This window comes from Staurois parvus, unplaced genomic scaffold, assembly GCF_062004578.1.
Source record: "Staurois parvus isolate SC_StPar_1 unplaced genomic scaffold, SC_StPar_1.0 ptg000502l, whole genome shotgun sequence".
NCBI lineage: Eukaryota > Metazoa > Chordata > Amphibia > Anura > Ranidae > Staurois > Staurois parvus.
In genome coordinates this window covers 227,371-515,728 of record NW_028318298.1, presented here as the reverse complement: position 1 = coordinate 515,728, position 288,358 = coordinate 227,371, and the positions used below count along the sequence as shown (strand labels likewise).

The 288,358-nt window shown below is 45.5% G+C and overlaps 1 protein-coding gene across 1 annotated transcript; it reads left to right on the top strand.

The window, feature by feature from the left end:
- Positions 1–88,357: 88,357 nt before the first annotated feature.
- Positions 88,358–239,415, top strand: TMEM17 (transmembrane protein 17). Its single transcript, XM_089689864.1, has 4 exons — positions 88,358–88,737; positions 111,391–111,494; positions 152,813–152,926; positions 238,957–239,415. Exons 1-4 carry the CDS (start codon positions 88,629–88,631, stop codon positions 239,188–239,190), a joined length of 561 nt encoding a protein of 186 aa, XP_089545990.1. The 5' UTR covers positions 88,358–88,628; the 3' UTR covers positions 239,191–239,415.
- The last annotated feature ends 48,943 nt before the right edge of the window (positions 239,416–288,358 follow it).

The following is a 288,358-nucleotide window of genomic DNA, read 5'->3' as shown; positions in this document are numbered from 1 at the left end:
AGAGTGCTTAAGGACAAATTCTGCTCAAGTCTTCAATTTAGGAAGGGACAGAGTAGTCTTTGGAACTTCGGTGCCTGTGATCACACAGCCATGCCCTTACAGCCAGAGACTGAGAAGCGGGATGGAATAGGGGGTCCTGAGACAGCAGGTTTGGCCTGTCACAAAGAAGCCAGGGATTGTCTCCTTGAAGTCTGAGTATATCTGTGTTTTAGGTCCTTCTGGGTCAGCATGGTGCAATTATATCTACCGTTTTCATCTCTTTACTCTATCTTGCTGAGAAGACAAGGTAGAATTTGTATTGATGGGAAGGCATAGACTAGCCTGATACAAATGGAGAAACAGAAAAAGGGCACACCGACCTAGTGCATTATCGTTTAAAATAATTTATTAAAGAAACAAAAATAGGTATCATACTCACAATGGACATAATAACACTGGCATGTTGGGAGGAAAAGGTTGTGTCCTCAAAACGCGTTAGCCAGTTGGTCATCCAGGATTCCATCGTATGGACTCAGATGTAGTTTGGATCATACATCTTGTTCAGTTTGTCATTTTTTGTTTCTTTAATAAATTATTTTAAACGATAATGCACTAGGTCGGTGCGCCCTTTTTCTGTTTCTCCATTTGTATCCAGTGTATTCGGACCACCCCGGTCTGTTGAGGGCAGCAAGCAGTGCATATTCCAGAAAATTCCAGAACATTCCGATTGGGTCTACTGAGTCCTTTCCTAGCGCAGGAGTAAAGTATTTGTTGTGTTGGATAGACTAGCCTGAACTAAGACCAGGGGATTATCAAGGCTTCAGCAGCCAAAGCTAGAGAATCCTTGGTCCTGGCCACAAACTGCGGTAGTTAGTTGTTGAATCTGGACACACAGATGTCTATATCCCAGGTCTCCCATTTCTGACACAGTTGTTTGAAAATGTCTGGATTAAGGACAATTCTTCCTGATCCAAGCAATGGCAGCTGATATTCGCTTGCCAGTTGACCATTGCTGGAATGTGGACCGCAGAGATTCCTGGTGCTTCCTGGTGTTTGATGTAGGCCACAGCAGGGGCATTGACTCCACCATGTTAGGGTGGCGTTGTAGCAGGGGGGTTCAATGTTACAGAGGCAGCTTCACTGCTCTAAGCTTCAAGATATTGATAGAGTTTGGTTCCCCAGGTGCCCATAGTCCTTGCACTGTGAAAGATTGAAACCCTCCTCCTTGTGTGGCTGTATAAGAGCATAGGCAGGTCGAGAGGAGCATGCTTGTTCCAGTACAACAAACGGTTTTGATGGACAGGTCTCAAATTGAACTGAGTGAATGTTACATCCACAAAAGAGAGAGGCCTAGAACTCTCATGGAGAAGATAGCTGAGAAGGGGGCAGCACAGTGGCTAAATGGTTAGCACTTCAACCTGGCAGTACTAGGGTCGTTGGTTTGAATCCCAACCACGGCACCACCTGCCTGGAGTTTGCATGTTCTCCCTGTGCCTGCGTAGGTTTCCTCCGGTTTCCTCCCAAACTCCAAAGACATGCTGGTAGGTAAATTGGATCCTGTCTAAATTGGCCTAGTATATGTATGAATGAGAGCTAGGGACCTTAGATTGTATGCCCCTTGAGGGTTAGGGACTGATGTGAATGTACAATATATATGTAAAAGCACTGTGTAAATTGACAGTGCTATATAAGTACCTGAAATAAACAAATAAATAAATGAGTCCTTCAGGAGAAGGCTGTCTAGATAACCTGTGACTTGGATGCCTGGAGTTCTGAGGACAAGAAGAGGTGCCAAGACCTTCATTAATACTCTTGGAACAGAGGATAGGCTAACAGGCAGTGTGACAAACTGGAGTGCCTTCCACTGTGAACCACAGAAAGCACTAATGGGGAAATGCAGATAGACATCTTCGATGTCTAGGTGTGCTAGGTATTCCCATGTCTTAGAGAGAAAATAACGGACATTGCAGATCTCATGGAAAATCTTGGAATGTAAAAATGTATTTTTTGAGGGATTTCAAGTACAGAATAGGAAGAATGCCTCCAACTGGGTTTAGGTGCTGTGAAGTAAAAACCCTTGAAACAGTCTTGTGGAGGTACTGGCACAACTACTCCCTAGGACAAGAGATGGTTTAGGGTCTTATGCAAATATGACTGTCTTTTAGCAGATTTTGGTTGATTTTAGAGAAGAAAGTGGTGAGGGGGTAGAGTTTTGAACTCTATTTGCACTCATTTGAAACCACTGATTAAACCCATAAGTCTGGAACACCTGTGAGCCAATGAGAGGCAAACTTTAACAGATTTCTCCCCACACCTAGGAGGAGGAATAGAAGCACCTGAGGACGGTAGGTGTGGAATCTTCGCTACTGTGACATATTATGAATTGGTCGAGTGCCTCACCAAGCAGATGTTTTCCTTGATAAGGTATACATATAAGATGTCTTTTACAAGGTGACTGTAGCTGTCCAGGCTTTTAGCCACAAGACTGCACATGTAAATGGAGATTAGTGCCATTGCAGAAATGTATCATGAAATACTCCAAGGCATCCACACAAGAAAAACAGAGCAGAAGACAATTACTGTAAATGCTCTGTTAAAACACAATCCTGGAATACAGGGCTATGTATATTGTTCATTTTCCTGATCCAGTTTGCTGCATTCTGACATACTGAAATGCAGCGATTGCTGAATGCAGGGCTAGGCATACATGAGTAGAGAGCCTTTAAAGGCATCTTTAATTTTCTATCTGCAGAGTCTTTCAATGGAACATCTTCAATAAGTAGAGTGAGATGTTTAGGACTAAGACAGCAAGATCAACTACAGGAACAGACCACTTTTTAGTGAAGTTTTTGTGCATAGGATAGTTTGGTAAAGATTTTAGGAGGAGTGAAAATCCTATCTGGAGTGATCCAATCGTTAAAGACTGCACAACTGTCCATGAATCAGGAATGTCTTCATAGATTTGGTAGGAATCTCTGTACACAAAGGGGCATGGCAAGATGGAGGAGAAACAATCAGAACAATGCCAAGGCATTTCCAGATGGCAGTATTGAGATTTTCTACATTAGTAAGCATAATGTATAAAGTTCCCTCTTCAATAATACTGCAGTCTGAGTAAGAGAAATCTCCTGCAGCTTTCTCTAATACAGCTTCTATGCCCTATTCAATCCCTTGTGTCTGCCTCATTCAGGGCAACCATATCAAGATCCATCCCAGGTAAAGAGATGGGAGTAGTAGAACAGGATTGGCATTTTGAATCTGGGCAGAGATAATTGTGTTAAAGCTGCTGTTGATTCAAAGAATTTTAACATGGATGCAGAAAATCCTGTTTTTGTAGGTAGACTGCTTGTTGCATGCCTTATATAGATCTAGAATTGGATGCAGAAACCAGTGTTAAAATTGGGTTCTGCTCTAGTGCAAAACATGCATCATCACTCTGAGCACCTTTGGCACAGCAGATATTGGCACAAGGTTTTGCAATGGTTCTCTTTTGCATGGTCTCCGCCTTAGCTACATGAGAGGGTAATCGGCTGTAGTCATGAAGTAAGATGTAGAATATAGGATAAGCATGTTCAGACAGAACACAGCAAGCCGGGTGTAGGCCATCTTGTAACAAACACTTATGGTGAAACAGCGGAAGTAAGCATCTGAGCACCCTATTAAGAGCTCTACGCAGAAGTAGCTTTAAAATGTGTGTCCTGCGATGCTGTCACACATGGTCATCCACCTCAGATTAAGCTCTTAAAATATAACCCCCCTTTTTTACAGTAATGGCCAGGGATACAGGGTGACCCTGGCTTACCTGTTCATGATGCTGGACTGTATATAAAAATCCATGCCTCACTTGTTACTGTGCATACCCCTGAAGTGGTCTTCGAAAACTGGGTCACATAGGGATGGATCACAGCCCTGGACCTGTATAGTACCCAGCTGCTGGCTAGATGCATTGCAAGTGCCAAGGCGAGCATCGGTACAGGATCCAGTGCCCAAAGAAACAGTACAGGCCATTCCCAGTGTGTGGGATGTGACTACGCGCTTTTACAGGCATCTTTTTTTTTTTTTCTGCCAAAACGCCACTCCTGGGCGCACTGGTAGTACAACCCAAGCAATTACCAAGGTTACACTGAACTGGATGCACTGCAGAAGCATCAAGGACAGGTAAAACAGTGTTACTTTGCATCTCTGATCATTACTGGAAAAGACCAGGGTTATATTTCAAGCACTTAGAGCTTATTCTGTGGTGGATGACCAGGTATGACAACACCACAGGTGCACATTTTAATGCTACTTCTTCCTAGAGCTCTTAAAGGGTATTTAGGTGCTTCCTCCCACCTTTTTGCCATGAATATGCATGGTGAAAATAGACAGTAAAGAGTTGAAGAATTCAAAGGTTAAAAAATAAAGGAAAATGAGGGGGTAAGCCTCCACTATCAGTTCCCTCCCTGCTCCCCTCCGGGTACCACGCGGCCGGGCACCTACCTCCGAACAGCCCAAGCCCTGTCCAATCCGGCAGAGTCAAGCCTGCCACGCAGCCCTACCGCTCCCACCAATGCTGGGCCCCTAGCACCCTCAGTCGCTGGCCCGCAACATCCACGTGCGCTGCTCACTTCACCCACGGATGCCGAGCCCTACTGCAACTAGCCCACTCCACCTCCAGACGTCGGTCCACCCCACCTCCTGCCGATGGCCCTTCAACACCCTGACGCCAGGCCCCTCAGCACCTCCCGACGCTGAGCCCTCAGCACTTGGCCCACAACATCCGCCTGCGCTGGCTCACTTCACCCACGAACGCCAAGCCCTACTACAACTACCAACGCCTAGCCCACTCCACCTTCAGATGTCGATCCACACCACCTCCTGAGGCCGGGCCCTCAGCACTGCCTTTCACCGGGCCCTCTGCGCCTCCTGACGCTGGGTCCTCAACTACTCCTGACACCAGGCCCTCAACACCTCCTGACGACAGGCCCTCAACACCTCCCAAAGCTGTGCACTCAACGCCTCCCGACGCCGGGCCTCCAGCACTCCTGACACCGGGCCTACAACACCTCCAATCACCGTGTCCCACGGCTCTTCCAGCCGCCGCATGACTGTGGCCACCGACACCGTGCCACAACACCCACAGACTGCAACCAGCCAGATGCGGCCCCAGCCGCCTACCTCTCCCTCTCCCCGCCTACGATTGGACACTGATGAACTCCGACATGGCATAATAGACTCTCCCCATCCTCATGTCCTGACTGAAACCTCCCTCCTCTCCGACCCGATCAGCATTCTGCCCACCCTAGCATGCCACCTGCACTCCTCCTCCTCTCCTCCATCCCCAAACTTGCCTCCCTCTACCCCCCCCCCCCAAAACACCTCTACATCGCACCCTCACTTCTTCCCTCCCCCTCTATGGCTCTCACCACCTCCTCCTATTACTCCACTCCCCCGCCGACCCACAAGCCACCACCAACCGACCCACGCGCTCCTGCACCTCCCGTTCCCATGCCACCTTCCTCACCCTCCTCTTAACCACCGGTGACATCTCCCAGCACCCCCCTACTCACGCCAACCACCACAACCCCCTCAATCTCATATCTGTCCCCCTCCTCCCCTCTCGGTTGCACTCCTGAACGCCCGTTCTGTTTGCAACAAGCTCACTGCCATCCACGACGTTTGTCTCTCACTCCCTCAACCGCCTAGCGGTCACCGAAACCTGGATCCAAGCCACTGACTCCATCTCCCCTGCTGCCCTCTCCTATGGAGGCCTCGTCTGGACCCATTCACCCAGACCAAGCGGACACAGAGGCGGAGGGGTCGGTATGCTCCTACCACCGCTGAGCACCTTCCAGGTCCTCCCTAACCCCCCCCCTCCCTATCCTTCTCCTCCTTCGAGGCCCACTGCGTCCGGCTCTTCTCTCCCACCCCCCTACGGATTGTGGTAATCTATCGGCCTCCTGGTTCCGCATCCCCCTTCCTAGACGACTTTGCCGCCTGGCTTCCCTTCTTCCTCTCCTCCGAGCAACCGACCATCATCCTAAGTGACTTCAATATCCCGATCAACGCCGAACAGCCCGGCTACTTCCCAATTCCTCCTTCTAACCTCCTCCTTCGTGCTCACACAGCACACTCAGTCCTCCACCCACTTCAACGGAAACACCCTGGACCTCGTTTTCTCCCACCTCTGCACCCCCTACGACCTCACTAACACCCCCTTCCCCCTCTCTGACCACCACCTCCTCACATTCTCCATCTCCCCCTCCCTCAACTTCCCCCCCCCCCCCCCCCCAAAGCGTCTAACCATCACCCGCAACCTGAACCCGACCCATCTCCACCCAGCAGCTGACCATCTGTATGACAGCATCCTCCCTCTGTCATGCCCTGACCTGGCCACTACTGCATACGACTGTCAGCTGCCCTTGACTCCCTGGCACTCCTAACCACACGTAGCATTAGACCCCGACCGCTTCAACCCTGGCAAAACATCCACACGAAATGCCTCAAACGACACAGTCGTGCAAAACCAGATCCCCTCCCGCATTCTCCCTCTATAAAGCCGTCTACCTCGCCTACACCACTTCCCTCCATGCCGCCAAGCAAGCCTATTTCATAACCCTTATCAACATCCTCTTCACCTGTCCTCGTCAGCTCTCCCCCCGCACCCCCACGAGATTGCCAATCACTTCCAAAACAAGATTGACGCAATCCGTAAGGACATTGTCAACTCACAATCCACCTCTCCACCCAGCCTCCTTCAACCCCTCAACCCTCCCGACCTCATAGTTGCACCACCCCGCACTATACCTAATGCCCCGCACATCATCACCTCCCCAACACTCCGCTCCTTCAGCCCAACTACCCCCGAGGAGGTCTCTAAGGTCTTCGCTGAAGCCCGCCTCACCACCTGCCCCCTATCCCCTCACAGCTCCTCCAGTCACCCCCCATCATTCGCTCCCTCACCCACATCTTCAATCTCTCCCTCCCCTCTAAAGCATGCACACATCACCCCCATACTCAAAAAACCCTCCCTTGACCCCATTAACCTTAACAACCTTAGACCCATCTCCTTGTTGCCCTTCACTTCCAAGCTCCTTGAGCGCCCACCTCACTGATAACAACCTCCTTGACCCCCTACAGTCTGGCTTCCGTCCCCTGCACTCCACCAAAACCGCCTTACTCAAAAATCACCAACGACCTGCTAACCACCACAGCCAATGGCCACTATTCTATCCTCCTGCTCCTTGACCTCTCCGCGGCCTTTGACACTGTTGACCACCCTCTCCTCCTTGCCAAACTGCACTCCCTTGGCATCAAGGACGCTGCTCTCTCCTGGTTCTCCTCCTACCTTCCCAACGCTCCTTCAGCGTCACCTACAACACTGCCACCTCCCCCTCTCTGTCGAGGTCCCCCAAGGCTCGGTCCTCGGGCCCCTCCTCTTCTCCATCTATACCTCCTCCCTTGGCAAACTTATTCACTCCCACAGCTTAAATTACCACCTCTATGCCGACGACACCCAAATTTACCTATCCACCCCCCCCACTCTCTGCCCACATCGCCCACCTCCTAAACGAAATATCAGACTAGATGTCGCTCCATTTCCTCAAACTTAACCTATCCAAAACCGAGCTCCTGGTCTTCCCCCCACCCATCACTACTAACAACGCCACCATCTCTCCCACCCCACACGCCAAAGTCCTGGGTGTCGCCCTGGACTCCCACCTCTCCTTCCTACCCCACATCCAACTGCTATCTAGATCTTGCAGGCTCCACCTCCGCAACATCTCCAAGATACGCACATTCCTCACCCCAAACAACTCGTACACTCCCTTCATCTCACGCCTGGACTATTGCAACTCCCTTCTCACTGGCCTACCCAAACGAACGCTATCCCTACTCCAGTCGATCCTAAACTCAGCGGCTAGACTCATCCACCTCACCAACCGCTCCACATCTGCCTCCCCCCTCTGCCAATCCCTTTATTGGCTCCCGATTGCCCAACGCATCAAATTTAAACTGCTAACTCTGACCTACAAAGCCATTCACAATGCCACCCCGAACTACATAACTGACCTGATACCCAAATACTACCCTACCCGTGCCCTCCGCTCCTCACAGGACCTCCTACTCTCTAGCTCCCTGGTCTCCTCCTCCCACGCCCGCTTGCAGGACTTCTCCAGGACCTCCCCCAACCTCTCAAACTCCCTACCCCAATCCATCAGTCGTCACCTACCCTCCTCTCTTCAGGCGCACCCTAAAAACCCTTCTCTTCAGGGAAGCCTACCCCAACCTCACCTAACAACTAACCTCCTGCACTCCATCCACCACAGCCATCTCCTCCTGTACCACCTTCCCCTCCCTCCTAGAGTGTAAGCTCGAAAGAGCAGGGCCCTCAAACCCCTTGTGTAGGGTACTGTTACGGTCTTTTCTCATGTTCTGTCCCCCTTGCTACTGTACAGCGATGAGCATACCCTTTGGCGCTATATAAATACTGTATAATAATAATAAACTAGTTAAACAGGAGCTCCAGTCAGCTATCAAAAAGTAACTGACTGCTACAAAATACTGCAGCTGCTAACTTTTAACACATACCAACACTTACCTGTCTAGGGATTCAGCACTGTCATCACCCAAGCTGGGTCCTTGGCATGGGCATCTTATGGGAAGCTGGCTGCAACTTCCTGGTGTTTCATAACTGGGATCCCACTGTGCATGCATGAGACATACTGCTCTTACTCAATAATCCCGCAGTCTCCTGTGAGATATGTAATGTGTCCCAGGAGGTTGTAGGCAGAGAGGGGGATGGGCCAAACAGGTGCAATACCTTTCAGAAATAGGTACTCTCTCCAAGGAGGAGGAAGAAAAAACCAGGGTTACCCTGTATCTCTAAATATTACTGTAAAAGACCAGGGTTATATTTCAAGCTTAAATGGAGGTGGATACCCAGGCATGACAACACCACAGGTCGCACATTTTAAAAAGGCACTTCTGCCTAGAGTTCTTATAAGGTATTCAGGTGCTTCCTCCCACCTTTATGCCATGAGTATTCATGTTGAAAGAAGACAGTAAAGTGTTCAAATGTTAAAAAGAAAATAATAAACTAGTTAAATAGAAGCTCCAGTCAGAGAGATATATATATATATATATATATATATCTATCTCAGCAGCTACAAATACTGCAGTTGCTAACTTTTAACATATGCCAACATGTACCAGTCTAGGAATTCAACACGGTCATCACTCAGGCTGGGTCCTTGCACCCCTGGCATGGCCATCGTGTGGGAAGCTGGCTACGACTTCTTGGTGTATCACACCTAGGTTCCCAGTGTGCATGCATGAGACATGCTGGTTTTTCAGAAGTAGGTTTTTTTTTTTTTTTCAGAAGTAGGTGCTCTCTCCCAGGAGAAAAAAAAATTTAATAATGTGGGCAGGAGGGAGGATGAATGGAACCTTGTTAGGTGAAGCTCCACTTTAAGCTAAGAGTGTTTTCTCACAGGGAAGAAAAAAAAAAAGTCCATCACCTCAGGACACTAGCAAATCGCAGAGGATTCACAGAGTGGGGTAGGGTTATAAGGGAGGCACCCAGTGGGAGAAAGCTTGCCAGTGTCCAATTACATAAAAGTACAAGCCTACAACCCAGGATATGCTATTACTTTGCCTGTGTCCTGTACTATATGATTAAGATAAACGCTTCTACTAAATTGTAAATATGGAGAATTTATGGTGACTGTCAATAAATCCATCAAGCTGAATAAACAGATTTTCCAAAGCCCATATTTATGCCCAAATTATTCCCTAATTGCTAAAATACTGCAGGTGAGAATAATTATAACTACGCGATCGCATAACAGAGTATCAATGTCCAAATATTACATGGAACAGGCCAAAATGATTGAGTACAACACATCAAGATGGAATATTCTACATGCACAACTGCTCAAGGCCTCATGCACCCTGAACTTTTTTTTTTCTTTTTTTCTCCTATCTTTACTAGACATCGGTACTCCTAGCAATGGCATTTAAGCAGAAAAAAATGTTTGACAGTTTGACAATGTTTGACAATGTTTGAAGTGTGTAACATGTTTAGCCTAGCATTTGGGCATTGATTCATTTAATCAGCCAGAGTAACAATTTATTCTGGCTGCTGAAATGAACACTCACGCGCTAAACGCACCAAACATTAACATGCATTCAATGTGACTACACGCTTTTACAGGCATCAAGCTTTTTTTTTTCTGCCAAAACGCCACTCCTGGACGCACTGGTAGTGGTTTTTTTCCTGCCTCAAAACTCCTCTAAAAGCTTACGTGCACATAGACACATAAGATGGCATGCAGGGGTGATTAGAGGCAGGGAGAAAACAAACCCCCCCCCCCCCCCCGCTAGATGCCCCTAAGGAGCAGTTTGAAAAACATCCAGTGTGTATGAGGCTGAACATGTGAGAAAGAAGAAAAAAAAAAATACTTGAATTTTCTAGCACCTGCCATGGTTATTATGCAAGTAAGGGCTTAGCATTTGGTAATATGATCTCTTCTAAACAGACAGAACAGCCAAAGTGAATTTCTGCCCTTCCCCTTCAACAAATTTTCCATGAACAAAATCTTAGATTACTCTACTTATCGTTCCTAGCATTGTTGACATACAAGTATTGGTTCACTTAATCTGATTTTGAAAACACTTTCCCACTGTCAGACTGAGAAGGATAAAGGGAAACCTCTCGTCAGGACTGCAGCTCCCTTGTAATAATTCCAACAGAATACATGGGGTTGGAGAAAGTGCATTAATCATTTCTGAAAGATCAGAAGTGTGCATAATTAGACTGCAGAGAGACTGATGGACAGTTGAGAATTTCTAGCCTGTAAATATTCAGGTTCAGGATTAGGTTGTACATAATAAAAGGAAGTGCACACTGTTGTGGGTTTGGTGTGTAAATACATGTTCAGGATGAGATGTAAAAAGCCGTGAAAGGTAGGATTTGTCTAATGCATGCAACTCTGTGTTATATTACCAGGTATGTTTCAAATCCACTAGTAATGAATGAAAACACAGACGCACATGTTAAACCTTATTTCTTTTTTTTTTTTTTCTTTTTTTTTTTTTTTTTAAATAAAAAAAATTCCAGGAAAAAAAAAAATAATTTAAAAAAAACCACAGAACTGGCCTATTTACAAGTTTTGAAAGCAAAAGTTCCAAGAGGTGTGGCAGAGTTCAATCAAAAATAGGGAGGTTGTAAAACAGTTTATGGTGGATGTTGGATGTGTAATGTACATCAGGTACAATATTTATGAATTATGGGAGTGCAGGGGTGGTGGTGTCGGAGTGTACGAATCATGTATGTGCATGTCTGTGGTTAATGAAGAGGGAGGAAATGAGGATGAGTTAGAAGAGGGATACGGTGTGGTAAATGGTGATACAGGCATTGTGGCGGGTGCATATATAGCTTGATGGACCACCTGCATTAACTGAAATTTGACATGAGGCAGTCGTTCTGGGCTAATACGCCTCATATCATCTCCTAGAGATACTAGGAAGCTGGAAATGCTTTCTTCCTGGCGGGCTGGCTCACGTTCACGGGCTTCTCGCAGTTGATCCCTCATCTCCCCCAGGACGGACATGACTTCTGCTGACAGGGGGTCAGGAAAACTGACTTTTTTCTTTGGCACTTTTTTACCCCGCTGTTGTGGAGATGGTCGCAGGATTTTCTCCTCTGTTGGGATGACAATGCTAACTGAGGAATCGGCCTGTTGGGAAGGCTCAGCCTCTGCTTCCTCATCTCCAGGAGCCTCAGCTACAGGGATGGGCAGACTCTCCTCACTCTCTTCTTTGATATTTCCAGATGTTCTAAAAATAGAAAAACAAATCATAAATGGGTGTTTCATAAAGTGTAGCTCAGTGAAAAACCACATGACTTACTTTCGTGTTGTCATTGAGGCCTTGAGGAACTGTAGCTTCTCAAAAAAACGATGAATTCTCACTTTTTTAGCAGACCCAGTCCTCTGACTGCCCAAGGCATTAAGATCTCTCTTGAAGCGGTCTCGAAGACTCTTCCAGCGTATCTTTAGCTGGCGCTCTAAATAAGAAAAGAAATTTGCCCACTATACATGTACATACATAATCCCTATGATACCCAAGGATACTGGCAGAAATTACTTATTTTTTTTAGCACACAGACTATATACAAATGTGCTCATCTCCTGCATTGCCTAAGGATAACAACCCATGTAAATACATGTACATAGGGTGGAAATTGGTTAACAAAGCAGTTTAGTAGTTAGCACTAGTTTAAAGTGTTACTAAACCCAGGGCCCTGCATTCACTATATCAGGTCTCCCACAGTACACACAACATGGAAATGCAATTATTTTAGTAAATATAAATTGCTAAATACCTTTTCTCATCAGCAATTAGAGCAGTTTTGGGACTATCAGTGTCCAGCCGAGCACTGGTTAAAGCTTGTATGAGGAGTTTTCTCTAGGAGCATGTAGAACCCCTGACCTCTGTCTGGACAGTGCTGATTGGCCCTGTGCTGATCACAATCACTCTCCAAAGAAAATAAAAAAAAACCCTCTCTAGCAATACACACCAAATTGAGCCTGTGCAGTGTCTCCACATAGTATGTCTTATCAGGAGATAAGAGGTAGACACTGGAAAAAGGGGAGGATCAGAGAAGTCAGGATCAAACAGCATTTTTACACAATGCAGAGGATTAACCCCTTAGGTTCCACAGTGAGTATAACAAGCATGCTTTACTGCATATACAGACTGATTTTACTGTTGTGGGTTTAGTAACACTTTAATTCAACCAAACTACAGAATTGATTTACCAAAAGCAAATGGCCTGTTCACTCTGCCGGGAAATGTTCTCAAAGTTTAGTGAATGAGGCGATGATCAGCCAATTTGCACCATCCAATCATGTGCAAGCAAGATTTTTTTTTTTTCTTCTTTAGAGGCGATTGGGTATTCTATGCCACATTCGTTAAACTAAAAGGGAAAATTCCTTTACAAAGTGTGAACTGAACGACCCATTTACCTTTAGTAGATCAATCAAAAAATAACATGGTAGGGTAAATAAATGTCCGATTTCAACCTTGACACTAGAAGAATATTTATAATCTGAATATTTTTGTATGGCTGGTCAAGACCTTAAGATCGTAAAATCTTCTTGGAAAGGACTGATATGTTCTTTGTACTCTGCTTAACATGCAAGAACTTCATAAATACCATTAGTAAACATTACCCATGAAAAATTACACACTATTGCCACAGTCTATTACCCCATTAAAAAAAAAAAAAATAAATTATACAATGATAAAGATGTTTTTGATTTTGATTACGCACCTTGCAGCTCTCGCTCTTTTCTTGACATTGTGTGCCAGTGTGGAGTTACACGACGAGTCACTTCAACCCAAGCCTCCTTTTTCTTATAGCAGTCACTGTAGGATGCTAAGGAAGTGTCATACAGCTCTGGATGTTCCTCTATAGCCCGAATCAGCTCTTGGACATTAATGTTTCTCATCTTGAAAGCGGTTATTGTCCTAGGCATACCACCATCTGTAAAATGGTTACCACAGTATCTTGATGGTCACCAGGCAGGGACTGTGGAATATTTACCACATAAAGCAGGTCTCCAGAGAGGATCAGATGCAGCCTCTGCCATTTATTTGACTGTGTTAAAGATAAACTCTCTTCAAACTTTAGTATGAAAATGCATACAGGTAACACAGCCTACCTGCCCAGGACATTTGTTTTAAACCTTGCATTGCTTGAGTACACCAAGTTACCCAGCTGTAATACAAATTTGATTATTCGATTCAGAAGTCAAGGATTCTCAACACCACCTATCAATGTCTCTCTGCAGTCTACAGATCATCCTCCAATTTTTATTAATGTCATGCTCCACCTCCATTAGTCTATAGAAATCATTAAAAACAGATTTTGAGGGAGACCGCACAGCATATGACTGGCAAGAGGCTGCATTTCTGCCTTCTCCTAGCCCTGTTTAATCTTGCAACAGAAAAAAATTATATGAAACTGAAACAAAGGCACTTGGCAATGTTTTCTGGGTATCATTAATACTTCATTGGTTGATTTTTAACGTGTTGACTGAAGCTGACTTTGACGTTTAGTATTCAACTTCCATTAGTGACCTGAAGATGCCATGATATACTGCAATGTACAAACTTCAGATTAATATCTAAAGTCAACATGGTTATGTAAAATAACATATGTAACATTTAGGCTTTAGGTTGTGTGATCTCCCCTGTGTGAGCCAGCGCTGGCTGAAAGGGAAAAGGAGAGAGCTCTGTGATAACAGCTAGTAATACCTGGGAGCATGACATCATCCATAGGCTTCAATATCCCATCCATGGTTGGAGCTCCCTCCTCTCCCCTGCGCAATGCTGGTTGACAGATGGGAGAGGAATCACGTGAGTAGACCTGAGCAGCCTGAAAACAGGCAAGCATATACATTTTTATTTCACAGGATAGCGAGCACATGTGTTAGGAGGGGGACATATTTAAATAAGTGCATCTTTACAACAAAATCATTAAATGCACATTTTTTTTGCAAGTAAAAAAATATGCATTATTTTTTTGTTAGGATCCTGTAAAGCATTGCATCCATGATCAGATCGTGGGTGTAATGTCATGGTCATGTAGACTGTCTGTCAACCTGTTTGCCCGTACCTCCAATACGGGCAGACAGTTGCACAATGACAGGAAGCTCAATGAACTACCTAGAGAGCTTAACAGCACTCTGGTAGTTCATGGAGAACACCAAGCCAAAAGCTGCAAAGGTTGTCATTACATGTAGTTTACCCTTTCACAGAACACTTCTTTTTTCAGGTTGAGACAGCTAGTGGGGAAAAAAGATCCCCCACTAGCTTTCAAAACGGGGGGGGGGGGGGGGTGGGGGCAGAGGCCAGTGCATCTGTAACATGTTACACCCTGAATATGTGTGCAACATGTAATATGTTACAAAAGGTGAGCTCATCCTTTAAGGGTAGTTAGGATTATCCTGGAATTCCACTTTAAGGCTCAGAGCTGTGACTACATTTTCTCCAGGGTACAATCTACTGCTGAAATCTGGCAACCATCATACACAAAAGGTATATTTGTGTATACAAAGGGGGGAAAGGGGAAACTTAAGTAGTTGGCTAAGGTAAGCCATATATGATGCAATTTTCCTTACTGGAACCATGGGTTGCAGGAAAGAAAATAGCTCGATCCCCCCATCAACACAGCCCGTGTTGATGGGGGAATTCAATCCATTCTGCAGAGCTATTGTGTTCTGCTGGCAGGAAGCCTTTCCTGCAGAACACGATTACTGCCAATGGCTATACCCACTGGCAATAATAGCGTGCAAAAAATCTGACAGGCTGGTTTTAATGAAATTGATCGATGAACAATTTGCAACCCTGCCCATAGATGGATCAAATCTTGTCCGGTCCCTGCCAAGATTTGATCCATCTATGGCCTGCTTAAAGAGGAGTTCCAGATATTTTTGTGTTTATTAGAAGTCAGCAGATACAAAACTGTAGCTGCTGACTTTTAATAAACAAAGACTCATGCGTCCGAGAGTTCTCACCCATGCCGTCCCTTCTCCCCTTCTCTGCTCCACGGTGACGGTATCTCAACTGTGGGCACCAGGTTGTGACAGCTTACAGCTTCACAGCCTGGTGCCCACTGTGCATGCGCGAGTTGTGCTGCGCCTTCTAATTGGTCCGACAGTCAACTGGGACCTGTGAAGTGAGGGGGCCGAACTCCTGGCTCACTTCGCCGGAAGTGGGTAACCTGTCAAACAGGTATCCGCTCCCCCCCAAAAGTTGCCAAATAATATGGTGGTGGAGGGGGGAGGAAGCATATAAGTGGAGCTTCCGCTTTTAAGTGGCACTCCGCTTTAAAAGGATAAGTTCACCTTTTGAACAAAAATAATAAATGCACATTTTTTTGGAGGTAAAACAATTTGCATTTATTATTTTTGTCTGCAGGAGCTTGTAAAGCATTGCACCAGCAATCACTAGATCGCTGGTTCCATGCAGGTCCTCCGGATGTACGAGCAAGCACATATACTGACAGAAAGATTCAATGAACTACCACGGTGCACCATGTAGTGCATTCATTCACATAACTCTGAACGAATGATACGGCTCTAAGGGCGCAGTTTTCAAATCTGACAGATAGTACTGGGAACTTCTCTCCAAAATCTATTACAGGGAGAGCAGCGGGCGGCGGCTGCAGCATTGGGAACATGTTACATGTTCCACCCTAAAATGTAACATGTTCCAAGAGGGGAACTTATCCTTTAACACAACTTGCAAAGTATAGTAAAGGTAAAGGCATGCTGGTGTTGAAAACCAGTGGTCTTTTGAACACTAACGTTTGAAGCAAACTGTATCTGCATTAAATTTTAACTTAAGACCCAAACGCAATTTCAAATAAACAAGAACTCTTCCCGTTAATTAGACTCCTATGACTTGCACATTTAAATACATAAATACAACACAGCAATGGCTACTTCCATATTTCTGTCCTGACACATTTCTTTAACAGTTTTACTGGGATGGATCAAAAAGGCCAATAAAAAGAGCTGAAATACAGCAGCGATTTGGTCATACATCCTCTGCTAACAAGTAGGAAAAGCCAAAGTTTCTGATCCTACCACAGGAGGGAACATATAGCAGTTATTTCCATCATAAAAAGGTGTATGTCTAACATTTTTTTGCTGCATTTAATTTATACATACTAACAAGACTAAGGCCCCTTTCACACAAAAGGGTCTGATCAGGTCCATCTGTTAGTTTTTCAGGACGACTTAAATCGGAGCCACCATTATCCTCAATGGACTTGTGTACATTTACAACTGCCTACCTCCAATCCGATCTACTAAAGAAAGAAAAATAAATAAATAAATAAAAGGAGGTTCTGTCCTCCATCTAGGCAGCTCAGATTGGAGGGCAGTCGAGTGTGAATGGATAGCGAAGTGTCTGGTTTACACCCCCCCCCCCCATAGAAACAGGGAGGGCGCTCGGTCTGTGTCCACTCTACATAAACTACATGGACACAGACTGGTCATCTGCCTGCTCAGGGGGGGATCAGCGGTAAGATCCCCTGCTGATCTAATCTGAGATTTCCCTTAAAGGAGCCTAAGCATTTGAAAAAAGATCTACCTCAGTTTGTTCCCTATGGCATCCTACTCACCTGATTTGATCCCCACTACCTACCATGACATTACATCAAGTGCCCTACTACTGTATACTAATCTTGACAGTATTTATATTGCTTTACATCATCAGAGCACTGCCAGCTTCCCTTACTTAGTATGCCGATGGAAAGGGACCTGAAGCTGATTGAAGAATCGACTCTGGTGAGGACAGTCCCTGGACAAGTAAGTGTCCTTATATTAAGTCAGCAGCTACAGTATTTGTAGCTGCTGACAATTTTTCTGTGGGAGACCGGAGCTCCTCTTTTACAGTCGTGCTCTGTTGTAAATGTGTTTTACAATTTTTTTTTGTTTTAACCAAGGCTCTGGCAGCTCTGTCTAAAATACTGGGCACCTTAAGGCATTAGCTTTGCATCTTTTCTAAGTCTGCTCTGTGCAGCTGGGAGCCCCTGAATTTCAGGGGACATTTCTAGGAATCCTCCCTGTGTCAATTACATATGGTCATCTCAACATCACCAAATGGAATGAGACATGGTAACAAGGTTTTGAGAAGATGGAATGGCATGAGTAGACACACCTTGTCTTGTGGTGTTTCTGCAATGTATTCACCAAACCGGTACAGGGTTTGACCACACAGGAGAAATAAAAAAAAAAAAAAAATGGAATCTTGCTACTCACCATAAATTCCCTTTCTCGGAGTTCATTGACGGACACAGCTCTTCCATTCTTGACCATACATTATAGAGCCACCTACAAGAGTAGGACACTAGGCAGAAAAAACACAGCACTGCCTATGGGCAGTTCTAGCTGGTATAAACTCCTACTCTGCTATAGGCAAGCCAGTTAGTCAAAAAGCAGTGTAAGAAAACAGAAAAACTTAAGAAGAGGGATGGGTGCTGTATTCATCAATGAACTCAGAGAAAGGGATTTTACAGTGAGTGAATTTTGTTTACTCTTACATTCATTTATAGACACAATTCCTCCATTCTTGACCCTAGGGATGACACAACAGTAGTGCCTCAATGAGGAATGGACGAACCAAAGAACTGGAACAAGCCAACATGCCAACCATCTACACAAACCCCTCAAAGGGGGGGGGGGGGGGGGAGACAAGAAAATAAATAACTGCCTGCAGAACCTTGTACCCCTAGCAAGCATCAGAAGATGCAGACATGTCAACTTTGTAAAATGCGATAAAGGTATTCTCAAATGATCAAGCAGTCACGTCGCAACCGGAGACACAGACACCCAAGTGGCACCAATAGCCTCAGTAGGGCATGCTGTAACGGGAAGGGAGGACTCCAACCCTAAATGGCAGATAACTGAACACACGCTTGTGGAATCCAACGAGCTAAGTGGCAGAGGAGGCCACCAGATCTTACCCCAAGTCACATGTGAACACTAAGCAGAGATTGATCACTGGAAGAAGACAGCAGTGGACAATACACAAGGACCGCCTGAACGTAGTATACAGCAAGCTCCTCGGGGAGCAAGGGCCATGGCTACGGGGAAGGCAGGACAATATCCTCCAAAAGATGGAAATCAACACAAAATAACAGAGGAATGAAGAGCACAGACTGAGAATGACCACATTCCTGCGACAAATCCAAATATAAAAAAAACTTACAGGACAAGGCTGTTTGCCTTGGAACCTGCCGAGCAGAAGTGCTGATGACCCAAAAGGAGAAAGGCGTACGTGGGAAATAACCTTACTGCCCTCAAATGGGGGCTGCTGAAGGACTGAAAGAATCAAGACCGGACCTGGTACACGGGGGCAAGAAAAAAACCACACAGGAGGTGCCACAGGCAAATCCCTAGGCTGAAGGTACACAGGAGCAAAGCAATGTCTGGTGCCCTCTTACGTCGGCAGAGCTGACAAAACATGGCTGGGTGTCAGGACCCCACCCCTAATCCAGCGTGGGACGGGGAACCTGGAACATACATGGCAGAGAGCGCCAGCAGGTACAATTTCACCCATCGAGGGATGCAGAGGGCCCTCCAGTGCCGCTGTTGCATTTTGTGCAGCAATGAGATGGCTGACCTAGGCCACTACTGTGACAATTTTGGATTATGATCCCATCCGAGCGTCCATGGAGAAGGACTGTCTAGCACACTAGACACAGCCAGCATTGTCCGTGGCTCCGGGACTCTGATGGGCAGACAAGTCTCTACAAGGGACCCTGCGCTAATCTCGAACCCAGCACTGCTCTAAAAAAGGATAGGCTGGCACCCATCAGGACTACCGTCCAGTGAAGATGCGACTTCCCGGCCTCTAGGGAGGGCAAATCAACACCTCCAGCAGAGAGCGAGGTCCTGGGCATTCAACCTAGACAAATCTTGTCATCCAAGGCAGAGGAAGGCATATCCCGGTTTGCCAGGCATTCCCTCTGCAGAACCAACATGGGGAACTGCACATATGGGATGGTCTCGAAGGTGGAAACCAAGAGACCCAGAAGTAGCATGCACAAAAAAACAAAACAAAGAAAAAACTGCTGCGGGGCAACAAGAGCTGGACCTTAGTCTGAGTGTCCAGTGCCTGTTCAACAGAAAGAGTGCACCCTGCTTTACGCCAAAGCAAGGATCAGACCCACTGGTAGCCATCTCTGGACAGGCATCATGCGGACTCCTGGATATACAGGCCCCATCCGAAGTCCTGCAGAGTGCACATCAAGATTTCAATTTCGTCAAGCAGAGCAAACCTTAGCTGGTAGAAGGGTGTCCAGGTAACAATTTACAGAAACCCCCCGTTGTCTCAGCAATGGCAGGATCAGGCCAGCACCTTGGCAATAACCCAAGGAGCTGAGGTCCAACCGAAAGGAAACACCACAATTGATAATGCTTTTCCCCAACCACAAAGCATAAGAAAAGCTGGCACCCTGCACTGATGGAATCTTGCAGGAAAGCATCCATGATGACCCTGTAACCCAGGGATATTTCCCAAGTACACAGGAGGATTCCAACATGGACTCCTGCACCTGCACTTTGCAGTTTGGAACCCTGAGTTCCAGGATCGGGTGAACCCTGACCAGCTACAAAAAAACAAAAACAAAAACCACACAACAGATAGAGGAGCAGACCGGAGCAGCTACTCCCCGGAAAACAGATCTAGCACCGCCCTGTACAGAGCCAGCAGATGGGGCAGGGAAGGCGAAGAGTGAACAGAATACAAATTTGTCTTATCTAGCAGAAATGTTTCTTCTGTAGCTGGACACATGATGCAGGTCATGTCCCAAGACATGAGAATGAGGGAGGACCCCAGGCCCTCAAACCAGCAAAGACAACCCCTATTCTGGAAATGGATAGGGGTGAGCTGACCCCCTGAGGGGTACCCATCTGTAGGTTTCAGGGCCTTGTGAGAGCCTGGGAGGGTCAGAGCCCCTGTCTGAGGCGCCAGAGGATCGAAAAGATCTCAGGGTGCAGAAAGGGAAGGACAGGGCTTAAGATACAGCTCTGCTCCCTTCATGGCTTGTGGGAGGAAGTACTTCTGTCACCCGTAAGGTGGGAATGTGGTCTTCACCTTCTACTGACTGTCTGGGTCTGAGGCCCAGCAGCAGGCCTGGAGTGCCTCACTCCAACTTCCACAGAGGCAGCCAATCATCGACAAAATAGCCATGGCCTTAGGCTACACAAATGTGGTTGCCAATCCAAGTTGACCGCTGCCTCCTGGCGTCAATCACAAAAGCAGGGCGGAAGCTCAAGGGGAATTTGCAATGCCCCTGGCCGCCCAGCATCCACCCTAAACCGCCACACTCTGCTGGTAATGAGCACCAGCCTGGAGATGATGGCAGCTGCCCAAAAGCAAGAGGGCAGTGATACAGCCAATGCAGAAGGCCACAAAGCCGCAGCCTAGATTAGTGACCAGGCCAACCACATGGTGCACTTGCTCACAGAAAATCACTCAATGCCAAATGGGAGGCAGCCCATAACATCTCCATCAGGCAATAAAGTCAATAATCAGATCCCCAAAAGTGCAGAGGGTTTCCACACTTCACACCTCCCACAGCTGTCGGTACTGTACCCACTGGAGAAGGAGAGGAGGGTATGCACATAAATACAGATGCACTCAAGCCCAGGGAGTCCCCCAGGCAAACCCAGGGGTCTGCATGTTGCAAGAAGATGGGCCCCGCATCCCAGGAAGGGTGAGGGTAAGTATGAAAACTACACTGTAGGCCAGGAGGGAAAAAAGAAAACCCCACAAGGTTGACTACCCTAGGGAGTACCCGTGCTTCACACTGCATCCGGGGAGGGGGCATCCACTTACCGATCCAGCGGAGCATGCGGGTAAGGCTCAAATCCTCTTCACCGAAGTGTGGGGGTCGACGGCCAGGGTAACACTGTGACATGGACTCCGGCAACCAGTCATAGGTGTCCCCGCAAGATGTTTAACTTGTCGGCCACCCAGGCCCAGGCTGGGGCTTTTCACTGCCATCCAAGCACACAGCCAGAGGTCTGCATACATTTGGTGGCCAGGCTGGTGTGACCACTGTATTTATATTATCCAGCCCAGCTGTTGACAGAATATCTCTGCAGGAAAAAAAGGCTATGGACCCACATGTTCCAGCAGGAAACCAGGCCCTTTCTCCTGAACACTAAGCAGAAACAACTGGCTTGCCTATAGCAGAGAAAGGGTTTATATCAGCTAGGACTGTCCATAGGCATTGCTGTGTTTTTTTCTGCCTAGTGTCCTACTCCTGTAGGTAGCACTATAACTCTATGTTCAAGAATTGAAGAGCTGTATCAGTCAATGAACATGAAGGAAAATGGCTATTCTGCCTAGATGTAATATGGCAAGTGTTTTCTGATCAGTTATACAGTATATGAAAGAATAAAACAAGTATCAGGGTGAAAGCCCCTCCACCAAACACAGGTCAGGAATATCAGCTAGAGAAACTGCAGGTTCAGCTCCTGTCAAAATCCCTACAGGCTGCTACAGAAGCAAATAAGCATAATACAATAAAAGTAGAATCTCTTTTGAAAACCGACTCTTCAGAGTAATAATATTACTATAAAAATTCACAACTGAGAAAACATCATAAGGAAGTAGGACTAAAAACTGGGTTGTAGGGTCTGAACAAAGAACATGTGTGAATGTCCTCTTATATTTAGTCTTTATTACTCACCTGTATTGATATCTGGAGAGAAATCATCTTCATCAATCTTAAGACGGTCATTATGGGCACGAAGTGCTGGGTCTGAATCAACCACCACAATATTTAAGTCTTCCTCCTAAAGGCAAACACAAAGCATCTTTTGAAAAAATTTTCCGTTATAAGAAAATTGATTCATATACGAATTTGATGGGATCATAATGACATGTCGCTCAATGCTTTCAAATTCCATATCAGTTTCTGTCCTCTAAAAAGGGACCAAGTCTTTAGTCTAACCAGAAGGCCAACTTGATCAGTACCAGGTCTTTATTTAAACTGTGTACTAGAGTGCATGTAAAGTGTCAAGCACAGCAGTGTTCGGTTTTAATGAAAAGATTAAATGGATAATTAGCATGTAAGGTATCATCCAAAAATAGCCCAAAGGGAGTGCAAAATTCACACAAAGAATATACATCTGCTACCTACTACAAAATAGCAAAATTAAATCAGATAAAAACCTAAACCAAAAAGATTAAAGAAGTTTGGGATTACAAAAAAAAAAAAAAACAAAAAAAAAAAAAAAAAAAACTTACATATTCACACAACATTGGTCTGATGCTGCAGCTATCCCCTACTCTAACACAGAGCGACCACATGACCACTGATTGCTCAGTTCTTTGTCTTCACTGAGCAGAAAGCAGTGGCTGTCATTCACCGGCTCTCTTGCTTTGCCCCTGCAGCATTTACTAGAGTGCCGGGCTGTAGGGGGGGGGCAGAAGAGGCTGGTTCATACTTTCAGCGTAGTGCTGAGGAGGCGGGGCCAGCTGCCAGTCAGGCATCTGCGTGGACCCACACAGTAAAGTCAGGGGCTCCTACAGAGCCTGGTCCGGCTCTGTGACATCAGCCAACAATGGGTTTTAGCCCACTACCCACTTCCGGTTTCTGGGTATTGCACAATGACATCACATAGCTCTGCGGGACTATGTGACGTCATTGCACTATATCCAGAAATCAGAAATAAAGGGGGTTTTTTTTACTATTGATGTGATGGATTATAAGTAACCACCTCTTCAGCTATGAACAAGTCCCCATGAGCAGATGGCTTATCTGCAGAGTATTACAAAACCTTTAGCAATATACTATTGCCTCGCTTACAGGCCCATTGTAATGAGGCCGCAATCAAAGGTTAATTTCCTAAAGAGATGTTGCAAGCCATCATCATGCTGCCCAAGCCAGGGAAAGACCCTACAGAACCGCAACATTTTAGACCTATATTCCTGTTAAACACTGATCTCAAGATATTTGCTAAAGTGTTAGATAACCATCTGGCTGACATTAACCCCTTATTAATTGCTCCAGATCAGGTGCAGAATGCTTGATCTACTAAGGTGGGCTGAATTAACTAAAGGTACCCTCGGCTTTCATAGCCTTAGGTGCTGAGATACCTCCTGTTGACCCAGTCAAATGCTATCTGCAAGCCATACTATGCAAGTTTGGTTTTCAGGGCTTTATCTTATCAGCCATTATGGCATTGTACTCTCAGCATTCTGCAAGGGTCTTTAAAGAGTTCTATATTATGCCTTCAATATTGAAAATGGCACTAGGCAGGGGTGCTCACTGTCACCCCTAATATTTCCCATTATTATGGAGCCCTTAGCGTAAACAATCAGAAGTGACCCTGTCAACTCAGGTATCCAGGTTGAGAAAAATCACACAAAATTTAGTTGTTTGCTGATGATGCGATTTTGACTTTATCGAATGTGTACAAATCCCTGACTAGCATTCAGGAAGTAAAAAACTCTTATGGAACAGTGTCGCACTACAAAGTAAACATCTCCAAATGTCATGTTTTAATGGTGGGCTGTTCACGAAGGCCGATTGCTGGTCTACATACCCAGTTTCCCTGTTCTTGGGAGTCTAAAAGTATAAATACCTGGACATTCAGTTGGCCCCATCATCTTCTCAACTATATAAAGCCAACTATGGCAGAATACTTAAACCGATCAAAGCGGAGTTAACACAACTTTCTAAATTTGAGTTGTCATGTTTTGGGCCCACAGCAGTATTTAAAATGGTATTGTTGCCTATGATTTTGTACCCGTTTAGGACGGTTCCAACTGTATTGCCTACTACATTTTTTTTCTACACTCAATATGGCTATCAAAGTGCTATAAAATGGGGAAATCGGAAAGCGAGGATACCCTTTTCAATATGGTCTAAAAACAGATACAAGGGAGGGGCAGGGCTGCCAGTATTATACTACTTCAGAGCCTTTTTATTGGACCAACTTAGGTTTTGGTTTACTCTCTCGTATTAAAAATATTGGGTTTCTAAGAACAAGCCTTAGTGCAACATGGGGACCTTAAGTCTTTTTTATTAGCTGCAGCTACTAAACAACCCGTACACGTCTCGGACCACCCATCGTTTACGGCATCCCTGGCAGCGTAGCCAAGCTTGCTTCAAGTAAAGGTCAATACTAACAAAATACACCTCTACTGAATTACCTCTGCAGGCTTACGACTAATTCCATTGTTCTCTACTAAACTTTTGAAGAAGACTAGGCGATATCACACTACAGGATGTTCTCTTAGATAAGACAATAGTAGACCACTATAAAATTAACCCAGCTTAAGCGTTTCCAAACATTATACCCCTTGCAACAAATTTTTATAGATGCAGCTGTCTGGAAATACTATAGCGATACACTATCCCTTAAGTGGGAATTGCATTGTTCTACTCACACTTACAAGTCCCTACACAGAGTGGTAAATCTCCACCTATACTAAAATGGGAACAAAAGGTGGGAGGAGTGGTATCAGAAAAGGAGTGCAGTTTAGCGTTTAAGCATGCATCAACAGTGACCAGGAGATCATTAGGATAAATGCACTGAAAATACTTCATAGTCGGTATCTCACTCCATGTACTCTCGAAAACGTACCCACATCTTTCAGCTGAATGTTGGAGACAATGTGCATATAGAGGTATTTTAATTAATCTACTATGGGAATGAAAATCTATAGCAAACGTCTGGAGATCCGTATTTGCCTTGATATCGGATATTACTGGCATTCTCAACCTGCCTTTACCTCAGCTTGCTTTATCAGGGTTGATGACTGACCATTTTCCCGAACAATTTAGGACAGTAGTCTTGCATATTTTGATAGCAGCATGACTTAACTATAGTGAGTTAGAGACAGACCCTAGCCCCAAACCTCTCGGAAGTAATCCAGAGAGTTGTTTATATGAATATTTCTTTCCAAACTTTGAAGGTAAATGTCTACAATTCTATAAAGCTTGGGGGCCGTGGTTGACCAGATATAATCAATGGGATATCCATTAGGCCTAAAGCAGGTAAGAGTATACATTATTTAGCTATTTAATGAGTGTTCTAGAATAATATTTGGCTGAAAGGGTGATGTGGAACAGGCAAGTTCTATTTTTGGCCTACTTATGACCTTTCTTTTGATGATTCTTTGTTGTTGATAGCACAACTATTACTTGAAGGGAGACATGTATATAGTTTTAATTTAAGTGATATGCTTTATTATGTTGTGCATGTTGATGTCTTTGCTTGATGCAATTTTTGAAAAATGTTAATAAACATTTATTGAAACTAAAATCTTATGTAGTTTCTATTTTCAAAGGGTTTAAAGTATCAAATGTAAAGAATGTGGTACCAGTATATCCATCCATTATTGGAGGTAGTTACCCCCTTGGAGCTCCCTACCTGTTTTTGGTGTGGTGCAATTTTTAAACTAAGGTCAGGGATGACTTTCCCTGCATTTCTGCAGATGTGAACCTGTGAGGTTGGAGGGTGGTAAAACCACGCAATTGAGCTGCTTTTACCACCCCCAACTGCTCCCCCTTTAGCTGCAGAAACAGCAGCTGGAGGTATACACATGCTGTTGCTGCAGCTGGAAATATTACCTTCAGGTGAATGGAGCTGAACTACAACCACCCCGCAACTGTGTGCGCATTGTTGTGGTGTGGTGATTGATGCTGGGGTTAAACCAGGTGGTGAGGAGGCAACATATGGTCTCTTTACCACTTGTCAAATGCCTCTGAAAAGCGATCTGAGCATGGATTGCTTTTCAGAAGAGCAGCAGTCTTTGCTGCTATTGTGAACAACTCCTAAAAAAAGCAGTTCTGATAGGACAGGAATAGGGGCTCGAGATTAAAAGTAAAAACACACACAAACACACATGTATCCAGCATTATGAAAAGTTACAGTACCTTAGCTTCCATCACACAGCTGGGTACTGCACTCTAGGGAGAAGCAGAGAGCACAGAAGACACTCCCCTTCCCTTTTGCTTTCACTTTGCTCAGCGGTCTGACGGCTCCCAGTGCTGACGTGCATTGCAATGGGGATCGGGAGCTCTGGCTCAAGTGACAGCCATTCTCCCCACAGCACCCCTAAAGACCTCTGGCGGCACCCTGGTTGAGAAAGACTGATCTAGAGACTGAGGGCATCTGTCCCACTTGGTCAGCACACTGATATACAGAGGTCTGGAATGAGATGGGTAAACTTCACCCCACACCCCCCCCGCTTCATTGCGAGGAGGACTTCGTGCCAGATCTGGCTTGTTTGGACATCCAGGGCTTGCGACAGAACTTAGTGGAGGACTTGGCTTCAGAAGCAGAATGGTCCAGAAGGTGGGGATGGCACTAAGCGCCAAACAAAAGCATACTTCGTTCACCAGAACCTTAATGGTTTCCTTTAGGATGGAAGAGATTGAGAAAGTTTGCATATCCTCCCAGGAAGAGTTCTCAGACTTAAGGATTCACCCTCTACTTTCTAATCTTCTAGGTAAAAATTCGGGATGCAAAGTTAAAATGATTTTTTCTTGAAGGATCACGCAATATGGCTCTGCAATCAATAGTGCCTGGATCACTTACTTTCCTAGAAGAGACCAACGCCACCAAGAGGACTGTTTTCAAACTTAATACTAATAGTGCAGTCTTTCAAAGGCTCAAAAGGGCTATTTTCAAAAGGCTTGCAGTACAACAAAGATCCTATGACTAAAATCTGGAGCGTGAGGTTTTCCATCTTCTGCTTATAGATGTCAAAAATCTCTTGATTAGAGGGTCTTCCACCAGATGTAGGTCTAGAAAGGGCAGCAACCTAAACTTTTATAGTGTTTGGGGCTAAACGCAGATCTGCTCCATTTTGTAGGAAATCCAAAACTGCCAGGATGATAGGACCGGATATCCTGCCATTATCTTTTCTCCATCCGCAGAATTGCTTCCACACTTTGTTATAACAAACATATCTAAAGATACATTTTAGTGGAAGATTTCCTGCTTCCAAGGATGACTTTACCTCCTGAGATAATCCTTTTCTTTTAAAGTAGTTCCCCTACAGTCCCCAGGCTGTCAGAGAAATATGGTCCACTGAAGGGTCACCACCCCTTAGTGTAAGAGATCTGGTATTTTGGGAAGTTTCCAAGGATCTGTCACACTTAACCTTAGCAACCCCGAGAATCATGGCCAGTAGTGGGCGATAAGAATAACAGTTGCTGCAGAGAATTTGATCTTCCCGATTACTTTTGGATTCAGAGGGAATCGGGGGGGGGGGGAAATGCGTAAACCAGGTCTTCTCCCCATGATTGAGAAAGTGTTCAACCCCATGCTGAGTGGGTTCTTCTGGATAGAGAAAGAAAGTGTTCCACTTTCCTATTCTCTCTTGTGGGAAACAGGTTGATCTGAGGACTCCCCCCACTTCTCCACAATCTATTTGTAGATAGACCGATTCAGAATCCATTCCGTCTGATAGATTTTTATTCTGCTCAGACAATCTGCTAGGCTGTTTAGATTGCTTTTAGATGGACCACCACTAGAGATGCAATATTTTCCTCTGCCCATTATAGGAGTTTGTCTAAGATCTCCATCAGATCCACAGCTCTTGTACCTCCTTGATTGGTGATGTAACAAACTGTAGTAACGTCTGAAAATACTTGCATGTGTCTTCCTCTTAACAATGATGCAAAAGAGGTTTCTAGAACTGCTCCCAGCTCTTGCATTGGACGAGCTGTTGGTCCATTAGGTGGACCAGGCGCCCTGGGCAATTTTCTTCTCCAGCTGCGTTTCCCATCTCCACGTACTTGCGTTTGTAGTGACAAATATCTGGTTTTGCTAAGACCACAGCTGCCCTAGTGACAGGTTTGCTAGGCTGTCTTATTTCCATCGGAATGTCTACTTTCTCGGATAGAGACTCTTTTTGTCCATCTCAAACTGATAACATGAAGTTCTGGAGCATCCTCATGTGAAACTGGGCCCAATGTATTCCTGTGATGGCCGCAGTCATTAGACCATGAATCCTCATAAGATGTCTATTGAGAATTTTCGATTTACGTGGAGTTCGAAAACCTCCGTAATAGGTTTCTGGATTTTTTTCGACCATGAGAAATATCTTGGTCTCTGCAGAGTCTATCTTGTAGCCTAAGATGGTTACTTTTTGGGCAGGTTGGAGGTGCGATTTTTCTAAGTTGATTAACCACCCTAAATTTTGAAGGAGACCAATTGTCAGGTCTATATTCTGTTGTACTTCCTCTGGAGAATCTGCAAACAGCAGCAGGTTGTCCATGTAAAGAATGATCTGAATGCCTGCAGCTCTGGGCTCCTGTAGAGCCTCTGCCAGGACTTCTGTGAATATACAAGGCTAGACTGAAAGGGAGCTAGTTGCATTGAAAAAACATGGGTCTTCTCCAAACCTTTCACTGAAAATCTGAGGATCTTCCTGAATTCCTGAGGGATTGGGATGTGGAGGAATGCATCTCTTAGGTCCAGGGAGACCATATAAGTGCCTGGTGTCAATAGGCCTTTTGTGGTGTATATTGACTACATTTTGAACTTCTTGAACCTTACAAAAGTATTGATTTCTTTCAGATTCAAAATTAGACTAAACCTTGAAGTTTTGGCTAAAGACCTTGGGGAATGAGGCTTATTACTTTCTAGTTGTCATTTCTGATGCTTTTGTGTTGTCTCTTGGGAGGGTTGTCACAATTTGTCTTTCTGGGGGTCTGCCACTGAACGCTATCCTGTACCCCGAGGCAATGAGATCCAGAATAAAAGGTGTTGTTTGTGATGGACTGCCACTGTGAAAAGAAGGACCACAGTCTTCACCCCACCTGTCAGTCTGAGCCACTGAGATTTTTCCTTAGACTGGGTGGGACTGAAAGATACCCTTTCTTCCTGCCTTCCCAGTTGTACTTCCAAGACTTATTTTTGTCTTGCTTCCCACCATCTTTGACGCCTAAAGGGGATAAAAATTATTTTTGGGCTGCTGTTTCTTTGTCATGGGGAATCCGGTCTACCGACCTTTTCACGACAGACTCCACCTCTTTCCGAAACAGCAGCTCCACTGTGAATGGAAGAGGGCATAACTTGTAATTAGAAGCTGTGTCATTGGTTCCATGACTTCAACCAAATCGCCATCCTAGACTCATTGATCAGAGCGGTGGATATTGCCGTAAACTTTACTGAATCAGTGGAGGCATCAAAAATATAAGCCACTGCTTTGCGAAGGGTGAGTAGAGCAACCAGAATTTCTTCCTCAGGCGTATCACTCCCCAAAAGCAAACATAGCTGCTTTAACTTTAGATCTAAGGTTCTAGATCTAAAGTTAAATAGATGGGCATGTAGAGGCTAGAGTTGGCTTAAAATTTAATGAGCAACCTTCCCAGGCCAGTCTTCTATAACCTTCGGCTTTCCTGTCCATTGGATCCTTGAATGAACCAGCATTCTCAAAAAACAGATCCGACTTCTTTGAGACTTTGGTCAATGAGGCATCTAATTTAGGGCTTTTGTCCCATAGACCAGTGTCATCATCCTTAACCACTTGCCTACCGGGCACTTATACCCCCTTCTTGCCAAGGCCAATTTTCAGCTTTCAGCGCTGTCGCACTTTGAATGACAATTGTGCGGTCCTGCAACAATGTACCCATATGAAATCTTTATAATTTTATTCACACAAATAGAGATTTCTTTTGGTGCTATTTAATCGCCACTGCGTGTTTTATTTCTTGCGCTATAAACAAAAAAAAGAGAAAAAAAAAAAAGTTTTTGTTTCTATTATAAAATTTTGCAAACAAGTAATTTTTCTCCTTCACTGATGTGCGTTGATGAGGCTGCATTGATAGGCAGCACTGCTGAGCGGCACTGATGATCAGTGCCGATCACTTCTCTGACAATTGCTGGTTATCGGCAATACTTTCCTCACACTGTCACAGCGGCACATTGGGTACAGTGCGGTCCGGCCCGTTCCAGCCTCCAGGCCAGAGATTACCTCATCTGACATGGCATCCACGCAACTTCCTGTCCAACGTCACTTCCTGCGCCCGTACCGGAAGTGACGTCAGAAGTGGCACCTTCAGTCTCCAGAACACCGAGATAAGCATGGAACAAGAAATGGAGCTTTCAATCTCCAATATAGGGGAGGGATCCCCTGAGCCCATAAGCCCTCAAGCCACTTTGAGAGAGACCCAGAGCTGATAGCTTTCCCCAGGTTCACTGCCCGCTACCGGAAAGCCACCGGGGGGGGGGTTGGAGGGGAGAGAACTCTGTGACCTGTCCTGGCTAGAGAAAACACAGACTTCTGGTTAGGTCTCTGTAAATGGTTTTCATGATGTGGATCATGTGCTTCCTGTGCTAGGTGGGAGGAGCCCATATATTGGGAATATAAGCCAAAAACCTGCTCTTAGAAGAGAGAGGTCATCCATCACCTAAAGATACTAGGAGGGAAAAAAAAAAAAAAAAAGCATGGGAGTGGAAGTATATGGGCTGTCCTAACAGGCTTTATTTCCAGTGTCCTTAAGTTAACAGCATATAACCCATGGTCTTGATTAACAGAAGCCTGTGTCCTGTACGATTAGGAAATTTTGATTTCTCTGAATCTTCCTTAAAACTAAAACATAGGATTTTTTTTGTTTGTACCAGCCATAAAATCCTTTTCTCTGAGCTCACTGATGGAAGCAGCTCTTTCCTACACATTCATAATTATTGCTTTGGATTGCCACCTGCAGGTAAAGGAGGCCAGATACAAAACAAATCTCAGCCTTGAAGGAGCCCTTGGTGGCCAAACCCCCTATCTACAAGAAAAAGTTCAAAAGTGAAATAAGAAGTAAAAGGAGAAATACACTCTAAAACATGAGCAACAGCCAGCAAACCAGAGCTGTGGATACTGTACAGCTGCATGAACGAAAAAAAAAAAAAAAAGGTTACCGTAAAATCCCTTCCTCTGAGTTCATTGACGGACACAGCCTTTTCTTTATCTGTAACCAAAAAGGGTTCTAAAGGCCCACCTACAGGAGTAAGACACAAGGCAGAAACTTGGTACCTCTTATGGGCAGTCCTTTCTGGACATAAAACCCCCTCACTGCTATAGGTTTCCAGTCAGTCACAAGCAGTGTCAATGTGAAGGGCAACCTGAAGCATCGCTCTGTGGAGAACCGTGGTTGTCCAAGAGTGGAGTGTGGTGGAGTAGAGGAAACAATGGACCATTTCTTGCTTCAGTGCCCCTTAAATATAGAAGTCTACAAGTGGGTGGGTAGGTAGGGCTCTGTGTATCCCCTTTCCTTTCCAGCTTGAGTTATGTGGAGTGGTCTTATGGAGCCTTTCAAACTCACTGGGACTTTGATTTCGAGACACTTTTTCTAGTTTGCTTAGTAGTTCATTACTACACGTGGAATGCACGGTGTCAGGGTTTCATTCGTAAAAAAAAGTCCTTCCTGTCGAGGTAGTGGTGCACAACATTCTGGGTGAGTTTGGGAAGATTGGGGACCTTGATAAGGACAGGTGGCGGCCGGGACCCTGAACAAAGGTGTGCAGGAATGTCAGGTCCCGGTAATTGCTGTCTGTCAGTCTCTGGGTGCGTAGCTTCTCCTTCTGTCCTTTCACGTCCCGTAGATTTTTTGTAAGGTCAGATTTTTTTAAAAAGGCTGCATGTATGGGTTCAATGGTAGGGTTTGTTGAGATACAATATAAAGATAATATTAAAATATTAGTTCTGTTTGTTTTTTCCCGAAAAGCAGTTTCCTGATCTCTATGCTGAAGTAAGCTATTTTTGTGTGTGTATAAACACACACACACACACACACACACAGTAATATCTCGGTTTACAAACGCCTCGGTTAACGTAATTTTCGGATTACGAATGAAAATCCATTGAAAATGCCTCGGTTTATGAATTTTTTCCGCAATACAAAGTGTATGTCGGTGCCAATTTTTAAATGCAATTACCGGCTTTTTTTTTTTCTTCACTATAGCTCACAGAATTAGCTGTCACTTTCCACAGAGTTAACAGAAACTTTGTTTCTTTTTAGAAACTAAAAGGAAACATGGTTTCTCTTAACATGGGCGAAATAAACTAAAAGAAAACTTTTGGCACCATAATAAAAAAATGGCGTGGGGTCTCCCCTCTCATCCATACCAAGCCCTTCAGGTCTGGTATGGATTTTGAGGGAAATTCCCATGCCAAAATAAACAAAACAAAAAAAAATACTCCAAAATCCACACTAGACCCTTATCCGTGCATGCAGCCCGGCAGGTCAGGAAAAAAGGGGAATGGGGAGCGAGCACCCCCCCCCCCCTCCTGAACCATACCAGGCCACATGCCCTCAACATGGGGGGGGGGGGGTGCTTTAGGGCAGGGGGGTTGTGGGGGTCTGCGGGCAGGGGGTTTATCGGAATCTGGAAGCCCCCTTTAATAAGGGTTTCCCCAGATCCTGCCGCCCCCCCCCATGTGAATGAGTAAGGGGCAGATGGTAGCCCTGCTTATTCATAAAAAACAAAGTGTAGTGTGAAAAAAGGCAGGACATGGTCTTTGACAAGTCCTTTATTACAAGAAAAAAAACTAACAGAATGCCCCCCGCAGTAGATCCAACAACAATCATGATGCCCACCGTCACCACGATGGCTTCCAACAGTCTGCCTGCTCTGCTGGTTTGACTGTTCTTAAATATGTAAGGGGAGGGGCCACCCGGGGACATCACGCATGTGACCCCACCCCATGTGACATCAATGTCACATGGGCGATGTCCCCGGGTGGCCTCACCTCTTACATATTTAAGAACTGTCAAGCCACCTCAGAAGCAGATGGCTGAAAGCCATCATCGGGAGCAGAGCCTTTTAAAAAAAATTATTTTGTGGGGGGGCGGCAGCTGATTGAAGTTGGATCTAAAAAGGCTTGGTATGGATGGGAGGGGGGACCCCCCGCCGTTTTTAAAATGATTTTTTGAATTTCCAGAAATTCTTTTACATTCAGCTGTCAGTGGGGAACCCCACTGACAACGGAAACATTAACACATACTTGTCACTACTAAAATAACGCATTGCGGTATTTTTAGTAGCATTTACTCTTTTCTGACCTGAGGAATGGATTAATAGGTTTTCAATGCAATCCTATGGGAAATGGCCTTTTGGTTTATGAATTTTTCGCTATACGAAAAGTCCTGCAGAACGAATTAAATTTGTAAACCAAGGTATTACTGTGTGTGTGTGTGTGTGTATATATATATATATATATATATATATATATATATATATATATATATACATATACATACATATATATACACACACATATACACACACACACACACACACACACATATATATATATATATACATACATATACACACACACACACACACACACACACGAAACTCGAAAAATTTGAATATCGTGCAAAAGTTGATTTATTTCAGTATTGCAACTTAAAAGCTGAAATTAATATATGACAGACTCATTACATGCAAAGCAAGATAGTTCAAGCCGTGATTTGTCATAATTGTGATGATTATGGCTTACAGTTCATCAAAACCCCAAATCCACAATCTCAGAAAATTTGAATATTGTGAAAAGGTGAAATATTCTAGGCTCAAAGTGTCCCACTTTAATCAGCTAATTAAGCCATAAAACCTGCAAAGGGTTCCTGAGCCTTTAAATGGTCTCTCAGTCTGGTTCAGTAGGAATCACAATCATAGGAAAGACTGCTGACCTGACAGTTGTGCAGAAAACCATCATTGACACCCTCCATAAGGAGAGAAAGTCTCAAAAGGTAATTGCAAAAGAAGTTGGATGTTCCCAAAGTGCTGTATCAAAGCACATTAATAGAAAGTTATGTGGAAGGAAAAAGGTGCACAAGCAGCAGGGATGACAGCAGCCTGGAGAAGATTGTCAGGAAAAGGCCATTCAAAAGTGTTGGGGACTTTCACAAGGAGTGGACTGAGGCTGGAGTCAGTGCATCAAGAGCCACCACACACAGACTGATTCCTGGACATGGGCTTCAAATGTCGTATTCCTCTTGTCAAGCCTCTCCTGAACAACAAACGTCAGAAGCGCCTTACCTGGGCTAAAGAAAAACAGACCTGGTCTGTTGCTCAGTGGTCCAAAGTCCTCTTTTCTGATGAGAGCAACTTTTGCATCTCATTTAGAAACCAAGGACCCAGAGTATGGAGAAGGAATGGAGAGGCACACACTGCAAGATGCTTGAAGTCCAATGTGAAGTTTCCACAGTCTGTGTTGATTTGGGGAGCCATGTCATCTGCTGGTGTTGGTCCACTGTGCTTCATTAAGTCCAGGGTCAAAGTAGCCGTCTACCAGGATATTTTGGATCACCATGTTTGACAGCTGGGATGGTGTTCTTGGGGTCTTAGCATCATTCCTCCTCCTCCAAACATGACGAGTTGAATTAATGCCAAAGAGCTTGATTTTGGCCTCAATTGACTTAAACACGTTCAAACCAGTCCTCCTCTGCATCATTCAGATGTTCAGTGACAAACTTCAGACAGGCCTGGACATGTTCTTTCTTGAGCAGAGGGACCTAACGGGCACTGCAGGATTTCAATCCTTGTCGGCGTAGTGTGTTACCAATTGTTTTCTTGGTGACTGTGGTCCGAGCTGCCTGGAGATAATTGACAAGATCCTCAGGTGTAGTTCTGGGGTGATTGCTCACTGTTCTCATGATCATTGACACTCCACCAGGTGAGATCTTGCATGGTGCACCAGACCTAGGGAGACTGACAGTTGTTTTGTGTTTCTTCCATTTAAGAATGATTGCACCAACTGTTGTCATCTTCTCACCAAGCTGCTTGGCGATAGTTTGGTAGCCCAGTCCAGCCTTGTGTAGGTCTACAATCTTCTTGTCCCTGACATCCTTGGACAGCTCTTTGGTCTTTGCCATGGTGGAGAGTTTGGAATCTGATTTGATTGCTCCTGTGGACAGGTGTCTTTTATACGGGTAACAAAAATGAGAGTAGCAGCACTCCCTTTAAGAGACTGCTTCTAATCTCAGCTTGTTACCTCTATGAAACATCTGGTAGCCAGAAATCCTGCTGAATGATAGGGGATCAAATACTTATTTCCCTCATGAACATGCAAATCAGTGCATTATTTGTTAGACATGCATTGCTTTTGAATTTTTTGTTGCTATTCTGTCTCTCAGTGTTACAATACACCTACCATTCGATTTTTAGATTGATCATTTCTTTGTGAGTGGGAAAACATTCAAAATCAGCAGGGGATCAAATACTTATTTGATTATATAATTTTTTTATTTATAATATATTCTGTATATATGTTTATAACATTTTTAATAAACAAATTTACACAAGCCTGGAAACCAGCGAAGGTGAACCCCCCCCCCCGGAGAATGGTGGGAGCGAAATTTCATGGCGAGGACGACTCATCCATTGAGCTACTTGGACCATGAGCACTTGTAACTGCTCGCGGGAGTCCTGAATCTTTTGGAGCCCCTGGCCGAGGATCCAGGGGTACCAAATATCCGCATATGTGCTATGAAAGCCGGTACAGCCATTTAACATGGTTCCTTCCCCTCCTCAACTTGCAGAAGGAAAACCGAAGTTAGACTTACCGGTAACTCCATTTCCAGGAGTCTTCCAGGACAGCCCACAAGATGTCGAGCTCCTCCCATGGGACAGGAAACATGTTACCACACAGAGAACAAAAGGCGGTCCCTCCAAGCCCAAGCCTCAGTAAGCCACAACATAACATAATTCATCGAGCAAAAAAGCATCAGACCTTCTAAATTGTTTGGATACTCCCAAGTAATGCAAGAAACATTTCCTTACATCTAGCATTCTCTTCCTTCTCATTAGAGGTAGAGGCACAAAAAGGAGGATAGCACAATGTCTTGTGACCTATGAAAAGCCATGGCTACGTTCTGCAAAAAACCCGGGTTTATTTTCAGAATTATCCTGTCATAAAAAACCGACAGGAATGGCTCTCTGATAGAGCTTGTAGCTCACTAATTCTACGAGCTGTAGTGATAGCCACCAAAAATACTGTCTTCCACTTAACAAGTTTCACGGAAGCTCAAAACAGACTAGATGCCAAAACCTGTAAGACGAAGGAGAGGTCCCAAGAAGGGCAAGACTTTGAAGGCATAAGTCTCATTCTAGCCACCAAATAAAGGAAGCGGGGAAACTGTAGGATCTCCCAGGAAGGAAACTTTCAGAAATGCTCCCAAGGCCGCTGCCTGCACCTTTATGGTGCTGAGTGATAGGCCCTTGTCTACAACTTCCTGAAAAAAATCTAAGATTGTCTGAATGGAAGTTTTCTTCTCCATCATTCAGGAATTAAATTTCTTGCACATCTTAAAATAGATAGCTTGAGTAAGATAGTTGACCAACATTTGCACTAACTTATCTGAAAAACCTTCCTGTCTTAATAACTGCTCCACAGGTACCACGCTGAGAGGTTTAACGTGTCCAAGTCTGGACACTGAACAGGCCCCTGGGACAAAAGATCCTCTCTTTTTAGGAGCAATATTGGAGAGCAAACTGCTAGGGATTTCAGGAGGGCAAACCAAGGGCGTTTCGGCCAATGTGGATCAGAATGAGATCCAAATTCTCCAGCTGAAACATTCGTAATATCGCTGGAACCAATTTGAAGGGGGGAAAAGCATAAGCTAGACTGAAGGGCCACAAATTCACCAGAACATCTATGGCTATTGCTGCATCCCCTGGATTCATGGAAAAAAAATCTTGGAACCTTTGCGTTCGCTTGAGAGGCAAACAGGTCCATCTCCGGCTGGCCCCATATATTCCTGAGCCAAGAGAAAACCTCTTTGGCAAGAGATCATTATTCCTGGCGCACCGCTTGACGGCTGAGAACATCTGCTAATACCTCTCTTGTATGTGTGCCCCCCAAACCCATGAGGAGGCATCGGTCTTTCTCTTCCGGGAAATCAGCCAGATCCACTCTAACCCCCTGGAAAGATGAACCTTCATTCTCCACCACCATAGAGAGATTGCTTGACGCTTTGCGGGAGGAGAACCCTGAGGGTCTAGGGCAGGGGTGGGCAAACTTTTTGACTTGAGGGCCGCAATGGGTTCATATATTGGACCCGGGGGCCGGACCAAGAGTAGATGATGTGTATGTGTCATCCATAGTAAGTATAGTAATATTCCCCCATAGTGAGCATAGTAATTAATCCCCCATATAGCAATTCATCCCCATAGTAATTCATCCCCCATAGTAATTCATCCCCCATATAGTAATTCATCCCCCATATAGTAATTCATCCCCCATATAGTAATTCATCCCCCATATAGTAATTCATCCCCCATATAGTAATTCATCCCCCATATAGTAATTCATCCCCCATATAGTAATTCATCCCCCATAGTAATTCATCCCCCATATAGTAATTCATCCCCCATATAGTAATTCATCCCCCATATAGTAATTCATCCCACATAGTAATTCATCCCACATAGCAATTCATCCCCCATATAGTAATTCATCCCCCATATTAATTCATCCCCCATATTAAGTCCCCAAGTCCCCCCTGTGTCAATTCACTTACCTTTGCTCCGCACGTTCCTCTCGCCGTGTTCCCGCGCCGTTCCGGTGTAGCATGAGGATCTGTCCCCCTCGACGTATCTGCGCATGTGCCAGTTTCAGGCATTAGCAGCCGATCGGCGATCTCCGACACATGCGCAGATACGTCGAGGGGGACAGATCCTCATAGGAGACAGATTTTCATGCTACACCGGTCTTCAGGGCGGACTGTGAGAGGAGCCTAGCTCCCCTCGCGTTAGTCATGCTGCCCCGCCTACACACATCCTGACAGCCATCCTGACAGTATCATGCTCCGCGGGCCGGATTAAAAGGTCCGCCGGGCCGTATACGGCCCGCGGGCCGTAGTTTACCCATTGCTGGTCTAGGGTGTCTCTTGTTCCATCCCAAGCCCTGAGCAAAAAGGGGCCTTTGGTGAAAACGGGCCCAAGAAACCGCTGGAAAACACGCAGTCAAGAGACATAATACTGTAGAAATATCCCTCAGGGAAACTGGCAGATTTGATTGCAATTGTGCTACCTGGTACCTCACTTTGCCTAGTTTGTCTTCAGGGAGAAACACCTTCTGAACCATTTATTCTATCATGTACCCCATGAATCTTATTGACGGAGATGGCTTCTGATTCGATTCTCCCAATTGATTACCCATCCTAGTGATTGAAGGTGGTTCTAAGTAAACTCTAGATCCTTCCACAACTGCTGTTAGGAGGGAGCAGCTAACAGGAGATCATCTAAATAAGGTACTATCAGAATGACCTGGAGCCAGAGCTTCTCCCAGGACCTTGGAAAATATTCTTGGGGCTGAAGACAGTCCGAAAAGGAGTGCCCTGCACTGCCAATGCTGAACATTCTCCCCTAACTTGATGGCCATTCTCAAGTACTTCTGATAAGAAGGATGAATGGGAACATGAAGGTATGCATTCCTCAGATCTAGGGTCACCATAAATCATCCCTGACGAAGGATATACCAGAGAGAATATGGACTCCATACAAAAATGTTTGTACTTTGATTTGTTGAGAGGTCACAAATTCAGGGTCAAATGGAATTTGTTTGAGGTTTTTTCACCACAAAAACATGAGAATAGAAACCCTGACCCCTCTCTTCCGATCGAAACTGGGACCAATACCCTCTGATCTACCATCTTTCCTATTTGCAAGCACAACGCGCTTGCTTATTCCCGATCCCGAGGAAGATTCGTGATCAAGAACCTTTAGTGGGGCAAGGTATTGAACTCCAGCTTGTAACCCTGACTTATCAGAAAGGATGAACGGACTGGAGATGGACTCCCAAGCTGGGAGGAAGGCCTCCAATCTACCTCCCACTGGGAGGAAGGAGTCATTGGGTCATGGAGGAAGGTTGAGGAGGATTAAACAAGATTCCTCCTTTACCCCTACCTTTGTTACCTGACCAACGTTTCCTTGGCCTGGCCTCTTTACCATGGTTGGCATTGCTGTGTTTGGCCACGAAAAAGCTGCCCAAAACCTGGCGTCCTTTTCTTTTCTGGGAAGGCCTTTTTCTTATCAGCTGTGCACTTTAATGCCTCCTGCAATCTGGGACCAAACAGGTTATCTACCAAAAAGGGCAAGGCACACAATTGCGGAATCACCAGACCACGTCTTTAGTCAAAGTGATCTCCTAGAGGAATTCATCAGGGCTGCTGATCTAGCTGCCATTCAACTGCTTCCGCTGAAGAATCTGCCAAAAACCCAACAGCTTTAAAAAGCATAGGACATTATTTTAAAATTTCCTCTGTAGATGTACCACCACTTAAGTGAGACAGCTAGATGTCTAAATTTCTGGCTACACAGGTAGACGCAAGGGCTGGTTTGAAACTATTAACAGTCGAATCCCAAGCTCTTTTAAAGAAGACATCCCCCTTCTTAACCATAGCGTCCCTAAAGGACTCCCATGTCCTCGAACACAAGGTCAGATCTTTTAGAAACCTTTGACAAAAGGTGCATCCAATTTAGGCTCTTTATTCCAAGGCTGCTCAACCCCATCCTCAAAACGGGAAACTTCTTTTGAGACTGTTGGAAAAGAAAGGCTTGCGACCTGGCTCCTTCCAGGGATTTATGGACAGGGAAAACCTTGCGTTTTTCACCCTGAAGACACTCATACATTAAGTCATGTCAAGAGAGCTGGACCCTGTCTTCTATTTCTAAAGTTTCATAAATGGCCTTCAGTAAGTCATCTACGTCATCCAGGGAGAGCTTGTATCCAGATGACCTACCACCAGCGTCCTCTCCCTCCTCATCTTCTGAAGAACAGCCCTTTTCCTTCCTGTCCGAAGAGGATGAGGAGGTCATCCCTGAAGATGGAGGTGGGGTAGGATTTTTAAAGTCCTTCAAAAAAAAAAAAGTCTTGAAGGAACTGAATGTGGTTACCAACTTATTCTTGACGGACGACAGCAATCTGACACAAGTAAAGTCCTCCTTTACAAGACTATTAACACAAGACCGGCACAAGGGCTTGTTCCAAGAAGATCCCAATTTGGCCTCACAAACCACACATTTCCTTCTCTTGGGGCCAGGGTCTGGATCTTTGTTTTGAGACTTAGTCTGTAAACAAATAGAACAAAAAGTAGGGGACCTTTAACCACCAGCAATATCACTAGATAACACACCCCATGCTCTAGCAGAAGGAAGAAATGTGCTCTGCCAGAAAACAGCCTATCACCAAAAGGAGCTGTATGTGGCAGAAATAAGAACCTACACAGGCATACATCTAGGAGCCCTCCCCATTGTTTTACCTGTGAGGTGCTTACTTGCCCGGAATCAACCGTTAGAGTAGCAGCTGCGGGAGGATCCACAGCCACCGGTCTCTACATTTCAGCCTCTGCTGTAGTGAAGACCACCGCACCAGATGCCCGAGCAGTCAGCCCTGCACCCTTTTTCAAATGGGGATCGGAACCAGCGTGCTGTACCTGGAGGCCAGATATCCACATTTGGAGTTCCTAATTTCTGATATAGCAGATTGAAGATGTTGGAATGAAGGGCCCATTCCCATTGGCCCAGGAGGTGCTGGCTGCGGTACCTGGCCTTAAAGTTGTGCACTCCTGGGATACAAAATGTCAGCTAGGACTGGACAGTGATCCCCCACCCATGAAATAATCAGACTTATTGCATTAAGGGCTGCCTGACTCCCCCTTGGTAGTTGATCTAGGCCAGTCTTGGCATTGCCTGATCGTGGGGTAAAAGGATTTAGATTTTCCATCCTGTCACCCATTCAGCAGTTTGCTTGAAGATCATCTCAAGGAAAGAGATGAAGAGAGAGAAGAAAAAAAAAAAAAATAAATCTTCCAATGGCTCAACGTGCCTCTCAGCAAATTCCTTGGGGTGTCTATTTTCCATAAATGGGTCATTTGGGGAGGGTTCTACTGCCCTGGCATTTTAGCACATCAAGAAATATGATATGCAAAATGATAGGCAGTTAGAAAGTACAAGCTGTGCAAATTCTAGTATATATATACACCACGGTTTGTAGATGCTATAACTAACTTTCGCACAAACAAATTAATATAGATTTATTGGGCTATTGTTTTACCAAAAACATGTATTTAGAATACATTTTGTCCTGAATGTATGAAAAACAAAATGTATTTATTTATTGAGTTTATTGGATATTTTCTTTATAACAGAAAGTTGAAAATATTGTTTGTTTCTTTTTTAAAATTTTCTGTTTTTTCCTTTAAAATCGCAAAAAATAAAAAACCCAGTGGTGATCAAATACCACCAAAAGAAATCTATTTATATCACACACACACTTGCCAAAAGTACAGGGATGCCTGCCTTTACATGCACATGAACTTTAGTGGCATACCAGTCTTAGTCCTTAGGGTTCAATAATGAGTTGGCCCACACTTTGAAGCTATAACAGCTTCAACTCTTCTGGGAAGGCTATCCACAAGGTTTAGGAGTGTGTCTATGGGAATGTTTGACCGTTGTTCAAGTGCATTTGCGAGGTCAGGCACTGATGTCGGATGAGAAGGCCTGGCTCGCAGTCTCCGCTCTAATTTATCTCAAAAGGTGTTCTATCGAGTTGGGGTCAGAACTCTGTGCAGGCCAGTCAAGTTCCTCCACCCCAAACTCGCTCATCCATGTCTTTATGGACCTTGCTTTGTGCACTGGTGAACAGTCATGTTGGAACAGAAAGGGGCCGTCCCCAAACTGTTCCAACAAAGTTGGGAGCATGACATTGTCAAAAACAATGTCTTGGTATGCTGACACCCAACCCCTAATAAACAACCCCACACCATATTCCCCCCCCGCCAAACTACATTTGGCACAATGCAGTCAGGCAAGTACCGTTCTTCTGGTAACTGCCAAAGCCAGACACGTCCATCGGAATGCCAGACAGGGAAGCTCGATTCGTGAATCCAGAGAAGACAACTCCACTGCTCTAGAGTCCAGTGGCAACGTGCTTTACACCACTGCATTCAACACTCTTGGATGCAGCTGCTCTGCCATGGAAACCCATTCCATGAAGCGCTCTACGTACTGTTGTGCAAATCTGAAGGCCACATGAAGACTGTAATGTCTAACAAGCAGAGCCTTCTGATTGCTCCTGTATGGAATTATATTGTAACTGTACTGTCTGCCGTCATTTTGTAAAGTGCTGAGCAAACTGTTGGCGCTATATAAATCCTGTATAATAATAAATCTATCTACCTACATGGTGTCTTTATCTGCATACAGATAGAGGCACATTAACACTTTCTTGAACCAGCCCCGTTTTGATGTAAATCTATCTCTTCCTCTAGAAGGAATCTGCAGACTGAGGGACCTAGAAGAAGAAGAAGGAAAAAAAAAAAAAAAAAAAACACACCACATAGGACTTATGACAGGGTAAGGCCGCCAGTATTCACACCCTACGAGTGGAAATGAAGGCAACCTCCAACATAACATAAGTATGGGAATATCCCTAACACTCTCAAAAGGAGGCTTCCGAAGGACTGAAAGAAACAAGGTCAGGTGCTATTGTGTCAACGGCGATTCTACAGAAGGCTAACTCCTTGGTGATAGTACAAATTCAAGGACAGCGAGTCCAAAGGTCACAGAAAGAAGATCACCAGGGCGGAAACCTGACCCTTAATGGTCAAAAGGCAGCCCTTGTGCAACACCCCATTAGAAAAGGCCAAAACTCAAGCCACTGGATGAACACTCAAAGCTGCACACCAGACAATATAGACATTTCAGGTACGCTGATAACTCTTCTGAGAGGATAACCCTCATGCAGGCAACATAGTTGGGATCACCGAATGCGAAAACCCCCGACTCACAATACCAAGCTGTTAAATAGTCATGCTGTCAAAGCCAGAGATAACAAGAAGGGTGGAGGAACGGGTTGTTGTTATCAGAGATCCTCCGAGCCACCAGGGGGCCATCACGACTAGCTAGCCACAAAACTGACTGGAATCCATTTGGCCTCCTTTGTGCATGGCTGAAGAGGAAGGAACTTTAGACAATACTGACCCCACACCATCACCAACACACCTTTCACATGCGTCAGGGGACCCCTCGCTCTTGCCACAAACCTGGGCACCGTCCTGTGAAGGTGAGGCATCAGAAGATCCAAATCCAAGGAGCCCCATCGAAGACAGATTGGATGGGTCATGGCCAGGTGTAGGACCCCTGTGACGGACAGCAGAAATATTTTATTTTTGTGTTGTTTTGTTGAACTCTACACGTGTGGCCAACAGTCAGCCTGTCTGCTCTTTGAAGCTAGGAGGTCATGTGCCCCGCAGGGGGTAGGAAATGAGGTTTATCTTGGCTGAGGACCCAACCTGGACTTAATCCTTGCCCGCCCGAGTTCTGCCGCCCTGTTGTGTGCCACTAGGATTTAAAACATTGTCTGCCAGTCTGCGTTCTGTGTGCCTGGATTTAACCCTTCCCTGCCAGAGTCTGCCTTCTGCTGTGTGCCCCTGGACTCAACCCTTGCTATACCTATCGTGCGCCCTCCAAATCACTCAATAAAAGCCTTGTGTGCCCCACTGCTCTCCACGTGTGTTCTGTCCCACCTACATCTCCTTCACAACCCCTCTCCCCGATCCAGCGTCAGATGACAGAGATTGCCCATTCCCAATACCTGGGATGTACATGTTGGAGAGAGTCGGTACATGAAGGTCAACTCACAGCGGGATACGCGAGACCTCTAGCACCACTGATGCACTCCTCGTACTGTCCCAGAGATTATACTGGTCAGCACAGTGACATTTGTCAGATCAGAATCTGACTGGGCATTTTCTGAGAACCCTTGAGCCAGACTCAGCGCGATCGCAGATAACTCTAGGACACAGATGGGCAGCTGAGCCACCTACAGCATCCAACAAACCCGCCCCAGCCAAACAGGATGGCATCTGTTGTGACTACAATTCAGTGGAGGGAAAGAAGGAACTTCTCTATCTGCATGGAAGGAGACCAAAGCCACCTGAAGAGAGAGACCCTTGCAAACAGACCTAGACAAATGTCATTGACTAGGGAAGCTGGAGAGTTGTCACATTGGCTAGGAAATCACTGAACTGTTGCATGAAGCTGCGTATATGGGACCATCTCGAAGGGGAGGCAACATAAGACCCAGGACCTGTATGCAAGAACGCAGGAAGACTGTCTATCAGACAACAGGGCAGCCGTCTGAGCGGCTAGAGCGCGTCCATTGGGAGAAGCCCTTAGGCCGATGCCAAGTTGAGAACAGACCCAGATATTCCCACCTTGCGGACAGTTTTGAAATCAGGACCCATCCAAATTCCTTCAGAGTGCCTTTTGATCAACACTAGTCCATCAGAGCAGAGCAAGTCAAAGCTAGCAGGGGAGAGTCATCCAGGTAGCCAGTCAGGTGATCCCATCTCAGCAACGCTAGTACCGAGGCCAACACCTAGGCAAAGCCAAAAGAGAAGTGCCACAACTGACAATGTGCATCCCAATCGCAAAAAGAAAGAAGCATTGACACCTAGCCCAGACTGGGATGTGCAGGTATGCATTTTTAATGCCTATGGAGGGCAGAAGCTCAGCCTGTTGAAGAGTGGTCACCACAGAATGGGTGAATTCCATCTTGAACTTCTGCATCCATAAAAAAGGCATGCAGGGCCTGGAGGCCTAGGATCACAATTAAAACAGTAAACAGGTTGGAGTAAAAACCCCTGAAACTGCTACAGCTCTGGGACAATCATTCCCTGGAATATATGGTCCACCATAGGAGGAGAGCCATAAATTCAGAAGGGCCTCCGCAAAAGGGCAACGTAACGAAAAAAAGCTGCAGAACCAAGAAAGAGGGTTGCGGTCATGCCCCTTTTTTAAACAAATATTTCAGATGAGTGGGATAAGAAAAGAAACCTTAGCCTCTTAGTGGACCTACGGGTACCAAAGAAAATGGCCATTTTACCGGTAGCCCCTGAGGAATCCGCACTTATGAACATTCCCCACAGCAAGGTGAAAAGTGCAGTCACCACCAAACATGAAATGTGTGTGTGTGGGGGAGTGAAATTACTATAGCAGCATTAGGAAATCCTAATAGTACCTTGAGACTACTGGATACAAAAAGGCGGACAACCCAGTGCCTAATTTTCCCATGCAAGTTGCCAGCCGGGAAGCCTCAACAGCGCCTGCATATTGAAACACAGCCCTCACAACCAACTACAGTAGTAACAGGCAGCCATAGGCTGGAGACAGGGTCCTATCAGCTCATGCTGCCACTAGGACTTGGAATTCCTCAGGCCAATTTTTTTTTTTTTGCTTCTTTGTTAGCAGCCGACCTCTGGAGAAGCAGCTGCAGTGCGGTCAGTTCCATGCATCACCCCAGGGGAGACCATCTCCACATGCAGCAGCCAACAAACTCCAACTCCCCCCACAAGGAGCAGGACACACGGGGCGGGAGAGGAGTGAATGCCCCCAGGCAAAGAGACAGTTGCTACTAGCACCGCCAGGCTCACCGTGATGAGCCCAGTGCCCACCATCCGGGGGTGGGCACTGGGCTCACCACCAACACAGGAATGCAGAAAGTGTGCCTGTCCAAAGGCAAAATGGCGGTGCTGCAGCCAGTCCTGGAGGCCGCAAAACCACAACCTATAATTACAGAGACCACAACTGCATGGTGAGTGTACCAGCGGGACGGCCCAAAAGCAATGTCCTGCAGCAAGGAGGGAGGCCGAGAGCACCCCCCATCAAGCATTCAAAGTGGTAGGAGACAATATCTGCCTTTGCATAGTACCTGCAAGGCTCTGGATTACCAAATGAACCCGGGAAGAGGGGAGGAATATGCCCATACAGCAGCATACCAGGGGGTCGCCTGTCTGAGAGCAAAGACCCGGCCAACAGCAAGGAAGACAGCACACAGGCACATGCAGGTCAGCATCTAAGCAGGCACACCTCCTGAAACCCAGAGCCAGGGGAAACTAAAGGAGCAGGGTACCCAACCCCATGCTAAATTGCCCCAGAGGGTAAGGGGGGAAGCAGGAGAGACAGACAATGGAGGGGGGACCCAAGGAGTACCCGGGCATTTCTACTTACCGATCCACTGGAGTGTGTGGGTAAGGGTCCCATGACTATAGGCGTCCAGTCATGTGTGTCCCTGCTAAACATTTAACTAGCTGCCTGCCCCCTTTGGTCCAAAACAGGGCTCATCTTGGCCAACGCAGTGCAGAGCTAAAAAGGTCTGTGTGTGCTCGTTGGCCAGACTGGGGTGACCACTGGATCTAGATTATCCAGCCCATCACGCAGCCAGGCTGCTGATTGAAGATGCCCAAAGGAAAAAAAAAAAAGCGCTATGGAACTAAAAAGGTCCAAGCAGGGAACTAGTTCCGACTCCTACACTAGGCAGAAAAAAAACTTGACTGCCTATAGTAAAGAGGGGATTTATACCAGCTACAACTGCCCATAGGTCAGTGCTGTGTTCTTTTTCTGCCTCGTGTCCTACTCCTGTAGGTGGCGACATAACCCTATGGTCAAGCATAGAAAAGCTGTGTCCTTCAATGTACATAGGAGAAATTTGGTTGGTAACTATTCTGAGTGATTAATCAACTCAAGGATCAACAATATTAACTCGTTTATGGCCACTACTGTTGCTGTGCAAGAGTGGTGTAGTGAAGTAATAAAAACAAACCCATGACTACAATGGTAACTGCTGAATTGTTTTACTTTATTGCTAAAACCTAACAGTTTAGGGTAAGGTCACCCAGGCCTTGGACATAGCCACCTAATCACTTCTACGAGTCCAAAATTGATCTTGGTAGGCTACATGTAATGGCCTGAACAGAACATATACAGTGTACATGTACCTCTGTATGGAACCTCACTGGCATGTTGCACTTAAGTTAAAGAAGAAGGCCTGCTCCTGCTTAATGCTTTGTCAGGTGTGTGTAAACCAACAAAGACTGCAATAAAAACAGTCATTCCCCACTTGATCAAGCACATATACTGCAGTTTGAAAATTAGATTAATAGATTTACAAACAAGACCTATTCTCTTTGAAACATTGATACCTTGTAATGTCTGTAAGGGTTAATATCTTCCTGTGTAGAGTCCTGGGAATACAGAGGGCTGGGACATCTTTCTGGGGTATTTCTGTTACTAGTTCCATCTGTAGGGAACAAAATAGAAGGGATTTAGGTTATATACAGTAGACAAGTCCATGGATTTTCAAAAACCAGATAGCTGAGGGCTGTCTGCAGATCACTCCATACACTTGTCAGCTCTGACAAGAAAGGAGGCTGACAGACTATAAAAAAAAAAAAATAAAGAGAAAAAAATAAATTAGGCTAGGTTAAAATTTTCAAGCCCCTACAGCTAAACCTTCTATTTTTGGTGAAGTGTGTTTATAACAGAACCCAAAATAAGTATGTATGTATGTATGTATGTATGTATGTAAGTAATCCCAGACTAGGTAAAGTTGAGATCAGGGCTCTGTGGGGGCCAATCCATCACTTCCAGGACTCCTTGTTCTTTATGCTCAAGATACCTTTTAATGACATTATCTGTATGTTTGGGGTTGTTGTCCTGCTGCAGAATAAATATGGGGTCCATTATACACCTATCTTGATGGTATGGCATGATGGATAAGTATCTGCCTGTATTTCTCAGCACTGAGGACACCATTGATTCTGGTCACATCTCCAAACTCCATTTGCAGACATGCAGCCCCAAACTTGCAAAGGAACCTCCACCATGCTTCACTGTTGCTTGCAGACAGACACTCATTATTGTACCGCTCTCTAACCCTCTCCATGAACAAACTGTCTCCTGCTACAGCCAAATATTTCAAAATTTTGACTCATCAGCCCAGAACACTGGCTGCTATTTTTCTGCACCCCAGTTCCTATGTTTTCATGAATAGCCGATTTTCTAAGCTTTTTTGTATGTAAGAGATATGGATTTTTGGCTGTAATTCTTCCATGAAGACCACTTCTGGCCAGGCATCTCAGAACAGTAAATGGGTGTACCTGGGTCCCACTGGCTTTCACCAGTTCTGTGCTGATGACACTGCTGGACATCTTCAGATGCTGAAGAGATGTAAGCAGGATATGCCTTTCATCTGCTAAATGAAAGGCTAAGTTCATCTTTTGGGAAAAATTAATAAATGCAAATTTTTGCAGGAAAAAAAAAGAAAAAAAAAAAAAGTGTTTTATTATTTTCCCTCAGCAGCCTGCAAAGACTTGCAACCATTGTCAGTGGATCAGTAGGGCTTTCTGCCCCCCACCAAACACACACACAGTAGTGTCCTCTGACATGTTGAACGCAGGTGCAGTACTCTTCAGACCCCTGAAAAAAAAAAAAATGCTTTTTTTTTTTACCTGCAAAAATCTGTGCATTTATATTTTATTTCCTTTGAAAGATGAAGTTAGCCTTTAAAGCAGCAAACAAACCATCGCTGGGGTGCAAACTACACATTGGCATATTCTGACTGCATACCTTAAAGTCAAAGATTTTAGCTTCAAAGTGGAGTGCATCACAAAAGAACAAAATCATAAACCCAAATATTACACCGATATTGTCTTTATAAAAGCCCAGATGAAGGCAATCTATAATGCCCCAAAGCCTGATGGCTAACATTTCACAATTAACAATTAAAGTACTTTAATGCGCTAGACCAGTGGTTCTCAACCTTTCTAATGCCGCGACCCCTTAATACAGTTCCTCATGTTGTGGTGACCCCCAACCATAAAAATTATTTTCGTTGCTACTTCATAACTGTAATTTTGCAGTGGGATGAAATAGTGCCCCATCGTTGGTGTCAGTGGGGGGGGGAGGAATAGTGCCCCATCGTTGGTGTCAGTGGGGGGGGGAGGAATAGTGCCCCATCGTTGGTGTCAGTGGGGGGGGGGGGGGAATAGTGCCCCATCGTTGGTGTCAGTGGGGGGGGGGGGGAATAGTGCCCCATCGTTGGTGTCAGTGGGGGGGGGGGGGAATAGTGCCCCATCGTTGGTGTCAGTGGGGGGGGGGGGGGGAATAGTGCCCCATCGTTGGTGTCAGTGGGGGGGGGGAGGAATAGTGCCCCATCGTTGGTGTCAGTGGGGGGGGGGGAGGAATAGTGCCCCATCGTTGGTGTCAGTGGGGGGGGGGAGGAATAGTGCCCCATCGTTGGTGTCAGTGGGGGGGGGGAGGAATAGTGCCCCATCGTTGGTGTCAGTGGGGGGGGGAGGAATAGTGCCCCATCGTTGGTGTCAGTGGGGGGGGGGGAGGAATAGTGCCCCATCGTTGGTGTCAGTGGGGGGGGGGAGGAATAGTGCCCCATCGTTGGTGTCAGTGGGGGGGGGGAGGAATAGTGCCCCATCGTTGGTGTCAGTGGGGGGGGAGGAATAGTGCCCCATCGTTGGTGTCAGTGGGGGGGGAGGAATAGTGCCCCATCGTTGGTGTCAGTGGGGGGGGAGGAATAGTGCCCCATCGTTGGTGTCAGTGGGGGGGGGAGGAATAGTGCCCCATCGTTGGTGTCAGTGGGGGGGGGAGGAATAGTGCCCCATCGTTGGTGTCAGTGGGGGGGGAGGAATAGTGCCCCATCGTTGGTGTCAGTGGGGGGGGAGGAATAGTGCCCCATCGTTGGTGTCAGTGGGGGGGGAGGAATAGTGCCCCATCGTTGGTGTCAGTGGGGGGGGAGGAATAGTGCCCCATCGTTGGTGTCAGTGGGGGGGGAGGAATAGTGCCCCATCGTTGGTGTCAGTGGGGGGGGAGGAATAGTGCCCCATCGTTGGTGTCAGTGGGGGGGGAGGAATAGTGCCCCATCGTTGGTGTCAGTGGGGGGGGAGGAATAGTGCCCCATCGTTGGTGTCAGTGGGGGGGGAGGAATAGTGCCCCATCGTTGGTGTCAGTGGGGGGGGAGGAATAGTGCCCCATCGTTGGTGTCAGTGGGGGGGGAGGAATAGTGCCCCATCGTTGGTGTCAGTGGGGGGGGAGGAATAGTGCCCCATCGTTGGTGTCAGTGGGGGGGGAGGAATAGTGCCCCATCGTTGGTGTCAGTGGGGGGGGAGGAATAGTGCCCCATCGTTGGTGTCAGTGGGGGGGGAGGAATAGTGCCCCATCGTTGGTGTCAGTGGGGGGGGAGGAATAGTGCCCCATCGTTGGTGTCAGTGGGGGGGGAGGAATAGTGCCCCATCGTTGGTGTCAGTGGGGGGGGAGGAATAGTGCCCCATCGTTGGTGTCAGTGGGGGGGGAGGAATAGTGCCCCATCGTTGGTGTCAGTGGGGGGGGAGGAATAGTGCCCCATCGTTGGTGTCAGTGGGGGGGGGAGGAATAGTGCCCCATCGTTGGTGTCAGTGGGGGGGGAGGAATAGTGCCCCATCGTTGGTGTCAGTGGGGGGGGAGGAATAGTGCCCCATCGTTGGTGTCAGTGGGGGGGGAGGAATAGTGCCCCATCGTTGGTGTCAGTGGGGGGGGAGGAATAGTGCCCCATCGTTGGTGTCAGTGGGGGGGGAGGAATAGTGCCCCATCGTTGGTGTCAGTGGGGGGGGAGGAATAGTGCCCCATCGTTGGTGTCAGTGGGGGGGGAGGAATAGTGCCCCATCGTTGGTGTCAGTGGGGGGGGAGGAATAGTGCCCCATCGTTGGTGTCAGTGGGGGGGGAGGAATAGTGCCCCATCGTTGGTGTCAGTGGGGGGGGAGGAATAGTGCCCCATCGTTGGTGTCAGTGGGGGGGGAGGAATAGTGCCCCATCGTTGGTGTCAGTGGGGGGGGAGGAATAGTGCCCCATCGTTGGTGTCAGTGGGGGGGGAGGAATAGTGCCCCATCGTTGGTGTCAGTGGGGGGGGAGGAATAGTGCCCCATCGTTGGTGTCAGTGGGGGGGGAGGAATAGTGCCCCATCGTTGGTGTCAGTGGGGGGGGAGGAATAGTGCCCCATCGTTGGTGTCAGTGGGGGGGGAGGAATAGTGCCCCATCGTTGGTGTCAGTGGGGGGGGAGGAATAGTGCCCCATCGTTGGTGTCAGTGGGGGGGGAGGAATAGTGCCCCATCGTTGGTGTCAGTGGGGGGGGAGGAATAGTGCCCCATCGTTGGTGTCAGTGGGGGGGGAGGAATAGTGCCCCATCGTTGGTGTCAGTGGGGGGGGAGGAATAGTGCCCCATCGTTGGTGTCAGTGGGGGGGGAGGAATAGTGCCCCATCGTTGGTGTCAGTGGGGGGGGAGGAATAGTGCCCCATCGTTGGTGTCAGTGGGGGGGGAGGAATAGTGCCCCATCGTTGGTGTCAGTGGGGGGGGAGGAATAGTGCCCCATCGTTGGTGTCAGTGGGGGGGGAGGAATAGTGCCCCATCGTTGGTGTCAGTGGGGGGGAGGAATAGTGCCCCATCGTTGGTGTCAGTGGGGGGGAGGAATAGTGCCCCATCGTTGGTGTCAGTGGGGGGGAGGAATAGTGCCCCATCGTTGGTGTCAGTGGGGGGGAGGAATAGTGCCCCATCGTTGGTGTCAGTGGGGGGGAGGAATAGTGCCCCATCGTTGGTGTCAGTGGGGGGGAGGAATAGTGCCCCATCGTTGGTGTCAGTGGGGGGGAGGAATAGTGCCCCATCGTTGGTGTCAGTGGGGGGGAGGAATAGTGCCCCATCGTTGGTGTCAGTGGGGGGGAGGAATAGTGCCCCATCGTTGGTGTCAGTGGGGGGGAGGAATAGTGCCCCATCGTTGGTGTCAGTGGGGGGGAGGAATAGTGCCCCATCGTTGGTGTCAGTGGGGGGGAGGAATAGTGCCCCATCGTTGGTGTCAGTGGGGGGGAGGAATAGTGCCCCATCGTTGGTGTCAGTGGGGGGGAGGAATAGTGCCCCATCGTTGGTGTCAGTGGGGGGGAGGAATAGTGCCCCATCGTTGGTGTCAGTGGGGGGGAGGAATAGTGCCCCATCGTTGGTGTCAGTGGGGGGGAGGAATAGTGCCCCATCGTTGGTGTCAGTGGGGGGGAGGAATAGTGCCCCATCGTTGGTGTCAGTGGGGGGGAGGAATAGTGCCCCATCGTTGGTGTCAGTGGGGGGGAGGAATAGTGCCCCATCGTTGGTGTCAGTGGGGGGGGGAGGAATAGTGCCCCATCGTTGGTGTCAGTGGGGGGGGGAGGAATAGTGCCCCATCGTTGGTGTCAGTGGGGGGGAGGAATAGTGCCCCATCGTTGGTGTCAGTGGGGGGGGGAGGAATAGTGCCCCATCGTTGGTGTCAGTGGGGGGGGGAGGAATAGTGCCCCATCGTTGGTGTCAGTGGGGGGGGGAGGAATAGTGCCCCATCGTTGGTGTCAGTGGGGGGGGGAGGAATAGTGCCCCATCGTTGGTGTCAGTGGGGGGGGAGGAATAGTGCCCCATCGTTGGTGTCAGTGGGGGGGGGAGGAATAGTGCCCCATCGTTGGTGTCAGTGGGGGGGGAGGAATAGTGCCCCATCGTTGGTGTCAGTGGGGGGGAGGAATAGTGCCCCATCGTTGGTGTCAGTGGGGGGGAGGAATAGTGCCCCATCGTTGGTGTCAGTGGGGGGGGAGGAATAGTGCCCCATCGTTGGTGTCAGTGGGGGGGAGGAATAGTGCCCCATCGTTGGTGTCAGTGGGGGGGAGGAATAGTGCCCCATCGTTGGTGTCAGTGGGGGGGAGGAATAGTGCCCCATCGTTGGTGTCAGTGGGGAGGAGGAATAGTGCCCCATCGTTGGTGTCAGTGGGGGGGGGAGGAATAGTGCCCCATCGTTGGTGTCAGTGGGGGGGGGAGGAATAGTGCCCCATCGTTGGTGTCAGTGGGGGGGGGAGGAATAGTGCCCCATCGTTGGTGTCAGTGGGGGGGGGAGGAATAGTGCCCCATCGTTGGTGTCAGTGGGGGGGGGGAGGAATAGTGCCCCATCGTTGGTGTCAGTGGGGGGGAGGAATAGTGCCCCATCGTTGGTGTCAGTGGGGGGGAGGAATAGTGCCCCATCGTTGGTGTCAGTGGGGGGGAGGAATAGTGCCCCATCGTTGGTGTCAGTGGGGGGGAGGAATAGTGCCCCATCGTTGGTGTCAGTGGGGGGGAGGAATAGTTCCCCATCGTTGGTGTCAGTGGGGGGGAGGAATAGTGCCCCATCGTTGGTGTCAGTGGGGGGGGAGGAATAGTGCCCCATCGTTGGTGTCAGTGGGGGGGAGGAATAGTGCCCCATCGTTGGTGTCAGTGGGGGGGAGGAATAGTGCCCCATCGTTGGTGTCAGTGGGGGGGAGGAATAGTGCCCCATCGTTGGTGTCAGTGGGGGGGAGGAATAGTGCCCCATCGTTGGTGTCAGTGGGGGGGAGGAATAGTGCCCCATCGTTGGTGTCAGTGGGGGGGAGGAATAGTGCCCCATCGTTGGTGTCAGTGGGGGGGAGGAATAGTGCCCCATCGTTGGTGTCAGTGGGGGGGAGGAATAGTGCCCCATCGTTGGTGTCAGTGGGGGGGAGGAATAGTGCCCCATCGTTGGTGTCAGTGGGGGGGAGGAATAGTGCCCCATCGTTGGTGTCAGTGGGGGGGAGGAATAGTGCCCCATCGTTGGTGTCAGTGGGGGGGAGGAATAGTGCCCCATCGTTGGTGTCAGTGGGGGGGAGGAATAGTGCCCCATCGTTGGTGTCAGTGGGGGGGAGGAATAGTGCCCCATCGTTGGTGTCAGTGGGGGGGAGGAATAGTGCCCCATCGTTGGTGTCAGTGGGGGGGAGGAATAGTGCCCCATCGTTGGTGTCAGTGGGGGGGAGGAATAGTGCCCCATCGTTGGTGTCAGTGGGGGGGAGGAATAGTGCCCCATCGTTGGTGTCAGTGGGGGGGAGGAATAGTGCCCCATCGTTGGTGTCAGTGGGGGGGAGGAATAGTGCCCCATCGTTGGTGTCAGTGGGGGGGAGGAATAGTGCCCCATCGTTGGTGTCAGTGGGGGGGAGGAATAGTGCCCCATCGTTGGTGTCAGTGGGGGGGAGGAATAGTGCCCCATCGTTGGTGTCAGTGGGGGGGAGGAATAGTGCCCCATCGTGGGTGTCAGTGGGGGGGAGGAATAGTGCCCCATCGTGGGTGTCAGTGGGGGGGAGGAATAGTGCCCCATCGTGGGTGTCAGTGGGGGGGAGGAATAGTGCCCCATCGTGGGTGTCAGTGGGGGGGAGGAATAGTGCCCCATCGTGGGTGTCAGTGGGGGGGAGGAATAGTGCCCCATCGTGGGTGTCAGTGGGGGGAGGAATAGTGCCCCATCGTGGGTGTCAGTGGGGGGGAGGAATAGTGCCCCATCGTGGGTGTCAGTGGGGGGGAGGAATAGTGCCCCATCGTGGGTGTCAGTGGGGGGGAGGAATAGTGCCCCATCGTTGGTGTCAGTGGGGGGGAGGAATAGTGCCCCATCGTTGGTGTCAGTGGGGGGGAGGAATAGTGCCCCATCGTTGGTGTCAGTGGGGGGGAGGAATAGTGCCCCATCGTTGGTGTCAGTGGGGGGGAGGAATAGTGCCCCATCGTTGGTGTCAGTGGGGGGGGAGGAATAGTGCCCCATCGTTGGTGTCAGTGGGGGGGGAGGAATAGTGCCCCATCGTTGGTGTCAGTGGGGGGGAGGAATAGTGCCCCATCGTTGGTGTCAGTGGGGGGGAGGAATAGTGCCCCATCGTTGGTGTCAGTGGGGGGAGGAATAGTGCCCCATCGTTGGTATTAGTGACACAAATGATGGGGCACTATCCCTCCCACTGACACCAATGATACTTACCTTGCTGACTCCTGCTCCAGCCTGGGCTCGCTCTCTCCCTCTCCCATCTACAGCCTGCATACCTGGCTGCAGCAGCAAAATTTGCACTTACCTGTCAGCTGTCTTCCTTCTCTGGCCTCTCTTCACTCGCTCCTGCAGCTCCCTCGATCTTCTTTGATCTACGCGCGCTGCCGCTCGGCTCCTCCTCTCCAAGCTCCACCTCCTCGCCGGTGATTGGCCGCCTGTTTGCCTCTCCTGAGCTACAGTTCCGGTGGCCAATCAGCGGCGAGGAGGCGGAGCTGTTGAGTGATCCCGGAGGTGTGGCCAGGTGACAGGGGCAGCATATCATCCCGCCCACACATCGCCTGAGACAGGAGCGGTGTCTCGGTTCCTAAGACCATCGGAAATATGTGTTTTCCGATGGTCTTAGGCGACCCCTGTGAAACGGTCGTTCGACCCCCAAAGGGGTCGCGACCCCCAGGTTGAGAACCGCTGTGCTAGACATTATCCACAATGGTCCCATAAAAAGGATGAGTTTCAAGCAAAAGCATCAGCCATGAAACCTGTGATGATATGCAAAAAAAAAAAAAAATAAAATAAAATAATAATAATAATAATAAATATATATATATATAAAAAAATATAAATTACATATCACTATCTAGGCCACAGGTAACAAATAGTTTCACGTGTTTCATGGCATTTGTAATTGGAGCACTGGTAAAAAGTACATTAGATGCACTGTTCTATTTTTTTGCACCAGATGTAGAGGCACACTGCAATGGCCAGAGGGAACTTTTAATATTTTACCACTTGTTGATGACCAACTCACAAGATTTTGATATCAGCAAGTAACTACAGTTACCACAATCTGACATGCAGACAATTTTACTTGGTTACTTACATGCGGTAATAACTATAGGATCTTCTTCCTGCTTAATGTGTGTATCTCCCTCCTGCTTAATATTCACAATGCACTGATCTTCAATCTGAACACAAATAAACAAAAAATTTAACATTATACGGTTTTTATATACAGTGCTCAGCATAAATGAGTACACCCCAACAGATTTGTCAGAAAACCTTTCCTTTCAGAATCAACATTTTCCTATGGGACACTAAACTACAAAACACTCCCACAAATGCGGGAGTTGCATTGGTTGCAAACAAGATTTGTTAATTTGCACACACAACAGTATTTTTACTAACAAAATTAATTCATGACCATGTTACAAAAATAAAATACAGCCCAATGAAAGTCTTAGGAGCAAAAGCTAAAATTTTAGACGAGTCTAATTATTCATTAAAACGGGTGTCCAGCAGACAGTTGTTTATAAAAAGGGCATTACTTAAAGAAAACCCCTTACCATTTTATGCTGTCAGCAATGGCACCACATGAAAGAGAAATGTCACAACGCCTCAGAAAGAAAATAATTTATTTACTCAAGAAAGGTGAAGGCTACAAGAAGATCAGCAAAGCTTTACTTATCAGTCAGAATACTGTAGCAAAAGTAATACAAAAAATTAGCAAAGATGGAACTGCAACCATGTCACAAAGATGTCCAGGCCATCCACAGAAGTTAACACCTCGACAGGAGGGTGTAGATGAGAAGGGTTGGAAAAAGAGAAAAAAAAAAAAAAAAAAATCACCATGCAAGTTCACTGCAGTTAGTTACAGAAGTAGAAAGCCACACTGGGGTGATTATTTCCCATGACACAATACGGCGTATACTGCAGAGGAATGGTATGCATGGGTGTCATACACAAAGGAAGCCTCTCCTAAAGCCCATGCACAAAAAAGCCTGCCTAGAATTTGCCAGAGCCCATGCTGAAAAAGAAGATGACTACTGGGACTCTGTACACTGGAGTGATGGGATCAAGATAAATGTTTTAGGAACTGATGGCTTCAAAACTGTATCATGTCGCACAGGTGAGGAGTGCAAAGAAAAATGCATGGTGCCTACAGTAAAACATGGTAGTGGCAGTGTTCTTCTATGGGGTTGCAGGAGTGCTGGTGTTTGGGAGCTGCATTTCATTGATGGTATCATAAATTCACAGATGTACTGCTCTATACTGAAAGAGAAGATGCTATCATCACTCCGTGCCCTTGGTGGTTGTGCACTTTTCCAACATGACAATGATCCAAAACACACATCTAAAAAGGTAACTGCTACATTTCTGAAGAAGAACAGAGTGAAACTGATTTAGTGGCCAAGTAAGTCTCCTGATATGAACCCAAACGAACACCAATGGATAAATTTGAAGAGACAAGTTGAGCATCACTCTCCATCCAGCATACAGGCTCTAAAAGAGTTTGTTCTTGAAGAATGGAAAAAGACAGATGTTGCAGTATGTCGCCAACTTGTTCATTCCATGCCTAAGAAGACTTGGCGCTGTACTTACAAATCATGGTGGTCATACAAAATACTAGATGTAGTAGTTTTTGTTGTGGGGTGTATGCATTTTTGCATTAACCAATTTGATTATAACGGATGATTTTGTAATCTAAGTTATATTATTAACCTTACTTTCATGTAATGAGCTAAACAAATGGTCGATAAAACTCAGTTTTGTCAAAAGTTTGAAAATTGTCTCTTACTCTTCAAGGGAGGTGTACTCATTTATGCTGAGCAATATTTTATTAAAAAAATAAAATTATATACAGTGAAGGAAATAAGTATATGATCCCCTGCCAATTTTGAATGTTTGCCCACTCAAAAATAAATAATCAGTCTAAAAATCGAATGGTAGGTGTATTGTAACACAGAGACAGAATAGCAACAAAAAATTCAAAAGAAACACATGTGTAACAAATTATTCACTGTTTTGTATGTTCATGAAGGAAATACGTATTTGATCCCCTATCATTCAGCAGGATTTCTGGCTACCAGATGTCTTTCATACAGGTAACAAGCTGAGATTAGAAGCAGTTTCTTAAAGGGAGTGCTGCTAGTCTCATTTTGTTACCTGTATAAAAGACACCTGTCCACAGGAGCAATCAAACAATCAAATTTAAAACTCTCCACCATGGCAAAGACCAAAGAGTTGTCCAAGGATGTCAGGGACAAGATTGGGTCGTGGATGGGTGATCCAGCATGACCATGACACAACACATGGCAAAGGCAATAAAAGAGTGGCTCAAGAAGAAGCACATTAAGGTCCTGGAGTGGCCTAGCCAGTCTCCAGACCTTAATCTGACTGAAAATCTGTGGAGGGAGCTGAAAGTTCGAGTTGCCAAACGTCAGCCACCAAACCTTAATGACTTGGAGAGGATCTGCCAAGAGGAGCGGGCCAAAATCCCTCCTGAGATGTGTGCAAACCTGGTGGCCAACTACAGGAAACGTCTGACCTCTGATTGCCAACAAGGGATTTTCTACCAAGTACTAAGTCATGGTTTGTATGTCTGTGTGTGTATATATATATATATATATATATATATATATATATATATATATATATATATATATATATATATATATACACACACACACACACACACACACACACACACACACATATATACACACACACACACACGTGTGAGTACACCCCTCACATTTTTGGAAATATTTAATTCTCTTTTCATGTGACAACACTGAATAAATGACACTTTGCTACAATGTAAAGTAGTGAGAGTGTACAGCTTGTATAACAGTGCAAATTTGCGGTCCCCTCAAAATAACTCAACACAGCCATTAATGTCTAAACTGTTGGCAACAAAAGTGAGTACACCCAAGGGAAAATGTCCAAATTGGGCCCAATTAGTAATTTTCCCTCCCTAGTGTCATGTGACTCGTTAGTGTTACAAGGTCTCAGTTGTGAATGGGGAGCAGGTGTGTTAAATTTGGTGTTATTGCTCTCACTCTCTCATACTGGTCACTGGAAGTTCAACATGGCACCTCATGGCAAAGAATTCTCTGAGGATCTGAAAAAAAGAATTGTTGCTCTACATAATGATGGCCTAGGCTGTAAGAAGATTGCCAAGACCCCAAAACTGAGCTACAGCACGGTGGCCAAGACCATACAATTGGTTCAACAGGACAGGTTCCACTCAGAACAGCCCTCGCCATGGTCGCCAAGTAGTTGATTGCATGTGCTCAGCGTCATATCCAGAGGTTGTCTTTGGGAAATAGACGTATGAGTGCTGCCAGCATTGCTGTAGAGGTTGTAGGGGTGGGGGGGTGGTCAGCCTGTCAGTGCTCAGACCATACGCCGCACACTGCATCAAATTGGTCTGCAGGGCTGTCATCTCAGAAGGAAGCCTCTTCTAAAGATGATGCACAAGAAAGCCCGCAAACAGTTTGCTGAAGACAAGCAGACTAATGACATGGAATACTGGAACCATGTCCTGTGGTCTGATGAGACCAAGATAAACTTATTTGGTTCAGATAGTGTCAAGCATGTGTCGCGGCAACCAAGTGAGGAGTACAAAGACAAGTGTGTGTTGCCTACAGTCAAGCATGGTGGTGGAAGTGTCATGGTCTGGGGCTGCATGAGTGCTGCCGGCACTGGGGAGCTACAGTTGATTGAGGGAACCATGAATGCCAACATGTACTATGACATACTGAAGCAGAGCATGATCCCCTCCCTTCAGAGACTGGGCTGCAGGGCAGTATTCCAATATGATAACGACCCCAAACACACCTCCAAGACGACCACTGCCTTGATAAAGAAGCTGATGGCAAAGGTGATGGACTGGCCAAGCATGTCTCCAGACCTAAACACTATTGAGCATCTGTGGGGCTTCCTCAAAAACGGAAGGTGGAGGAGAGCAAGTTCTCTAACATTCACCAGCTCCGTGATGTCGTCATGGAGGTGTGGAAGAGGACTCCAGTGGCAACCTGTGAAGTCCTGGTGAACTCCATGCCCAAGAGGGTTAAGGCAGTGCTGGAAAATAATGGTGACAACACAAAATATTGATACTTTGAGCCCAAGTTGGACATTTTCAGATAGGGTTGTACTCACGTTTGTTACCAGTGGTTTAGACATTGACATTGGCTGTGTGTTGAGTTATTTGAGGGGCAAATTTACACTGTTATACAAGCTGTACACTCACTACTTTACATTGTAGCAAAGTGTCATTTACTCAGTGCTGTCACAAGAAAAGATATAATAAAAGATTTGCAAACATGTGAGGTGTGTTCACTTCTGTGAGATACTGTGTGTATTATACAAAAACTTATTTTCCATTCAGAAGGAATACAGACAATATGTTCAAACACAGCAGAAAAATTATTCATGGGTATTCAAGGGTAAATACAGTAAGAACTTCAAATAATGTACTTATAGATATTCCAATTCACAACCATATGGGGTTCATCAAGTGCATGATTTTTAAAGAACTAGGTAAGAAAGGGGTTCTCTAGTGAAAATGGACCTAGTTAGTGCGGAGGAGAGATGGGGCATCAGGGAGGAAGAAGGTGGAATGCAAGGCAATGAGGGGGGCATGGCCTAGATGGCAGGGACAGTGGAGAGAGGGATAGGAGTTATATCCAGGGGATATGTGCAACCTACCAAGGAGGAACCCCTTTATACACTCTGAGCTTAAGGGCAGTTGCCCTGCAAGTGAAGGCTTAATGACAGGTATAGGCAGACAGGACAAGCGTCACCTCCAAAAATGTCTGATCAGTCTGGTAAAGTACTGTAGTACTGATAAAACAAAACGAAGCAGAAAAGAAGAATTGAAAAGTGCTAACCGGATGAGGAGGGAGCCTTGTGGGGCTCCGTCCTTTAGGTGCTCAAGCTGTGTGTACATGGGTGAACTGCTTTGCTAAAAAAAACCTTGCATTTTCATTCCCAGCATTTCCATCCCCTTGGATGTGGAAAGAACTCTGTTGACACTTCAGGCTTACTCTGGAGGTGGCAGAGGAGTTCTTTCTGGGGACCGCCCTGAAGAGTTAAAAGGGCACAGAGGAGGCAAACTGTATCTCCTTACCACAAGAGAAGACCAATGCTTTCTAAATGTAATATAATTTCTAAAGTGACAGAATTGTATTGAATTCTATTTAAGTCCCGTTTGTGTGACACCAGATTTAAAGTGGTTCTAAAGGCAGAGGTTTTTTTTTTTTTTACCTTGCTGTGCATCTCAGAAGTGAGCCTGCTTGAGCTCCCCCCTATACACTGCTCAAAAAAAAATAAAGGAACACTTTAACTACTTCCAGTCCGGTCACTTTTACCTCCTTCCTGTCCAGGCCAATTTGCAGCTTTCAGTGCTATCACACTTTGAATGACAATTGTGCGGTCATGCAACACTGTACCCATATGAATTTTTTTTAGCTTTTTTTGAGACAGATAAAGCTTTATTTTGGTGGTATTTATTCACCGCTGGGATTTTTATTTTTTTTGCTATGTAAATTAAAATGTCCAAAAATTAAAAAAAAAAAAAAAAAAAGTGTTTTTCTTATAAAAGTTTGCAAATAAATAGTATTTCATCATAAATAAAATCTTGGCCAAAATTTATTCAGTTATATTTTTAGTAAAAAAAAAAAAACACAAAAAAAAAAAACACAACCACCCAAATTAGTTTATAAGTTTATAACCAAAATTATAATTTTTAACCTTTTTTTTTAATATTTATTTATTTTTTTTACATACTGTCACACTGTACTACTTGTGGGGGGTGATGAAGATTTTTTTTTTTTTTTTTACACGGATTGCTTTTACACCCATAAAGGATGTAAAAGCAATCATCTCTCCTTCTCTCTAGCTGTATTCTTGCAGCCATTGAGAACTACTGAGTGAGCTGTGATTGGTCACAGCTTGCCACATGGTACAAGGCTGTTGTGAATAGCCTTGTACCATGTGACCTCTGTGATCATTCACAGGCTAGTCCATTTTGCTGGAATTTCATTGCAGCAACTCAAATTGGTACTCAATAGTTTGTATGGCCCCCATGTGCTTGTATGCATGCCTGACAAAGTCGGGGCATGCTCCTAATGAGATGACAGATGGTGTCCTGGGGTATTTCCTCCCAAATCTGGACCAGGGCATCACTGTGCTTTTGGACAGTCTGAGGTGAAACCTAGCAGCGTCGGATGGACCGAAACAGGATATCCCAGAGGTGTTCTATTGGATTTAGGTCAGGCAAGCATGGGGGCCATTCAATGGTATCAATTTCTTCATCCTCCAGAAACTGCCTGCATACTCTCGCCACACAAGGCTGAGCATTGTCGTGTACCAGGAGGAACCCAGGACCACTACACCAGTGTAGGGTCCGAAATGGAGTCCAAGGATCCCGATACCTAATGGCAGTCAGAGTGCCATGGTCTAGCCTGTAGAGGTCTGTGCGTGCCCCCCATGGATATGCCTCCCCATCACTGACCCACCACCAAAACAGTCATGCTGAATGATGCTACAAGCAGCATAATGTTCTCCATGGCTTCTCCAGATGCTTTCACGTCGGTCACATGTGCTCAGGGTGAACCTGCTCTCATCTGTGAAAAGCACAGGGTGCCAATGGAGGCCCTGCCGATTCTGGTGTTCAATGGCAAATACCAATTGAGCTCTATGGTTCTGGGCAGTAAGCACAGGGCCCACTAGAGGATGTCGAGCCCTCAGGCCACCCTCATGAAATTTGTTTCGGATTGTTTGGTCAGAGACAAAAAGACATTCACACCAGTGACCTGCTGGACGTCATTTTGTAAGGCTCTGGCAGTGCTCATCCTGTTCCTCCTTGCACAAAAGGAACAGATATGGACCTGCTGATCGGTTAAGGACCTTCTACAGCTCTGTCCAGCTCTCTTAGTGCAGCTGCCTATCTCCTGGAATCTCTACCATGCACTTGAGACTGTGCTGGGAGCTCTGTAAGGTCCAGGTATTGCCTTCATGCTACCAGTAGTGACACTGACCCTAGCCAAATGCAAAACTAGTGAAAAACAGTCAGAAAAGATGGAGTAGGGAAAAAAAATGTCAGTGGCCTCCACCTGTAAAAACCATACTCATTTTAGGGGTCGTCTCATTGTTGCCCTTTTAGTGCACCTGTTAATTACATTAACACCAAAGAAGCTGAAACTGATTAACAACCCCCTCTGTTACTTAACTGACCAGATCAATATCGCAGGAGTTTAATTGACTCGATGCTATATGCTGATTAAAAAAAGTGTTTGTTTAATTTTTTGGAGCAGTGTATATCCTTTGATAATAAAAAAGGCCCAAATTGTACTGGAAAAAGTAGAATTCATCTAAATACACTAAGGGGATGATTTATAAGAAGTTCGCCTTGCGTGAAAGCGAAACATTTAGCTGTGATATTACCATGGCTAAATGGGACTGCTTTCTCCTGGCTTTTAGGGTTCCGGCAGTTGCCAGCATCCTAACAACCATTGACTCATCCCCGCAAAAACTTTCAGCGGTCAGCCAGGGATGCTCAACTGACAGGTGAATGTAAACAAACATGGGTTATAGAGTTAAAAAAAAAAAACAAAAAAAAAAAAACTAACAACCAGGAGGAAGGAGTCACATTTAGCAGTGGTAATAACACTAAATGTTTTGCTTCACTCTGCAGCTGAAGGACGGAAGATTCAGTCGGCTGTTTACACAAGATTTGCCTGAGCCACCTCAAGTCTAGGCACATTCACTTCCTTCCAGTCCAGGCCAATTGTCAGCTTTTAGCACTGTCGCACTTTGAATGACAATTACTCACTCTACCCAAAATACATTTTTATCTTTTTTTTGACAGAATCTTTTTGGTACAATAAACCACTTTTTTAATCACTAGGATTTTTATTTATTGCTATAAAAATAAAAAAAATCCCCCAAAATTTTGAAGACAAATAAACCAAAACACGTTTTCTTAAATTCTTGTTATAGAAATTTGCAAATAATCTAATTTCTTGAGACCGTAAAATTCCGGGACTGTAAAAATACTCCCTAAATTACTCCTTTTTGGAAAGTATATAGTCAAAAGGTATTTAGTAAGTCTTTCCTATGTCCTATTTGTGAATGGGATGCCCACGAGGATATAGTGGAGACCTGAAGGAGGCACATTTTTTTCCATGCACGGGACTGCATGGACACACTAGCACACTTTACTCTTAAAGAGTCCATTTACTTTGTAAGAGTTCTATTGTGCACAAGGTGTTGGAGCACTTGAGGTGTTTTGGTGCTTGGATTATCAAGCTTATTTATGCAGACCAAGATTTACATAGATCGATTCATTACTTGGGATAGTTGAAGTTGGTGTTGTCTCTTCTCTTAAGCCATTTCTCACACATGGCATAGGCATATTTGCAATTACACCCCAAAACACATTCAGTTATGCTGCCTGACTATGGGGATACCAGGCGTGAGACTTTTTTCACAGCTTAGATGCATAAAAGGGTCCAAAGTCCAAGGAGCTCCTTTAAGCGTTCTAGGCGAATAAATTACACCTCTAATTTCCCATCACAATTTTAAGGGACCCAAAGTAACAGGAAAGTGGAAACACCTACAAAATTACCCCATTTTGGAGAGCAAACACTAAACTGTATTTTCTGAAAGGCATAATGAATCTTTTGAAATTTTTTTGCCACAAGTTTTTGGAAAATATAGGACAGAAAATGAACAATGTACAATTTTTCACAAACAGCATGGGCATACTTGGATTACACCCCAAAACATATTCTGCTAGGGATACCACATGTATGAGACTTTCAGAGCCTAGCCACACAGAGGGGTCTGACATCCAAGAAGCACCTTAAGGTGTTCTAGTGGCATAAATGACACATCTAATTTCCTATTACATTTTTGGAGGCCCTGGAAAACCAGGACAGTGGAAACAATTGGGGACACCGGCTCTGTTGACACTCGTAATGGTATGGTGGTGATCGAGATGCTGGCATGGGGTACGGCATTGATTGGGACACTGGCAATCATTATGCCCATATGACAGTGATCAGCATGCTGGTATGGCATATGGTGGCGATCAGGGCGCTGGTATAGCGTACTGTGGTGATCAGGATGCTGGTATAGTGTATGGTGGTGTAACTGTGAGCACTGGTGACAGGTGACAGGGGCTGGCTGCATTATTTATTTGTACTACACTGGGGGCAGTGATGAGGGACACTGGACAGGCTGCCATTGCAGTCAGTTTACATGCAGTGTGACAGGTTGCTGTACACTCACAGGCTGCAGCAACGGTTCTCTCTGTGCTCACAGCTGATCTCTTTGAGAGCAGAGAGATCCAATGTTTATTTTCAGTTTGCCAAGTACACCATGTGATTGGACACAGCAATCACATGGCAAAAGATCATGTGATCACCCACAGTAGTAATGCGATCTGCTGTGTCCGGGGGCACACTAATCACCGGGCTCCCATGTGTGCACTCCGACAAGCCTCTGCTGTGTGATGGCATACGGGTATGTCAACCTGCAAAGGCACAGCTCCCATCCTGCCATTTATGTTCAATGGGCAAATGGGAAGTAGTTAAAACTGTACACTGTCCAGATCTTCCTCACATCTTCTACTGCTGGTTGAACGTTCTTAGCCTATTATCTCTCTTGGTTGAATGTTCTTAAGCTATTTTTCCTTTGGGATCGAATAGTAGGGCTGTTACATTTGCTTGGCAAAAGGCAAGAAGGAAACCATTAAACATATTGCAATGAAAATTATTTGTAACTCTTGCATGAATGTTGAGAAATTAACAAAGCACTTTATTTAAAATTTTACAAAATCAGCCACTAAGTAGTTGCAAGATATATGTGTACTTTACTTTGTTTTATCTACCAATCATGAAAGCTTTAAAGCTCTTTTACTGCATGTTAAAAATATGCAAGTACTTTAATGCTCATAGGTTGGGCAGGTGCACTTTGGGTTAGCCAATAAAAGGAATAATTTCAACTACAAACGTTCTACATTGATTGATGCTAGCATGGTACAGGACTCTGCTAGACCTCCTAAAGCAAAGTAATCTATAAAGACTACATATTCCATTCAAGTATTTAGCCCTAGTTCACACCAGTGCGGCTTTTATGTGCGAATTCATTGTGGTGTGCAACGTCACTTAACAGAACTCAAATGCAAGTCGCAATGAATTCACAAAAAAGTTGTTTACTGTAATCTTACAAGCAGGAAAAAAATAGACATAACAGGAGTAATCTCAAAAGTGAATAGTGTCAGGGGAATTGAATAAAGCACCATCAACACTTTTCTGATGCTATGGAGCTTTAAAAGCGCCAGATTTAAAAAAATCCATACTGCCCATTTTGGTAATTTTCAGAGACATGTGCACCTCTTTTACGAAGTAGCGCTATTACTGTATCAAATTTAAAAAAATTAAAAAAGTTACCTCCCCTATTGGTAGATAACGAAAAAAAAAAGTGCCTGTTCGCAGTGTCGCAGAGTGGCGAAAAATGACAATTTTCAAGACTCCTTGTGCCTTTTATAAAATATGTTGGGGTGTTTTCTTTCCAAAATGTGGTCATTTTGTGGAAATTTCTACTGTCCTGGTGCTTGCTCCAGGGCCTTCAGAAATGTGATAGGTAAATCAGGAAATTAGATGTGTGATATATAGTATGCCTCTGGAAAGTCTAATGGCGCTCCTTGGATTTTCAACCTCTCTGTGGTTCGACTGTGCAAAAGTCTCACATATGGTACCACCATACTCAGGAGTAGTAAAATGTGTTTTGGGTTGTAATTCTAAGTATGCCTATGCTGTGTGTGAGAAATATCTTCTAAATTGCCAACAATTTTCCAAAGACCTGTGGGAAAATAAATTACAACTTCAAAAAATTCACCATGCCTCTTACTAAATCCCTTGGGTGTCTACTTTCCAAAAAAAGGGGTCATTTGTACTTTCCTAGCATTTCAGGGCCTCAAAAAAATGAGATAGGCAATCAGCACATCAGGACTGATTAATTTACACACACACACACACACACACACACACACACACACACACACACACACATATACACACACCATAGTTTGTAGACTATAACTTTCACAAAGACTAAATAATGTTCCTACTCTGTTATGAAACACTGATTATTTTTGTCACAGAAATGTAGCAGAACACATTTTGTACTAAAGTTATGAAAAAAAGATTTGTAAAATTTTATAAAACAAAGAAAAAAAAAATGAATTTTTCAAAATTTTCAGTATTTCTTCATTTATATGGCAAAATATAAAAACCCCAGAGAGATTTAAATACCATCAAAATAAAGCTCTATTTGTCTTTAACCACTGGCCTACAGGGCACTTTCACCCCCTTCCTGCCCAGGCCAATTTCCAGTTTTCAGCACTGTCACACTTTGAATGACAATTGCGCGGTCATGCAACACTGTACCCATATGAAATTTTTATCATTTTTTTTTTGACATATAGAACTTTCTTTTGGTGGTATAACCTCTGGAATTTTTTTTTTTTCTTAAACAAACCAAAAACCACTGAAAAAACCACTAATGAGGCTGCAGTGATGGGCACTGATGGACACTGATAGGTGGCACTGATAGGTTGCACTGATGGACATTGACAGGCATCACTGATGGGCACTGAAAGGCAGCATTGATACATGACACTGATATGGCACTGATAGGCGGCACTGACTGGCACTGATTGGCATTGATAGGTGGCACTGACATGTGGCATTGATGTGCACGGATATGTGGCATTGATGAGCACTGACTGCTGGCACTGATGGACACTGACAGGTGGCATTTTTGGGGCCACACTGATCATCAGGGCACACTGATCATCAGTGCCCTGATGATCAGTGTACATGTCCCCTCCGCGGAAAGCCGATTACCGGCTCTCCTCTCCTCTCGAGCTGTCAGCGTGACAGCTCGAGAGGAGAGAAATGCCGATAACCGGCATTTCCGTGTTTACATGTGATCAGCTGTGATTGGACACAGCTTATCACATAACCGAGCCGACATCTTCGGCTCTTTCCATGATCCACTGTGTCCGAGGGACACAGCGCACAGGCGATCGCCGCGCTGCGAGCTCCCTGAGCCGCGCATGCGTGGTGACAATGGAAGGATGTCATATGACGTCCTATCAGAACGAGAGAACCACCTTGCGCCAGTCATTGTACTATATGGTGGGCGGATGGTGGTTAAAGAAAAATGATTAAAATTTAATTTTAGTACAGTTATGTCAAAAGTGTGAAACGGGTGTTGAAATTTTTGAAAAAAACTACTTGTGCAGGGACTAAATTGGGGTTTCAATCTACTTGTCCCTCAAGATAATCTACTTGTCCTGATAAAAACCAAAACCGTATTTAAATCTGAGGTGCTTTTAGGAATGTCTGGGGCTTTTAAAAACAAAAAAGGGCTTTGTGGCGACTTAAATGTTTAATATTTTTAACATTGCGCTGTTTATCTCCTCCTCACCTTTCTGCCTAGCTCCAGCAACGCACCCAGGGACTAGCAGGGAGGATCGAGACCTTGCAGTGTAATGAGCACTGATTGGGTGCTTCTCAGGAAAGGGGAGTGTCGAGCTTATCCTCTATCCCTTTGGCTGCCAAATTTTTATGTCGCATATTACCGCAACATTTCAGTAAAAATACACTTAAGTTAATTTTAGGGCACAAAAAAAAAAAAAAGAAAATCTATAAAATTACCCTATTTTTTTGTAAAATATAAAGGATGGAGGTTACACCGAGTAAATAGATATCCAACATGTCAATCCTTAAATTTTAAAAACCCTTATAGGTCACCAGTATAGTGTTATGGAGGATATCCCATGCTAGAATTATTTCGCTCATTCTGGCGTGCGCAGGGATATGTAATGTGTATCACAATCAACACTTTCATGCATAGGCACCCCAGCATGTGCTTTTACATTTGTACGTGTGTATATGTGGGGGTGCCTCAATTTTTTTTCTTGAGGGAATGCTATGTGCTTGGCTGTAACCATTTTTTTACAATTGTAAAAGAAAAAAAAGTTGTTTTTTTTCCCCCTTTTATTCATCACATAGGGGACATTTTGTCCCCATTTGATGATTTTTGGTGACAGGTTCTCTTTATTGAGACACCCTGGATGTCTCCCCATGTACTCCACTGAATGTAATGCAGTAGACATCGCACTGCATTACATTCTTTCCTGGCCTCGATGGCTGGGAAATCCTTCAACGGGGACTTGGAAAGTGACATCATAACATCACTTCCAGGTCAGGACAAGGGGAGGGGAGTGGACGTGTCCGCTCTCCTACCTCCCCTCTAGCCGACGGCAGTGAACCGTTCCCAGGCTCACAGATGGGCAAGCGGAGCCTGGGAGACATAGCTGGCGGGGGAAGGTTCACACGGTGGGGGGGAAATGGGGGTGCAGAGGCTGTAACTGTAGGCTGTGTGAAAGCAATTCGGCCTGACGGGGGGTGAACCTAGCCTTTAATTGATGTGGCCACTTTTCATTTTCAGCCTTGGAATCTAGAACAGTGATGCCCAGGACAAGCAGTATAGCCCTTCTAAAAGGCTTATTTATACATTCATAAGCAATTATTTTGTCAAAAGGAATGTTATGCAACATTCAATACTCTTGTTACTAGTTAACTAAATATGATGGGTCAGCTCCGTAGAGGTGGCATGTGATATAAGAGATTTTTAATGAAGCATTCCGTCCTTGGTTTTTAATGTTTAAACAACATTGGAATAAAGACCTAAATATAAGATGGAGTTTCCATATTTGATTTTGCTATTAAATTGTGATGTTTATGAATTTGTCTAAAACAGGTGTTTTTGGATATGTTGCAGGTTAATAAATAACATTATTTCATCAATGATTCAGTTGGATTATTTACCTTTAGTTCTAGTCCTGGCATAAGGATATGCTCTCCTTCGTGTTTACAAACGATGCTATCCATTTCTGTCACAGTAGAATTGACAAGATGGAAGCCTGGAGTATAATGAAATCAATACATCTTATTAGCCCAACAATGCTTTGCTACTAGAAGAGCACAGTTCACAAAATAGTATTTACGGTGTAACTACAACCTGATAATAAGCTAAATGTTGTCAAAATGTGGTAGATTTGTGAAATCTGTCTTGTAGGTTTGAACCCTGTTACACACACACACACACACACACACACACACACACACACACACACATATATATAACAGAAGACTGCATTTATGCTTTACAACTTAAAGTGAACCTGTTTTCAGACTACACACATTAAAGTATTTAAATTATTCCAATCAAGCAGTAAAAAAACAACACTTAAAACAAATCCTTATTTCACATCCCTAGTTACCGGCATTGTTGAGATATCTCTTCAAAGTGCATAAGAGAGCCAAAGAAGTCTTAGTTTTTCCCATCACCATTAGGGCCCATTCACACCAGCCCAATACACAGTGCGTTAACACATGTACAGTGGGGAAATTATTTGATCCCCTACAGATTTTGTAAGTTTGCCCACTTACAAAGAAATGAAGGGTCTATACATTTTATCATAGGTGTATTTTAAATATAGAGACAGAATATCAACCAAAAGTCCAGAAAAAAACACAATACAAAATGTTCTAAATTGAGTTGCAGTTCAGTGAGTAAAATTTGATCCACAAGCAAAACACATGACTTAATACTTGGTGTAGAAACCTTTGTTGGCAAGCACAAGGTAAGACATAGTTAGTTATTAGGTTTGTACACATCTCAGGAGGGATTTTGGTCTTTTACAGACCTTCTCTAAATCCTTAAGGTTTCTTGGCTGTCAGTTGGCAACTCAAAGTTTCAGCTCCCTCCATAAATTTGTATAGAACTATGTCTATAGGAGACTGGCTAGGCCACTCCATGACCTTAATGCGCTTCTTCTTGAGCCACTCCTTTGTTGCCTTCGCAGTATATTTTGGATCATTGTCATGCTGGAAGACAAATCCATGACCCATCTTCAGTGTTCTGGCTGAGGGAAGAAGGTTCTTATCCAAGTTTTTATAGTACATGGCCTCGACCATTGGCCCCACAATGTGGCAAAGTCGGCCTGTACCTTTAGCAGAGAAACATCCCCAAAGCATGTTTCCACCTCCGTTCTTGACTGTAGGGAGGGTGTTCATAAGGTCATAGTCAGCATTTTTCTTCCTCCAAGCACGGCGAGTGAAGTTAATGCCAAAAGAGCTCAATTTTGGTCTCATATGACCACAGAACCTTTTCCCAATCCTTCTCTGAATCATTTAGAAGTTCATTGCAGACTTCACACAAGCCTGTACATGTGCCTTCTCAAAGAAGGGGACCTTGTGGGCACTACAGGATTTCAATCCATGGCAGCATATTCTGTTACCAATGGTTTGTTTGGTAACTGTGGTCCTAACTGCCTTGAGATCATTCACAAGCTCCTCCCGTGTAGTTCTGGGCTGATCCCTCACTTTTCTCATGATCATCCTAACCCCATGAAGCGAAATCTTGCATGGAGCTCCAGACCGAGGGTGATTGAAGGTTATTTTGTATTTCTTCCATTTGCGAATAATCGCTCCAACAGTTGTCTCCTTCTCACCAAGCTTCTTGCTGATGGTCTTGTAGTTCATTCCAACCTTGTGCAGGTCTGCAATTTTGTCTCTAACATCCATTGACAGCTCTAATGCAGGCCATACATGGTTCGAATTCCAAACTATTTTTTGTTCGAAAATGTAATTCGCTCGGAAATCCGATGGTGCCATCAATGATTTTAAAAAATCGGCCGACCAAGTCATAAAGTTCACCCCATATAACAGGCAAAACTTCTGTGCCTTCCAGGTCACGGCTCAAGCGCATATTCTTTAAGGAAAAATTTTTGTACAATTTGGCCATCATTGAGTTGAAAATCGGTTGTTTTTCATGAATTTTCCGAGATGCCCTATCACCGAAAAGGGGGGGGGGGGGGACCACGAAAATTGCCCGGTTCCATTGAACCACTTACAGAGCGAAAATCGGCCAATTATACTTAAGTCCGATTATCGGGCGAAAAAAAATCGGTCAAATTTTGACCCATGTATGACCAGCCTTAGGCTTGCCCATGGTGGTTTGAATGGAAGAAAGCTTCTGTGGACAGGTGTCTTTTTACACATACGTTATCGTTAGGAGCACCTTCTTAAATTGACAGGACTAATTTGCGTACCACATGAGCACATAGCCAGTCTGTGGGAGCCATAAATATTGTTGGTTGGTAGAGGATCAAATACTTATTCTACTCACTGAACTGCAACTCAATTTATAACATTTGCATTATGTGTTTTTTTCTGGAATGTTGATTGATATTCTGTCTCCATCATTTAAAATATACCTACGATAAAATTGATAGACCCTTCATTTCTTTGTAAGTAAGCTAACTTACAAAATATGTAGGGAATCAAATAATTATTTTCCCCACTGTACATTAACACGCATTGGGGCAGGACATTCAGTTGAACGTTTACACAATTTTCTTTAGACTCCCCAACCTGATAGCTTTAAGTGGTGACTAGGAAATATTCATACACTGAACATCAGTCTAAAAAGTTCACAATAGAGCTCATTCATTTGAATGAGCTGCTCAACACACCACAATTGAATGAAAATTATGCATGCAGTATTCTCAGCAGGGAAGCACATCACAATTGCACTGACAAGGTGCATTTGTGTGCTATTCTGAATAAACAGCACAGCACCTACACTTCATTACCTTGTATTGCTTTCTAAAGAAAACGGCAGATGTTTCTAAGCTGTTATAAACTGAACGAAAACCAACTGTGATCTTGGAGAATTAATTACTTTAAATTACAAGCAGGTAGAGAGGCCAGTGAAGGTTTGTTTTAAAGCTCCTTAAAGCTGCTTGCTAAAGTGGTTGTAAAGACTTGGGTTTTTTTTTTTAACCTTAAAGCGGAGCTTTACCCAAATAGGAAAGTTCTGCTTTAAGGACTGGTCCCCCGCCCCCACGGTAAGGATTGGCACCTTTGAGGAGCGGGTAACTAAAATTGACAGGTACCTGCTAAGATCGCCTAGGAGATGGGAAGCGGAAGTTGCCCTCCCTCCCCATAGTCTTCTGCAACAAATGACAGGTCCCAAAAGACTACAGGACCAGTCAGAAAGTGCAGTGCTATTTGCCCATGTGCAGTGGGCACGTAGCTGTGAAGCCACAAGCTGTCACAGACTGGTGCCCACACTGAAGATGCCAGGAACACAGTACAGCCAGTGAAACAGGCTGCAGGGAGGACACCGCGGGATCGAGGGACAGGAGAGTATCTGTTTGTTGTTTTTGTAGCTGCTGACTATATATTTTACAGTTTCACTGGAACTCTGCTTTAATGCATTTCCTGCATTAAAGCAGAATTTCAGTCAAAAATCAAAATCTACCCATTAATTTGCTAAACATTTGTTTTGTGCACTTTCTGGAATGCTAAATGGCTGATTAGAAACAACCATCTAACCAAGCCATTCAGCACCCGCCTCGATGTGACTAAGAATGGTTGATTTGTGCAGCCGATTGCGCTGCTCATTGACACTTCCTAAGGCTGGCAATACATTATACAATTTTCCTTTAGTTTTACCAAAACCATATAATAGGAGGTCAAGCCTAAATACTTTCAATTTGTATGCAATCATCAGGCAGGCTCTTGCACTACATAGTTGAAGGGAAATCTAAAGGAAATTGAATAAGAAAATTGTATAAAGTATGGCCAGCTTAATTGTGTTATCGGATGCTGCCAGACTGCCTCGCCCTGGCCAGCCCCATCCATGATCATCTTTCTCACGAGAGAGCATGCAGAATCATGAGTGAGCTCTGACAGGGAACAGTCTCCCTGAAGTGACACTCGTAGCTCTACACACACACACACACTTTTGTTTCACAAAGTAGGGGGATTGTGGTCACGTGACAGGGAATACTTCAACCCAAAAATGATAGAAAAACAGAAATGTTTGTATTTTTGGGGCATATGAATTACTTTATATTACAATACAGGAGTGTGGAAAGGTTTTAAAAAAAACGACTTGTACAAGGAACTAAATGTTTCTTTTTTTGTTTTTTGTTTTTTTGTACAAGGAACTAAATGACTTGTACAAGGAACTAAAATCGGGGTCCCAACCTACATGTCCCTCATGACAATCTACTTGTCCTAATTAAAAAAAATTATATTTTCCCCAGGTTGGAAAATAGGAAGGTTTGCGGTTTATTAGGCAGAGGTGCTTTTAGGAATGTCTGGGGCTTTATGGCGACTTAAACATTTGTTTTGTAGTTATATATAGTTTAGTTGTATGTATGTTATATATTTTTTTTTAAACATCCCTTGTGACAGCAATAAGCAGTGACAGGTACTCTTTATGGAGAAATCTGGGGTTAACAAGACCCCAGATACCTCCTATGCCCTTAAAGCATTTGAACACACCAAGATAGGTGTGATCAAATGCTTTCCATTTTTAAAAATGGTGCCCGGGAAATAAGTGGTGATGCATGCTCATTGCTTCCCATTTCCTATAGGCAGACAGAGTGGCTCCAGTCTTTGTCCACCTCTATGATCAGCTAGCAGAAGCCCTGGCTGGCTGATTGGGTGTCCAGGTGGTACGGGACAGTCCACCAGGGCTTTTTTTCCCCTAACGGAATAGGTGCAGGAACTCAACCATGTTACCACCGCCCCACTGCCTAACAGAGGGAGGGTTTTAATGGAGCATTGTTAAATACTGCACATGGCAGAGTTCAGGAGTGCACTGCATACAGAGTAAAGTGCTTAGGAGTGCACTATGTGCAGGGTTCAAGAGTGTGTTATGTACAGACTGCAGGGTTCAGGAATGCGCTATGCAGAGAATGCAGAGTTCATGAGGGTGCTACGTACAGAGTTCAGCAGTGAGTGCAGGGCTCAGGAATGCGTATCTCACAGGCCAGTTTACAACCTCCCCTTCTAGTACAGAGTCCTCCTCTCACCCCCAAATCCTCTCTCCCACCTACAGAGTAACTGAGAGAGACAGTAGGAGTGCAATGTTAAGAGGGGAGAGAAGGCATTAGTGCTAAGAGGGGGATAGGGAATGACATAGGTGCTAAGTTGATGGGGCATTGGTGCTAAATGGGAAAAGGGGGGGGGGGTGTTGTGTGTGAAAGTGTAGTGTGCCCTATGTGACTGTACTGCACATTCTGAATGTCACATACCATAGTGCACTTGATCAGGAAGATTCCAGATGTCCATTACAGGTGGGGTACAGCAGCACACCCATTCCTGGAACAGCAGAGGAGCAGTATGCTGCACAGACTGGAGGCGGCTCAGTGTCTTGGGACTGACAACCAGTAGGAAGTCAGGAAAGTATGTATGCACTTCTTGTGGAAAGAGGAAAAACTCACAGTGCTGGCTGTGCATTTCAGAGGATTATCGGCTGCAGTAGAGTGCGGGGCTAGGACAGGCTGCAATACGAAGCATTAGGAGATAAAAAAAGTGATGTTTGCTAGGAGACAGGAGTCCATATTCTCGCTCAGAACGGCAACCGCACTGAAGGAAACACCATTTCCCCGCCCTCTCCTCTGCTCTCATGTGCCAGTGGACTAGAAGCCAGGCTTCTTGGTCTATAGGTGAGCTTCTACCAGCGCCGGAGCAGCCTGCAGCAGGAATAAATATAGAACAAAACTTCTTGCCCGGAACTGCATGTCCCGGGTGTCGGGTGATAGGAATTAAACATCCCTGCAATAAATGTTGTGTACCATTGAGGATAGTAAGGGTTTACAACCACTTTAAGGTTAAAAAAAAACAAAACAAAAAAAAACACCACCACCTAATTCCCTCCCTTACTTGAGCCTGTCAGTGATCTCGCTCTGGCAGCAGCAGGAGCCATTATCTCTTGATGCTGTCAGTCACATCCTGTGATGAAGGAGGGAGCATGGCCTGTCTAAGCTTCACTGTCTGTGTCTAATCACACAGGCGGTGTGGCTCAGGAACAAACCAGAAGGTGGGCCCCCCATAGAAAGTGGCTTCCTAAAAGGGCCCAATGAGAGGAGGAGGACCCAGGAGTGCCGACAGGAGACCCCAAAAGAGTTGGCTCGGGGTCTTTCTGTGCAAACCCACTACACAGAGCAGGTAAGAAAGCAAAAGATATTGGTTATTTCAATTTAAAATACTTTAAAAAGGATATGTTCATCTTTTGGAACAGGTTACATGTTTCACCTGTATTTAGGGTAGTAACAAGTTTCAGGAGCTGCAGCTCCCTTCCCAGTGACAGAGCAGGGATCTCCTCCAAGAGCCTGCCGTCACTATTTGAAAATAATGTGGCATGGCAGGGCTCTACCCACATGGCTGCATCATTCATTCACAGCTTCCTGTGCATTACATGAACTACAAATACAGTCAGCCTTTGCGGCTGATAACTCGTAGTTTTGAATGAACTGTGGGGTCGCCAAAGAGCGGTCTCCTAGTTCATTCACAAGCCCAACAGCTTGTAAACAAATCAGCCCATATGCAGGTACCGGCTGAAAGTTACAGGGCTTGTCTGCAGGAGTCTGGCTTTCTAGGCTCCTGAGGAAAAAATAAAAAAACGCACATTTCTTCTTCCTACAAAAATATGCACATTAATTTTCCCAAGTGTTGAACATATCCTTTAATAACACTTTAAGAATATGTACATAACTTAACATCCATGGTCTAGACACAGGTGCACTTTAAAGGTATTTATGAGTTTTGGTTTCTAATGGAGAGTTTTCCCAAGGACTTTAGCCCACTCAGCAGAATGTATTTGAGGAGTCTTTGTTCACCATTATCATTCAAATGTCAAAGTAACACAGTGTTCTGCCCAGTTAAGGGTTGTGTAGCATAACAAGAACACTAAAAGGAAGAGAGTTGCTTCATTCACAAACCCTCTGCTAAACTGGAGATTTCAATCACCAGACTGGACCCATTGTCTGCTCACAGACAGACACTGGTCTGTTCTCCAACTCAGATGTCTGCATGGTTTGTCTGCCTGTCTGTCTAGACCAGACAGGCCTAGACATGTGTTCTCCATGGGTCAGGCTTAAAGCTGTTCCTATGGCACATAGAAGAAAGGGCTGAAAAGAGAATATTCTTTTGTGAGCGACACCGACCTGACTCAGCTTTACACCTTTTCTGGGACTCCTTTGCTCCAACTAGTTGAGAACCCTTCCAGCATGACCTGCCAGTTTTATATTCCACATTTACCATGTTTCTACCATTACTATTGGGTTAACCACAGGAACCCACTTCTGGGTCAGGGACCCCAATCTTTTTACTCATGCTTGTGCACCTAGACACTTATACCAATGCCTCTTTACTTTGAAACATAGACTTTTACTTCCTTACAGACTGATTTTCCACTAGTTTCTCATAATTTCTCAGCCTTTCCATCTCATGAGTGGTCTGCTGTCACACCATGCATATCCTTGTCTGTAAACAGGTCAGCAGCACATCAAACTGGCATAGCAGAAAATGAGAGTTAGACTTACTGGTAATTCTTTTCCAGTAGTCTTCCAGGACAGCCCTTGAGAGATGGAGCTGCTCCCACCGGAACAGAAAACATATTGCCTCAAAGGAGGTCCCTCAGGAGCCTGGTCAGTCATTGGTTTCCTCTGTCTGGAGGACGCTTGTTGCCTGAGAAACCTTTTTTTTGTTTTTTGAACTTCCTAGGGAGAGCTCCATCTCTCAGGGGCTGTACTGAGGAGGGAGTTATGGCCACAAGGAGACAGGGTCTCAAGCAGCCCTCTAGTGTCTTTTTTAGAGTGGCAATAGGATACCCTCACCTGATTCCTTTTAGGCCATGGGTACCGTCCAGTGCCACAGGAGCAGACCCGCTCCCACCTCCTTCCAGTGCCTGATGAGGGCCAGCGGCAAGATAGCAGTATCTTCCTCGGCAGATGAAGGCTGGAAGGGAGGCTATTCCTGCACCTCCTGCCATTCCATGCCACACGCCACAGGGCCAGACACACCGGGTGTCACCTTCTGACGGAAGTGATGTCATCTGCGTGCGCCGAGACTTCCGGTTCCAGGTCTCATGGGAACGGCGGAGGAAAGGGAGGGTCAGATCTCTCACCAGCGTATGTGGAATTAATGGTGGGATCTGGAGCAGGAGGAGAATCATGGAGGCTGCCTCCCAGGACACTTCGGGGGACCCACCCACATGGAAGAAAAATATAAAAAAAAATGTTTTAAAATATTCTTCCCAAATATATTGACATATATTTGAAATACTACAATTTTGGTCGATATATATATATATATATATATATATATATATATATTTTACACAGGTGAAACTCGAAAAATTTGAATATTGTGCAAAAGTTCATTTATTTCAGTAATGCAACTTAAAAAAGGTGAAACTAATATATGAGATAGACTCATTACATGCAAAGCAAGGTAGTTCAAGCCGTGATTTGTCATAAATTGTGATGATTATGGCTTACAGCTCATGAAAACCACAAATCCACAATCTCAGAAAATTAGAATATTGTGAAAAGGTGCAATATTCTAGGCTCAAAGTGTCCCACTCTAATCAGCTAATTAAGCCATAACACCTGCAAAGGGTTCCTGAGCCTTTAAATGGTCTCTCAGTCTGGTTCAGTAGGAATCACAATCATGGGAAAGACTGCTGACCTGAGAGTTGTGCAGAAAACCATCATTGACACCCTCCATAAGGAGGGAAAGCCTCAAAAGGTCATTGCAAAAGAAGTTGGATGTTCCCAAGTGCTGTATCAAAGCACATTACTAGAACGTTATGTGGAAGGGAAAAGTGTGGAAGAAAAAAGGTGCACAAGCAGCAGGGATGACCACAGCCTGGGGAGGACTGTCAGGAAAAGGCCATTCAAAAGTGTTGGGGACTTTCACAAGGAGTGGACTAAGACTGGAGTCAGTGCATCAAGAGCCACCACACACAGACGGATCCTGGACATGGGCTTCAAATGTTGTATTCCTCTTGTCAAGCCGCTCCTGAACAACAAACAATGTCAGAAGCATCTTACCTGGGCTAAAGAAAAACAGACCTGGTCTGTTGCTCAGTGGTCCAAAGTCCTCTTTTCCTATGAGAGCAACTTTTGCATCTCATTTGGAAACCAAGGACCCAGAGTATGGAGGAAGAATGGAGAGGCACACACTGCAAGATGCTTGAAGTCCAGTGTGAAGTTTCCATAGTCTGTGTTGATTTGGGGAGCCATGTCATTTGCTGTTGGTCCACTGTGCTTCATTAAGTCCAGGGTCAATGCAGCCATCTACCAGGAGATTCTGGAGCACTTCATGCTTCCTTCCACAGATGAGCTTTATGGGGATGCGGACTTCATTTTCCAGCAGGACTTGGCATCTGCCCACACTGCCAAAAGCACCAAAACCTGGTTCAATGACCGTGGGATTACTGTGCTTGATTGGCCAGCAAACTCGCCTGACCTGAACCCCATAGAGAATCTATGGGGCATTGCCAAGAGAAAGATGAGAGACATGAGACCGAACAATGCAGAAGAGCTGAAGGCCATTATTGAAGCATCCTAGTCTTCCATACCACCTCAGCAGTGCCACTGGCTGATAGCTTCCATGCCACGCCGCATTGAAGCAGAAATTGCTGCAAAAGGGTCCCAAACATAGTACATATGAATGCTTATACTTTTCAGAGGTCCGATATTGTTCTATGTACAATCCTTGTTTCATTGATTGCATGTAATATTCTAATTTTCTGAGATTGTGGATTTGGGGTTTTCATGAGCTGTAAGCCATAATCATCACAATTATGACAAATCATGGCTTGAACTATCTTGCTTTGCATGTAATGAGTCTCATATATTAGTTTCACCTTTCAAGTTGCATTACTGAAATAAATGAACTTTTGCACGATATTCAAATTTTTCGAGTTTCACCTGTAAAAAAAATAAATAAATATACACACACACACACACACACACACACACACACACACACAGTGGGGATCGAAAGTTTGGGCACCCCAGCTAAAAATTTGTATTAATGTGCATAAAGAAGCCAAGGAAAGATGGAAAAATCTCCAAAAGGCATCAAATTACAGATTAGACATTTTTATAATATGTCAACAAAAGTTAGATTTTATTTCCATCATTTACACTTTCAAAATAACAGAAATCAAAAAAATGGCATCTGCAAAAGTTTGGGCACCCTGCAGAGTTAATATCTTGTACTGCCCCCTTTGGCAAGTATCACAGCTTGTAAACGCTTTTTGTAGCCAGCCAAGAGTCTTTCAATTCTTGTTTGAGGTATCTTTGCCCATTCTTCCTTACAAAAGTCTTCCAGTTCTTTGAGATTTCTGGGCTGTCTGTCACGCTCTGCTCTTTTAAGGTCTATCCATAGATTTTCAATTATGTTGAGGTCAGGAGATTGTGAAGGCCATGGCAAAACCTTCAGTTTACGCCTCTTGATGTAATCCCCCGTAGATTTCGAGGTGTGTTTAGGATCATTATCCATTTGTAGAAGCCATCCTCTCTTTAACTTCAGCTTTTTCACAGATGGCATCAAGTTACCATCCAAAATTTGCTGAAATTTTATTGAATCCATTTTTCCTTCTACTCGTGAGATGTTCTCTGTGCCACTGGCTGCAACACAACCCCAAAGCATGATTGATCCAACCCCATGCTTAACAGTTGGACAGGGGTTCTTTTCATTAAATTCTGTGCCCCTTCTTCTCCAAACGTACCTTTGCTCATTCCGGCCAAAAAGTTCAATTTTAACCTCATCGGTCCACAGAACTTGTTTCCAAAATGCATCAGGCTTGTCTATATGTTCATTTGCAAAGTTCAAACGATGATTTTTGTGGTGAGGACGTAGAAGAGGTTTTCTTCTGATGACTCTTTCATGAAGACCATATTTGTACAAGTATCTCTTTATAGTGGAATAGTGTACCACAACTCCAGTGTCTGCCAGATCTTTCTGGAGGTATCGTGCAGTCAAACGTGGGTTTTGAATTGTTTTTCTCACAATCCAGCGAGCTGTTCTGTCTGATATTTTTCTTGGTCTTCCAGATCTCTTGCTTTAACTTCCACTGTTCCTGATGACTGCCATTTCTTAATTACATTCCGAACAGAGGATATTGACATCTGAAAACGCTTTGCTATCTTCTTATAGCCTTCTCCAGCTTTGTGAGCGTCAACTATTTTCAGTTTCAGTTTTCTAGACAACTGCTTAGAAGAACCCATGGTGCTGATTGTTGGGGCAAGGTCAGATGAGTCTGGGCATTTAAAACCTTTGAGATTGACATCACTTGGTCTTCCCAGACAATGATTGAGAACAATCCATGACACTGGCAGGTCTCAGCTTTGCAAAGGGGGCAGTGCATGCTATAAATTCTGCAGGGTGCCCAAACTTTTGCAGATGCCATTTTTTTGTTTTCTGTTATTTTGAAAGTGTAAATGATGGAAATAAAATCTAACTTTTGTTGACATATTATAAGAATGTCTAATCTGTAATTTGATGCCTTTTGGAGATTTTTCCATCTTTCCTTGGCTTCTTTATGCACATTAATACAAATTTTTAGCTGGGTTGCCCAAACTTTCGATCCCCACTGTACATATATATACACACATACATATATACATACATACACACCATATTTTTTGCTCCATAAGACGCGCCTAGGTTTTAGAGGAGAAAAAGAAGAAAAAAAATATTCTGAACCAATGGACTGCATACATAGTACAGGAAGTGACCAGGCACTGGACCTTTTATCTGCTCATTGTAATTGGGATGAGGGAATAACACACACATGGCCATGGAACAGCTGAGAAGCCAATTGTCCCATTACTTTTGGTCCTTTAACAAGTGGGAGGCACATATGCAAACTGTTGTAATTCCTACACCGTTCACCTGATTTGGATGTAAATACCCTCAAATTAAAGCTGACAGTCTGCAGTTAAAGCACATCTTGTTCATTTCAAATCCATTGTGGTGGTGTATAGAGCCAAAAATTTTAGAATTGTGTCGATGTCCCAATATTTATGGACCTGACTATATATATATTTTGGAAGAATATTTTAAAATATATATATTTTTCTTCCATGTGGACAGGCACCGGCAGAGCACAGGGGAAATTCAGAGCAGACTGCCGCTGTGCTTTTTGGGGAGGTGGTCGGTATAGCGCTTGGACTCGAGGATCCCTTGGTGATGGATACCCCTTTCAGTCCTTTAGTGGCACTTATCAGGGACGGTGTGCTATTCAGTGTGTGGGGTAGCCTAGTAGAATCCCCTTATTATTTCTGCTTCTTCTACAGAGCAAAGACACCCCAAAGGAGGATAAACCCTCACGGAAGAAATGCTTTAATTGTGGCACCAAGCTTTCTTCTAGTTATAACAAACCTCTTTGCCGTCAGTGTATTTCTAACATGCTTAAAGCAGAATCAGACTCTACCTTGACAAAATTCCTTAATTCCTTTAAAGAGGAAGTGTCTTCCACTTTTAAGGCTTTCATTGAAGCTCATTGAAGATGCTAGCACACCAGCCACTACTGCTACTGAACATGTGCCCTTATCTCCTGGCCCAGCAAATTCAGGTTCTACTGAAGCCTTGGTCGGTCAGCAATCCTCTGTCTCAAATTGAGACTGGGAAGAGGGTCAGGCTGGAACTAGTAAAGCTGCAAGGTTTAAGTTGTCCCTAGAGGAAGCTGAGGATCTGCTAGTCTATGAAACGCTTGCAATCCAGGAAGAAGAGATGCAGCTATCTCGTCATGATATATCAGGGTCTAGGGGAAAAAAAGGCCATTATACCAGTGCCACAAGCAAACAGGCCACAGATTTTTATACCAGGATCTTCCTAGTGAAATCCTTGCAGAAAATAACATCAATAGTACAGAAAAACGACTGGATGATTTCAGTGGATCAGTCTACCTTAATATACTAATAGCTGCCAGTCACCAGAAGTATCTATGATTTATGATCCTTAATTAGCACTACCAGTTTACCTGTCTCCCATTCAGGCTATCCATAGCCCCAAGGATGTTTTTGAATAGGTTTGTTTTGGTGATAGCCTGTCTACACTCCTTAATGTAAGAGTGTATCATTATCTGAACAATGTTGTGATCTTAGCATATTTTGTGCAGATCTTGATGGAACACAACATCTTAGTGTTAAATGCCCCAACAAGATTTGGATGGTTAAATTACCAAAACGTCCAGTTGTCTTTATGGCAGAAAATGGAGTGTTTAGGCATTATTTTCAATACAACCAAAGAAAAGGTTTTTCTCCTCATCAGCAGGTCACACAATTGATATCCTGTGTCAGAAGAGTAATTTAGATACCTTCTTTGAGAGTGGAAGACCGGGTGATTCTACTGGACATGGTGACAGCAGAAATTTTGGTGGTTCTGTGAGCTGGGTGGCATATGGGGCACCTTCAAACGTGTTTTCTTCTCCAATGGGATCGAGCCTCTCTGTATCAGAGGCTCTTCATACCTCATTTTAAAGATCCAAGCTGGTGGACATCATGGGATCGGTTGTGTCATGGGCTCCGCTCAGTCCTGGAGATTAAATTATTAGTATTGCAGATACCAGTGTCCAGAGTTGGAGGGCTCACTACCTGGGGCACCAAGTTTAAAGTCGGTGGTATACTCCTCTCCCTCATCAGTTCAACATTCTGGAGCTCATGGCTGCATCAAAAACATTAAAAGCTTTTCCTATCTCCTGCGAGGTTCTTGTGGCAAGATGCCCATGGACAACAAGACAGCAGTAGCTTATGTAGCCAATTAGGGTGGCACAAAGATTATTCCACTATTGAGGATAGCATGGCATTTCTCCATGGGCAGAGATACATCTCCAGGCCCTAACAGCATAGTACTGCCCAGGCACAGAAAATACTCTTGAGGACAGGATGAGCCGAGTTTCCATACTGGAACAAGTGGACTTTAAATTAACAATATCTTCAACCAATTTTCAAAAAAATGGGGAGTCCAAGCAATGCTCAGGGATGCACGTCATCCAAACTGCACGATAATTTTCAAGCCAAAGATGCAGATTTTATGTTAGTGAACAATGAAAGAAAAAAAAAAAAAAAAACCACGCAGCACAAGGGTTAAAATAACTCGGTCAAAAAAGTGAACTGATCAAAAAGCTATTGCACCACCAGATGCTTATCTGTTAGAGAAAAATTATCCCCTGAAAACTGATGAGAAACCAGCACTTTGTGAGTATCAAACTTCTTTGTCCCCTGCCAGACAGAAGCAGTTCACCAAATTAAACATCGCATTCATTTTGGCCTTTAAATAACTCACACAGTATTTATCCCAAAAGAAGTCAATTCGCTAAAAACAAGCCATATATAATGAGAGTTAAAGCAGAACTTCAGTCAAAACTAAAAAGTACTCCCTACCCCCTACACAAATGAGTTACTTTCTTTTCAGTGGGGAGCTGCTTATTTACCAGCTACTTGGCTTCCGCTTCCTAGGCGAGAAGGACATCGCTTGTCCCCCCCCCTTTTCCACCTACAGCTTCCTGAGACATATCATCATGGTGGCACTGTGGACCCACAGCATTGAGACAAATTGGCTGCAGGAAGACAGTGCCACACTCTAGGAACTGGTAAGTACCTGATTTTTAGTCAGCAGTTACAGTATTTGTGGCTAATAACTTTTTGGATTCTACTTTGTGATATTTAGCATTAGTACTAAATAATATTTCATATATTTGTTTGCCCCAAGCTATAAGGCCTTGTTCACATGGGGCATATAGATCAATACCCGGTGTGAGGGCTGTGTTATCCACACAAGCATACACAGGTGTTTTGTGCAACCCTGTGCAGGCAGTCCCATTTAACATCAATTGGGACGCAGTGGCTACAAGGACACAGCCGCAGCTCCCAATTTGACATTCATGCGAGTGTGGGTGCATGTGTGTCCCCAGACTCACAAAATATGCATTCGGGGCTGTACACCCACACGAATGTTAAATTGGGAGCAGTCCTGCATGGCGATGCCTGGAACACCTGTGCTTCCCTGTAAGGGTAAAACACATTAGGTATGGATTAATATGCCCAGTGTGAACGAGACCCAACACTGCACCAAAGTGAGATCAATGAAGGCACACTAAGAATTGTGAAACTATGAAAATATTGTTAGTGTACCTCAACTTGCAGAACAATCTCCCTCTGGTGCAACAATACAATTAATTTACATTCCTGAATTAACAACATTGCATTCTAACACTGATACATGGTAGATAATGCGTTGCCGCGCGCTAACACTAAATGTATTCCAATGCAATTAGCTAATGCCGTGTAAAGTCCATATTTGATGTAACAACTCTATATTGTGTTAAAATAAAAAATATATATTGGTGACCGCTTAAAAATTAAATAATCCTTAAATAAATTGTGATCACAAATAAAAAGCAAATAAGATCTCCGTAAATTATAAACCAATTGTGTTATAAATCAATAGATATAAGAAAAGTGAAATTATGAAAAAGTCCAATGTAAATGTGCAAATAATTAATGAAAATAGGAATACAAGTTCAGCAGAGAATGAGATGACGATATACTCTCCTTCCAAGCAGCCTATAATTTGATGTCTGGGATTGTGCAGCTTCTGTATGAGCCTGTGTGGATAAGGGGATTTCTCCCTCCTTAGACCGCTCCTCACTCACATCCTCTGTGTGTCCTCGCATGAGCCATAAAAGAAAGCAAGAGATATATGGTGCCTTATCCAAGATATTACACAGCCTTTATTGTGCGTCCATAATGCACTCACATTAAGCAAGATAAAAATGCTTCTGTTTACTACATCCCCCAGATGAAGCTACGTTATCCCGGTGGTGCAACGCGTTGGGGAGGGGCAGTGACGTCACCTACGATACGGCGAGTACTGACAGAGTTTGCTCACACACCCATGAGGCTGATCCTCACCACACCCAGGTGTTTTTTACTTAATAAGCGCATTTTTATCTTGCTTAAAGTGAATGCATTATGGACGCACAATAAAGGCTTTGTAATATCTTGGATAAGGCACCATATATCTCTTCCTTTCTTTTATGGCTCATTTGAGGACACAGAGGATTGGAGTGAGGAGCAGTCTAAGGAGGGAGAAATCCCCTTATCCACACAGGCTCATACAGAAGGTACACAATCCCAGACATCAAATTATAGGCTGCTTGGAAGAAGAGTATATCGTCACCTCATTCTCTGCTGAACTTTTATTCCTATTTTCATTAATTATTTGCACATTTACACATTGGACTTTCATAATTTCACTTTTCTTATATCTATTGATTTATAACACAATTGGTTTATAATTTACGGAGATCTTATTTACTTTTTATTTGTGATCACAATTTAATTAAGGATTATTTAATTTTTAAGCTATCACCAATATATATTTTATTTTTTATTTTAACACAATATAGAGTTGTTACATCGAATATGCACTTTACACGGCATTAGCTAATTGCATTGGAATACATTTAGTGTTAGAGCGCAGCAACGCATTATCTAATACTGTATCTTCTCAAAGTGCACATCATATGAGGGTGCATAAGGGAGCCTGAGACCTAATACAATTACTGATTAAAATATTGACTCCAGTGGCTGACAAGTTAATTTATTTATTAACACTGATACATGGTTTTCTTTTCACTTACTAGCGATTTTCTATATTCCTAAAATAACAAAATGCATGTACCATGAGATAAAAAGCAATTGTTTTGTAATTTGACTTTAATGAATGGGTTTATTTTCTTCAGGTTCTTCCAAGTCATATGCAGCTTTCGAACAAGCATGGTCTTTCGTATCCAAATTTTATTGTACGAAAATCCCTAGTTCTGTTCACGAAAGAGGAAAATTTGGGTGTTTGTCCCTTCAGACGTTTTTGTCTGGAATGTCTGAATCGAAAGTGGAAAGTTGTGCATGCACTATACAAAAATCAATCAATTCTCAGTGTTTAGCTGCCTTTAGTGAAGTTCTTTATCTGACATTTTGAGTTCTCACCACCACTCTGAGCAGAGAGCAGTTACTTGCAGTCACTGCTGTCTGCGCTGCACACTCCCCCCCCCCCCCTCACTGAAGCGCTGGGCTATGTGGAGAGGAGAATAGCGGCTGGCTCATGAGGCCAATCAGACTCTGGGGGGAATTTGACTTTAAAGTCAGGATCTTTCCCCAGCATGGACAGGCTGAGTGGGCTTCAGCCCGCTGTTGGATGAGTCGCATGAGTGCAGAACGAACTGCATTACTGTGAGCCAATGCTTTGGCTGTAATTCTCCTCTAAATTGGGGCAACACAGTGGCTAAATGGTTAGCACTTCCGCCTGGCAGTACTAGGGTCATTGGCTCTAATACCAACCACGGCAACACCTACCTGGAATTTGCGTGTTCTCCCTGTGCGGGTTTCCTCCCACACCCCAAAGACATTCTGGTAAGTTAATTGGATCCTGTCTAAATTGACCCTAGTATGTGTATGTATGAATGTAAGTTAGGGACCTTAGATTGTATGCCCCTTGAGGGTTGGGGACTGAAAGCGCTGCGTAAATTGACGGTGCTATATAATATATAGAATAAATTGTCTCATCCAATACCTTATGCAGCTAGGTCATAAAGGTGGTTACAGATGAATTGAAATTTGACAGGGTCAGCGGGGATCGGCCGATTTTCAACCTGCGTAACCCTCCCTAGTCAACAGAAGTCGATCAGTAGATCAACTTCTGTCAAATCTCCACACTGAAATCCTTGTATTCAATATGCAGTTGAAACTGCTGCTCAGGGTATTCTGACAGTGGAGGTGTTTCTGCTGTCAGAATAGGATGGCACAGCAGGGAGGATTCCTGAAGCCATTACACTTGTGTGGATAGGGGAATCCATTCTTTTATGTTTTTGTTTGTTCAGCAAAGAGACAAACTATCACTATCTGCAGGCACCCAACTTCACGTGTGCGTTAAATATTAGTGAACTGACCCCACAGTTGTCGCTCAGCAGACTTTGTAGAGCAGTTCTTGAATGGAGCAATGCTAGCAGAAGGGGCAGCAAGAGAGTTCAATATTTACAATGTTTATCTGCAGGCACAGCTTTATAGCCACTTCAGTTTTCGCAGCAGGGTGACTTGAATTAGTTACCACTTGTGCTTAGTAGTGTTGGTTCTCCTCCCCCTTCTCCGGGGCACATTGGCTAGAGTTTGTTTATCCGTCCCATAAACTAAAATAAAGATAATCGATCGCCCCATGCAGAACCACATGTACACTAAAAGGAGGCTGCCAGCACCAGGAATACTGGCCCACACGACACGGATAACCTAAGCTTACAATTCACATTTTATTGCTTTCATATATTTACCTCCTGCAACTTCCCTCGCGTCGCCGCTCTCTACTCCCCGAAAAAATAGCGTACCCAGTACTTCCTGCAAACCTGGTTTTCTTCCGGGTTGTGCGTTTCAACAGCTTCCTAAAGGCTGTGCGTTCCAACCACCATCTCCTGCGTACTATTTACGTCGTAGATCACTTCCTTTTTCTACGCGCTAGGAGACTTGCCGCTAATAGCTCTCATCCATGTAACATGTTATGCGTTCCATCTCTTTCCGCGTAGACCCGTTCTCTGACCTCCCTTACCGCGCCAAAACGCATCACACATTCCATGTACTTGAGGAAGACCCGCGCGTTTTCCTTGCAACGTCACTTCCCTGCTAAATGGAAAAGCGTGCATGCGCAATGGTTACCGCGTCTGTTTCCATGGCGATGCGTGTAGGAAAACGGGCCTGTAGTTTAAGTTCCAGATGGCGCTCACCGGTACGGGTAGGCGGCAGTTGAATTCAGCGACACGAAATCTATTTATTGATGTTAGGAGGACCGTGTCACAAAAGGAGGAACTGACAGAGGCTCGTGGTGAGGAATATTGATCATTGATTTGTGCAACATCATTTCTTTCAGAGCTGCAAAGACTGTTGTCAATCATAATTGAAAGCTAATTACTGGGGTAACTCCACTGTGACGAAAGCGTAGGCAGGACAGAACACTCAAAGAAGATGGTAAACACACAAAGCTTTATTGAACTATGGAAGGCACTCAATCAGGGTAGGAAGGTAGCGTCCAGGTACCCAAAAAGGGGAAGAGAGGGGAGGAGCTCAAAATAATTGTAATCCGGTCCTCGATAGGGCAATCTAGGTAGCAATGGCCCGAGCACTCGGGGGCAGTCCAGGTATCTACGATACCACGGACACGTATTAATCCTGGCACACAATAGGGGCAGTTCAGGCAGCACTGATCCAGGCACTCAATGGGGCAGTTGAGGTAGCAGTAATCTTGGCACACAATAGGGGCAGTTCAGGCAAGGGTAATCTGGGCACTCACGGTAGGCGGCTTGCAGACACTCAGCAGCAGGTGACTTCCAGGGACACTCGATCAGAAGACGGGGTAGCTTTCCAGGGACAAAGCGGTCAGCAGACAGAGATCTTCACGGGGCTCAGCTTTCCAGGGACAAAGGGGTCAGCAGACAGGGACAGCTTTCCAGGGACAACACGGTCAGTAGACAGGGACAGCTTTCCAGGGACAAAGCGGTCAGCAGACAGGGATCTTCATGGCACTCAGCAGGGTCTTGGCTGTGGGGTCTGACCTCAGCTCGGACCTCACACAGCTTTCCAGGGACAAAGCAGTCAGGAGACAAGGTTCAGCTTGCCAGGGACAACAGCAGGCTCACAGGGACTCAGCGGGGTCTTGGCTATGGGGTCTTACCTCAGCTCAGGCCTCACACAGCTTTCCAGGGGCAACAGCAGGCTCACGGGGACTCAGTGGGGTCTGGGCTGTGGGGTCTGACCTCAGCTCAGACCTCGCACAGCTTTCCAGGGACAACAGCAGACTCATGGGGACTCAGCGGGGTCTTGGCTGTGGGGTCTGACATCAGCTCAGACCTCACACAGCTTTCCAGGGACAAAGCGGTCAGCAGACATGGTTCAGCTTTCCAGGGACAACAGCAGGCCCATGGGGACTCAGCTTTCCAGGGACAACAGCAGGCCCATGGGGACTCAGCTTTCCGGGGACAACAGTAGGCTCGCAGGGTCTTGGCTGTGGGGTCTTAGCTCAGACCTCACACAGCTTTCCAGGGACAACAGCAAGCTCACGGGGACTCAGCGGGGTTCAGCTCTCCGTGGAAAACAGCAGGCTCATGGGGACTCAGCGGGGTCTTGGCTGTGGGGTCTGACCTCAGCTCAGACCTCCAAACAGCTGTTCTCTCTCTCTCTAGTGCAGGGGACTAACACAGCGGTCAGCTTGTCAGGGACACAGCAGGCTTGCAGGGGCTCGGCAGGGTCTTGGCTGTGGGGTCTGGCCTGGCCTGGCCACAGTCCCGAGTGGGGAATGAGCACACACGCAAAACTGGGTCCCGTGCCGGCCTTCTAAAGCCGGTGCAGGACGCTTCCCAGTTGCCTCAGCAACGGCCGGCCCAGCGTTGCAACGAGGCACGCCCACTGACTCTGGCCGCGCTTTCGGGAGCGCGACCTTTGTCTCCGGCGAGCGCAGAGCGTGGGAAGCCTCTTGCCTGCGCTGTGCCTGCCGGGGGGATGCGCGGAGACACCTTGGCGGCCTGCGCCGGGGATTCCTGGTGGGGGGGCCCGAGAGGTGCTACCCGCACCACAGGGGCATTTCCTCCTGTCCTGCACAGCCTTTGATGTAGGCTGCGCAGGACGCAAGGAATCTGCAAGGGGGGAGGGGTGGATCAAAGGGAGAGGGAGCAAAGGGACAGCAGACAAGGGGGGAGGGGGGTGGACCGTGACATCCACTTTCTTAAAAAATAAAATAGCAAATAAATATAGAATACCATAAGCAATAGCTACACAAGTCAAATTGTAATTGAATGTTATTAAAAATGACCTTTCCTTTTCAATATGCAGCCATTGTAATATTTGGTCAAATTAAAATAGAAGGCTTGATTCACACCCAGGGCTTTTTTCAGAGGGAACTTGGGATACCGCAGTTCCGGCACCTCCAGCATATGTAATGGTAAGGGGTGCTGGGGTGTTCTGCAATGTTTATTGATGCTGGCTGCTGGGGGATCTATTGTTGCTAGTGGATCTATTTTTGCAGGGAGGTCTATTGTTGCTGGTGGGGGATCTATTGTTACTAGGGTGGGTCTTATGTTGCTAAGGGATCAATTGCTGCTGGGAGGGATCTACGTTTGAAGGACGGGTCTGTTGCGGGCTGCAGGGAGATATGTTGTTGCTGCTGTGGGTCTATTGTTTCTGGGAGGTGGGTTATTTTGTTGCAGGTGGTCCATTGTTACGTGGGGGATCTAGTGTTGCTGGCTGCAGGGGATCTATTTTATTGATTTTCTTCTTATCTAATTCCTCTACCTCTTCTTAATTCCTTCTACCGATATAAACAATTAGATACTATCCCTCCAACTAATACCAAGGAAGGGGCACTATTCCTCCCACAAATACCAAGGATGGGGCACTATTCCTTCCTCTGATACCAATGATGGGGCACTATTCCTCCCACTGACACCAATGAAGGGGCAGTATTCCTCCTCCTGACACCAATATTGGGGCACCATTCCTCCCCCTGACATCAATGATGGGGCACCATTCCTCCCCCTAACACCAATGATGGGGCACCATTCCTCCCGCTGTCACCAATGATGGGGCACTATTCCTCCAAATAATATCAATGATGGGGCACTATTCCTCCCACTAATACCAATGATGGGACACTATTCCTCCCACTGATACCAATCTTGGGACACTATTTCTCCCACAGATACCAATGATGGTGCACTATTCCTCCTACTAATACCAATGATGGTGCACTATTCCTCCTACTAATACCAATGATGGACCAGTATTCCTCCCACTAATACCAATGATGGGGCACTATTCCTCCCACTAATACCAATGTTGGGGCACTGTTCCTCCAACTAAAACCATTGCCTGGACACTTATCCTCCTATTCCCCACCTTCCACTGACAACAAGCACTATGTCATTTTTTTTACTCCTACTAATGCTGGGGCATTTTCTACTCCCACTGGCCACTCCAACCCTTCTAAATTCTGAGGGATAGTAAACCGGCCCTTTGTTTAGAAAGTTTGGAGACCCCTGCTGTAAAAGGGCAGTACTGGAAAGTGGGTAGGGAGTGGAACCAAGGAACAGTGCTCGCAGGTGGGTAAGGGGGAGGAGACAAGGGGTGACTCAGAAGTTGAGAGTTTGTGCACCTATTCTCTTAGAAAAAAAGCCCTGTTCACACCTATGTGTTTTTTAGTGCATTTTGAAGAAACACACTGAAATCCATTTAACATGGTTTCCTAAGTTCACATCTATATGTGTTTTGGCTGCTGCGTTTTTGAAAAGGGTCAGGGATGGTTTTTTTTTTTTTTATGTGTTTATTACATTTTCCTGGTACAAAAAAGAACATTTCCTACATAAAAAGAAGACGAAAGTACAAATCACAAGAACATCGCCAATACATGCTGTAAGTTCCCTTTGCAACACATTTTTCCCTATCCCACCCTTCCACCCTCTTCATACCCCTGTCCACAACCTCTTACGTCCATTTTATCCTCCCTCATGAGTCTCTATCCATATCTATAACCCTTCTTCCTACTTCCTTTCTTTCTCTCGGGATCTCCGTTAGACTTCCTCTGATGTATTTCACCTAGACTACAACCAATTTCAGATATTTTTTAGATGTCTTAAATTTAGGAAAACATGGAGTAGTTGGTTAAATTTTATCTAATTTATCCACTTCAATATGATATAACTCCTCCATCCTATAGAAGTTTTCCACTCTGTTTATCCAATCTTTTACTCTTGGTGGCTCTGGAACCTGCCAAAATTTGGGGATCAAACCCTTAGCCGCAATGACTAAATGATACAGTACCCTATTCCTAAACAAGTTTATTAAAGGCTTGGATTTATAAAACAAACACATCCATGGATCTCTCTGGACCGTAATCCCACATATTTCCTGAATGCGTTGTATTATTCCCTTCCAGTAGCCAAGTATTATCGAGCAGTTCCACCATACAGTGGGGCTAAAAAGTATTTAGTCAGCCACCAATTGTGCAAGTTCTCCCACTTAAAAAGATGAGAGAGGCCTGTAATTGGCATCATAGGTAGACCTCAACTATGAGAGACAAAATGAGAAAAAAAATCCAGACAATCACATTGGCTGATTTGGAAAGAATTTATTTGCAAATTATTATTATTATTATACAGTATTTATATAGAGCCAAAGGGTTTGCTCAGCGCTGTACAATAGCAAGGGGGACAGAACATGAGACAAGACAGTAACAATACAATACACCAGGGGTTTGAGGGCCCTGCTTTTTCGAGCTTACAATCTAGGAGGGAGGGGAAAGTGGTACAGGAGGAAATGGCTGTGGGGGATGGAGTGGTGGGAGGAGTGGAGGAGGTTAGTTGTTAGGTGAGGTCAGGTGTTAGGTGAGGTTGGGGTAGGCTTCCCTGAAGAGGAGGGTTTTCAGGGTGTGCCTGAAGGTGAGGAGGGTAGGTGACAGTCTGATGGATTGGGGTAGGGAGTTCCAGAGGATGGGGGAAGTCCTAGAGAAGTCCCGCAATCGGGCGTGGGAGGAGGAGACCAGGGAGCTAGAGAGTAGGAGGCCCTGTGAGGAGCGGAGGGCACAGGTAGGTTAGTATTTGGGTATCAGGTTGGTTATGTAGTTTGGGGCGGCGTTGTGAATGGCTTTGTAGGTCAGAGTTAGCAGTTTGAATTTGATGCGTTGGGCAATCTTGGAGCCAGTGAAGGGGGATGCGGAACCAGGAGGCCGATAGATTACCGCAATCCTTAGGGGGGTGGGAGAGAAGAGCCGGATGCAGTGGGCCTCGAAGGAGGAGAAGGATAGGGATGGGGGGTTAGGGAGGACCTGGAAGGTGCTCAGCAGTGGTAGGAGCATACCGACCCCTCCGCCTCGGACGGGGCCTCCATAGGAGAGGGCTGCAGGGGAGGTGGAGTCAGTGGCTTGGATCCAGGTTTCGGTGACCGCTAGGAGGTTGAGGGAGTGGGAGACAAAGAGGTCGTGGATGGCGGTGAGCTTGTTGCAAACCGAATATGCGTGCAGGAGTGCAACCGAGAGGGGAGGGGTGGATGCAGGGAGGAGGGGGACAGATATGAGGTTGAGGGGGTTGCGGGGGCTGGCGGGAGTAGGGGGGTGCCGAGAGAGGGAGTGGGGAGATGGGGGGGCAGTGTTTGGGGAGATGTCTCTGGCGGTTAGGAGAAGGAGGAGGGTGAGGAAGGTGGCATGGGAACGTGATGAGCAGGAGCGTGTGGGTCTGTTGATGGTGGCATGTGGGTCGGCGGGGGAGTGGAGTATCAGGAGGAGGTGGTGAGAGCCGTAGAGGGGCGAAGGAAGGAGTGAGGGTGCAATGTAGAGTCGTTTTGGGGGAGTAGGGGGAGGCAAGTTTGGGAATGGAGGAGAGGAGAACAAGGAGGAGGAGTGCAGGTGGCATGCTAGGGAGAGCAGAGTGCTGGTCGGGTCAGAGAGGAGGGAAGTTCCAGTCAGGACGTGAGGATGGGGAGAGTCCGTTATGCCATGTCGGAGTTCATCAGTGTCCAATCGTAGGAGGGGAGTGGGAGTGGTGGGCAGCTGGGGCCGCAGCTGGCTGGTTGCAGTCTGTGGGTGCTGTAGGCCGGTGTCCTCGGGTGTTGTGGCACAGCGTGGAAAAGAAGTATTTGGTCAATATCAAAAGTTCATCTCAATACTTTGTTATATATCCTCTGTTGGCAATGACAGAGGTCAAACGTTTCCTGTAAGTCTTCACAAGGTTGGCCCATTCCTCCATGCAGATCTCCTCTAGAGCAGTGATATTTTGGGGCTGTCGTTGGGCAACATGGACTTTCAACTCCCTCCAAAGGTTTTCTATGGGGTTGAGATCTGGAGACTGGCTAGGCCACTCCAGGACCTTGAAATGTTTCTTACGAAGCCACTCCTTTGTTGTCTGGGCGGTATGTTTGGGATCATTGTCATATTGGAAGACTCAGCCACGTTTCATCTTCAATGCCCTTGCTGATGGAAGGAGGTTTGCACTCAAAATCTCACGATACATGGCCCCATTCATTCTGTCCTGTACATGGATCAGTCGTCCTAGTCCCTTTGCGGAGAAACAGCCCCAAAGCATGATGTTGCCACCTCCATGCTTCACAGTAGGTATGGTGTTCTTTGGGTGCAATTCCGCATTCTCTCTGCTCCAAACACGACGAGTTGTGTTTCTACCAAACAGTTCTATTTTGGTTTCATCTGACCATATGACATTCTCCCAATCCTCTTCTGGATCATCCAAATGCTCTCTAGCAAACTTCAGACGGGCCCGGACATGTACTGGCTTAAGCAGGGGGACACGTCTGGCACTGCAGGATCTGAGTCCCTGGCGGCGTAGTGTCTTACTGATGGTAGCCTTTGTTACATTGGTCCCAGCTCTCTGCAGGTCATTCACTAGGTCCCCCCGTGTGGTCCTGGGATTTTTGCTCACCGTTCTTGTGATCATTTTGACCCCATGGGGTGAGATCTTGCGTGGAGCCCCAGATCGAGGGAGATTATCAGTGGTCTTGTATGTCTTCCATTTTCTAATATTGCTCCCACAGTTGATTTGTTCACACCAAGATGCTTGCCCTTTTGCAGATTCAGTCTTCCCAGCCTGGTGCAGGTCTACAATTTTGTTTCTGGTGTCCTTCAACAGCTCTTTGGTCTTCACCATAGTGGAGTTTGGAGTGTGACTGTTTGAGATTGTGGACAGGTGTCTTTTATACTGATAACAAGTTCAAACAGGTGCCATTGATACAGGTAATGAGTGCAGGACAGAGGAGCCTCTTAAAGAAGAAGGTACAGGTCTGTGAGAGCCAGAAATCTTGCTTGTTTGTAGGTGACCAAATACTTATTTTCCACCATAATTTGCAAATAAATTCTTTCCAAATCAGCCAATGTGATTGTCTGGATTTTTTTCTCATTTTGTCTCTCATAGTTGAGGTCTACGTATGATGCCAATTACAGGCCTCTCTCATCTTTTTAAGTGGGAGAACTTGCACAATTGGTGGCAGACTAAATACTTTATTGCCCCACTGTATGTGTCCCATTGTTCCCTTTTCCCCACAACCTCTCCAACACAACGGTGAAACATCTACATGTTGTTTATGCGCCTTACTCGGTGTAATATACCATCTCGCCATACATTTATAATTCATCTCAACTGTGCTCATATTCAACACCCCATGTGTTAATTTGAATATTTTATTCTTTTGCTGTTCATTCAATTTTGTTCCAAGCTCCTATTTCCATTTTCCCAAGAACCGAAGAGGATCGGCACTCTCCATGTCCATAAGAATCCTATAGATCTTAGAGGCAATTCGTCTAGGAACTGTAGCTATGTTTACCAATTTTTCAAATGGATACAGATCCCCCTCAGTCCTCAATGGTTGTGGAAGCACTGAGACAAAGTGACTTAATTGACAATACCGACACTCATCTAATGTGAAAAATAAATCATCTTTCTTCTTTAAATCTAAAAAGGTGTGCAATTTCCCTTTGTTTAATATTTCCTTCAAATGTGCATTTTAATCTTTAAGCCATTTCCCAGAAATGTTATCCTTCCCTGGGGGGAAATACTCCGTTCCCCCCCAAGGGAGTAATAAGTGAGTTATATCTCCATCCTTTTTGCCTATACAACCTATCCCAAACTTTTAAAACTATCTTTTTCAGTGAACTAATATTCACATCTAATGTGCGGAAATTATGTGGTATCCACAACATCTTCCCTAGCTGTGCCCTACCCAAATTCTCTTCCATATTCACCCAATCTTTCTCTTGTGTATTACATATCCAGTCTATTATACGTGATAGTATCACCGCTAAGTAGTATTTCTTCATATTGGGCAAACCCAGGACCCCATTCCCTTTTGCTCTACACAATACCTCATAACTAATTCCCGTTTTTTTATTTGCCCAAATAAACTTGAGTATCATCTTCTTAATTATCCCAAAAAATGATCCCGGAAGGTGTACAGGTAGTATATAAAACTTGTACAAAATTTTTGGTACTATCTCCAAGAGTTATACGACCTGTCCAAGAAGCTCCAGCTTTTGACAGTCTCCTCAGCTTGACTTTTCTTTTGTTTATTAATTGGATATAATTCGCCTGATATAGGCCTTTTATTGAAGGAGTTAATTTTACTCCCAAATAGCCTATATCCTTTCCCCTCCTAGTGAATGGAAACTCTTTTTTTTTTTTTGAAGACTCAGCTCCTCTGAGTTTGATAAATTGAAGTTTAAAATCTCTGATTTTGCAGGGTTTATTTTCAGATTTGACAGCTCACCGTACTGATTTAACAATCTCATTAAGTTAGGCAACATTATTCTTGACTTTGCGATGTAAAACAACATGTCGTCCGCATATGCTGCCACCTTATGTTCCACTTCCCTTCTTTTTATTCCTTTAATAGCTATACACTTTCTTATCCTCGCCAGGACAGGTTCCAGGGACAGTACAAATAACAAAGGAGAGCGTGGACATGCTTGCCTGGTACCATTATACATTTTAAAGAACTGAGAGAGGGATCCATTAACCTTGATTGCTGCTGACGGACTGTTATAAAGCCCTTTTATCCACCTTAATATTTTAGGCCCTATTTCTAAGACCTCTAATGTATCAAACATAAATCCCCAATTAACCCCGTCAAAAGCCTTTTCGGCATCTATCGACAGGAATATTGTCGGTTATTTCTCTCTTTTTACCCTTTGTAGGAGGAGCAGTGATGTCAGACCATTGTCCCTCCCTTCTCTTCCTGGATTGAACCCTACTTGATCTAGGTGTATCCAATCTGACATCCGCTCCTTCATTCTGGTTGCCAGTACCTTAGCGTACAATTTGGTGTCAATATTTAATAAGGATATGGGCCTGTAACTGGCACACTGTGTGCTGTCTTTCCCTTCTTTAAGTATAATCGTTATATGTGCCTGCAAAGACTCCTCCCTCGTTTCTAGTCCCTCCACCATTGCGTTCATATAACCACGCATTTTAGGAATAAGGTGATCTTTTAAACTATCCCACAGTGTAACCATCGGGGCCAGGACTCTTTCCTGCAGCTGTTATTTTAGGGCCAGGGTAATTTCCTCCGGGGTGATTGATCTCTATAGGGCCTCTAATTTTTCATGTGCTAATCTTGACAACTCCACTTCATTTGAATATTTCAGCCTATTTTTCTTCTTTCCGTCCTCAGTTGCTTTTTGATTTCTGGGGCTCACGTCGTACAGCCTTTTATAATACTTATGGAACCTATTAGTGATATCAGTGGTGGTGTACACCATTTCTCCTTTACAATCTTTAATTCTTTCTATAAAATTTTTAGATTTCTTTTCCTTAAGCTTCCTCATTAAATATTTTCCAGGTCTATTCCCCACTGATATCTTTCTTTTGAGAATCTGTTAAATATCCTTCTTGACTCCTGTTCCATAAGCTCTTTTAGTTCTTTTAAGAGTTATCTTCTGATAAACGTCTGTACCTATCTTCTTTTTTGTAACTGTTCTAATTTATAAAGCTCCTCCAACACCCTCTTTATTTTTTCCCCACGTTCTTTCTTTTTTTCTGCACCTATTGAGATCAGTATACCCCTAATATATGCTTTATGTGCCTCCCAAATTGTAGCCAACGAGACCTCCTCGTTCACATTGCACTTAAAAAATTGCACAATTTCCTGCCTTAGCCTTTTCTCATCTCATTTAATCTCCATATTTATTTTGTCCTGTCTCCCTCCTACCCGTAGTGGCATTGTGACAGGAGCATGATCAGAGATAGACGTAACCTCTATGTTGGAACTCACCAATGACTCCAGTTGTCTATGCTCGATCAATATATAATCCAGTCTTGAGTACGAACCATGTACCGGAGAGAAGAAGGTATAATCCCTTTCACCTGGAAGTTTTACTCTCCAAGTATCACTCAGTTGGCACTTATATAATAATCTCTTCAGTGATTTGGATTTCTTACTCCCCTCTCTCTGCGTAGACGAAGAAGCATCCAACTGAGGATCCAGACACATATTTAAGTCTCCTGCCACAACCAGGCTACCTTTTTTAAATTCAGAAAGTTTCCCTAATACACCTTCCAGGAACATCTCCAGATTTTTATTGGACCATAATTATTAGCTAGTGTATATTCAACTCCTTGTAACTTTCCCCTCAGAAATAGGAACTGGCCCTCGGGGTCCTCCATTCTTTCCCTTAGGATGAAATTAGTTTTTCTTGAGAACCCGATTGCTACACCTTTAGCTCTTTTAACTGGGAAATCAGCGTAATACCACATTGCATAGTGCTTAGAATATAACTTAACATTTGTGTCATGAGTTATATGTGTCTCTTGAATAAACACCACATCCATGGAGTATTGGTGGATTTCCCTCAGTATCTTATGTCTTTTTGCTGGAGAATTTAACCCTTTCATGTTATAAGTCATAAACTTCATCACACTCATTTTAAATATTATCCAGTTACCCTACTAGCATTCCCATCATGGGAAGACAGAAACCGACAGCTTGAGATGTGGACTTCTCCCTTCCCTCCCTACTACACTCCCCTTTTTCCATCCCTGTACTTCATCAGAATCCACGTGCTCTTAATTTATATGGATATGGTACAATGGCTGTGGGCCAAACGGAAAGGATCCACATGCTATTATTGTATATGGATATGAAACATAATACATAATAATAGATCATTTATATGAATATGGATCCTTATCTATAATACAAAATATATAACAGTTCATCAACAGTTCTCATTTTACAATACATTCTTACCTAAAATCACATACATGTCATGAGGCCAATTTATTAAGGGTCCACCAAATAGAAAGACCCTAGGAGTAGTCTGTGTAAAAATATACAAATAAATGTACAATGAAACACCTTATAACAATATATACATATACAGATAGGACAACAAACAACTATGCCCCTACCATGTTTGGTGTTCGTAAATAATTTGTCAAGAAGGTGTACTTGCACATGAGAGTCAATAGAAATAATTCCCATGGAATAAGAAGCAGCTAAGGGTATATCCCAGTAACAATAAAATAAAAAACAGCAAATAATCTCTAATCTAAACATATTCGTGTCACTTCCCATCCTCAACTCTGCATAATTAGACCATCATCAAAATGCTTACCCTCCCTTCGCTGCAAATAGCCAACACTATCTAGTACCTCTTCTGGGGCTCACCACAGGTATTCTAGGCTTCATGCTAGGCTATACTCTGTGCCGGTGCTGACCAATCAGTATAGCTCTGATCTGTCCCAGAAGTGCTGCACAGAGATGATGCAAGTTGCAAGAAAACGTATGTGAACCCCTTGGGATTATGTGGAGTTTTGCATGAATTGGGCATAAAATGTGCTCTGAACGTCATCTAAGTCACAACAATAGAAGAACACAGTCTGCTGAACATAATACTACACAAACATTAGATGTTGTCATGGTTTAATTGCACATGACATGTAAACATTCACAGTGCAGGGAGGAAAAAGTATGTGAGGCCCTAGCTTAATGACTTCTCCCAGAGCTAATTGGAGCCAGGAGTGAGCCAACCTTGACTCCAATCAGTGTGATGATATTGGATGTGTTGCTGACAGCTGTCCTGCCCTTAAAAAACACACACCTGTTTTGGGTTTACTGGTTTCAAGAAGCACTGTCTGATGTGAACCATGCCTTGCAGAAAAGAGCTCTCAGAAGACCTACGATCAAGCATTGTTGACTTGCATGAAGCTGGAAAGGGTTACAAAAGTATCTCCAAAAGCCTTGATGTTCATGTGTCCATGACTGACTGTCTACAAATGGAGAAAGTTTAGCACTGTTGCTACTCTCCCTAGGCATGGTCATCCTGTAAAAATGACTGCAAGAGCACAGCGCAGAATGCTGCATGAGGTAAAGAAGAATCCCAGAGTTTCAGCTAAAGACCTACAGAAATCTCTGGCACATGCTAACATTTTTACATCTACAATAAGGAAAACATTAAACAAGAATGGAGTACATGGGAGGACACCACGGAGGAAGCCATTGCTGTCCAAAAAGAATATTGCAGCATGTTTGAAGTTTGCAAAAGAGCACCTGGATGTTCCACAGCACTACTGGCAAAATATACTGTGGACAGATGAAACCAAGATTGAGTTGTTTGGGAAGAACACATAACACTATGTGTGGAGAAAAAAAGGCACAGCACACCAACATCAAAACCTCATCCCCACTGTAAAACATGGCGGAGGGAACATCATGGTTTGGGGCTGCTTTGCTGCCTCAGGGCCTGGACGGATTGTTGTTATTGATGGGAAAATGAATTCCAGAGTTCATCAAGACATTTTGCAGGAAAACTTATGACCATCTGTCCGCCAACTGAAGCTCCGCAGAGGATGGGTGATGCAACAGGACAATGACCCAAAGCATACAAGTAATTCAACAAAACAATGGCTGCAACAGCACAGAATACGCCTTCTAGAGTGGCCCAGTCAGAGTCCTGACCTCAACCTGATTGAAATGCTGTAGCATGACCTTAAGAGAGCGATTCACATCAGACATCCCAAGAATGTTGCTATACTGAAACCGTTTTGTGAAGAGGAGTGGTCCAAAATTACTCCAGATCGTTGTGCAGGTCTGATCTGCAACTACAGGAAATGTTTGGTTGAGGTTATTGCTGCTAAAGGAGGGTCAACCTGTTATTAAGTCCAAAGGTTTACATACTTTTTCCTCCCTGCACTGTGAATGTTTACATGTTATGTGCAATTAAACCATGGCAACATCTAATGTTTGTGTAGTATTATGTTCAGCAGACTGTGTTCTTCTATTGTTGTGACTTAGATGACGTTCAGAGCACATTTTATGCCCAATTCATGCAAAACTCCACATAATCCCAAGGGATTCACATACTTTTTCTTGCAACTGTATGCTTCACAGAATATATATTGAGGTGTTTGTATTCCAAAATGTGGTCATTTTGAGGGTGTTTAAGTTGCGCTAGTGCTCCAGGGCCTTCAAAAATGTAATAGGTAGTCAGGAAATTACATGTGCAATTTATGTCCCTACAACAGCTGAAGGTGCTCCTTGGCTATATGGCCTCTCTATATGGCTAGGCTGTGAAATTGCAAGTATGCCTATGCTGTGTGTGAGAAATAACTTGTTAATATGACAATTTTGTGAAGAAAAAAAAAAACCTTTTTCAAAAGAATTGAGGGAGAAAAAAGTTACAACTTCAAAAAACTCACCATGCCTCTTACTAAATACCTTGGACTGTCTAAGGGGGTCATTTTGGGGGTATTTATACTGTCCTGGCATTTTAAGACCTCAAGAAATGAGATAGCACTTAGTACATCTGGATTGATCAAGCTTTTAGCATAGCTTGTAGACTCTATTACTTTCACACAGACTAAATAATATACACTGGTTTGGGTTATATTTACCAAAGAAATGTAGCCATGTAAATGTCGGCCTAAATTTATGAAGAAAAATTACTTATTTGCAAAATTTTATAATAGAAACTTTTTTACCACACAAAGAAAGCTTTATCTGTCTCAAGAAAATTATAACATTTTGTTTGGGTACAGTGTTGCATGACGGAATGATTGTCATTTAAAATGTGAGAGTATGGAAAGCTGAAAATTGGCCTGGGCAGGAAGGAGGATGTAAAACTGTCCAGTATTGAAGTGGTTAATAACTGACTCAGTACCATTAGATTGACACAAGACCAATGTGGTGCCTATATTTAAAAAGGGATAAGGACTACTGGGCTAACTTTCATAGTCAGAGAAGATACATGATTCTTTGATAACAAAAAAAAACGAGCTTTTGGTAGAAAACAATATTTTAAGCAATAATCAGCATGGATTCACAAAAGACTGAAACTGTTAAACAAATCTACTTTCTTTTTTGGAGGAAATAACTAAAGATTTAGTCTGTTTACACTCGACTGCCATCCGATCCACTAGATGGAAGGGGAATAGATCTCTATCCATCTGTTTTTAGTGGATCGGTTTGGATGTGTTCGTTCTATAGAGGAGAATGGAGGGTCTGATCAGGTCCGCCTAAAAAACTGACAGGCGGATCCAGTCGGTCTGCCTGTGTGAAAGGGGCCTGAGTTAACATTTATAAACTTTAAAAATTCAGTCTGTGAATGGATCGAAAACCTGCAAAAAGACAGTATTTAGAAAGTAATGATTCATATTCTGAATAGTCTAAGGGTATAAGTGGTGTACTCCAAGGTTCAATGTTGGGACTCTTACATTTTAATCTATTTCTAAATGTTATAGAGTTTGGGATTAAAAGTACAATTTCTGTGTTTACAGATGTCACCAAGCTATGCAGTAAAATACTGTTTTTTGTTAAATGTCTCCAATTTACAAGCTGACCTTAATGTACTGTTTGCTTGGGCAACCATGTGGCAAATGATAATTAATATTGATAAATGTAAAGTTAGATACTTGGAGCTAGAAAATATGCATGCAGCATACATTCTATGAGAAGTACAACTGGGGGGGGGGGGGGGAATCTTTAGTTGAGAAGGATTTTGGGTGTTCTGGTAGATGATACACTTAATAATAGCACATAATGTCAAGCTACAGTTTTTAAAACAAGAAAAATACTTTCTTATATTAAACTGGGTATAGACTCCAGAGATAGACAGACATAATTTTGCCCCTGTACTAATCATTGGTAACATCTCATCTAGAATATGCAGTTCAGTTTTAGGCACCCATTCGCAAAAGGACATTGGGGAACTGGAGGGCAACCAAACTGATAAGAGACATAGAGGACATCAGCTATGAGAAAAGATTAGCTCAAGTGAATTTATTCTTTTTTGAGAGGGGGCAGTTAAGGAGTTGATATAACCATTATGTACATAGTTGTCAACATTTAAAATATAATTCCAGAGACACCTATGTTGTTGTGTGTCTAGCAAGCCATTGTAGGTGGAGAATGTACTTTAATTTGGGGTGCAGCATTTATTTAAAATGCGTGTGGTTTTAAAGAAGCATATCATTAACCTAATGCCATTCTTTATGCATATAATAAGAGAGCTGTATTTATTGGGCTAAGATATACAATATAACACAAAAATAATTTGCGCTAGTAAATAAATATTACAATATACCTGTGAACAAAGAAAAATATAAAGATATTATCCATGTGAGTAATACTTATAAATACATATTTAAAAAATTTTTTTATATAAAAAAGTGTCCAAGAACAGTCCGAATTTGAGATGTGTAATACAAATCCAAAGAAAAGTGCACAAAAAAATGTGACAATCCACCACCAAAAGCACTAAATAAACTCACCAGAGCTATAAAAAACTGAAGCATATATTGCTCTGGGAGCGGTGGTATTAGCAGAGTAATGAACCATTCATGGATGTGTCTTCAGGGAGTAATATTCTGCAGAACCCAGCTCCAGGCAGACCAATTTCAATGAAGCAATGCTCTATAATCAAATACCACTAAGGAAATCCACTTCTCCAAAAGATCACTTTAATCGTATCCAAAAGGGGTAATACCAGACACTCGGAAGAAATAAAAAAACTTCATGGTGCAGTATTGTTAAAAAACAGCTTCATTTATTATGCACTCATTGCACTTATCTCAAAGGGTGTCCCAGCCGACACCTCCGTTAACAGCATATAGGAATCACAGTGAAAACGAACCCAGCCACGCGGCACATGCGCAGTAGATCGCTGGGAAACGTAATGACGTCACATCAATCAAGCCCCGCCCTACGCGTTTCGTCATCGACGCGCTCACGGAGCGGATGGATGTGAGACGTAGCAACCTCAATAAATATGCACTGCATTGGGAATGATCAGCTGTCATCAATGGAGAATCAAGCGGCAAGCCGCCCCAATGATGACAGATGTCCGTAGATAACAAAGCCATATAGCAAATACAATCTTTTGAACATCAAAGGGCAAGGAAAAAATTTTAAACCTTATATATATTAAAAATAAATACAGATAAATAAATATGAAAAATAAGAATAAAGTGCCAGTCCAAATAAAAGAAACTCTGGCCTATCAAAAACATATCTCAAAATTTCACCGCAGTGATTTAAAGGGTAAGTACACATTTAAAAGGGGGGAACTCTAACCATACAAAAATCATATAATTAAAATAAATACTTTATTATAAATATAAAATAAAAATAAATCACATAGCCAATTTGATGTCCAAAATGGCAATCAAATATACAAATAACAATCAAAAATTTGTGAGAAAACAATTCAGATCAATATCAATATTCAACCAATAAGGCTGTAAGGAATTTAACTCATAAATCCAAAACGTTTCTTTTCTGGATATTTCATTAACTAAATCAGAGCCCCTACAATGGGGTTTCACCATCTCAATCCCATAAAAGGTGAGTAAACTTGGATCACAATTATGTACTAATTTAAAGTGTTTTGATACACTGTGTTTATCAAAGCCTGTTTTTATACTTCTTATATGTTCACCTATTCTGGTTTTCAAACATCTTCCAGTTCTCCCAATATATTTAAAATGACACGGGCACTCCAAAACATAAATCACATGTGTTGAATTACATGTAATTAAAGAATTAATATTATATTCTTTCTTGGAGAGTGGAGAACAAAATGATTTTCTTTTTTTATTATTTATATCTTTCACCGTCTTACATACTTTACACTTCCTACAAGGAAAAAATCCTCTTAAATTTGGAAACAGATCGATCTTTCTAGGGGGATCGATAACATTATGGACCAATCTCGTCCTTTAAAGACCTATCTTTCCTATAAATAAATTTAGGTGTCTTAGGTATAACCTTATTTAATATATCATCTTTTAGTAGGATAGGCCAATATTTTTTAAAAATTTGTTCAATGTTCTTATATTGCATATTGTAATTAGTAATAAAAGGGACATTTTTTTCTTCAAATCCCAAATGGGTCTTTTTATTTGTAAGAAACATCTCCCTATCTCTGTTATTTATCAAATCTCTTTCCTTGACCAAGAAACTCCTCTCATACCCTTTCTCTATGAACCTCTCAATTAACAAATCGGTTTGATCCAAAAAATCTTTATTATCGCTGCAATTTCTCTTTATTCTGGTAAATTGACTTCTTGGGGTACTGTATAGCCAATTAGGATGGTGTCCACTAGATATAGGTATGTAACTGTTTTTATCCACTTCTTTGAAATACGTTTTAGTAAGAATTTGACCATTATATTTATATAAGATCAAATCCAAGAAATTTATTTGTTGAAAGTCACTAATAACGGTGAATTTCAATCCATATTTGTTCATATTAATATATTCCATAAAAGAATCAAGATTGTCTTTGGACCCATCCCATACCATAACAATATCATCTATATACCTGCCGTATAGCACCATCTCTGGCCATTTATTAAAAATACTTTCCTCCTCCCATTTATCCATTACTAAATTTGCCACACTGGGAGCATACTTAGCCCCCATGGCAACTCCCTTACATTGCTGAAAAAAGGTGTTATTATACCAGAAGAAATTATTATTCATTGCCAACTCTAGCAATTCAACAATAAATTTTCTCTGCGTTCTTTTTAAATGTGATTTCTGTTTAAGGGCCCATTTGACAGCATTAATTCCATCAGTCTGATTGATGTTAGTATATAATGATTCTACATCTATGGTCACTAATATACAGTTATCCACATTGTGTAATTCTTTAAGAATATTAATAAGATGTCCACTATCCCTTAAAAAAGCCTTATTTGTCATAACAATACTTTGTAGAAATGTATCAACATATTCACCAACCCTTGCAAATAGCGAATTAATCCCACTCACAATGGGCCTACCAGGTGGTTTCTCTTTATTTTTATGTATTTTTGGTAGGTAATAGATGGTAGGTATTTTAGGATGTTTTATCAAAAGATATTTCGCTTCTTTCTCAGTCAGTACACCCAAATTTGTAATAATCTCCTCATTTCTTCTTCATAATCATAGCAATAGCAAACAAAAAAAACAATCATGTTGTGCATGGCAGTAAGAAATGGGAGTGCATGGCATGTAGCAGCAGGTTGATTAGTGAGCAGTATGAAGTGGCAGGCCAGTCAGTGAGCAGTATGGCAAGTATGTGTCTACTGTTATCACTGAAAGTGAAAATGAAAGAAGATCAAACATTTTGGGATGTCCCCAGAACACTAATAAAGGGAAAATTTTCCAATGGGTACACTAATTCTGGTGATTACAAGGAATTCCCTCACTTTTGAGAAAAATATCCCAAATGGGACACAGGTGGCAAAAAAACCTGACAGGGGTTAGAACCCTCCCTTGCTCTATACAAAATGAAAAAACACGTTTTGCCTATAGTTCTACTTTAACAGGGTTAATTTGTGTGGTTGTGTTGTAGCCTGAAACATATATGTGGGATCTTCAAACACTGCGAGCTATAGATGTTCTCTACCAGGCCACAACATACCAGTAGTATAACAGCAGGCTCCTCAGATTGCTAACTGAGCAATTAGTAATGCATACAAATAATAACTTGGTATTTGCATTGCTATAGACACACCCCTCATCTCCAATGCTACAACACTCAGACCAAGTTATGGGTTGTATAAATAATAACATACAACACTAATACTGTATATAAAACACCTTGAAGTGTTTGTAAAGTCGTTTTTTAAATAACAAACATGATATACTTACCTTCTCTGTGCAATAGTATTAAAGTGGTTGTAAACATCAGGAATGAAATATGAACAAAGCATATCCCTCTAGAGCAGCAGTTCTCAACCTGTGGGTCGCGACCCCTTTGGAGGTCGAACGACCCTTTCACAGTGGTCGCCTAAGACCATTGGAAATACATATTTCCAATGGTCTTAGGAACCGAGACATTGCTCCTCTATCCGTCTCCAGGCTGGTCCACCCATGCAGATACGCCCACATTTCCCTGGACCGCGATGTGTGGGCAGGATGACATGCCGCCCCAGTCATCTGGCTACACCCCTGGGATCACTCAACAGCTCCGCCTCCTCGCCGGTGATTGGGCGCCGGAACTGTAGCTCAGGAGAGGCACACAGGCGGCCAATCACCAGCAAGGAGGTGAAGCTTGGAGAGGAGGAGCCGAGCGGCATCGCGAAGATCGAGTGAGGGAGCTGCCGCAGCGAGTGAACAGGAGAGCGGCCGGAGAAGGAAGACAGCTGACCGGTAAGTGTTTGTACCGTGCAGATGGTGCTGCTGCAGCCAGGTATGCTGGCTGTAGATGGGAGAGGGAGGGAGTGAGCCCAGGCTGGAGCAGGGGTCAGCAAGGTAAGTGTCATTGGTGTCAGTGGGAGGAATAGTGCCCCATCATTGGTGTCACTAATACCAATGATGGGGCACTATTCCTCCCACGGACACCAATGATGGGGCACTATTTCCCCCCACTGACACCAATGATGGGGCACTATTCCTCCCACGGACACCAATGATGGGGCACTATTCCTCCCACGGACACCAATGATGGGGCACTATTTCCCCCCACTGACACCAACGATGGGGCACTATTCCTCCCCCCACTGACACCAACGATGGGGCACTATTCCTCCCCCCACTGACACCAACGATGGGGCACTATTCCTCCCCCCACTGACACCAACGATGGGGCACTATTCCTCCCCCCACTGACACCAACGATGGGGCACTATTCCTCCCCCCACTGACACCAACGATGGGGCACTATTCCTCCCCCCACTGACACTGATGGGGCACTATTCCTCCCCCCACTGACACCAATGATGAGGCACTATTCCCTCCTCACTGACACCAATGATGGGGCACTATCCCCTCCCCCACTGACACCAATGATGGGGCGCTATTCCCCCCCCACACACTGACATCAATGATGCGGCACTATCCCCCCCCCCCCACTGACACCAATAATGGGGCACTATTCCTCCCACTGATACCAATGATGGGACACTATTCCTCCCACTGATACCAACGATGGGACACTATTCCTCCCACTGACATCAGTGATGTGGCACTACTCCTCCCACTGACACCAATGATGTGGCACTACTCCTCCCACTGCAAAATTACAGTTATGAAGTGGAAACGAAAATAATTTTATGGTTGGGGGTCACCACAACATGAGGAACTGTATTAAAGGGTTGCGGCATTAGGAAGGTTGAGAACCACTGCTCTAGAGTGTATCTCAATTAGGAGCACTAAGTGTAATTACTGTTTCCTGCTTCTTTCCTCTGCTATCAGCATGAATAACTTCTGACAGGTTTTCCTGACACCAAAGAAAAGAGGTAATGGGGGAGGGACCTCCAGCACACAGTCTGTGATTGGCAGCCTTAGCTCTGTTCCTGTGTGCTGTGTGAAAGGGGGAAGGTGTCCCTTTCCTCCAGTCATTTCTTAGAGTTTTCCTCACTGAGCTCTGCAGTATGTAATTTCTGCTTTCTTGCCCCTATTTTCTGAATCAGACAAGCCTTATAAATTCTGGACGTTGAACATATGTAGATAAACAGGTACAACTTATGCAGGAGGATTTATTTAATCTGTGTATCACCTGAGGCCAGGTCACTTCACTGGATATATGCACAGGTTTACAACCACTTTAACCTCCTGCCGCCCGGCCGATGGCGGTTTGGCGTCCGGCAAAATCCCTCAGCATTCCGGGTGGATGCCATATGGCGTCCTCCCGGGCATGCGCAGTTTGCGTGCCTGCAGAGCCGCGCAGCGGCGAGATCTGTCACCGGCCATGTACCTCGGACACGGCCGATGACAGATCTGATTACCGGTCCCGTTGCCGGTACCATGTGACCTGCTGTGACCAATCACAGCAGGTCACATGAGAGTTGTATACAATGGATGGCTTCATTCATGCCATCCATTATATACTAGTGTGCCCAGCTGTGTCATGTGATTAGCCGTGGCCAAATCACAGCTAAGCACCAAAAAAAACCCATGAATGAATCAATGTCATTTAGGTAAATGCTTGCTTATAGCAAAGTAATTCTTTGCTATAAGAAAATTGTGTAAAAAAAAAATACAAAAAAATACTGATCACTTCCCCAAAGTAGTACAGTGTTATATGGTAACATTGTACTACTTTGGTCATAGTGAAATATGAAAAAAAAATCTTAAAAAAAAAAAACAAAATTTAATAAAATTAAAAATAATCAAAAAAAAAATTATATATATTTTTTTTTCATACTGTCACCAGTCAGTGTCCCTGATCACCACCATGCCAGTTATATGATGACGCTGTACTGCACTGGTGACAGTATGTAAAAAAAAATAGTGAAAATTATTTTTTAAATTTTGTCATTTTCCGAAAAATTATGACAAAAAAAATACAAATTCAAAAAACTCGCCATGCCTCTTATGAAGTACGTCGGACTGTCTACTGTGCAAAAAGGGGTCATTTGGGGGACATCTGTACTGTTCTGACCAGGGGCGGACTGACCATTTGGAAACTCGGGCACTACCGAGGGCCCGGGGTCAGTAGGGGGCCCCATGAGATGCCCCTGGTACCTTTTTCATAGGCTTTTTTGAGTTTGCGCAAGGACACAGGGGCCCCATGATCCCCTATTGCCCGGGGGCCCCATGTGTTGTCAGTCCGCTCCTGGTTCTGACATTCTTGGACCTCAAGAAATTAGATTGGCTGTCAGTACTTCAGAATTGATCAATTTTCAGACCTATACCATAGTTTGTGAACTCTATAACTTTCCTACAAGCTAAAAAATACATCCTAATTTGGGTTATTTTCACCAAAGACATGTAGCAGAATACATCTTGGCCTAAATTTATGAAGAACAATTATTTATTTGCAAACTTTTATAACAGAAACAAAGAAAAACGTGTTGTTTTTTTCTCAAAATTTTCGGACTTTTTTTGTTAATTTAGCAAAAAATAAAAACCCCAGTGGTGATTAAATACCCCCAAAAGAAAGCTCTGGTTGTGTGAAGAAAATGATAAAATTTTAGTTTGGGTACAATGTTGTATGACCGCGCAATTGTCATTCAAAGTGTGAGAGCGCTGAAACCTGAAAAATGGCCTGGGCAGGAAGGGGGTAAAAGTGCCCGGTATGGAAGAGGTTAAGGTCTTTACAAAGGACAAGGGGACTCTTAACTTCTGTAGGAAGAAAAGACATCTAACCTCCACTTACAAAAAGGCTTCTTCACAGTTAGAACTGTGAAACAAATAGACTCCCTCAGGAACTAGTTCTGGTCAACTCAGTAGATTGTTTTTAAAAAAAAAAGAGCTGGATACATTCCTAAATGCACACAATGTAACTGGATATTAACATCATAACATTATAAAATATAACAACAGAGATTGTTAATCCAGGGAATATCTGGTTGCCTTTGGGGGAATTGGGAAGGCTCTTTTCCTCACTGGAGCCAATTTGATCATGCTTTATAAGGTTTTTTTGCCTTCCTCTGAAACTTCTCTGGGTAAAGAATTCTGTATATGGAGTTGTTTTTTCACTTAATTATTTTTCTGTTGTTTGAACTCTTTTTTTTTTTTTTTTTTTTTTCAACCAGACTAACTATGTAACTTTTCCTTCTCCTTACAGAGGTCGATATTGTCTCCAGTCTGCTGCTGCAAGTTTCTCTGTACTTTAACTGCTTTTATTTTCCCTTCTGGTGGGTCTGTGATGTTGTAGCATTACAATTAAAGGTAATAACTAAATAGTTAAATTACCTTGTAGATGGTGTTTTCAGCTTTATTATATGATATACATATACAGTGCCTACAAAAAGTATTAATCCCCTTGGAAGTCTTTATATTTTATTGCCATTGATTAAACCACAACAGATTGCATTTTTTACACTGTTCCATAGAAACATACTTATTTAATTAGAAGTGAAAACATACTGTATATTTGCAAGACAGTTTGTTCTGTATCAACTGCTAAAATATGCAATGGCAGATCTCCTTAGACCCAGCCTGTGTGGACAATGTGACGATCCCACAATCGCTGCCACCAATATGTGACGGTCGCGGCGTCAGACCCCAGCCCTTCTCACCAAACTCGTGACCGAAGGACTAGCCAATCTAAAACCGCGCTGTCACGTGCGTAACAATGCTGCACCCTGCACACCGATGTTCCAGTTAATTGGACAACGATTGACGTACCTGCAGCCTGGACGCGATTGTTACTGGTTCAGGTTAATTACGCAATTAACCCTTCACACTGCCACCACCTCCTTTTTATACAGAGAAAGAGGAAACTCAGCAATACACTAGGATGATTGGTTAACCATCAGTATCCCTCTATCTCTACAGACCGGTTATACAGAGGGTTAAATACTCATAGTAGCATTCTCTTTAGAGACAGGAATTCATAAATTGCAATTAAGAGCTATAGAAACAATTCAACACTTTCAGAAAGTAAGATATATTACCAAAAGGTTAAAAGGGTGCAGTACGAATATTTACAGAAAGAAGATATAACCAATATATATATATTGTGACAGTGTGGTGATCTGTCACCCAGGATTCTCAACAAGGCAGGTTGAGGGGCTCCAGGGTAAGTGTTTGATACGGAGGAAAGTGGCTTTTCACTCTCCTTTGTTTGTAAGGTCTGTTTTGGGATCTGGAGCTTGGAGATTTCAAAGAGATCTGGGAGGGATGAAATCTCCAATCCTGGGACCAGGTTTTGGGAATGGCCAGGACACTGATTGCACAGGTGTGTGCAGGCCTTTAGAGAGAGTCAGGACCAGGGTTCTGGGCTCCACCCCGGCAGATAGGAGTCAGGAGGGCTCCACCCCGGCAGATAGGAGTCAGGAGGGCTCCACCCCGGCAGATAGGAGTCAGGAGGGCTCCACCCCGGCAGATAGGAGTCAGGAGGGCTCCACTTGGAAGACAGGAGGTCACTGCCTTGAAGTCAGGTGGGCTTCACCTAGGAGAGGTGGAAGCCAAAAGCAGCAAGGGGCTGCTAGAGACTAGCTGTGTGCTAGAGGCCAGCGGTAGGCAAGAGCCATATTTTGGGAAGAAGTCTGCAGGAGACAGACAGCAAGCTGAGTATAAGCCAGGAGGCTGAACCATTGTTTTGTGGATGATCGATACCCCTGTGTGGGAAACTTCTGTTTGAACTTTCATTTAAATAAAAGTGGGCTAAAAAGGCCCTGAAAAAGAAAGCGAGTAGCTGTGTGCGTTTAAAAGCTCTACCACTTTGAAGCGAGTTCCCACAATATATATATATATATATATATATACACCCACAGTGGGGCAAAAACGTATTTAGTCAGCCACCAATTGTGCAAGTTCTCTCACTTAAAAAGATGAGAGAGACCTGTAATTGGCATCATAGGTAGACCTCAACTATGAGAGACAAAATGAGAAAAAAAATCCAGACAATAACACTGGCTGATTTGGAAATAATTTATTTGCAAATTATGGTGGAAAATAAGTATTTGGTCACCTACAAACAAGCAAGATTTCTGGCTCTCACAGACCTGTACCTTCTTCTTTAAGAGGCTCCTCTGTCCTGCACTCATTACCTGTATCAATGGCACCTGTTTGAACTTGTTATCAGTATAAAAGACACCTGTCCACAACCTCAAACAGTCACACTCCAAACTCCACTATGGTGAAGACCAAAGAGCTGTCGAAGGACACCAGAAACAAAATAGTAGACCTGCACCAGGCTGGGAATACTGAATCTGCAATAGGCAAGCAGCTTGGTGTGAACAAATCAACTGTGGGAGCAATAATTAGAAAATGGAAGACATACAAGACCACTGATAATCTCCCTCGATCTGGGGCTCCATGCAAGATCTCACCCCGTGGGGTCAAAATGATCACAAGAACGGTGAGCAAAAATTCCAGGGCCACACGGGGGGACATAGTGAATGACCTGCAGAGAGCTGGGACCAATGTAACAAAGGCTACCATCAGTAAGACACTACGCCGCCAGGGACTCAGATCCTTCAGTGCCAGACGTGTCCCCTGCTTAAGCCAGTACATGTCCGGGCCCGTCTGAAGTTTGCTAGAGAGCATTTGGATGATCCAGAAGAGGATTGGGAGAATGTCATATGGTGAGATGAAACCAAACTAGAACTGTGCGGTAGAAACACAACTCGTCGTGTTTGGAGGAGAGAGAATGCTGAGTTGCATCCAAAGAACACCATACCTACTGTGAAGCATGGGGGTGGCAACATCATGCTTTGGGGCTGTTTCTCCGCAAAGGGACCAGAACGACTGATCCATGTGCAGATCAGAATGAATGGGGCCATGTATCGTGAGATTTTGAGTGCAAACCTCCTTCCATCAGCAAGGGCATTGAAGATGAATCGTGGCTGGGTCTTCCAAAATGACAATGATCCCAAACATACCGCCCGGGCAACGAAGGGGTGGCTTCGTAAGAAGTATTTCAAGGTCCTGGAGTGGCCTAGCCAGTCTCCAGATCTCAACCCCATAGAAAACCTTTGGAGGGAGTTGAAAGTCTGTGTTGCCCAGCGACAGCACCAAAACATCACTGCTCTAGAGGAGATCTGCATGGAGGAATGGGCCAAAATACCAGCAACAGTGTGTGCCAACCTTGTGAAGACTTACAGGAAACGTTTGACCTCTGTCATTGCCAACAAAGGATATATAACAAAGTATTGAGATGAACTTTTGATATTGACCAAATACTTATTTTCCACCATAATTTGCAAATAAATTCTTTCCAAATCAACCAATGTGATTGTCTGGATTTTTTTTCTCATTTTGTCTCTCATAGTTCAGGTCTACCTATGATGCTAATTACAGGCCTCTCTCATTTTTTTAAGTGGGAGAACTTGCACAATTGGTGACTACTAAATACTTTTTTGCCCCACTGTATATAACATATATATATATATATATATATATATATACAGTGGGGATCGAAAGTTTGGGCACCCCAGCTAAAAAATTGTATTAATGTGCATACAGAAGCCAAGGAAAGATGGAAAAATCTCCAAAAGGCATCAAATTACAGATTAGACATTCTTATAACTTACAAAAGTTAGATTTTATTTCCATCATTTACACTTTCAAAATAACAGAAAACAAAAAAATGGCGTCTGCAAAAGTTTGGGCACCCTGCAGAGTTAATATCTTGTACTGCCCCCTTTGGCAAGTATCACAGCTTGTAAACGCTTTTTGTAGCCAGCCAAGAGTCTTTCAATTCTTGTTTGAGGCATCTTTGCCCATTCTTCCTTACAAAAGTCTTCCAGTTCTTTGAGATTTCTGGACTGTCTGTCACGCACTGCTCTTTTAAGGTCTATCCATAGATTTTCAATTATGTTGAGGTCAGGAGATTGTGAAGGCCATGGCAAAACCTTGAGTTTACGCCTCTTGATGTAATCCCCCCCCGTGGATTTCGAGTTGTGTTTTAGGATCATTATCCATTTGTAGAAGCCATCCTCTCTTTAACTTCAGCTTTTTCACAGATGGCATCAAGTTACCATCCAAAATTTGCTGAAATTTTATTGAATCCATTTTTCCTTCTACTCGTGAGATGTTCCCTGTGCCACTGGCTGCAACACAACCCCAAAGCATGATTGATCCAACCCCATGCTTAACAGTTGGACAGAGGTTCTTTTCATTAAATTCTGTGCCCCTTCTTCTCCAAACGTACCTTTGCTTATTCCGGCCAAAAAGTTCAATTTTAACTTCATCGGTCCACAGAACTTGTTACCAAAATGCATCAGGCTTGTCTATATGTTCATTTGCAAAGTTCAAACGATGATTTTTGTGGTGAGGACGTAGAAGAGGTTTTCTTCTGATGACTCTTCCATGAAGACCATATTTGTACAAGTATCTCTTTATAGTGGAATAGTGTACCACAACTCCAGTGTCTGCCTGGATCTTTCTGGAGGGATCGTGCAGTCAAACGTGGGTTTTGAATTGTTTTTCTCACAATCCTGCAAGCTGTTCTGTCTGATATTTTTCTTGGTCTTCCAAATCTTGCTTTAACTTCCACTGTTCCTGATGACTTCCATTTCTTAATTACATTCCGAACAGAGGATATTGACATCTGAAAACGCTTTGCTATCTTCTTATAGCCTTCTCCAGCTTTGTGAGTGTCAACTATTTTCAGTTTCAGTTTTCTAGACAACTGCTTAGAAGAACCCATGGTGCTGATTGTTAGGGCAAGGTCAGATGAGTCTGGGCATTTAAAACCTTTGAGATTGACATAACCTGGTCTTCCCAGATGATGATTGAGAACAATCCATGACACTGGCAGGTCTCAGGTTTGCAAAGGGGGCTGCATGCTATAAATTCTGCAGAGTGCCCAAACTTTTGCAGATGCCATTTTTTTGTTTTCTGTTATTTTGAAAGTGTAAATGATGGAAATAAAATCTAACTTTTGTTGACATATTATAAGAATGTCTAATCTGTAATTTGATGCCTTGTGGAGATTTTTCCATCTTTCCTTGGCTTCTTTATGCACATTAATACAAATTTTTAGCTGGGGTGCCCAAACTTTCGATCCCCACTGTGTATGTATATATATATATATATATATATATATATATGTGTATATATCTATATACATATACACACACACAGAGCACAACAGCACAGATAACAGAAAGAAGTTTAGGTAAATAAGTACTTGCCAAATAAATGCCTGGAGTTAAGCAGTGTCGAGTCTGATGAGCTAAAAAAGGTATTTCTGGTCTCGCATTGAGTTTCGTTGTTGCCACAAGATTCTCCTTTGCTTTCTGTCTGATACATGTTGTATCGAGACAGTCCTCACTTGTCTGACTCCTCACAAAAACTAACTGCTTCTTTTTCTACACAACATCAACTAGTGTCTTCCTTACCTTATTTGGCAGAGGAATTGTTAGGCAGGGCTCAGCATCATACGCTGGTTGCATTCCTGAGGGAGGGGGAATGAGGAGATACATGAAGCCTCTTACGACAGGGAGATCCTGTGCCTGGCTTCTATATGCACGATCCTACACCTCCCCCTCCCAAGTGACTGCATATTAGTTTAAGAGAAATACCAAAATTCAGAAACCTGGAGTAAAATAGAGAACTGTGCCTCTCCCTGTGGGCATGATTGTGACAGTCAGTATGGTCACATACTAACTTGCAGATTCCACAAGCAGCTTAACACTTCAAGAAGTTGAATCCAATGCAATTGTACTTATGAAAATGGCAGAACAGGGGATGTTTTTCCAGTCTTTTGAAGTGCAGGAATTACTTTTCTAAGGCCTGCCTTTGTGATGAACTAAAACTGAGGAAACATGAGAAAAGCAGGGAGGATCTAGCTAGAACTGTACTAACTAGCATAAACCAAGTGGGGAGACAAAATAAATGCACACAATACCAAGTTGTTGTGGCCCAGCACCACAATGTGGTGTCGGCATACATCAGAGCATCAATGCCATAATAACAAAAAAATACATAATTACTGGGGCACAATAATTTAAAGTATTGCAAATGATAAAACATTAACTGCATACATTTACACCCCACTATACATATGACATATCTTAATCTTCCTTACTGCAGTCAATTCTGTTAAAATGTCACTTAATTTGTTAAATAATATCCATACGTAGTTAAGGGGTTTCATATTGGCCAAAAAAGCATCTGGGAGACTTTAAGAGTATCTGAAAGAAGATTCTGTGGTCTGATAGCACCCAAACTTAAATTTTTGCCTGACAGACTAAATACTGCACTTTATCATAACTGTACTATCCTCACCTTGCAGCATGGCGTTGGCAATATCATTTTGTGGGGATGTTTCTTTATAGTAGGCCCTAGAAGGCTTGTGAAGATAGAATGAATATATCAAAGTAGGAAGGAGAGGATGCAGTCAAGTCAACTTGCCCTAAAAGGGAATCACCCTGTTTTTACCACTCTGCACAAATGTAATGGGGTTATTTATACTGACCACCAATGTAAATGGGTTATTTACACTGACCAATGATATAGCTGACGAATTTACACAGACAGCTAATGTAATGGAGTTATTTACACTGGACACTAATATACCAAGGTTATTTACACTGACCACTAATGTAACCAAGGTATTCACACTGACCACCGATGTCACAGGGACTTTTAAACTGACCACGACTGTAACAGGCATTTACACTGACCACTGATATAACTGGGATATGTAAAAGGCGTATTAACACTGACCACTAATGTAATTGGGGTATTTATACTGAATACTAATGTATCTGTGGTATTTATCATTGATGTAAGGGGGGTGGGGGCATTTACACTGGCCATTAGTATTGTGGGTGAATTTACACTAATCAGTGTATTGGTGATATTTATACTGGCCACCCATTTAATCAAGGGATATACAGTTAAGTGTTAGGAGACCACTCCAGGTTAGTCCACACTTGCCAGCACTCCACTTGGGTGCACATTTAGCTCTTAAGAAGGAGAAAAAGCGCCTCTAAGTGTAATATGTAACACATTTATTGAGCAACATAATAAGAACCACTCACATGGTAAGAGAAAACAACAGGCTTAGGCATGTGTGATGAGCCGAGGGGCAAGGCAGCGTCCTCAATGTATACTTCGTGGTCAGCGCTGGAGGAGACTCGGGATGTGTCACTGAAATCTGACCAGCATGTGTGAAGGCCAAAGATGGTGTCCGGAGTCCACCCTGGAGCACAGCGTCGCTGTCAACGTGATGACGTGGGAGGAGGGAGCGCGCCTTTGCCTTTCACCGGCTTCGCGCATGCTCCGAAACGCTGCACATTGCATGCTGGACATTCCCACGTCATCACGGTGATGCTGACGCTGCACTCCAGGGTGGACTGCGGACACCATCTTTGTCCTTCACACATGCTGGCCGGCTTTCAATGATACATACCGAGTTTCCTAAAGCGCTAACCATGGTGTATACATTGAGGAAGCTTGTCAGGGACCATCGCGACGCATGGGTCTACACAGGCGTAGGTGTCTGCCAAGACGTGTAGGTGGCAGGGCACTAGGACCCAGGCGCACCTGTCATCTTGACAGTACTAGGCAGGCACTAGGACCTAGGCTGCACCTGCCAGGTGCAGGGCTGGCTATTTAAACCAGCTCTGCACAAACACTTGTTGCCGAATGGTCTTGTATGCTGTTACCTGTGTTTGGTGTTTTGGTCTATTGCTGGGAGAGCTGCCGGGGGGTTCCCTTTTTTTAGGGGCACCCTCCGGGTGTTATTCTATCTGGAGGCGAGACACGATTGGGTGTCGAACATGGGGACTCGTGGAATGAGAGAATCACTGCGCTTTACGGTGAAGCCGGAATTTAAGGATGTCGTGGATTTAAGGATGGTCGTGGTGGATTTGTTGCTGGATTCCCTAGGCTTGGCGGTAAGGGATATTATGTGTTTGCAGGATTTTCCGCAGCAGAGAATTTACGACATTACTTTTATATCTACCGAGGTGTGTTGGAATGCGTACGAGAAGGCCAGAGGAGCTGTGGATTCTGCTGTCATGGGAAAGTTTGAGGTAACACCACTGTTCATGCAAGAAGAAAAGGTAATAACTGTGCATATGTACAACCCCTTTGCGGACTTACATCTGGTGTGGGCATTCTTGCACACCTACTGTGATGAGTTGAGAGGGGGAAAAAGAGTCCTGAACAGATATGGGATTTGGTCTGGAAAGTATTGTTTCATGGGAAGGTTTAAAATGGATCCTGACTGTGTAGGAGGGGTGCGGAGGCCCCCTGCAGTCTTTACCATTGGAGGTGAGAGGGGCTTTCTCTTTTACCCAGGGCAGCCTAGTTACTGCAGGAAATGTCTTGTGTATGGCCATACAAGTGGAGACTGTGAACTGAGACCTAAGTGCAGATTTTGCAAGAAAGAGGGTCATCCCTCGGGAGAGTGCAGAGATAGGAAGCTCTGTGACATTTGTAAAAAAACAGGCCATTTGGCTAAACAGTGTGAGGAATACTTTGCAGCGAAGAGATGGGCTGCGGTGGAGAAGAGACTTACTGGACAACAGGAGAAGGTGGGAGCTAAAGGGCAGTCGAGGCCGGGGAGGAAGGCATGGGAGGTGAAGGATGGTGCGGGACCCGTTGGTAGGGATCCGCCTGTCCAGCCCCCTGTCTTTTCGGCTGATGACACTGCGCCCGCCGAGGAGGAGGGGCGGCGTCTACTGTTGTCTCCGCCGGGAGAGGAGGATCTGCAGCGGGAGAAGGACTTCATGTTAACCAGTGCCTCTGGTCCTGGAGTGTTGGAGGCGCTGATGGGTGGTCTGTCCTCGAGTGACGAGGGGGAGGAATTTGAGGACGTTGACAGCGAAGCTAGCCTGGAATGTGGGCAGCGGCTGGTGGTGTATGTGCCGCGGGCGGAGGCTCTGTCGGCCAGTAAAAGAGCGCGGGTGGAGGTGCAGGAGGCGGGCGGTGGTAGCAGCACTCCCACACCATTTGATGGGGATTCCGAGGCGGAGTCTGCCAGCTCTCCTGTGCCAAGGAGACGTCAGAAGAGTCATGGGAGTGGCTTGAGTTTGAGTATGGATGGGTCACAGATGGACCATTAATATTCTGTATGATGGCTGTCTGTGGGCTCATTTATTTCATTATGATGGCGCTGACCATTAGCTCCATCAATGTAAGGAGTGTCGTTTCTAGGGAGAGGAGGGCGGTGATCTTGGAGGAGTTAAGTAATGTGAAGGCAGATGTGATTTGTCTGCAGGAATGTGGAATGGGGAGAGGTCTTGAAGCGGAGTGGAAGCAGGGGGCATCCTTCTGGGCTCCTATGTGTGGGGTACGGAGTGAAGGTGTGGGGGTTCTAATTAAGAATGCTGCTGTGCAGTGTGTGTCCCATGAGGTGGTGGTGCCCGGTAGACTGCAGGTGGTGATGTTGGAATTTCTGGGGAAGAGGTTTTGTGTGTTGAACTGCTACGCCCCGGCTGATAGGAGAGAGCGGTGTGATTTCCTGAATACCGTGAAATTGTGGCTGCCTGGAAGAGTCCCAACAATGCTTGTTGGAGACCTTAACTGTGTGAGGACGAGTGCGGAGAGAGAGGGGGTGAGTGGAGAGGGAGGGAGAATTGATGTGTCCTCTAAGGTGCTAAATGAGATGGTGGGGGACTTTCATTTGAAAGATGTGGGGATGGAGGTGGAAAAGGGGAAGCCTTCCTCTACCTTTTTTTCAGATAAGGGATCAGTTAGGTCCCGGATAGATTTTATTTTTGTCTCACATTTTGTTAAGATTAAGGGGTACCGTGTGGAGCCTACTCTGTTTTCTGATCACTGCCTGATTACTGCTTCTTTTGATTTGGAAGCAGGGGTGCAGTTTGGAAGGGGGCTGTGGAAGTTGAACTGGGCTTGTTTGGAGGAGGAGGGTGTGTTTGAAGCCTTTGTGTCCTTCTTTGAGGGACTCACCTTCAGGAAGCGGTTTTTTGAGGATGCTTTGGAGTGGTGGGATTGGGCAAAGAGACGGATTGGAGGTTTTTTTAAGAAATTGGGGAGTGAGAAGGCACGGAAGAAGCGGGAGGAGAGTCGGAACTTGATAGACAGGCTGCATTTTTTGCTGCAGTGTAAAAAGATGGGAGTGGAGGTGGAAAAGGAGATAAAGGAGGTTCGGGAGGAGAGGAAGGTTTTTCTGGAGAAGCGGGGCAGGGAGATTGTCTTCCGGGCTAAGATCCAGGTGATGGAAGAGGACGAACAATGCTCCAGATTCTTTTTTAAGAAGACCTTTGGCCCAAAGAGGGTTTTTCAGACTGTACTGGAAGGAGGCGAGGAGGTGTATGGGGCAAGGATGGAGGAGGCGGTCAAGGCATTCTATGATAGATTGTATGATGGGAGTGGAGGTGGTAAGGAGGAGGAGATTGAAAATTACTGTGCTGTGGTGGAAGGAAATCTGGGTGATGAGGAAGCTGAAACTCTGTTGGATCCTGTGACGGAGGTAGAAGTGGAGGGTGTTGTGAAGAGTATGAGCAGGAACAAGACCCCAGGGGAGGATGGATTGCCCATAGAGTTCTACGTGAAATTCTGGCCAGTGGTGGGAAAGTATGTGGTGGAAGTGATGAAAATATGTTTTGAGAGGAAGGTGGTGTCCAGATCAATGAGGGAGGGTATAATTACATTGTTATACAAGAAAGGGGATCAAAGGGAGGTTAAGAATTGGAGTCCAATCACGTTGCTCAACTGTGATTATAAGATCTTGGCAAAACTTTTGGCCAATAGACTGAGTGGTATTATTTCTGGAGTAATTGGAAAATGGCAGGTGTGTGCAGTGCCTGGCAGGCGAATCTCTGATAACCTGATCCTCTTGAGGGATCTGATATATTACGCTCAGAGCAATAACACCCCTTTGGCGGTGGCTGGCATAGATTTAGAGAAGGCGTACGATCGGGTGTCTCACAGGTATTTATTTGCTGTATTGAGGCGGATGGGCTTGCCTGGAGGTTTTGTGGCTATGGTGGAGGGTCTGTACCGGGGTGTGCAGAGTAGGATCCTGGTAAATGGCACTTTGATGGGGGCGGTGGAGGTGAGGTCCGGGGTGCGCCAGGGGTGCCCCTTGTCGCCGATCGCCTTCATTTGTGTCATGGAGCCGTTGCTGAGGCACCTGCAGAAGGACAAGGTCTTTCAAGGGATGTTTGTACCGGGCTGTGGGAATGAATGCTCCAAGGCTCTCTGCTATATGGATGATATCACGCTCTTGTGTGGGTCCGCTAGAGATCTGGGAAGAGCTGAATTGCAGCTTAAAATTTTTGGTGGAATGTCTGGTTTGAGGATTAATTGGAGTAAGAGCAAGGTTTGTGTTCTTAGCGGATCCTGTGATGTGTCCCGGAGTAGTTTGGAGAAGGTGGAGGAGTTGAATGTCCTGGGAGTCCATTTTGAGAGGAATTTAATGAATCAGGTGAATGCTGAGAGGAGTATAGGGAAGGTGGTCAAGAAGCTGGGGCTGTGGAAGATGAGGAGGCTGTCCTTATCTGGAAAGACTCTTATTGTTAAAGCGGTAGTTCTCCCTGTGTTGTTATACTTTGGGGTGATCTTTCCATTTAATAAGAGGATGTGTCAAACTGTGACCCGGATGTTATTCCAGTTCTTTTGGGGGTCCAAAATGGAGAGAGTGGCTAGGGAGGTGGTGATGAAGGCTGTGTCTTTGGGAGGTTATGACTTTCCCAATATTGCCCGGTTCCTGGAGATACAGTAGTGGTTGGTGCATTGGAAGGCCTTTGACACGGGTGGTGCTGTAGCTGCCTTAATGAGGTTTTTGATAGGATGGCCTCTGTTGAGATGGGGGTGGTGTGAGAAGGACCTTACGCGGCCCATGTCCCTAGTGTCCCCTGCATATTATCTTGGCATGGGGAAGTTTTTTAGGGACCACTCTCTGGGTGAGTTGGGGCAGGAGGCGGGGAAGAAAGAGAGTCTTTGGAGATGGTTGAGGAGGGCAGAGCTATTAACTAACATCAGGGGCTTGGGCTCGAAACAGATGGAAGATTGCTGGAGGAATATGGGAATGGTAGGGGTGACAAATAAACAGAAGGAAGTTGTATGGATGTCGTTGCATAATGTCTTGCTTACAATGGATTTCCTGAAAGGGAGAGATTTGGTGAGGAGTGAGAGGTGTCCAAGAGAAGGTTGTGGGGGAGTTGAGAATGTCAGGCACGTTTTTTGGGATTGTGGCTTTGCAAAGGAAGTGTGGAGGAGGTTGGGTGGATTTGTGCATAAGGTGGTGGGTGTTCAGAATATTACTTTTGAAGCTGGAGTGTTTGGACTAGTGGAAGGAGGGAAGGTGGTACAAAGGCGGGCGTATGTGTTTTCGGCTATTTTTAGAGAGGTGATGTGGGAGGCCCGGTGTGCTTTGCAAAAGGGGAAGTTGGATCTGTCGGAAAGTGATTGTGTTGACTGGTGTTTTGCTAAATTGTACTTTATGCTAGTGGTGGAAAGAAAGCGGATAGGAGAGGATGGTGCGAATGCGTTATGGAGGTATAGGAGGTAGTGGGAGGGGAGGCGGGAGCCTCCCTGAGAAATTGGGGTCTTTTAGCTTTTGTATTTGCCTTTTACTGTCCTAGATGATGTAAGGAACACAGCTCAGTTAAGTTCTTATTTTTGACAGTTACTGCTGAGTAGTTGTGATTCAGTCTGATGGGAAAAAAAAAAAAAAAAAATCTTGATCTGGATTGTTTGACCTTGCTGCCTTCTCCTGTCCTGACCCTTGGCCTACCTGACTCTGCTCCTGGATGTTCCCCTTTAAATCTGATCTTTTGGTATTGACCCTGCGTGTGACCCGACTATCCTTTGCCTACCGTTTTGTACCTCACCGATCCGCTAGTTGCCCACCCGGCCTGTATGACTCTGATTTAGCTCATCCATCCATCCCGCAGGGATCACTAGGCTCCCTCACATCAGACTCTTAGCCCCCTGGAGCTCCTGTCAGACTCCTCTACCCCTGTTGGAGATACCTAGCAGCTGCGACCTGGTACCGGAGCGCTCCAAGTCCATCCCCACCATCAGGGGCCCTGGTGAACAAGTGCTCCGGTGCTTAGACTCCGCACTCTGGGAAGGCTCTGCCAGGGGATTGATAGAGGTGCTGTCAGGTGGTCCTTTACAGTACCATTCGGCCATGACTGAGTCTGGAGGGAATCCTTCCCCCTTTGAAGTGATGTGTCAACATTTGTCCGCCCTGACGCAGGCAGTAACTGCCCTGCAGGACAAATGCGCCCGATTGGAAGATCGGTTTGTTACTTTAACTGTGTCCAGGGATCCCCCTCAGAGCCAGGCCTTAGCTGTTGATGCTGAGGTAACTTCTGGATCGCTCATAGGGGCTGCGGCTGCAGCTCCACCAGCCGAACCCCGCGTGCCCATGCCTGAACGTTTTCGGGGAGATCGAGCACGTTTTAGGACATTTAAAAATGCCTGTTACTTATATTTTGACTTACAACCTCGTTCGTTTACCACGGAGTCGGTCAAAGTAGGATTTGTAATTTCCTTGCTGCAAGACGAACCCCAGGATTGGGCCCTTAGACTAAGGGAAACGCAGGACCCCCAATTGCAGACTTTGGACGCATTTTTTAAAGCCATGTCGGTCCTCTATGACGACCCCCAACGGGCGGTTTCGGCTGAAACCACCCTTTATGCCCTACGACAGGGTCGTGGAGCTGCGGAGGAATATGCCTCCGAGTTCAGGCGATGGATGGGGGACACGCATTGGAACGACCCAGCCCTGCGTCACCAATTTCGGGTCGGACTCTCAGAGGGGCTTAAAGATGAGTTAGCCCGGGTTGGCCTCCCCGAGTCCCTAAAGGATCTGATCGACCTGGCGATACAAATTGATCGCAGGTTACGGGAACGCCGGTCTGAGAGGACAGGTCAGGGTCAATGAGCTACTTGGACACCCTCCAGGGGCACAGGTCACCCCGTTCCTGCCGATGTTCCACCAGCCGTTCCCACTGACACTTCTGAGCCTATGCAGCTGGGATTGGCTCGGCAGGCCCTCACCCCCCGAGGAACGTCAGAGAAGACGTGCCAGGAACCTGTGCTTTTACTGCGGGGAAGCTGGACATGCTGTGCAGAACTGCCCAGTAAAGACACGTAAGTCACGATCTACGGTTCCTTTGTCTCTGAGTAACATAAGTCAATCCAGTTACTTAGCGGTACCCCTCTTGTTTCAGCTGCCGGAAAGAACTGTGGAGACCACTGCAATCATTGATTCGGGGGCCTGCAGTTGCTTCCTTGATCTTGGTTTTGCCCGCCAGCAGGGGATACCACTACAGGCCAGGAAATGGGGGCTTAATTTGTTCTTGGCTGATGGCTCTCAGATAAAATCAGGTTTAGTTGACCAAGAAACCCCTCCCATACTCACCACCATATCAGGCTCCCACCAGGAGTTGTTACATTTTGACGCTATTGCGTCACCCCTTTTTCCAGTGATTCTGGGGCTTCTGTGGCTGCAGGCCCACAACCCCCAGATCAACTGGAAAACTGGGTCTCTTAGTTTTTCCTCTGACTATTGTCAGGACAACTGCCATGCCCCGGGGCCCCCAAATCCTCTTATGTGCTGAGGAGGATGCTAGCTTAAGACAGGTTGTGCCAGCAGCATACCACGGGTATTTAGATGTGTTTAGTAAACGGGGGGCTGACACATTACCCCCACATCGACCATATGATTGTCCCATTGATTTATTGCCAGGTTCTGAGATCCCTTTTGGTTGTATCTTTCCACTGTCTGAGAGAGAATTGGGGGTATTGAAGGAGTACATTGAGGAGAATCTAGAGAAGAGGTTCATCCGCCCTTCCACTTCACCGGCAGGGGCGGGTATTTTCTTTGTGGAGAAAAAAGACAGAACATTGAGGCCTGTGTGGATTATAGGGAATTAAATCGGGTAACCATTAAAAACCGCTACCCCCTACCGTTGGTTCCCGAGTTGTTTCAAAGCCTAAGGACAGCGGTCTGCTTCACGAAGCTGGATTTGCGTGGGGCATATAACTTGGTACGCATCCGGGAGGGGGATGAGTGGAAGACAGCCTTCCATACTAGGTTTGGTCACTTTGAGTACCTGGTCATGCCTTTTGGACTATGCAATGCCCCGGCTACATTTCAGCATTTTGTGAATGATGTGTTTAGAGATTTCTTGGACATTTTTGTTATTGTCTACCTGGATGATATTCTGATTTTTTTCCCCATCCCTAGACATCCACAGAAGCCATGTAGTTAAGGTCCTGGAGCGACTGCGCTTGCACGGCCTATACGCCAAGGCCGAGAAGTGTAGTTTTGAGCAGCAGAGCATTTCTTTTCTGGGTTTGATCATCTCCACTGCGGGGATCGCAATGGATCCCCAAAAGGTCTCGGCAATCCTTGATTGGCCAGCTCCAACCGATAAAAAGGGCGTCCAAAGGTTTATTGGATTCGCCAACTTTTATCGAAAATTCATCAGGAACTTTTCAGGTCTGGTCTCCCCTATCACGCAGTTGACTAAGTCAGGAAGTCGTTTTAAATGGACATCAGGAGCTCAAGAAGCATTTGAGACCCTGAAGCGACTATTTACCACCGCTCCCATTCTGGGTCACCCGGATACGGCACTGCCCTTTGTACTAGAGGTAGACTCATCCGAGAACGTAGTAGGATCCATCTTGTCACAAAGGAAGGGGCCCAAAGAACTGCTACACCCAGTGGCGTTCTTCTCTAGGAAAGTTACTTCGGCAGAACGCAATTATGACATCGGGGACCGAGAACTGTTGGCCATCAAGACTGCGTTGGAGGAATGGAGATATCTACTGGAAGGAGCGGCGCACCCAATTTTGATTTTCACGGATCATAAAAATCTTGAATATTTGAAAACAGCCAAACGTCTAAGACCACGCCAAGCCAGATGGGCCCTGTTTTTCTCACGATTCTCATTCCACATCACGTACAGGCCAGGTTCAAAGAACACAAAGCCAGATGCCCTGTCTCGTATGTTTGAGGATCCTGAGGAAGAACTCAAACCGGATACCATTCTGTCTGCTGGAAACTTTTTGGCTCTCCAGACGGAACTGAGAGCTAAGTTGCAGGACGCAGCTGAGGCTTGTTCCACAGTGCCAGGAGTACCACTCTCCCGCGAAGAAGGACTGATACGGAAAGAGGGGCTGATTGTGGTTCCAAAGGAGGTGCAGACACAGGTATTAGGGCACTGTCACGATCACCCAATGGCGGGGCACTTCTGAATGGCAAAAACATTGGAACTGCTTAAACGCACCTTCTGGTGGCCTGAAATGAACAAGGACTGTAAACGCTACGTGGAATCTTGTGCGATTTGCCAAAGGAATAAACCAACCAGGAACAAGGCTTGGGGGCTGCTACGCCCACTACCCATTCCCACGCGATGTTGGCAGAAGATTGCTATGGATTTCATAGTGGAACTACCTCCATCCCAAGGACATACGGCAATTTTGTTGTAGTGGACTGACTTTCAAAGATGGGCCATTTTGTACCACTGAAGGGGACCCCATCAGCAGAAGAGACCGCCAGGATCTTTATCAGAGAAGTAGTTAGGCTACATGGGGTTCCTGAGGATGTGGTATCCGACCGAGGGGTGCAGTTCACCTCCAAATTTTGGAGGGCCCTATGCAAGGCCCTGGGCATTAAGCTCTCGCTTTCTTCCGCCTTCCATCCTCAGACCAACGGGCAGACAGAGAGGACCAATCAGACGTTAGAGCAATATCTGAGATGTTACACTTCATTTGTACAGGATGATTGGCTGACCCTCTTGCCCCTGGCGGAATTTGCATTCAACAACGCAAATCACTCTGCTACAGGACAGTCACCGTTTTTTTCGAATTATGGGTTCCACCCCACATTCATGCCTGACCTGATTGCGGAAAGCACGGTCCCAGCTACCCAAAACATGATGGATTTTTTTTCAAACAATAACAAACGATTACAAGAAGCCATGGCTAAAGCCCAGGAAGACAACAAGGAGGCATTTGACAAAAAACGAAGGGGGGAATTATTATTGCAGCCTGGTGACCAGGTCTGGTTAGCAGCGACTAACCTAAAATTGCAGTGCCCATCTAAGAATTTAGGACCAAAATTTTTAGGCCCCTTCCAGGTTAAACGCATGATCAATGAGGTAGCTTACGAGCTGGTCCTTCCTGAGACCTTCAAGATTCATCCTGTGTTCCACGTCTCTTTGCTGAAACCAGTAGCCACAGACCCATTTCCGGATCGGGAATCCAGGCCCCCAGAGGCTATTATAGTAGGGGAACAGGAGGAATTTGAGGTAGAAGCAATCTTGAACTGTCGGAGGAGGGGGGGCCAGACCCAGGTTCTGATTAAGTGGAAAGGCTATGGTCCTGAGGAGAATTCTTGGGAACCTGCTCAAAATGCTCATGCTCCTAGACTTATGCGGGGGTTCGTGCGTGATCACCCGCAGTGGAGAGATCAATTGGGCACCCGGAGGGTACCCATAGGGGGGGGCAATGTCAGGGACCATCGCAACGCATGGGTCTACACAGGCGTAGGTGTCTGCCAAGACGTTTAGGTGGCAGGGCACTAGGACCCAGGCGCACCTGTCATCTTGACAGTACTAGGCAGGCACTAGGACCTAGGCTGCACCTGCCAGGTGCAGGGCTGGCTGTTTAAACCAGCTCTGCACAAACACTTGTTGCCGAATGGTCTTTGTATGCTGTTACCTGTGTTGTGAGTATCTTGATCTGGATTGTTTGACCTTGCTGCCTTCTCCTGTCCTGACCATTGGCCTACCTGACTCAGCTCCTGGATGTTCCCCTTTAAATCTGATCTTTTGGTATTGACCCTGCGTGTGACCCGACTATCCTTTGCCTACCATTTTGTACCTCACCGATCCGCTAGTTGCCCACCCAGCCTGTATGACTCTGATTTAGCTCATCCATCCATCCCGCAGAGATCACTAGGCTCCCTCACATCAGACTCTTAGCCCCCTGGAGCTCCTGTCAGACTCCTCTACCCCTGTTGGAGATACCTAGCAGCTGCGACCTGGTACCGGAGCGCTCCAAGTCTATCCCCACCATCAGGGGCCCTGGTGAACAAGTGCTCCGGTGCTTAGACTCCGCACTCTGGGGAGGCTCTGCCAGGGGATTGATAGAGGTGCTGTCAGGCGGTCCTTTACAAAGCTGCCTTGCCCCTTGGCTCATCACACATGCCTAAGCCTGTTTTCCCTTACCATGTGAGTGGTTCTTATTATGTTGCTCAATAAATGTACTATATATTACACTTCGAGGCGCTTTTTCTCATTCTTTATCCTCATCCAGAGCCTGCTACAGCCACAAGAGCTGGCCTGAGTGTTTTATGAACTCATTTCATTAGTCTTTTTGGACGTTATTTCACGTCTCTTTTGGACTTCCATACCGATTTACATCTATTGTGTTTAGTGTCCATTGTTATCTAGAATTGGGGAATCTGTATGTGCTGATCTTTTCTTATTTTTTAAGTTGCACATTTAGCTCTTTACTGAGATGTAGAGTTAAAGTAGGGGATAATGGCACTTCCAGTGAACATAAAAATACTTCTTTATTTATTTCAGGTACTTATATAGCGCAGCACTTTACATATTTATTACATATTCACATCATTCCCTGCCCTCAAGAAGCATACAATCTAAGCTCCCTAACTCGCATTCATACATACTAGGGCCAATTTACACAGGAGCCAATTAACCTACCAGCATGTCTTTGGAGTGTGAGAGTACCCGGAGGAAACCAATGCAGGCACAGGGAGAACATGCAAACTCTAGGCAAGTAGTGCCGTGGTTATAATTCAAACCAACGTCCCTAGTGCTGCTAGGTGGAAGTGCTAAGTGGTTATCAAATCCATAAAAGCAAGGAAGACAGAGACCTCCCATGTTTTTTTTATGCTAAAAAGCACTTACTCCAAGGGTTAACTTCTGACCACACATATGTTTCCTTTTACTTGAAGCATGTGTGTTTAGAGGTTCACTATATGATTAAAGAATATGCCAACACTACATTTCATTTTCCTTATACAGTATGTGCCTGCTGAACCATGTATTTGTATGAAAAAGTATCCTGTTCTCTTTGAATTACTTCCTTTGTGTAAAATACCTGGTGTTCCTGTCAGTCCCTCTGCTTTCCTGTAAACCACCATCACCAGGGCATTTTTTTGCTATTCAGCACTGTGCTACTTTAACTAGCAATTGCTTGGTCATGCAATACTGTACCCAAATGACATTTTTATCATTTTGTTTCACACAATATAGCTTTCTTTTGGTGGTATTTAATCACCACTGGGTTTTTATATTTTTTGCTATGTAAATGAAAAATATCTAAAATTAAGAAAAAAAAAACCTTACGATTCTGTTACACAATTTTGCAAACAAATAATCTTTCTTCATTAAATGTAGGCCAAAATGTCTTCTGATACATTTCTTTCATAAAAATAACCTAAATCAGTGTATATGATTTAGTCTGTGTAAAAGATATAGAGTCTACAACCTATGGTAAATGTATTTGAAAATTGATCAGTCCTGATGTACTGAGGGCCTATCTCAGTTCTTGAGGCCCTAAACTGTCAGGACAGTACAAATACCTCCCACCCCCCAAATTAGCCCTTTTTGGAAAGTAACGTGGAGTTCCATCTGAAATAAAAACAAATAAAAGTCAGCAGCTACAAAAACTGTAGCTGCTGACTTTTAAAATACAGCCACTTACCTGTCCCTCAGTCCAGTGGTGTCCCCACCATCGCTGGTTTCACCGGCTGCCTTCTCTCCCTGGCGCCGGCATCTTCATTGTGGGTACCTGGCAGTGAAAGCTTGCGGCTACACACCATGCATGTGGAGTGGAGTGCAGGTGGAGCACCGCTTTAAGTAATTTTTTTGTCGCAGTTAGTGTCAAATTGCCTGCCATATTATCGCAGTCTTGCTATAGGCTGCTGATTGCCACCATTACTAGTATAAAAAAAATAAATAAATAGAAATTCCAGCATATATTCCATAGTTTGTAGATGCTACAACTTTCCCACAAACCAATCAAAATACGCTTATTGAGATTTTTTATCAAAAATTTGTAGCAGAATACATATTGGCCTAAATTTATGAAGACATTTTATTTTTATTTTTTTTGGATGTTTTATAGCAGAAAGTAAAAAATATTGTTTTGTTTTTTTAATTTTTGGTCTTTTTTTCCATTTACAGTACAAAAAAATTAAAAACCCAGTGGTGATCAAATACCACCAAAAGAAAGCTCTATTTGTGTGAAAAACGTGATATAAATTTAATTTGTGTACAGTGTTGCATGATAGCGCAATTATCAGTTAAGGTAATGCAGTGCCAAAAAAGCAAAGGTCATGGGGGGAGGGGGGGGGGTAAATCTTCTGGAGGTCAAGCAGTTAAGAGTTAAGATAACAACTTAATATATATATATATATATATATATATATATATATATATACACACACACCGTGTTCCAAATTATTATGCAAATTCTATTTAAGTGTCACAAAGATTAAATATTTTGTTTTTCAGTTTAACTCATGGATGGCATTATGTCTCAGGGCTCTTTTGATCACTGAAAACAATCTCGGACACCTGTGATAATTAAATTGGCCGGTGAGCCCAATTTAAGGAAAAACTACTAAAGGACGGTGTTCCACATTATTAAGCAGAGCACCATTTTCAAGCAATATGGGGAAGAAAAAGGATCTCTCTGCTGCCGAAAAGAGTGAAATAGTTCAATGCCTTGGACGAGGTATGAAAACATTAGATATTTCACGAAAACTTAAGCATGATCATCGCACTATTAAGAGATTTGTGGCTGATTCAGAGCACAGATGGGCTCGTGCAGATAAAGGCACATTGAGGAAGATTTCTGCCAGATCCTTGCATCGGATCAAGAGAGCAGCTCCTAAAATACCATTACATAGCAGTAAACAGATATTTGAAGCTGCTGGTGCCTCTGGAGTCCCACAGACATCAAGGTGTAGAGTCCTCCAGAGTCTTGCAACTGTGCATAAACCTTTCTATTCGGCCACCAATAACCAATGCTCACAAGCAGAAACGGCTGCATTGGGCAGAAAAATACATGAAGACTAATTTTCAAACAGTCCTGTTCACTGATGAGTGCCGTGCAACCCTGGATGGTCCAGATGGTTAGAGTAGTGGTTGGTTGGTGGACGGCCACCCTGTTCCAACAAGGCTGCGACGTCAGCAAGGCGGTGGTGAAGTCATGTTTTGGCCCGGAATCATGAGAACAGAGCTGGCCAGCCCCTTTAGGGGCCCCGAAGGTGTAAAGATGACCTCTGCAAAGTATGTGGAGTTTATGACTGACCACTTTCTTCCCTGGAAGAAGATGAAGGAAGAACTATGCTTTCCATAATAAAATCATCTTCATGCATGACAATGCACCATCTCATGCTGCAAATAATACCTCTGCATCAATGGCTGTTATGGGGATGAAAGGACAGAAAGTCATGGTGTGTCTTCCATCCTCCCCTGACCTCAATCCTATTGAGAACCTTTGGAGCATCCTCAAGCAAAAGATCTATGAGGGTGGGAGGCAGGTTACATCCAAACAGAAGCTCTGGGAGGCTATTCTGACATCTTGCAAACAAATTCAAGCAGAAACTGTCCAAAAACTCACAAGTTCAATCGATGCAAGACTTGTGAAGCGGCTATCATATAAGGGGTCCTATGTTAAAATGTAACGTGACCTGTTAAAATGTTTAAAAAGTTAAAATGTTGTTAAAAGTTTGATTGAAATAGCTTTTGATTTCAGTAAATATGCTGCAAACACAACAAATGACAATTTTCAGTTCTTTACAACCTATAAAGTGTTTTGAAACTTACTGTGCGTAATAATTTGGAACAGTGCATTGTAAGTTTTTTTTCTGTTTAAAAAAAAAATACTGTTATCATTAGGAGGTTTGTTCAATACAATTTGAATTGTACTCTTAATAGTTGATAACATGAGAATTATGCTGACTGTTATTTACATCAATTATTTAGGTAAATGAGACAAATATCATTTGTATAATAATTTGGAACACGGTGTGTATGTATATACAGTCAGGTCCATAAATATTGGGACATGGACACAATTCTAACATTTTTGGCTCTATACACCACCACAATGGATTTTAAATGAAACGAACAAGATGTGCTTTAACTGCAGTCTGTCCGCTTTAATTTGAGGGTATTTACATCCAAATCAGGTGAACGGTGTAGGAATTACAATAGTTTGCATATGTGCCTCCCACTTCTTAAGGGACCAAAAGTAATGGGACAGAATAATAATCATAAATCAAACTTTCACTTTTTAATACTTGGTTGCAAATCCTTTGCAGTCAATTACAGCCTGAAGTCTGGAATGCATAGACATCACCAGACGCTGGGTTTCATCCCTGGTGATGCTCTGCCAGGCCTCTCCTGCAAATGTCTTCAGTTTCTGCTTGTTCTTGGGGCATTTTCCCTTCAGTTTTGTCTTCAGCAAGTGAAATGCATGCTCAATCGGATTCAGGTCAGGTCATTGACTTGGCCATTGCATAACATTCCACTTCTTTCCCTTAAACTCTTTGGTTGCTTTTGCAGTATGCTTTGGGTCATTGTCCATCTGCACTGTGAAGCGGCGTCCAATGAGTTCTGAAGCATTTGGCTGAATATGAGCAGATAATATTCCCGAAACACTTCACAATTCATCCTGCTGCTATTGTGAGCAGTCACATCATCAATAAATACAAGAGAACCAGTTCCATTGGCAGCCATACATGCCCACGCCATGACACTACCACCACCATGCTTCACTGATGAGGTGGTATGCTTAGGATCATGAGCAGTTCCTTTCCTTCTCCATACTCTTCTCTTCCCATCACTCTGGTACAAGTTGATCTCGGTCTCATCTGTCCATAGGATGTTGTTCCAGAACTGTGAAGGCTTTTTTAGATGTCGTTTGGCAAACTCTAATCTGGCCTTCCTGTTTTTGAGGCTCACCAATGGTTTCCATCTTGTGGTGAACCCTCTGTATTCACTCTGGTGAAGTCTTCTCTTGATTGTTGACTTTGACACACATACACCTACCTCCTGGAGAGTGTTCTTGATCTGGCAAACTGTGGTGAAGGGTGTTTTCTTCACCAGGGAAAGAATTCTTCGCTCATCCACCACAGTTGTTTTCCGTGGTCTTCCGGGTCTTTTGGTGTTGCTGAGCTCACCGGTGTGTTCCTTCTTTTTAAGAATATTCCAAACAGTTGTTTTGGCCACGCCTAATGTTTTTGCTATCTCTCTGATGGGTTTGTTTTGTTTTTTCAGCCTAATGATGGCTTGCTTCACTGATAGTGACAGCTCTTTGGATCTCATCTTGAGAGTTGACAGCAACAGATTCCAAATGCAAATCGCACACTTGAAATGAACTCTGGACCTTTTATCTGCTCATTGTAATTGGGATAATGAGGGAATAAACACACAGCTGGCCATGGAACAGCTGAGAAGCCAATTGTCCCATTACTTTTGGTCCCTTAACAAGTGGGAGGCACATATGCAAACTGTTGCAATTCCTACACCGTTCACCGGATTTGGATGTAAATACCCTCAAATTAAAGCTGACAGTCTGCAGTTAAAGCACATCTTGTTCGTTTCATTTCAAATCCATTGTGGTGGTGTATAGAGCCAAAAATGGTAGAATTGTGTCCATGTCCCAATATTTATGGACCTGACTGTATATATATATATATGTGTGTGTGTATATACTGTATACAGTCAGGTCCATAAATATTGGGACATCGACACAATTCTAACATTTTTGGCTCTATACGCCACCACAATGGATTTGAAATGAAACGAACAAGATGTGCTTTAACTGCAGACTGTCAGCTTTAATTTGAGGGTATTTACATCCAAATCAGGTGAACGGTGTAGGAATTAACAGTTTGCATTTGTGCCTCCCACTTGTTAAGGGACCAAAAGTAATGGGACAATTGGCTTCTCAGCTGTTCCATGGCCAGGTGTGTGTTATTTCCTCATTATCCCAATTACAATGAGCAGATAAAAGGTCCAGAGTTCATTTCAAGTGTGCTATTTGCATTTGGAATCTGTTACTGTCAACTCTCAAGATGAGATACAAAGAGCTGTCACTATCAGTGAAGCAAGCCATAATTAGGCTGAAAAAATAAAACAAACCCATCAGAGAGATAGCAAAAACAACTGTTTGGAACATTCTTAAAAAGAAGGAACGCATCGGTGAGCTCATCAACACCAAAAGACCCGGAAGACCACGGAAAACAACTGTGGTGGATGACCGAATAATTCTTTCCCTGGTGAAGACAACACCCTTCACAACAGTTGGCCAGATCAAGAACACTCTCCAGGAGGTAGGTGTATGTGTTTCAAAGTCAACAATCAAGAGAAGACTTCACCAGAGTGAATACAGAGGGTTCACCACAAGATGTAAACCATTGGTGAGCCTCAAAAACAGGAAGGCCAGATTAGAGTTTGCCAAACGACATCTAAAAAAGCCTTCACAGTTCTGGAACAACATCCTATGGACAAATGAGACCAAGATCAACTTGTACCAGAGTGATGGGAAGAGAAGAGTATGGAGAAGGAAAGGAACTGCTCATGATCCAAAGCATACCACCTCATCAGTGAAGCATGGTGGTGGTAGTGTCATGGCGTGGGCATGTATGGCTGCCAATGGAACTGGTTCTCTTGTATTTATTGATGATGTGACTGCTGACAAAAGCAGCAGGATGAATTCTGAAGTGTTTCGGGCAATATTATCTGCTCATATTCAGCCAAATGCTTCAGAACTCATTGGACGCCGCTTCACAGTGCAGATGGACAATGACCCAAAGCATACTGCAAAAGCAACCAAAGAGTTTTTTAAGGGAAAGAAGTGGAATGTTATGCAATGGCCAAGTCAATGACCTGACCTGAATCCGATTGAGCATGCATTTCACTTGCTGAAGACAAAACTGAAGGGAAAATGCCCCAAGAACAAGCATGAACTGAAGACAGTTGCAGTAGAGGCCTGGCAGAGTATCACCAGGGATGAAACCCAGTGCCTGGTGATGTCTATGCATTCCAGACTTCAGGCTGTAGTTGACTGCAAAGGATTTGCAACTGAGTATTAAAAAGTGAAAGTTTGATTTATGATTATTATTCTGTCCGATTACTTTTGGTCCCTTAAGAAGTGGGAGGCACATATGCAAACTGTTGTAATTCCTACACCGTTCACCTGATTTGGATGTAAATACCCTCAAATTAAAGCTGACAGTCTGCAGCTAAATCACATCTTATTAGTTTCATTTCAAATTCAGTGTGGTGGTGTATAGAGCCACAAATGTTAGAATTGTGTCGATGTCCCAATATTTATGGACCTGACTGTATATGTATATGTGTATATATATATAGATAGATAGATAGATAGATAGATTCTTTTGTGAATATTGTCTTGCAACAATTATATTTTTCTCATCCTTTAAAAAATTAAATGTAACAAAACTAAAAAAAATGCACTTTTTCCTTTTTTTGAGCAGTGTTAGCTAAAAAATAAATAGTGCTAGTGCACATAGAGATTACGCGTTCTATTCTGTAGTTTGTGCTGTTTAACATGACACTAAAATTATGATTCTGGTATTGAAAAGTTATTTACAAATTAAATAATTTTTATTTTTGTAAATTTTGCACTCTCTTTAATGTGAAACGTGTAAATATATGTTGAAGGTGTAAAAATATTAACGAACAAAGCAACAGAAAGTTTTAGCAATGAATAGTTTATAAAATAGAAATGAACAAAAAAAAATCAGCAGGAAAATAATAATTAAATGAAGCAGGAGAATAAGGCGTTAATTAGCGCTTATTAGAATAAGTTAGGGGTTAATAAGGGGTTAAACAGAGGAACAATTAATGAATTAAAAAAAAAAAAACTTTTTTTTTCTTTTTTACTTGACAGGTTGCTTTTAACTGACTTCATAAGTTCATCACTTTTGATCCCTGGAAGAAAGATACAAAATTAAACAATGTTTCTGGCTGAGCAGTGTTGTTGGTAAACATTGTCAGGCTGCATTTTTTTCTTTGACAACTCAAACTGCTAGGATGTTTCTTTTGTGTATACTTCAGCTGTCAGCAGGGGAACCCCTGGTTGTTAGGGTGTCAGGGTCCTGTCCACAGCAGGAGTTCTGGAAGATCTGGCACTTCTGCCAATACTCTACATGGCCGCAGAAGTACACATCAGCCTCAGTCTGGTGCCAGACGACCTTTATAAGGAGGCTCATCACTTCCTCTGGTTGCTGGATGATCTCTAGCTCCCTGTGCCCTGTTCCTGTTTCCTGTGTTCTGACTTGTGATCTCCTGTTACCGACTCGGCTTGCTCCTGGACCTGTCTACTCTGATTTACCCCTGACCTAACCTCGGCTTGGCTTACGGATACCCTCTCTCTCTCACTCCTCTGTGAATGACCTCGGCTTTCCCATCTGACTACGTTCGCTCTGATTCCCACCTAGTACCTGACCTTGTTTTGAACCTACATCCCAGTAAACATCCAAATCCCGGAAGGGCTTGCATACCACGCACAGGCGCCTCATGTCTGCAGACCTATCTCCGTGCACCAGTTGTGCTTCTGGGTGGACCAACAACCAGCACTCCTACAGGCGACCTGTGCAACTTTGGGCCTGACTCCCGCTGTCCCACTCTCAAGGGAGTCCGGAACTTAGCCGCAAGGGAAGCCCTCTTTCCATTGGCCTCCATCACCAGTTACGTAATAGTATCATCCAGCCAGTATGTCCAAGGATGAGAGAGGCGCTTCCGCACTAGAGGCCCTGTGCCAACAGATGATGGCACTTACCCAAGCAGTGAAGGATTTACAGCAAGGATACGTCCAGTTAGAAGGGTGTCTTCACTCCCTCTCTAATTCCGCAGACCAGCATCCCTCCGCCAGTTCCATCCCAGTAGCCGCACCTGCCAGTCAGTCTCCTGCCAGCACTCCTGCTATTGTGTTACCACCTCCGGAACCCAGAGTTCCTACTCCAGAACGTTTTCTTGGGGATCAACATAAGTTCAGAGCTTTCAAGAATGCCTGTGAATTATATTTTGCTCTGCAACCCAGGATCTTTTCTCTGGAAGCGGTCAAGGTCGGGTTCATCATCTCTCTTTTGTCTGAAGAACCTCAGTCTTGGGCACATAGTCTTCTGGAACAAAAGAGCCCAGCACTCAAAACAGTGAGTGAATTCTTTGAAGCCATGGCTGCCCTCCATGACAATCCCCAGAAGACCTCCACTGCTGAGTCCACCCTCCATGCTCTACTACAAGGTCGGCGGCCTGTGGAGGACTACATAGTGGAGTTCCGTAAATGGTCTGCAGACACCGGTTGGAACGATGCAGCATTGAAGTACCAGTTCCGCCTAGGCCTGTCAGAGTCCCTCAAGGACGAGTTAGCTAGGGAGGAAGCTCCCTCCTCCTTGGAGAACCTTATCCTGCTCGCTACCCGGTTGGATCGGCGTCTACGGGAAAGAAGCGCTGAGCGTACTCAGACATTTCGGCCCACTTGGGTTCTGCCAAAAGTTCCGGGGCCAACGGCTCCTGCCCTTGCTCCACAACCCATCAACAATTCAGAGGTAGAACCTATGCAAATTTTCCGACCTGCCCTAACTCCAGAAGAAAGGCTACGCAGACAGCAAGGCAGCCTCTGTCTTTACTGTGGAGCCACGGGCCACTTCCTGCGTAACTGCCCAGTACGCCCAAGTAAGTCCAGCCAGCGTCATCCTTCATACCGTCAGCTATCCGGGACTTTAACCACCATGTCATTCTCCACATGTCTTTGCAGGTGGCTGAAAGGGACGTCAAGTTGCGGGCAGTCATTGACTCTGGAGATTGTAGCTGCTTCTTAGGCATCCAATTGGCTAAGGTCTTACACATCCCTCTTCTGCCTAAGAAACAGAGACTTGACGTCTTACTTGCGGATGACACTACTCCGATTTTCGGACCTGTTACCCAGGAAACCACTCCTATTCTTGCAACCACCGACTCCGGCCATCAGGAGTTTATTCGTTTTGACGTAATCAGATCCCCCAATGTCAGGGACCGCCGCGGCTCTGTCCCCGGCGCACGCGCACTAGCGGCAGCTCATGCCGGGACACAAGCACCAGGTCCCGGCAAGCCGCGGCTGACAGGATGCCGCGCATGCGCAGTAGGAGCCGCAGGCGTGCCTCAGCGGCCAATGACAGCCCGGGGGCGCGTCCTGGGCGGCCAACGATTCTCAGTTGCCGAAGGAGGGGAGGCCAGACGCAGTTTTTGATAAAATGGAAGGGTTATGGTCCTGAGGAGAACTCATGGGAACCCATCCAGAATGTTCACGCTCCCAGGCTCATCCGGGAGTTCTTTCATAGCCACCCGCGGTGGAGAGATCAGTGGGGCTCCTGGAGGGTGCCCATAGGGGGGGGCAATGTCAGGGACCGCCGCGGCTCCGTCCCTGGCGCACGCGCACTAGCGGCGGCTCATGCCGGGACACAAGCACCAGGTCCCGGCAAGCCGCGGCTGACAGGATGCCGCGCATGCGCAGTAGGAGCCGCGGGCATGCCTCAGCGGGCAATGACAGCCCGGGGGCGCGTCCTGGGCGGCCAATGACAGTGCAGGGCGCGATATTTAAAGATGCCCTGCACTGTCACAAATCGCCGCAAGGTCTGACCTGTTATCTGAAGTTTCCTGTGCCCTGTGATATTAGACCCGGATTGTTTGACCTCTCTGCCTGCTCCAGCTCTGACCCGGATTACCTGACTACGCTGCCTTCTCCTATCCCGACCCCCGGCTTGTTTGACCATTCTGCGGACTGACTTCGATACTGACCCTGCGTGTGACCTAACCACTCTCTGCCTGCCGTCTCTGTACCTCGCCATTCCCCACGGTGACAACCGCCGGTTTATCCTGCCTGGTCCTGCCGGCCTCCTCACATTTGGCTCTCTTCTGGTTTACTCTCATCCCCGGAGGCTCCCTCTGCCACAGGTGGTATTGCACGGAGGTCGTGACCTGGTCCTTGTTCTGCTCCAAGTCCATCCCCACCATCAGGGGCCCTGGTGAAAACGCAGACCGGGACTTAGACTCCACGCTCCGGGTGCTTCCGCCTAGTGGGCTGCCAGGGGTACCACCTGGCGGATCTGTAACACATCCTACTGGCATCTACTGGCATGCAGGTGTGTAAGTGAAGTGAAGTGCAGAAACAACGAGAGTATAGTCCATAAAGCCTGTGGTCAGTGACAATGGTAGAACACAGGACATCAGCGTAGACATCAGAAAAAGCAAACAGAAGCCAGAATGACAATTGACAATTACAAAACAACATACAAAAGCATCAAACAAGGGACCAGGAGAAACATTTTCAAAGTCTCTGTATAATTGTAATATCAGATTTATAGTTCGTGCCAGGAGACTTTATGAACACTAAATGGGTCAACGATGCACTGCACTGTATATTATCCAGTAAATGTCTTGTGACTACTTTTACGATAAACAATATTTATTTTTTCAAATATACAGGATAATGTTCTTTATTTTAACAATATGTTTGTCATAAATGTTAATTCTGATTTAAGGGAAAATGACAGCTTGCCCTTAGTCCTGTTATTCACTGTTAACTTTCAAATGACATTGATTTTTCTCATTTCCAAGCAGGGGACTTTAAACAGTTTAGTGTATAATTTATAGTAATACACATATGATCCTTTTGAACCTTTGCATTAGTGTATATTATAAATGCCAACATTCTTGAGACTAGTAATTTTCTACATACCTTAAAGGAAACAAAAAATAATTATTAATTAACAGTTAGCAATTTTTGCTAAAGAGGACATGGAAATATCTAAGAAAAAAAGACATGTAGGTACAAAATTACATGTTTGCATTATGAAAAATGGCTGTGAAAGATCAATATTGTGGGATTATGTTCCATTTAATCTAATAACAGCAGGTCTTTGTTCAAGAGCTTAAAGAAAACTTGTATTTTAGCTTATGCAAAACAAAGCAACAGACTTATTTTAGTACTCCTTTCCCTAACTGAATATTTTTTCATTTTCTTTGCTCCCCACTGCTCTTTACAGCCACTAAGGGAGAAGAAAAAGCACTATACTTGCAGGTACTAAGAAACATGCTGCTCACTCCATCTGACAAAATTGATATGGCATGATTGGTCTACAGTAGTTCTGACATACAGTATATAAGCTCTGAATCAAGCAATGTGGGGACTATATTTTTTCTGTCCTGGTGACTGAATCAAGTTGCTGGTGAGCAAAGGAGTGTCTGCTACATGGGAATAAGGTATCTTGCAAAGTGGGGGGAAACTGTGCCAGCCACTTGCAAGGTACCTTCTCAATGTTGAAGCCATGTGGCCAGATCTGGTTCATGAGGGGGGCTGTCTGCTTGCTTCCCTCTTTCATTGCTACTCAGGCTGAAAACTTGGAGTATTTGAGGACGGCCAGGCGAGATGGGCTCTTTTCTTTTCCCGGTTTACCTTCCACATCATGTATCGACCTGGCTCTAAGAACACGAAGTCGGACGCGCTGTCCTGCATGTTTGAGGACCCTGACGATACACGAAGACCTGACACGATCTTACCATCCGGAAACTTCCTCGTCCTACAGACGGAACTACGCTCCAAACTTCTTGACGCTTCTGTGGGACTACCTGGGACGCCTCTCCTGAACCACGAAGGGTTATTGTGGAAGGAGGGTCGGATCGTAGTACCCGAAGGAGTCCAAACCGTGGTCCTGGGCCACTGCCACGACCATCCAATGGCGGGCCATTTCGGAATTACGAAGACCCTGGAACTTCTGCAGCGCTTGTTCTGGTGGCCAAACATGGTCAAGGACTGCGAGCACTACGTTCAGACTTGTGCTACCTGCCAGAGGAATAAACCCTCCAGAAGCAAGGCCTGGGGATTGTTGCGCCCGTTGCCAATTCCAAAGAGGGCCTGGCAAATGATAGCCATGGACTTCATTGTCGAACTCCCACCATCTCAAGGCCACACTGCCATATTTGTGATTGTCGATCGCTTCTCTAAGATGGCCCATTTCGTACCCCTGGAAAGGATACCATCAGCGCCGGAAACTGCACAAATTTTTATCAAAGAAATAGTAAGACTACATGGAGTTCCCGAGGATATAGTATCAGATCGGGGAGCTCAGTTCACTTCAAGGTTTTGGAAGGCCTTGTGTGAAGCATCGGGAATCAAGTTGTCTCTCTCGTCCGCTTACCATCCCCAGACCAATGGGCAAACAGAGGACCAACCAAGTATTGGAGCAATACCTCAGATGCTACACGTCCTACCTACAGGATGACTGGCTGACGCTGTTACCGTCAGCGGAGTTTGCCTACAACAACTCGAACCACTCCGCTACGGGGCAATCCCCGTTCTTCACCAATTATGGTTACCATCCAACATTTCTTACTGATCTCATGCCAGAAAGCTCAGTACCTGCATCTCAAGACATCCTAAATTTCCTTTCGACCAATAACAAAACAGTTCAAGAGGCCATCACGAAAGCCCAGGAGGACAGCAAGAAGGCATTTGACAGGAGGAGAAGGGGGGAACTGATGCTTCAACCTGGAGATTGGGTTTGGTTGGCTACTGCCAACTTGAAGATGCAGTGTCCATCAAGGAAATTGGGACTGAAATTTGTTGGCCCGTTCCAAATCAAGCGAGTCATCAACGAGGTGGCTTACGAACTCGAGCTGCCAGAGACTTTCAGGATTCACCCGGTGTTTCATGTGTCTCTTCTGAAACCAGCCGCACCGGACCCCTTCCCGGATCGAGAATCCAGACCCCCTGAGGCAGTCACCATAGGTGAGCAAGAAGAGTACGAGGTAGAAACGATTCTCAGTTGCCGAAGGAGGGGAGGCCAGACGCAGTTTTTGATAAAATGGAAGGGTTATGGTCCTGAGGAGAACTCATGGGAACCCATCCAGAATGTTCACGCTCCCAGGCTCATCCGGGAGTTCTTTCATAGCCACCCGCGGTGGAGAGATCAGTGGGGCTCCCGGAGGGTGCCCATAGGGGGGGGCAATGTCAGGGACCGCCGCGGCTCCGTCCCTGGCGCACGCGCACTAGCGGCAGCTCATGCCGGGACACAAGCACCAGGTCCCGGCAAGCCGCGGCTGACAGGATGCCGCGCATGCGCAGTAGGAGCCGCGGGCATGCCTCAGCGGGCAATGACAGCCCGGGGGCGCGTCCTGGGCGGCCAATGACAGTGCAGGGCGCGATATTTAAAGATGCCCTGCACTGTCACAAATCGCCGCAAGGTCTGACCTGTTATCTGAAGTTTCCTGTGCCCTGTGATATTAGACCCGGATTGTTTGACCTCTCTGCCTGCTCCAGCTCTGACCCGGATTACCTGACTACGCTGCCTTCTCCTATCCCGACCCCCGGCTTGTTTGACCATTCTGCGGACTGACTTCGATACTGACCCTGCGTGTGACCTGACCACTCTCTGCCTGCCGTCTCTGTACCTCGCCATTCCCCACGGTGACAACCGCCGGTTTATCCTGCCTGGTCCTGCCGGCCTCCTCACATCTGGCTCTCTTCTGGTTTACTCTCATCCCCGGAGGCTCCCTCTGCCACAGGTGGTATTGCTCGGAGGTCGTGACCTGGTTCTGCTCCAAGTCCATCCCCACCATCAGGGGCCCTGGTGAAAACGCAGACCGGGACTTAGACTCCACGCTTCGGGTGATTCCGCCTAGTGGGCTGCCAGAGGTACCACCTGGTGGATCCGTAACACCCATGTTTCCAGCCATCCTAGGAATACCTTGGTTGCAAGCCCACAACCCACAGATATATTGGCCCAAGAAGGAAATCATCTTTTCTTCGGAATATTGTCTACAACACTGTGGTGCCCCTACACCCACCAATTCTTCCGTATGTCTCTAATCCAACCTTCACTAGAGGTCAGTCAACTAGTTCCCTCTACCTACCATGACTTCCTCGATGTGTTTGATAAACAGAAGGCCGACACATTGCCTTCTCATCGGTCTTACAATTGCCCAATTGAGTTACTCCCAGGAGCAGAAATACCATTTGGGCAAATTTTTTGCATTATCCGAGCTTGAACTGGAAGCCCTCCGGCACTATCTAGATGAGAATCTCGCTAAAGGATTCATCGGCCCCTCTTCCTCTACTGCTGGGGCTGGTATTTTCTTTGTAGAAAAAAATGATCGGTCTCTTAGACCGTGCATTGACTACAGGTAACTTAATAAAATTACCATCAAAAACCGGTATCCTCTTCATCTGGTGCCCGAGTTATTTCAGAGATTTCGAACAGCCCGAGTCTTCACTAAATTGGACTTACGGGGGGCCTACAATTTAGTCCGTATAAGAGAGGGCGATGAGTGGAAGACCGCCTTCAGAACACACTTCGGACATTTTGAATATTTAGTGATGCCGTTTGGGCTATGTAATGCCCCTGCTACGTTTCAACATTTCGTGAACGACATCTTTAGAGAATACCTAGACCTTTTTGTGAACGTCTACCTGGACGATATCCTTATTTTCTCTACCTCACTGGAACTCCATCGTGATCACGTTAGGAAAGTGCTAAACACTCTAAGGATGCATGGCTTGTATGCCAAGGTGGAGAAGTGTGAGTTTGAGAAGCAGTCCATTCAGTTCCTGGGGCTCATAATTTCCAACGAGGGGATCTCCATGGACCCTCAGAAAGTATCTGCTATCCTGGATTGGCCTGTACCTTCAGACAGGAAAGGGGTCCAAAGATTCGTGGGGTTCGCCAACTTTTACCGGAAATTTATTAAGGGCTTTTCCACAATCATTGCCCCTATTACTCAACTCACCCGCCAGCATACACGATTTTGCTGGAGCCAGGAAGCTCGAAGGGCGTTTGAGCAATTAAAAGATCAATTCACCTCCGTTCCTGTGTTACAGCATCCAGATCCAATACTCCCCTCTGTCCTGGAGGTAGATACATCTGAAGTTGCTACAGGAGCCGTACTCTCCCAGCACCAGGGTCCAAAGGCTCTGCTTCACCCAATAGCCTTTTGTTCTAGAAAACTGAGCCAAGCCGAGAGGAACAACAATGTGGATGATAGTGAACTGTTAGCGATTAAAATAGCCTTGGAGGTATCTCTTGGAAGGAGCCAGCCACCCAATTATGATTTTCACAGATCATAAAAATCTGGAGTATCTAAGGTCCACCAAGCGCCTAAGACCTCAACAGGCTAGATGGGCTTTATACTTCTCCAGGTTTAACTTCCACATAACCTACCACCCAGGATCCAAGAACGGGAAGGCAGATGCCCTTTCCCGCATGTTCCCGGACCCAGAGGAGCCTTCTCCCCCCAATACTATTTTGTCAGCCCAAAATTTTTTGCTGATCCAACCCAGCCTAAATTCTTTAATCAAGCAAGTCTCCGCACTATGCCCTGAACCTGAACAAAATTCACTTAGAAGGCAGGATGGCCTTCTGTGGCACAAGGAAAAAATCTTTTTACCCCAAGAAGTGAGGTTTCAAGTGTTAAGGGCTTTTCATGACCATCAACTGGCTGGACACTTTGGAGCCCATAAGACAATAGAACTAATACAGCGATCCTTCTGGTGGCCCAACCCGAATCATGACTGCAGAGCTTATGTGAAGTCGTGCACAGTGTGCCTGCGGAACAAGGGAGACAAAGCTAAGGCCTTGGGGTTGCTGAGGCCCCTGCCCATTCCTGATCATTCCTGAGAGATTGTCGCAATGGACTTCATTGTGGATTTGCTGCCCTCAGAGGGGTTTATTACCATTCTGGTAGTAGTGGATTGGTTATCCAAGATGGCCCACTTTTTACCAATGGTGGGTATGCCATCCACACCAGAGACTGCACTAACCTTCATCAAAGAGATTGTCAGGTTACATGGTCTGCCCAGTAATATCGACTCAGACCGAGGGGTGCAGTTTACGTCCAGGTTCTGGAGAGCCCTCTGCAAAGCCCTGAAGGTAGAACTCTGCTTATCGTCCACCTACCATCCCAAGAGTAACGGGCAAACAGAGCGAACAAACCAGACTTTGGAGTAATATTTACGGTGCTTCTCTGGTTTTTCTCAGGATGATTGGGCATCTCTACTCCCATTGCCTACAACAACTCAGTCCATTCTGCCACAAACCAGTCGCCATTTTGGGCCAATTATGAATTCCACCCTTCCTCCATACCTAATACCATTTCTGAAGCTTCGGTACCCGCAGTACAGGACAGACTCTGCATGTTACAGAACAACTGTAAAGTCCTCAGAGCCTATACTGAAATCCCAGGCTGATTATAAGAAACACTACGACAGGAAACGGAGAGGAAAGCCTCCTCTGAAGACTGGAAACAAAGTTTGGCTATCAACTGCCAATCTAAAACTCCCATGCCTGTCACGTAATTTGGGTCCAAGGTACATTGGCCCTTTCCGGATCAAGAGGGTAATAAATCCAGTGGCTTTTGAGCTGATCCTTCCGGAATCATACAAGATCCACCCAGTTTTTCAGGTCTTCCTACTCAAGCCAGCTGTTCCTGAACCCTTTCCAGGGAGAGTAGAACCACCTCCTCTGCCGATAACAGTTGGGGAGGAGACGGAATACGAGGTTGAAGCAATTCTGGACTGCAGAAGGCGGGGAAGACAAATACAGTACCTGGTCAGATGGAAGGGGTACCCACCTGAAGAAAGTTCCTGGGAACCAAACAAAAGGAATGTACATGCCCCCAGGCTTCTCCGAGAATTTAATTCCAAGTATCCCGAAAAGATGGCCCAGGTGGGCATCCAGAGGCTGCCCTTTGGGGGGGGGGCACTGTCAGGGTTCTGTCCATGGCAGGAGTTCTGGAAGATCTGGCACTTCTGCTAATACACTACATGGCCACAGAAGTACACATCAGCCTCAGTTTGGTGCCAGGCGGCCTTTATAAGGAGGCACATCACTTCCTCTGGTTGCTGGATGATCTCTAGCTCCCCGTGCCCTGTTCCTGGTTCCAGTGTTCTGACTTGTGATCTCCTGTTACCGACTCGGCTTGCTCCTGGACCTGTCTACTCTGATTTACCCCTGACCTAACCTCGGCTTGGCTTACGGATACCCTCTCTTTCTCGCTCCTCTGTGAATGACCTCGGCTTTCCCATCTGACTACGTCCGCTCTGATTCCCACCTAGTACCTGACCTTGGCTTGAACCGACATCCCAGTAAACATCCAAATCCCGGAAGGGCTTGCATACCACGCAAAGGAGCCTCCTGTCTGCAGACCTACCGTATTTGCCGGCGTATAAGACGACTTTTTGACCCTTGAAAATCTTCTCAAAAGTCGGGGGTCGTCTTATACGCAGGTACACATGTTAGGGGGGCTGCGGCATTAAGTACAGGGGTTTGCAGGGGCTGATGTCTCTTACCTGGATCCAGTCCCACGACGATCCGGTCCAGGAAGCGCGGCGTCTCCTTCAGTTCGGCCACTGGATGTTCGTGCGGGTGCTCAACTCCGCCTCCTCACCGATGATTGGCCCGCCAGAACTGTAGCTCAGGAAAGGCACACAGGCGGCCAATCACCGGCGAGGGGGCGGAGCCGAGCGGCCCCGCGAAAATTGAGTACCGGAGCAGCAGGTAAGTGTTCTGTGTAGAGGTGCTGCTGCAACCACATATGCTGGCTGCAGCAGCACCATACGAGAACAGGGTCAGCAAATCTCAGTGGGAGGAATAGTGCCCCATCATTGGTGTCACTGATACCAATGATGGGGCACTATTCCTCCCACTGATACCAACGATGGGGCACTATTCCTCCCACTGACACCAACGATGGGGCACTATTCCTCCCCCCCACTGACACCAACGATGGGGCACTATCCCCCCCCCCCACTGACACCAACGATGGGGCACTATTCCACCCCCCACTGACACCAATGATGGGACACCATTCCTCCCACTGACATCAATGAAGGGGCACTATTCCTCCCACTGACACCAATGATGGGGCACTATTCCTGCCACTGATACCAATGATGGGGCACCATTCCTCCCACTGATACCAATGATGGGGCACCTATTCCCCCCACTGATACCAATGATGGGGCACTATTCCTCCCACTGATACCAATGATGGGGCACTATTCCTCCCACTGGTGTGCATTGGAAGAGGGGTAGTCTTATACGGCGAGTATAGCCCAAACACTACATTTTAGCAGGAAAAGTAGGGGGGTCGTCTTATACGCCCAGTCGTCTTATACGCCGGCAAATACGGTATCTCCGTGCACCAGCTGTGCGTCTGAGTGGACCACCAACCAGCACTCCTACAGGCGACCTGTGCAACTTTGGGCCTGACTCCCACTGTCCCACTCTCCGGGGAGTACGGAACTTAACTGCAAGGGAAGCCCTCTCTCCATTGGCCTCCATCACCAGGTACAAGATATAAGGCAAGGTGGCCCGTTCCTTGACAATTGGTAATTGCTGGCTTTTTTTTTTTTTTGGTTTTGTTTGGCTTTTTTTTGTTTTTTACATTTGAGCTGTCAGCAGGGGGGATTCCCACTGACCGCTGAAAGAACCAAGCCTGAAGGTATCAGTTTCAGGTACCAAAGCATTTGCATGAGTACTGATACTTGTGCAAATGCTTCGTATTGGCGCAACCCTATATGACATCATTTGCCTAGGCCTGGAAACCAGGAAGTAACTGAAGAAATTTAAAAAATGTTAGAAGCATAACCTCTTTGCACCCAAGGGTAAAACAAATTTAAATGCCTAAGCACAATTTTGCAACTTTGCCATGTGTTATTAAAACCTTACATATCATGGCAATTACTTTGTGCATCCAGGCAGATTATACCTTGCTTTTTTTAGGATATATTGGGCTTTCATTTGGTGGTGAATAGTAATGGATATCTCTTGATGTTTTTATTTTTTTTATTATTATCAAAGGAAAACTGTCCCAAAATTAGTTTTTTAAATTTAGCTGTATATTTGTTGCTACTACCATAATCTACCACCAAAGAGCAACTCAAAAATTAATTCTGCTCCTGACAATCGCAGCGCTACCACATATGAGTATGTTAGTTGCTGTTTGTTCCCATACTATGGCCCAGAAACAATAGTGCGCATTTTGCTTTTTTTTTTTTATCCTGCCTAAAATACATTGACACTGATCCTAATTTAAAAATAAAAATCCTGACCAAAAAAAAAAATACTGGCTTTGACTTTTGACCCTGACCTTGACCAAAACACTAACCCTGGCAATGAGCTAGATCAAACCTTGATCTAGGTTTTTTTTTATTATTATCATTATTATTATTTATTTATTTTTTACACACATTTTTTTTTCTCTGAAAAAAGAGAGATACATTGTATCTCCTCCATTCAGAGAGAGAAAACATGGGGGCGGGCTTCAGTGACTGATTACTGTGATAGCCAACCAGAGGCTATCACAGCAATCAGGTGACTCAGGATTGGGAGTTTTTGGTCCCGATCATTACCATAGGACCCTGGGCTCTCAGTGAGACCCTGGTCTCTGTGTGGGAGTGTGCTGTGCGGCACACTCCCAGCACAAAGGCAGGTATGCAAAAGCCCGGTGTAGTGGGGCTGCTAATATGTGTATGGTAGTGGAGGGGATAAGGATTAAAGAAGTACAGCCAAAGCTATTTTGGCTGTTCATCTCCTGTGGATCACAGGAGCGCAGTTCGTTCTGCACACATGTTAGATTAGCACATTATCCCTTTGATCACCACTGTCACCCAGCCATTGCCATTAGTACAGTGTCAGTATGTAGAATTTTTCACTGATCACTGTATTATTGCCACTAGTGACATCAGATAGCATCAGGGGCAGTAAGCGCCCCTCTCAGCCAGGGTCAGCTAGCGTTAGATTGCCCCTACTCTATCGCATTCACGCTATAGGTCACTGATCACCGCCTTTACTAGTATAATGTTTGTACAGATTAATATATTGATCAAAAACAGAACTATGCTAGCGCCCCTTAGTATAGTGTCCCCAAAAATGCAGTGTTAGCAGGATCAGCCCTGTTCATAGCCAGCACTAGCGTTTAGCCCCTCTGCTGTTTTTCATGGAAGATTTGTATCGATTGCGGGCCAAAGCAATTTATAGGCACAACAATACATTGCTGCCCACCTAAATTTAGCTCTACTCATGGAAACCTATTACGGTTTCAAAATTTCAAACTGTTGTGGACCTAATCCTCAACATGGGCATTACAAAAAAGAATGAATTGTGGTCATATTGGTCCACAGATCCAATTCATTTTATGCCCATGTACTCTGCTGAGAAAATGGCTCCAGTCACCACTATGGTCTAAGAAACTGGGAGCAACAAGCATTTCATCATTTCAGTTTCTTCGGATGTAAACAGCACCATTTTTAAATTGGGAAAACATCTGATCACACTAAGATCGGTGTGAAAGGGCAGAGGAGAGATCTAGAGTCTAATAGACCCCAGATTTCTCAGAGAAGAGTAAATGTCACTGCTTATTGCTATCACAGGTGATATTTGTATTTCCTGTGATAACATTAGAAGCGATTAAAAGGAAAAAAAAATTAAAGGGACAATATAAAAAAAACAAATCATTTAAAATAATCACCACCAACCCCCTTGTCTTGTGCACAAAGGCAAACACAAGCATCATTGGTCCCATGTTAGTTTTGAAAAATCACAAATACTGTGGCAAAATAAATTGCAGCACCCACCGTTATATTTTCTAAGGCATATGCTTTAAAAAAAAAATATATATATATATATATATATATGTCTGGGGGTTCAGAGTACTTTTCTAGCGAAAAAAAAAGTTTTTTTCATGTAAACAAAAAGTTTTAAAAAAAAAAGCTTGGTCTTCAAGTGGTTAGAAGTGTGGGTGATGTGTGGCATAAGCGTCTAATGTTGGCCCTGAAATGCCAGGATAGTAGAAGCACCCCCGCCAAATGACCCCTTTTTTGGAAAGTAGACACTACAAGGTATTTGCTAAGGGGCATGGTGAGTATTTTGCAGATCTCATTTGTTGCCACGTGTTTTTGAAAAAAGAAAACGAAAATTTATTTATTTATTTTTTTTCAAAACCTTTTGATAAAATGCTCACATGCCTCTTGTCAAATTCATTGGGGTGTCTACTTTGGCAGAATTGGTCATTTTGAGGGGTTGTTTGTACTATCCTAGCATTTTATGGCCTCCGAAACAGTGATAGGTAGTGAGAAAGTGACATGAGGAAAAATGCCCTTTGAAACCCTGAAGGTGGTTATTGGATTTTGTGGGCCTGTTTGGCTAGGCTGCCAAAAAGTCACTTACATGTGGTACCCCATACTTGAAAGAAGTAGCAGAATGTGTTTATGGGTGTTATTCCACATATACCCATGGCATATGTGAGCAATACAAGATATCAATTTAATTGATATCTTTGAGTAAAAAAAACTAAATTTAATTTTCCAGAAATTTGTGGCAAGCAATGAAATCTTCCATGGATTCAACATGCCTCTCTGCAAATTCCTTGGCGTGTCTACTTTCCAAAAAGGAGTCAGTGGGGGGGGGGGGGGGTTTGTACTGCACTGGCATTTTAGCATCTCAAGAAATGTAATAGGAAGTCATAAAGTAAAAGCTGTTTAAATTCCAGTATCTATACCATAGTTTGTAGGTGTTCTAACTTTCACACAAACCAATTAATATACACGTATTGGGATTTTTTTTTTCTTACCAAAGACGTTGCAGAATACATTTTGGCATATTTTATAACAGAAAGTAGAAAATATGTTTTTTTTTAAATTTTCCATATTTTTCCTTTATATCACAAAAAAATAAAAAAAACCCAGTGCTGATCAAATACCAGCAAAAGAAAGCTATATTTGTGTGACAAAAGGACATTAAAAAATGGCCTGGTCAGGAAAGGGAGAAAATGTTTTGGGGCTGAAGTGGTTAAAGAATATGTAAACCCAACATTTCATATTCCTAATATGTGCCTGCTGTACCATATACTTGTATGAAAAAGTATCCTGTTCTTTTTGGATTGCTTCCTTTGTGTGAAATCCCTGGTGTTCTTGTCAGTCCCTCTGCTTTCCTGTTAAAAACTGACCACACTGAGCAGAACATACTGTGGTCAGTTCTCTAGCAGCCTTTCACTGGGAAGATCAGTGTGCTGCTGTTTCAATTCCCCAGCTATTATGCAGCTGAGAACTGAAGGTGATCTCTTATAAAAAGGGAAAAAAAGGTATTTATAATCTTTTTATTTTTATATCTTTACACAAATGTGAGGGTCTCTTCTCTTTCCACTTCAACCCAACGTTTGTGGTCTTTTGTCTCGAACCAGTCAGGTATGTGTGAGGTTAGTAGCTTTATAATATAATTTAATGTTTGGGATACAACACTGCCTTTCTCCTTCTTTCTTTTGCAGATTTCACCTCACTTCCTTGTGGTAAAACCATTGCTGTCAGGACAGAAAGTGAGGCTATATTTCTCAAATAGAACCCCTTTTAACAGTAAAAACCTGACTGGATTTCTTATCCTTCCCCTTTGTATCCAAAACAAATTTTGGTTTGAGTGTCATTTAAATGGTGACTGTGCTTAAAACTGAAAAATAGCCCGGGCAGGAAGGGGTTGAAACAATCTGGCCTTCATGTGGTTAATATATTGATACCCATGTGTTACATTCATAATGGATATATTCCTTTCTTTTCAGTATGCACTTCTACCTGATCATTACAAATTCATTTTGGTAACCCTACTCATCCTGATGTCTGTTATTGAAGTTATCCGACTTTTTCTTGGATACAGCGGCAACCTGCAAGAAAAGGTGATCATTTCATTTCTGGTTCATGGTAGATACAAAACAGACAAATAATTTTGCAAGTGTTGTGTATTATATCATACCTCAAAAAATGTAAAATATTGCAACTTCATTAGATTTTTTCCAATCTTTTTTTTTATTTTCACCTGGTGATTCTGCCAGTCCTAGGGTGACAACTCTGACCCTACTGTACCAGAACTAAAGACACACAAGTCTATAAGGATGCCAGGGAGGAGGGGCATGAGCATGGCGCTCCACAGCGGCATGTGTTAAGAACTCCCATGCCCGCCGAGTGAACGGTAGACATCTGACCCCCCCCCCCCCCCCGCTACCTGAGTTGTTCTCGGGAAGCTTTGGTGCGGGCAAACCTGGTGTGGACGGCAGACCGAGGTACAGAGCGTAAAAGGGAGACTTGTGGCGGCTGCTTGTCACTAGGGGAAGAGGGACCTGGCGGAGAAGTGGAGGAAACAGAGGAATCATTTGATCAGCCAGGTGACTGGGCAAAGAGCCTGGGAGCCGAACGATAGAGAGAGCAGCACGGACCCTCTCTGTTTCATTCTTAAAGGGGCCATTGGCTTGGCCCCTGAGCAGTGCGACAGCTCTTCTGCCGGGAAAGCGGAGCCTGGAGCGGTGACAGCGGCAGTAAGAGGCACGGGGGGGGAGTGCATTACGGAGCCAGTCACAGGACGCGAAGTGGAGACCCGAGGAGGAGACTGTCGGCCCTGGAAGCCCCCTCACACAAAGGATGATCCAGCAACTGACGAACAGCCAGTGTGAATAACATACAGGAATGGGTGAGTGACCGCGGGAGGCTGTAAATCCCCAAAACTGAATAATTGATTACCTGTATGCTACAGCGGAGGTTGGGGGCACCAAGGATACAATACTAGTGTTGGGGGCCCCAGAAGAAGTCGATGGGACAGTGTACTTAGGACTTAAGCTGAAAAGGGAACCTGTATTTAGTACTAAAGCCCCTCATACACTTTGAATATTATGAAGAGTAGATCCGTTAAGGGAGGGGGAGTGAAAACCCCTCAGTCAAATTTAAATACAAGTACAATAAAAAAGTGCATGCCTTTATAGGAGAAAAGCCCAGAGGAACTAACCCAAGAAAGACACAGAGAGGAAAATTATATTGAAGGTCAGGGGAGATTGTCTTTCGAGGTATCGGACAGAAATCAGCTTAACCCCTCCACGCCGGATCGTCCTGGCGTGAAGAGGAGTTTCCTGCGCCAGGAGGTGGGTGGGACGGGGCGTGGCTTAGTCTCATGTGGCCGCTGTCACGTCACAGCCGGTCACATGATCTGGAAAGGTCCCGATCGAAAGAGCAGACTGGGACCTTTCCGTGAGTACCTCACATGTGTGCTGGGAGCGCTCGGGGCGCATGCTCTCAGCACATGTTTTTTGTTACATGAACGCAAATGTGCGGTCGCTCGGCGTCTAGGCCCAGGCCGGCGTGAAGGGGTTAAAGAAATCTCAAAACCTGAAAGTGAAAGAGGGAAAAAAAATTGGAGGAGCAAGAAGTAAGGCTACAGATGCCCACGAAAGCAGAAATCGCAGATATGTTTGTAAAATTAGAAAACTCCATAAAAAAACGGAATGATGGTTTTACACTGCGAAATGGGACAAGTTCTATCGCTAGTAGAGGAAACAGAAGGGAAACTGGAGAAACAAGCACAAGTAATTAATAAATTAGAAGAGCAAGTAGAGGCAATGAATAAAGAACAGAGACTGTTATCCTATAAATTAGAAGACCAGGAAAAAAAGACAAAAGGAATAACTTAAGGATCAGATTTTTACCAGAAATTTCTCAAGGAGAAGATCTAAGGGATACTAGGAGAAGATTGTTTAACCCAATAATGGGAAGGAAAGAGACAGAATATCTGAAAATAGAAAGAGTGCATAGGATAAGAAGATCCCAAAAAATTACATTAACATTCCCAGAGACGTGATAGTAATATTCCACCACTATGAAGATAGAGAAACCATTTGGAAAAAGCTATTCAGGATGCCAGATATACAGTATGGAGAGACGAAAGTGCAAATTTTCGCAGACATAGCACAGGAGACACTTGCTAGAAGAAGATCCTTGAGACCATTGCTAGATCAGATGAAGAGTAAAAATATGCATTATAATTGGGGTTTCCCAGCATGCCTGATCGGGGGGAAGGAAGGGGTGGTCTGTAGGAAGGAAAGAGAAAAATGGATCAGAAGAGGAGAACTGGCAAAGAGTTTCTAGAAAGAGAGTGGGTGGGGAGGGGTGGCGGCGGTGGGAGGGAGGTGAGAGAGAGGATTCTTTTTTGATTTTTCCTTTTTTTCTCTCTCCCCCGATCTCTCCCATGCCCCTACCGCCCTGTCCCTCACACCTGTCGGGTAATATCTCAGGGATAAAATCCCTTTCCATGAGAGATGGGCCAGTGGGGGTCTTCAGGATTCTTTTTTGATTTTACCTTTTTTTTCTCTCCCCCGATCTCTCCAATGCCCCTACCGCCCTGTCCCTCACACCCGTCTGGTAATATCTCAGGGATAAAATCCCTTTCCTTGAAAGATGGGCCAGTGGGGGTCTTCAGGCTAAGGTAAATGTGCTTTAGACAGGATAAAGAATTATAATAAAGAAGATTGGGCAGGTGGGGTTAAAGAATGGGGTAAAGGATGGAGTATCAAGGCGGGTAGTAGGGAGGCCAAACATGCTGCCAACATCAGACCAAAACACGAAAGATCGGGATCTGAAGGGGTGTACATGCTTAGAGTCTTACTCAAAAGAAGGAATCAACTGGAACTGTGGGCCACAGTTGATTCAAGGCCCAAAAAAAGGCCTTTGGGGATCCTGGGGGGAGAGGAAGGGGATGGGGGGGGGGAGAGACAAGAAGGGAAAAAAGGGTAGGCCTTCTTGTTCTAAAAATGAGTCTACTTTTAACCCTATCAAGGATGTATAGAGGAAAGAAGTCAAATAGGATGAAGGAATATGGTTAACTTTCTAATATATAATAAAAAAAGGATTAAATACTCCAACAAAAAAGACATAAGGTACTAATGGAAATACATCAACGATCTATTGAGGTGGTGTTTCTTCAATAGTCTCCAATAAGACTGGCAAGGGGGGGCGATAGGGTTCGGCAAAAATATAAAATTTGCTCTAGACGAAAAGCTCGTAGACCCAGAAGGCCAATATTTATTCTTAAGAGGAAAATTACAAGAGAGTGTACACTAGTAAATATTTATTGCCCTAATAAAAACCCGATGATATACTTGAATAGAATATTAGCAAAATGTATGGATTTCAAAAGGGTAGTATGATTGTGGTGGGGATTTTAATTTTTGCATGGATCCAGAGATGGATGCTTCAACGTGCATACAGAGGGAAGGAGATAGGAGTCTAAAGAGCATAAAAAAAAAAAGTTATATCAATACCAGTTCATGGATGCATGGAGGGTTAAACACCCAAAGGAAAGATACTATACCTTCTTCTCTGTGGCACATAGGATGTATTCAAGAATGGATTATATAATGATTGAACATAGACTCTTGGGGGTTTATTTACTAAAGCTGGAGAGTCCAAAATCAGACTCCCTTCTGCATAGAAACCAATCAGCTTCTAACCTCAGCTTGTTCAATGAAGCTTTGGCAATGAAACCTGGAAGCTGAGTGGTTTCTATGCAGAAGGGAGTCTGATTTTGGACTCTCCAGCTTTAGTAAATAAACCCCTTGGAGTTCTTGATGAAAACTAATATAGAAGAGAACGTTGGAATGTTGGAAGAGAACAGAATAAAATTTTGTGGTTTTTAAATGAGTCTATATTACAAAATCTGGAAGTACAGTTGTGTCCAAAATTATTCAACCCCCACTGAAATTGAGTGTTTTGGCCAGTTTGACATTGCTTTTGATCATTCAGTCATCTTGCTTACATTTACATTAAAGAGGCACTTGTAGGTCAGACAAATATAACATAACAGTTATAATGAAATAACCACAAATGTCTTTTCTGTGCTCACAGCATTATCAGTTTTATTCAACCCCCAAGTGACATTCAATCTTAGTACTTAGTACAGCATCCTTTTACAGTTATAACAGCTTTTAAACGTGAAGCATAGCTTGACACAAGTGTCTTGCAGCGATCTACGGGTATCTTCGCCCATTCTTCATGGGCAAAGGCCTCCAGTTCAGTCACATTCTTAGGCTTGCGCACTGCAACTGCTTTCTTTAAGTCCCACCAGAGGTTCTCAATCGGATTTAAGTCTGGTGACTGCGATGGCCACTCCAAAATGTTCCAGCCTTTCCTCTGCAACCATGCTCTAGTGGACTTGGAGGTATGCTTGGGATCATTGTCCTGTTGAAAGGTCCAACGTCTCCCAAGCCTCAGGTGTGTGACGGACTGCATCACGTTTCCATCCAATATCTCCTGGTACTGAAGAGAATTCATGGTACCTTGCACACGCTGAAGCTTCCCTGTACCTGCAGAAGCAAAACAGCCCCAAAGCATGATTGACCCTCCACCATGCTTCACAGTAGGCAAGGTGTTCTTTTCATCATAGGCCTTGTTCTTCCTCCTCCAAACATAGCGTTGATCCATGGGCCCAAACAGTTCTAATTTTGTTTCATCAGTCCACAGAACACTATCCCACAACTTTTGTGGTTTGTCCACATGGCTTTTGGCATACTGCAGTCGACTCTTCTTATTCTTTGGAGACAGCAAGGGGGTACGCCTGGGAGTTCTGGCACGGAGGCCTTCATTACGCAGTGTGCGTCTTATTGTCTGGGCTGAAACTTCTGTACCCACATCTGACAAATCTTTTCTCAGTTCCTCAGCAGTCACACGGGGACTTCTCTCCACTCTACGCTTCAGGTAGCGCACAGCAGTCGAAGTCAGCATCTTCTTTCTGCCACGACCAGGTAGCGTTTCAACAGTGCCCTTTGCCTTGAATTTGCGAATGATGCTTCCTAAGGTGTCTCTTGGTATGTTTAACATCTTTGCAATCTTCTTATAGCCATTGCCCTTCCTGTGAAGAGAAATCACCTCTTCTCTTGTCTTCCTGGACCATTCTCTTGCCTTCACCATGTTTGTAACCACACCAGTAAATGTCTAGAAGGAGCTGAGTATCACAGTCATTTTAAAGCTGCCTAATTGGTGCTTATTATGCTTGATTGCTGCTCGGTGACATCCACAGGTGTTTTCAATACCTGATGGAAAGCACCTGTATGAACCTCTGTTCTTCAGAGTGGTAGTCTTTAAGGGGTTGAATAATTGTGGCAATGAAGAAACCACATAAGAACCATTTACTACTGTATTACATAAACAATTGATGTCATTTTAGTTGCATTTGGGTAGTTACAACGTCCTTGTAGGATTTGATTCTGAATACAATTCCAAATGTACACTATAGTCCCTAAACCCCTTTACAGCATTGGGGGTTGAATAATTTTGGACACAACTGTAGAAAGAAGAGTAAAGCAGGAAATAGATCAGTACTTTAAGTTAAATGAGTCCGAGGAGGTTTCTATCGCCATGATATGGGAAGCAAATAAAGCCTATATTAGGGGTATATTGATTGCAATAGGGGCGGAGATAAAGAAAGAACAGGGAAAAAGAATTAGGATATTAACGGAAGAACTATATTAGCTAGAACAATTACACAAAAAGAAAATAACCATAGAATTACAACAAGAGATAATATTAAAAAGAGAGGACCTAAAGGAGTTTATGGAACAAGAAACAAGGAAAACTTTTAGTGGGGTTTTGAAGGAAAGATATCAGTGGGGGCATAAACCAGGGAATTATCTGATGAAGAAGTTGAAGGAAAGGAAATCAAGGAATTTCATAGATAAAATAAAAAATACAAAAGGTGAAATGGTTTATTCAACCACCGATATCGCTAACACATTCCAGAAGTACTATAGCGGTTTATATGGAGCAGAGGAGAAGAACCAGAAGGAATCAGAGGAGGAGAGGAGGAAAAAGAGGCAGATTTACCTGAATGAAGCCGGCTTACCTAGATTGGATAAAACTAGACTAGCAGCTTTAGATAACCCAATATTAATAGAAGTCAACTTGGCATTAAAGAGTACCTCTGTAGGAAAGAGTCCCAGACCTGATTGGTTTATCATAGGATATTATAAGAGGTTCAAAGAACATCTAGTCCCTAAACTGTGTTCATATATGAACACACTAGGAGAGGAGACAAAGATGAGGGAGGAATTGTTACAGGCATATATTACAGTAATACCCAAGGAGGGGAAAGATTGGTCTCAGTGTCCCAGCTATAGACCCATATCTTTGTTGAATACTGATACAGAATTGTATGCAAAGGTGCTAGCTACCAGGATGAAAGAGTTGATGTCTGACTGGATACACTTAGACCAAGTGGGATTTATTCCGGGCAGAGAGGGAAAGGACAACTGTTTCAGAACATTAATTATCCTGCAAAAGAATGAAAGAGGAGAGGAAACGGGAATTTTTCTATCAGTTGATGCTGAAAAAGCTTTTGATAGAGTCGATTGGTAATTTATGTTTGATATGCTGAGAACATTAGGAATCTGACCTAGAATGATACAGTGGATAAAAGAGTTATATAGGCGCCCCTCAGCTGCAGTGAAGGTAAATGGTTCATTATCAAAATTGTTTAGGATGTATAATGAAACAAGACAGGGATGTCCCTTGCCCCCATTGCTGTTTGTTATCTCCATGTAACCGCTATTAGCAACTGTTAGAAATAGTGTAGATGTTAAGGGAATGTGGACATGAGACATTGAACATAAAGCAGATGATATGCTGTTTTATATTAAAAACCCCAGATTAACATTGCCGAACCTAATGTGAAAATTGAAAGAATATGGAGAGCTATCTAACTTGAAAATGAATCCCTCGAAAAGTGAGATATTAAACATAAATGTTTCAAAGGCTGAGAAACAAATTCTACAAAAAGAGTTCTCCTTTAAATGGAGAGAAAAGAATTAAAGTATTTGGGAATAAAACTAACATCGTGCATAAAAAATCTGTATCAGGCAAACTATATCTCACTAATAAATGAGATAAAGGATGAACTGTGGAAAGCTTCTACGGTAAAGCTGTCTTGGATAGGTCAGATAAATATAATTAATATGAATATGGTACCAAAAGTGTTTCATAAATTTAATATGCTTCCAATACACCTTCTGGGGTCTTTCTTCAGGTTTCTCAAAAAAATTATACTTTGTTTTTTTGTTAGTCCACACATATCTAAGAGTCAAGTATGAAGTTCTGTGCAGCAATAAAAAAAAGGGGGGGATTAAATATCCCAGATTTTAGGAGATATAATTTGGTGCTATTATCATGAACTGTAGACTGGATACACAATATACAGGGGAGAAGTTGAGTAAGAATGAAAAGTTCATTTAGTAAGGCACCACTAGAAAAGTTTATTTGGATACCACAGGAAGTTTGCACTTGGGACGAGGACACAAGCACTGACACAGAATGTATTTAGGATTTGGGATGAAATACGTACATAAGCAGGATAGGAAATGTAATTCACTGTCAATTCCGTTGGCAGGAACTAGGTTTTTCCTGCTCAAGAATGGCAATATTTCAGGGAAACGGATAATGGATAAAAATGCACATTTAAAAGATATTGTGGATAGAGAAGTTGAAGAAAAGAAGGAAATATTTTCTAAACTGGATGAGTGGCGGTATTGCCAAATAAGACATTTTGTTGCAAAGCTCCCACAACCACTAAGGAATGAGGATGAAATATATCCTTTACAGCAACTGTTGAGTACAAATAGAATACAGAAACATATTACCTCAAGGATATATAGAATACTTATTGAAATAGAATAACTAGCATCCCAAACATTTTTGTAGAAGTGGGAAATGGAGCTTGGAAAAAATTTGAATGAGCAACAAAAAATTAAATGTTTAGTTTAACACATAGGGCGGTGAATATGAATATAGTTGAAATTATTTATAAGTGCCTAGTAAGATGGTATATTACACGCAATGTGATGCATAAATTAAGGACAGAAGTTTAAACCCGTGTTGGAGGGGATGCGGGAGTAAGGGTACAATAGCACATATCTGGTGGGATTGTCCCAAAATGCAGGAGTTTTGGAGGGAGATAACGCAATATATACATGAGATCCAGAAGATTATTATATCGATAGACCCGTGGGCTTGCCTATTTTATAAATCAGAGCTCTCGGTAAAGCAATATAAAAATACAATTTTGTTCCATCTTTTAAATGCAGCCAAAAGCCTTATCCCTAAATATTGGCAAACATAATCCCCAAAAATAAAAGATTGGATAGATAGGGTTGAGCGTGTGTATGTATGTATGTATGTATGTATGTATGTATATATATATATGTGTGTGTGTGTGTGTGTATGTATATGTGTATATATATATATATATATATATATATATATATATGAATTGTATCATATAGACGATGATAAAATGGAAAAAAGAAGATCTGGGAAGGATGGTACAATTTCTAAAAATCAGAAAGATTTCTAGAAGCCATTGGAGGATAAGGGAAAAAAGAAAATAAACAAGAATTTTGAAATGAAAGGAAAAATAGAGGAAAGGGAAATGGAGGAGAAACAGTGAGATAGATTAACAAACAAAGAACAAGAAGTAAATGGTAGGATCAAAAAGACAAAGGGAGGGGCGGGAGGGTAAACATGGGGATGGGGATTTAATTTAAATATGGATTTTTATATTGTATGTTGTTGTTTTAAAATGGATTTGTATAAAAAAAATTAACAAATATATAATTGAAAAAAAAAAAGAACTAAAGACACCTCCCTCTTTCTATAACATGGACTGGTTGGGTTCTGTAATCCTCAGAGAGAGTTGGAAACATTTGTAACTGATAACAGTCAATGGTGGTAGAGAGTAAAGGAAGCTTTTTTGGCAAGATCAACCAGTATTTTTTTACACATATCAAACGGATATAAGGAAAAGCTTACAGTGGTATATTTACCTGACCACAAGGGACCAAGTAAGAGAGGTTTATTGTTAGGGTTTACATTCACTTTAATGGTTGATTTCCATGGGAGATGAATACCTGAAAAAATCTTTGAGATTTGCTCTTGCTTTCACTTCCGTGTGGCCTGATATGATACTGTTTTACGCTGTCTTTTATGTTAAAACTTATAAAAAACAAATTGTGTAACAATAGCTTCAAACATGCATGGGACAAGCATAGGTCTAGTGATGCATCCTAGAATTCTATTTTCTTTCCCCACTGCCTGGCAACACTATTTGCTGATTTTGCAAGCATTTGAAATAAGTACCCCCAAATCCTTTTCCTCTGTACTGCTGGCCAACAATGTACCCCCAATGTTGTACTCTCTCAAGGGATTCTTTTTCCCTAGGTGCATTATTTTACATTTAGAAACATTGAACTGCAATTTCTACTTTTTTGACCAATCTTCCAGCAATGCCAAATCATGTTCCATGTTACAAACACCTCCAGGGATATCAACCCTATTGCACACCTTTGTGTCATCAGCAAAAAGACATGCCTTACTCAACAAACCTTTAGTTATATGACTTACATATAGATTAAATAGAACAGGACCTAGTATAGAGCCTTGTTGTACACCACTAGTGACTGGTCTCTTTTCAGAGTGAACCCCATTTACAACCACACTCTGCTATCCTTTAGCCAGCTGCATATCCAATGAACCACCCAAGGGCTAAGTCCTAGCTTCTACAACTTTTGTATTAGATCATTATGTTTAACTGTATCAAATGCCTTGCTGAGATCAAGATATGTTATGTCCACAGCACCACCCTGGTCCAAAACATTGGTAATCTAGTAAAAACATCCAATCAGATTAGTCTGATATGATCTGCCCTCAGTAAAGCCATGCAGCTTTGGATCCAGCAAATTGAGTGTTTTTTAAGTGACCAATTATCCTTCTTTTCCATTAACTTGACTAAACCCACTGGTCTGTAATTGCCAGCTTCTACCTTGCTGCCCTTCTTGTGGATAGGTACAATATTAGCTGTCCGCCAGTCATGGGGAACTTCTGTTAGAAGAGATTGATTAAAAAGATCAGTTAATGGTCCAACAACTATACCTCAACGTTTTCTTAGAACCACGGGATGAATACCATCAGGGTCCATCGCTTTATTTTTTTTTTTTTTTTTAATTAAATGTTTATTGATTTTCAAAATATTAGGAAATTTAAAATCCACAATATAAATTCTCTGCATTCATATAACAACAATATCTAATTTAAACATTAATTTCTCATATTTTCCTTATTTCTCCCAACCCCCCTACTAGCAAATCCAAAGTCACCCCCCCTCCCCAACCTCCCACCCCACCCTACATCTACCGCTCTTTGGCAAGAGAAAAAGAGGCTCTAAATCGTGCTCTCACCATAAGGGGGCAGGAAAAAGAGAGGCCTTATTCTCGTCCATTCACCCTTGATCTAAACTCTTCCCATTTTTTCCATTTCGCCTGATATATCCCCATACCATCTTCCTGGGTATAAAACAGTTTCTCTAATCTTACAATATAGTCCATTCTAACTATCCAGTCTTGTTTTTTTGGAGCTTCTACTTGACGCCAAAATTTTGGAATCAATCCCTTGGCTGCATTTAGAAAATACCATGTTCCTGATTCTTTATATTTATTTACTGTTATTTCTGTATTATGTAAAAGGCAGGTTCCAGAGTCCAGACTAATATTAATTTCCGTAATCTTTCTAATTTGGTGTACCACTTCTCTCCAGAATATTTGTATCTTTGGACATTCCCACCATATGTGATAAAACGTGCCTATCTCTCCACACCCCCGCCAACAAAAAGGTGACTTCTCCCCACTCATCTTATGTTCTATACTCGGTGTGATATATCCTCTTGTCAAACATTTAAAATTCATTTCCACCTCCCGTGAGCTTATATTCTCGTGAACCAACCTAAATATTCTTTTTTGTTTAACCTCATCTATCTCCACACCCAAATCTCTTTCCCATTTTTCTATATACATTAGTTTTTTTCCACCTATATCTAACTCAGTGAGAATTTTATATATCCTTGCCGTACCGTGTTTCCCATCACCTCGTGATCCCAACAACTTCTCAAACAAGTTCCAATCTATACTCGCTCTCAAAGGCTTAGGCAATTTACCCACAAAACATTTTAATTGATTATATCTCCAACCATCTATCCTAGTGAAAATCTTTCCCTCTTCCTTTTTCAAATCTTTAAGTGTTCTCAGTTCTACTCCTTTCATTATATCTCTCAATTGGGCACTCTCATTTGTGATCCATTTTCCTGAAACCTCCTCCCTACCTGGTGGGAAGAACCCTGAATTTTTCAATGGCATCAGTAATGAATTAGATTCCCACTTTAACTGTCTGTGCATTTTATCCCACACTCTTAACACATTGAAAGTATACACACTCGTGCTTTCTTTTAATCTCTATACTCTGTAGGCACCCATATACTCCTACTTAAATCATTACCACTAAGTGAATTTTCCACTGTGACCCAACTTTTCCCTTTTGCATTCTATGTCCAATCAAATATTCTAGCCAAAATAACTGCATTATAATATCTCTTAAAGTCAGGGACTCCCAATCCGCCATTCTCTTTATTTCTAGTTATCACTTCATAAGATACTCTAGGTTTTTTATTTTTCCAAATGAATCTTGTCATCATCTTTTTCAGTATCTTAAAATATACCTCAGGAAGCTTAATAGGGACCAATTGAAATTTATATAGAATTTTGGGAACTACAACCATTTTTATCAAATTTATACGTCCCAACCAGGACCGATTTCCTCCCCCTAATCTCTTTAATTCCTCTCTAATTTCGTTTAACATTACTATATAATTTGCTTTATACAAGTTTTTATAGGCCGAAGTGAGTTTCACCCCTAAGTACTTCAATTCTCTCTCTCTCCACACAAAAGGAAACTCCCCTTGTATCCCCCTTTTTTCTTTATTTGGAAGGTTTATATTTAATATCTCTGTTTTAGACGGGTTGATTTTTAAGTTTGACATCTCTCCATATTCCTTCAAAGCCCTCATTAAGTTAGGGAGCGTTATCCTAGGATTTCCTACATAAAACAATAAATCATCTGCAAATGCGGCAACCTTGTGTTCTATATTTCCCACCCATATTCCTTTTATGTCTACATTTTTCCTTATTGTTGCTAGTAATGATTCCAAGGATAGAACATCTAACAATGGGGACAGTGGGCAGCCCTGTCTTGTTCCGTTTGTCATCTCAAAAGATTCTGATAGCTCCCCATTTACCATTACCACTGTAGAGGGGTTCTTATATAACTTTCCTATCCAGGTTCTCATTCTATCACCCACTCCTAAGATCTCCAATGTATCCATCATATATCCCCAATTGACTCTATCAAATGCCTTCTCTGCATCCACTGAAAGAGACAGCGCTGGCGATCTTCCCTTTCTACTTTTCTGGATAAGCAACAGTGATCTCAACCCATTATCTCTACCCTCTCGCCCCTGAACAAAACCCACCTGATCCTCATGTATCCATTCGGGCATTAAATCTTTCAATCTATTTGCTAAAAATCTTTGCATAAATCTTCGTATCTATATTTAATAAAGATATTGGTCTATAGCTTGAACATTGGGTGGGATCTTTTCCTTCTTTGTAAATGAGGACCGCCTGAGCCTGCAGTGATTCTCGTCTCATATCCATCTCTTCTCCCAAGGCATTAAAATAGGACTTCAATTTAGGTATTAACAGTTCACTATATTTTTTATAATATCTAACAGTATATCCATCTGGTCCTGGGCTTTTACCTATCATAGATTTTTTTAATGCTATCTTTATTTCTTCATAAGTAATTTCAGATTCTAAGGAATTCAAAAGATCTTCATTTAATTTCGGTAGTCCTGCATTTTTTAAATATATTCTTTTTTCTACGTTTATTATTCCATCTTTACATATTGAATCTTGAGGGGCAATATTATAAAGTTTACTATAATAATCCCTAAACACCTTCACAATATCTTTAGTTGAGTACACCAGTTCTCCCTTGGGGTTCTTTATTTTCTCTATGTAATTCCTATTTTTCTTTTTCCTCAAAGCTCTCATCAAAAACTTTCCTGATTTATCCCCCCATCTATATCTTTCGCATAATACTTTGTTAAAAACTCTCTTCTTCTCTTCCTCCATCATAATCTCTAATTCCTCTTTCTTTTCCTTTACCTTCTGCATTATCTCTTTCGTTATATTCTTTTTATGCAATTGTTCAACATCCGCCAGTTCTTTTAGGAGCCTACTGATCTTTTCTTTCCTTTCCATTTTCTTTCTAGCCCCAATTGCAATAAGAATTCCCCTTATGTAAACCTTATGGGCCTCCCACACTGTAGCCTCAGATATCTCTCCCGTTTCATTTTCCTCAAAATATCTCTTAATTTCCTCTCCAACCTTTCGCTCAGTCTCTGGATCCATTAGGAGAGACTCATTCAACCGCCACATCAAACCACCTGGAGGCTTTCTTCCCCATCGTATTTTCATTACAACCGGGGCATGGTCTGAGAGTGACCTTACCTCTATTGTCACTCTAACCAAAGACTCTATTAATCGGTGATCTATCAGTATGTAATCCAGCCTAGAATACATCTCATGGGCCCTTGAGAAGAAGGAATAGTCTCTATCATTCATGTGCATAATTCTCCAACCGTCCACTAGCTGATACTCCCTTATCTCTTTCTTTAGTACTCTTAGGGACTTACTACCCTCTCTTTGTATAGATGAAGTAGTATCCATTTGTGGGTCCATACATAAATTAAAGTCCCCAGCTACTATCAAATACCCCTTTCTAAAATCCATCAATCTTTTTAAAATTCTTTTCAGGAATATCTCCGGCTTCTTATTAGGGCAATAAATATTAGCAACTGTACATTCAATGTCTTGTATTTTACCTCTTAGAAATAAAAACCTCCCCTCCGGGTCTGTCTCTCTCTCTTCCAACTCAAACCTTATATCTTTTGCAAATCCTATAGCTACCCCCTTTGCTCTCTTAACCGGGGAATCTGCATAGTACCATAACGGGTAATATCTAGAATTCAACTTTACATTTGACTTCAGTTCAAAATGCGTTTCCTGTAGGAAAGCCACTGATGCTGCTCTATGTTGTAGTTCCTTTATATAATTTAAATCTTTTCCCTGGACAACACAACCCGTTTACATTATAGGTTATAAATCTTAGATCTTCCATTTCCTTTATATCTTTTCCCTTCTCCCTATCTTATCCTCTCTCTCTCTCTGCCCCTATTACTCTTCTCTTCCTCCAAACTATACAACCTCTTCTCTTTCCTCCATCCCTCCCTTATCCCTCCACCCCCCTGCCCACCTCTCCCCTCCCTGACACCCCTCCCATCTTTTAGGCTTACGTTTTGCCTATATATCTTTTGCGATCCCCACACCTCCCACCACCTCAGATACCCCAAAACTATTTCCATCGTCAATTCAATGTGTTCCACCTTTCTTAAGGTCCCAAAGGAGAAAAGAGAGAGAGAGGGTGGCGTCAAGCGGGATGAGAGGAAAAGAACAAAAAACAAAAATTATCCTTCTTTCTTCCTTCCCTCCCACCCAGCACCCTCCCTCAATTCTCTATCTCCCCCTTCTAGCAAACTGCCACTCCTCTCTCTCTCCACCTCCCAAACCACTTTCTTCCACCGCCCAACCAGGGACCTCCATCATTTGTAATTCAAGTCTATCACAGAAGTCTCTTAAGTCCTCAGGAAATCTCAACTGGGCTGTAACTCCGTTCTTCCATCCAATTAGGCACTTCGGCTTACCCCATCTATAGTGCACATTTTGCTTTATCATCTGCTCTAACAGGGGTTTTAGAGTTCTTCTCCTCCATAGTGTCTCTGGTGTTAAATCTGCAAAAATCTGTATATTCATTTCTCCATAATTAATACTTGATCTTCCCTTAATCTTTTTCCATACTTCTTCTTTATCCGCCCATTTCTGAAATTGGACTATTATATCTCTTGGTTTCTCTTTTCCACTTCCTTGTTGATTTTTTCCTATCCTGAAAACACCTTCCAGGTTAATCTTTTCTGTTTCTGATCTATCCATAATGGAGTTTAATATTTTACAGATAAGGCCTCGTGTTTCTTCTCCCTTTACCAATTCCAGAACTCCTCTCACCCTAATGTTGTTTCTCCTTTCCCTGTTTTCTTGTACTTCCATTCTGTATAACAGCTTTTTGATCTTTCTTAATTTCCATTGTCCTTTTCTCCAGATCAGAAATATATTGAGCATGGCTTTTAACTCTTTCTTCTGTCTCCTCCACCCTCGATAGCATCCGGCCCAAATCATTTTGTATACTTGTCATTTCATGTTTTAATGTTTTTTCTAGGTTCTTAAACATATCTGCCATCTCTTTCTTGTTTGGAATTTGTAATTCACTTTCAGTATCTCTCATCTCCAATTTTTCTGTAAGATGCTGACTGTTATATTCTTTTCCCAGGGAGAGTCTAGGGTTACCTTCTATACTCCTTTCCAGTTCACATTTTTCACCAACGCTTTGAGATCTATCTGGAGTCACATGTCCTTGAGATGTGTATTTTTTATCGTGCCAGTTTGAGACCCCTTTGGGCCACTATTTTTAACATTTTTATTTTTCATCTCTTCTATGCGTTTTTATTTTCTTCAATAGGGGAAACACAAAGATTGATAAAAATATATATCAGGGACCCCCTTTTTTTATTTTTTTATTTCAGTTCTCTACTTAGTATTCCTTCCAGGCTGCTTTAATTTCCTCCTTTCTCTCCGTCAGACCCCCCAGGGGAACCCCCTCTCACAACTCCTCTTTTCCCTTTAGACAACAGAAACAGTAATTTAAGCATCACAATAGTCCATCCAGGCTGCTCTCACTCACCCTCCACAGCTGCAGCATTAACAAGTTCCTCAGTTGTCACATTCCATAGCTCTCTTCAGGAGGGGGGGGGGTTTCCTCCGGGTCTCTTTGTTTTCACTCCCCTGTAACAAAGTCACCTCCATTCAGGGGGGGGGAGGCATCTTGCTGCACATTTCTCCCGTATGAGTGTCTCATGTACTGGGAGGGGAGCAAACCAGCATCTTCCTCTCTCACCTCTAAACACCGGCCGGCTTTTCCCTACCCAGTACTTCTCTGCGGCTGACACGTGGTCAAGCCGAGCCTCCTCGTTTCCTCGGCAACCCTGCTCTCTGCTCTCTCTCCCTTAGGATGGGTCTCCAGCCTGTCTTCAATCCGACAGTACCGTTCACCTCCTCCTCACAGCGCCCGGAGCAACAGCTTCAACATGGGACCCACCATACTCCGGTAGGTCCCCCTGGTCCCTGCTCTTCAGTATCTGTGTCTGAGGCGGTGGGGAAGGACGGAGAGCTCCCACACCACGCTCTCCTACACCGCCATAGTTAGGCTCCTCCCATCACTTTATTAATCTTTACCTGAGCCAGTTCCTCTGCTAGCTCTGTCTCCAGAAATCCTAAAAATTATCCATCATTACTAGAACCAATATGATTTCCCAACTTATTGTTAGTATAATTTATTTCTGAGAAGACTGAATAAAAGTAATTGTTTAAGTGGTTTGTTACATCCAGGTCTCCCGCAACATACAGTTGTGTTCAAAATAATAGCAGTGTGTTGAAAAAAGTGAACAAAGCTCAAAATCCTTCTAATAGCTTTTATTTCCATACACACAAATGCATTGGGAACACTACACATTCTATTCCAAATCAAAACATGAAGAAAAATATATCAAATTTGTGTTGTTCCTCTAAAAAAAATTGAAGAAAAGTGAATATTAGACTGTTCAAAAAAATAGCAGTGTTTGTATTCTTTACAAACTCAAACATTCACTATATAAACTGAAAAATGTTTGAAGATTTTACTTTCCTTTGAATCACTTAATTAATATTTAGTTGTATAACCACTGTTTCTGAGAACTGCTGTACATCTGTGTTGCATGGAGTCAACCAACTTCTGGCACCTGTGAACAGGTATGATTGGACTACATTCCACAGTTCTCTATTTCTTGGTTTTGCCTCAGAAACTGCATTTTTGATGTCACCCCACAAGTTTTCTATTGGATTAAGATCCGGGGATTGGTCTGGCCACTCCATACCGTCAATCTTGTTGGTCTGGAACCAAGATGTTGCACGTTTACTGGTGTGTTTGGGGTCGTTGTCTTGTTGGAAAACCCATTTCAAGGGCGTTTCCTCTTCAGCATAAGGCAGCCTGACTTCTTCAAGTATTCTGATGTATTCAAACTGATCCATGATCCCTAGTATGCGATAAATAGGCCCAACACCGTAGTATGAGAAACATCCCCATATCATGATGCTTGCACAACCATGCTTCACTGTCTTCACAGTGTACTGTGGCTTGAATTCAGTGTTTAGGGGTCGTCTGACAAACTGTCTCCAGCCACTAGACCCAAAAAGAACAATCTTGCTTTCATCAGTCCACAAAATGTTGTGCCATATCTCTTTAGGCCAGTCAATGTGCTCTTTGGCAAATTGTAACCTCTTCAGCACGTCTTTTTTTCAACAGTGAGACTTTGCGGGGGCTTCTTGCAGATAGCTTGGCTTCACATAGGCGTCTTCTAATTGTAACAGTACTCACAGGTAACTTTAGACCTTCTTTGATCTTCCTGGAGCTGATTGTTGGCTGAGTCCTTGCCATTTTGGCTATTTTTCTATCCATTTGAACTGTAGTTTTTTGCTTTCTTCCACGTCTTTCAGGTTTTGGTTGCCATTTTAAAGCATTTGCAATCATTTTAGCTGAGCAGCCTATCATTTTCTGCACTTCTTTAAACGTTTTCCCCTATCCAATCAACTTTTTAATCAAGGTACGCTGTTCTTCTAAACAATGTCTGGAACGACCCATTTTCCTCAGAATTTCAGAGAGTAATGCACTGTAACCAGCATGTACAACATTTGCTGCCTTCCTTCCTTAAATAAGGGCAACAATTGCCACCTGTTTTTCAAAGAATGAATGACCTCACTAATAGAACTCCACACTGCTATTATTTTGAACATGCCCCTTTCAATTAGTGATTCAATTACACAGAATCAGCAGCATGCATGTCATGGCTGTTGGGTCTGTTGGATTTCTATTACTCTACTACACCTGCTAGTAAATTATTTGCCATGTAGAAATATCATTTCTACCAAAAACAGTGATTGATTAGGTTAGTGATGTCTGACTGCTATTATTTTGAATACAACTGTAAGTGTTGTGCCCAGTTTTCATTTTAGTGATCCTATTGTATTTTTTCTTTCTATCGCTAATGTACCTAAAAAATGTTTTACCCTATTGGATTTAGCAATTTCCTCCTCTTTCTATGATTTGGCAGTGCTAATAATGTGTTTGACCTCCTTTTGTCTATTCTTTTACTCTTCTCTGTCAGCTACGCCTCCTGTTTCCTTGAATCTCCTATATGATTATTTTTTTTCCTTTACTATGTACTATGCTACTTATCTCTTTAGTGAACCACATTGTTTTTTTCTTTCGCTTATTCTTACTAACTTGCCTGACATATAATCTAGTTGCCTCCTGGATGATAGACTTTAACAGTGCCCACTGATTACTTACACCTGTTGTTTTACTCCAACCTTTCAATTCATTATTCAATACAAATGCACGTCACAATTTTCAGATATATGTAAAAAATTGCGAAAACTATTTATCATTTTCCTTCTACTTCACAATTTTGTGCCACTTTGTGTTGGTTTATCACATAAAATCCCAATAAAATACATTTACGTATTTGGTACTGTACATGTCTGCCCCATTTCTCAGTTTAAATGCATGTCCAAAAAACACCTAAATTCCATACTAATAAGCCCTTATGTGAGGGATACAGACAATCTCTTTTGTACAGCCCAATGTCAGACCACTTGATAGCATAATGACTAACATAACCAAAACCTTCAGCTTTGCCACAATCTTTTAACCAAACTCTGAACTCTGCTATACAAAATACTTTCTCTTGTCCATTATGCACAGGTAAGACCTCCGAAAATGTAACCGTACACCCTAACTCTTGAAGAACCTGTCCAAAATACTGAAAATCTTTCTGTACAGAACACACGTCATTGAGGGACAAATCATTTGTGCCGAAGTGCACGACAACATCAACATTGCACTCTTCACTAGCTTTTTGGCAATTTTTAAAATACGCATTTTATCTCTCCTAACAGTAGCACAAGGTAAACATCTAACTTCCTTTGACACTTCCACATGATTCCCTAAAGAAACACCTCTTACAATTGAATCACCAACAAGAAGAGCCTTTTCCACAAAACTTGCCTGGAATGGAAGCTCAGATAAAGCAATTACTTTTGGCAAAGCAATTTTTTTCTCATGGTCCTCCTTCCTTTGCTCACAATTAGCTATGTTTGCAACCTTTGTATCTGCTCCTAGCTCAGAAAGTATGCTATAGGAGTTATGCAGTGTCACACTAAATGCTACATATTTATGGTCCAGAGGCCTCACTCTTCCTGACCCAACAGTGGTCCACACTGCCCTTCTCCTGCACTGCGCACTTTGAGGAAGAGGTGGCTTTTTGCAGGGCAGCTCAACAGAACAAATTGGCTTAGACAGCCTCCTGATCTCAGACCGCAGGGTACCAACCAATGAATTTATACAAGCAATGTCATCAGGTAGGCTAGAAATCTGCATGCAAATGGGACCGCATCTTAGCTTCCAATAAGCACCATGAAAACCAAACGCCAAACAAGTACTGCACTGAACTTAACCTGACATTTTAAAACAGATCTCAAATTTAAACACAAGTGCTAACCAAAGATAGTTGGCTGTTTCCAAACTCCTGCTGTTCAAACTAAGCACTTTTGTCCTGCTAAAATTCCAACAAGCAAAGTCTACAGAATAAACTCTACAGAGTTTCTACCCCTCTTAAATACAACACTAATTAGGCACCAATTAGGACAACAGGTCACCTCTCTTGTATATGCTAATTGATAACACCCAGTACTCAACACCTCAGCAGCACAAAAGCAATTACTCCAGTACTTAGTAAGCAATAACCTGTAGCAACACAGACCCAATATCAAGGTTTAAAAAAGTAAACAATTTAGGAAAAGCAACTAGAAGTACTGTAAAGAATTTAGAAATAACGTAAATACAACACTAATTAGGCACCAATTAGGACAACAGGTCACCCAGGTGACAACAGGTCACCCCCAGAGGAAGCTAGGAGTCCCTGTAGCGTAACGCGTAGGGGAGGGGCGGTGACGTCATCACGCATCCACAGAGGAACGGCGAGTATATTCAGTGAAGACAAACACACTTGCAAGGCTGTTTGTAGTAGGATCTGGACACATTTTATACAAAGCGCTACTTTTATTTATACCATGTGAGTGGGAGATCAGAAGCTCAATAAACTATTGTTATCCCGGATAAGACACTATGTTTCTTTTCCCTTCTCTGTATGTATCGTATATGGAGGAATAAGTCAAGCAGCCAGTGGAGAAAGTCCTATTGAGAAGGCTGTATTGAGGAGAGAGGAGAGGAGAAAGGAGAGTGAGGTTCATGCCGTGAACACTGACCTATCACACAGATTAGATTGAACTACAACACCATCTCAATTCGTATGAACTGAACTGTCATTCCCATTTTTATTTTTATTTTATTTTTATTTTTCTATATATACAGTTTATCTTCCCACTTATATATTCTCATTTTTTATTAATTCTTTTTGCACCAAAAAAAAAAAAAAATTTTTTTTTTATTTAAAAATATTAATTGGTTCTTTTTTATTTTCATTATAATTTATTTATATATATATGTTAATTATGGATTTAAGTATAATGGATTTAGATTATTATTGAATTATTGGCGATACACTTAGCTATTTATGATATCACTATAAATTTATAATAGCACTCATAGTTGTATATATTGGAGCGCGGTACAATATTAATATATATAGTTCACATCCATACACCTGGAGAGGGTGTAATAAGTACCTGGCGATCTAATATTTTATATAATTTAGTTAAGCACGTAATTAATTAATTAGTAGTTCACATATTTATCATTTATAATACTTTTTACACACGGAATTAATTGCTTTAACAGTAAGAAAACTTCTAGTGGCTCACAAGTATTAATTTAATTTGCATTTTTACTTGTATATGCTAATTGATAACACCCAGTACTCAACACCTCAGCAGCACAAAAGCAATTACTCCAGTACTTAGTAAGCAATAACCTGTAGCAACACAGACCCAATATCAAGGTTTAAAAAAGTAAACAATTTAGGAAAAGCAACTAGAAGTACTGTAAAGAATTTAGAAATAACATAAGTTTACTGTTTCGAGCTAATGCTGTTCAAACTATGCAGTTTTATCTTCCTGCACTTCTGTACTGTTGCACTTCCAACAAAGTCTACAGAGTAGAGTCCTACTCAGTCAGTAAATGTGGTCTCTAGCCAAACTGATTATGTCTCCAGTGGGCTATGGAACAAGTCAGTATTTAATCGGAATAGCCATAACAAGCTTATACGGGGCTGGATACTGGACTCCGTTCTCCATTTCCTATCCTCTAAGTGCTGGTTCACATATATGTGGATTGGATGCGATTTGAACCACATCCAATCTGCATGACATGTGAAATAACATTGCTTCCTATGGTGCCTGTTTACATATGTCCAGTGCAGTGGCAGTGTGGATTCAGTGCGGTTTGCAAAAGAGTCATGTCTGATTTCTGAGCAATGTGGTCCGGTTCAGGTGCGGATCATAGAGTATTGACTTCTGTGGGACCCATTTCTAAACCACATATGTGTGAAACGGATAATCCTGATAGCTAATCCTGTCCTGAACCTGATGTAAATCTGACATGAACGGGTGGACAACTACTGTATCAATTAGCTGTGAAACCTGAGTTTCAATCCACACCACACATGTATGAATCAGTTCTTACTATCTCCAGCATTAGTATCCACTGTATTGAGCCCCTGGCAATGATCAGACTTAACCCGAATATACGTGACATTCCGGTTCTGAAAAAATACTTTTTTTTTTTTCGAGTCCAGACCTACTAGCCGGTCACAAAATTTACTCTCCACCAGTTGCCCCACCCAACCTTGCCCAGTTCCGCCCCCAACCTGACCCCCAGCCCGCCCTACTGTATACATGTCATCACTATAATAGAGTACAGGGGAGCTGGGATATACATTATTGTGTACATGTCATATCACTATAATGGAGTACAGGGGAGCTGGTATATGCATTACTGAGTAATGTGTATCCCAGCTCCCCTGTACTCCATTTTAGTGATATGACATGTTGTATACAGTAAAATATTTAAATAATTACCGCGCTCTAATATCATCAAAAAGGTGTAATCAAAAAGTGCTTATAAATAAATAAAAATAATAATTGTTGATGTGCCGTGACTAATTAAATAAATAAAATAAAACGTGAAAAATTGATACAATCATATCATATTAGCAAATCCCTATATGTGCAATCGTTATAACAATGTGCAAATCTTCCATTTGTAAACCTCAAGAAAAATCAATAATATAATATAAAAATGCAATAATTTGAAAAATTATTCAAAAATATGAATAAAAAGTCTATTGTGAAAAAACTGTCCCAATGTGCAAATAAACATCCAGCCTGAACAGATATACTCTCCTTCGGTGTGAAGATAAGATCTTTGCAGTGATGTTGTAAACCTGTGTGACTGCAGGACCGTGAGGGATACTCCCTCCTTTGATCCACTCCTTAATCCTCTGCCTTTGTATTCCTCCTATGTCTCATGCAAAAAAGAGATAAAAGATATGGTGTCTTATCCCAGGGGTAAAACAGCTTTAATGTGCTTCCATATTGCACTCACATTTAATATAATACAATTGTGCTTTGTATATACAAAATCCCACAGCTTGCAGCTAAAACAGAGTAAAGGTTGTGTGTCCACACACCTTCAGTACTCGCCGTATCGTCGATAGAATGCGCAGTGACGTCACTGCCCCTCCCCAATGCGTTGCGCTACTGGGATTTTGTCGCTTCGTCCGGGGGATGATGTGTAACTGTCACCATACTAGATTGCCTTATATAGTGAAGATACGGCGCCATTTTGTTGAATACATACTGGGCGCAGCCATGTTTTTGGGGACTATTCCTGCACCAAAATACATGCATGTTATGTGTCTGTTTAATTATTGATTGATACAGTGACTATCGCTACTATCTACGGCTGATACTGATGCTGTGTGCAAGCCAACCAGATTGCAATGTTACAACAATAAAAATACATTTTATTACAATGTTAAAAATGAATTATTTATATATAATCCAATAAGCTAGTACCTATAATAATATGTATACCCACTTCTAATTAAATAAAATAAAAATGAAAAATGCATATTAATAAGAAGATGTATTAAGAATGTTATATGTATCTCAAATTAATCAATATAGAAAAAATGAAAAATAAAAAATAGAAAATAATAAATAATAAAATAAAAAAATATAAAAAATAATAAAAATAAAATAATAATAAGGGAGGTGCGCATGTGCGGCCAGCGGGACGGACGTGCTGCGGTAGAGCTCCGTCTCCCCGTCGGGTAACACAGCAGTTCGTCCGCGGATCCCGGCCGGCACAACAACACAGGAGACATCGTGAGACGTCCGTCTCCATGGCAACCCTGCTCAGACCCGTCCCGGCTCGATTGGCGGCGAGCAGGGAGCTGCAGCTCCGTCTCCACGGCGAGCGGAGCAGAGGCCCGCCCACCATCCTTTAATCTGAGTCCATACAACGCCGCAGGGCAAAACGGGGGGGCTCTGGCCACAGTGGCAACCCCCCTGTCTGGAAATAAGATGGTTAGGGGAGCACCCCGCCACCAAGCCCCGCCACCACAACACAAAACTATTAAAGAGGCACTTGCAAAGGCCTCCTCCAAGATGGCCACCGCCCCAGCACGTAGCAGCAAGCAGGCTGCAAAATCATATGACGCCCTGCAGGATACACTGCCCAGTCGTCCCAGCGCATTAGAGGGTGAGTCTGACATTGAGCCAGACCCCCCGATTCACACTTCAGCGCCTGACCTTACACCCCCTGACCTCCTTACTTGCTTTGAGAAGATGCTACATAAAGCATTGAAGCAAACCTCTGACCGTATTACCGCTACACTGTCTAGAGAAATCCGCGAACTGGGACAGCGTACTGCTGACCTAGAGCAGAGCGTAGACGATCTTGAAGCCTCATTTCAGACACAAACCGATGACCTTGACCTCTTACGTGATGAAAATGCAACGCTGCACACGTGCCTGGAGGACTTTGAAAATAGGGCAAGACGCTCAAACCTACGAATCCGTGGCCTCCCAGAATCGATCGTCGATGTCCAATCAACCGTTACGGCGCTATTTCAAGAGCTCGCCCCAGTCATTTCAATCGAACGGCTAGAAATGGACAGGGTCCACAGGGCATTAGCCACACGGCGCCCTGATGGCAAGCCACGTGACATCATAGCCAAACTCCACTTTTACCGCACCAAAGAGCAACTCCCACAAGCAGCCCGAAACGCAGAATCTTTACAATTTCAAGGCCATATCTACCAGCTGTTTCAGGACCTCTGCCCTACAACCATCACTAAACGCAGGGCTATGAAACCCCACCTGCAAGCACTCCAGCAACATGCCATTCCATACAAATGGGGCTTCCCCTTCGCCGTACGGTTCCGATATCAAACACGGGACTACACCTGCAAAACTCCCAAAGACCTACTGGACACCCTGCAGAACCTTCAACTACACTCTCCAACAACACCATCAGCGAGCTTCAAGTGGAGATCCACATCCTGCTCACCGCGGAAATCTTATCCCTCACGGTCCACCGATGGTTAGCTCAGCATCCACAAACGAGGGCGTTTTTCATCACCAGGCACTTCTCCACAAGATACCATGGACTGAACCGTGTCCTTCAACTTCTCCTTTATCACGTACACCAGGTTATGTATCTTTTAGCTAGCGTTGAAGACGCCACCTTGGGTTCTTATTTTCCCTGCCTCACGCTCTGATGCAGACGCTGTGTACCCCTACACAAGCCCTCACTCTTGGAAAGCCCTTTTCTTTTGGCTTTCCCCATCAGCAGATGATTGATTTAACTTTTTGTCTCTCCTACATTCTTGAGAGCCTGCTGAATCGTATATAAAGTTTTTTGATATTGTTTTACCTAGATTATATCTTAGGTTGTGCATGGGGACCCCAGCTCTGGCGGCATAGGATGCCATCTCTCTCCATTCTTATTTGTCCACCTCCATAACCGATGCCGCCCGAGCTCAGGGCCCCCCGAATTGTTTGGGAATGTATTCACTTATTCTTTTCCGGGATCTCTTTGCTGTATATTTATTTAAATGCTGTCATCCTCACGGCCCGCGTATCTGTGCACTCTCCACTAGCCCCTGTGCTATTGTTTATTTAATATCACCTAGGCTATCACCGTTCCTCGGACCACCCTGATTCTGGGTGTACCTGGGGACCACTCCTTAGGCCTAGAATGGCCCCTTACACCCTTTTACTGACACTCTTCCCTAGTCATACTCCCCCATCCTCCCCTTCATATGACTCCATGACCTCACCCAATCTCCTATACAACCAGGCTATTTTACATAGTGACAACCAGACTCTCCCCCAACAGGCTATACTTTATCACTTAATACACCTTACACTCTCCCCATGGGCCCGTTAAACATTCTTACCCTGAACGTCCAGGGCCTCAACACACCGCAGACACGCAACAAAGCCTTCCGCGCTTTTGCATCATTTAAGGACCATGTGGTTTGCCTGCAAGAAACACACTACACTCCCAACTCTACACCTAAGTTCTTTGGTCCTCGCTACCCACAGGTCTACACGGCCTCAGCCACGACCAAATGTAGAGGGGTACTAATCGCTTTACACCGCACCACACCCTTTACGCTATGTAATGAAATCAAAGACCCAGAGGGTCGATATCTCCTACTAACAGGACAACTCCTAGACGCAGACGTCACCATCGTTTAATACTATGCCCCGAACCAAGGTCCCTTGCCATTTCTTTTTCACCTATTCTCGGTAATAGATCGCCACAAGCGAGGTACTCTGTTTGTCTGCGGAGACTCGAACTGCACCCTATATCCCTTTCTTGACAAATCTCCTCAACCTTCCCCCCTCCCTACCTCCAGGCAAACCCTTCAAGCCGTACTACAGTGTCACTCCATGATAGACACCTGGAGGGAACTTAACCCAATTCAGCGCCAACATACTTTCTACTCCCACCCCCATAATACTTTCTCTAGGATAGATCACGTTCTCATAACTGCCAGCTCCTCCTCCCGGCTCCTGACCTCTGAAATACTACCAGTCCCTTGGTCAGATCATAGCGCTGTATTTACTTCCATGGCCTCCCTAGCCCCATCTTCTACTGATCCCTCTTGGATCTTTAACGACAACTTACTAGCAAACCCAACCCACTGCTCAGAAATCGAAGCCGCTCTTAAAGACTACATATCCATAAACCAAACACCTGAAATTTCTCCTCTTCTACTCTGGGAAGTGCACAAACCGGTTATACGAGGCTTCTGTATTAGCAAAGCATTCTTTTTAAATAAAGAGAAAAGACAGCAATGTCTTTCTCTGGAACGAACCAACAACCAATCCCATCAAGCCTTCCAAGCGACCTCTACGCTGGCTAACCGTGAAGCTTTAGAGCGAGCTCGATTAGCTCTTGACCTTTTTCTCACAGACAAGGCAGAGCTTTCACTTCGCAGATCTAGGCACAAATACTATACAAAAGCAAATAAACCCAATACCTTCCTAGCTCTTTCGCTTCGTAGGCTTGATCAGATTACTAGACCTATTTGATTACGCACCTCTTCTGGCAGCCTCACTAGTAATCTGGAACGCATCCTACAAATCTTTCACAAACATCTTTTGCGACTTTACTCCCACTCCACACCCTTTGACCCCACCCAGGCTGACACCCTCCTGGCCCCCATCTCCTTTCCGACGCTCTCTGAACACCACCTAGCTGCATTGGAACAACCCATCACCCCAGTCGAAACCCTAAACGCTATTAAAAATTTAAAGCTTTGTAAACGCCCAGGACCTGACGGCTTTCCTGCCACATACTACAAAAAATTTGCCCACCTTCTAGCACCCATTCTCACTAATGCTTTAAACGCCATACTGTCGGGCCATACCTTCAACCTAGAAACAGTCCAAGCTAGCATCTCAGTGATTCCGAAACCCAATTCAGATGACACACAGTGGTCTAACTACAGGCCGATTTCTCTCCTTAACATTGACATCAAACTACTAGCCAAAATCCTCTCCACACGCCTTAACTTGTGTATAGGTTCTCTAATCCATAATGACCAAGTGGGCTTTATTCCAACTCGACAAGCCGGAGACAACGTCAGACGCGCAACTCTTTTAGCACATATTGCTAAATCCCGCAACATTCCTGCCTGTTTCCTGTCCTTGGACATCCGGAAGGCGTTTGACACGGTATCATGGCCATATCTGCACTATATTCGGCGCCGTTGGGGCTTTGGCCCTCATTTTTTAACCTGGATTTTCTCACAATATCGAGAGCCCTCGGCCAGAGTTAGATACCTTGGACATAGATCTGCTCATTTTCCTATCTCCCGTGGCACAAGGCAGGGCTGCCCTCTTTCCCCCTTACTTTTTGCATTGGCCATAGAGCCACTAGCCCTCCTAATTAGAGCTAATCCGGATGTCCGGGGACTTGAATTAGGTTGTTCTCATCACAAATTATGCCTCTTTGCAGATGACGTTCTAGTTTTTCTTACTTCTCCCTTAACTTCCTCTCCCTCTTTTCTCCGGCTTCTCGAGAGGTTCGGCTCACTCTCTGGCCTTGTAATAAATTCTCACAAGTCTATGGCACTTAATATTTCCCTCCCCCCTAAGGAGCTAGCCCACCTGAAACAGATCCTCCCATTTTCTTGGTCACAGCACCATATTCCATTTTTGGGAATCAAACTGACCCCCAACATATCAGACCTCTATGCAGCTAACTATACTCCCATGCTAAGTCATCTAACTGCTCTTCTTGTTCAACATTTTTATTTTGTTCGTAGGGAGGGGTAACATAGATAAAACAAATAAAGTATACAATATACAATACTTATACAGTGAATTTTCTTGGGAATGCAGTATTAACCATAAACATCAGAACGGTAACAGGTAAGAACTGGTTAACAATCTTAGGTGGGGAATGTGAAGGTGGGAAAAGACAGGCGGAAGGTATGCGACTCTGCAAATGAAAAAAAAAAGAAAGAAAGGGGAGCTGTAAGAGTAAAGGGGAGGGTACCAGAATAGTTAGGAGTGTTGGTTATGGGGTGAGAAGAGTTTCATCAAAGTTAGAGGGTAGAAAATGTTCTACCCATGGGTTCCAAATCATCCTAAATTTGGGGATAGTATGCAAGATTGTGGCTTCTACTTTAGCATGGATCATCGCCTGGGTTACTTTGTTTCGGACCGCGGTAATTTTAAGCGACGTAGACTTCCACGATTTGGCAATGACCTGTTTGGCAGCTGTAGTAACCTGTAATAGAAGCTTAAATTGTAGTTTCGTGACTTCGGGTGGTCGTAGGTTAAGCAACGCTGTTAGCGGGTTAGGATGGAGGTTTTTCGTACTTAATAAGGAGAGCATTTTGAATATTTCCGTCCAGAAGATCCTGGCGGTTGGGCACTCCCACCATGTATGGAAGAAAGTGCCTGGGTCTACGCAACCTCTGAAGCATGCGGAAGAATAGTTAGGGGTATATTTAGCTATTCTCGCTGGTACTAAGTACCAACGGGTTAAGACTTTGTAGTTGGTCTCCAAAGCCACAATATTCTGCGACGACCCCTTGGTGGTAGACCAAATACGGTCCCAATCCGAGGGATCAATTTCGTGGCCCAGGTCCAAATCCCATTTCCGCACTTAAGAAGGTAGGGAAGCTTCGGACGGGGTTGTAAGGAGAGAGTACAGGTAAGAAATGAGGCCACGTCTGTGTGGGTCTTTACTACAAGTTCGTTCAAAGGAGGACATGGCTTGTGTTCGGTTAGCAACCATTGCGTAAGGGGCGTAGAAGTGTTTCGATTGCAAGTAGTGGAATATTTCTGAAGGCGGAAGTGCATGAGTTTCACGTAATGAGTCAAAGGACCGGAGTTTATTCCTGAGCATGAAGTGATGAGCTTGAGTGAGATACGCCAGAAGCCAGCGGTTAAAGGAGTGCGGAGAGGGCCAAGCCGGAGGAAAGGTAGGATTTCGGATATAGGAGAGGATTATGTGGTGACTGTAGATGATACTGGGATTTCAGCTTATCCCAAAGATGCAAAAAATGTAAGGTGATAGGGTTAGTAATCAGACGGCGATCTATAGGTCTTAGCCAGAGAAGATTAGCTATGGATAAGGGATCACAATCAATCGATTCCAGGAAAACCCATTGTGGAGTTTCGTAAGTTGCATGGTATTTCGGCAGTTGCGCTATATGGGCCGCCTGGTAATATTTGCTGACGTCTGGAAGACCAAGACCGCCATTAGACTTGGGAAGAAAGAGGGTAGAGCAAGGGACACGTGGACGGGTCCCACCCCAGACAAAGGAGAAAATGCGGCACTGTAAGGTGCGCAGATAATGGACGGGCACTGGAATTGGAAGAACTCTAAACAGGTATAGTATTTTGGGGAGGATGGACATTTTCACGACTGCTATTCTGCCTAACTATGCCAGTGGGAGGGAGGACCATTTGGACATGAGTGTAGTAAGTTGAGCTAAGATTGGGATGTAGTTGGCGGCATAAAGATCGGAAACGTTCGGGGTAAGTTTTATACCTAAGAAGGGGATGGATCCTTGTGACCATGAGAGTGGGAGGATCTGTTTTAGTTGGGTCAGATCATCGGGGGTAATGAAATATTAAGGGCCAGTGACTTCCGGGGATTTATAAGGAGGCCTGAAAGAGAACCAAACCTTTCGAGCAGGTGGAGAAGAGTAGGAGTAGAGGTCAAAGGGGAGGTTAGAAAAAGTAGCACGTCATCCGCGAATAAACATAGTTTGTGGCAGGTACCCCCGATCTCAATACCACGGACATCCGGACTGGCCCTTATCAGAAGCGCCAGTGGCTCTATAGCTAACGCGAATAGTAGGGGGGACAGTGGGCAACCCTGTCTAGTGCCTCGTGATATGGGAAACCTGGCTGACCGATGCCCTAAGTATTTGATTCTGGCCGAAGGTTCTTGATAAAGAGAGAATATCCATGTTAGGAAATGGGGGCCAAATCCCCAGCGGTGCAGGATATACCGTAAATATGGCCAGGAGACTGTGTCGAAGGCCTTCGAATGTCTAGAGACAGAAAACAAGCAGGAATCTTGCGAGTCTTAGCTATGTGAGCGAGAAGGGTTGCTCGACGGACATTGTCACCAGCCTGCCGAGTCGGCATAAAGCCTACCTGGTCATTGTGGATTAGGGACCCAATACATGTGTTAAGTCGAGTCGATAAAATTTTTGCTAACAGTTTGATGTCTATGTTAAGAAGAGATATTGGCCTGAAGTTGGACCACTGCGTGTCATCTGTATTTGGTTTGGGGATCATCGAGATGGTAGCCTGCAACGTTTCAGAGTTAAAGGTATGACCGGTCAGGATTGCATTAAACGCGTCAGTGAGGAGAGGTGTGAGAAGGTGAGCGAACTTTTGGTAGTAGGTGGCGGAGAAACCGTCAGGGCCTGGACGCTTACGAGGCTTTAGTAGTTTGATAGCATTTAAAGTTTCAGCTGTGGTAATAGGTCGCTCCAGCGCATTTAAGTGATTATCGGAGAGTTTCGGGAACGGGAGGGAGGTAAAAAGGGTGTCAGCCTGAGAGGAGTCAAAGGGTGTTGAAGCAGAGTACAGCCGTGAAAGATGCTTATGGAAGATATGCAGGATCCGTTCTGGATTACTCGTAAGATGATCAGACGAGGTACGCAAACGGATAGGTTTAATAATCCGGTCTAGCCTACGGAGGGAAAGAGCTAGGAAGGTGCCAGGTTTGTTGGCTTTTGTATAAAATTTGTGTCGGGACCTACGGAGGGAGAGTTCAGCTTGGTCAGTGAGGAGGAGATCGAGGGCCAGTCTAGCTTGCTCTAAACTCTTACGATTGGCAGCGGAGGGGGTGGCTTGAAAGGCTCGGTGTGATTGGTCGTAAGTTTGTTCAAGAAGCAGGCGTTTTTGTCTCCTCTCCCTGTTTAGGAAGGACGTTTTACTGATGCATAGTCCGCGAAGTACAGGTTTGTGGGCTTCCCAAAGAAGGAGAGGGGAGGTCACTGAGTTTTGGTTAAAGGACAGGTATTCTTTAAGCGCTGTTTCTATTTCAGAACAGAGTGACGGGTTCGATAGAAGGTTCTCGTTAATGGTCCAGGAGGGGTCCGGAGAGGAAGGAGCTAGAGAAGCAATGGATGTAGTTACAGCGCAGTGGTCCGACCAAGGGATTGGGAGGATGTCAGAGTTCAGCACTCGAGGGGAGGAACTAGCAGTCATGAAGATATGATCAATTCTAGAGAAGGTCTTATGGGGGTGGGAATAAAAGGTGTATTGACGTTTCGCTGGGTTAAGTTCCCTCCACGTGTCTATCAAGGAATACTGTTGTAGAGCAGAGTGAAATGAATGTTTAGATGAGAGCGGAGGGGGGGGTTGAGGAGATTTGTCAAGGAAGGGATATAACATACAATTTGAATCCCTGCAGACTATTAAGGTGCCTCGCTTATGGAAGTCATTGACCGATAGTAGATGAGAGAGAAATGGCAAGGGACCCTGGTTCGGGGCATAATATGTGGCGATTGTGACCTCAAAGTCTAATAGTAGTCCAATAAGGATGAGATAACGATCTTCAGGGTCTTTAATTTCAGTGGACAATTTAAAGGGCGTTGTTCGGTGAAAAGCTATGAGGACCCCCCTACGCTTGACATCTGCAGAGGCTGTGTAGACCTGTGGGTAGCGAGGACCAAAGAATTTGGGAGTGGAAGCGGGAGTAAAGTGCGTCTCTTGGAGACAAACTACATGGGCTTTATTCGAGGCAAACGAGCGAAAAGCTTTACTACGCTTCTGCGGGATATTAAGACCCTGAGCATTCAGGGTGAGAATGTTTAAGGAACCCATGGTAGAAACAAGCTTCGAGGGGGGTTATAGAATGGTACCAAAGAAGAGAATATTAGGAGCGTAAGATAGGAGGATACTGAACGTGAGTAGAAAGGAGGTGAAAACGCGGAGTCGCTGAGGGGAGGGGGGAGGGGGAATATATTAGGGAAAGAAAACATAGGATGAAGGTAGGGGGCCTGAATTAGGCCTAGATGTGGTCCCCAGGTGCACTCTAAGGCAGGTGGACCGGGGAGCAGGTATAGCCCGAGTGGCGTCAAAAACATGACACCATGGGGGCTAAAGGCGAGTGCGCAGGTACACGGGCCGCAGGGAAGACAGCACATATACATATTACAACGGTGCGAACCTGTAGAAGAAGGGACGTCAAGAGTAAGGCATAAAAATGAAAACATAAAGGAGGGGTTCGGGAGTTTTCAGGGTCAAGCGGCAACGGTTGTCCTGCGAAAAAAAAAGAAAAAGGAGGAGGTCAACAGAAATACTGGACCAAAGACTTCTGTGCCGTCGGACCCAGCAACCCCAAACAAACATGGTAGCAACATAATCAAAACAAGATTGTGTCAGACAAAATAGTACCAATAAGTAGGGTATAAGGCACTGTGAACTTTTAAATCAGTAGGAGAAAAGAGGAGTCGAAAGAGGCAGTAGGTTAGAAATTTGAGCCCTGGGGGCTTAAGGAAGGATACAAGTTCGTAGCGTATATCATCAGGTGTTGAGGGAGATGAGTAGCAACATCAAGTATCAGATCCGGAGGTAGCGAGAGTTCACTACGGTGGATGTAGATTTGAAGGCGAGCAATGGAGATCTAGATTCAATCCATGGAGTCTTGCGGAGATGGGGCGGGTGAGGAGAAGCGTCCACGCTTGTGGGCGTTGAGTTGACCATTAGGGATACGCGACGGCTGGACCTTTTGGGGAGAGCATGAAGCAGATCGTCGTCTTGAGGTATCCGATGGCGTCGTGGGGGGGATGTAGTTGAAGTCTCTGTAATGTTTCCTGTAGTTCCTCAGTGGACTTGCAGGTGTGGTCACGAGCCTGGTACCGAAAACGCACTGCGAAGGGAAAGCACCATTTGTAGGGTATATTCAGCTGTTGAAGTGCCTGAAGATGTGGTCTCATGGCTCTCCGTTTGGCGATGGTGTTGGGGCAGAGATCCTGATAGAGCTGGTAGGAGTGGCCCTGGAACGTGAGGGAGCCAGCGTTGCGGGCTGCTTGCATGAGTTGCTCTTTTGTGCGAAAATAGTGCATCTTAGCAATGATGTCAGGTGGTGCCCGTCAGTGCGCTTTGGGGTTAGGGCTCTGTGGACCCTATCCATTTCCAATCGCTCGATGGGTATAGCGGGAGCGAGTTCCTGGAACAATGCGGTAACCGTGGATTGGACATCTATGACCGACTCGGGGAGGCCACAAATTCGTATATTGGAGCGTCTGGCCCGGTTCTCAAAATCCTCAAGACGCGACTGCAGCATCAAATTTTCGTCACGCAGTAGGTCGAGTTCGTCTCCGAGCGTTTGATGTGAGGTGTCAAGGTCATCTACCCTTTGCTCCAAGTCAGCAGTGCGTTGTCCTATCTCACGGATCTCGCTGGATAGCCTTTCAGTAATGCGGTCTGACGTCTGCTTCAGAGCCCTATGTAGCATCTTTTCAAAACGGGCCAGCAGGTCAGGGGTCGCGAGGTCAGGAGTGGAGGGGTGCATGGAGGTCTCCGGGTCTGACTCACCCTCAGACCTGCAAGGATGGCTCGGCTACTCCTCACTTAGGGCTGCATATTGGGACACTGCAGCTTGTGCAGGCTTGCTGCTATGTTGTGAAGCGGCGGCCATTTTGGTGGAGGCACGAGCCAGCGCCTCCTTAATTGGCTTCCCCGACGGCGGGGCTTGATGTTTTATTGTCCCCCTGACCATGGTAATGTGTGGCAGGGGGTTCACAGGGCGGCTGCGGCTGATTGCGCCGCGGTACGAGCCAGGATCGCGGGCTGGGACAGCTGTCTTCCCTGCGGTGCGGGGAGAGCCTCAGGGAGACATGTCCGTCACCGCCGGCCGCGCATGCGCACTCCCCTCATCTAACTGCTCTTATGACTAAATGGTCCTCCTTACCGCTTGCATGGCTAGGCAGAATAGCAGTCATAAAAATGTCAATCCTTCCAAAAATCTTATATTTATTCAGAGTACTCCCAATTCCAGTACCCTCCCTTATCTTCGCATATTACAGCGTCGCATTTCCTCCTACATATGGGGCACTGTCCGCCCCCGCATACCCCGCTCTACCCTTTACCGTACCAAGCATAGCGGCGGTCTCGGTCTTCCTGATGTCAATAAATATTACCAGGCGGCACATTTAGCACAGTTGCCGAAATACCATGCAACCTATGAAATTCCTCAATGGGTTGTTCTTGAATCTATAGCATGTGACCCTCTGTCCACGGCTAATTTACTTTGGCTAAGACCAATCGACCGCCGCTCAATAACAAATCCCATCACCTCTCACTTTCTATCATTGTGGGATAAACTGAAGACTCATTACCTTCTCCAATCGTCACATAACCCTTTACTTTCGTATCTCAAGAACCCAGCCTTTCCCCCAGCATGGTCATCGCCAACCTCATTCAAAATATGGACCTCTGCAAACCTTCTCCGCACTCATCATTTCCTACAGAGGAACAAATTCAAATCCTTCACCTCATTACAAGAAACACATAACCTCCCGGCATCTGAAATATTCAGATATTTACAATTACAACACTTTTATGGCCCCTACTCTAAAACATCTAACCAAACTAACACCATGTCCCCCTTTGAACGGGCCTGCTATAAAGACCCCCATAGACACGGCCTCATTTCATGCCTGTATTCCATACTCACAACTTCGGCCACCACATCCCCCCTTCATATACCCACAGATGGGAAACAGACCTAAACAAACAATTAGACCCGTCTGACTGGCACCACATCTGGGCCAACACAAAATCTTCTTCACAGAATATTGTAGCCTTGGAAACCAACTATAAAGTTTTAACACGATGGTACTTGGTTCCGGCGAGAATCGCAAAATACACCCCTAATTACTCCCCTAACTGCTTTAGAGGCTGAACGCATTATCACATATGGTGGGACTGCCCAATAGCCCAAACATTCTGGGCGGACGTCTTTAACATGATCTCCAAATTTAGTGCAGCCCCGCTTCAACCTTCCCCAACAACAGCACTTCTCAATCTACGCCCTCCTGGCGTAACTACGTCGCAATTCAAACTCATCCTACAAATTACCACAGCAGCCAAGCAGGTTATTGCAAAATCCTGGAAATCCCCCACTTTAAGCATTGCTGCTGTTAAAACTAGAGTAACGCAAGCCATGATACATGCAAAGGTGGAAGCCACAATCCTTGATCCAATTCCTAAGTTCCTGAATGTCTGGAATCCTTGGGTAGAAGGTTTCCTCCCGCAGAACTTTGATGAATCGCTCCTTCTTCCCTGATGTGCAAACCGTGTATTCTCAGCATTAATCCAGCACCACTTCTAACCGAACACACAAATCACTACCTCTTTCCCTTCCAACCATGGAGTCATCTCCATCACCCCTCTCTCACCCCCCCCCCTCGGTCCCCCTCTGTTCACCCCTAACTCCCCACGCAGCTCTGGAGAGTCATCATCCCTATCGTTTCATGTCAGTGTGATATGCCACTACCTTCTGATAATAATTTTTACTTATTTGGCATCACAAGTTGTACTGCTTTGTTTTCTTGACTCTCCCCTGCTATATAATGACATTGACACTGTGTATACTTTTCCCTGCACTTTACTGTCAATATAATGTCTATTGCCTACTGTTAATGTCTTTCTTCCTATGTTATAATACCAATAAAAAGTTTGAACAAGAAAAATAAAATAAAAGTAAAAATAAAATTAAAAATAAAAAAACGAAAAAATATAAAAATAATAAAAAAAATAAATAAATAAAATAAAAGTAAAAATAAAATTAATATAAAAATTAAATCTAAAACTAAAAATAAAGAATATAAATTAAAATAAAAGATTTGAAATGGTTGTTTTCTGGATATTGGTCCCCTTAAATCAGTAATTAATAATCATTCAAAAAGCATGACAGATCGAATTCCTTATTCAACCCATAAGGAACTAAACTATTCATTTCATAAATCCAGTATGATTCTTTCTTGCTAACCTCTCTAAATATATTATCACCTCTCCAATGTGTATTATGTTTTTCGATGCCTCAAAATTCCAAACCTTCGACTTGTTGCTTATGATGGTGTCGAAAATGTTTTGGTACATGATGATATTTAAATCCTTTGATTATATTTCTAACATGTTCTTTTATTCGATCTTTTAATGGTCTCTTAGTTCTACCAATATATATTTTATTACATGGAGACTTTAGAGCATACACAACACCTTTTGTGTTACATGATATAAATTGTTTAATTCTATATGTGTGACCATTGATCGGATTAGTAAATTCCTTTCTATGTTTTGGATTGTTTTTAGTTCTTAAACAACTGTAGCATCGCCTGCATTTATAAAATCCGATTCCTGAAAACAACGCAATACTTTTGTTTATAAGGGGTGGATTTAGTATGTTCTTAACTACCTTGTCCCTGATATTGGGGGCCTTTGTGTATATATATCTAGTTTTTCCGCTATTACTTCTTTCAGATCTTTATCTAATTTCAATATGTCCCAATGTTTATTGACTATTCTTTGTATATCTCTATGTTGTTTATTATAAGGTAATACCATAGCTATAGCATTATCTAGAGCAGGGGTGGGCAAACTTTTTGACTTGAGGGCCGCAATGGGTTCATATATTGGACCCGGGGGCCGGACCAAGAGTAGATGAATGATGTGTATGTGTCATCCATAGTAAGTATAGTAATATTCCCCCATAGTAAGCATAGTAATTAATCCCCCATATAGTAATTCATCCCATATAGTAATTCATCCCATATAGTAATTCATCCCCCATAGTAATTCATCCCCCATATAGTAATTCATCCCCCATAGTAATTCATCCCCCATAGTAATTCATCCCCCATATAGTAATTCATCCCCCATATAGTAATTCATCCCCCATAGTAATTCATCCCCCATATAGTAATTCATGCCCCATATAGTAATTCATCCCCATAGTAATTCATCCCCCATATAGTAATTCATTCCCCATATTGTGTCAGTTCACTTACCTTTGCTCCGCACGTTCCTCTCGCCGTGTTCCCACGCCGTTCCGGTGTAGCATGAAAATCTGTCTCCTATGAGGATCTGTCCCCCTCGACGTATCTGCGCATGTGCCAGTTTCAGGCATTAGCAGCCGATCGGCGATCTCCGGCACATGCGCAGATATGTCGAGGGGGACAGATCCTCATAGGTGACAGATTTTCAAGCTACACCGGTCTTCAGGGCGGACTGTAAGAGGAGCCTAGCTCCCCTCGCGTTCGTCACGCTGCCCCGCCTACACACATCCTGACAGCCATCCTGGCAGTATCACGCTCCGCGGGCCGGATTAAAAGGTCCGCCGGGCCGTAGTTTGCCCATTGCTGATCTAGAGTATCTTTCTTGTGTTCATTGGTTTTAAACAAATGATTGCGATCTAGTGCCTCGATTTTCTCTCTTTCTACTTCTATTAGTTCTTTCTTGTACCCTTTTCCTATAAACCTCTTCATCAAAACATTACTTTGTTCTAGATAATCTTTTTTGCTTGTACAATTGCGTCTTAGCCTCATTAATTGCCCCCTTGGTATATTGGTGATCCATGGTTTATAATGGCAACTATGGGTGGAAATATAAGCATTTCTATCTGTAGATTTGAAAAAATTCTTTGTGTGAATGTTTGATCCCACTTTGAAGAGACAGATGTCCAAAAAATGTATAGCTTTGTTGTTAATATTCCAACTTAGTTCAATATTGTGATCATTGATATTAAGATTTTGGTAGAATAAGATTAATGAACTTTCATCTCCTTCCCATATTACTATAAGATCATCAATGAATCTATAATATAATTTTAACTCTTGTCTATAGTGATGAAATACTGTTTCTTCCTCCCATTTTGCCATGTAGAGGTTAGCAATACTGGGGGCAAACGTGCCCCCATGGCTACCCCTTTTACCTGTAGGTAATATTTATTGGAATACCAAAAATAATTATGGTTCAAGCAAAATGTAATGCACTTGATTAAAAATTTCTGTTGTTTTTTGTGTAGTTTAGAGTATTTATTGAGGGCCCATTGTACTGCCTTTATTGCTCCTTCATGGTCAATGTTTGTATATAATGAGGACACATCAGCTGTACTTAGTAAAGTCCTATCACTGATTTTTAAATTCTGCGTAAGTTGTATGATGTGTCGTGTATCCTCCAGGTAAGCTGTGGTTTGAATAACTAAGGGCTGTAAATACCAATCAATGTACTCCCCCATTCTAGCAGTGAGAGAGTCTATACCATTGATAATTAGTCTAAATGGAGGTTTAAGCAGATTTTTATGAATTTTGGGTACTGAGTATATTATAGGTAGGTAGTTGTTGGCACTAGGTACGTTGTTTCTTTATCATTTAGTATATGTTTTTCTTTTCCATATTTAACTAATTTCATTAGCTCATTTTTATATATTCTTAGCGGATTGGTGTTTAACTCTTGATAAGTAGTTCTATCAGCTAACATATCATTCATAGATTTTTCATAATAAGTACTACTATGCTCCCCCCCTTGTCAGCGGGTCTGACTACTACATTTGTCCTTTCATTCAGACTAGTAATACCTTTCTGTAAACGCATGTCTCCTTTAAATTTTTGTATTTTTAACTTTTCCAAGTCTTTCATGACTAGTTTTTTGAAAGTATTAATATATGTATTATCAACATTTTTCGGATTAAATGTGGATTTATTTGTAAGATGACTATGTTGAATACAAGTCGGTATATCATAATGATTATGTTCTATAGGGTTTTGTACAAAATATTTTTTAATATTCAATTTTCTAATCAATTTTTGTAAACTTATATATGTTTCAAACTTATTTAGTTGTTTATTTGGGGCAAATTTTAGCCCATGGTCTAATGCATAAATTTCTTACTGTTTTAAAGGGGTACCACTGAGGTTAAATATCCCTTCTCCTATTGATTTCTTCTCCTTTTTTTGTTAAAATTTTCTTCCTCCTCTGTTTCCTCTCTTTCTTCTTTTTCCTTGTTGTGGTTCTCTAGATCGGATTTTTGGTTCCACTCTAAAAAAGGGTTGGGTAATATAGTGTATGATTCTTCTGATTCCAGCGGTGAATATTTGTTGTGTACTGGAATATTGTATGGTTGAGGTGTGATTTGGTTCATGTGAGAATTGGGATGTTCCTCCCTATAAATAGGTGGGTGAGCATTAAAATCACCCCTGTAATCATCTCTATAATCATTTCTATATTGAGGTTGATATTGTCTTCCTTGGTTGTAGTAATTGTGAGGGCCTCTATATTGGTAGCCTCTATTTCTGTTCTTAAAATATGGTCTCCCTCTAGTATGGAAATTAGGTATCGGTGGTCTGTTCTGATAATATGATATTGGGGCTTTGTTATAATTAGTCTGATGGTTAACTCTTTGTTGTTGGGATGGGGTTTGTTTAGTGTAAGGATGTCTAGATTCTCTTTGGTGAGTAGATGCACCGTTTTGTGTTACTCTCTGGATATAATGACTCGATTCCTTAGAGGGATTTTCACTGAATCCTATAGTTTTTTTGGCTGGAGGCTTAGTATTTTCTTTATTTGGAGTGTTTTCTAAAGATTTAATTCCATCATTAGGATTGGATTGTTGCCATTTGTATATTTGTTTAAGATTGTATTCCTGCATGACTTTCTAATATTTTTTTTTCTTCCTATTTTTAATTTCTGTATCTTTATTATTAACTTGTTTACTCAACTCATTCATATATTTAGTAAACTCAGGATGTTCTTTAAATGATTCTACTTTCTCTTTGTATTCCTTCAAAGTACTCCTCTATTTTGCGCATTTTTCTCTGTTTCCTCTTAATAAGGAAAATCAGTAGTTCCATACTTTTTTCACTGAAGAAATTGAACCATTCTGTTATATCATCCTCTTCTACCAATCCATCTGCTATGGGTAAATCCCATCTAAGTTTTTTTGGGATAATTCTCTCTTTTAAATATTTCTCTAATGTGGTTAAATCCCACCATGTATTCAACTTTTTTTCCATAGTATGCATGGTTTTCCTGAATAAATTGTGAATATTAATATCAGATTTTTCATCCTTTTTAAATATATTATCTATATTCAGATTTCTATCCTCTAAAAATGAGAATACCTCCATGATGTCTCCTAGTCCCTCTGAGTCCCCCTGTGGCGGTGGAGAGGGTGTCTCAGCGGAGGAGAGCGGACCTCTCCTGCACCTGTCCCCTCAGTGGTGGTGCCACAGAAGCCGGAAACCAGAAGTTGTAAACCGGAACTCTCACAAGCTTCACAATGAGGCTTGGAGCGCAGGTGCAGTCGCTCCATGCTTCATCTGTGCTCGCCGCTCGCCCCAGAGGAATTTCTCCTCGCATTTGGCGAGCGGGCGAGTGGCTTTTTCAAGCCCTGTCCTAACCCTTTTTCAGTCCCTCCCTACACTATACAAAGAATTGGAAACAGTTCACTCTCTGGCTATAGGGTCAAAAACACAAAAACGGGGGCCCTTCCCCTCAATGTGCCCCAGCTCATGCTGCAATGCCTAACTCATTCATTTTCTTACTTTTGGAAATTCTCACTGAAATACCTTGGCATCAATCTAACTCCTACCTACAATACACTTTACAAGGAAAATTTCCCCCTCCTGTATTGCAACGTCAACACTTTTATCCTGTTGGAAAACACGTCAGCTGTCTCTTTTTGGCCACCTGGTGGCTATTAAGATAGCTATTTTACCCAAATTTCTTTATCTTTTTGAGACCCTACCATAGTTCCATCTTAAAACGCTCCAGGCTAACTTGCTTATTTCTTTTGGAGCTATAACAGACACAGATTCCTAAATCTGTTTTATTTGCTCCCTGTAACCAAGGAGGCTTGGTTTTTCCAAATGTTACTAAATACTGTTTTGCTGCTTAGCTGCAGTCCCTTGCTTTATGGTTTACCCTCCATGCATACAACTGCTGGACTGAGATCGAGAAGCTATGGTTGGCTCCCATTCACTCAAACACCATGCTGTGGAGTAATGATGTGACTGATCTCAGCCGCCTATTGGGACCTATGTGTCTCCTACGAACCCTGTGGAAATGTGCTAAACAGTCATATCCCCTTACCTTTGCAGCTTCTTTAGCAACCTCCCTCCTATTTACACCAGATATACTGGACAGTTTAACTTCAGGGATGTCTCGCTTCTGGAAAGATGAGGCTTTGTTTCACTTTGGCCGTTTGGTTGATGTTAGAACCAGAATGTTGTGTTCATTCCAAGACCTGCAGGAAGTTTATGATCTCCCCCGACAGGCTTTTTTTAGTTATCTCCACTTCATGTAATCTCTTACTAATACCCTTCAGTTCTCCAGACTGACAGTATTTGAAAGAATCTGCATGGCAAGCCCGTTGTCCAAGGCTTTAATTTCCCAGATTTATAAAACTCTTTTCTCGTCCCTTGCACAAGATCCACCCTGTCTTGCATATATGAAAAGTGGGAGCAGATTCTGGAGGAGGAATTACCTATGACAACGTGTCAAATTATATGGTCACAAGCTTTCAAAAGCTCAATTTGAGCAGTGCAGAACTGCTGCACTCCATCTGCTGATATGCATTGCTGGCATTATAAGGAGTTGGGAACATTGCACCACATTTACTTGTCCTGCCCAGTGCTAATGTTTTACTTGAAGATAATGCACAACCTCTAACACCCCCTTGTTTGGATCCTGGATCCCCTTTGACCCTAAAACTTTCCTTTTGTGAGTACCTCCCCAAACGTTCTCTAAAACCTACGAAAAAACTACTAGCTCATGTGTTGCCAGCAGCAAGATGCTTAGTTGCCCTTAAGTGGAAATGAGTGGGGGAGCCTACCAAGGAGGTAGATTGAGCTGCATGTGAAAATTCAAGATGTAAAGAGAATGTAATATCTCACAGCCTCTCCCAATGGTTCCTTGGATACTTACAATCACGTCTGGGAATTGTGAGATCTCTTGGAGACTTTACGCACTTGATTTACCCCCTTCTTGTCTCGAACAGAACCTGCTTTGGGGCATGCAGTGGGGTCCAGCCTCGGGGTGCATCGGGGGCCTTGGCGGTTGGGCATTATGTTCCCTTTCCCTCTCCCCTTTCCCTTCTTCTTTGTTTCTGCTCCTCTTTTTTTTTTCTTCAGCCTTCCTGTTTCATTTTTTTTCCATTATTGATACAAGACCTGTATTTGTGCAACCGACTACCTGCAGATAACCCTTTGTTGTGCCTAACAGGGCTACTGGTCAGCTAGTCTAGCCTCTGGTATTTACTACCAGAGGCTAGACTAGCTGCTTCCTTTAGCTAATGGTTGCATATGTGATGTTTTGTTGAACGACTGGGCCCCCCATATGGAAAAATCAGCTTAGCTCTATTTTTTTCTTTAGATTCTTCAATCAACTAGTCACTGTCTTCTAATACAACAACAGATGCAGTGCATCTGGAATGGTGAAACTTCGATATAACTTTTGGAGCTGTGCCACCATGCTGTGGGAACAGCCTGTAATGTTGCTTTGGGCACTGAAACTTGAACGAGTACTGACCTCAGCATATTGTGCAATGCATATAGGTAGCTACAGGGTGCTATACAGAGCCATTGTCTATCTCTGTAGAACCCATGCCCTGAAGACTGCTCTGGAAGTATGCCTACCAAGAAGAATAAAGCCTGGACCCTATATAGGGATCAGTGACATGGACAGGTAAGACAGGGTTTACCCATTTCTGTAAAAAAACAGGACTATGTTTGAAACGTATTCAGTTTACAGTGTAAACTTTTCAAACTTGGTCCTAAAATTCAGCTACTCAGAGCTTAGTTTCAGGTGTTACATCACACCACAGGTCATGGTATTTTAGAGTACCTTTTTTTTAAAGAACTAAACAATGGTGGTTAATAAAAGTTAAAGCAAAGGGATGCTTGTAATAAATAAGGCAAAATATTTAATACCATGATTTTTCAATGGTCCCAATTATTTATTATTTGTCCACAAAATTCTAATTGCCCCTAGGTCATCCCTACATTAGAGACAATTATTATCTAAAGGCAATATTAGGAGAATATGTAGATTTTTCTTTTTGTTTTTCTGTTTTTTTGGGTTTTTTGTTTTTCACAGCAAACTATTAGAACCAAATATTACAACAGACTGAATATGATTCAGAACATGATTGTTTTACAGCTGAGGAAACATCTCTGTTCATTATTATAGGGTATCCGGCTGTGAATAGATTTTTGGAAATCAGAGAGAACATCCCTTTAGAATAGTAGTTTTTAATTCTAGCTATGGATGTAAAGTTTGAACCCAGCTTAGCTTTATGGTGGCATGGGAGGAGAATTTTATATACAAGTATGTTGATTATGTGGCAGTGATTGTAAGGGACCGCCCAGCGGTACCTCTAGCAATCCACCGGTCAGGTGCTTCCAGAGTGCGGAGTCTAAGTCCCGGAGCCCTTGTTCACCAGGGCCCCTGATGATGGGGATGGACTTGGAGCGCTCCGAGACCAGGTCGCGACTACTGGGCACACCCACCAATGGTAGAGGTATCCGCCGAGGGCTCCCGCAGAGTAAGAGCCTGATGTGAGGAGGTCGGGTGATCCCGACGGGATGGATAGATGGCTGAGCAGGTGCAGGGTCAGACAAGCTGGGTCGGGAGCCGTGGGGTCTGCGAGATACAAAACAGCGGGCAGAAGATAGTCGGCTCACACGCCAGGTCAGCAACAGTAGATCAGAACCAACGGGGCATCCAGGAGAGAGGTCAGGCAAGCCAAGGGTCAGGGCAGGAGAGTACAGCAATGTCAAGCAATCCGGGTCAGCAACTTTATCCAAATACAGGTACACAGATCAAGGGAACAGAAAAAGAACCAAACGGCAACCAGTGACAGCTCAGGGCGATTTAAATACCGCGCCCTGCGCTGTCATTGGTGCCCGGCGCTCCCGTGTCACTCAGTGCGCATGCGCGAGCTCGCCGCCGTGGCCAGCCCGGACCTAGTGCCCGCATTCCCGTGCGAGGCGGCGCACTGCGCCTGCGCCGGGTCCAGCGCCGCGGCGATCCCTGACAGTGATATCCTAACAATGCAATTTGTATCTGGAAATGAGAAGAATACTTTGAGGCAATTTTTTAAATATATCAATGCACAACTCCAGTCAAAAAGAAGATACAAAGGAAAAAATCTGAAGCCCATTTAAAGATAAAAAAAGCAGCTTTTGTGTAGAGAAATGGCTTTCTCAGCCATCATTACCTGGTTATGAGGGAGTGGTCCCTACACCCATAGGTGTTTCAGGCCCTGTTTCACAAGTGGAGGCACCTGTGTTACAGGTTTAGGACATCAGATGTAAATCTGGCCTCCAGGTTCAACCGAAGAGGTTTGTATCAATGAAAATTTCAAATGATCCGTGCCTCACTGGCACATAGGTAAAACTGCTTACCCTTGCATGCTTCACATACAGTTGATATAAAAAGTCTACACACCCCTGTTAAAATGTCAGGTTTCTGTGATGTAAAAAATGAGACAAAGATACATAATTTCAGAACTTTTTCCACCTTTAATATAACCTATAAACTGTACAACTCAGTTGAACAACAAACTGAAATCTTTTAGGTGGAGGGAAGTAAAAATAAAAAACTAAAATAAAATCATTTTGTATACACCAAATTTTTCAGCTTCCAAGAAATATTCCACCACTGTGCTCTGTGTGCTTTTGGAAAAAAGGCTCACTAGAATGTATTTACCCCTTTTAATTAAGTGCATCACATAACTAATTTCCCCTTAGGGTTTGATAAATCAGGTACTTAGGGCCGCCGTCCTCCAGATTTATTTGGATAGGCTTTAGGTAGGATCTGCCACACCATTACTTCTCAGTTCAACAAATCCACTCTCTTTAATCCTTGGCTCAAAACCTACATTTAGAAGAAAAACAACTCCATAGTTCAGTATTATTCAGAAGCATGAAACCCTGTTTCCCATAGTATAGTATATACTCACATAGTGCTGCTAAAACTGATTCCCCATATAGTATAAGAGTCCCTATGTGTTGTAAAGATAAAAGGCTCACTAGTTGTTAGACTCTTTATTATTTAAGTGTACATGGTCAAGGACATCCCACCAGGATTTCTCCATGTATATATAAACACCCCCACACTCCATTTCATATACTTGTCTTGTTTCCCAATGTACTCAATAGTGGCATTAAAACCTAAAAATTCCCATTGTGTGGTAAATCAGTGATCAATATTTAGAAACATACTCACATATTGTTACACCCTCAAAGATACATTATCAATAAGGCTCACCAGATGTAACTGACCCCTTTGTAATAAACAGATTAATATTGTTCTCCAAATTAAGACTACCGTCACTTTAAATAAACTTTATATACTATAATAAAAGGAGAGGCGCGCCAAAATAAATTGACCCCCTCAACATGGAAATGAGTAAAACATTGCCTATTCCAGGACCCAGCAAGATGTCACCAGTTATCACTTTAAATGAACTTCATATGATTAAATTAAAGGGAGGCTCACCAGAATAACTTGACCCCCTTTGCATGAAAGGGATTTAAAAATCATTCATTCTAGAAACCCAACAAGATGTCACAAATTCCAATACAATTTCACTTTTCCAGGATAGGAACAATAACTCTCAAGACCAATTCTCCTTTCTTGTGACCATACTCTGGCTCAGCTCGAACCAGTTAAAACTAAAGCATTTCCATTTCGTAATTAGTAAAACCACAGTGTTTTTTTGTAAAACAAATACTACTCACATGATCATTAAAAACTATCTCAGTTTAAAATCTCTGTGGAATCTCAACACTTACGGGTGCACAGCTTGATGATGTCACTTCCAGTCAATACGTTGCGTCCTGTGACTTCCTCAGGATGGCATAACTGAACAATCTGCTTTTCTTTGTCACTTCAAAAGAACAACTGAGAACTGATCCGTGACTGGCTTGGGAGCATTTGGAGAATCTTGGTTGTCTTCTAAACCTGCAGAAGTAAACATTTTTCCCTCTTAGGTTGTAGATGTTATGGGATTTATCATTGATTCTATGAAGCAGAAATTCCTTCCTTTCAATATCTTCCCTCAGTGTCTTTTTAGGAAAAACTCTATCTAAAGATCCATTAGTATCTAGTTATTTTTTAGGGCTATAGCCACAGTAAGAGGGTACACTTGAGAGATTTTCCCATATGGGAACTCTGTAGTTTTTTAAGTTTTTAACCAAGGAAGCTTTTGAGCTGTTGGATTCTGTAGTTCTGAGACAACTCTAAGTTTAGTACTGGCAACCTCTGCTTACCAAATGAATTTAAAGTTTTATTTAAGTGGAAAATGTTCGTCTGTCTTTCCAGACTAACTTGTTCTCAGGACTGACCTGTTTTTTGCCTAATGTATCCTCTTTCTACTATCATACCCAGTACATAGCCCTTTCTATGTCCTGTATTGCCCTGAACCAGCTTGTAGTCGAGACAATTTTTCTTTATCGTACATCACGGGACACACTGGCAGACCAAAAACAGACAGGAAGTCCTCCTCTACATAACCCCTCCCTCACAGGAAGCACACCAGTTTTTTTGTCAGTGTCTTGAAGGTGATGGTCACTGAAGTTCAGCTCTCTGTGGTAATACTGGTGGTCTTTAAAGGATTCCAATAGGGATCAACGGACTGGATAGCCAGATCCATTTTTCTGGCTAAGACACTAAATTAGATGGTACCCGGGGCCCGTTTGGAAAGAATTGAAGACTCAGCCAGGATTGCCTGTACTGAGATCTTTTCGGCACTGGACCCTGCGTTACGAAAGCCTGTGCAGTTCAGACTTATAAAGGTGTTATCCTGCAGGGTGCTATATAGGTCCAGGGCAGTGGACCTTGGAGTAAGGGGGGACTGAGTCCCTGAGGATCCTTGGGGGGGGGGGGGGGTGAGGTATATGTATATAATATGGGTGGTTTGGGCTGCTTGGCTGTCATTCCCTGTGGCCACTTGGGGCAGAAAGCTCAGTGTTTAGCCTATCTGGCGTGTTTGTGCCTTGCTTGTCTCTGTGTGCCTGGGTTCTCTAATAAGTGGGAACAGAACAGCTTTTTCATCATGCTGCAGCAGTGTTTAAACATGAGCTCTTTTTACCTTGTACAGTTCTGATAGCGCAGGATGTGCACTGCATTCCCTCGGTGTCAGGGAGCGAGGAGCCAGACACACAAGGAGGTGCAATTAAAGGTAGGTTTATTAATATAAAAATAAGACAAGAGTCTATGCAAGTCCAACAGCGGAAATTGTAGCCAAAGCCGGGGTCAAGAGCCAGGAAGAATCGTCGCCAGAGCTTGGATCAGGAGCCAGGAAGAATCATCGCCAGAGCCAGGATCAGGAGCCAGGAAGAATGATCACCAGAGCCGGGGTCAGAAGCCAGGAGGAGTCTTAGCCAAAGCCAAGTCGGTATCCAGGAAAGCAATGAGTAGCTAAATAGGAGCTTGCTGTTGTGCAACAGACAGGACACAAATGCAATGGACAGCCACAAACAGCAGACTTATATGTGATAAGCTGCCACCTCCTGGGGGAGGAGCCGCAGAGGGCTGAAAGCATAAAGGATCCCACAATGCTTTGCAGACACCTAAGATGGATGCCAGCACATGGAGCAGCATAAGGTCTGAGAAAAGGTAGGACCTTGACAGTACCTCCTCAAGGGCCCTTCCCCCTCTGTGGCTCAACATAAGGCTTCTGTGGAAAGCGGGCGTGTAAAGCGCGGAGGAGGGCAGGAGCATAAACATCTGCGGAAGGAACCTAGGAGCACTCCTCGGGATCATAACCACGCCAATGGACCAGGAACTGCACCCGACCGCGGACCAACCGAGAGTCCAGGATGCGGCTCACCTCATACTCCTCATGACCGTCAACCCAGATAGGATGAGGCCGAGGCGGAGAGGCAGTAAAGCGATTACAGACCAGAGGTTTCAACTGGGATACGTGGAAGACATTGGAGATACGCATTCCAGGAGGAAGAGCAAGGGCATAGGCAACTGGGTTCACCCTGTGGAGGATGCAGAAAGGACCAACAAAACGGGGAGCCAGTTTCGGTGCGGGCACCCGAAGATTGAGGTTACGAGTGGACAACCGCACCCGATCTCCGACCTGGTATGAAGGAGCGGGCAACCATCTACGATCAGCCTGGAGCTTCTGGTGCTGAGCTGAGTCCTTCAAGGACCTCTGGATCTGCCCCCACGGAATGTCCTGTGGCGAGAACAACTCAGGTATTACAGCGGGTTGGAACCCATAGTTGGCCATGAAGGGAGACATCCCGGAGAAGGAGTTGACATCCGAGTTCCTCGCAAACTCTGTCCATGGCAGGAGATCGACCCAATTGTCTTGATGGTCAGAGATATAGCAGCGTGGGAATTGTTCCAGGGCCTGGTTGGAACGCTCCGCAGCCCCATTGGACTGCGGGTGGTAGGCCGAAGAGAAGAAGAGCTTGATACCCAACGGGGAGCAGAAGGCGCGCCAGAACCTGGACACAAACTGGCTCCCACGGTCCTAGACAATCACCTTAGGCAACCCATGCAAGCGAAAGATCTCCCTGGCGAAAACCGTAGCCAGTTCTTGCGCAGTTGGTAATTTCTTGAACGGAACACAATGGCACATCTTGGAGATACGATCAATGACCATAAGAATGACCGTATGGCCTCGAGACGCAGGGAGGTCTACAATAAAATCCATGCCCAGGTGTGACCAGGGATGCTCCCCATTGGGAATAGGTTGCAGAAGGCCCAGTGGAAGATGCTGAGGAGATTTATTCTGGGCACAGACAGAACATGGCGCTACAAATGAGGAGATGTCAGAACGGAGAGATGGCCACCAGAATAAACGAGAAACGACCCAGGACAACTGGTTCCTCCCTGGATGACCGGCGGTCTTGGAATTATGGTAGGTACGCAGCAAGCTGATGCGCAATCCCTCAGGTACGAAACATCTACCAGCAGGTCTTTCAGAGGGAGCATCAGTTTGAGCCGCAAAAATCTGCTCCCCAAGGGGAGAAGTCAGGCTGGTACAAATAGCAGCCAGGATCTGATCCAGAGGTATGACCGAGGTCGGCTCAGAGTCCTCCCTAGACACCTCAGAGTATTGCTGTGACAAGGCATCAGCCCTGACATTCTTGGAGCCAGGCAAATAGGAGACCACATAGTTAAAACGTGACAAGAACAGAGCCCATCTGGCCTGACGGGGCGTCAACCTCTTAGCTTCCGAGAGATACGTCAGGTTCTTGTGGTCAGTGAGAATGAGAACCGGAACCGCAAAACCCTCGAACAGGTGTCTCCATTCCTTTAATCCTACAGAATCCTTTAAGTCCTGAAAAAAATGAGATGTTGGTGGGGGGATTTACAACGTTGGGGGCTATCTTGTCCCGTAATGTTAATGCCTTTCTAAATGTTATTTCAGGCCTATCCGGCAAGAAATTGGTTAGAATAGGGTCAGCTTTCAATATTTTCCAATTATCCTTAATTATCTTGGAAATTGCTTTATGCTGTGTTGAAAAGCTAGTTACAAAAGGACATATTTTATATTGTCTCTGCGTATTTACTTTATATAAAATGTTATCTCTCTCCAATTTAGTACATTTTTGGCGTACAGCAGCTTTCCATCTAGCGCTCACTTTCATTTTTTACTTACTTTGTCTTTAATACCATTTAAGTTGTAGCAGCTGGATTTCCATTTTCTTCCATAAATAGTCCTCGATTGATATTACTATAATAATGAAGGACATCTTTGATATCAGATCAATGAGGACCACTACATCAGATGATGTGTTTTAATGAACAGTTTAATCTGAAAGGCCTTTTTATTCATCTGAAAAATCTTACATCTGCTGAAATCAGAACATTATGGGACATATCTTTTCTAGATAGATATTAGAGATGAGCGAATTATTCAAAAATTCGATTCGACTGATTCGGCGAATTCGTGAAAAAATTTTGATTCGAGTCGAATATATTCGCTGCGAATTTAACTTATAAAAGGGTGTTTCTAGGCTTCAGAGAGCCTTTATATTAGTGCAGAACACTGTACCTTTAATTTAAATGCCCTTGGAGTCTGCTGGGGAAGAGAAATAATACTGACAGTCAGTATGACATGCAGATGAGTGCCGTCGATCTTAGAATCACCGCACACTTCACTCATTTGGGCAGTCACGGGGCCAAAACCAGAGTGTGGAGCCACAGTGTGGCGGTGGAGGCAGCAGCAATGGGAGGCCATACAGCACCCTATGACAAAAATGGAAACCACCAGCAGTGTGAGGAGACCTGAAAGTGGCACATGGCAGAGTGTGGCGATGGAGACAGCAGCAATGGGAGGCCGTACAGGGACCCATGACACACTCTGGACCTGGCAGCAGCATGAGGAGGCGGTACAGGGGCCCATGACAGATTACGGGCCTGGCAGCAGCATGAGGAGGCGGTACTGGGGCCCATGGCAGATTACGGGCCTGGCAGCAGCAATGGGAGGCCCGTAATCTGCCAGCACCCTATGACAAAAAAATGTAACACACCAGCAGTGTGAGGAGACCTGAAAGTGGCACATGGCAGAGTGTGGCGATGGAGACAGCAGCAATGGGAGGCGGTTCAGGGACCCATGAGACACTGTGGACCTGGCAGCAGCATGAGGAGGCGGTACAGGGGCCCATGGCAGATTAAGGCCTGGCAGCAGCAATGGGAGGCCCGTAATCTGCCAGCACCCTATGACAAAATGGAACCCTGGGCTGGGGCAGGCAGAACCGCCATATCTTTATCACGGTTTTCCCAGGCCACCGAATGGCGACGCTGCATATGCTGACGCAACGCTGTAGTCCCAACATGGGCCCCCTGGCCACGCTTGACTTTCTGGCCACATAGTCGACATACGGCTACGTTTACTTCCTCGGGCGGCTTGACGAAAAATTGCCACACCGCCGAGTAGGAAACTTTGCCCCCGCTACTCCTCACTGGCTGACTGCTACTTCCTCTGTGCACACCGGCACCACTACTGGCCGTGGTGGTAGGCTGCAGTGGAGCTGGTGCTCTACTCCGTGGCCGTTTGCCTCCACTGACACTGCTGCGACCCTGCTGCCTCCTGGCAGCAGCAATGGGAGGCCGTACAGGGACCCATGACACACTCTGGACCTGGCAGCAGCATGAGGAGGCGGTATAGGGGCCCATGGCAGATTAGGGGCCTGGCAGCAGCTATGGGAGGCCCGTAATCTGCCAGCACCCTATGACAAACAATGGAACACACCAGCAGTGTGAGGAGACCTGAAAGTGGCACATGGCAGAGTGTGGCGATGGAGACAGCAGCAATGGGAGGCCGTACAGGGACCCATGAGAGACTCTGGACTTGGCAGCAGCATGAGGAGGCGGTATAGGGGCCCATGGCAGATTAGGGGCCTGGCAGCAGCTATAGGAGGCCCGTAATCTGCCAGCACCCTATGACAAAAAATGGAACACACCAGCAGTGTGAGGAGACCTGAAAGTGGCACATGGCAGAGTGTGGCGATGGAGACAGCAGCAATGGGAGGCCATACAGGGACCCATGAGAGGCTCTGGACTTGGCAGCAGCATGAGGAGGCGGTATAGGGGCCCATGGCAGATTAGGGGCCTGGCAGCAGCTATAGGAGGCCCGTAATCTGCCAGCACCCTATGACAAAAAATGGAACACACCAGCAGTGTGAGGAGACCTGAAAGTGGCACATGGCATGAGACACTGTGGACCTGGCAGCAGCATGAGGAGGCGGTACAGGGGCCCATGGCAGATTAGGGGCCTGGCAGCAGCTATGGGAGGCCCGTAATCTGCCAGTACCCTATGACAAAAAATGGAACACACCAGCAGTGTGAGGAGACCTGAAAGTGGCACATGGCAGAGTGTGGCGATGGAGACAGCAGCAATGGGAGGCCGTACAGGGACCCATGAGAGACTCTGGACTTGGCAGCAGCATGAGGAGGCGGTATAGGGGCCCATGGCAGATTAGGGGCCTGGCAGCAGCTATAGGAGGCCCGTAATCTGCCAGCACCCTATGACAAAAAATGGAACACACCAGCAGTGTGAGGAGACCTGAAAGTGGCACATGGCAGAGTGTGGCGATGGAGACAGCAGCAATGGGAGGCCGTACAGGGACCCATGAGAGACTCTGGACCTGGCAGCAGCATGAGGAGGCGGTATAGGGGCCCATGGCAGATTAGGGGCCTGGCAGCAGCTATGGGAGGCCCGTATTCTGCCAGCGCCCTATGACAAAAAATGGAACACACCAGCAGTGTGAGGAGACCTGAAAGTGGCACATGGCAGAGTGTGGCGATGGAGACAGCAGCAATGGGAGGCCGTACAGGGACCCATGAGAGACTCTGGACCTGGCAGCAGCATGAGGAGGCGGTATAGGGGCCCATGGCAGATTAGGGGCCTGGCAGCAGCTATAGGAGGCCCGTAATCTGCCAGCACCCTATGACAAAAAATGGAACACACCAGAAGTGTGAGGAGACCTGAAAGTGGCACATGGCATGAGACACTGTGGACCTGGCAGCAGCATGAGGAGGCGGTACAGGGCCCATGGCAGATTAGGGGCCTGGCAGCAGCTATGGGATGCCCGTAATCTGCCAGCACCCTATGACAAAAAATGGAACACACCAGCAGTGTGAGGAGACCTGAAAGTGGCACATGGCAGAGTGTGGCGATGGAGACAGCAGCAATGGGAGGCCGTACAGGGACCCATGAGAGACTCTGGACCTGGCAGCAGCATGAGGAGGCGGTATAGGGGCCCATGGCAGATTAGGGGCCTGGCAGCAGCTATAGGAGGCCCGTAATCTGCCAGCACCCTATGACAAATAATGGAACACACCAGCAGTGTGAGGAGACCTGAAAGTGGCACATGGCATGAGACACTGTGGACCTGGCAGCAGCATGAGGAGGCGGTACAGGGGCCCATGGCAGATTAGGGGCCTGGCAGCAGCTATGGGAGGCTCGTAATCTGCCAGCACCCTATGACAAAATATGGAACACACCAGCAGTGTGAGGAGACCTGAAAGTGGCACATGGCAGAGTGTGGCGATGGAGACAGCAGCAATGGGAGGCCGTACAGGGACCCATGAGAGACTCTGGACCTAGCAGCAGCATGAGGAGGCAGTATAGGGGCCCATGGCAGATTAGGGGCCTGGCAGCAGCTATAGGAAACCCGTAATCTGCCAGCACCCTATGACAAAAAATGGAACACACCAGCAGTGTGAGGAGACCTGAAAGTGGCACATGGCATGAGACACTGTGGACCTGGCAGCAGCATGAGGAGGCGGTACAGGGGCCCATGGCAGATTAGGGGCCTGGCAGCAGCTATGGGAGGCCCGTAATCTGCCAGCACCCTATGACAAAAAATGGAACACACCAGCAGTGTGAGGAGACCTGAAAGTGGCACATGGCAGAGTGTGTCGATGGAGACAGCAGCAATGGGAGGCCGTACAGGGACCCATGAGAGACTCTGGACCTGGCAGCAGCATGAGGAGGCGGTATAGGGGCCCATGGCAGATTAGGGGCCTGGCAGCAGCTATAGGAGGCCCGTAATCTGCCAGCACCCTATGAGAAAAAATGGAACACACCAGCAGTGTGAGGAGACCTGAAAGTGGCACATGGCAGAGTGTGGCGATGGAGACAGCAGCAATGGGAGGCCGTACAGGGACCCATGAGACACTCTGGACCTGGCAGCAGCATGAGGAGGTGGTATAGGGGCCCATGGCAGATTAGGGGCCTGGCAGCAGCTATGGGAGGCCCGTAATCTGAGAGCACCCTATGACAAAAAATGGAACACACCAGCAGTGTGAGGAGACCTGAAAGTGGCACATGGCAGAGTGTGGCGATGGAGACAGCAGCAATGGGAGGCCGTACAGGGACCCATGAGACACTCTGGACCTGGCAGCAGCATGAGGAGGTGGTATAGGGGCCCATGGCAGATTAGGGGCCTGGCAGCAGCTATGGGAGGCCCGTAATCTGCCAGCACCCTATGACAAAAAATGGAACACACCAGCAGTGTGAGGAGACCTGAAAGTGGCACATGGCATGAGACACTGTGGACCTGGCAGCAGCATGAGGAGGCGGTACAGGGGCCCATGGCAGATTAGGGGCCTGGCAGCAGCTATGGGAGGCCCGTAATCTGCCAGCACCCTATGACAAAAAATGGAACACACCAGCAGTGTGAGGAGACCTGAAAGTGGCACATGGCAGAGTGTGGCGATGGAGACAGCAGCAATGGGAGGCCGTACAGGGACCCATGAGAGACTCTGGACCTGGCAGCAGCATGAGGAGGCGGTATAGGGGCCCATGGCAGATTAGGGGCCTGGCAGCAGCTATAGGAGGCCCGTAATCTGCCAGCACCCTATGACAAAAAATGGAACACACCAGCAGTGTGAGGAGACCTGAAAGTGGCACATGGCCGAGTGTGGCGATGGAGACAGCAGCAATGGGAGGCCGTACAGGGACCCATGAGAGACTCTGGACTTGGCAGCAGCATGAGGAGGCGGTATAGGGGCCCATGGCAGATTAGGGGCCTGGCAGCAGCTATGGGAGGCCCGTATTCTGCCAGCACCCTATGACAAAAAATGGAACACACCAGCAGTGTGAGGAGACCTGAAAGTGGCACATGGCAGAGTGTGGCGATGGAGACCGCAGCAATGGGAGGCCGTACAGGGACCCATGAGAGACTCTGGACCTGGCAGCAGCATGAGGAGGCGGTATAGGGGCCCATGGCAGATTAGGGGCCTGGCAGCAGCTATAGGAGGCCCGTAATCTGCCAGCACCCTATGACAAAAAATGGAACACACCAGCAGTGTGAGGAGACCTGAAAGTGGCACATGGCATGAGACACTGTGGACCTGGCAGCAGCATGAGGAGGCGGTACAGGGGCCCATGGCAGATTAGGGGCCTGGCAGCAGCTATGGGAGGCCCGTAATCTGCCAGCACCCTATGACAAAAAATGGAACACACCAGCAGTGTGAGGAGACCTGAAAGTGGCACATGGCAGAGTGTGGCGATGGAGACAGCAGCAATGGGAGGCCATACAGGGACCCATGAGAGACTCTGGACCTGGCAGCAGCATGAGGAGGCAGTATAGGGGCCCATGGCAGATTAGGGGCCTGGCAGCAGCTATAGGAAGCCCGTAATCTGCCAGCACCCTATGACAAAAAATGGAACACACCAGCAGTGTGAGGAGACCTGAAAGTGGCACATTTCATGAGACACTGTAGACCTGGCAGCAGCATGAGGAGGCAGTACAGGGGCCCATGGCAGATTAGGGGCCTGGCAGCAGCTATGGGAGGCCCGTAATCTGCCAGCACCCTATGACAAAAAATGGAACACACCAGCAGTGTGAGGAGACCTGAAAGTGGCACATGGCAGAGTGTGGCGATGGAGACAGCAGCAATGGGAGGCCGTACAGGGACCCATGAGAGACTCTGGACCTGGCAGCAGCATGAGGAGGCGGTATAGGGGCCCATGGCAGATTAGGGGCCTGGCAGCAGCTATAGGAGGCCCGTAATCTGCCAGCACCCTATGACAAAAAATGGAACACACCAGCAGTGTGAGGAGACCTGAAAGTGGCACATGGCATGAGACACTGTGGACCTGGCAGCAGCATGAGGAGGCGATACAGGTGCCCATGGCAGATTAGGGGCCTGGCAGCAGCTATGGGAGGCCCGTAATCTGCCAGCACCCTATGACAAAAAATGGAACCCACCAGCAGTGTGAGGAGACCTGAAAGTGGCACATGGCAGAGTGTGGCGATGGAGACAGCAGCAATGGGAGGCCGTACAGGGACCCATGAGACATTCTGGACCTGGCAGCAGCATGAGGAGGCGGTATAGGGGCCCATGGCAGATTAGGGGCCTGGCAGCAGCTATGGGAGGCCCGTAATCTGCCAGCACCCTATGACAAAAAATGGAACACACCAGCAGTGTGAGGAGACCTGAAAGTGGCACATGGCAGAGTGTGGCGATGGAGACAGCAGCAATGGGAGGCCGTACAGGGACCCATGAGAGACTCTGGACCTGGCAGCAGCATGAGGAGGCGGTATAGGGGCCCATGGCAGATTAGGGGCCTGGCAGCAGCTATAGGAGGCCCGTAATCTGCCAGCACCCTATGACAAAAAATGGAACACACCAGCAGTGTGAGGAAACCTGAAAGTGGCACATGGCATGAGACACTGTGGACCTGGCAGCAGCATGAGGAGGCGGTACAGGGGCCCATGGCAGATTAGGGGCCTGGCAGCAGCTATGGGAGGCCCATAATCTGCCAGCACCCTATGACAAAAAATGAAACACACCAGCAGTGTGAGGAGACCTGAAAGTGGCACATAGCAGAGTGTGGCGATGGAGACAGCAGCAATGGGAGGCCGTACAGGGACCCATGAGAGACTCTGGACTTGGCAGCAGCATGAGGAGGCGGTATAGGGGCCCATGGCAGATTAGGGGCCTGGCAGCAGCTATGGGAGGCCCGTAATCTGCCTGCACCCTATGACAAAAAATGGAACACACCAGCAGTGTGAGGAGACCTGAAAGTGGCACATTGCATGAGACACTGTGGACCTGGCAGCAGCATGAGGAGGCGGTACAGGGGCCCATGGCAGATTAGGGGCCTGGCAGCAGCTATGGGAGGCCCGTAATCTGCCAGCACCCTATGACAAAAAATGGAACACACCAGCAGTGTGAGGAGACCTGAAAGTGGCACATGGCAGAGTGTGGCGATGGAGACAGCAGCAATGGGAGGCCGTACAGGGACCCATGAGAGACTCTGGACCTGGCAGCAGCATGAGGAGGCGGTATAGGGGCCCATGGCAGATTAGGGGCCTGGCAGCAGCTATAGGAGGCCCGTAATCTGCCAGCACCCTATGACAAAAAATGGAACACACCAGCAGTGTGAGGAGACCTGAAAGTGGCACATGGCATGAGACACTGTGGACCTGGCAGCAGCATGAGGAGGCGGTACAGGGGCCCATGGCAGATTAGGGGCCTGGCAGCAGCTATGGGAGGCCCGTAATCTGCCAGCACCCTATGACAAAAAATGGAACACACCAGCAGTGTGAGGAGACCTGAAAGTGGCACATGGCAGAGTGTGGCGATGGAGACAGCAGCAATGGGAGGCCGTACAGGGACCCATGAGAGACTCTGGACCTGGCAGCAGCATGAGGAGGCAGTATAGGGGCCCATGGCAGATTAGGGGCCTGGCAGCAGCTATAGGAAGCCCGTAATCTGCCAGCACCCTATGACAAAAAATGGAACACACCAGCAGTGTGAGGAGACCTGAAAGTGGCACATGGCATGAGACACTGTGGACCTGGCAGCAGCATGAGGAGGCGGTACAGGGGCCCATGCCAGATTAGGGGCCTGGCAGCAGCTATGGGAGGCCCGTAATCTGCCAGCACCCTATGACAAAAAATGGAACACACCAGCAGTGTGAGGAGACCTGAAAGTGGCACATGGCAGAGTGTGGCGATGGAGACAGCAGCAATGGGAGGCCGTACAGGGACCCATGAGAGACTCTGGACCTGGCAGCAGCATGAGGAGGCGGTATAGGGGCCCATGGCAGATTAGGGGCCTGGCAGCAGCTATAGGAGGCCCGTAATCTGCCAGCACCCTATGACAAAAAATGGAACACACCAGCAGTGTGAGGAGACCTGAAAGTGGCACATGGCATGAGACACTGTGGACCTGGCAGCAGCATGAGGAGGCGATACAGGGGCCCATGGCAGATTAGGGGCCTGGCAGCAGCTATGGGAGGCCCGTAATCTGCCAGCACCCTATGACAAAAAATGGAACACACCAGCAGTGTGAGGAGACCTGAAAGTGGCACATGGCAGAGTGTGGCGATGGAGACAGCAGCAATGGGAGGCCGTACAGGGACCCATGAGAGACTCTGGACCTGGCAGCAGCATGAGGAGGCGGTATAGGGGCCCATGGCAGATTAGGGGCCTGGCAGCAGCTATAGGAGGCCCGTAATCTGCCAGCACCCTATGACAAAAAATGGAACACACCAGCAGTGTGAGGAGACCTGAAAGTGGCACATGGCATGAGACACTGTGGACCTGGCAGCAGCATGAGGAGGCGATACAGGGGCCCATGGCAGATTAGGGGCCTGGCAGCAGCTATGGGAGGCCCTTAATCTGCCAGCACCCTATGACAAAAAATGGAACACACCAGCAGTGTGAGGAGACCTGAAAGTGGCACATGGCAGAGTGTGGCGATGGAGACAGCAGCAATGGGAGACCGTACAGGTACCCATGAGAGACTCTGGACCTGGCAGCAGCATGAGGAGGCGGTATAGGGGCCCATGGCAGATTAGGGGCCTGGCAGCAGCTATGGGAGGCCCGTAATCTGCCAGCACCCTATGACAAAAAATGGAACACACCAGCAGTGTGAGGAGACCTGAAAGTGGCACATGGCAGAGTGTGGCGATGGAGACAGCAGCAATGGGAGGCCGTACAGGGACCCATGAGAGACTCTGGACTTGGCAGCAGCATGAGGAGGCGGTATAGGGGCCCATGGCAGATTAGGGGCCTGGCAGCAGCTATGGGAGGCCCGTAATCTGCCAGCACCCTATGACAAAAAATGGAACACACCAGCAGTGTGAGGAGACCTGAAAGTGGCACATGGCAGAGTGTGGCGATGGAGACAGCAGCAATGGGAGGCCGTACAGGGACCCATGAGAGACTCTGGACTTGGCAGCAGCATGAGGAGGCGGTATAGGGGCCCATGGCAGATTAGGGGCCTGGCAGCAGCTATAGGAGGCCCGTAATCTGCCAGCACCCTATGACAAAAAATGGAACACACCAGCAGTGTGAGGAGACCTGAAAGTGGCACATGGCATGAGACACTGTGGACCTGGCAGCAGCATGAGGAGGCGGTACAGGGGCCCATGGCAGATTAGGGGCCTGGCAGCAGCTATGGGAGGCCCATAATCTGCCATCACCCTATGACAAAAAATGGAACACACCAGCAGTGTGAGGAGACTTGAAAGTGGCACATGGCAGAGTGTGGCGATGGAGACAGCAGCAATGGGAGGCCGTACAGGGACCCATGAGAGACTCTGGACTTGGCAGCAGCATGAGGAGGTGGTATAGGGGCCCATGGCAGATTAGGGGCCTGGCAGCAGCTATGGGAGGCCCGTAATCTGCCAGCACCCTATGACAGAAAATGGAACACACCAGCAGTGTGAGGAGACCTGAAAGTGGCACATGGCAGAGTGTGGCGATGGAGACAGCAGCAATGGGAGGCCGTACAGGGACCCATGAAAGACTCTGGACTTGGCAGCAGCATGAGGAGGCGGTATAGGGGCCCATGGCAGATTAGGGGCCTGGCAGCAGCTATAGAAGGCCCGTAATCTGCCAGCACCCTATGACAAAAAATGGAACACACCAGCAGTGTGAGGAGACCTGAAAGTGGCACATGGCATGAGACACTGTGGACCTGGCAGCAGCATGAGGAGGCGGTACAGGGGCCCATGGCAGATTAGGGGCCTGGCAGCAGCTATGGGAGGCCCGTAATCTGCCAGCACCCTATGACAAAAAATGGAACACACCAGCAGTGTGAGGAGACCTGAAAGTGGCACATGGCAGAGTGTGGCGATGGAGACAGCAGCAATGGGAGGCCGTACAGGGACCCATGAGAGACTCTGGACCTGGCAGCAGCATGAGGAGGCGGTATAGGGGCCCATGGCAGATTAGGGGCCTGGCAGCAGCTATGGGAGGCCCATAATCTGCCAGCACCCTATGACAAAAAATGGAACCCACCAGCAGTGTGAGGAGACCTGAAAGTGGCACATGTTTGGGGCATGATTCATGGCGGATTTAGTCAGTTGTGTCAGGAACTGGTGGTTTGAAATCCAGACTAATCCACGCCTGATTCATTTTCTCAAACGTGAGTCTCTCCACACTTTGGGTGGACAGTCGTGTCCTCCGCAGAGTTACAATACCTCCTGCCGCACTAAACACGCGCTCCGATGCCACGCTACTGGCCGGGCATGACAGCCTTTCAAGGGCAAATTCAGCTAGTTGGGGCCAAAAGTCAAGTTTCGTTGCCCAGTAGTCAAGGGGATTGTCTACCTCGGTTGGCAGGGTGCTGTCCAAGTAGGCCCAAGCCTGTTGTTTGAGGTCCTGCTCCAGGTCCACCCGATGCTGCTGCTGCTGCTGCTGCGGCTGGTTAGTAGTTTCCTCACTGCGCTGGTGAAGAAAGCTACTCATCATCGACTGCAGACTGAGGCAGCCGCTGCTGGTGGAGCTGCCACTGTTCCTACCACCCCACCCCTCCCCTGCTGCCATGGCAGCGGAACGCGAGCGCACAGGGCCCACAGTGTCTGAGGATGGACGTTGGCGCAGAAAGGCAGAGACCAACTGACTACATAGGTGGTTTTTATAGTACGTTATTTTGGCCTCCCTCTCAGCAGGTGTGAAAAAGGCCACCATTTTTGAACGGTAGCGAGGGTCCAACAAGGTGGACAGCCAAAAGTCATCCCTCTGTCTGATGGTTATTATTCGGCTGTCGCTACGCAAGCAACCGAGCATGCTATGGGCCATTTGTGCCAAGGAATGCGAGGGACTCCCTGCCTCCATCTCCACAGCATACTGCCACGGTGCATCTGGGTCCTCTGTCTCCTCCTCCTCCTCCTCTACCAGATGCTCCTGCTCCTCCACTCCTGTCCGCTGCGTGGAAAAACCACCCATTTCACTCAATAATTCCTGAGCACAAATGTCCTCCTCTACCTCCTCCTCTTCTTCCTGTCCTGCCCCCACAGGGGTCATGTGGCGTTGAGATCTGTGCGCCACGTCTACCGCACCCTGACCAGCCATTGTTAACAGCATTTGTTCCAGGACGTGCAACAGAGGAATGACGTCGTTCATCCCATAGTCCTGCCGACTCACGAATAGCGTGGCCTCCTCAAAGGGCCTGAGCAAGCGGCAGGTGTCACGCATGAGCTGCCACTGGCTGACATCGAAGTTACACAGGGGAGTACCTTTATCCGCTTGTAACATCAGGAAATCGGTGATGGCCTTTCGCTGTTCGTAAAGGCGGTCTAACATGTGTAGGGTTGAATTCCACCTTGTTGCAATGTCGCAGATCAGGCGATGCTGTGGAATTCCGTTTTGCCGCTGCAGCTCAAGGAGGGTGTGCTTTGCAGTGTAGGAATGGCTGAAATGCATGCAAAGTTTACGTGACATTTTAAGGATGTCTTGCAGTGGGATGGTGGATTTTAGGAACCGCTTGACAACCAGATTGAACACGTGAGCCATGCATGGCGCATGGCACAACCTTCCTTGACGCAGAGCAGACACCATGTTCTTTCCGTTGTCGGTCAACATGGTTCCGATTTTCAGTTTGCGCGGAGACAGCCATCTGTCGATTTCTCTGTTCATTACACTGAGAAGTTCCTCCCCTGTGTGACTACGTTCGCCAAGGCATACCAGGTGCAGCACAGCGTGACACCGTTGCGCCCTGCACATGTGATATGCCGGTCGGGTAATGGGACTTGGCACGGGGGTGGCGGCTGAGGACACGGCGGAAGAAGAGGTGGAAGAGGCGGACATCTTTGTCGGACCAAGGACGTGCAAACGTGGAGGCAAAAGCGGCGTGACCTGTCCAAGTTGCTGGTGCGGCTGTGACGGCACCACGTTCACCCAGTGGGCCATAAATGACATGTACTATTAAGTATGTGTATAACCACCTTCCCCCAAAACCCCTCAAAAAGTCACACTTTCTCCCCAGAAAGTAACACAATATTATAACCTTTTTGAAATTACATAAATCTACTCATATTCAAATAAATGAATATAATAATAAAATTCGAAAAAATCAAAAAAAGTCCAATACAAAGTGTCCCAAAAAATGTCCCAATACAAACAAAAGTAGTGTCCAAAAATTGTCCCAATGTTCAAACTTTATCCTCCAGTAGGAAGAAATTCCATTTCATCCCGTGGTACCTCAAAAAAAACAAATTTGAATAATCTAGTGCATTACCTTTATAAATGATATATTCACTCCGTGCAAAAAAACACAAAAACTGTGCAAGAACTGTATATATATCTCCTCCGTGCACATATGAATTAATTGTGACCACTCTGTGAACACTGCAACACTGTGTATCCACCAACACCAATAGTATTAGATACTATTACCCTCTGTATCCATATACCAGTATCCAATGAGATCTTCTAATTCACTTCAAAGAAAATATTCCAAGGTCCTCAAAAGACAAGAAGGGTCTCAAGGCTCATATTCAAGGTATAATTAAGAAATTTTTAATAGCCACTGTCTTGGAAATTCGCTTTAACGAATTTCTCCTTACCGTGAGTACTCGCAGTTGGATGTGCAGAAATCCCCCATAAAGCTGTGCGAATCCCGCTTACCACGACTGCAGCTAAACTGCACGATTCCTGCCCATCCAAATACTTTGGTTCTGTTGAATTGTGGGAGAATTGGAGCTCCGTTACCCTAGAATGATCACACGACACTCTAAGGCTGGTTGCAATCCACATAAGGGCTGATTTTAGACCCAGCTCTCTGTTTTATTAAAAATACACACATGCCCCCCACATGAATAAAGTCAATCCCCTCCCACCGAACAATGCAATGGGGATTGCCTATACAGAGGATGTACATTCCAATTGGAGCATAGCCTTTGCTATTATCTATCACTGGTCCTCCCCCATGAGTCTTCTGAGGTCAGCAGACTTCCTCCCCTTCCCCCCTATGAGCCATCTGAGGTCATATTTCCTGTCCTACTAGCTTCTATTGGTATGCAAAATTCTCTGCACAAGCACTCCCTAAAAATATCAGTCTGTACCTGGATGGGCCCGATACGATCTTTATTAAAACACATCCATCCGAGATACAGTTCAGATTAGTAATGGGTTGTAAGATATGCATAAGCCTACACACGGAGTTCACACCGCTTGCGCATTGCGTTATGAAGCCCATGTGGTACCATGCTGCTGATATGTGGATACAGGCCCACGGTCTACTGACAGCAGCATTCGCATGGAATGCCGTGGTGGTATACACGCCGGTCTATAAGCGCAGATCTGCCATCTCATCCATTACCAAGCTGAGTACTGTAATACATACATTGTACATGCGCATGGCCCAATTGCAGCCTTCAGAGCTTTAATTAAGCCACACGAGAGACATATGAATAACACGAATATATGACACATTTAAAGTTCGACCAATAATACAAAATTTCCATGACATTCCCTCCTGTTTTATCATATTCTCCTCGTGTCCCTTCTTGATCTTCTTCAGCTTGATGGGTGTAGTCTCAAACTTCAAAGAGTTCCTGTAGTTGTCCCTGAGAATAAAGCTCCACGGGGTACCTGAAACAACAAGACCCGACGCAGACTCGACGCAAACAGGCTTGATTGAAGCGATGATCCTCAAGAGCGTTGGAACCTTCACTACAGGAAGGCTCTTGCAAAAACCACAAACAGACTTGTGGTATGAATAAAGCTTGTGATCCCACGGTGGTCTGGGGAGATCCAGCAATAGATTCTCAAATTGCCCCTGCAGACGGGGCCACACAAGGCTGGTCTCGACCCAGACAGTTTTCCAAATCGCAGACACAAACAATGATGAGGCTTGAAGCTTGCTTGAAGGTCTTGGAGAATGTGGTCTTCAGAGAGATAAATTAGAGGGAAGCCAGGACGTAATCTGTAGAGAAGGTGGTTGGTTGGTGAGGTCTTCCCCCGATCAGTGGTTGGAGTGGGATCCCCGGAGCGGGCATGGAGATGTGGTCGTCTGCCCGAGCTTGGCTTACACGGTCGATGAGGCAACAGGAACATCTCACCGCGGCATATAAAAGGCAGATGAAAAAGAGAAGCATCAGGATATACACTCCCACTTCCTTCAACCAAGATCCGATGGAGAACAGGAAATCTCCCAATCCTCCCAAACCCTTGAACGGATTCCAACCCTCACTAGCTATAGCTCTAGCTTTTCCCTGTAGTTCACTAACTTTGTCCATATGGGCCTGGACCTTGTCATCGGTGTCTTCTATCCAAGTACAACAATCCTCTCCGATGAACTCACAGAACCCCCCTTTGGCGGCTAAAAGATAATCAAGGGCCATCTTCTCCTGAAGCACTAAAATTCCCATCTGCCGTTGTTCTTGGGCAATTTCTCTGACAGCCTCTACGGTCTCGTTAAACATACTATCCACGATGACAGAAAAATTGTTCAGGCGCTTCATAAGTTCTATTCCCCATCCTGTCCATGAGGGGAACCAAGCCCATGCCTGGTCGCCCTCAGAGAACAGTTCCCTGCGAACTCTCCCTGCCATCCTTACCTTCTTGTGGACCATCAACTCTTCATGGTCCATCACTACATAGGATGCGGGGACTAGCTTTATGAGGGCACACGAACCTTTCGCGTTCTGGGGGAATGTTCTATAGGCTGCCGAACCACACAGAAAATAGTATGGACCTGTCAGAGCAGAGCAGGAAGAGTTCCTCGTTCGGCTCTGGCACTGAGCAACAGTTGCACAGACTGGGGGATTGCTCCCTCAGTCTGCACATCACATCCGTCCTTCCAACACACGTGGTCTGGTCGGTCAGTGTGGTTACTCAGAAAGGAAGTCTGGTTAGTCAGATTGACAGTTATACCTCCCTCGCAGGTGGTAGTCCCAACAAACTTGTTACCTGTGCCAAAGCTGATGTTAAAGCACACCTGAGGGCTGCCTAGCTGTCCAGTTACCCATAATGGACTGACGAGGGTCCTACAGGAGCTAGAGCTAATATTGGTGCTGAAACTGATGTTACCTGCTAAAAATGTGTCATTAAGTTCTACCGATAAATGTCTACGTGGGGGCTGACCAGGGGTCCCTTGCTTTTTCATGCCGACGCGGATGTCATATAGGGCATGAACAGCGGCCATTGCGGACATGTGATGACTGGGTGGGGGCTTAGAGCATACCCAACAGTTGGTTTTGTTGGCGGTTCTGGCTAAACGCAGGTGCATTTTAAATAAAAGGTTGGGGTATCTGCCGTCTTTTCCTCCGTTCACACACATGTATGACATACAAACAAAAAGAAAAAGGAAAATGACACCCCTCATTCTCTGGTGTAGCTGAAAAGCTTCTTGCAGTGGCTTGCGTGCACCCAGTTGTCTCGTCCCTCGAGTTTGAGTGAGGTAGGTGTCGTCAGCTGGACTTGGTATGGTCCGGTGAACCGTGGCTCGAGTCCGGTTCTTTGATGTTTCTTTAGGACGACCCAATCACCTGGCTCAATAGAAAGAACACCTGTTATTGTATTTGGATCGGGGAGCGATTCGCGAACCCGATGGTGTATCTTCTGCAGCTCCCGTTGCAGAGATTGCACATAACCTGTAAGCTGTGAATGCAAAGACGACAACTGTTGAGGAAAGTACAACCCTGTTTTGGGAGGTCCCCCAAACAACACCTCGTAGGGTGACAGCCCATGTGGTTGCCGAGGGGCATTCCGGATGGAATAGGGGGCAATGGGGAGACACTCAGGCCAAGGTTTTTGGGTATCGGAAGACGTTCAACCTTACCGCTACTCTCGGGGTGATATGGGGTGTGTCGCCGCTGACTCCAGTTCCACCAAAGAGATGCAGTCGTGTCCTTTGGAAGAGAGATTAGTAGTGGACAAAGAAGACATGTTAGCAGAAGAGGTGTTAGTATTGTTAGTCGTGTTGCAAAATTCAGCACTGTCATTGCTGTCCTCCCCCCCTTCTCATCTTCCGACACAGGAAGAAGAGAAGCTGGGTTAAGAATAGTGCATCGTTTGATAGTGAGGTTAGTAGGGGTTAGGAGGGTTTTCCCCTGAGAGGGGTACCTTGCCTTGGATGTCCTGTTTTCGCAGGACCGTTCTTGCTGCACTGGTGTCGGTGAGGCAAGGGAGGGGATATTTTAATTCCTCTAGAAAAAGATGGATCTGGGCCGACACCGATTTGTCAACTTCCTATGAGAATTCATAGGAGTTACTTACCATGGTGGTCATAGGGGCGGAGGACTCATCAGGAATGAACTGCCACCGACCTTTAGGTAATTGGGGACAGCTCCTCCTCATGTGCCCCGTTTGGTGGCACTGGAAGCACCTGGGTGGGGGCCTATCCTTCCTGTGACCCAGATCCCTTGGTTTTTCGTGTGGGGTCTGGGACATAAGAACTTTGGCCTTGTCTTGTTTTCTTCTATCCATTTCCCTCTCTATTGCCGCAAGAGTGGAAAGGATAGTAGGGATAGACATCTCATTATATTCGGGTCGGGCCAGAACCAGCCTTTCCCGAATTTTAGTATCGATGCCTTCCAAAAATTTGGCCCGCAACAGAATGTGCGTCGCGGTCACCTTTACCCCTTCAGTTGGAGCATCAGGTCCAACTTCCAGATCCGCATCCAGTGCCGTCTGCTTGAGACGGCGCCAGAAGCAGGCGCTTTCCTCATTAGGACCCTGGGTGAGCTTCATCATGTCCGTAGTAGAGGTAGCACCATACATTTCTGGAAGCTTTGCCTTTAGCTGTGTACAGAACTCTTTGCCCCCTGAAGTCATCTCCTCATGCGTGGTTATAGAGCACCCTGCAATCACTGTACTGGCCACTTCCATGCCCACCTTTGCCCGTAGGATCTGTGCACAATCTGACCCGCTCATACCATAGCTGAACTGGTTTTGTCCAAACATTCGAGCAAATCCTCTCGGATTGACTCGATAGTCCGGGAGCTCAGCCAGAATAGTGCGGATCTCTGCCGGGGTGAAGGGGACATGCCAAACTACCCGTTCCCCTAAAGTCCGTTCCCCCCGTGCATTGGGAGGACCTTCAAATTGCTGCACCCTGACTGGATAGGCCTCGGTCCGGGAAGAGTGCAAGGGCTGGCCCAGCATCATCGGTGGGCTTAGATTAACCACCTCGCTTACTGCACCTTCAGGTTTGAGGTCCCTCAGATCAAGGTATAGCTGGGGGGCAGGGGTCTGATCAGTGGTTCGTAGCGCTTTGATGCAATCCGCCCTGTTTTTTAACCGGGTGTCTATTCCCCTTGATTCACAGATAGTCTGCAAATCGGTTGTTGAGTAGGCTTCATAGTTGGAAACAGAAGGAGCTGGGGTGAAGCAGGAAGAAGGGAGAGGTAGAGGCAGAGGCTGAGGCATAGAGACAGAAGACACAGAAGGTATGTCAAGAGTGACGTCACTAACAGAAGAGACAGGTGCAGTTATACTTATCTCAGCCACTGTTGGTTGTTGGGGGACCCCAGCAGACCCTGATCCTGCCTGCCTTAGTAGAGTCAGCCCTGAAAGAGCTTCCTCCACCTCTGATACCGGATCTTCCTGTTTTATTCCCTCTGGAGGCCAGGTATACATCACCTGGTTCTTCCGGACAGACACCAGTTTATGTATGCCCTGCTTCCCTAATCGGATTGACCTGTGAAGCCATAGCTGTGCGATCTCTAGTTCTGACGCCTGCATCCGTGGTTCAAATTCAGAGATGAATTTTTCCCACCTCCATGCGTCAAATGTACCTTCCCGGGGAATTTCCCATCTGGTACCCTTCGACCATTTATTCCACCTTTTGAGGGGTTCTGTAGACTTCCCCCCCAAACTCACCTTCATCAGTTGTGCAGCTGTCCTTACCCTGAAGAGGGCTGCTTCCCCCTCTCTCTTCATGGACTGACTACTGCCCATCGTGACTAGTCACTGGTATATATCCCGCGTCCGGGTACCTGTTTACCCCCTGGAGCACTCGGTGGGATCCTACCGAGAGGCCTGATTCCACCACTTTCCCAGCACAGCGTAATTTATGTGATACTTATCGATCACCCGAAGCGCATCAAGTGGCGGTCAGACTGAGAGCACACCTCCCACTCCCACAGCGCAATTTGTGTGATCCTGACCACCCGAAGTGTTTGTGGTAACCAGGCTAAGTGTTACTTCCCTGGACCGCCCACTCGCACAGCGTAATTTATGTGGTTCTCATCACCCACTGTGTTTGGCAGGCCACACCGCACAATGATGAAAGTGGCTTTTCTCTCCCTGCACACAGTAGCTAACACAAGTCAAAACAAAAAGAGGGGTTCTTGGATGTTACTTAGGGGTCACTGGTTGGGCAGAAACCTGCTAACTGACCTTTAGGAAATTTGTGTAAAGAAAAAACTTTCCTAATACACACAGAAAAACCCTTTTTCAACCTGAAAAACTGTTAAAAAGGACAAAGTGGATCCTTATGAAAAACACGGGACGTTTCACAGTAAAACAATTACACAGAGGTAAACCGAAAAACTGCGCCAAAAGTAACCTTGTTGCTGACGCAAAAATCACTCCTATCAGCACCGCTAAACGATCCACGTTATACACGCAATCTTTACTGCAACCACCTAAAACCGTTTACACAAAAAGTCTGCTGGACGTGAAACACGCGACACAGCAGCTTAAAACAAACCCGCTTTACAATAAGGAACTACTTTTAACAGGAAAAACACAAGAAAAACATAATCACTATACAAGAAATCTATGTGCAAAAACCCAGACTACACCGCGCTCATTAAATGTGGAACACGTGAAGGGAAAACTCGCTTAACACACTTTAAATTGGCTGGCAATACGCAAATTTAAAGCTAAAAGCAAACAAATGAAACTGTAAAAAATTTGGATTAAAAACACAAAATGGGTCAAATGCATATAGGAAACTTCATGCACATTGCATAGAGATTACTGCACATATGGTAGTCAAGAAAATGGCCACCATACAAAAGGAGTCCATGTGGTTTAGTCAAGAAAATGACCCCCCACAGGGAAGCACATGGTAACACTAGAATGACCCCCCACAGGGAAACACACGGCAGACTCTAGCCTCAAAATTGCCTCTTACATAAAACAGACTTTTAGACAGAACATACACTGGACAATTACACAACAATATGCAGTACACATACAACACAATTTGGGCACAATCACAGAACGGACATAAAACACCAACATATCACACTAACATGCACATGTAACAGAAAGGACCCCCTGCTGCATGCTTGCTGGGAGCAGTAGTACCACAAAACATTGTACAGACCACATAACACAGATCTTACAACAGTTAACAATTAACCTAAGCCTTTCAGCACTGTAATAATTACCTCACGTGGAGGGGGGTAGAGCAATTACCACAGTACCTACAACCCACAAATACTTACCTAACACTATGCAACAACTTTTACCCACTAAAACATATACCCGTTTAATTTTTGGTTGGAAGATTTTTAAACTTGACCAAATCCAGCCAACCAAACCCACCCCCCCTGCTGCTCTCAGCAGAGACAAACCCTCGTCTTTTCACCCACAAATCAAGAGTTTAGGACAAAAAATGAGGTCCTTGCCAAGCGGTATTTCTTGTTAGCTAACAGAGAGCGAAATCAGCCACACGAACACGCAAAAAGCGATCCTCTTAATGGCAGAGAGACCTGAAATGTGCCGGCATACTTTTTGCTAGTTCATGATAGTTCATTCCCCCCCTCGTTCTTGGTTAGCTACGCAAGAATACGCGTTAGTATCCACCAGGCTCGCCAAACTGTCTTGGAAATTCGCTTTAACGAATTTCTCCTTACCGTGAGTACTCGCAGTTGGATGTGCAGAAATCCCCCATAAAGCTGTGCGAATCCCGCTTACCACGACTGCAGCTAAACTGCACGATTCCTGCCCATCCAAATACTTTGGTTCTGTTGAATTGTGGGAGAATTGGAGCTCCGTTACCCTAGAATGATCACACGACACTCTAAGGCTGGTTGCAATCCACATAAGGGCTGATTTTAGACCCAGCTCTCTGTTTTATTAAAAATACACACATGCCCCCCACATGAATAAAGTCAATCCCCTCCCACCGAACAATGCAATGGGGATTGCCTATACAGAGGATGTACATTCCAATTGGAGCATAGCCTTTGCTATTATCTATCACTGGTCCTCCCCCATGAGTCTTCTGAGGTCAGCAGACTTCCTCCCCTTCCCCCCTATGAGCCATCTGAGGTCATATTTCCTGTCCTACTAGCTTCCATTGGTATGCAAAATTCTCTGCACAAGCACTCCCTAAAAATATCAGTCTGTACCTGGATGGGCCCGATACGATCTTTATTAAAACACATCCATCCGAGATACAGTTCAGATTAGTAATGGGTTGTAAGATATGCATAAGCCTACACACGGAGTTCACACCGCTTGCGCATTGCGTTATGAAGCCCATGTGGTACCATGCTGCTGATATGTGGATACAGGCCCACGGTCTACTGACAGCAGCATTCGCATGGAATGCCGTGGTGGTATACACGCCGGTCTATAAGCGCAGATCTGCCATCTCATCCATTACCAAGCTGAGTACTGTAATACATACATTGTACATGCGCATGGCCCAATTGCAGCCTTCAGAGCTTTAATTAAGCCACACGAGAGACATATGAATAACACGAATATATGACACATTTAAAGTTCGACCAATAATACAAAATTTCCATGACACCACTTACATTAAAACTTCATTAATCCAGCTTCCAACATGTTTCTCATATGAGTTCTATCAAACAAATGCGATCTGCCATGTGTTGACAACCCACAAAATGGCCGCGGCAACACTTCCGGTCTGCGTGCTTGCGTCACGACGTCACACCCTTAACGCGTTTCGTCACTTCCGGACTTCGTCTGAAGGGAGATTTATGTAATTTCAAAAAGGTTATAATATTATAATATAATGACATGTACTGTCCCTGACCGTAGTTACAGCTCCATACGTCGGCGCTGACGTGCACTTTGGCAGAGACCGACATGCTCAAAGACTGGCCCACCATCTCTTCTACATGTGAATGCAGGGCTGGCACTGCCTTTTTGGCGAAGAAATGACGGCTTGGCACTCTCCACCGCGGCGCGGCACAAGCCATCATTTCTCGGAAAGGTGCTGAGTCCACCACTTGGAAAGGGAGGGACTGCAGCACCAGCAACTTGGACAGGAGGACGTTCAGCTTTTGCACCGTCGGGTGCGTGCTCGCAAACTGTTGTCTCTTGGAAACGGATTCCAAGAAAGACTGCTGACGGAATCCGTGAAGAGGAGTATCAGGAGAAGGAGCATCAGAACGAGCGGAAGATGCCAACGAGCGACAACTCCCCTCAGCAGAGGTGTTGGAGCCTTGACTGGCTGATAGAGGGCGATTGACGTCGGGTGACGGAGCAAGTAACGGAGCGGGTGATGGGGCTGGGGCGGGCAGAACCGCCGTATCTTTATCACGGTTTTCCCAGGCCACCAAATGGCGACGCTGCATATGCTGACGCAACGCTGTAGTCCCAACATGGGCCCCCTGGCCACGCTTGACTTTCTGGCCACATAGTCGACATACGGCTACGTTTACTTCCTCGGGCGGCTTGACAAAAAATTGCCACACCGCAGAGTAGGAAACTTTGCCCCCGATACTCCTCACTGGCTGACTGCTGCTTCCTCCGTGCACACCGGCACCACTACTGGCCGTGGTGGTAGGCTGCAGTGGAGCTGGTGCTCTACTCCGTGGCCGTTTGCCTCCACTGACACTGCTGCGACCCTGCTGCCTCCTGGGCAACCCACCGACTGTTTTGCTTGCTGCCAAGCTGCCACCCTCTTCTCCTGATGATGTGGAAGCAATAGCCTGATGACGACGAGGCTGCCAAGTGCGATCAGCCTCATCATCATCAATTAGGGTCTCCGCCTCACTACTAGCCCCCTCGGCTGCGTGTGGGTCAGGAGACAGACCTGTCTCTATACCGGCTACCGAGCCACTCTCCTTGCCACTACTTCTTCGCCTGGCTGCTGAAGAGGCGGATGTCTCCCCCCGTTCCTGACCGCCCTCTGTTAGCTCTTCCTCACTGTACAGTGGGGCTGAGCCCACAGCATACGATACTTCGCTTGGTGAGGGAACACCAAAGGACAGGGGCAGGTCGAGGACACGTGATTTCAGTGGGCTTGCTCCCGGGCCATGCCAACTAACGGTTGTGTCTGACGTACCCACTGACCGTTGGCTGTAGGTGTCAGAGGTGACCTGGGAAGAGGAAGACGACCGAGCCAACCAATCGATGACGGCAGGGTTGTCGGTGGAGACACGACCGCTGGATGACACCGGGAGCACTGGCCTCTGGCTGCGACTAGTGCTGCCTCGACCCCTTCCTCTGCTGCCACGTCTGCTCGCTCCTAAAACATTGCCTCCTCTGCCACTCCTATGCATGTTGTCTGACATACTCTTTAATTAAACGATTCTGTGTCCCTGAGTAACAATTCTGTGTCTGTCCCTGAGTAACAATTCTGTGTCTGTCCCTGAGTAACAATTTTGTGTCCCTGAGTAACAATTCTGTGTCCCTCAGTAACAATTCTGTGTCCCTCAGTAAAAATTCTGTGTCCCTCAGTAACAATTCTGTGTCCCTCAGTAACAATTCTGTGTCCCTGAGTAACAATTCTGTGTCCCTGAGTAACAATTCTGTGTCTGTCCCTGAGTAACAATTCTGTGTCTGTCACTGAGTAACAATTCTGTGTCCCTCAGTAACAATTCTGTGTCCCTCAGTAACAATTCTGTGTCTGTCCCTGAGTAACAATTCTGTGTCTGTCCCTGAGTAACAATTCTGTGTCCCTCAGTAACAATTCTGTGTCCCTGAGTAACAATTCTGTGTCCCTCAGTAACAATTCTGTGTCCCTCAGTAACAATTCTGTGTCTGTCCCTGAGTAAAAATTCTGTGTCCCTGAGTAACAATTCTGTGTCCCTCAGTAACAATTCTGTGTCCCTCAGTAACAATTCTGTGTCCCTGAGTAACAATTCTGTGTCGCTGAGTAACAATTCTGTGTCCCTCAGTAACAATTCTGTGTCCCTCAGTAACAATTCTGTGTCTGTCCCTGAGTAACAATTCTGTGTCTGTCGCTGAGTAACAATTCTGTGTCCCTCAGTAACAATTCTGTGTCCCTCAGTAACAATTCTGTCTGTCCCTGAGTAACAATTCTGTGTCTGTCCCTGAGTAACAATTCTGTGTCTGTCCCTGAGTAACAATTCTGTGTCCCTCAGTAACAATTCTGTGTCGCTCAGTAACAATTCTGTGTCCCTGAGTAACAATTCTGTGTCCCTGAGTAACAATTCTGTGTCCCTCAGTAACAATTCTGTGTCTGTCCCTGAGTAACAATTCTGTGTCCCTGAGTAACAATTCTGTGTCCCTCAGTAACAATTCTGTGTCCCTCAGTAACAATTCTGTGTCTGTCCCTGAGTAACAATTCTGTGTCCCTCAGTAACAATTCTGTGTCTTTCCCTGAGTAACAATTCTGTGTCCCTCAGTAACAATTCTGTGTCCCTCAGTAACAATTCTGTGTCTTTCCCTGAGTAACAATTCTGTGTCCCTCAGTAACAATTCTGTGTCCCTCAGTAACAATTCTGTGTCTGTCCCTGAGTAACAATTCTGTGTCCCTAAGTAACGTTTCTGTGGCCCTAAGTAACGGTTCTGTGGCCCTCAGTAACAAATCTGTGTCCCTCAGTAACAATTCTGTGGCACTAAGTAACGTTTCTGTGGCCCAATGTAAAGTTTCTGTGGCCCTAAGTAACGATTCTGTGGCCCTAAGTAACGTTTCTGTGTCTGTCCCTAAGTAACAATTCTGTCTGTCCCTAAGTAACAATTCTGTGGCCCTAAGTAATGTTTCTGTGGCCCTAACAGTTCTGTGGCCCTCAGTAACAATTCTGTGTCCCTCAGTAACAATTCTGTCTGTCCCTAAGTAACAATTCTGTGGCCCTAAGTAACGTTTCTGTGGCCCTAAGTAACGTTTCTGTGGCCCTAAGTAACGTTTCTGTGGCCCTAAGTAACAGTTCTGTGGCCCTCAGTAACAATTCTGTGTCCCTCAGTAACAATTCTGTGGCCCTATGTAACGTTTCTGTGGCCCTAAGTAACAGTTCTGTGGCCCTCAGTAACAATTCTGTGTCCCTCAGTAACAATTCTGTGTCTGTCCCTAAGTAACAATTCTGTGGCCCTAAGTAACAATTCTGTGGCCCTAAGTAACGTTTCTGTGGCCCTAAGTAACGATTCTGTGGCCCTAAGTAACGTTTCTGTGGCCCTAAGTAACGTTTCTGTGGCCCTAAGTAATGTTTCTGTGGCCCTAAGTAACATTTCTGTGGCCCTAAGTAACGTTTCTGTGGCCCTAAGTAACTTTTCTGTGGCCCTAAGTAACGTTTCTGTGTCCCTAACTAACGTTTCTATGTCCCTAACTCTCTCCCTGAATACAGCCAGGTCTGCCTCTGTTGAATGACTGGAGGCAAATGGAGAATTCTAAAATGGCCGCCATTTATAGCTCGACCATTACACAGTGCTGGCTGGCTGGCTCCTGATTGGCTAATGCGATCACTTGTCATGAATGAATGCATTATGGGTCAGCGCGCCTTGTCTGCGCGCCTTCCCAGACATCCCCGCTCCGTTGCCGCACATGTCGCCGCCATTTTAGGAAAAATTTCGATTCGCGCATCCGAAATTTTTCTAATATTCGAAGCGAATTCCACTTCGCCTACTTCGATTCGCTCATCTCTAATAGATATGTTAAAGAAAAGATGGTTCCCAGATCCCTGCGATGGGATGTGCCTCCAGAATATGAGGACATTAATAGCTCAGCTGAATGGTTTCAGTTTTTCAATGATTCAGGTATTGAATTATTGAAATTTCTTATATCTAGAAAGAAAAAGAAACTCTCTTATCTAGACACAGAGATCAATAAAATTAAAGAGCAACTTTTACCACATAAAGAAAAAGATGAATATAAGTCAGAATCTGACAGATTAAGAACATATATGGAACATTTAGAAAATGAACAAAGGATAAAAAAACGGAAAAAATATGCCAGAGATGTGAAAGATTATCAAGATGAATATGTCTTTAGGTGGCAAAAGGATAAGGTTAATATACCTGTCCCATCTACACCCTATACCACACCTTTACCTTCAAATAAACCTTTTAAATTTCCTCACAATACTAGAGGCCACCCATCTAAACATAACAAGACAAATAATAATCACTACGAAACACCTGTAAAACATCTTATGAATTTTAACATACCTGTATCTAACAGATATGATGCTTTGGACTCAATGACTGATCATAATATAGGTTCACGGAGTAATAATTGGCACCCTAATCGGCAACAATATAAGAGTAATGGTAAAATATGAAAGTGCAGCGCTAACTTAAACAATGATTACACATAAGATAGATCCCATATGAATGTGGATCGGCAAAAAAGACGGCGTCAGTTCATCAGATGTGCTAAATACGTATACAGTCTCCAACACTTGAAGAGCCAGGGATAGTAGATATCAGCAATGATAAAGAAAAGCCAAGTAATGCACTGACCAGATAGCGCAAGTTAAAGCGCATGGGACATTTAAGACCTGTCCCTGGTACTCAGCCACTGTATCACTGGAGCAAGGCGGTGTCATCTGTAGGGTGACCACTAGATGTCATCTGTCCGGATGGAAGCTGTGTCCAGCCACTGTGTTGATGGATCAGGTGGGTGTTGTCTGTAGGGTGACCACTAGATGTCATCGGTTCCAGGAGAAGCTGTATCACGGATCCAGGGATGTCACTGCAGATGTGTTCTTGTTAGGCACAATCCCAGGACCTACTGGATTTACAGGCTCCCCAGAAATAAAGAGCCCGTGGAAAAAGGCCTCAAATAGTGTGATAACGTTTATTTAAAATTGAACAATCAGAAAAGAACTTACTTAGCAAAGGTACAGCTGCTTATAAACGGCCAGACCGGAGGTACATGTACATAAGATAAACAAAGCTTGGCACTTCCCTAACGCGTATCGTGTAAGTACACATCATCAGAGGGGCTGTGTTGATGGATCAGGTGGGTGTTGTCTGTAGGGTGACCACTAGATGTCATCGGTTCCAGGAGAAGCTGTATCACGGATCCAGGGATGTCACTGCAGATGTGTTCTTGTTAGGCACAATCCCAGGACCTACTGGATTTACAGGCTCCCCAGAAATAAAGAGCCCGTGGAAAAAGGCCTCAAATAGTGTGATAACGTTTATTTAAAATTGAACAATCAGAAAAGAACTTACTTAGCAAAGGTACAGCTGCTTATAAACGGCCAGACCGGAGGTACATGTACATAAGATAAACAAAGCTTGGCACTTCCCTAACGTGTATCGTGTTAGGGAAGTGCCAAGAGAGTAGAGATGATAAGAGATGATAAGAGTAATTATCATCCCAGACCATATTATAATGGTAATAATAATGGCAATACTTATTACCAACACCATCACAAACCTTATACTTCACAAAACAATAGAAAGAATGCTCAAAACCACAGAAAACCAGGTTTTAGACCTTATTATGAGCAACCGAGAACTCCACAAACTGGTCCCCCTCATTCTGACTACCAGAACAATGAAGGTAGACATACACAGCAGCCTTTTTTAGGTCCAGGACGGGCACAAAAAAGGAGTGCCCACGGAGAAGAAAAAGAGGAGGCCAGAGGGTCAACAAACCCAAAAAAAAAGGAAGATGTAAATGAAATAGGCATCTTCAATCTTAGCAATAAGGAGTTGTCACCAGATGAACTTAAACTCCTTAGTAAAGGTTTAAAATTCGCACCTAAAGCTATCTTAAATAAATTTCAAACCTATATTGATATTAGGAAATATGTTAGAAAATGATCTCTCAAGAAGTACTTTCTAACCAACCCTATTACACGTAACAATTCTCTAGGAACCAGTATTAACTCTCATTTAAGGAATGCATCATTGTTCAATCCTCCCACACAGTCATTAACTTATATTAATGCCTTTCGTGATACAGTTTTTAAGGACCTTAACAGTCTGGAAGTGAAGAAAGTCACAGAGCTAACACTATCTGTAAGAAAGCCATGGACTCTTTGTTAGAAAATAAAGATCTAGTTGTGCGACCAGCAGACAAAGGGGGTGGTGTGGTTGTTTTATCAAAAACTGACTACATCAATGAAGTCAATAACATTCTAAATGATAGAGATACTTATTCACTTTTAAATAAGAACTCGCTGCATCCGTATAAAAAACTATTGAAAACTATTATATGCAAAGGTTATGACGATAATATTATAAATAAAAAAGAAAGGGATTTTTTATGTCCTTCTGCTCCGAGATTACCTGTACTCTATATTTTACCGAAAATACATACGAGTTTAACCAATCCCCCTGGAAGACCCATCATCAGCGGAATAGGATCGTTGTGCTCTAGAGCAGGAGAATACATCGATCATTTTCTGCAACCCTTAGTCACAAGAACGCCATCTTATTTACGCGACACTAAACAAGTTTACAAGATATTGGGAATATTAGTATTCAACATGATACCTTTTTAGTCACTGCTGATGTCGCATCACTATATACTAATATTAACCATTTAGATGGCATGGAAGCAGTGAGGTTTTATCATAATGATTTTACTGATAAGTCCGTTTTACAGAAAGATTTTATTCTTGAGCTGTTAGAGTTTGCGATGACCAAGAATTATTTTTGGTTTAATAACCAATTTTATTTACAAATTAGGGGGGTTGCAATGGGAGCTAAATTTGCTCCCAGCCTGGCCAATCTCTTCATGGCCAGGTGGGAGGAGGATATTATTTATGGTAGAGATTGGCCAGAGCTTTTATTTTATAGACGTTATATTGATGACATATTTTTAATTTGGAATGGTGAAGAACAAGCATTATTAAATTTTTTTAATACTCTTAATTATAACACACTTAATATTAGGCTCACATTCGAATATAGTACAATTAGTGTTCATTTTCTTGATCTGACCTTGTTTAACCAGAAGGGGAGAATTGTTACTGAAACTTTTTTTAAAACTACAGACAGAAATAGTTACATCTCCCTCAACAGTTGCCACCATCCCACATGGTTGAATAACATCCCCAAAAGTCAATTCCTCAGGATTAGGAGAAATTGCACTAACAATGATACTTTTCTCTCTCAGGCCACTATCCTTAAAGATCGTTTTTTGGAAAAAGGATATGATGAGGATAAACTGAACAATACTATTAAAGAAGTGACTAAATTGGAGAGAGATAACATTTTATATAAAGTAAATACGCAGAGACAATATAAAATATGTCCTTTTGTAACTAGCTTTTCAATACAGCATAAAGCAATTTCCAAGATAAGTAAGGATAATTGGAAAATATTGAAAGCTGACCCCATTCTAACCAATTTCTTGCCGGATAGGCCTGAAATAACATTTAGAAAGGCATTAACATTACGGGACAAGATAGCCCCCAAACGTTGTAAATCCCCCCACCAACATCTCATTTTTTTCAGGACTTAAAGGATTCTTTCCTTGTAATAAGTGTATCATTTGTAAATGTAACAGAACCAGGAATAAGAGTATTGATACATTTATTCAACAGTAACAGGCAAAAGCTATAATATTGATAGTTTCATTACGTGTAATAGTAAGTTTGTCGTCTATGTACTACAGTGTCCATGCAAAAAACAGTACATTGGCAGAACTACGAGAAAACTAAAGGACCGCCTAAGAGAACATGTTAGTAACTTCAAGAAGGGGTACAAGGAACATTCCTTGTCAAAGCATTATCGCGTATTCCACAACATGGACCCCTCATCGTTAAAGTTTGTTGGAATTGACATTATTAAAACACACTGGCGGGGCATTAATAAAAAGAGATCAGTCTCACAACGAGAATCTAAATGGATATATGAATTGGATACTTTATACCCAAAAGGACTCAATATTGAGTTTGAATTAATATTGAGTTTGACTCAATATTGAGTTTGAATTAACATGCGGAAAATTATTAAAATGTGATATAAAAACATCTGTATATTCTAAAATAATCAAACAAGAGAATCATAAAAACAAATAAAAGGAAAGAGAATCCGATGACCAAGAAATAAATCTCTAATATGTATATAGAATAGTTAAAATTCTAAAATTAAAATAAAAAGATGAATTCCAATTATAGCTATGATATAAAGTGTATATTAGCACTTGCCAAATAAGCTATACTAAACTGTAATACGGATATGTATAATGAGTTGCAAAAATATAGCATAGAATAACATAAAATGATAATTAATATTATGCTATTTTATTGAAATTTATCCAAAACTAGTGAATAGTATAAAAATGGCAAATACACTATATAGGGGGACTAAAAATAGCAATATTTGTGGATCGCTGCATATAATTAGCTATTATCTATAAAGCTATTGTAGATAATACAAGGAACCCCGACAGTGACTCGGTTCTCCCCCAAACTGCTGTGGAAGGGGGGCTGAACCAGTCATACCTCTGGGCACCGCAAGTGCGGCAGCAGATGCGGAGGTAGGAGCAACAACGGGAGCGACCACAGGAGTGACAACCGGCCTAATAGCACCAGGAGCAAGGTGCGCTGTGCGTGCAAACAGCGTCTGCAACGCCTGAGCGAACTGAGCCAACAAGGGATCCTGCTGATCAAGTCTGGCAACCAACATATGGAGGGGGGCGTACCTTCACCGTCAGGATTCATGGCATTCGTGTAATGTCAGGGAGCGAGGAGCCAGACACACAAGGAGGTGCAATTAAAGGTAGGTTTATTAATATAAAAATAAGACAAGAGTCTATGCAAGTCCAACAGCGGAAATCGTAGCCAAAGCCGGGGTCAAGAGCCATAAAGAATCGTTGCCAGAGCCGGGATCAGGAGCCAGGAAGAATGGTCGCCAGAGCCAGGGTCAGAAGCCAGGAGGAGTCTTAGCCAAAGCCGAGTCGGTATCCAGGAAAGCAATGAGTAGCTAAACAGGAGCTTGCTGTTGTGCAAGAGACAGGACACGAATGCAATGGACAGCCACAAACCGCAGACTTATATGTGATAAGCCGCCACCTCCTGGGGGAAGAGCCGCAGAGGGCTGAAAGCATAAAGGATCCCATAATGCTTTGCAGACACCTAAGATGGATGCCAGCACATGGAGCAGGTCTGAGGAAAGGTAGGACCTTGACACTCGGGCATGCACGTGGTGCGTGCGTATGTGAAATAGTGTCCAGAAGCTGGAATGCATCCACATTACTTAAGGATGAAGCCGGTCCAAACTAAGGCTGTAATAAGAAAGCAGTTCCTCCGGAGGAACTGCAGGGACACAGAGCAGGCTATGTGCTGGGGCATGTGAGTAATTCTCCTTGGGTATAAAATAGTCAATAAAATGCAGCGCTAAAATATACAAATTGCGATTGACGTAGATAAATAGATAAATAAAAGTCTTAAAAAGGTGCAATGTGATAGTCGTGGTTCATTAGATGGTTGTTAGATTATCGTGACTTCCGTGTCTTGTGAAAAATGAGTATACAATGCACTAACCAGATAGCACAAAGTTATGTGCGTTGGAGTAAATAAGACCTACTCCACGGGGCTCTGGGGACGGGAACTCTGAAGACAGGTGAAGTTGTCAGGTGGAGCTGACTCACCAGATGTCATCAGACCATAACAGATTTCCTCATTCCAGTGTAGTGTGTAATCATCATTATAGATACATCATGTAGTACGGATTTCAGCCACCGAGGGGATCATACACTTAAGTGTAAGTCGCCTATCAAGGTGCACCTTGAAGGAGGGGGGGGCTCACAATTTCCAAAAAATGAGCCCAGAGAGAGAGAAAAAAGCTCCAATAGTGTAGTATTTATTGAGCAAGTGGAGTTACAATAATAAACAGATAAAAAACGGACACTTACATCCAGGAAAAAATGCAGTGGCATAACAGGTCAATAGTCCATGCACAGGGGCGCTTTACTATACATAAGGGGCATTCATAACAGGGCTCTCTCCCTTTTGAAAATGTGTGATTACACGAAACGCGTCAGCGGGGACCCCCCCTGTACATGGACTATTGACCTGTCATGCCACTGCATTTTTTCCTGGATGTAAGTATCCATTTTTTATCTGTTAATTATTGTAACTGCACTTGCTCAATAAATACTACACTATTGGAGCTTTTTTTCTCTCTCTCTGGGCTCATTTTTTGGAAATTGTGAGCCCCCCCCCTCCTTCAAGGTGCACCCTGATAGGCGACTTACACTTAAGTGTATGATCCCCCCGGTGGCTGAAATCCGTACTACATGATGTATCTATAATGATGATTACACACTACACTGGAATGAGGAAATCTGTTATGGTCTGATGACATCTGGTGACTCAGCTCCACCTGACGACTTCACCTGTCTGCAGAGTTCCCGTCCCCAGAGCACAGTGGAGTAGGTCTTATTTACTCCAACGCACATAACTTTGTGCTATCTGGTTAGTGCATTGTATACTCATTTTTCACAAGACACGGAAGTCACGATAATCTAACAACCATCTAATGAACCACGACTATCACATTGCACCTTTTTAAGACTTTTATTTATCTATTTATCTACGTCATCGCAATTTGTATATTTTAGCGCTGCATTTTATTGACTATTTTAGATACTATTGGAGGATTTAAGGCATTCCCTCTTATATTGCTGGCTGCTGATCCTGATTTCATCTGCTACCCAGCGCTCGTATATTGACTGCTTTATATAATTCTCCTTGGGTGAATGCTGATGGCCAGACAGTCCAGGACCCTGCATCTAAACTGCATTAAGGTGGCCTTAAGGCTCCACTAAGATTGCATTGTTTGCATTGTTCTTGTATTTGCACATTACTGATGGTGCTGCATTTTTGGGCTTTGTGCAGTTGTCTTCTCACACAGCCCTACTTGTGAGTATGCTTAAGTGGGGAATGTCTTCCAGACAGCAGAGTGGGGGAGGGGCACATGTACACCGCTGTCAGGTCCTGAGAACTCTAGGTAAAATCCTGCTGTATTTGCATCTCGGGAAATACCACATGCGACCGGTGTGTCTGAGCCACTGTGTTTGTCTGGCATTGTAGCTAATACCGCCTCAGCATATGTCACTAAGGATAATTTATCAGCGGCTTTAATAGATCTGGAAGGCAAGATTGTGGAAATAATTGATTCCATGGCACAGGGTGGAAAAAAGCAGGAAAGATCCCCTTCACCTGTTCCCCCTCCAGTGGTGGAGGTGGAGTGGGTGGGGGTTGAGGAGGAGTATATTGGAGCAGAACTAGAGGAAGGTCAGGCAGAAGATTCCGTGCCTGAAAATTCTGAGCCTGAGGAAGCTCAGAGACTATCTGTGTATCACGTGCAGAAACTTCTAGTGCAGTCCCTTTCTGAAATGGTCAGCTCCTACTTTAGGTTGCCTTTGGTAGACACCTCAGCGGTTAAGTACTCCTCCCTGGGGTCTCTGCAGTTGCGCAGAGTTCTCAGGTCTTTCCCTTACATTCTCTCTTGGAGCAGAGGTTGTATGCAGAATGGGATCACCTGGATAGAGTGTTTTACCTAAAAGATTTTCTCTTCTCTATCCTATGGAAGAAATTGAGTATGCCAGCAGTAGAGGCAGCAGTTTCCTCCCTTAATAAGTATTGAACTTGTCTGGTGGATAACATCCAAGTTTTCAAGGATCCGGCTGACAAAAGAATCTATAATCACTTGTAAAGGCTTTCTTTGCCTTAGCTGAATCTGATCTGCTCTGCAGCCAGCGGTGGCAGCTATTAGCATTTGCCAAAGCCAGAAAGATCGTGTTAAGCAATTGGTAAGGAAAATCCCATCATAAGGGGAAGAACACCAGTGAGGAATTTACAGAGTTGCCTCAGGTCTTATTCCTTGCTGCAGATGCCCTGAAGAACTATATCCAGCAGATACATGCATAGGCCTCATGCATAGGGTTTTGTGGTTAAAGACTGGCCTGCTAAACTGCCCTGTAAGAATTTACTGACCGACAACCCTTTACATGGTCAACATTGGTTTGGTGGGGATTTGGACAAATACTTTCAAAAGATCTCTGGTGGGACGAGTTCTCTTCTGCTTGATTAAAAAGAAAGGTAAGTGTCCCATCTATATCTGCTGCTTCAACGGCCGGTACCTCATCTTATAAGCAGTCCTTTCGGTGCTTGCAAATGTCTGGTTTCAGAGGAATGATGTAGGGACGGGCAGAGGAAACCGTGGTCGGCTATATCATCTAAATCAGATTCCAAATCCTCTTCACTATGAACGGATGCCCCCACTCACATGGGTAGGGTGGAGTTTTGGGTTCTTCCTCCTCCCTGGTTTTTGAGATTGCATGTACCTGAAAATCAGCAGAGAAGAAATTCCTTGATTTAGTTGGCTCAGGGAGTAATCAAGACATTTCTGGTGGACAAAAGGTTCTTGAGATTTTTTTCCAATCTTTTCATGGTCCCAAAGCCAAACGGGGATTTGAGGTCAATTTTGGATCTCAAAGGGTTAAACAGATTTCTAAAGGTCATATCGTTTTGGATGGAGTCCGTTGGGTCAGTTGTGGCCTTGCTTTGAAAAGGGGATTTTTTAGATGTCCATAGACATCAAGGACACATGCCTCCCATGTACCAGTTCTTCCTCCACATGAAAGGTTTCAACGGTTTGCAGAGGGAGAGCAGCATTTTCAGTGTTTTGTGGCTCTACCTTTTGAGCTGGCCATAGCTCAAGTGTTCACAAAAAGTTTAGATCCAGTGCTGTGTGTGTTGAGGACTCAACAACTTGTCCAGTTTGTATCCTGGGATATATTAATATGTGATCTTGCGAGCAACCAATTTAATCCCTACAAACAATACAAATCAATCCGAGTTAGTCGCTTACACCTCCCACATACTCATATAAATGTGCAAAGAATATATAATGTAATTATAGTGCAGCGCCTCACCTCACTTCAGTACTTAATGCGACATTAATATCAACCATACACTGTGCATATAATATGTGAATTTCACAAAATAAAATAAATTAGGCAGCAAGCCCCATATGTCCTTATGAATCATCCTTACTGCTCTTCCAATAATGCAATCATAAAACAATTCACAGTTATATCAGTCCAGTGTCTTCAAATTCACTGTTAGTGCTCCTTCACCATCAACCAAGATGTGCTGTCACCTGGAGCTTTTGACCTCACATGTATAATGTTTGGTCAGAAAGCGCTTGTGTCCATTAAATAGGACTAATTGAATGGTAATTCTCAGATGGATATCTTTCTCCTCCCAGCGGGTCTTAGCCTTTATTACACCTTGTCCTCCTTATCTCTCCCTATATAAAGCGTAATAGGCAGAAATAGTGTTCTATATATATATATATATATATATATATATATATATATATATAAAAATACGCAAGCCAAAGGAAACTCTTGTATTTGTACTTTTGGCAATATAGTGTATATAGCACAGACTGCAATATGTCAGGTACAACCATTGACGTTCGTCTCGTTACCAGTCCATAAGATCTCAGAAGCATAGTGACGTCAGCAAGCCCTTCCCCTACGTGTTACGCCACAGGTCACGTGGTTTCCTCTTTGGATGTGGTTCGAGCCACAGGTCACACATTGCATGTGGTTCGAGCTGAAGTTATTGGCAGCAATTAGGTAGTCGGACTCATTGTTTGTTCTGCCAAAAGGAGTTCATTGCTTGCTACAAAGCTGGTGTGCTTCCTGTGAGGGAGGGGTTATATGGGGGAAGACTTCCTGTCTGTTTTTGGTTTGCCAGTGTCCCTGACCCTGATATCCAGAAGTAGGCTGCTTGACATCCTTTAAGGATAGGTTCACCTTTAGGGGCATGGTACATGTTACACCCATATTTAGGGTGTAACATGCTGCATGCTCCTATTCACCCGCCTCCCACTGTCAGAGCCCCCCTCCCTGTGGCAGCAGGCATGGATTCCTTTCTCTGCATACACTGTCACATTTTTAAAATGGCTCCACCCACACAGCCACATCATTCACAGTAATCTGTCCTGCAATCACAGGTGCAATACTCTGCAGAGTCTTGTGAAAAAAAGTGCACATTTTTTTTCTGCAGAAATGTGTGCATTTATTATTTTTTCCCCAAAGATGAGCTTAGCCTTTACCTTTTTTTTACTTTAAGCATTGGTCAACCCATTCCGACATTCCACAATGCAATGTATTGTGGGTTGCTAGATGGGGAAGGCTAAAGCTAAAATCAGACAATTGATATCAGAAAGTGTGCACTCAGAGTTGGGGTTTACCAAAGCACCAAATCAAGGTGCAAGCAGATACTGGTACAGAACGTTGCAGAACTTCAGTAAAATAGGATTTGGTTTTATTTTCATCATAAATCTCTCTACATGTGCTTGTATTGTTGAGGCTGCTTTGAGCTGCTGTTAAAGTGGTTCTAAAGGCTCAAGGTTTTTTGCCTTCATTTATTCTATGCATGAAGGTAAAAAAAACCTTCTGTGTGTGGCATCCCCCCCAGCCCTCCTAACACTTGTCCGAGCCTCATCCTGATCCAGAGATGTCACCAAGAGCCTTGGTTCTCCAGGGACTCTCACTCCTGATTGGCTGAGGCAGCAGCGGGAGTCATTGGCTCCTGCTCCTGTCAATCACAGCCAGTGAGTAAATCAGGAGGGGTGGGGCCGAGATGCAGCTTTGTGTGTCAATAGACACGCAGAGCCACAGCTCGGGGGACCCGAGAAGAGGAGGATCCGGGCTACTATGTGCAAAACCACTGCACAGAGCAGGTAAGTATGACATGTTTGTTACTGGAAATTACAGTCATGTTATTCTAATCGCTAGGATCCATTTTTGGTACTTATAGTAGCTCCTGTGTTTTAGAAGGATCAAAACAAACTAGTAAGAGGTAAATGAAAATTGCGAAATGCATAATGCACAGTAGACAAACTAAAACAGATAAACCTAAGATTTAATTATTTTATGTTATGTTGTTTCTGTGTTAGGTTCCAGAACTGGCTGGGTTTTGGCTTCTCAGTATCCTGTTGCAGCTCCCTCTACTGCTCTTCCTTATATTTGATCCAGGAGCAGAGCCTTTGCCCTTGGAGCGGGTATCCCATGGAATTCTGGTTGTGTTGTTGCTTTTCCAGATCCCTGTGGCATCACTTACACTACGGAGGACCACTAAACGTCTGGCAGGCAGATTTCATCAACTTGGAAACTTAGTAGAACAAGAATGAAATGGTGACACTTTTGACTATCTTACAAGTGAGATATAATGATACATATAAGATAGATATAAAGATATAATGAGACAAGATAAGATTATGATGGATGAGTGTTAAAATGCAACTGATGTTTAAATATAATATATTTGCATGAAAATGCTTTAGAAAGGAGGTTTCTATTGTGAAGGTATTAAAACATTTTGAAATATGGATAATAAAACATCCTGTCTGTAGTCATTCCTCTTGTGTACTCCACCTACTTTTTATATATGGAAGAGATTGTAAAAAAACACATTCATGTTCTGAGTTGCTGGGTGACATTTGATTTTGTTTGTAAGCTTTACCACCAGTGCTACTACTTTTATAAAGTGAATGGTTAATAGATACTGTGGTGTCTATGGTACTAAAGCTCACTTATTTATGCCATTATACTTATTACTAAATTTTAGGTTTGTGGTTATCCAAAACGTCCATAAGAGATTTTTAGGTAAAGGCTGTTTTAAATCTAACTGAATAGATAAATCACTACGGTAAGGAAGCCAAAGTAATACTGTCCACAGGATTGTTTGCTGACACTTGTTGCTGCTTAAAGCATAACTTCACCCAAAAGGGGAATTTCCAATCTACCTTCTCCCCCCTCCACCATATTTGAATAATTTTAATTTTTTTTTTTTTTGGGGGGGGTACCTAGTTTTTAACAGATACCCACTCCCACTTGTCACAAGTCCCAGGAGGCTACGGGACCACTATTCACAGGGCGCAGCCTCAGTAGGAAGCTAGCTGTCAGGGATGCGGGTGTGACCAGAGATGTGTGTACTGACACAGGGAAACACAGGCTCCAGATATGGTATAAACAAGACAATTTATTAAGACTAACAATACAAACATAAACGCAGTGCACCAAACCCCAAGCTAACACAAATACATACAACAAGGTGAAACAAAGCTAAACTGGTATAGATACACAGGTACATACACATATAGAGCACAATGTAGTCAGGCAGGCCGGGTCGATAACTATCGGGCAGGTAGGTACAGGAGGAGCAGGCAGAGAGAATGGTCAGGGTCACAAGCCAGGGATAAAACAGGAGAAGTCAGCAGAGGTCAGGATCAGGCAGGGTCGGCAAGAAGTCAGGCAGGAACAGGAATGCAGGTTACAAGGTACAGGGGCCCATGGAAAAACACACACCAAGGCACAGACTGCAGGTCTGGCCATCCCTTAAATACACCTCGAAATGAACCTCTGGTTGTTGAGAGCACCCGCTGGCCAGCCCTGGTACTGCAGCCCACAAGGCAGGTGAGTCCCACCACTATTGGCAAGTCCATTCCTGACAGTACCCCCCTCAAGGAGCGGCCTCAGGATGCTCCAAACAGTCCTAGCTGGGCAAAATGTTCCACCGCCCGGGTCCGGTGACTGGCGGGATATCAAAGACTGGCACATCGGGCTGGGCACCGGAAGGAGGCACTTCGAGCTGGACACCGGACGGAGGCACTTCGAGCTGGACACCGGAAGGAGGCACTTCGGGCTGGACACCGGACGGAGGCACTTCGGGCTGGACAGCGGACGGTGGCACTTCGGGCTGGACGCCGGACGGAGGCACTTCGGGCTGGACGCCGGACGGAGGCACTTCGGGCTGGACGCCGGACGGAGGCACTTCGGGCTGGACGCCGGACGGAGGCACTTCGGGCTGGACGCCGGACGGAGGCACTTCGGGCTGGACGCCGGACGGAGGCACTTCGGGCTGGACCCGGACGGAGGCACATCAGGCTGGACGCCGGATCACCAGGCGGAGCAGCGGGCACCAGGCGGAGCAGCGGGCACCGGGCCACCAGGCGGAGCAGCAGGCACCGGGCCACCAGGCAGAGCAGCAGGCACCGGGCCCCCAGGCAGGGCGGCGGGCACCGGGCCACCAGGCTGAGCAGCGGGCACCGGGCCCCCAGGCAGGGCACCGGGCCACCAGGCGGAGCAGCAGGCACCGGGCAACCAGGCAGGGCGGCAGGCACCGGGCCCCCAGGCGGAGCGGCGAGCACCAGGCAACCAGGCAGGGCGGCAGGCACCGGGCCATCTGGCTCGACAGCGGGCATCGGGTCACCAGGTACAACAGCGGGCACCGGGTCATCAGACATTGGATCGTCTTGCTCGACCGCGGGCACCAGGTCATCTGGCTCAACAGCGGGCATCGGGTCACCAGGCATCAGGTCATCTGGCTCGACAGCGGGCACCGAGTCATCTGGCAAGGCAGTGGGCACCGAGTCACCAGGCGTGACAGCTGGCTCTGAGTCAACTGGCACGACAGCGGGCATCGGGTCACCAGGTATGACAGCGGGCACTGGGTCATCAGGCATTGGATCGTCTGGATCAACAGCGGGCATCGAGTCATCAGGCACGACAGCGGGCATCGGGTCACCAGGCATGACAGCGGGCACTGGGTCATCAGGCATTGGATCGTCTGGCAAGACTGCGGGCACCGAGTCATCTGGCAAGACCGCGTGCTCCGAGTCATCTGGCAAGACCGCGGGCTCCGAGTCATCTGGCAAGACCGCGGGCTCCGAGTCATCTGGCAAGACCGCGGGCCCCGAGTCACCAGGCAAGACTGCGAGCATCGAGTCGTCTGGCAAGATTGCGGGCACTGAGTCAACTGTCGGAACAGCGGGCATTGAGTCGTCTGGCAAGACTGCGGGCACCGAGTCATCTGGCAAGACTGCGGGCACCGAGTCAACTGGCGGAACAGCGGGCACCGAGTCGTCTGGCAAGACTGCGGGCACCAAGTCGTCTGGCAAGACTGCGGGCACCGAGTCGTCTGGCAAGACTGCGGGCACTGAGTCAACTGGCGGAACAGCAGGCACCGAGTCGTCTGGCAAGACTGCAGGCACCGAGTCGTCTGGCAAGACTGCGGGCATCGAGTCATCTGGCAAGACTGCGGGCACCGAGTCAACTGGCGGAACAGCGGGCATCGAGTCGTCTGGCAAGACTACGGGCACCGAGTCGTCTGGCAAGACTGCGGGCACCGAGTCGTCTGGCAAGACTACGGGCACCGAGTCGTCTGGCAAGACTGCGGGCTCCGAGTCATCTGGCATAATAGGATCATCAGGCTGGATCAGTTCATCAGGCTGGGTAGAGACATCATGCTGAGTAAGGACATCAGGCTGGGTAGAGACATCAGGCTGAATTGTGGGTGCCGAGGCACCAGGCTGCACCACGGAAGGCGGGTTCTCAGATGGCAGGCTGACCGGTTTGGATACTGGCAGGATGGTATTGGTTGGAAAGAATTTTCGCCTTTTCCTGGTTTTAGTTACCAGAGCACTGTAAGTAAGTGCAGGTTTGTAAACGGATGGAGCAGCTGAAGACAGAGAAGAGCTGGAGGATGGAACAGAGGAGGGAGCAGTTGCTACAGAGTACTTCTTTACAGGGTTGAAGAAAGGATAGGTGCAGCGAGTGGGAGCAGGGGACTGGTATGTGGTAGTTAGTAGAGTATACTGGGCCATCACTGGGGGTGCTGTCGGGGATGCAGGAAGAGTGCCTTGAGCAGAGGAATGATGTTGCAAGCCGACTGAGGCTGGGTGTAACAAATCTGTCCATGTCTGCAGTACTGGTTTAACAAAATTCAGCTTACACATAGCCTGTCTGATCAAAGACTGCACTGCGTTTATGCAATCCATAAGCACATGTGATGGACATGCTGCATAGTGCTCATGGAAACAATCTGGATCATCCTCCAACAACCATACCAGTGATTCCACTTGATCCACACTAAATGGGGGAAAAAAGTCATTCCTGCTTTCAGGGGTACAGGACCGAGCCAACTCAGCACAAACCTGGATCAATGGCTGCACCTCAGAAAACTCTGTGCCCTGATCAACTAGACCAGTGGTCGGGCAAGCCGCGGCTTGCGAGCCACATGCGGCTCTTTACACACTCTAATGCGGCTCTTCTGTGTGCCGGGCGCCCGCTCCCCTCCCTCCTCTCGGGCGGCCGCCCCAAAAGTCAGGACTCTGCAGCTAGCCCAGCAATGGGCAAACTACGGCCCGGCGGACCTTTTAATCCGGCCCGCGGAGCGTGGCAAACATTGGCTGTCAGGATGTAGGCGGGGCAGCGTGACAAACTCCTCTCCTCTCACAGTCCGCCCTGAAGCCCGGAGGGGCCCGGGAACACGGCGAGAGGAACGCGCGGAGCAAAGGTAAGTGAATTGACACAATATGGGGAATGAATTACTATAGGGGGGATGAATTACTATAGGGGGGATGAATTACTATATGGGGGATGAATTACTATGGGGGATGAATTACTATATGAGGGATGAATTAATATGGGGGATGAATTAATATGGGGAATGAATTACTATAGGGGGGATGAATTACTATAGGGGGGATGAATTACTATGGGGGATGAATTACTATGGGGGATGAATTACTATGGGGGATGAATTACTATATGGGGAATGAATTACTATATGGGGGATGAATTACTATGGGGGATGAATTACTATATGGGGGATGAATTACTATGGGGGATGAATTACTATATGGGGGATGAATTACTATGGGGGATGAATTACTATATGGGGGATGAATTACTATATGGGGGATGTATTTTCAGTTTTAAAAATGTGGCTCTCAAAATAAATTTCAATCGTGGTTTTGGCGAGATTTGGCTCAGTTGAAAAAAAAGGTTGCCCACCACTGAACTAGACAATGAGCGATCCTTATACACTCTAGCAGTTGATCCCGGGTATACTCCTTCAGAGTCTGATAAGCATAGTCTTTGTCATCAAACACTAGCAGAGATAAATACACCACCTCATCAAGATCCATCCTTCCCAGCAACAATAAGCCAAGATGGCTTCCCTGTGCAGCCACTTCTGGTCAGGATTGGCCTTGGTGTAATGTCAGGGATGCGGGTGTGACCAGAGATGTGTGTACTGACACAGGGAAACACAGGCTCCAGATATGGTATAAACAAGACAATTTATTAAGACTAACAATACAAACATAAACGCAGTGCACCAAACCTCAAGCTAACACAAATACATACAACAAGGTGAAACAAACCCAAACCTAAACTGGTATAGATACACAGGTACAAACACATATAGAGCACAACGTAGTCAGGCAGGCCGGGTCGATAACTATCGGGCAGGTAGGTACAGGAGGAGCAGGCGGAGAGAATGGTCAGGGTCACAAGCCAGGGATAAAACAGGAGAAGTCAGCAGAGGTCAGGATCAGGCAGGGTCGGCAAGAAGTCAGGCAGGAACAGGAATGCAGGTTACAAGGTACAGGGGCCCATGGAAAAACACACACCAAGGCACAGACTGCAGGTCTGGCCATCCCTTAAATACACCTGCAATCAGCCCCAGGTGATGGCTCATTGCAGGAGTGAGCCTCTGTTTGCTGAGAGCACCCGCTGGCCAGCCCTGGTACTGCAGCCCACAAGGCAGGTGAGCCCTGTGGTGAGTCATTCCTGACCGCGTGTGGAGAGGCTGTGTTGGACTGTGCTCTGCTGAGCTCCAGGTAGGCCTGAGAAGCCTGGGGCTAAAGTGCCCTGCCCAGCCCAGGGAGGATGGCGGATCCTGGGCTTGGGTCCAGCGTTGATATGCCCCTGGAGGAGCCTAGTACCAGTCCCGATTTTCCAGCCATAGAGGACCTGGGAATAGCCCCAAGGAAGGGGGAAGATGGCAGCGCGTACCGCGACCGGGTGGTAACCCGTATCAGCATGATAGAGAAGGAGGAAACAAAGTTGGAGAAATTGAGTCTGGAGCTTAAAAAGTTCCGTCAGTCATATGACAGAGTCTGGAGCACAAAACGCCAGTTGATGAAGCCAGGCCTGGAGGCATTGGAAAAGCAGGTGGCCCTCCAAAGCAAGTATGTGGCAGCCTTGAAAAAGAAGAGCTCTGCTTTGCAATGGAGACAGGGCTGGAATATCGGGCGGACAACTTCCGGTTCACGTCGGCCGAGTCAGAGGAGGAGGAAGCGGAAGTGACGTCATGGAAGCCATCAAGACCTGTTCTGCGGGAGCGGGCCGTGTGAAACTGCAACGGATGCCTAGCTCTGTGGAAGGTGAATTGCTGGCGAAAGCGGGGGAACCGCTGGCGGAGGACGTACCGCAGGACTCCAGGGGACTGGGGAACGAAGCGGCTGATGTCGCGGGGGAGGCTGGTAAAGTGTCGGCTGTTATGTCTGTAGAACGGGTCCCTGCTGAGGTTCCTGGGGATGGTGTATCTGTACAGGTCTTGGCCCCGGTTCAGGTCTTATCTGAGCCCAGTCCCTTAGGGGGGGTCCCGGGTGTTTTGCATGTTGCTCCGGGTCCCCCTGGTGGTGGACAGGCTGTGCAAGGGTCTGTTGTGGTGTGTCCCCGTCAGTGATGAGGGTCCTAGGGCCCAGGCTGCTGTTGAGCAGGGCCTGCCCGTGCCAAATCCCCAGGTTTCTGTTGCCCCGGTTTAGGGTCCCCAAGTGTCTGGTCCTGCTGTGGCTGAGGTTCCTGTGTCAAGACCTGCTTTGAGTTACTCAGCAGTGTTAAGGGGGGTCAGGGGGCCTTGGGGGTACCCCAGTCACGGGCGGGGAACCTGCCTACGTCAGCTGCGCGTAGGAATGTAGTGCAGCTTAAGTGGACAGGGACGGGCCCTCCCCTGGGGCTTAGAGAGGTCATTGACCGCATCTTGGAGATGGGTTTCCGTGCGGTGGACATATTCGCCTTTATTGCCCCGGTGGGAACGGGCGAATATGATCTATCCTTTACGAGGGCTGACCTATTAGATCTTATTTGGCAGAAATATGAGTTCACCTATGCCCGTAGTCCTAGGTGGGAGGGGCTAACTACCAAGCTTGTTTCTCGCCGGAATGTCATAAAAAAAGTAACGATTCTGGTTAGGAACGAGTCAATTCCAGTTTCCAATATTGTTGTCTGGTTGGGAAGGTTTGGAGATGTCTTGGGGCCTCTGCAGAAAATCCTGGATGACAGGAAAATATGGACGGGTGGGTGGACGGCCAATGTTCGTCTGAGGGTGGAGGGTAATGTCTTACAACACATCTCCTCCTCTGCCTTCCTGGGGCGGGACCGGTTGATCGTGTTCTATACTGGAAACCCCCGGGTGTGCCATAGGTGCGGGGCTAAGGGGCACTTTGCAGCCACTTGTCCAGTCATCAGGTGTTCACTATGCCAAGAGATTGGTCACCTGGCTAAGGACTGCAATGTAATAAAATGTAATCTGTGTGGCACCATGGGGCACTCATATAATCAGTGCCCGGAGGCCCTCCGAAATTTGCCGGTGGATGAGCTAGCTGCAGAATTAGACCGTATGGATGCTGAGGAAGCTGAATTGGTGACGGAGAGGGCCAGCTTGACCTCTGAAGCAGCTTCTGGAGGCAGGGAGGATGGGTCTGAGGTGTCCTCAGTTGTAGTTGCCCCGGTTGAGTCAGATACGGTACTGGCTCCTGCAGTTCCTTCTGTGGTACCGGTTCTTGCCCCTAAGGGAGGGAGGAAGTTGGCAGAGGCTGCCAAAGGGGCGGGAGTGGTGGAGGCAAAATCTGGGCCTGTCGTACTGGCTCCCCCGGTCCTTCTTCCTCGTAGGCGGAGGGGTAGGTCATGGGGGGGCTCCCCAGGAGGACCAGGGTCCTGTTCAGAGTGGGCAGGATAAGGCCCAGGAGGACAGCGAGTGGTCAGTGGTGAGGAGGCGGAATAGGCCTGCCCTCTCCACTGCAGGGTCGGCCTCCTCTCTTGAGGTGGAGGACCTGGCCCTGGGTAATAAGTTTGGGGCTCTGTCGGGGGAGAAGGGGGAGGTCTCGAGTGACCCCGCTTCTCCGATGGAGGAAGGGGAGGTAGGTGGTGCTGTGGAGGGAGTGAGGGATCCTGCCGAGAAGTCCAAGAGGAAGGTTAAAAAACGCCTTTCTCAGCCTCAGACTCCTTGATGGCAGTTCCCGCTCCGCTAAAGGTGGCAACTATTAACGTTGCCAGCCTAAGATCTGTAAGTGCAAGAGAGACAGCCCTATTTTTGATCAGTGAGATGGATGCTGATATTTTATTTTTGCAAGAGACCAGGCTGCTCACCTTGGCTGATATCCATCTGGCCAAGAGGGAGTGGAGGCGTGGGCCATCCTACTGGTCTCTTGCGGCTGAGCCTTACAGCGGAGTCGCGGTCCTTTTTTCCGAGATGGTAACGTGCCGGCGGGCTTTTGAGGTTGAGATTGGTAGATGTTTGGTCCTGGATGTCCTTGTGAGGGGGCAGGAGCTGCGCCTGATTAATATCTATGGGCCGCAGTCCAAGTGGGATAGGAAGTGCCTTTTCACAAGTATCAAACCTTTTCTTTTTACATCCCGACAAGTGGTCATCCCGACAAGTGGTGACTTCAACACCATAACTAGGCCCAAGGACAGGAGGGGCTTCACTGACCACCTGGGGTATGATAGCGTTTTTCTTAATTCTATAGTCAGGGAAGCAGGTCTGGTAGATGCTTTGATTAAAAGCAATCCGGACAGCACTGGGTACACGTATAGAAGAGGTAGCAGCCAGAGTAGAATAGATAGGTTTTTTTTGAAGGATGACTCTGCCTTCTCAGCACCTGAGTGTCGGGCGGTGGAGTTCTCCGATCACTTTATGCTTACTGTGGTTTTGAATGTTTCAGACACGCCCCAGAGAGGAAGGGGCATCTGGAGGCTGAATTCGTCTCTGCTGGAGGACGAGGAGGTGAGACAATCTTTCGAGGTGTTCTTTCAGGCTCAGGAGACGGTGCTGGATTTCTGCAACAGTAAGTCGGAGTGGTGGGACCTTACTAAGGTGCGGATCAGCAGGTTTTTCAAGGCCATAGGTAAGAAAAAGCAGCGTGATAAATATATCGCCTACCAACGGTTACGGAGGAAGCTCAATCGCCTTGTTTCTAGCGGTGGAGATTTTGGGGCAATCTCCGCGGTCAAACTTCTCCTCAGTAAATACCAGTACGATCGGCGTGCCTCTTTGGTTCTGGAAAGGGATTATGGGAAGTACCACTCGCCCGACCCTTTTCAGAATTACAAACAGGGTGCAGCAATTAGGACGGTCTCTGCCTTGAGGGATAGTACGGGGTCCCTGACAAGATCCAGGTCAGGGATTCTGGAGGTCTCTAGGGATTTTTACGGGGACTTACTGAGTGAGAAGTGCCTTAACCGGGCAAGGATGTTGAGCTTCTTGGAATCTACACCAGGTTTGGAGAGTAATGTTCTGCCTACAAGTTTGACAGGAGAAATTACCGCAGAGGAGGTGACTAAGGCCATTGATAGTCTGACCATTAAGAAAACTCCTGGGCCAGACGGGTTGACAGCTGAATTTTTTAAGACCTTCAAATCTAGCCTGGCACCTCGCCTAGCGGAGGTGTATAATTGCTGTATGAGTGAGGGGTCCCTCCCTCCCTCCATGATGTAGTCTGCGGTGATTTTGCTGGCAAAGGGTAAGGATCCTTCGGTTATTGAGAACTGGCGCCCCATTAGCCTTCTCAATGTCGATAGAAAGATTCTGGCTAAGATCTTGTTCTGGCGCTTGTCGTCAGTGGCAGAGGGTCTGCTTTCTCGTCAGCAGCATTGCTCGGTCCAGGGCAGGAGTACCTTTACAGCAGTGTTAGCTGTCCGGGAGGCTCTGGAGCATTGTAAGGCTGAAGGATGGGGAAAGTTCTTGCTGGCAGTGGATCAGGCAAAGGCCTTTGATCGTGTCAACCATGAGTACCTCTGGTGTTTCCTTGACCGGTACGGCTTGGAAGGGAGGTTTATTGGCTGGTTAAAAATATTGTATAGGGAGGCTGAGAGCTTCATGTTGGTGAATGGTTGGGTTGGGCAGCCTTTTGGGGTTGGATCTGGGGTGCGCCAGGGGTGCCCTCTGAGCCCCTTGCTCTACGTCTTTGCCATTGACCCCTTCGTCAGGAGGCTAGATGGTGGAGCGTTGGGCGGGGTGCCGGGGGGTGCTGCTGGGAGTCCGCCCCTGAAGGTTGTAGCTTATGCTGATGACGTTTCTGTTTTCATCTCTGGGTCTGAGGAGGCACAGGAGGTGGGCTCAGTGAAGGAACAGTATGCCAAGGCGTCTGGCTCCAAGGTCAACCAGGACAAATGTGAAGTTTTCTGGATGGGTAGAGAGGGTGAGAGCTTCTCGCTCCCGGACACCTTCCCGGTGCCTCAGCCAAGCATAAACATTTTGGGCATCAATTTTGGCCATGCCGATTATGGCAAGCTAAACTGGGAAGCCAAGTTGTCTGATGCAGAGGTCAAGGTCAGATGCTGGAAGGGGTGGCGGCTCTCCTTAAGGGAAAGGGTTGACCTGATCAAGACTTTCCTGATTCCGGTATTTCTGTATGTCAGTTACATCTGTCTCTTGCCAGAATCACTCTATACGAGGGTTTACAGCTGTTTCTTCCAGATGTTATGGGGAAATAGGCTAAACCTTGTTAAGCGGAACGTAACTTATTCATCCAGGCGGGAGGGTGGCCTAGGTATGGTCAACCCGGTAGTTTTTTTCTCTCTGATGTTCTTGAAACACAACTTTGGTAGCATGTTGGCAGAGAGACCGCCTGCATGGGTAGGACTTTTTCGTGCCTGGTTTGGACCCTTTCTGAACAGTTGGGAGAGTGGCGGGCCAGTGAGAAGCCTGCGGGTCAAGCACAGTAAGCTCCCGGCTTACGTGGCCCCGTGCCTGAAGTTACTCCGGCGGTGGCATGTGACGGCGGAGGAGGTCAGGTCCCTCCCTAGGAAACTCCTGGGTGAGAGGATTGTGGCTACCACTTTCCATGCGCCATTGGCCCTGAAAGATTGCCCAGGCCATATCATGAGGGAGGGTTTGCGTTTATTAAATCTGGAGCGGATCCCCCTGAAGTTGAGGGACCAGGCCTGGCTCGGCTTCCATGGCATGGCAGGCTTTACGTAAGGGGCAACCTGAAGTGCCGCCCTCTGGATGACCGTGGTTGTCCGGGGGTGAAGTGGAGAGTATGGACCACTTCTTGCTTCAGTGCCCCTTTAACGTTGAAGTGTACAAAGAGGTGGGTGGGGCTTTGGGTGTCTCTTTCCTCCACTGCATGTCTTATGCGGAGTGGGTGTATGGAGCATTTGAAAGCCGCTCGGGTTTTGATTTAGACACCTTGTTTCTAGTTAGTTTAGTGGTCCGTTATTACATGTGGAATGCACGGTGTCAGGTTTCCATTCGGAAAAAGTCCTCCCTGTCCAGGTGGTGGTGTGTGGCATTCTTGGTGAGGTTGGGAAAATTCAGGGTCTTGAGAAAGACCGGTGGTGGCGAAAGGCTTGGTTGGAGGCGTGGAGGAACATCAGGCCTGTAGCTGCTGCCTGTTGATCTCCGGTGGTGGTAGCTATCCCTGTTTCTTCTCTTTGCACCCCCTTAGGTTTTTTGTAGTTGTGGTTTTGTTTTTTGAAGAAGGGTTGCAGGTACTGAGGGTCTGTGTTTTTTAGTCTTCCTCTTGGAGTTTTGTATTATCTATCTTGGTGGGTTCTTGGTTGAGTCTTGGATTTAGGCCGTAAAGGCCTTTTGCAGCAGGAGGTTGGAAATTGTGTTTGATCCTTTTGGGTTTGGCCATATAGGCCATAGAGGCCTTGTGTATGCATGGTGGGGGCGCCGGGCCTGTTGTTCCCTTCATGACTATGTAGGCCTGGAGGCATATGTTCTTTCTTTGCAGTTTATGGACCCTTACTTTTGGGCCATTAAAGCCATGTGTTGTGGTAATTATGCTTGTTTCTTTCCCCAGGAAATTCTGGACTTTCTGTCACATATAGTGATTATATTTTGGGCCATAAATGCCTTGTGGATACATGTTGGGGGCATTGGGCCTGTTGTCCTGCTTTGTGGGGCGTCGGGCCTGTTGTCTTCTCCATGTCCGTATAGGTCTGGTTGCATATGTCTTTTGCTTTGCAGGTTATGGACTCTTATGTATGGACTCTTATGTAATGGGCCATAGGTCATATGCCATATTCTATGTTTTTCTTTCCCCAGGAAGTTCTGGGTTTTCAGTCATGCATGGTGGCTAAATTTTTTTGGCCATAAAGGCCTTGTAGATACATGTTGGGGGCATTGGGCCTGTTGTCCTGCTCAGTGGGGTGTCAGGCCTGTTGTCTCCTCCATGACTATATAGGTCTGGATGTATATGCTTTCTTTGCAAGGTTATGGACTCTTATGTTTGGGCCATTTAAAGCCATATGGTTTGCTGTTTCTTTCCCCAGGAAATTCTGGACTTTCAGTTATGCGTAGTGATTATGTTTGTACTTATTTATTTATTTATTTGCAATTTTTTTGTACTTTTGTAAAAAAATAGTTTAAGTTGGGTGGTTTTGTAAGCTTACATTATAAAATAAAATATTTCCCACCACTATTGGCAAGTCCATTCCTGACACTAGCTGTGAAGCTGCAAGGAATCACAGTCCTCTTCTCACAGTTAACAGCCCAGGTGAGGATGACACTGGATCCCTAGACAGGTGAGGGTTTCTTAACCACTTCAATACCGAGCACTTTCACCAACTTTCTGCCCAGGCCAATTTTCAGCGCTGTCGCACTTTGAGTGGCAATTTCCCGATCATGCAACATTGTACCCATATGAAATTTTTTGTATTTTTTTTTGTTCCCACAAATAGAGCTTTCTCTTGGTGCTAAATAAACAAAAAAGACTGTAAATGTAAAAAAAAAAAATTCTGTTTCTGTTATAAATTGTTCTTCATAAATTTAGACCAAAATGTATTCTGCTGCATTTCTTTCTTGGGTGAAAATAGCCCAAACCCATCTTTATTATTTAGTCTGTAGGAAAGTTATAGTGTCCACAAACTATGGTATATATCTGAAAATTGATCAATCCTGATGTACTAATAGCCTATCTCATTTCTTGAGGCCAAAAAATGTCAGGATAGTTCAGATATCCCACATTTTTTGTATTTAGTAAGAGGCATGGTGAGATATTTGAAGTTGTAATTTTTTGTGCTAACTTTTCAGAAAATTAAGAAATAAAAAAAAAAGTTCACAATTTGTAATATTTTTCACATACTATCACCAGTGCACTACAGCCTCATCATATAACTGGTGTGGCAGTGATCAGGGACACCAACTGGTGACCCTGTGAGGGAAAAAAAACAAAAACATTTTTAATTATTTTTTATTTGTTTTTACTATTTTGCTATGTTTTCATTCTTTTTTTGGGACCAGAGCAATATAATGATCAGGATTTTTCCTTTAAACAATATAATTGCTTCTAGCAGTGAATCTCACTGCTATAAGCAAGCATTTTTCACTGAATGAAATAGATTCATTCAGTATGTGTTGTTGTGATTAGCTGTGACTGACCACAGCTAATCACATGGTACAGATGAGCTGTGATTGGCCCTGTCAGTACCATATGATCACTGTGACCAATCAAAGCTAGCAACACAATTATACATAATGAATGGAATGAATCAAATCCATTTTTTGTGTACAATTGTCATGTGATCTGCTGTGATTGGTCACAGCAATTTCATGGTCCTGGCAGCGGGCTGGTACAGTGATCTGTCATGTATCAGTGACAGATCGCTCCTGCAGCATGGCCGCATCCTGGGAGGACATCATATGACATCCACCTGGAACGACAAAAGTCCTATTGCAAAATGACGGCCGGGCAGGAAGTTGTTAAAAGTGTCATGGATAAAACGCACACCCACAGCGACTAGCTAACCAGCGTGTGGTCCATTACTGGGGGGTAAAGAGGGAATGAAGGGGACTTTGAGCATATAAGACTGGCTATAATACGCTTTCACAGTCCGTATTCCCTTTGGCCACCACTAGAGGGAGACTCCAATCCAGCTGGCTGACCACACACAGGCAGATACGAATCTTATATACAATCTGGTGCATTCTAAGGGTTGGGGAGCAGTCTAGCAATTGGCACACCCTTCTAGGATTCATCCTGCTATCCTACAAGCTAGAACCCCGGAGTTAATCACTCTTCCACTATCCACCCCCCCACACACCAGACACAACAAGCGTTAGCTTAACACCACCCAACGGTTTGTCCAAAGACTGGTCTGCTGGGCCACCACACACACATAGATCTCCAGATCTGGCAGATCTGCTAGTTTACAATCTGCCTGCAATCTGCCAACACACAGTGCAGTTGTATACAGATTGGCAATGAACTTAGACCGAGGACATAAACATTACGTACAACAATCTCTCTGGAGATATGAGCCCAAGCTTAAGTACACAATAGTCACTTATTAATTTTATGATTTAGTATCCCAAAAGTGGGCAGTGCATAAAATATGTACAAAGAAAAAAGAGTTACAGAAAATACAAAAAGACACACAATTGGCTGTTCACTATAAAATAAAAATAAAAACAGAAATAAAACATTTACCAAGATTTATCCTGTGATTGGAGCAAGTTAGAAGAAAGTCTGCGATTTGCCAGTCAGATGGAACTGGCTCCATACGAATCACACCATCCATATCTCAGGGCCCTCAATTTATTGAAATATGGATGTGAGCTGGACTTTAGCCCCTGGTCAATCAACCCTGGGGGGGTGTTCCAGTACCAGCCCACAGGACATTCTGTGTTCTGAAGTGCAAACCTCGAATAGGCCAGAAACAGTTTGGATCGCTGGGTCAGAGATAGAATTTCCAACACCAGTGCATCAGTCCAATCACGACAGTACCGATCACTGTTCAGCTGTCGCAATCAGGCGACATATAACTGTTTTGTGTGTTTCTCTGGGATTCTACAGACGCTACAAATACAGTTTTACATGTACATGGAGCCTGCCATGTGTCCAATCAATTATAATTAGTTCCATCTCTCTGCAACTACTATTTTAGCTTTTATGAGAGGTGAAATAGATTCCTCTGATCTATTGGTATAATTCAAAGTTGGCAGACCTTTCCGAGCCTTCTCTTGGTCTCCTGTTGATTCTCGCAGCCGAAATGACTAGGATTCTTTTTCAAGGTTCAAGAAGGTGGCAAACTCTGGCTACATGGGTGAGAAAGTTGTATTGGCATCTAGGTGTCACCTCTAGCCTAGAAGCTTGCTTTGTCCTTTCAGATGCTAATTGGTGAACAGATGTCTATGACTGAATTCTTATCCTTAATAACATGGAATGAAACTAGATCTTCAATTACATATTTCTACTGATCACATCACATCTCAACTACCCTACTCTTACATTTATGTTACAGTCAGCAGCTGCAGTTTTGTGGCAAATGAAAACCAGACTGAAGAACCTCTTGTCTGAACAAATACAAGGGTATATAGTGTGTGTGTGTATATACAGTGAGGAACAGAAGTATTTAAACACCCTGCGATTTTGCAAGTTCTCCCACTTAGAAATCATGGAGGGGTCTGAAATTCCCATTGTAGGTGCATTCCCACACTGAGAGACAGAATTAAAAAAAAATTAAGAAAATCACATTGTATGATTTTTAAAGAATTTATTTGTCTTGCGCTGCTGAACATAAGTATTTGAACACCTGAGAAAATCAGTGTTAATATTTGGTACAGAAGCCTTTATTTGCAATTACAGAGGTCAAACGTTTCCTGTAGTTCTTGACCAGGTTTGCACACACTGCAACAGGGATTTTGGCCCACTCCTCCACACAGATCTCCTCTAGATCTGTCAGGTTTCATGGCTGTTGCTGAGCAACACGGAGTTTCAGCTCCCTCCAAAGATGTTCTATTGGATTTAGGTCTGGAGACTAGGCCACTCCAGAACCTTGATATGCTTCTTATGGAGCCACTCCTTGGTTATCCTGGCTGTGTTTTTCCAGTCGTTGTCATGTTGGAAGACCCAGCAACGACCCATCTTCAATGCTATGACTGAGGGAAGGAGGTTGTTGCTCAAAATCTCACAATAAATGACCCCATTCATCCTCTCCTTAATACAGTCGTCCTGTCCCCTTCCCAGAAAAGCACCCCCAAAGCATGATGTTACCACCCCCATGCTTCACAGTAGGGATGGTGTTCTTGGGATGCAACTCATCCTTCTTTTTCCTCCAAACACGACGAGTGAAGTTTAGACCAGAAAGTTCTACTTTGGTCTCATCTGACCACATGACTTTCTCCCATGCCTCCTCTGGATCATCCAGATAGTCATTGGCAAACTTCAGACGGGCCTAGACATGTGATGACTTGAGCAGGGGAACCTTCTGTGCAATGCATGATTTGAAACCATGACAGCGTAGTGTTCTACCAACAGTGACCTTTGAAACTGTGGTCCCAGCTCTCTTCATGTCATTGACCAGCTCCTCCCTTGTAGTTCTGGGCTGATTCCTCACCTTTCTTATCATCAGTGATACCCCACGAGGTGAGATCTTGCATGGAGCCCCAGTCCGAGGGAGACTGACAGTCGTCTTTATCCTCTTCCATTTTCTAACAATTGCTCGAACAGTTGATCTATTTTGACCAAGCTGCTTGGCAATTGCCCCGTAGCCCTTTCCAGCCTTGTGGAGGTCCACAATTTTGTCTCTGGTGTCTTTTGACAGCTCTTTGGTCTTGCCCATGGTAGTAGTTGGCGTTTGACTGACTGTGGGGTGGACAGGTGTCTTTAAAGAGCTCAGACAGGTGCTACTAAGTTAGAATGAGTGGAGTAGAGGTGGACTTTTTAAAGGCATAGTAACAGGTATTTGAGAGCCAGAATTCTTGCTGTTTCTTAGGTGTTCAAATACTTATGTTCAGCAGCGCAAGACAAATAAATTCTTTAAAAATCATACAATGTGATTTCCTGATTTTTTTTTTAATTCTTTCTCTCAGAGTGGGAATGCACCTAAAAACTGAATTTCAGACCCCTCCATGATTTCTAAGTGGGAGAACTTGCAAAATCGCAGGGTGTTCAAATACTTCTGTTCCTCACTGTGTATGTATATATATATATATATATATATATATATATATAAATAAAACAACCAAGCATACACTGTATTGCCGAAAGTATTGAGACACCCCTCCAAATCATTGGATTCAGGTGTTCCAATCACCTCCATGGCCACAGGTGTATAAAATCAAGCACCTAGGCATGAAGACTGCTTCTACAAACATTTGTGAAAGAATGGGTCGCTCTCAGGAGCTCAGTGAATTCAAGCGTAGTACCGTGATAGGTTGCCACCTGTGCAATAAGTCCATCTGTGAAATTTCCCTGCTACAAAATATTCCACGGTCAACTGTTAGTGGTATTATAACAAAGTTGAAGCAACTGGGAACAACAGCAACTCAGCCATGCAGTGGTAGGCCACGTAAAATGACAGCGCAAGGTCAGCATATACTCAGGAGCACAGTGTGCAGAAGTCGCCAACTGTCTGCAAAGTCAATAGCTAAACACCTCCAAACTTTGTGTGGCCTTCAGATTAGCACAACAGTGTGTAGAGAGTTTCATGGAATGGGTTTCCATGGCCGAGCAGCTGCATCCAAGCTTTACATCACTAAGTGCAATGCAAAGTGTCAGATGCAGTGGTTTAAAGCAATCTGCCACTGGACTCTAGAGCAGTGGAGATGTGTTCTCTGGAGTGACGAATCACACTTCTCTGTCTGGCAATCCGATGGATGTGTCTGGGTTTGGCAGTTGCCAGAAGAATGGTAATTCACTGACTGCATTGTGCCAAATGTAAGGTTTGGTGGAGGGGCGTTATGGTGTGGGGTTGTTTTTTAGAGGTTGGGCTTAGTTCCAGTGAAGGGAACTCTTAAGATGTCAGCATACCAAGACATTTTAGACAATTTCATGCTCCCAACTTTGTGAGAACAGTTTGAGGGTGGCCCCTTACTGTTCCAACGTGACTGCACACCAGTGTACAAAGCAAGGTCCACAAAGACATGGATGAGCGAGTTTCCAGTGGAGGAACTTGACTGGCCTGCACCGAGACCTGACCTCAACTCGATAGAACACCTATGGGATGAATTAAAGCAGAGACTGCGAGCCAGACCTTCTCTTCTGACATCAGTGTCTGACCTCACAAATGCTCTTCTGGAAGAATGGTCAAACATTCTCATAGATACACTCCTAAACCTTTTGGACAACCTTCCCAGAAGAATTGAAGCTGTAATAGCTGTAAAGGGTAGGCCAACTCAATATTGAACCCTATGGACTAACATTGGGGATATATGCCCCCTTCCTAACTTTTTATTTTTTTTTTTCATATTTGTCACACTTAAATGATTCTGATCATCAAACAAATTTTAATATTAAACAAAGATAACCTGAGTAAATACAAAATGTTGTTTTTAAATTATGATTGTATTAGGGGAAAAAATACTGTATACACTGTGTGCACAATTATTAGGCAAGTGAGTATTTTGACCAAATCATCATTTTTATGCATATTGTCCAACTCCAAGCTGTATAAATTGGAATGCTTATTGGATTTAAGGTGATGTGTATTTGTGTAATGAGAGAGGGTGTGGCTTAAGGAGATCAACACACTATGTCAAGGTGTGCATAATTGTTAGGCAGCTTCTTTTCCTCAGACAAAATGGGCCAAAAAGATTTACCCAATCCTGCAAAGTCAAAAATTGTAAAAAGTCTTTCAGAGGGATGCAGCACTCCTGAAATAACTAAGATATTGGGGTGTGATCACATAACTACATTTTTTGCAAACAGTCAACAGGGTTGCAAGAAACTTGTTGGGGAAAAAAGGACGCAAAATAACTGTGAAAAATTTGAGAAGAATTAAATGTGCAGCTACCAGGAACCCATTATCCTCCAGTGCTGTTATATTCCAGAACTGCAGCATACCTGGAGTACCCAGAAGTACAAGGTGTTCAGTGCTCGGAGACAGGGCCAAGCTAAGAAAGGCTGAAACCCGACCACCACTGAGCAAGACACATAAATTGAAACATCAAGACTGGGCTGAAGATAGATATTTCAAAGGTTTTTTAAACTGATGAGATGAGAGTGACTCTTGACAAACCAGATGGATGGGCCCTTGGCTGGATCAGTAACGGGCACAGAGCTGCACTTCGATCCAGACGCCAGCAAGGTGGAGGTGGGATATTGGTATGGGATGGTATTATTAAAGATGAGAGAGTTGGACCTTTTTGGGTTGAAGAAGGACTCAAAATCAACTCCCAAACCTACTGCCAGCTTTTAGAAGACACTTTCTTCAAGCAGTGGTACAGGAAAAAGCCTGCATTTTTCAAGAAGACCATGATATTTATGCAGGACAATGCTCCATTTTCATGCATCGAAGTACTCTACTGCGTGCCTTGCCAGTAAAGACCTTAAAGATGAAAGAATAATGACATGGGCAGAAAGTCACAGACCCATAGGCACAACCACACAGCGCCACCTGGTGGTAAGGTGGTGGCCAAAATTCAAAAAGAAAATAATGGAAACAAAAGAAAAGGAATAAATTAAGATACTATGCCCGCAATATGTCAAAATGATCTCTACCGAGAGCATACCTAAAATTAAAAAGATAGTCTTATAAATGGAGTATATATATATATATATATATATATATATATATATATAAAGTAGAGTAGGACAGAGGATGTTTCAATAAATAGCGAAATCATTGTGAGAGATATACAGCTGGAACATAAGTTGTTTCTAGTATGTAAAATACCAGCAGAAGTACATAATACAGTATCATTCATAGTTGACACATCAAAAGGTCTAACTATACATAGTTCACTGACTGATATATATAGATACCCAAGCAAAGATGGAAGTCCAAATGGACCATTTAAAGATTTAGCTCACATCCTCCTGATCTGAAGCCCTCAAAGTAGGGTTTAAAATGAAAGGCCTCATTGAGGCCGGGAGGTGTGGTGGTATTGAGTGTGAAGATCCACCTTAGTGCTCGTTAGAGGAGGGATTTGTCAAAAACACCTCCTTTGGGCCCAAGGTGGTTCCTATCCAGTGCTAGAAACCTTACCTCAAGGCAGAAGTTCCATGTACAAATGCTGCATTTCTGCCTTGTGGGAAATCGGGGTCCTTTTTGTGTATAGTAGCAAGATGTCGATACATACAATTTGCTTTTCCCAACATAAAAACAAGCGGAACTAGAAAAGGTACAATTTCTGGGGAAATTGTGTGAAGTGTTCTTGCATCCAACCCTAACCAAGTGATTGATCAAATGTAAACAGTGCACATGGCAAGCATGAAGAAATGCATTTCAACTTTTATTTTGCAGCTCACACTGTAGCTTTGGTCACTCTGCTTCCTGATGACTCACCTTCAGTTGCAATGGCAACTCACTCACAGCAAGCTGAGACGAGCTTTTATAAACACACTGCTCCAACTTTCTCACTTCACTGGCGGTTGTAGTTTTAAAACTTTAAATCCTACAGTGAAAAGCTTTATATTGTGAGAATCACAAGACCCAGACCTACATTTTGATGCATAGTATGTCTCTGAAATATTAAAAATGAAGGCACAGTTGCAGTTTAGAAATGCCCCTTCAAATTTCAGGTGGCTGTGAGTGAAGTTTCAATGAAAGTCAATGGGTGGCGTGAGTTGCAAACAAATGGTCATATTGTGAAAACTATCAGGACTATGGCTTAGCCGTGAACATTTTTAGTGGCAGCAGGGTTAGCTGAACGTTTTGATATAAGATATGTGTAGATGGGCTTGAAAATGAGGGAGTGATGTAAGTTTAGAAATCATGTCCTGATTTTTCCTTTCACACTCTAGCTTTTGTCAGCTCACACTCTAGTTGCGCCATTCATTCCTATGGGACAAATTTCATCACAAAAACGGCGATATTTCTTGAACCATTTGGCAAAACGTTCCACAAAGTAATAGCACACCAATCGGGAACAATCCGCACGTTTCGGTATATTACTTGTCTATGTAGTGTAAAAACTGTGGGAGGAGTTAGGGTGGTAAATATGGCTATAATAATAAGAATAAAAATATATATGTGAGACTAGAAAATCTACAATTTCTGGAGAAATTGTGTGAAGTGTTCTTGCCTCCACTAGTAGTCTACAACTGGAGAGGGCGGAGTAACTGGGTGGAGTGGCTTGAGTAACTGTTGTGTGGTTGGAGTGGCTGGAGTAACTGTGAAAAGGTTGGACTGGGCAGAGTAACTTTATGGAGTGGGCAGAGTAACTGTGTGGAGTGTTTGGAATGAGTAAAGATAGTAAACATTACACTAACCAATTGATAGATCAAATTTAAAAAGTGCACATGGCAAGCTTGATAGAGTGAGAAATGCATTTCAACTTTTAATTATTTATATAGCACATTTAATTGCAATGTTGTTGCCCAAAGTGCTTCACGGTTACATTAAAACATACATTTATAAAAACATTAGCAGCATTATCACCTCAAATACTCTCTACTGTAGAAAACTTATTTTCAAACCTTTAACCAGAAGCCGGGAAAACTGTCACCAATTCAAAATTAGATTTCAAATAGGGCAGAGAAGAGCGGTTAAAAACAAACTGCTCAAAATTGCTCACTTCACTGGTGTCTTCAAATGGTCGTAGTTTTAAAAAATGTAAAACTACAGCGAAGAGCTTTATATTGTAAGAATCACAAGACCCAGACCTACATTTTGATGCATAGTATGTCTCTGAAATATTAAAAATGAAGGCACAGTCGCAGTTTAGAAATTGCCCTTCAAATCTGAGGTGGCTAGAGTGCAGTTTCAATGAATGTCAATGGGTGGCGTGAGTAGCAAACAAATGGTCATATTGTGAAAACTATCAGAACTATGGCTTAGTCGTGGACATTTTTAGTGGCAGCAGGGATAGCTGAACGTTTTGATATAAGATTTGTGTAGGTGGGCTTGAAAATGAGGGAGTGATGGCAGTTTAGAAATCATGTCCTGATTTTTCAGCTCACACTCTAGCTTTTGTCAGCTCCCACTCTAATTTTGAAAATTCTGCCATTCATTCCTATGGGACCAATTTCACCACAAAAACGCCAATATTTTGTGAACCATTCGGCGAAACGTTCCACAAAGTAATAGCACACCAATCGGGAACAATCCGCACGTTTCGGTATATTACTGTCTATGTAGTGTAAAAACTGTGGGAGGAGTTAGGGTGGTAAATTTGGCTATAATAAGAATATATATTTGTGAGACTAGAAAATCTACAATTTCTGGGGAAATTGTGTGAAGTGTTCTTGCATCCAACCGTAACCAAATGATTAATGAAATGTAAGCAGTGCATATGGCAAGCCTGATAGAGTGAGAAATGCATTTCAACTTGGTGACTCAGCTGCCTCGTGAGTCATGTTTGGTTGCTATAGCAACTCACTCAGTCACAGGAAGCTGACAGGCTTTTCTAAACACACTGCTGCAACTTGCCAACTTAACTGGCGATTGCCATCTTCAAACACTTGTAGTTTTAAAAGTATAAATGCTACTGCGAAGAGCTTTATATTGTGAGAATCACAAGACCCAGACCTACATTTTGATGCATGTCTCTGAAATATTAAAAATGAAGGCACAGTTGCAGTTTAAAAATGTCTCTTAAAATGTCAGGTTTCTGGTAGTGGAGATTCAATGAATGTCAATGGGCGGCGTGAGTTGCAAACAAATGGTCATATGGTGAAAACTATCAGGACTATGCCTTAGCCGTGAACATTTTTAGTGGCAGCAGGGATAGCTGAACGTTTTGATATAAGATATGTGTAGGTGGGCTTCAAAATCACAGAGTGATGGCAGTTTAGAAATCATGTCCTGATTTTTCCTTTCACACTCTAGCTTTGTCAGCTCCCACTGAAGTTGCTCCATTCATTCCTATGGGAAAATTTCACCACAAAAACCTCGATATTTCGTGAACTATTCGGCAAAACGTTCCACAAAGTAATAGCAAACCAATCGGGAACAATCCACACGTTTTGATATATTACTTGTCTTTGTAGTGTAAAAACTGTGGGAGGAGTTAGCGTGGTAAATTTAGCTATAATAATAGGAATAAGAATATATTTGTGAGATAACAATTAGAGATGAGCGAAGTATTCAAAAATTCGATTCGACTGATTCGGCGAATTCGTAGAAAAATTTCGATTCGAGTCGAATATATTCGCTGTGAATTTAACTTAAAAAAGGGTGTTTCTAGGCTTCAGAGAGACTTAATATTAGTGCTGAACACTGTACCTTTAATTTAAATGCCCTTGGAGTCTGCTGGGGAAGAGAAATAATACTGTCAGGTAGTATGACATGCAGATGAGTGCCGTCGATCTTAGAATCACCGCACACTTCACTCATTTGGCCAGTCACGGGGCCAAAACCAGAGTGTGGAGCCACAGTGTGGCGGTGGAGGCAGCAGCAATGGGAGGCCATACAGCACCCTATGACAAAAATGGAAACCACCAGCAGTGTGAGGAGACCTGAAAGTGGCACATGGCAGAGTGTGGCGATAGAGACAGCAGCAATGGGAGGCCGTACAGGGACCCATGACACACTCTGGACCTGGCAGCAGCATGAGGAGGCGGTACAGGGGCCCATGGCAGATTACGGGCCTGGCAGCAGCATGAGGAGTCGGTACGGGGGCCCATGGCAGATTACAGGCCTGGCAGCAGCAATGGGAGGCCGTACAGGGACCCATGACACAATCTGGACGTGGCAGCAGCATGGGGAGGCGGTACAGGGGCCCATGACAGATTACGGGCCTGGCAGCAGCATTTGGAGTCGGTACGGGGGCCCATGACACACTCTGGACCTGGCAGCAGCATGAGGAGGCGGTACAGGGGCGCATGACAGATTACGAGCCTGGCAGCAGCAACTTGGACAGGAGGACGTTCAGTTTCTGCACCGTCTGGTGCGTGCTCGCAAACTGTTGTCTCTTGGAAACGGATTCCAAGAAAGACTGCTGACGGAATCCGTGAAGAGGAGTAGCAGGAGAAGGAGCATCTGAACGAGCGGAATATGCCAACAAGCGACAACAGGGGCCCATGGCAGATTAGGGGCCTGGCAGCAGCTATGGGAGGCCCGTAATCTGCCAGCACCCTATGACAAAAAATGGAACCCACCAGCAGTGTGAGGAGACCTGAAAGTGGCACATGGCAGAGTGTGGCGATGGAGACAGCAGCAATGGGAGGCCGTACAGGGACCCATGACACACTCTGGACCTGGCAGCAGCATGAGGAGGCGGTATATAGGGGCCTATGGCAGATTAGGGGCCTGGCAGCAGCTATGGGAGGCCCGTAATCTGCCAGCACCCTATGTCAAAAAATTCTACACACCAGCAGTGTGTGAGACCTGAAAGTGGCACATGGCAGAGTGTGGCGATGGAGACAGCAGCAATGGGAGGCCGTACAGGGACCCATGAGAGACTCTGGACTTGGCAGCAGCATGAGGAGGCGGTATAGGGGCCCATGGCAGATTAGGGGCCTGGCAGCAGCTATGGGAGGCCCGTAATCTGCCAGCACCCTATGACAAAAAATGGAACACACCAGCAGTGTGAGGAGACCTGAAAGTGGCACATGTTTGGGGCATGATTCATGGCGGATTTAGTCAGTTGTGTCAGGAACTGGTGGTTTGAAATCCAGACTAATCCACGCCTGATTCATTTTCACAAACGTCAGTCTCTCCACACTTTGGGTGGACAGTCGTGTCCTCCGCGGAGTTGCAATACCTCCTGCCGCACTAAACACGCGCTCCGATGCCACGCTACTGGCCGGGCATGACAGCCTTTCAAGGGCAAATTCAGCTAGTTGGGGCCAAAGGTCAAGTTTCGTTGCCCAGTAGTCAAGGGGATTGTCTACCTCGGTTGGCAGGGTGCTGTCCAAGTAGGCCTAAGCCTGTTGTTTGAGGTCCTGCTCCAGGTCCACCTGATGCTGCTGCTGCTGCTGCTGCTGCGGCTGGTTAGTAGTTTCCTCACTGCGCTGGTGAAGAAAGCTACTCATCATCGACTGCAGACTGAGGCAGCCGCTGCTGGTGGAGCTGCCACTGCTCCTACCACCCCACCCCTCCCCTGCTGCCATGGCAGCGGAACGCGAGCGCACAGGGCCCACAGTGTCTGAGGATGGACGTTGGCGCAGACAGGCAGAGACCAGCTGACTACATAGGTGGTTTTTATAGTACGTTATTTTGGCCTCCCTCTCAGCAGGTGTGAAAAAGGCCACCATTTTTGAACGGTAGCGAGGGTCCAACAAGGTGGACAGCCAAAAGTCATCCCTCTGTCTGATGGTTATTATTCGGCTGTCGCTACGCAAGCAACCGAGCATGCTATGGGCCATTTGTGCCAAGGAATGCGAGGGACTCCCTGCCTCCATCTCCACAGCATACTGCCACGGTGCGTCTGGGTCCTCTGTCTCCTCCTCCTCCTCCTCCTCTACCAGATGCTCCTGCTCCTCCACTCCTGTCCGCTGAGTGGAAAAACCACCCATTTCACTCAATAATTCCTGAGCACCAATGTCCTCCTCTACCTCCTCCTCTTCTTCCTGTCCTGCCCCCACAGGGGTCATGTGGCGTTGAGATCTGTGCGCCACGTCTACCGCACCCTGACCAGCCATTGTTAACAGCATTTGTTCCAGGACGTGCAACAGAGGAATGACGTCGTTCATCCCATAGTCCTGCCGACTCACGAATAGCGTGGCCTCCTCAAAGGGCCTGAGCAAGCGCAGGTGTCACGCATGAGCTGCCAATGGCTGACATCTAAGTTACACAGGGAATACCTTTATCCGCTTTTAACATCAGGAAATCTGTGATGGCCTTTTGCTGTTCGTAAAGGCGGTCTAACATATGTAGGGTTGAATTCCACCTTGTTGCAACGTCACAGCATGAGGAGTCGGTATAGGGGCCCATGGCAGATTAGGGGCCTGGCAGCAGCTATGGGAGGCCCGTAATCTGCCAGCACCCTATGTCAAAAAAATTCTACACACCAGCAGTGTGAGGAGACCTGAAAGTGGCACATGGCAGAGTGTGGCGATGGAGACAGCAGCAATGGGAGGCCGTACAGGGACCCATGAGAGACTCTGGACCTGGCAGCAGCATGAGGAGGCGGTATATAGGGGCCTATGGCAGATTAGGGGCCTGGCAGCAGCTATGGGAGGCCCTTAATCTGCCAGCACCCTATGTCAAAAAATTCTACACACCAGCAGTGTGTGAGGAGACCTGAAAGTGGCACATGGCAGAGTGTGGCGATGGAGACAGCAGCAATGGGAGGCCGTACAGGGACCCATGAGAGACTCTGGACCTGGCAGCAGCATGAGGAGGCGGAATATAGGGGCCTATGGCAGATTAGGGGCCTGGCAGCAGCTGTGGGAGGCCCGTAATCTGCCAGCACCCTATGTCAAAAAATTCTACACACCAGCAGTGTGTGAGGAGACCTGAAAGTGGCACATGGCAGAGTGTGGCGATGGAGACAGCAGCAATGGGAGGCCGTACAGGGACCCATGACAGACTCTGGACCTGGCAGCAGCATGAGGAGGCGGTATATAGGGGCCCATGGCAGATTAGGGGCCTGGCAGCAGCTATGGGAGGCCCGTAATCTGCCAGCACCCTATGTCAAAAAATTCTACACACCAGCAGTGTGTGAGGAGACCTGAAAGTGGCACATGGCAGAGTGTGGCGATGGAGACAGCAGCAATGGGAGGCCGTACAGGGACCCATGACAGACTCTGGACCTGGCAGCAGCATGAGGAGGCGGTATATAGGGGCCCATGGCAGATTAGGGGCCTGGCAGCAGCAATGGGAGGCCCGTAATCTACCAGCACCCTATGTCAAAAAATTCTACACACCAGCAGTGTGAGGAGACCTGAAAGTGGCACATGGCAGAGTGTGGCGATGGAGACAGCAGCAATGGGAGGCCGTACAGGGACCCATGACAGACTCTGGACCTGGCAGCAGCATGAGGAGGCGGTATATAGGGGCCTATGGCAGATTAGGGGCCTGGCAGCAGCTATGGGAGGCCCTTAATCTGCCAGCACCCTATGTCAAAAAATTCTACACACCAGCAGTGTGTGAGGAGACCTGAAAGTGGCACATGGCAGAGTGTGGCGATGGAGACAGCAGCAATGGGAGGCCGTACAGGGACCCATGACAGACTCTGGACCTGGCAGCAGCATGAGGAGGCGGTATATAGGGGCCTATGGCAGATTAGGGGCCTGGCAGCAGCTATGGGAGGCCCATAATCTGCCAGCACCCTATGTCAAAAAATTCAACACACCAGCAGTGTGAGGAGACCTGAAAGTGGCACATGGCATGAGAGACTCTGGACCTGGCAGCAGCATGAGGAAGCGGTATATAGGGGCCTATGGCAGATTAGGGGCCTGGCAGCAGCTATAGGAGGCCCATAATCTGCCAGCACCCTATGTCAAAAAATTCAACACACCAGCAGTGTGAGGAGACCTGAAAGTGGCACATGGCATGAGAGACTCTGGACCTGGCAGCAGCATGAGGAAGCGGTATATAGGGGCCTATGGCAGATTAGGGGCCTGGCAGCAGCAATGGGAGGCCCATAATCTGCCAGCACCCTATGTCAAAAAATTCTACACACCAGCAGTGTGTGAGGAGACCTGAAAGTGGCACATGGCAGAGTGTGGCGATGGAGACAGCAGCAATGGGAGGCCGTACAGGGACCCATGACAGACTCTGGACCTGGCAGCAGCATGAGGAGGCGGTATATAGGGGCCCATGGCAGATTAGGGGCCTGGCAGCAGCAATGGGAGGCCCGTAATCTGCCAGCACCCTATGTCAAAAAAATTCTACACACCAGCAGTGTGTGAGGAGACCTGAAAGTGGCACATGGCAGAGTGTGGCGATGGAGACAGCAGCAATGGGAGGCCGTACAGGGACCCATGACAGACTCTGGACCTGGCAGCAGCATGAGGAGGCGGTATATAGGGGCCTATGGCAGATTAGGGGCCTGGCAGCAGCTATGGGAGGCCCATAATCTGCCAGCACCCTATGTCAAAAAATTCAACACACCAGCAGTGTGAGGAGACCTGAAAGTGGCACATGGCATGAGAGACTCTGGACCTGGCAGCAGCATGAGGAAGCGGTATATAGGGGCCTATGGCAGATTAGGGGCCTGGCAGCAGCTATAGGAGGCCCATAATCTGCCAGCACCCTATGTCAAAAAATTCAACACACCAGCAGTGTGAGGAGACCTGAAAGTGGCACATGGCAGAGTGTGGCGATGGAGACAGCAGCAATGGGAGGCCGTACAGGGACCCATGAGAGACTCTGGACCTGGCAGCAGCATGAGGAGGCGGTATATAGGGGCCTATGGCAGATTAGGGGCCTGGCAGCAGCTATGGGAGGCCCTTAATCTGCCAGCACCCTATGTCAAAAAATTCTACACACCAGCAGTGTGTGAGGAGACCTGAAAGTGGCACATGGCAGAGTGTGGCGATGGAGACAGCAGCAATGGGAGGCCGTACAGGGACCCATGAGAGACTCTGGACCTAGCAGCAGCATGAGGAGGCGGTATATAGGGGCCTATGGCAGATTAGGGGCCTGGCAGCAGCTATGGGAGGCCCGTAATCTGCCAGCACCCTATGTCAAAAAATTCTACACACCAGCAGTGTGTGAGGAGACCTGAAAGTGGCACATGGCAGAGTGTGGCGATGGAGACAGCAGCAATGGGAGGCCGTACAGGGACCCATGACAGACTCTGGACCTGGCAGCAGCATGAGGAGGCGGTATATAGGGGCCCATGGCAGATTAGGGGCCTGGCAGCAGCTATGGGAGGCCCGTAATCTGCCAGCACCCTATGTCAAAAAATTCTACACACCAGCAGTGTGTGAGGAGACCTGAAAGTGGCACATGGCAGAGTGTGGCGATGGAGACAGCAGCAATGGGAGGCCGTACAGGGACCCATGACAGACTCTGGACCTGGCAGCAGCATGAGGAGGCGGTATATAGGGGCCCATGGCAGATTAGGGGCCTGGCAGCAGCAATGGGAGGCCCGTAATCTGCCAGCACCCTATGTCAAAAAATTCTACACACCAGCAGTGTGAGGAGACCTGAAAGTGGCACATGGCAGAGTGTGGCGATGGAGACAGCAGCAATGGGAGGCCGTACAGGGACCCATGACAGACTCTGGACCTGGCAGCAGCATGAGGAGGCGGTATATAGGGGCCTATGGCAGATTAGGGGCCTGGCAGCAGCTATGGGAGGCCCTTAATCTGCCAGCACCCTATGTCAAAAAATTCTACACACCAGCAGTGTGTGAGGAGACCTGAAAGTGGCACATGGCAGAGTGTGGCGATGGAGACAGCAGCAATGGGAGGCCGTACAGGGACCCATGACAGACTCTGGACCTGGCAGCAGCATGAGGAGGCGGTATATAGGGGCCTATGGCAGATTAGGGGCCTGGCAGCAGCTATAGGAGGCCCATAATCTGCCAGCACCCTATGTCAAAAAATTCAACACACCAGCAGTGTGAGGAGACCTGAAAGTGGCACATGGCATGAGAGACTCTGGACCTGGCAGCAGCATGAGGAAGCGGTATATAGGGGCCTATGGCAGATTAGGGGCCTGGCAGCAGCTATGGGAGGCCCTTAATCTGCCAGCACCCTATGTCAAAAAATTCTACACACCAGCAGTGTGTGAGGAGACCTGAAAGTGGCACATGGCAGAGTGTGGCGATGGAGACAGCAGCAATGGGAGGCCGTACAGGGACCCATGACAGACTCTGGACCTGGCAGCAGCATGAGGAGGCGGTATATAGGGGCCTATGGCAGATTAGGGGCCTGGCAGCAGCTATGGGAGGCCCATAATCTGCCAGCACCCTATGTCAAAAAATTCAACACACCAGCAGTGTGAGGAGACCTGAAAGTGGCACATGGCATGAGAGACTCTGGACCTGGCAGCAGCATGAGGAAGCGGTATATAGGGGCCTATGGCAGATTAGGAGCCTGGCAGCAGCTATAGGAGGCCCATAATCTGCCAGCACCCTATGTCAAAAAATTCAACACACCAGCAGTGTGAGGAGACCTGAAAGTGGCACATGGCATGAGAGACTCTGGACCTGGCAGCAGCATGAGGAAGCGGTATATAGGGGCCTATGGCAGATTAGGGGCCTGGCAGCAGCAATGGGAGGCCCATAATCTGCCAGCACCCTATGTCAAAAAATTCTACACACCAGCAGTGTGTGAGGAGACCTGAAAGTGGCACATGGCAGAGTGTGGCGATGGAGACAGCAGCAATGGGAGGCCGTACAGGGACCCATGACAGACTCTGGACCTGGCAGCAGCATGAGGAGGCGGTATATAGGGGCCCATGGCAGATTAGGGGCCTGGCAGCAGCAATGGGAGGCCCGTAATCTGCCAGCACCGTATGTCAAAAAAATTCTACACACCAGCAGTGTGAGGAGACCTGAAAGTGGCACATGGCAGAGTGTGGCGATGGAGACAGCAGCAATGGGAGGCCGTACAGGGACCCATGAGAGACTCTGGACCTGGCAGCAGCATGAGGAGGCGGTATATAGGGGCCTATGGCAGATTAGGGGCCTGGCAGCAGCTATGGGAGGCCCTTAATCTGCCAGCACCCTATGTCAAAAAATTCTACACACCAGCAGTGTGTGAGGAGACCTGAAAGTGGCACATGGCAGAGTGTGGCGATGGAGACAGCAGCAATGGGAGGCCGTACAGGGACCCATGACAGACTCTGGACCTGGCAGCAGCATGAGGAGGCGGTATATAGGGGCCTATGGCAGATTAGGGGCCTGGCAGCAGCTATAGGAGGCCCATAATCTGCCAGCACCCTATGTCAAAAAATTCAACACACCAGCAGTGTGAGGAGACCTGAAAGTGGCACATGGCATGAGAGACTCTGGACCTGGCAGCAGCATGAGGAAGCGGTATATAGGGGCCTATGGCAGATTAGGGGCCTGGCAGCAGCAATGGGAGGCCCATAATCTGCCAGCACCCTATGTCAAAAAATTCTACACACCAGCAGTGTGTGAGGAGACCTGAAAGTGGCACATGGCAGAGTGTGGCGATGGAGACAGCAGCAATGGGAGGCCGTACAGGGACCCATGAGAGACTCTGGACCTGGCAGCAGCATGAGGAGGCGGTATATAGGGGCCTATGGCAGATTAGGGGCCTGGCAGCAGCTATGGGAGTCCCTTAATCTGCCAGCACCCTATGTCAAAAAATTCTACACACCAGCAGTGTGTGAGGAGACCTGAAAGTGGCACATGGCAGAGTGTGGCGATGGAGACAGCAGCAATGGGAGGCCGTACAGGGACCCATGACAGACTCTGGACCTGGCAGCAGCATGAGGAGGCGGTATATAGGGGCCTATGGCAGATTAGGGGCCTGGCAGCAGCTATGGGAGGCCCATAATCTGCCAGCACCCTATGTCAAAAAATTCAACACACCAGCAGTGTGAGGAGACCTGAAAGTGGCACATGGCATGAGAGACTCTGGACCTGGCAGCAGCATGAGGAAGCGGTATATAGGGGCCTATGGCAGATTAGGGGCCTGGCAGCAGCTATAGGAGGCCCATAATCTGCCAGCACCCTATGTCAAAAAATTCAACACACCAGCAGTGTGAGGAGACCTGAAAGTGGCACATGGCAGAGTGTGGCGATGGAGACAGCAGCAATGGGAGGCCGTACAAGGACCCATGAGAGACTCTGGACCTGGCAGCAGCATGAGGAGGCGGTATATAGGGGCCTATGGCAGATTAGGGGCCTGGCAGCAGCTATGGGAGGCCCTTAATCTGCCAGCACCCTATGTCAAAAAATTCTACACACCAGCAGTGTGTGAGGAGACCTGAAAGTGGCACATGGCAGAGTGTGGCGATGGAGACAGCAGCAATGGGAGGCCGTACAGGGACCCATGAGAGACTCTGGACCTGGCAGCAGCATGAGGAGGCGGTATATAGGGGCCTATGGCAGATTAGGGGCCTGGCAGCAGCTATGGGAGGCCCGTAATCTGCCAGCACCCTATGTCAAAAAATTCTACACACCAGCAGTGTGTGAGGAGACCTGAAAGTGGCACATGGCAGAGTGTGGCGATGGAGACAGCAGTAATGGGAGGCCGTACAGGGACCCATGACAGACTCTGGACCTGGCAGCAGCATGAGGAGGCGGTATATAGGGGCCCATGGCAGATTAGGGGCCTGGCAGCAGCTATGGGAGGCCCGTAATCTGCCAGCACCCTATGTCAAAAAATTCTACACACCAGCAGTGTGTGAGGAGACCTGAAAGTGGCACATGGCAGAGTGTGGCGATGGAGACAGCAGCAATGGGAGGCCGTACAGGGACCCATGACAGACTCTGGACCTGGCAGCAGCATGAGGAGGCGGTATATAGGGGCCCATGGCAGATTAGGGGCCTGGCAGCAGCAATGGGAGGCCCGTAATCTGCCAGCACCCTATGTCAAAAAATTCTACACACCAGCAGTGTGAGGAGACCTGAAAGTGGCACATGGCAGAGTGTGGCGATGGAGACAGCAGCAATGGGAGGCCGTACAGGGACCCATGACAGACTCTGGACCTGGCAGCAGCATGAGGAGGCGGTATATAGGGGCCTATGGCAGATTAGGGGCCTGGCAGCAGCTATGGGAGGCCCTTAATCTGCCAGCACCCTATGTCAAAAAATTCTACACACCAGCAGTGTGTGAGGAGACCTGAAAGTGGCACATGGCAGAGTGTGGCGATGGAGACAGCAGCAATGGGAGGCCGTACAGGGACCCATGAGAGACTCTGGACCTGGCAGCAGCATGAGGAGGCGGTATATAGGGGCCTATGGCAGATTAGGGGCCTGGCAGCAGCTATGGGAGGCCCATAATCTGCCAGCACCCTATGTCAAAAAATTCAACACACCAGCAGTGTGAGGAGACCTGAAAGTGGCACATGGCATGAGAGACTCTGGACCTGGCAGCAGCATGAGGAAGCGGTATATAGGGGCCTATGGCAGATTAGGGGCCTGGCAGCAGCTATAGGAGGCCCATAATCTGCCAGCACCCTATGTCAAAAAATTCAACACACCAGCAGTGTGAGGAGACCTGAAAGTGGCACATGGCATGAGAGACTCTGGACCTGGCAGCAGCATGAGGAAGCGGTATATAGGGGCCTATGGCAGATTAGGGGCCTGGCAGCAGCAATGGGAGGCCCATAATCTGCCAGCACCCTATGTCAAAAAATTCTACACACCAGCAGTGTGTGAGGAGACCTGAAAGTGGCACATGGCAGAGTGTGGCGATGGAGACAGCAGCAATGGGAGGCCGTACAGGGACCCATGACAGACTCTGGACCTGGCAGCAGCATGAGGAGGCGGTATATAGGGGCCCATGGCAGATTAGGGGCCTGGCAGCAGCAATGGGAGGCCCGTAATCTGCCAGCACCCTATGTCAAAAAAATTCTACACACCAGCAGTGTGAGGAGACCTGAAAGTGGCACATGGCAGAGTGTGGCGATGGAGACAGCAGCAATGGGAGGCCGTACAGGGACCCATGAGAGACTCTGGACCTGGCAGCAGCATGAGGAGGCGGTATATAGGGGCCTATGGCAGATTAGGGGCCTGGCAGCAGCTATGGGAGGCCCTTAATCTGCCAGCACCCTATGTCAAAAAATTCTACACACCAGCAGTGTGTGAGGAGACCTGAAAGTGGCACATGGCAGAGTGTGGCGATGGAGACAGCAGCAATGGGAGGCCGTACAGGGACCCATGACAGACTCTGGACCTGGCAGCAGCATGAGGAGGCGGTATATAGGGGCCTATGGCAGATTAGGGGCCTGGCAGCAGCTATAGGAGGCCCATAATCTGCCAGCATCCTATGTCAAAAAATTCAACACACCAGCAGTGTGAGGAGACCTGAAAGTGGCACATGGCATGAGAGACTCTGGACCTGGCAGCAGCATGAGGAAGCGGTATATAGGGGCCTATGGCAGATTAGGGGCCTGGCAGCAGCAATGGGAGGCCCATAATCTGCCAGCACCCTATGTCAAAAAATTCTACACACCAGCAGTGTGTGAGGAGACCTGAAAGTGGCACATGGCAGAGTGTGGCGATGGAGACAGCAGCAATGGGAGGCCGTACAGGGACCCATGAGAGACTCTGGACCTGGCAGCAGCATGAGGAGGCGGTATATAGGGGCCTATGGCAGATTAGGGGCCTGGCAGCAGCTATGGGAGGCCCTTAATCTGCCAGCACCCTATGTCAAAAAATTCTACACACCAGCAGTGTGTGAGGAGACCTGAAAGTGGCACATGGCAGAGTGTGGCGATGGAGACAGCAGCAATGGGAGGCCGTACAGGGACCCATGACAGACTCTGGACCTGGCAGCAGCATGAGGAGGCGGTATATAGGGGCCTATGGCAGATTAGGGGCCTGGCAGCAGCTATGGGAGGCCCATAATCTGCCAGCACCCTATGTCAAAAAATTCAACACACCAGCAGTGTGAGGAGACCTGAAAGTGGCACATGGCATGAGAGACTCTGGACCTGGCAGCAGCATGAGGAAGCGGTATATAGGGGCCTATGGCAGATTAGGGGCCTGGCAGCAGCTATAGGAGGCCCATAATCTGCCAGCACCCTATGTCAAAAAATTCAACACACCAGCAGTGTGAGGAGACCTGAAAGTGGCACATGGCATGAGAGACTCTGGACCTGGCAGCAGCATGAGGAAGCGGTATATAGGGGCCTATGGCAGATTAGGGGCCTGGCAGCAGCAATGGGAGGCCCATAATCTGCCAGCACCCTATGTCAAAAAATTCTACACACCAGCAGTGTGTGAGGAGACCTGAAAGTGGCACATGGCAGAGTGTGGCGATGGAGACAGCAGCAATGGGAGGCCGTACAGGGACCCATGACAGACTCTGGACCTGGCAGCAGCATGAGGAGGCGGTATATAGGGGCCTATGGCAGATTAGGGGCCTGGCAGCAGCTATAGGAGGCCCATAATCTGCCAGCACCCTATGTCAAAAAATTCAACACACCAGCAGTGTGAGGAGACCTGAAAGTGGCACATGGCATGAGAGACTCTGGACCTGGCAGCAGCATGAGGAAGCGGTATATAGGGGCCTATGGCAGATTAGGGGCCTGGCAGCAGCTATAGGAGGCCCATAATCTGCCAGCACCCTATGTCAAAAAATTCAACACACCAGCAGTGTGAGGAGACCTGAAAGTGGCACATGGCATGAGAGACTCTGGACCTGGCAGCAGCATGAGGAAGCGGTATATAGGGGCCTATGGCAGATTAGGGGCCTGGCAGCAGCAATGGGAGGCCCATAATCTGCCAGCACCCTATGTCAAAAAATTCTACACACCAGCAGTGTGTGAGGAGACCTGAAAGTGGCACATGGCAGAGTGTGGCGATGGAGACAGCAGCAATGGGAGGCCGTACAGGGACCCATGACAGACTCTGGACCTGGCAGCAGCATGAGGAGGCGGTATATAGGGGCCCATGGCAGATTAGGGGCCTGGCAGCAGCAATGGGAGGCCCGTAATCTGCCAGCACCCTATGTCAAAAAAATTCTACACACCAGCAGTGTGAGGAGACCTGAAAGTGGCACATGGCAGAGTGTGGCGATGGAGACAGCAGCAATGGGAGGCCGTACAGGGACCCATGAGAGACTCTGGACCTGGCAGCAGCATGAGGAGGCGGTATATAGGGGCCTATGGCAGATTAGGGGCCTGGCAGCAGCTATGGGAGGCCCTTAATCTGCCAGCACCCTATGTCAAAAAATTCTACACACCAGCAGTGTGTGAGGAGACCTGAAAGTGGCACATGGCAGAGTGTGGCGATGGAGACAGCAGCAATGGGAGGCCGTACAGGGACCCATGACAGACTCTGGACCTGGCAGCAGCATGAGGAGGCGGTATATAGGGGCCTATGGCAGATTAGGGGCCTGGCAGCAGCTATGGGAGGCCCTTAATCTGCCAGCACCCTATGTCAAAAAATTCTACACACCAGCAGTGTGTGAGGAGACCTGAAAGTGGCACATGGCAGAGTGTGGCGATGGAGACAGCAGCAATGGGAGGCCGTACAGGGACCCATGACAGACTCTGGACCTGGCAGCAGCATGAGGAGGCGGTATATAGGGGCCCATGGCAGATTAGGGGCCTGGCAGCAGCTATGGGAGGCCCGTAATCTGCCAGCACCCTATGTCAAAAAAATTCTACACACCAGCAGTGTGAGGAGACCTGAAAGTGGCACATGGCAGAGTGTGGTGATGGAGACAGCAGCAATGGGAGGCCGTACAGGGACCCATGAGAGACTCTGGACCTGGCAGCAGCATGAGGAGGCGGTATATAGGGGCCTATGGCAGATTAGGGGCCTGGCAGCAGCTATGGGAGGCCCTTAATCTGCCAGCACCCTATGTCAAAAAATTCTACACACCAGCAGTGTGTGAGGAGACCTGAAAGTGGCACATGGCAGAGTGTGGCGATGGAGACAGCAGCAATGGGAGGCCGTACAGGGACCCATGACAGACTCTGGACCTGGCAGCAGCATGAGGAGGCGGTATATAGGGGCCTATGGCAGATTAGGGGCCTGGCAGCAGCTATGGGAGGCCCTTAATCTGCCAGCACCCTATGTCAAAAAATTCTACACACCAGCAGTGTGTGAGGAGACCTGAAAGTGGCACATGGCAGAGTGTGGCGATGGAGACAGCAGCAATGGGAGGCCGTACAGGGACCCATGACAGACTCTGGACCTGGCAGCAGCATGAGGAGGCGGTATATAGGGGCCCATGGCAGATTAGGGGCCTGGCAGCAGCTATGGGAGGCCCGTAATCTGCCAGCACCCTATGTCAAAAAATTCTACACACCAGCAGTGTGTGAGGAGACCTGAAAGTGGCACATGGCAGAGTGTGGCGATGGAGACAGCAGCAATGGGAGGCCGTACAGGGACCCATGACAGACTCTGGACCTGGCAGCAGCATGAGGAGGCGGTATATAGGGGCCCATGGCAGATTAGGGGCCTGGCAGCAGCAATGGGAGGCCCGTAATCTGCCAGCACCCTATGTCAAAAAATTCTACACACCAGCAGTGTGAGGAGACCTGAAAGTGGCACATGGCAGAGTGTGGCGATGGAGACAGCAGCAATGGGAGGCCGTACAGGGACCCATGAGAGACTCTGGACCTGGCAGCAGCATGAGGAGGTGGTATATAGGGGCCCATGGCAGATTAGGGGCCTGGCAGCAGCAATGGGAGGCCCGTAATCTGCCAGCACCCTATGTCAAAAAATTCTACACACCAGCAGTGTGAGGAGACCTGAAAGTGGCACATGGCAGAGTGTGGCGATGGAGACAGCAGCAATGGGAGGCCGTACAGGGACCCATGAGAGACTCTGGACCTGGCAGCAGCATGAGGAGGCGGTATATAGGGGCCTATGGCAGATTAGGGGCCTGGCAGCAGCTATGGGAGGCCCTTAATCTGCCAGCACCCTATGTCAAAAAATTCTACACACCAGCAGTGTGTGAGGAGACCTGAAAGTGGCACATGGCAGAGTGTGGCGATGGAGACAGCAGCAATGGGAGGCCGTACAGGGACCCATGAGAGACTCTGGACCTGGCAGCAGCATGAGGAGGCGGTATATAGGGGCCTATGGCAGATTAGGGGCCTGGCAGCAGCTATGGGAGGCCCTTAATCTGCCAGCACCCTATGTCAAAAAATTCTACACACCAGCAGTGTGTGAGGAGACCTGAAAGTGGCACATGGCAGAGTTTGGCGATGGAGACAGCAGCAATGGGAGGTCTCCCATTGTCCCAACATGGCCCAAATAGTCCCAACATGGGCCCCCTGGCCACGCTTGACTTTCTGGCCACATAGTCGACATACGGCTACGTTTACTTCCTCGGGCGGCTTGACGAAAAATTGCCACACCGCCGAGTAGGAAACTTTGCCCCCGATACTCCTCACTGGCTGACTGCTGCTTCCTCCGTGCACACCGGCACCACTACTGGCCGTGGTGGTAGGCTGCAGTGGAGCTGGTGCTCTACTCCGTGGCCGTTTGGCTCCACTGACACTGCTTCCACTGACACTGCTGCGACCCTCCTGCTGTCTCCTGGGCAACCCACCGACTGTTTCGCTCACTGCCAAGCTGCCACCCTCTTCTCCTGATGATGCGGAAGAAATTGCCTGATGACGACGAGGCTGCCAAGTGCGATCAACCTCCTCATCATCAAGTAGGGTCTCCGCCTCACTACTAGCCCCCTCGGCTCCCCAGGCTCAGACCTGTCTCTAGACCGGCTACCGGGCCACTCTCCTCGCCACTACTTCTTCGCCTAGCTGCTGAAAAGGCGGATGTCTCCCCCCGTTCCTGACCGCCCTCTGTTAGCTCTTCCTCACTGTACAGTGGGGCTGAGCCCACAGCATGCGATACTTCGCTTGGTGAGGGAACACCAAAGGACAGGGGCAGGTAGAGGACACGTGATTTCAGTGGGCTAGGTCCCGGGCCATGCCAACTAACGGTTGTGTCTGACGTACCCACCGACCGTTGGCTGTAGGTGTCAGAGGTGACCTGGGAAGAGGAAGACGACCGAGCCAACCAATCGACGACGGCAGGGTTGTCGGTGGAGACACGACCGCTGGATGACACCGGGAGCACTGGCCTCTGGCTGCGAATAGTGCTGCCTCGACCCCTTACTCTGCTGCCACGTCTGCTCGCTCCTAAAACATTGCCTCCTCTGCCACTCCTCTGCATGTTGTCTGACATACTCTTTAATTAAACGATTATGTGTCCCTGAGTAACAATTCTGTGTCCCTGAGTAACAATTCTGTGTCTGTGCGAGTAACAATTCTGTGGCCCTAAGTAACAGTTCTGTGGCCCTCAGTAACAATTCTGTGTCCCTGATTAACGTTTCTGTGGCCCCAAGTAACAGTTCTGTGGCCCTCAGTAACAATTCTGTGTCTGTGCGAGTAACAATTCTGTGGCCCTAAGTAAAGTTTCTGTGGCCCTAAGTAACAATTCTCTGGCACTCAGTAACAATTCTGTCTGTCCCTGAGTAACAATTCTCTGGCACTCAGTAACAATTCTGTCTGTCCCTGAGTAAAAATTCTCTGGCCCTAAGTAAAGTTTCTGTGGCCCTGAGTAACAATTCTCTGGCACTCGGTAACAATTCTGTCTGTCCCTGAGTAACAATTCTCTGGCACTCAGTAACAATTCTGTCTGTCCCTGAGTAAAAATTCTGTGGCCCTAATTAAAGTTTCTGTGGCCCTAAGTAACAATTCTCTGGCACTCAGTAACAATTCTGTCTGTCCCTGAGTAACAATTCTCTGGCACTCGGTAACAATTCTGTCTGTCCCTGAGTAACAATTCTCTGGCACTCAGTAACAATTCTGTCTGTCCCTGAGTAAAAATTCTGTGGCCCTAATTAAAGTTTCTGTGGCCCTAAGTAACAATTCTCTGGCACTCAGTAACAATTCTGTCTGTCCCTGAGTAACAATTCTCTGGCACTCCGTAACAATTCTGTCTGTCCCTGAGTAACAATTCTCTGGCACTCAGTAACAATTCTGTCTGTCCCTGAGTAAAAATTCTGTGGCCCTAAGTAAAGTTTCTGTGGCCCTGAGTAACAATTCTCTGGCACTCCGTAACAATTCTGTCTGTCCCTGAGTAACAATTCTCTGGCACTCAGTAACAATTCTGTCTGTCCCTGAGTAAAAATTCTGTGGCCCTAATTAAAGTTTCTGTGGCCCTAAGTAACAATTCTCTGGCACTCAGTAACAATTCTGTCTGTCCCTGAGTAACAATTCTCTGGCACTCGGTAACAATTCTGTCTGTCCCTGAGTAACAATTCTCTGGCACTCAGTAACAATTCTGTCTGTCCCTGAGTAAAAATTCTGTGGCCCTAATTAAAGTTTCTGTGGCCCTAAGTAACAATTCTCTGGCACTCAGTAACAATTCTGTCTGTCCCTGAGTAACAATTCTCTGGCACTCCGTAACAATTCTGTCTGTCCCTGAGTAACAATTCTCTGGCACTCAGTAACAATTCTGTCTGTCCCTGAGTAAAAATTCTGTGGCCCTAAGTAAAGTTTCTGTGGCCCTGAGTAACAATTCTCTGGCACTCCGTAACAATTCTGTCTGTCCCTGAGTAACAATTCTCTGGCACTCAGTAACAATTCTGTCTGTCCCTGAGTAAAAATTCTGTGGCCCTAATTAAAGTTTCTGTGGCCCTAAGTAACAATTCTCTGGCACTCAGTAACAATTCTGTCTGTCCCTGAGTAACAATTCTCTGGCACTCGGTAACAATTCTGTCTGTCCCTGAGTAACAATTCTCTGGCACTCAGTAACAATTCTGTCTGTCCCTGAGTAAAAATTCTGTGGCCCTAATTAAAGTTTCTGTGGCCCTAAGTAACAATTCTCTGGCACTCAGTAACAATTCTGTCTGTCCCTGAGTAACAATTCTCTGGCACTCCGTAACAATTCTGTCTGTCCCTGAGTAACAATTCTCTGGCACTCAGTAACAATTCTGTCTGTCCCTGAGTAAAAATTCTGTGGCCCTAATTAAAGTTTCTGTGGCCCTAAGTAACAATTCTCTGGCACTCAGTAACAATTCTGTCTGTCCCTGAGTAACAATTCTCTGGCACTCAGTAACAATTCTGTCTGTCCCTGAGTAAAAATTCTGTGGCCCTAATTAAAGTTTCTGTGGCCCTAAGTAACAATTCTCTGGCACTCAGTAACAATTCTGTCTGTCCCTGAGTAACAATTCTCTGGCACTCGGTAACAATTCTGTCTGTCCCTGAGTAACAATTCTCTGGCACTCAGTAACAATTCTGTCTGTCCCTGAGTAAAAATTCTGTGGCCCTAATTAAAGTTTCTGTGGCCCTAAGTAACAATTCTCTGGCACTCAGTAACAATTCTGTCTGTCCCTGAGTAACAATTCTCTGGCACTCGGTAACAATTCTGTCTGTCCCTGAGTAACAATTCTCTGGCACTCAGTAACAATTCTGTCTGTCCCTGAGTAAAAATTCTGTGGCCCTAATTAAAGTTTCTGTGGCCCTAAGTAACAATTCTCTGGCACTCAGTAACAATTCTGTCTGTCCCTGAGTAACAATTCTCTGGCACTCGGTAACAATTCTGTCTGTCCCTGAGTAACAATTCTCTGGCACTCAGTAACAATTCTGTCTGTCCCTGAGTAAAAATTCTGTGGCCCTAAGTAAAGTTTCTGGGGCCCTGAGTAACAATTATCTGGCACTCCGTAACAATTCTGTCTGTCCCTGAGTAACAATTCTCTGGCACTCAGTAACAATTCTGTCTGTCCCTGAGTAAAAATTCTCTGGCCCTAAGTAAAGTTTCTGTGGCCCTGAGTAACAATTCTCTCGCACTCCGTAACAATTCTGTCTGTCCCTGAGTAACAATTCTCTGGCACTCAGTAACAATTCTGTCTGTCCCTGAGTAAAAATTCTGTGGCCCTAATTAAAGTTTCTGTGGCCCTAAGTAACAATTCTCTGGCACTCAGTAACAATTCTGTCTGTCCCTGAGTAACAATTCTCTGGCACTCGGTAACAATTCTATCTGTCCCTGAGTAACAATTCTCTGGCACTCAGTAACAATTCTGTCTGTCCCTGAGTAAAAATTCTGTGGCCCTAATTAAAGTTTCTGTGGCCCTAAGTAACAATTCTCTGGCACTCAGTAACAATTCTGTCTGTCCCTGAGTAACAATTCTCTGGCACTCCGTAACAATTCTGTCTGTCCCTGAGTAACAATTCTCTGGCACTCAGTAACAATTCTGTCTTTCCCTGAGTAAAAATTCTGTGGCCCTAAGTAAAGTTTCTGTGGCCCTGAGTAACAATTCTCTGGCACTCCGTAACAATTCTGTCTGTCCCTGAGTAACAATTCTCTGGCACTCAGTAACAATTCTGTCTGTCCCTGAGTAAAAATTCTGTGGCCCTAATTAAAGTTTCTGTGGCCCTAAGTAACAATTCTCTGGCACTCAGTAACAATTCTGTCTGTCCCTGAGTAACAATTCTCTGGCACTCGGTAACAATTCTGTCTGTCCCTGAGTAACAATTCTCTGGCACTCCGTAACAATTCTGTCTGTCCCTGAGTAAAAATTCTGTGGCCCTAATTAAAGTTTCTGTGGCCCTAAGTAACAATTCTCTGGCACTCAGTAACAATTCTGTCTGTCCCTGAGTAACAATTCTCTGGCACTCCGTAACAATTCTGTCTGTCCCTGAGTAACAATTCTCTGGCACTCAGTAACAATTCTGTCTGTCCCTGAGTAAAAATTCTGTGGCCCTAATTAAAGTTTCTGTGGCCCTAAGTAACAATTCTCTGGCACTCAGTAACAATTCTGTCTGTCCCTGAGTAACAATTCTCTGGCACTCAGTAACAATTCTGTCTGTCCCTGAGTAAAAATTCTGTGGCCCTAATTAAAGTTTCTGTGGCCCTAAGTAACAATTCTCTGGCACTCAGTAACAATTCTGTCTGTCCCTGAGTAACAATTCTCTGGCACTCGGTAACAATTCTGTCTGTCCCTGAGTAACAATTCTCTGGCACTCAGTAACAATTCTGTCTGTCCCTGAGTAAAAATTCTGTGGCCCTAATTAAAGTTTCTGTGGCCCTAAGTAACAATTCTCTGGCACTCAGTAACAATTCTGTCTGTCCCTGAGTAACAATTCTCTGGCACTCGGTAACAATTCTGTCTGTCCCTGAGTAACAATTCTCTGGCACTCAGTAACAATTCTGTCTGTCCCTGAGTAAAAATTCTGTGGCCCTAATTAAAGTTTCTGTGGCCCTAAGTAACAATTCTCTGGCACTCAGTAACAATTCTGTCTGTCCCTGAGTAACAATTCTCTGGCACTCGGTAACAATTCTGTCTGTCCCTGAGTAACAATTCTCTGGCACTCAGTAACAATTCTGTCTGTCCCTGAGTAAAAATTCTGTGGCCCTAAGTAACAATTCTCTGGCACTCAGTAACAATTCTGTCTGTCCCTGAGTAACAATTCTCTGGCACTCCGTAACAATTCTGTCTGTCCCTGAGTAACAATTCTCTGGCACTCGGTAACAATTCTGTCTGTCCCTGAGTAACAATTCTCTGGCACTCAGTAACAATTCTGTCTGTCCCTGAGTAAAAATTCTGTGGCCCTAATTAAAGTTTCTGTGGCCCTAAGTAACAATTCTCTGGCACTCAGTAACAATTCTGTCTGTCCCTGAGTAACAATTCTCTGGCACTCCGTAACAATTCTGTCTGTCCCTGAGTAACAATTCTCTGGCACTCAGTAACAATTCTGTCTGTCCCTGTGTAAAAATTCTGTGGCCCTAATTAAAGTTTCTGTGGCCCTAAGTAACAATTCTCTGGCACTCAGTAACAATTCTGTCTGTCCCTGAGTAACAATTCTCTGGCACTCCGTAACAATTCTGTCTGTCCCTGAGTAACAATTCTCTGGCACTCAGTAACAATTCTGTCTGTCCCTGAGTAAAAATTCTGTGGCCCTAAGTAAAGTTTCTGTGGCCCTGAGTAACAATTCTCTGGCACTCCGTAACAATTCTGTCTGTCCCTGAGTATGAATTCCGTGGCCCTAACTAGCGTTTCTTTGTCCCTAAGTAAAGTTTCTGTGGCCCTCAGTAACAGTTCTGTGTCTGTGCGAGTAACAATTCTGTGTCTGTGCGAGTAACAATTCTGTGGCCCTAAGTAAAGTTTCTGTGGCCCTAAGTAACAATTCTCTGGCACTCCGTAACAATTCTGTCTGTCCCTGAGTAACAATTCTCTGGCACTCAGTAACAATTCTGTCTGTCCCTGAGTAAAAATTCTGTGGCCCTAAGTAAAGTTTCTGTGGCCCTGAGTAACAATTCTCTGGCACTCCGTAACAATTCTGTCTGTCCCTGAGTAACAATTCTCTGGCACTCAGTAACAATTCTGTCTGTCCCTGAGTAAAAATTCTGTGGCCCTAAGTAAAGTTTCTGTGGCCCAGAGTAACAATTCTCTGGCACTCCGTAACAATTATGTCTGTCCCTGAGTATGAATTCTGTGGCCCTAACTAGCGTTTCTTTGTCCCTAAGTAACAGTTCTGTGGCCCTGAGTAACAATTCTGTGTCTGTGCGAGTAACAATTCTGTGGCCCTAAGTAACAGTTCTGTGGCCCTCAGTAACAGTTCTGTGTCTGTGCGAGTAACAATTCTGTGTCTATGCGAGTAACAATTCTGTGGCCCTAAGTAACAGTTCTGTGGCCTTCAGTAACAATTCTGTGTCTGTGCGAGTAACAATTCTGTGTCTGTGCGAGTAACAATTCTGTGGCCCTAAGTAAAGTTTCTGTGGCCCTAAGTAACAATTCTCTGGCACTCAGTAACAATTCTGTCTGTCCCTGAGTAACAATTCTCTGGCACTCAGTAACAATTCTGTCTGTCCCTGAGTAAAAATTCTGTGGCCCTAAGTAAAGTTTCTGTGGCCCTGAGTAACAATTCTCTGGCACTCCGTAACAATTCTGTCTGTCCCTGAGTAACAATTCTCTGGCACTCAGTAACAATTCTGTCTGTCCCTGAGTAAAAATTCTGTGGCCCTAAGTAAAGTTTCTGTGGCCCAGAGTAACAATTCTCTGGCACTCCGTAACAATTCTGTCTGTCCCTGAGTATGAATTCTGTGGCCCTAACTAGCGTTTCTTTGTCCCTAAGTAACAGTTCTGTGGCCCTGAGTAACAATTCTGTGTCTGTGCGAGTAACAATTCTGTGGCCCTAAGTAACAGTTCTGTGGCCCTCAGTAACAGTTCTGTGTCTGTGCGAGTAACAATTCTGTGTCTGTGCGAGTAACAATTCTGTGGCCCTAAGTAACAGTTCTGTGGCCTTCAGTAACAATTCTGTGTCTGTGCGAGTAACAATTCTGTGTCTGTGCGAGTAACAATTCTGTGGCCCTAAGTAAAGTTTCTGTGGCCCTAAGTAACAATTCTCTGGCACTCAGTAACAATTCTGTCTGTCCCTGAGTAACAATTCTCTGGCACTCAGTAACAATTCTGTCTGTCCCTGAGTAAAAATTCTGTGGCCCTAATTAAAGTTTCTGTGGCCCTAAGTAACAATTCTCTGGCACTCAGTAACAATTCTGTCTGTCCCTGAGTAACAATTCTCTGGCACTCAGTAACAATTCTGTCTGTCCCTGAGTAACAATTCTGTGGCCCTAATAACGTTTCTGTGGCCCTAAGTAACAATTCTCTGGCACTGAGTAACAATTCTGTCTGTCCCTGATTATGAATTCTGTGGCCCTAACTAGCGTTTCTTTGTCCCTAAATAACGATTCTGTGGCCCTCATTAACAAGTCTGTGTCCCTGAGTAATGGTTCTCTGTCCCTAAGTAACTTTTCTCTGTCCCCAATTATCGTTTCTGTGGCCCTAACTCTGTCCCTGTCCCTAGTACAGAGCGGTCTGCCTCTGTTCAATAACTGCAGGCAAATGAAGAATTCCAAAATGGCCGCTATTTATAGCTCGACCATTACACAGTGCTGGCTGGCTGGCTGCTGATAGGCTGATGCGATCACATGTAGTTGAGGAATGCATTATGGGTCAGCGCGCCTTGTCTGCGCGCCTTCCCAGACATCCCCGCTCCGTCGCCGCACATGTCAGCCGCCATTTTCTGAAAAATTTCGATTCGCGCGTCCGAATTAGGCTATTTTTCGGATTCGGCACGAATCGAAATTTTTCCGATATTCGACTCGAATTCCACTTCGGATACTTCGATTCGCTCATCTCTAATAACAATGTGTTCTTGCAAGAACATGTAATAATTCTAGTGGTGTTATCCTGTTTGTCCTTCCTTTTAGGAAATAAGTTATGTCATGACATGGAACAAGCACTTTTTCAAGCATTTTTTAGGGAGGTATTGGTGTAGCCATATTCAAGGAGGCGTGCTCTGAGAAAATCAGCCTCCTTTTGGTATGATGCATTATCTGAGCAGTTGCGTCTAGCTCGTAGATATTGACTGTATGGTATGGATGTTACAAGAGGTTTAGGGTGGAAGCTTGTAGTGTACAGAAAGGAGTTTCCTGCAGTTGGTTTCCGAAAGAGTTCACTAGTTAGTGTACGATCAGGACCCTTTTGGATAGATACGCCCAAGAAGGTAACATCCGAGGTACTATGTGACATGGTGAAGTGTAGGTTAAATTGTTGTCATTCATGGATCTTAGACAATGATTTAACATATCCACCAATCCACTCCACAAGATGAAAATATCAGTAAAATGGTACCACATAAGAATGTGGTACGCATATATCGAAAACTTGTCATCCGATAGTAGCTGATGCTCCCACTCCCCCAGGTACAGGATGGCGTAACACGGGGTACAACACATGGCCATGACTACAACCTGTACCTGGAGGAAGTGAGAGCCATTGAAAGTGAAGGCATTATGCCTATGAATTAAGTCAAGAGAAATCCAAATAAATTCATTCATAGCAGACACATGGGCCCTGATTTACTAAGAATTGAGTCTAGTAGCAGACGCTGAACATTCAGGCAGACTCAATTCAATCAATCTCGACCTGTCAGTCCTCAGAAAGGCGTCTAGCAAACTCATTGAAAAGAGTCTACTTGTAGACTCTTTTCCTGTTCGTAAATCCGAAATCACATCTGGCACATTTCTAGATGTAATACCGGATATGTTCGCTAGGTGGCGAACAACTGCGGACTTTGTCCCATTGGCGTTTTTCTGTTTGCATATGAGAATACTTATAATTTAAAGTAAAAAGTACACCTATATTATTTTTTTTCTTTTGGGTTGCTGTTTCTCCAAAATGATCAGACAACTAATGCATTTCCTAATGAATGTCATGCATTCTATTTTCAAATGTCAAATATTTTCACACTTATATCTCAAATAATTGGGAATGTCTAGTTCTAATTTCCCAATATAATTATATATCTTCATTCTCTTTAATCATGTAACTATTCTTTGTTAAAGTAATAGTGCAGCGCTATAAATGCATGTTATCAATCATAAACGCATGTAAAATCAAAAAAGTGCAAATAAGTGCAATAATGATGTAAACTGGTAAATGGTGCTAAAAAAAAGTTCATATAATCATTCCTGAATAATGGAATGTCCTTCGTGTGAGAGTACCAACTTAGAGAGTGCCTATGAATGGCACGTATAGTTTATCCGTGATGAACAGTAGTGCATGGACTCGTGAAAGGTAATCCACCCTTGGGACGGTGTACACTCACCAGAACAAAAGTATTCATACGCGTGGGTTATACACATCACACATCTGAGGGTGCAGCGGTATGCTGGCAGCTATGGGTTAGTCATCCAACTCCATCCATCCAAACATCCATCCATCAGGGTGGGTGCCAAAATGGTCCTGGGGAGGAATTAGCTCAGCCACAGGAACCAGAAAGGTGCTTAATAGTGTAGTACTTTATTATAATGGTCACGAGTAACAATTTAAAATATCCACGTGGAGTAATAAAAATAATAGCAAAGTGAGTACCAAGATGGCGGACGCTCCTCAATGGTGGTGGCGTGGCGTCAGCAATAGGGATCAACCCAATGCATTTCGTGCACCAACACGTCCTCAGAGGCACACCAATAGGACGTGTTGGTACACGTTTGTTTACTTTGTTTACACGTTGGTACACGTTTGTTTGCACGTTGTTTACTTTACATGCGTTTAAGATTGATAACATGCATTTATAGCGCTACACTATTACTGTAACATATTTCTATTCTGGGACTGTTGCCAATACCCTGAGTGCTAGCTGCTACCTTCATATCTATACCTATATTTATATTTATCTTGTGTAATACCATTTTAGTAGTCTCCTAGATTGTAAGCTCGAAAGAGTAGGGCCCTCTAACCCCTCGTGTACTGCTGCTGTTGCTGTTCTGTTTCTTGTATTGTCCCCCCCTATTGTACAGCGCTGAGTAAACCCTTTGGCGCTATATAAACTTGATGTAATAATAATATATAATTTTACCAGTGCTCGCTTTATCATTATTTTTAAACAATTAACTTTTCTACATTGCAGCTCAATGTAACAATGTAACTATTCTACATTGCAGCTCAAACTGTCTCCTACAGTGGCTTAGTGGTCAAAGTAGAACTCAGAACTTACAGCACTTGGGTCATGGGTTCTAATCCCAGACCTGTCTGCATCTCAGTTTGCATGCTTTCTCTGCACAGGTGTGTTTCTGCCAACACTCCAAAGACATGCTGTTAGGTTAACCACTTGCCTACCGCTCACTTGTACCCCCTTCTTTACCAGGCCAATTTTCAGCTTTCAGTGCTGTCGCACTTTGATTGACAATTGTGCGTTCATGCAAGATTGTACCCATATGAACTTTTTATCATTTTTTTCTCACAAATAGGGCTTTTTTTTTGGTGGTCTTTAATCGCCGCTGGGCGCTTTACTTTTTGCACTGTAAACAAAAAGTGTGCAAAAAATTTGAAAAAAAAGTTTCTTTGTTTCTATTATAAAATTTTTCAAACAGGTAATTTTTCTCCTTCACTGATGTGCGTTGATGAGGCAGCACTGATAGGCGGCACTGATGGGCACTGATAGGCAGCACTGATAGGCGGCACTGATAGGCAGCACTAATGAGGTGTCACTGATAGGCGGCACTGATAGGCAGCACTAATGAGGTGTCACGGATAGGCAGCAATGATAGGTGGCACTGATGATGGGTACTGATAGACAGCACTGATAGGTGGCACTGACTGGCATCACTGCTGGGCACTGACTGACGACACTGCTAGGCATTGACTGGCGCAACTGCTGGGCACTGACTGGCACAACCGCTAGGCACTGACTGGCAGCACTGCTGGGCTGCATTGATGGGCACTGGTGGGTGGCACTGGTGGGCACAGGTGGGTGGCACTGCTGGGCACAGGTAGGTGGCACTGCTGGGCACAGGTGGGTGCACTGCTGGGCACAGGTGGGCGGAGCTAGTGGGCGACACTGCTGGGCACAGGTGGGCAGAACTGGTGGGTGGCACCGATCATCAGGGCACTAATCATCAGTGCCCTAATGATTGGTGCCAATCCCTGCTCTGACAACTGCCGGTTCTCGGCAGTACTTTCCTCACGATCTGACAGCGTGAGGAAAGGGCAGCTGCGAACCGGCAATTGCATTTCCCGGTGATCAACGTGTCATTGGACAGGGCTGATCACGTGGTAAAATGCCGCTGTGATTGGCCTTTTACCACATCACGTGATCAGCTGTGTCCGTAGGACACAGCGATCACGGAGATTGCTGGGGGCGCGCAGGAGAGCGCGTTCTGGGAGGACGTCATATGACGCCCTCCCAGAACTAGCCGGCCGCAGTGTAGCCGTCATTCGGCTATCTGCGGTTGGCAAGTAGTTAATTGGGCCTAGTATATGTCTGAGTTTCTGGTCTTAGATTGTAAGCTCCGTGACATTTGTGAATGCCCAAAATATGGAGATCAGTTTCCAGGGTGCTGTCAGTGCCAGGAATATTGATCAATCAATTAAGATTTTGACT

Coding starts and splice junctions, on each gene's coding strand:
- TMEM17 (XM_089689864.1), top strand. CDS start 88,629: ATGGCGCTCACCGGTACGGGTAGGCGGCAGTTGAATTCAGCGACACGA. Junction 88,738..111,390: donor GGAACTGACAGAGGCTCGTG/GTGAGGAATATT, acceptor TTCTCCTTACAG/AGGTCGATATTGTCTCCAGT. Junction 152,927..238,956: donor GCGGCAACCTGCAAGAAAAG/GTGATCATTTCA, acceptor TTTCTGTGTTAG/GTTCCAGAACTGGCTGGGTT.